Source organism: Camelus bactrianus, chromosome 1 (assembly GCF_048773025.1).
Source record: "Camelus bactrianus isolate YW-2024 breed Bactrian camel chromosome 1, ASM4877302v1, whole genome shotgun sequence".
In the NCBI taxonomy this organism is placed as follows: Eukaryota; Metazoa; Chordata; class Mammalia; order Artiodactyla; family Camelidae; genus Camelus; species Camelus bactrianus.
In genome coordinates this window covers 57810302-58054094 of record NC_133539.1, presented here as the reverse complement: position 1 = coordinate 58054094, position 243793 = coordinate 57810302, and the positions used below count along the sequence as shown (strand labels likewise).

The 243793-nt window shown below is 38.9% G+C and overlaps 6 protein-coding genes, 1 non-coding gene and 1 pseudogene across 9 annotated transcripts; 4 read left to right on the top strand and 4 right to left on the bottom strand.

Annotated features, from left to right (window-relative positions):
* The first annotated feature begins 1197 nt into the window (after positions 1–1197).
* Positions 1198–57526, top strand: KPNA1 (karyopherin subunit alpha 1). The gene is made up of 14 exons (XM_010970899.3): positions 1198–1382; positions 21374–21507; positions 26262–26369; positions 29133–29232; positions 31351–31445; positions 37995–38126; positions 39164–39252; positions 39661–39760; positions 40512–40675; positions 42132–42210; positions 46456–46581; positions 48174–48301; positions 53610–53788; positions 55206–57526. Exons 2-14 carry the CDS (start codon positions 21379–21381, stop codon positions 55391–55393), a joined length of 1617 nt encoding a protein of 538 aa, XP_010969201.1. The 5' UTR covers positions 1198–1382; positions 21374–21378; the 3' UTR covers positions 55394–57526.
* A 6820-nt stretch (positions 57527–64346) lies between these two features.
* WDR5B (WD repeat domain 5B) lies at positions 64347–66823 on the top strand. Its single transcript, XM_010970897.3, has one exon. It carries the CDS (start codon positions 64802–64804, stop codon positions 65792–65794), a length of 993 nt encoding a protein of 330 aa, XP_010969199.1. The 5' UTR covers positions 64347–64801; the 3' UTR covers positions 65795–66823.
* Positions 66824–68538: 1715 nt separating this feature from the next.
* FAM162A (family with sequence similarity 162 member A) lies at positions 68539–98818 on the bottom strand. The gene is made up of 5 exons (XM_074364618.1): positions 98663–98818; positions 80847–80969; positions 78432–78540; positions 71125–71233; positions 68539–68760 (listed from the first exon to the last, which is right to left on the bottom strand). The coding sequence occupies exons 1-5, from the start codon at positions 98694–98696 to the stop codon at positions 68668–68670; spliced, it is 468 nt and encodes a 155-aa protein (XP_074220719.1). The 5' UTR covers positions 98697–98818; the 3' UTR covers positions 68539–68667.
* A 928-nt stretch (positions 98819–99746) lies between these two features.
* On the top strand, positions 99747–122756 carry MIX23 (mitochondrial matrix import factor 23). The gene is made up of 5 exons (XM_010970895.3): positions 99747–99863; positions 109004–109129; positions 114014–114160; positions 119914–119973; positions 122444–122756. Exons 1-5 carry the CDS (start codon positions 99813–99815, stop codon positions 122492–122494), a joined length of 435 nt encoding a protein of 144 aa, XP_010969197.1. The 5' UTR covers positions 99747–99812; the 3' UTR covers positions 122495–122756.
* On the top strand, positions 100579–100650 carry TRNAS-AGA (transfer RNA serine (anticodon AGA)). The gene has a single exon. It is a non-coding gene; the product is annotated as a tRNA-Ser (tRNA).
* Positions 122757–132818: 10062 nt separating the features above from the next.
* CSTA (cystatin A) lies at positions 132819–143809 on the bottom strand. Its single transcript, XM_010970894.3, has 3 exons — positions 143663–143809; positions 136030–136131; positions 132819–133065 (listed from the first exon to the last, which is right to left on the bottom strand). The coding sequence occupies exons 1-3, from the start codon at positions 143726–143728 to the stop codon at positions 132937–132939; spliced, it is 297 nt and encodes a 98-aa protein (XP_010969196.1). The 5' UTR covers positions 143729–143809; the 3' UTR covers positions 132819–132936.
* Positions 143810–160280: 16471 nt separating this feature from the next.
* On the bottom strand, positions 160281–170049 carry LOC105081619 (OCIA domain-containing protein 2 pseudogene; annotated as a pseudogene).
* Positions 170050–170185: 136 nt separating this feature from the next.
* Positions 170186–234592, bottom strand: CASR (calcium sensing receptor). Of its 3 annotated transcripts, none has more exons than XM_074364542.1 (7): positions 234106–234592; positions 195556–195980; positions 192853–193159; positions 188259–189143; positions 177707–177937; positions 174542–174665; positions 170186–173099 (listed from the first exon to the last, which is right to left on the bottom strand). In XM_074364542.1, the coding sequence occupies exons 2-7, from the start codon at positions 195738–195740 to the stop codon at positions 171586–171588; spliced, it is 3246 nt and encodes a 1081-aa protein (XP_074220643.1). In that variant the 5' UTR covers positions 195741–195980; positions 234106–234592; the 3' UTR covers positions 170186–171585. The 3 variants fall into 3 exon arrangements, with proteins under 3 accessions (XP_074220643.1, XP_074220641.1, XP_045363217.2); XM_074364540.1 differs by lacking the exon at positions 234106–234592 and adding an exon at positions 233779–233971; XM_045507261.2 differs by lacking the exon at positions 234106–234592 and adding an exon at positions 201682–201856.
* Positions 234593–243793: the final 9201 nt, after the last annotated feature.

Below are 243793 nucleotides of genomic sequence, written 5' to 3'. Positions count from 1 at the left end.
CTGAGTAGAGCTTTTGGCTATCTCATGGGGCTGAGGAGGCTGGGTCAAGGAAAGAGAGGCCCTAGTAAATGCCCCAGACTTTTGGTCAAGACCCTCAAGGAATACCCTAACTAAAAGTAAGGGTGAACTGTAAGGAAACTAGTTTTCACAAACACTTAAGTCCAGCTGTTAATATCAGATCCTGATTGGAATAAAGTGATTTGCCCTCAGCTTAGCTGTGGGCAGGAATACTTGCCTCTAAGTCTCTTCCTTAGAACACATTCTCTTTCCTCAGCCCGCTTGCACAAATTCAACTCATCCTAGAAAACACGCCTTCAGTGTGGAACACTGATACAGCAGAAAAAGATCTAGGGCGAATGAGCTTTGTATAGCCTAGGATTCAGTGTGGTCCTCTCTTCTACTCTTGTGTTATAGAGCTACCCCATCTCTTTCACCTTGCTTCTCCATGGGTGTTTTAGTTTGATTTGATAAACTATGTCATATGTGAGACTTTTTCTGTGACCTCTGCTTGGCTGACTTCAGTCTTTCTTTTGAAGCCACTGCTCACAAAGAATCCCCACCCACCCACCCAATTGCATCAAATTTAACAGTAACAATTATTTATCCCAAATTTTCGTTTAAGACCATTTATTGAGCGTAAAGCAACTATTTGTGTTTCATTTAATTTCTTAAAGGTTTTTGATACTGACCATACATTATCAGGTAAACAAGATGGGAGAGAACTAAATAAATAAATACCTCAGAAGCTTCCTCAAACGTGCTGCATGTGAATGCCTTAGTCATGAGGCGCTGACTTCTAACACTTTTGTAATAATCCCTTAGCCTTCATTCCTTACATTATTCATTCAGTTAACCTGTATTAGGTAACAACACTGTGAGAGGCAAGAAATACACAGAGGTGAGCGAGGATCCATTGGCCCTGGAAGAGCTTCGAAGACAAGTTTGTAGGCATAACTTTGCATCTCAACCTAATAAGTACCGTTTCCCTGTCACTCCAGCGTGACTCTCTAACCTCTGCCTCTGTGAACCTCCTCAATCAGACCTTCTCCCTGACCCCGGACTCTCCACTGGTTCCGGGCTAACCGTTAGCGTTTCCAGAGAAAGACGGTTGGAATACTACATCTCCCAGCAGCCTCTGCAGCAGGGCGGTGGAGGGTGCGCGCAGGCGCGCGGTCCAGCCCCCGCGCGCAGGCGCATTGCGAACGCCGGCTGAGCTAGGTCTCGCTGTGCTGGGTGCGCGGCGGTCGAGAGCGAGGCCTGGTGATCACCGCCGAGGCGCGAGTCCGCTCTTCGAGGTTGTGTGCGGCAGAGGCACGGCGGGCGAGCGAGCGAGTCAGCGGCTTACCCCAGCAGTGGCACCGGGATCGGTTGCCTTAAGCCTGGTAAGTGCGGGGCCCCGGCGGCCCCCAGCCCCTCCCCCTCCCGCTGGCGGATCCGGCAGTCCTCAGCGGGACCCGGGAGAGGCCCGCGGCGAGGGCGGGCGCCGTCTGTGCTCGAGCTCTGGTTCCTGGGCCTGGGCGCTCGCGGCGCCTCCGTGCGTCACCGGCCCGGCTGTCCTAACGGCCGCGCGGCCAGCCTAAGGGAGGGTGGGGGCGGGGAGCGCTGGTGTGCTCGCCATCGGGAACGGCGGCCGGGGCGGGGCGGGGCGGCGGCGGGGCTGGAAGCGGCGCCGGGGACTGCGGGGCGCCGAGGCAGCGGGGCGGAGAGCTGGGAGCGCGGAGCCAGCGCCGCGGCCAGGCGCGAGCGCGCGGGGGGCGGGGGTGGGCCGCGCAGAGTGCTGTGACTGAGGCTGGAGAGAGCAGGGGGCGACGTGTAAAGATCCTAACCCGGGCAAGAAGGGACCGTCTCGGGAATTCACAAGTTACTGCTCCAGCCGGAGCCGGTGGTTTGGAGGGAGGTGGGGAGGTGGCGGGGGGCGGGGGTGGAGACGGACGACTGCAGTTTACAGATGTCATAACATGGGCCTGAAGAGGCTGACAGGGGTGTGGTAATTATAGGAATGACAGAACTTCGTCTGCACATAGCGTGTGTCAGTGGTGATGCGAGGGAAGCGGCGAAGTATTAGATTAAGCTCTAAAGGGGAGGGGAAAACAAGGATGACTGGAGTCACGGAAGTCGTCATGAAGGAATGTTTTAGGTTTGAATGGAAGTATTTAATGTTCCACTTTTGAGTGAACGACTTCAAAAGAATTGATTTTTAAACTTTAAGATTAGAATAAACAGTTTGGAAGTATTTTTTTCTAAAACATCCTATTAAATAATATTTCTAACTTTTTCAGTCCTTTTTTCCTTTAATAAACACTTCCTTCAGAACCCCTGTTTGTTTACAGGCTTGTAGGTGATTCCTCCCCCTCTTGTTGCTTCAAAACTCATTCATGACTTTTTTTTTCTTCTTCTTGCATTTGAAATATTTTGAAAGTAATTCACAATCGCTTCTCTTTCCATTGTAAAGATTGAAGAGATGAAATTTTAACTTTTCAAAGGAAAGTGAGAATAAACTCTATTGTACTTTTGCTGAAATAATCTATTCTTGGAAGGCACTTTAATGTGTAATACCTGATTTAAGGTGGAGGATATGAGAGAACCTAAAGGAAGTAACATTTATTGAGCTCCTTTACAGGTATTTTGCTAAATGCTTTTAGTGTATTAAAGCATTTAATATTTAACTCTGAAGATGTAATTTTTTCCTTTCTACAGATTAAAGCTTTGAAGGTTAGAGAAGTTAAGTAACTTAAGGTCATCCAGCTCTTGTTGGAACCAGCCTTAGAACCAAAATCACTGCCATTTTAGAAATTATTTCTTCTTTCCTTTCATATTTCTTTGTTGTGTTTTCTTTATTTGGTCCATTAATTCAGCGAATTCTTGGAGTGTTCATGGAGTATGTGAGACTGGGGATGTAAATGTGATCAAGACACTGTTCCTGTCCTCATGGAATTTATAGTGTAGAGGGGAAGACTGACAAATAATGACTAAATATTGACTGCATGACATTTTATCAGTCATTACAATTGAGCAAAAACTATAGTAAATAGCAAAGGAAGTTCAGATGGACTCAGACAACAGAAACCTCCAGGAGTTTACAGTCTAGTGGGGAAACAAAACATATATTTATAAAAACCTAGAATAAACTAAGTGATAAAAATTAATGCCTCATCTGAAGTCAGAATATTTACATTATGTTACTTTAGGTCCTTGTAGAAGTTTCTTCACAGAACTATGAATTAATATTTTGCACTTTGATTTTTATCTAGTATTGGAACATTATTTATTTATTGATCCTTATAAAATAGAAACCTTAGAGAAAAATTCTTTTTAAGACCCCCGTAATACATTTTTGTCTTTTCTTTCTTTGGGTTTTAAACAAATGACTGCTTTTATTAGATCGTTTGTGTTTTGTAAGCCATCCTATTTCTCTTTATGCTTTGGCTGTGAGGAGGTTCAGAGCTGTGTTCAGTGTTGGTAATTTTTATAATTTTTATTAGCCTCAACTATGTTATTTGTTATGTCAAATAGTCTGGAATTGCTCTCAGTTGTTTCCTGGACTATTTGTTGTTGTTCTTTCTTTCTCTTGATTCTTTTACCTTTTCCCTCATTTCAGAATAGGGATTATATATTATTTTTATTTCCAGTATTTTAGGATAATATTTGTTGAATTAGATGATAAAGCCTTGATGATTTATGATTTTGTATTTTTGAGTCTGTCAGATTGTTTCTAGACGTACGTATGAATACTTTGTATAAAATCAATTAAGACTTTTGGCCATGTAAGTAAAGATGACTGACAGTGATAAAGATAATTCCCCATTACTCTCTTTAAGATTTATGTACTTTGCAAGGTATTCTGAATTTAGCCATAATAATGGAAGAAAACATTGGAAATGGTAAACAATTAAATTAGCCGATTAAGGCTGATTTCACTCTATTCTTGCTGTAGTAAGCAGGAGGTGGCCCCAGGCCAGCAAGGGGCCAGATAGGACCCTGGTAAAAAATTTTGAGGCCTTGCAGTGAAAGGGCAAGAATGAAGACTGATGGAACATACAGTTTTTTTGTTTGTTTTTAAAGATGATATAACCCTACAAGACAGATGTAAGTGATAAAATGGTTCTGATCTAGTGTAGTAGACTAATTGGGACAGTTCCTGAAAGCAGGCAATAATCCAGAATGTGGATAATAGGGATAATCTACTTCACATAGCAAGAATAATGCTGCCCTTCATATACAAAGATAAGTCTGCTTACTCATCATGATTGATTTTCCAGCATGAGGAGGGATATGTGCTGAGTTGTCCATGAGTCTCTGTACTCTCTGACCAACAAGGCTGCTTGGGAACAGAATGGGAGTTTGTAGCTAGGAAAAAGAAGACAAGCAGAAGGTACTAACATTTATTGATGGATCAAGCACTACATCAGGTACTTTCACTTAATTATTGTAAAAGCACTTTGAGAAGGTGAGGTACATGTAGAGGGTAGTTAGGTAACTTGTCCTACTTCACAGAGTAAGTGGTAGAGTTAGGATTCAAACACAAGGCTATTTGTACAATGTTAACATCAAACATTAGAGCTTGATTTTGTCTTGGTTTGCAGTTCAGTCTCTCCAGCAGAACAAACTAAAAATGTAGTTTGTTTAACATCATGAAATGATATTGTGAAGACCTAATTTACTGAAAGCTGAAAGGCTGTATGAGTTCCTTGCTTTATTGCCATTAAAAAATACAAATTTTAAATTAGAATAATATGTAAAAAACAACTGTCTTCTGTCCCAGCCTCTGCACTTTGGAGGCTACCATTTTCTTTTAGCTATTTCCTCTTTCATATTTATGAATCATTTGCTTCTCTTGCTATTTCTTGATATACCAGTTTTGGACATTATCTATTGACTTTTGTCCACACATATGTACATTACCTCTCCCATCCTTTCAATATAATTATCACAGGTGTTTCTTTTTTTCTTTATTTTATTTTTTACATAAAAAGTTCAGTAAAAATTGGATAAAGTAAAGTGATTTTAAGCAGTAAATCAATCTTAACGGCATAGCACAAGGCTGGCTGAAACCACAAGGCACCCTGCCTTGGAATATTTACATGATAACACATTAAACCTTGCAGGAGAACTTAAAACATTCTTACAAAGTCTTCCTTTATCACAGGTGTTTATTAAGTTATCGTTCAGTTATAACAAATATTTATAGCTGAACCATGCAATGTATTGTATCATTTCTTCTCTTAACCAGTTTGGTTTTTCCAGGAGTAATACCTTTTTTCCCCCTTTTGTATCCATGAGACAGCTATCCTGGAACCTCTGTCCTTTTAATGCAATCTGGACTGGTTACTTTTTAGGCCTGCTTCACAGCTGTTATCCTGGAACTTCTCTTTATGTCACCCTTAAAACTCTCAATGCCCTTCTCTCTACTGGATTTCCTATTTTCCATATTTTCTTAACTTCCAGAGGAAGGGTACCTGGGAAGGAAAAACCTTCTGAGATCTTGCATGATTAAAAAAAAATCTATTCTACCTTAACATTTCATCAATAATTTGAGTATAAATTTCTAGGCTTAAAAAGTTTGGAAGTCATAGCTCTGTTGTTTTCTGCATTCTAACGTTGCTGTTGATGTCCAAAGCCATTCTCATTCTTGATTTGTGTGTGACCTTCCCCATCTTTCCTCCAATCTCTAGAAGCTTTTAGGATATTATTTTTAACCCCTAATGTGCCTAGATGTGGTTCTTTTTTCATTTAAGGGCACTCCATGGACCCTTACAAGCTGGGAATTCATGTCCTTTAGTTTTGGGAAATTTATTTTATCATTAATATTATTTTGGGGGGTACTTTAGGTAAAAGAGTTGTAGAGTTAATTAGCTTTCCAGTTCTTGAAACTATCATCAGACTATACAAGTTCCTTAAATTTTTCATTTCTGAGCCCTACTTCCAGTACCCTTTCTAGCAGGCAGTCATTGCATTGTGGTTGATAACATTCCTTGATTATATGTGAATCATTGTGAAATATGTAGTGGGTGGGGTGTGTGTATTTAGTTTATATATTGTTACAGACTTTGTTCTGTTTCTTAGTCTTTTTCACTCAGCATTGTTTTGGAGACCTTTCTGTTTTGTTGTGTGTACATATAATTGTGTATAATGTGGAATTCCAGTATACATCTACTACATTTTACTTTTCATTCCCTAATCACTGACACCTGAGTTGACTTTCTGGCATCACAAATAAACTGTGGTAAATATACTCTTCCTTGTGCATCCTTATGGACCTCTGTAAGAAGTTGTCTGAGATATATCCAGGAGTGGGATTCTTGAGTCAATGAATTCGAGAACTAGTTTATGCTCTTACTAGCAATGGAGGAGGGTTCTTGTTTGCCCACATCTTTGCCAGTATTTGGTTTTATCTAACTTTCTAATTTTTATTAGTCTAATAAGTATAAAGTAGTATTGTTTTAATGTACATTCTCTGATAACTAATGAGTTTGAGCATCTCTTGTATCCCTTCAGGTTTTCCCTTTTGATAATTGTCTGTTTTGTCCTTTTCTCTATCTTTCCTTTGGGTTTCCTGTCTTTTTGGTTTGCAGGAGTTCCTTGTGAAGGTCTGTTTTAGGATGAAAATATCTTCTCTATGCCTGTCATCTTTGTGCTAGTTTTGTCCATGGTGTCTTTCACTGAATGAATATTCTAAATTTGGTGCACTGTTTCTTTAATAATCTTCCTCATCAACTTTTTCTCTCTTGGAATTTGGATTACTAGGTATTAGAGTTCTTAGTTTGTTCTTTTAATTTTCTTTTCCTTCCTATTTTCCATCACTTAGTCTCTTTGTTCTGTTTCCTGAGAGATTTCTTCAGTGTTAATCTTCCAACCTTCTGTTGAATTTTAAGCTCCTATCCATAGTTTTAATTTCCTAGAGCTCATTCTTATGGTATCTTTGCATTGTTTTATAAACACTATAATCCTTTTAAGGATAGTAATACTAGTTGGGTTTTTTGGTACCTTTCATTGCTCTACTTCTTTTAAGTTCCTTTATTTCATTGCAGTCTTTTCTCTATAGAGGCTTTTCTCAGATGTCTGGTAAACTTAAGGTTGTCCATTCATATTTAAGAGTGAAGTGTTAAAAACTGAATTGGAAACTATAGGTATGGCTTGTTAAAGGGTGGGCAGTTTTGGGATGTGTTTGAGCCTACATGACTACCAGTCTAAAGGGTGGGCAGAGTTGCTGGTGGCCTTTTATAGGGGGAGAGGACTCACAGTTCTCTTATCTTGGCCTGGTTGGTTTCCTTGAGAGAGAGTGCCTCCAATCTCTTACCTAAATGCTATGTTCCGAGAACTTACCTTAGAAAAAGAGCTGTCATTCTCACTGTTAATTGTGCTTGTGTAATCCTGTGTATACCTCACTAGTGTCCCATGAGTCTCTAGTTTTTTCAGAGTAATCCTCTCAACATCTGTAGGGCTTTGGGGAGGGATGGTTGCCTGGCTGGGCACAAGGGAGGAGGAAGTCTGGGTGTGATGGCTATTTTGTAGACTTAGAACTAGCCTTCCAAAAAATGTGACAATGAGTATATATATGTTCATGTATAACTGAAAAATTGTGCTCTACACTGGAATTTGACACAACATTGTAAAATGACTATAACTCAATAAAAAAAAAGTTAAAAAAAAAAAACTAGCCTTCCAATTTTTAGTTCCATTCCTTACTCTCCCTTCAGAAAAGCCTGTGGGGGCCTCCTGCCTTTGAAGCCTCCTGCTTGTGGGCAGTATGAATCAGCTTCTTTGCAGGTGCTTAGGCTTCAGAGTGTTCTACTTTGCTAGTAAAATACCATTTGACAATCTATTTTCACAGCTTCTAAAAAGTTTTTGACATCTCATCTATAACCTTTGATTCTCTCCTTTCCTGTTCCATATTTGTAATTCATCCCTTTAAAAAAAGTATAATTTTGTGTAGATTAATCTACCAAATCCATCATTTTATTTCTTCACATAAACTCTATATTTTCTGGCGTGTCCATTCTTTCCATGCCATTTGAGTGCGCTATGTGCTCAGTATTTTGCTTAGTATAGAAGGTTAAAATTAAATTTCTGAGCTTTGAGGCGGGGTGGGTATAGCTCAGTGATAGAGCACATGCTTAGCATGCATGAGGTCCTGGGTTCAATCCGCAGTACCTCCATTAAACAAAAAAAATTGCTGAGTACTGAGATGTTAATGTTTTGGGAAGAAAACTCATACATCCTGTATAATTCTTAATTTAAAATATGAAAACTCATATAAATGTATGTGTAAAATATAGAACTTATTAAATTCAGTAATGGATATGAATCAGATAAAGGCAGATTTGCTCTTTTTTTTTATCATGAAGGAAACCTTTATGCTATTTTGGGGGAAAGATTTATCTTAAATCCAACTATAAGGAGAGAGGTAGTTTTTCTCTTTGATTAAAAACTTAGACTATTCAATCAGAACTTTGATGAAAGAATAGCATGTTGAGTTGATGAAATTCCAGCCAAGAATAAAGAAATACAGTGTTTCAGTTAGGCTGGGAAGGCTCATGGTAGTAAATACATGCTTTCAGCTTTACTTTTTGGAAGTTTTTCTTATTGTGTAATTAGTCTGTTGCTTACTGAAGAAAATTTGGGGGATAAAGACAAATCATATTAATACCCATTTAATGTTTTTGTATTCTAATTCAAGTTATGAAATATTTTTAAAAGTATAGAAAATAACGTAGATTGGAGTTTTGTTCCCACCACCCAGATTTTTCATGCGTTAGTGTTCTGTTTTTCTTATTTCTCGGTATATTATGATTATGTCCCAGAGACAAACCCTTGCTTTATAGTTTTTAGGTTTACGATTTTTCACTGTAACAGTCACGTTGCTGTGAACATTCTTACATATACTGCTGATTTTATTTCCTTCTGGTACATTCCAAAAGTGGAATTACTGAATCCTAGGGTGTAAATTCCCCAAATCCTTGGTAAATATTTTCCTTTAAATGTTTGGATATTGAGAGTGTCTTTGGGAAACCTTGCAAGTTGGGAACCCATAGATACTAGAAGGTGAGATCAGAATTCAGGGTCAAAGTTTATAGTAAATTTTGTAGCGGAAAAAGGTCTGAAGCTGGGACATGAAAGAAAATTAGGGATTTCTATTAGATTGTTGAGGTTAGAGCTATCAAATTTATCAGAGATGAGTGCCTATGAATCATGTCTGCAGCATTGACTTCTCACAGAAGAGGCTTGTTGCAGGGTTTTTCAAACTGTGCCCCCATTGAACACTAGAATGTTGTCACTAAAATAAAGATAACTAATTATTTTACAGGGAAAAAATGTGTCAGATATTTTAAGTTTTATTTTTCATCCCTAATTTTTATTAAAATCTTTTAAAGGGATCTGCTACTACTATCTGACTTAGAAGTTGATAACAAATTAATGAGTGTAAGCTATAGAGCTCACCTATAGAGCGTGAGCTTGCACCTCCCTATTTTTTGATCAGAAAATAAAGCTTTCAAGAAAATATTCACATATGAACTGAAATTTTTTTATGCTTTATGTTTAAGTTGATAAATCCATAACTTGCTTCTTTTGTAGTCATACTTTCTTGTGGTTTTGGCTTTTTAATATTAAATGTACATCATGTTTTCTAATAAAATTATGCTTAATTTATATGGTGGAATTAAGTATGTTAGCATTTTATGGTGTTCCACAAATATTGTGGATGTTAAACATTCAGAATAGTTAGCATGTGTTTGAGGTTTACTGACTGTTTGGATTGACTCCACACACTCAACATAAACCATTTTGAATATAATAGAAATATAGAAAGATCTATACTCAGTGTGTTTTGTGTATACATTGGTGGAGGACAGAGAGAGTATTGAATGAATCAAGGCCAAGGGAGCTTGTGGAACAAAAAAGTTCAATTTTTTTAAGAGACTTTATTCTTTTAGAGCAGTTTCAGGTTCATAGAAATTAAGCAGTTCAAGAATTAAGCAGAAAATACAGTGTTCACACATAGCCCTCCCCACCCACACATATATACTCCCCTACCCTCAACATCCCTCATCAGTGTGGCATATTTGATACAATCAGTGAACCAACATGAGCACGTTATTACCAACTAAAGTCCATAGTTTACATTGGGGTTCATTCTTGGTGTTGTACATTCTGTGGGTTTTGACATATGTTTAGAGACATGTGTCAACCATTATACTATCATTCAGAATAGTTTCACTGTCTCCAAAATCCTCTGTGCTCTGCTGTTCATCCCTCCCATTCCTTAGACCCCTGGCAACTGCTGATCTTTTAACTCTCCAGTTTTGCCTCTTTGAGAATGTCATAAAGTTGGAGTCATACCCATGTGTTTTCAAAAAGCTCTCAATGTGACAAATATAATACCCCCCTCAAAAGAGGAGGGGAAGAGGGTATTAAGTAATCAGTCTCATTTATAAATACTGATTTAGAAATTTTTTAGGAGGGGAGTTAGGTTTATTTATTTTTATTTATTTATTTAAGATAGGTACTGGGGATTGGACCCAGGACCTCATGCATGCTAAGCACACACTACCACTGAGCTATACCACTGATTTAGACATTTTTAAGAAAATACTAACAGATAGAATTAAAAAGAATGATACACTGTGACCAAGTGTGTTTATTCTGAGTCAAAAATCATTCATTATTAAGAAATGTATTAATATCTCACTGTATTTAATATGTCAGAGGAGATAAACAATGATCATTTTAATAACTGCCAAAAAGACATTTGGTATAATTCAACACACATTTCAGATTTTAACACTTTAGTAAAATAGGTATAGATGTGTGGACCATAGATGTGATTTTTTTTTTAAGTATATTAAAAGAATACTGTGACACAACTGGAGCTCTTATACACTGCTTGTAGGAATGCAGGATGTTACAGCCACTTTGGAAAACAGTTTGACAATTTTTTGTAAAGTTAAACATACACTTATCATATGACTCAGCAGTCTTACTCTTAGGTTTTACCCAAGAAAAATGAAAACATTTATCCACGCAAAAACCGTATGTGAATGTTTATAGTGGCTTATTCATAATCACTCAAAACTGCAAACAATCCAGATGACTATCAACTGATGAATAGATGAACAAATTGTGGAATATAATAGAATACAATTCAGCAACAAAAAGAGTCATTTACTGGTAGATGCAACAGTATGGGGGAATCCCAGACTAGTTATTAGTGAGTGAAAAAAGCTGCACTTGAAAGGCTACATGTTGTGTGGCTCCATTTATTTGGCATTCTGGAAAATGCAAAATTGAAGGGCAGATCGCCTGGGGTTGGGAAAATGGATTTATTAGAAAGGGGCCTGTCAGGATTTTCTATAGTGAGGAAAAGATTCTCTGTCTTAATTGTGGTGGTATTTACTTAAATGGCATATTTTACTGTATGTAAATTATACCTCAATAAAATTGAGCCTTTAAAAAAACTTCATTATCAAGAGTGTCAACTGAAAGTATCAAACACAGAATTCAGTGGCTGGCTTTAAAAAACTAATATGTAGTATTAAGTAATTTCCCTGTATTCAGACAGTAGCCAGTTAGAATATAATGAAAGGAAACTTCACATATATCATTGTAGCAAAAAAGATAAGTGTAAATACATATTTAATTTCTGACCAAGAAGACCCAATATTGTAAAAATGTTTCCTTAATCTATAAATTGAATGCTATCTGAATATCAAAGGACTTTCTTTTTCTCTTAACAAGACAGAAAAGATTATCTGGACCAAGGGTTCTCAAATTTTTTGGTCACAGAACATTACACTCTTAACAGATACCCTGAAGAAAGAAAACTTTTGTTTATGTTATTATTGTGTATCTGTTAACATTTACCATATTAGAGGTAAAAATAAAATTTTGAAACACAGGAATACACAGCAGACATTCCATGAGGCATCAAAGTGATCATGCCGTCACATCACATCTGAAAAACTTAAGAGTGAATATGAACAAAGCACATAACTAGTAGTAGTATGAAAATAGCGTTCATGAGAAGCATTTTTTTTTTCACATATCATATTGTCAAATACGGGAAAATTTAAATTGGTCCTGGGTTAGCAGCGGTGGTGATGGGGAACTGGAACATTCATATTCACTAGTACATGGGGGCAATATTTTAGAGGGAACTTTGACAATATTAAAATTTTAAATTAACATACTTTTGACCTTGAGGTTTCACTGTTTAAAATTCTTTCATAGGTTTATTTGTGAAACATATGCAAATATAGGAAGGATAATTTAGTTACAGCCTTGTTTGTGGTAGACAATTGGAGTCAAGCATAATTGTCATTGATGCATAGGATCTGGTTATGGTACAAAAGTTAATTACTATATTGTTAAAAATGATAAAACTCTATAGGTGTTGGTATGGAAAGTTGTCCAGAATTGAGCAAACTGCAGAACTGTGTGTGTACAATAAAAATCAAAAGGATATGTGTATGTATAACCAATTCTTGAAAGAATATACAGAGAACTTGATGGTGGTTACTGTTAGAAACAAGGGGAGGTACGGTTTCATTTTTTTCCGTTTATACCTACCCATACTGTTTGGATTTTGTGTGTGTGTGAAATGTTTTGAAATTCAAAAGCACAAGTGCAGTGTATGAATGGTGGAAATTTTTAGAGTGTTGAAGTCATTTGTGAGTTTCTGGATATCAAAATGTAACTAAAAAAGTAAGACAGGACAAGAGGCCCTGGCATTTCCTTATGTATACCTACTCCTTTTAAAGAACAGTTGCTCTGATCACACATGGCTTACTGCTGTTCCTTATCAGTTGTTCTTTTTAATGTCTGTGCCTTTATTTTGTATTCTGCCCTGTTTTGTGGGTCTTTCTCTTTCGGCCTCAACTGATGAAATCCTGTCTATTCTTCCTAAGCTAGCTGAAACACCATCTTCTCAATGAAGCCTTCTCTGATCATTTTAGTCAGAAGAGATTTTTTTTTTTTGAATCTCTGGAGCTATTTAAAGCCATTTCTTCATTACACAAATATCAGGTGTGAGCTATATATGGGTCAGTGGAGGTATGCTTTCATATGTTACTTTTCATTACCGTATAAGGTATTATCTCCACAGTGCAATAAGGAAACCAAGATTCACAGAAGTTTAGTACCTTCCCTATATTATTATGCTAAGAAGTAAATTTGAAAACAGGGTTTTAAGGCCAAACCTCTTCTCTGGACTTACTTCTTATGTCACTTTAATAAAAAGCAAGTGAATAATTAATCTTTTTGTGAACATTTCTTTCCTTTAGATTTTTTTTATTTTTAAGATTTTTGAAATAAATTCAAGCTTACAGAAGTTTCTAAAAGTGTACAAAGCCCTCCTGTTTACCTACTGCCCACATTCCACAATTGTTCATTTTACTTTTTACTCCATTTGCTTTATCATTTACTCTCTCTATGTATATGTGTACTGTGTTCCCAACATTGTCTTTCCGTAACTGCTTGCCCTTCTAGCTCCTTGTTGAATCTAGGCTTCCAGTTACTTAAGTCTTATTAGTTTTGTTAAAGTCTTGTTAAATTTTATCCAGGTCTTGGCTCTGTTACTATAGGCTTTCTCCTTCTTTTAACCTAAAACTTGAATTTGGTTATCATTGCTATTATGCTATATTTGATCTTTCAGAACCAAAATGCTGCCTGTTTCAGGAATCCCATTCTTCTCTGTGTCATTTGTCAGCACCATTAATTATGATTCCTTCAGAATTACTTGCAAATTCTCATCTGCATTGCACCAGTCTCTTAGTCTAATAAAAGCCCAGTGTGACAAAATACCACTGGATATATTATTAGTCTGCTTGTGCTATCGTTAAAAAGCATCACAGATTGGATGGTTAAAACAACAGAAATTCATTTTCTCACAGTTCTGGAGGCTAGAAGTCCAAGATCAAAGTTCCAATGTTACGGAAACGACAGTCCAGTCAAGAAACAAGCACCACTCGGAGGGTTGGAGTACTCAGATGTATTACGCCGGCGGGCTCAGAGGGGCTTCTGCTCCGAAGCTCTGAGCACCTCCAAGATGTGCACATGAAGTTTTATAGGGTAAAGTACAGGCTTGGGGTATTAGGCCAATAGGCATGGAACAGCTTTAGCAGCATTTTCATCACAAAAGTGGAGGTGGGGAGGCAGCAAACCAACATTCCAAAGCCAGATATGTATCTTTGAAAACCCAGCTGGCTAGCAAAAAAACATGAACAGCAAAACAACACTGATTAACCTAGATTTACAAGTTAGTCTAGCAGAACTCAGATCAGTATTCCAGTACTTAGATTTGTGAGTTATCTTGTTAGACCAGCCAGGCTTTTCCTTCACACAAACAGGGTTGGCTTCTGATAAGGTCTCTCTTCCTGGCTTGCAGATGACCACTTTCTCTCTGTTTCCTCACATGACTTTTTCTCTGAGCACATGCAGGGGTTGAGGGTGTAGAGATATATATATATAGAGGGAGGGGGAGGGGAGATATCTCTGGTGTCTCTTCCTCTGATAAGGACACCAGTCCTTTTGGATTAGGGGCCCACCCTATGACCTCATTTAACCTTAATTATCCTTGAGCCTCCTGAATCCTTACCTGTAAAGGGTGAGAATAATAATTTTGCCCTATAGGTTTTTTAAGAGATCCTGCTAAAATAGATGATGTGACACAGCACATTATAGATCAGTGATTCTCAAACCAGGCTTGCATCAAAATCATCTTTTTAAAAATAACTGTTCCCGTGACTTTCATCCTGATAGCATAAGGAGCTCTGCAGACCCACTCCTTTGTACAACTGGGGAAAACTATTAAAAAACAACTATTTAGAGCTTTGGAAATGGTCCTAAGGCATACAATAAATGCAGAGCTTCCAGCTGGAGGGAAGGTTTTCTTCCTGGGAGGAGCAGGACATTGGGATTTCTCATCCTGCCCCCAGCTGCCTGCTGCTTAGGCTAAGTTCTAGGTAAATTTGTTGGAAAGAAAGGGGACTGGACTACTGTTTGTCCGGTCTCCACTTGCAGAACAGAAACTGTTGGGAACAGAGCTGCTGAGCATACTAGGGGACAGATCATCTTTTCCCTGTCTTATAAAATGGTGGTTCCACATCAGGAGAGACAAGCTGAGAAGACTTCAGGCTTGTATCTACCCCCTGTCAGATACTCAGTTCCTATGGGTGTCACTCAAAAGAGTGGCTGTTGTCCACACCCCCATCTTTAGAGCCCTGGTTCAGAGATTTGCTTGTGGGTAGAGGAGAGAAACAGGTCATAAAGCAGATGGCCCCTAATCTCTTCCTCAAGGAACAACTTCGCTTACATTAGAGCTGGAGAGGTTCAAACCAGGTAAGAACTGGGATAAGAGACAGCTGGAAGGAGCATTCCTAGGGACAGAGTGAATGTCAGACACTGACCTGAAACTACTCCTTCGAAGGAGCCTGAATTTGGTTGGATTCCTCTGTAGAGCAATTTATTACTGAGGCCATTGTTTAAAACAGTACAGCAATCTAACTGACAGTGGAAGTTAATAGCTCGGTGTGGTCAGGGAGAGAGACAGAGTCCTACCAAATTACAGCTACGGCAAGTTGACTGTGGGCATATCCAGGCTCTGCCACCTCTGAGGACCAACACGAGAAGGGGAGGGTGTGGGATGGAAAAACAGACTTCTTTAAAATAATCTAGCAAATTACTGTGCAAATAAACAACCAAAAATAGAAAACCTCTAGGGGACCGGGCAATACCCAGAGTTGCCTCAATACTTTATAAGATGTTGAGTTCCCAATAAAAAGGTGAAATATGTGCAAACAAAAACTAGAAGAGTGTGGCTACTACACTGGAAAAAAAGGAGACAATAGAAACTGCCTGTGAGGGAGACCAGATGTTGGATTTAACAGAAATAAACTTTGAAGTAACCAGTATAAATATGTTCAAAGAATCAAAGGAAACCTTGATTAAAGAAGGGAATATGTGATGATAACTCATATCAAATAGATACTGTCAATCAAGAGACAGATTCTAAAGAGGAACCAAATGGAAATTGTGGAGTTGAAAAGTAACATAACTGATGAAAAATTAATTAGAGGGGCTCAAAGGTAGATTTGAAGTGGTAGAGGAAAGAACTAGTGAACTTGTCAATAGATCGGTAGAAATTTAAGGAAGAGAGAGAAAAAAATGAATAAAATTGAGAAGAGCCTCAGAGAAATGTGGGGCACCATAAAGTGCATGGTAGTACACATAATGAGAATACCAGAAGAGGGGAGAAAAAAAGGAGAAAAAAGTATTCAAGAAAATAATGGCAGAAAACTTCTCAAATTTATTGAAAAACACTGACCTACATATCCATCCACAGAACCCAAAGAACTTCAAGTAGGATTAATGTAAGAAAACCTACAAATGGACATATCAGAGTAAAAATGTTAAAAATCAGAGACAAGAAGAAATCCTTCAGAGCAGCAAGAGAAAAACAGCCGGTTATTTACTTGTAATGGAACCCTGATTAAAAAAAAATAATAATAACGGCTGACTTTTCATCAGAAACAATGGAATACAGAAGGTTGTGGAGTAATATATTTGAAGTACTCAGAGACAAATACTGTCAACCAAATTTTTGTATATCCAGCCAAGCTATCTTTTAAAAATGAAAGTAAATGAAGAGTTTCCTAGATTATAAAAACTGAGAGACTTTTGTTACTAGCAGACTTGCCTTTCAAGATTGCTAAGGGAAATTCTTTAGGCTGAAAGCAAGTGACCCCAGATGGTAATTTGAATCTATATGAACAAAGAGCACCAGTAAAAGTAATTGTGCAATTTTAAGAGAGTATATAACCACATTTTTTTTCACAAAACATTTAAAAAGCAGTTGTGTAAAATAATGTATATATTATATTCTTGGGCCTATAGAAATGTAATATATTTGTAATGTGTCTGCCAGTAACAGCTCAAAGGAGGTGAGTGGAAGCAAAACTATGTTAAGCTAAGGAAGTGACTGTAGATGATAAAGAAATAATTATAACTATGTTGTTATATTTATACCATTAATATGTATATTATACCATGTAATATGTATAACAAAAGTATTATAGAGGAAAGGGAGTAGAATTATATAGCATAACATTTCTGTATCTCACTGGAATTAACCTAGTATAAATCATGCTGATTCTTGCAAGTTAAAGTGTATATGTTAAGTTCTTGAGCAACTGCTGAGGGGAAAACAAAAAATACAGTGAAAAAGTCACTAAAAAAATTTAAATACTTCATTAGAAAATAATTCACTTAATGCAGAAGAAAGCAAAAGTAATAAAGGAACAAAAGACATGAGGCAGAAAATGAAAAATGAAAAAGCAGTCATCCTTCCAGCTATATCAATAATGATACTAATATGAATTGATTAAATAATCTAATTAAAAAGGCAGAAATTGTCAGGCTGGATCTAACCATATGCTCTCTACAGGAGACACACTTTAAAGATACAAATACATTGAAGGTATAAGGATGTAAAAAGATAAACCATACAAACAACAACCACAAGAAAGCTGGAGTGGCTATACTAATAACAGAAAAAAATAGACTTTAAAACAAAACATGTTATGAGAGAGGAAGAGGGACACTTTATAGTGATGAAAAGTTCAATCCACTAGATATATAAAAGTTATAAATATGTATGAACCTAGTAATAGCACCAAAATATATGAAGCAGAAACTGACAGAGATGAAGGGAGAAATAGTTCAGTAATGACTGGGAGACTTCAATACTGCACTTTCAATAATGGACAGAACAACTTGACATAAGGTCAGCAAGGAAACAACAATATAAACCAACCAGACCCAGCAGATATGTATAGAACACACCACCACCCAGCAGCAGCATAATATATATTCTCAAGTGCATGTGGGACATTTTCCAGGTTAGACCATATGCTAGGCCACAGAATAAACCTTAATATATTTAAAAGGTTTGAAATAATACAAATGATGTTCTCTGACCACAATGAAAAGAAATCAGAAATCAACAACAGAAAGAAACTATTTGTTTCTTTGGGGGAACTCACAAATATGTAGAAATTAAGGAGCATACTCTTAAGTAACCAGTGGGTCAAAGGAAGAAAAAAAAGAGAAATCAGAAAATACTTTGAGATAACATGAAAATGAAGTTACTACCTAAGAAAACTTAGGGAATACAGCTAAAGCTGTGCTTAGAGGGAAACTTCTAGAAATAAATGCCTATATTAAGTGTCTCCAATCAATAACCTAACCTTCCACATTAAGTCAAAAGAAGAGTGAAGTAGAAGGAAGGAAGTAATAAAGATTAGGGTAGAGATTAATGAATTAGAGAGTGAAAAAATGATAGAGAAAATTGAGGAAACCAAAAACTGTTTCTTTGAAAACATCAACAAAATTGGTAAACCTTGGGTTAGATTGACAAAAAAAGAACAGAAGACTCAAATTACTAGAATCAGAAATGAAAGAGGGAACATTATTGGTTACCTTATAAAACTTAAAAGAATTATAAAGGAATACTATGAATAACTATATACCAGTAAGATACATAGCTTAGATAAAATGGACACATTTTTAGCAAGATAAAACCTACTGAAACTGACGTAAGAAACAATCTAAATAGACCTATAACAAGTGAAGAGATTGAATTAATCATAAAAGTACCCACAAAGAAAAGCCCAGGCCTACATGGCTTCACTGCTGAAGTCTATCAGACATTTAAAGAGGAATTAGTACTATTTGTTCACAAACTCTTTCAAAAAATTGAAAGAGGGGAGGATACTTTTCAACTTATTTTATAAAGCTAGTTACCCTTATGCTAAAGACATCACAAGAAAAGTACAGACCAATATCTCTTGTGAATATAAACACAAAAATTCTCAAAATGCTAACAAACTAAACTCAGCAGCATATAAAAAGATTTATACACCATGACCAAGTGGCATTTATCCCAGAAATGTAAGGTTGGTTTAAATTTCATAAACCAATTATGTACTATATCAGTAAAATAAAGAAAAAAGTTACATAGTCTTTGCAAAGATGCAGAAAAATTTGACAAAATACACCTTTCACTGACAAAGACACGAAAAAAACTAGGAATAGAAAGGAACTTCAGCATGTTAAAGGACATCTATGAAAAAAATCCAAAGGTAACATGATACTTGTTGATGAAAGACTGGATGCTTTCCCCTAAGATCAGGAATAAAACAAGATTGTCTGCTCTCTTCCACTTCTATTTGACATTGTATGGAGGGTCTAGCCATGGCAGTTATGCAAGAAAAAGAAAAGGCACCAAGATCAGAAGAAAAGGGAGGAGGGTATAGCTCAGTGATAGAGTGTGTGCCTGGCATGCATGAGATCTTGGATTCAATCTCAAGTACCTCCACTAAAAAAATGGATTAAATAAACTGAATTACTTCTCCCCCAAAACAAACAAGCAAACAAAAGATTGGAAGAAAAGGAGCAAAACTGTCTCTGGCAGATGACATGATCTTGTATGTAGAAAATCCTTAAGAATCCACTAATAAAGTGTTAGCATTAATAAGCAAGTTCAGTTCAGCAAGGTTGCAGGATACAAAATCAATACATAAAAATTGATTTTATATAGACTTGGCATGAACAATCCAAAAGTGAAATTAAAATAATTCCATTTACAATAGCATCAAAAATATTAAAATACTTACGTGTAAATTTAACAAAAGAAGTGTAAAACACTCTGAAAAATATAAAACGTTGTTGAAAGAAATTAAAGATCTAAGTTAAAAAAATTTTGTCTTCATAGACTGAAAGGTTTAATACTAAGATTGGCAGTACTTCCCAAATTAATCTCCAGATTCAGTGCAGTTCATATCAGAATTTTAGGTGACTTCTGTGTAGACATTGACGGATTGACTCTAAAATTCACATGGAATAGTGGTGTACCCAGGTAAGCCAAAACAGTCTTAAAAAAGAATAAAATAGTACTCATACATTCCTGATTTTAAAACTTACTACAGAAATGGTAATCAAGATTGTGTGGAATTGGCAAAAGGATACACATACACAGATCAATGGAAAAGAATTGAAAGTTGAGAAATAAAACCATATATCTGTGACTGATTTTCAAACAATAGTGTTAAGACTATTCAGTGGAGAAAGAATAGTCTTCTCAACAAATAGTGTTGAAACGACTGGTGGCCATATGCAAAACAATCACGTTGGACCCTTACCTCATACCATATACAAAAATTAACTCAAAATGGATGATAAACCTGAATGTAAGAGTTAGTTAAAACTTTAACCTCTTAGGAGGAAACTTAGAGTTAAGATGGCACTAAAATCATTGAGCAGCAAAAGGAAAAATAGATTAATTTGGGTTACATCAAAATTAAAGACTTTTTGTGCTTTAAAGTACACCATCGGGAAAGTGAAAAGACATCTTAGTGGAAGTATGGAAGAAAATATTAATAAGTCATATATGATAGGAACTTATATCTAGAATAAATAAGGAACTGTTACAACTTAATGGTAAAAAGACAACCCAATTTAAAAATGGGCAGAGAATCTAAATAGACATTTTGGGGGAAAGATATATAGTTGGCAAAAAAAGTAAGTTAAAAGACATCTAGCCCACTAAGATGGCCAGAATCAAAAAGTTGTGATACTTTGCTGTACACCTAGAACTAACACAATATTGTAAATAAGCTATACTTCCAAAAAAAAAAAAAGTGATAGTAGGTGTTGGCCAGGATGTGGAGAAATTGGCAACCCTTGTGCACTGCTGGTGGGAATGTAAAATAATGCAGTCACTTTGGAAAAAGCTTGGCAGTTCCTAAAATGATTAAACAGAGTTACCATTTGACCTAGCAGTTCCCCTCCCAGGTTACATACCCAAGAGAAATGAAAACCTGTGTCTACATAAAAACTTGTCTACAAATGTTTATGGAGGCACTATCCATAATAGCAAAAAGTAGGAAGAATCCAGCTGTCCATTATTTGATGATTGGATGGATATAATGGGGTATAACCATACAGTGGGATATTATTCAGCCAAAAAAGGGGTAAAGTACTAATAATATGCTGCAACACGGATGAACTTGTAAAATATGCTAAGTGGAAGAAGCTAGGCACAGAAGATCACACATGATTCTATTCATATGAAATGTCCAGAATACGAGTGGTAGCTTTTTGAGGTGATGAAAATGTTTTAAAAAAAAATTGACTTGTGATGGTTGCATATAGCTGTGAATATACTATAAGATGTTGAATTGTACACTTTAATAAAGCTGTTAAAGTAAACCGTTTGACATTCTTATCCATTGGTTCTGGGCATGTATATGTTTAAAAGTCTGAACTATTAAAATAACAGAGCTCTTTATGGTAAGCTAAGGTCCTTCCCTCATTTTTGTAGAAATCATGACTACCCCAGGAAAAGAGAACTTTCGCTTGAAAAGTTACAAAAATAAGTCCCTGAATCCTGATGAGATGCGCAGAAGGAGGGAGGAAGAAGGGCTGCAGTTACGTAAGCAGAAAAGAGAAGAGCAGGTAAGTCCTTTACTCTCATTTATTTCTCTTAAAGAACTTAGTGTTCCGTTTTAATACTGACATCACCTTCCTTTATTTTAGTTTTAACAATGTGTGATACATATTGTGTGTATATGCATATATCCCCCTCCCAACTATAAAATCAGCATCTTTTAGGGATAGGGGAGTGGATGTAATGAAAAGTAGAATGCAAGAATGAAGAAATCTCTCAGGTTCCCATGTTATCAATATAACCACTGTTTAACATTTTGGCCTTTTTTTTTAGTCTATTTTACTTTTCTAAAGTTACAACTTCTTTAAGATTTTATGTGTATGTTTGTTAATGAATTCTCAAGTGACCAACAGAACATTGCTATTCATTCTAAATTTTAATTTGAAAATTTGTAAACATGTACAAAAATACAGAGTAGTTAATGAACCTCATAAGCCCATACTTTGGGTTCAGTAATTGTCAGCAATTTTCTATACTTGCTTCATGTCTGTTTGTCTATCTTTACATTCTTTATTGTATAGTATTTTATTTTATTTTTCTTAACACCTTTATTATGGTATGGTTCCTGTACAGTAAACTACACATATTTCAGATGTACAATTTGAAGAATTTTGTTAGGTGTGTATACCCCATGAAACCACCTCCCCAATCAAGATAGCTAACACTTCCATCACTCCCCTAAAGGTGCAAGTTTCAAATTGCCAATGTATCCCTTCCCACCTCCTTTATGCCCTGGTAAACATAAGTTTGTTTTCTATGTTTGTGAGTCTGTTTCTGTTTTGTAGGTAAGTTCATTTGTGTCCTTTTTTTAGATTCTACATATAAGTGATGTCATATGGTATTTTCTTTTTCTGACTTACTTTACTTAGAATGACGATGTCCAGGTCCATCCATGTTGCTGCAAATGACATTCCTTTTTATGGCTGAGTAATACTCCATTGCGTATATGTACCACATCTGCTTTATCCAGTTATCTGTTGATGGACATTTGGGTTGTTTCCATGTCTTGGCTATTGTAAATAGTGCTGCTGTGAATATTGGGGTGCATATATCTTTTCAAATTATATTTTTCTCCAGATATATGCCCAGGAGTGGGATTGCTGGATCATGTGATAAGTTTATTTTTAGTTTTTTAAGGAATCTCCATACTGTCCTCCATAGTGGCTGCACCAGTTTATATTCCCAACAGTGTAGGAGAGTTCCTTTTTCTTCACATTCTCTCCAGCATTTATTGTTTGTGGACTTTTTATTGATGGCCATTCTGATTGTGAGGTGACATCTCATTGTAGTTTTGATTTGTTTCTCTAAAAATTGTAGTTTCTCTAACAATTAGTGATATTGAGCATCTTTTCATGTGCTTGTTGGCCATCTGGATGTCTTCCTCAGAGAGATGTCTATTTATGTCTAATGTGCATTTTTTGATTGGGTTGCTTTTTTTTTTTGATATTAAGTTGTATGAGCTGTTTGTATATTTTGGAAATTAATCCCTTGTCATTCACAATATTTGCAAATATTTTCTCCCATTCTGTAGGTTATCTTTTCATTTTGTTGATAGTATCCTTAGCTGTGCAAAAGCTTTTAGGTTTAATTAGATCCCATTTGTTTATTTTTGCTTCTATTTCCATTACTCTAGGAGCTGGTTTGAAAAAAAAATATTGCTGTGATTTATGTCAAAGCATGTTCTACCTATGTTTTCCTCTAGGAGTTTGATAGTATCTGATCTTACATTGAAGTCTTTAATCCATTTTGAGTTTATTTTTGTATATGGTGTTAGAGAATGTTCTAATTTCAGTCTTTTACAGGTAGCTTTCCAGTTGTCCCAGCACCACTTGTTGAAGAGACTATCTTTTCTCCATTGTGTATTCTTGCCTCCTTTGTCATAGATTAATTAACCATAAGTGCATGGGTTTATTTCTGGACTTTCTATTCCTGTTCCATTTATTTATGTGTCTCTTTTTGTGCCAGTACCATACTGCTTTGATTACTGTAGCTTTGTAGTGTAGTCTGAATTCAGGGAGTGTGATTCCCCCAGCTCCATTCTTCCTTTTCAAGACTGTTTTGGCTATTTGGGGCCTTTTGTGTTTCCATACAAATTTTAACATTTTTTGTTCCAGCGCTATGAAAAATATCATTGGTAATTTGATAGGGATTGCATTGAATATCTATATTGCCTTGGGTAGTATGACCATTTTAACAATACTGATTCTTCCAATCCAAGAACTCGGTATATCTTGCCATCTGTTTTTGTCGTCTTCAGTCAGGTCTGAATATAACCACTAGCCTACGCATCATACTTGGCATAAAGCCATTTGAAGATATAGTAGTGGCACTCTGCCATTAACAGTGTTTGTTTTACTCTGTTTCTTCTTGGTAACAGGGATTTCGTGTTATTAGACTTCATTGAAAATTTATATAAACAAAATAAGGTCTTCATATTCACCTGCCTGAAGAAAAATGCTTTACAGCCTTAATATATCAAGTGGCAAGTATTGCCCCTCTTATCTGACTAGAAATGTTTGTAGTTGAAATTCTAACACCTTCATTGTATGAGATCTGAAATTGTGCTAGGACTTTGGTAAGTTTCTGTGCTAAGTTTCTGGAATATTGCTCTATTTAAAAATCTTAATTTTATCATTTCATGTGTGCCATCTTATGTAGGGAGAACTGGTAAAACCAATCAGACTTCCTTTTTTTTCTTTTTCTTTCTTTTTTTCTTTTTTAATTTAATTAATTAATTAATTTATTTTACTTTATTTTATTGAGTTATAGTCATTTTACAATGTTGTGTCAAATTCCAGCGTATAGCACAATTTTTCAGTTATACGTGAACATACATACATTCATTGTCACATTCACTTTCGCTGTGAGCCACCACAAGATCCTGTGTATATTTCCCTGTGCTACACAGTGCAATCTTGTTTATCTATTCTACATTTTGAAATCCCAGTCCCTTCCCACCCCCCCAATCAGACTTTTTAACATCACAGCAGTACTTGTTTCATGCCTAATTTGTAAAATAGTGACCATCAGTAAAATACAGATTCATGTAGGTGCTGTTTATGTTTCCACAGTTGCTTTGTCATCTATCGGGAAAAGTCACAGGCTTTAGGCCAGCTGTTCAGCTAGATTTGAGGGTAGTACAGGAGTTGATCCTGCCAAGAACGCAAAAGATAACTGCACTTTTAGAGCTTTCCCTTTAGCAGCCAGCACTTAATATGTGTTCTTTAGGCAGCACTGTATAAATGACCTTTGTTTATTTGACACCAGCAGACTGAACTAAAATTTACTTATTTAGCAAAAAATTTTACTAGTTGATGTCATTCCAGTTGAGCCAGTCTTGTAATTTTTCATGAATAAAAAGACAGGCACTTTACATTTACTATTAAAATATTTTGAAATAAGCTAACGCAGTATAAGTAGGTAACAGTGCTGCTTCATAAAAACCATAGTGATGAAGAATAGAGGCTTGCTTGATGTTTTTAGTTACAAGAAATATCTTGTGAAGTAAGCAAGGGGTTATTATTACTATTTTTTGTGACAACATGGATGGACATTGAAGGCATTATGTGGAGTGAAATAAGCCAGACAAATACTCTATGATTTCACTTACATATGGAATCTAAAAACAAAAAAATTAAAAAAACCAAACTTGTACTCAGACTTGTGGTTGCCAGAGGCAAATGATTAGGGGAGGGAGAATTGGAAGCAGGTAGTAGTAAGAAGGTACAAACTTCCAGTTATAAGATAAATAAGTGTTGGGGATGTAATGTACAACATGACTATAGCTAACACTGGTGTATGATATACAGGAAAGATGTTGAGAGTAAATCCTAAGGGTTCTCACCATAAGGAGAGATTTTTTTCTTTTTATTGTATCTGTATGAGAAGATGGATGTTAGATGAACCTGTTGTGATCATTTCACAACATATGTAAATGAAATCCTCATTCTGTACACTTTAAACTTACATAGTGATGTGTGTCAGTTAGGTTGAGAAACTGGAGCAATCATGTGTATCCCAGTAGTGCATCAGAAAAGACCTCACAAATTCCTTAAAAAACTAAAAATAGAGTTACCATATGATCCAGCAGTATCTGTGCGCATGTATCTGCACGAAAATATAATTTTAAAAGATACATGCACCCATGTTCATAGCAGCACTATTTAGAATAGCCAAGACATGGACGCAACCTAAATGTCCATTGACAAATGATTGGATGAACACACACACATACATACACACACACTGCTGGAATACTAATCAGCCATAAAAGAGAATGAAATAATGCCATTTGCAGCAACATGGGTGGACCTAGAGATTATCATACTAAGAGAAATAAGTCAGACACAGAGAAAGACAAATACATGATATCACTTATATGTGAAATCCAAAAAAAATGACACAAATGAACTTATTTGCAAAACAAAGAGACTCACAGAGAAAACAAACTTACCATTACTAAGGGGGAAAGCAAGGGGATGGATAAATTGGGAATGTGTGATTAGCAGAAATAAACTACTATATACAGAATAGATAAACAGCAAAGCCCTACTGTATGGCACAAGAAATTATATTCAATAGCTTGTTATAATGAAAAAAATATGAAAAAGAATATATGTGTGTGTAACTGAATCACTTTACTGTACACTAACAGAACATTGTAAATCAACTGTACTTCAAAAAAAAAAGTGGGGTGTCTAGTGTTTGAATATTGAACTCCATTTTGGTAGAATTACTTTAGTAATAGTCTTTTATTTTTCAGTTATTCAAGCGAAGAAATGTTGCTACAGCAGAAGAAGAAACAGAAGAAGAAGTTATGTCAGATGGAGGCTTCCACGAGGCTCAGATTAATAACATGGAGATGGCACCAGTAAGTAGGATAATGAAAGAAATTCTTTTTACTCTTTTTCTGACGAGGCTTCGATCTCTTTTGGGGTTTAAAAAAATGGTTAGATGGCTATAAAAAGTACTTGGCATTTCATATTTAAAAGGAAGCCATATACCTAATCTCATGATTCATTAAATGTTTATTATATTTTGAATAACATGTAGTTAAACAGAATTAACTAAATTAGGAAGAATAATTTGGCTATTAAAACTTAAAAAGATAATCATAAAATAAAATTATTCCTTAAGAGTTGAATACTAAGGGATGCTTTAAAGGAAGTCCCAGTTTGTTACTCATTTCAGTTACAAAATGGACATACTCACATGACTTTAAAAATTTGCTCTGTATTGCCACTATTGGAATTTTCTGTTGCAACCCATTTTGTAACATTGAGGTTACATAAACAGATAAAAATTATGCTTTATTTATATGGATCACACTTCTCTAGATTTCTAGCTTATTATGATCAGTTGTATAATGTTTTAGTATATATATATGTACATGGTTTTCAAAACAAGAAAAATCTCTTCTACCTCAGTCACCCAGGTTCTTTCCACACTGGCAACCACTGTTATTAGATTCTTATTTACTCTTTTTAAGAAAAATCCCCCCTCCTTTTTAGGCGGCAAATGGTAGCATATCGTGCACAGTATTTTATAGATCTTTCTCTTTTTTTATGTCATGTATCTCCAGTTTTTACTGACCAATTTTTTGGAATTAGAACAATTTAAATTGCTTTGGAATCTGTAGATATTGTTGCCAACACTATCATTTTGTGGTTAATTCCTCTAGGCCCTTCAGGAAGTTGAGCTGTCTTTTTTTTTAAGTGGATATTAAATGATTATAAAGTATTTTGTGGATGGTATTAGTCAGGGTTCTACAGAGGAAACAGAACCATTGAGGGGGAGGAAGAGAGATTGATTGATCCATTGATTGATTTTAAGGAATTGGCTCATGACGTTGTTAGAGCTGGTAAGTCTGAAATCTGTAGGGCAAGACAGTAGGCTGGAAATGTAAGAATTGATGTGTTTTTTTCTTCCCCCCCTCCAGATGTGTTGCACTTTTTAAATTAATTTTAGGAGGGAGGTGATTAGGTTTACTTACTTATTTTTAGAGGAGGTACTGGGGATTGAACCTAGGACCTCATGCATGCTAAGCATGCGCTCTACCACCTGAGCTATATCCTCCTGCCTGATGTGGTTTTGAGGCTAAATTCCTTCTTCAAGAAACCTCAGTCTTTGCTCTTGGGAATTCCAGTCAATACCACCTGCAGTTTGGATGGTAATGTGCTCTACTCGACTGCACAGATTTAAGTGTTTATCATATCTAAAAAAATACTTTCACAGTACCATCTAGACTGGTGTTTGTCCAAACAGCTGAGTACCATAACCTAACCAAGTTGACACATAAAATTATCTGTCCTAGTGTACTCCTTGTCATCATGGCATCCATACCCAACTCCTTAAACCATACTGAGTCTCAGATAAAGACAATGACAAGGTCATACCTCCTTATATTGTGATACAGCTATCCTGCATGCAACTGAAGATGCATAACCTTTTTTTTCCAGAAGAGGATGCAAAGTCCTTGGGTGATATTTACTTCTCTCTGTGATATCCTACAACTTAAACACTATGAATGTAAAGTGAATACATCATGTTATATGATAACAGGATAAGAGAGGGAAGAAAACAAAGATACACATAGATACAGATACATGGAAACATTCATAAAAAATTATATAGGTACTTTTGTTTATTCAGGAACCAGACTTAAACATTTCAAAGTAATTATTTTTCTGATTCTTGAGAGCAGAATGCTTCATTCTCCCCATGGATTATTCCTAAGTGTGAGATACTGCTTACAAACCACCCAGCATTTACAACTTAGTACAGCTTTCGTCACGATTTAGCTTGTTGACTTAACAATCCTTCATGAAAAGTTAACAGTTTTATTTCATTGTGACAAATGATCCAGAGAACAAAGTTTAGCTATTAATACTGGGGATGGGTTGTAGTGGGAAACAAGAAAGCTCTAATAAAGGAAGAAAATAGTGGGAGATTGAAAACTTCTAATTCAGCAAGAAAATAGAAATTTTAAATAAATTTAAGAATCAGCTGTTGAATTTGGCAGTGTCTAGAATCTGATTTATACAAGACTACTCTATACTCATTCAGTAAGTATTTGCTGAGCATCTACTTTTTGCCAGCCATCAGTGATAGAGTGGTAAGATAAATAGGGTTTTTGGCTTTCATGGAGCTTACAGCATACTGGGGGAACCCAAGCAATAAGCAGATAACTAAGAAGAATATCTGATAGTAAAAAGGATAACTAAGAAGAATATCTGATAGTGAAAAGAGCTAGGCATAGGATTAAAATAGAGTGATGTGATAGAGATGGAGTGGCTGCTTTAGATTTGGAGGTCTTGAAAAGCCTTCTTTAAGAACTTAATCTGAATGACAAGGAACAGCCTGTCATGTGATGAACTGGAAAGGAAGAAGAGTAAACTCCTTGTCTTAGTGTTTACTACTAAGATTTAATTTCTTGCTGTGGTGAGCTATTTATGATGGACAAAAACTTTTGGCTTCATCACATTATTAATCATCTCATACATTTCTACATGAAAAGATTGTCCAACCTCTGTGTAACTCTTCTATATAAGTATAATTAATAACTTGGCCACAGTTTATACTGTCTTTGTTTTCCTTTGAATTAAAGTTAAAAATTCATTGTTTGTGATCCCAGGGTGGTGTCATTACTTCCGACATGATTGAAATGATATTTTCCAATAGCCCAGAGCAACAGCTTTCAGCAACACAGAAATTCAGAAAACTGCTTTCAAAAGGTGAGCTCTGAATATGTTAAGTATATTTTTTCACTTATTTACAAAATACTACTTTTCTATAATCTGTTTTTCACACTACAGATAACTTGCTTTGGAGTGTCTCTCAACAGAATAAAAGGATGCATACAGACAAATGTGTAATTATGAACCATGACTAACTTTTGAATTTCCTTATTTATTTGTGCGATCTTACCAGGACCAGAAAGCAGCGGCATTTTCATTTCTGAACTATCTTATGAAAGATCTTAAAGTGATAAGAACAGTAGCAGTATTTTATGTTAATTCAAATTGAGAAACTCCACTCTTTTAAGAAAAATGTAAAATACCACTTGAAAGAGCAATGATTGTTGATTTTAATGTTAGCAGTTTAACAGTGAATTGAAGTATGGATTTATTAGTGAGCAGGGTAACTACCCTTTTTTTGGTATAATTAGGATAGAATGGAATATGATACTTCTTTTTGTCTGGGCAAGTAAGAACTCTGAAACTCTCAGCCATATTAAAATGTCGGTAGTACAGCGAAAAAAAAATGACAGTGAATATATGTATGTTCACGTATAACTGAAAAATTGTGCTCTATACTGGTATTTAACACATTATTGTAAAATGACTATAACTCAATAAAAATGTTTAAAAAATCAATAGTAAATATTCTCAGTAGTAACTTATGGTTTTTTGGAGTCAGGTGTGATAAATTGAGGTTAACTGGAATGAAAAACCTACCACCATAACAAAAAATAATTGTCTTTTGCCTGACAACTTGTTAAAAATATCCAAGGGTCATTATCATGTATACTTTCCCCACCTCTCTAAAAATGTCGTCTGTTTTCAGCATGCTGACCCTAATGGGTTTCTAAGATAATATGGCTTTCTGAGACCTTTCACCACTCTGCTGCCTTCCAGCATGTATTCAAGTTTGCCAGCCATCCCTCTGATAATTAGAATACAATCCTCCAGATGCATTCTTAATACTCTAAAGTGTGGTGGGAGATTGTCTCCCTTGTGCTGACACCATACATTCTAATATAGTCCTCCAAGCTAGCATCAGTTATGGTAGTCATGGCATAGTAGTAATGTTTCATTGTATTTGCAGCAGTCTAAATAAACTTCTTAGGACTTCTCTTCATAACTGTGAAATTACTGTCATGTGGTTTTTTAACTGCTTTTAAAAAAAAAATCATTTGCTGAATTTTGCTTTATACCTGTTGTTTTATTGTCAACTTTGGTTTATTGTTATTCTTTCTATATGTTGTTTCTGTAATCTAGCATATTAACTACTTTATTTTTACTGTAATCATCAAATTTATTTGTTGTATTTGTATGAATGGTTAATAAAAAAGTTGAGCCAGGTGAAGAACATGTTATTAGAGCTTGCTCCAAATTAACATTTACCCATTAGTCACCTCTTCCAGTAAGACCACTGACTTGGCTAGGATTCCCTAGGAGTACTGTAATCCAACTGCCATTTTGCTTGCATTGCTACATGAGTGTCATCAAAAACTTTGTCAAGTCTCTTGCTGAAATTAGCATGCTGAATGTTTAGGACATTTATCTCCTCACCCAGCAAATTTCTACTGAATGACTTCATTTATAAAATACTCTGCCATAAAATATGAGATTAATTTGGCAAGTCATCCTTAGTGAATTCTTGCTGGCTCCTACTTCTCACTACAGCTATAAAATTAGATCCTGCAAGCACACTCAGAATCTCCTTATCCAGTTTCTTAAGACAATTTATGTTAAAGAGAGACTTAAAACTCATACATAGGAAAAGGATTAGAAGGAAGTATACTAAAATAATAATAGTGGTTGTCTTTTGATGTTTTTTCCTCTGCCTTCTAAGTTTTCTAAAATAGTAGAGGCAGTACTTTTAATTTTTAAGAATTCTGCCCATTATTTCCTCGTTAAGGCTTATCTGATTGTGAAACCTTTTAAACTACCCTAGTCTCAAAGTGATGGAACTCAATTTTACATTTTTTTTTCTTTTTTAGATTTCCAACATGAAAGAGATGCTAAAATGGAGGGAGGGATATTATGAAGTAAGTTTGAGCTATAAAGTCCTTGCCTTGAAATCAAAGGATTGTTTCTCTTCTTTCCTTTTATTTTATGGGGAGACAGAACCTAATCCTCCTATTGATGAAGTCATCAGCACACCAGGAGTAGTGGCCAGGTTTGTGGAGTTCCTCAAACGAAAAGAGAATTGTACGCTGCAGGTGCGGACCTTTTTCATTTCTTGCCTCATATCTTAAATTTGCATTGTAAATTTACATTTTGTATACAGATTTGTAACTTATTTTAATCTAGATGAGGGATTAATTTTTTGATACTGATGTTCCCCACAACTACATTGCAGATTGCTCTGATAGCTTTGTTAACATCCAGGCCCTTGGTTTTACTCTTTAAAATTCTCGTCATTTTTAGTCATGTGAAAGATTATTTTATAATGATTGTGGATCATACTTACCTAATAGGGGATTGTTTGTAGTAGAGGAGCCATTATAAGGATGTAAGTGTGGGCCATGCAAAATTTGGTTTTGAAGGATTTTTAGATTATACTTGTTGGCCTTCTTAGGTCTGTGTTACGTGGGCTAGATCAGAGACTCACTGATTCCCAAACCTGGTCCTAATTAATCCTCCCTCTTGCTTGACCCCAAAGTTGCTGACAAGGAGATAGCCTTGTAAGGAATCTGTGTGTTTTCTGTTATGTTAATTTAGCCTATCAATACTGTATTATATAGGGGTTCCAAGAGGAAATTCTACAACTTCTGGATTAGGTAATTTTTACAGTAAAAAGAAACAACTGTTAACTGACTCTCATCCTGGGAGTTATTTAGAAATTTTAGAATACTATATTTTTCCTCAATAAAATTGGATTTTGAATAAATGTAATTTTTTAGTAGCTCAACTTCCTTGAAGTAACCAACTGAATCAGTTTCTGTGTTATTTTTTAACAAATACCTGTGATACCTAAATTCTCACTTGCAGGATCTAATCTGAATGGCTCAGGCCCTTTAGAGAGATTCTGCAACTCTAAAGATTGACTACATGCCCAGTAGATCACAAAATGGGGTTATTTTTCCAAGTAAATATTTACTAATAACAAGTTAATCATAAAGTTAAACTTTCACCCCCTTGTTTATTTTGCCTTTGCTGTAAGGCTGTAAGCACTGGGGCATTTTTGTAAGTGACAGTCCTTTTCCCCAGGTTCCTTTCTGTCTAGAGCATTAACGATAATTCGTAAGACTTGATGCTTTGTCTTGATATTTTCTCTCCTTTCCTCCCATCCCATCTTTCTCCTTCTTTTACTCTCTTTGTTGCGGTGATGAGTTCCTTCCAGAGGAAAAACAAGAAATCCAGAAAAGGTAGAGTACTTCAGTGTCCCATCAATTTTTCTTCTCCAGTTTGACATTTACTAATCCCCGAGTTCATTTGAATTAAGATTCTGTTTTGCTAGCTGCTTTCTGGATTGTAATTCTGGTCCCCATCTAAGGCCAGGATCACCAGCCACCTGGAAAATAATCAGGTTCATCTAGAGATCAAAGAAAGAGGACTTTTCTCAGAAAAAAGGAAATCCAGACAACCAACACTGCAGAGAACAGAGCCTGAGCCCCTAAGCAACCTGTCAAGAGAACCAGAGGGAATAAATGAAGAGCCTTACTGCAGTTTATCTTTTGAAAAGCTTTGTAGGAAGAAAAAGGGAGGTAGGGAAAATTATCATTTTGTTCATGTGAAAATGTTTCTATCCTCTCTACGATAGTAAGAGTGGTTTGGAGACACTAAATTTGCTCCTGGATCTAGCAGTTTTTAGTAGGTGGTTGCAGAGGTCCAGTTCCTTAATGCATTAAAGGAAGATGGTATAACTAGTCCTGAAATGAAAAATGTCAGAGAAACAGGTCTTTTCCCATCCCTGCTTTCTCCAGTCTCTGTAAAGAGCATGATATATTCTCTCAGACAGTGTCCTCTCCTGGCTAACATATGTGAAGTCTACATCATTTTTGATTCTGTAATTCTGAAGTGTGTATCTTAACACATCTGAAGATGAAAACCTTCAGAAATCTCTAATTTGCTTCTATCTAAATTCTCAGATTCCACCCTTGTAATTAGACTCAAAGATTGAGAACTGATTCCTCTGGAAGTGATCACCTCAAGATTTTCACTTTAGCTATCAAAAGCCTGAGAGATAACCAACCTGTTTATTATCTAAAGGTCATCATCCTCAGCTTTTCTTCTGTGTACATTTAAGAACAACATGATGTTCTTTCTCCAGTGTGACTATTGGGTAACCTTCACCACCCCAGAAGCAGGAGGAGCAAGTATATTGATGGATACCTTAGAGCCAGGAGGCTTCATGCTCAAATAATTAGACATGCTCTGGAAGCTTGGAGGTTACTCCTTCCTCTGTCTTCCTGGAGAGCTCTAGGATGTAAGTTGTCCCTGATACTTCTCCCTGCTTATTAGAAATCTGAATAGTACGTCTTTGAAATGGGACATTTTCCATTTCTCTTCTAGAAAGAGAATAATGATATATGGTCATATTAGTTACTCACTGATAAGTCCTTGAACAAACTTAACCCCTTCATTCCATAGATAAAGAACTGTGAATCCTAATGAAAAGTCTCATCACTCCCTTTTTGGCTTTCCTTATCCCCAAATCAGTGGGGTACTTCAAACTAGGGAGATAAAAATATGCCTGCTTTGGGCAGTGCTACCTAGATACTCACTTGCCCTCAGATGAGATGAATATGGGTGGAATCTAGGATTTTGGAAGCAAACAATGCTGTTTAACTAAGAGCATTCTTAATTTCGGTGACATACAGGCCACAGACATCCTTGAGTCCTTAACATGAGATTGATCTGCCTTATGATATATTCCCTGGGCTCACTTTGATTGGTTTTTGGAGTCCAGGTCCAGCATCTGTGTATAGTCCTTAGCAATGCTGAGATGTTGCATTCCCAAACCTTCCTATAGAAACTTATAAAAAATAGCTAGAAGTAAGTCAGTAACTCCTAGTTCCAGTCATTAAACAGATACTTCTCTTAAAGTTGTAAATTTGAATTAAATTGATTTAGTTTTCCCATTTCTACCTTTCTGGTCCCCTCTGAAAGCTAAATGTGATGAACTGCAGTAAGCCTTCATCCTTCTACATCTTTTCCCATCCTCATTGATCCCTCTACCTATCTTGAAAGGTTGCTTAGATGACTCAGGCACTGTTCTCTGCAGAGTTCGATATCTGGGTTTATTTTTCTGATGTGAGCCTCTCTTTTCACTTGCTCTCCAGGTGAGCCTGGCATTTGCTAGGAACCAGAGTGGAACCGGCAAAGTGGCCAGCAACAGAGTCCTGATCCAAATGGAGAAAGGGAACCAGGCGTACCTCAACCTGGAGTGGGAAACTTGATAGGAGGTCAGAAGTACTTCAGCTTTGGATTCTCATTTTCCTTACTTAAGGAACTGAGCACCAGAAGGTAGAGACTGAGAAAAGGAAAGAGAGAACATACCAAATCTTCAGTGTATCCTTTAGATTTCAGTTGTAGCCTTATTTTAGCAGGTTCTGGACAGTGAAATATAATAGTGGAATTATAATTTATAAGCAATCACAGCTGCATGATCCCATTCTTGGAATATAGTAGTTTGGAATAACAAAGAGGAGGTAAACATTGTAGTTATTTTGGCTATTACTTCAGGTGATAACCATTTTTAGATATTTTTCATTTCATCATGCTGCTGAGTTTTTCTTGAGTTGCATGCTGACTTACTTAGATTACTTTTTTTTGGCCATTTCTGTTATAACTGTATGCAGTTGTTTTTGGTATCAACCAACTCTATGCATTCCCATTTTCCAACTCTTTCATGATAAATTCTAGTTTGGGACCCAAGGCTGAAACATTCCTCCTGCTCAAAAAATAATGACTGCAATACCCAGTGAAAGAGAAGCTACATAGTTCAAAGTACAACTGGTTTTTAAAAAAACATACTTACATATTAAACACATTTGAAAGTTGCTATTCCAACACTTTAACAGGAGCCTGTACTCATGGGGAATTTTCTCTTCTCTATCCCTCTTCTTTCTCATACATACATGTATATCACATATACACACACGGGTAAAGAAAATTGCACAAATATAGCTTAATGAGTTTTTACAAGGTAAACATCAAAATAATCAGCACCCTGTGTGTGTGTTTTACTGCCTTATTAATTCTTGAATATAATTTGAGTTTTCAGTGGCCCTCTGGTTTTAGTTATTCATCTAATTCTGTCCCCAATAATGATGAAACTATTTTCTGATTTCTATTCTTAGCAAGAGAGACATAGAATTTTCTTCACAGAGGTTATAGTCGGTTTGTACTTCTTAGTAATAAACACAACTCTGGTACATTCTTTTTTTGCTGAGATGGCCTAATTTCCATTTTCTTCCATTCATGTTCAGGCTTTTATTTACTTATTCTCCATTTTCTTAATCATTGTCACTCTATATTGTTTTGCTTCTCCATTTTATTCACTTCAGCATCATCTGGAATTCCCTCTCACTTCCTGGGAGACCTTTGGTGCTGAATCTCTTCAGATAAGCAGCAGTTTGAATTCTGGCAGCAATTACTATATTAATTTCTTTTCATTGAGAGCTCTTTAATATATCCTTTTTTTACTCAGGTTATTGTTACCATTTCTTTTGCATCAAAATCTCACTGAAAACTATTTTCTCTTTGATAAGATTGGTATGTCTGTCTGCTCATTCTCTACAGGTTGCTTTTCCTCAAAGTTTGCATTTTTTGACTGTCGAACTTTGAGCCTGCCTTCTTGTAGGAAAGTTTGCTTTCGTATTCATGTCATATATCCCTTTTACTAGTTAATTTTCCTAGTAAGCAAAAGAAACTGCATTTTAGGTGAACAGTGTTTTCCTTTTAGCATTCATTAAATAATCTGGCATATCATTATTTGAAATTTCTTGTCCTTGATACCAAAACTACAAGCAGTCAAGATTCTTGTCAGTGTTACAGGTATATTTCAGAGTGGAAACTATGACTGGGCTCATAAACCTACTAGATGAGGAGGCTGTAATCCAGTTCTCTTTGACTGACTATGTAACATTCATTACTCATATCTTTTTCTGATAGTTTCCTCATTCGTAAACTAGAAAAGCCAGGCTTCTCTGGGTTGTTGTAAGGAACACTGAAAGTGTGTGAGCAGTGCTTTGAAAATACAGAGTAGTGTATAAATGGAAAGTTTAAATTCAGACAGATTGAAAAGGTTTTGAACATTGGTATGAATCATTATAGAGGAGATATGTGATGAGTTTTTATTCTGCGATACTCAGTGTTTTAAAAATCTCCAAACTTCTACGTTATCAGACAGAAAATACTCCCTTTTATTGTGGTGCTCCTAGTCTGGGCCTCCCTACTGCTGTAATATCAGGGCCCTAATTGGCTATCAAATCACTGTATCTCAGATCTCATTTCTGTATATCACATTTATAGGTTTCTTTGAATATCCCCTTTAAAGGGTCTTCTGCTATGAATTTGCTATCATTCATGTAGCTTTGGACTGTGCTCTAATTGTCTCCCCATTTCTTCCATCTTCCCCTGCCCCCAGTGATTGATGCTTCATTTCTCCATATGACAGCTGGCTTTCAGTTGACCCAGAAGCTTAAAAAGAGTCCTGGCTCCATCTTTTGATGACTTTTATTGATTTCTTATTCAAGGAGCATATCACTGAACTGAAGACAGAACAGAAGGAGGAAACAAAACTAAAATTTAATTAAGAACTCTGAATAGAAATATGAGTTTATTCTTGGGCTTTAAGGGTTCATTCTTGGGTTTCTCCATATTAGGCTAAAGAGTCAAATTACTACAGAAATCTGTAGAATTAGTAATGTGATATATTTTTTGTTGGCCACAATATCCTTCATACCTTCTGCTTTCCAGTTTATCATCCTTTAAGAATGCTCTTTTTAAAAGAGTCTTACCTCTGTGCCTTGGTTTAGAGTCTTCTCATTTATTATAAGCTCTTCTCCTCTGAAGTTGCAATTTTTATTAACTGTGTGCCTGTTAACTCTTTTTGACCTACTTATTTAAATTGTCTTTTGCCTTTTTCACTCTGCGTATATTTTACTCATTTTACACTAACATTCTTTCCCGACTTCACTTTTCCCATCCTGTAGAAATTATTTAATTTTATTTTTATTAGATAAATGCATGGTTTAAGGCCAAAAGATCCATAAAGACTTTACTGTGATAAATGTCTTTCCTTCTCATACTTGCTTCCCATTCACCCTGACCTCTCTATGTAAGTAACAAGTATTTACAGTTTATTGTGACTCCTTCAAGAGATAGTCTGTGCAATAAGTAAATTAATACATCTATTCCTTCTTAACCCTTTTAGAAAGTGTAGTATGGGATCATATTAATGTACAGTGTTCTCCTTTTTTTCCCCTCCATTCATATATTGGGAGACCATTCCATTCAGTATATGAAGCACTCCCCTATTCTGATCGTCTCATGTTAACTCTGTCTTGATCTGATGTTTTAGATACCCTGAATATTTCTCTAGGCTAAGGTATTTCTTCAGGAATTATTATTTTAAATTAACATAGTATTTACCTGATAGATTATGCAAATAATGATCTCAGATTCTTTTCCTCATGCACAGAAAACCTTTTTGTTAATAAGTAAACAAGCTATTAAATTCTATATTAAATTATAAAATATACTTATAAGATATAAGCTATATTAAATACAAGATAATGAAATTATTTTTATCTTTATAGTTTGAATCAGCTTGGGTACTGACAAATATTGCTTCAGGAAATTCTCTTCAGACCCGGATTGTGATTCAGGCAGGAGCTGTGCCTATCTTCATAGAGTTGCTCAGCTCAGAGTTTGAAGATGTGCAGGAGCAGGTAAAAAATGAAACAAGAGAAGCATGTCAAAGGAAATACTTTTTCCTTCGGTCTTGCATTCAGGGTCTTAGTTTTACCATTTGGATATGATATCCATGGTTCATAATGGGGAGTATTCTAGAAATCTCATCTTACCCAGTTGGAAAGTTTCATAGTGAATGTAGGCAGAATTTCTCCTAGAAACAAAACCATTTTCCCTTCCAACCATGAAATTCTTTAAGCCATATGTATGTATATATTCACACACACATACATACTTTTTAGACTATGTAAGCAATTACTGAGGTTTTTCTTATAGTTATCTCTAGTTTTGAAGTGGCAAGTCTATGCCACTTTCGTGCAGAAAAGGACATAGAAAATGTGAGTTTTTAAATTACTGTAAACTTTATCAGATTTGTAAATATAAATCACTGCTAAATGTGTATGATTTTCTTCTACAGATTTATTGAGGTATAATCAAGCTACAGTGAACTGCATATATTTAATGTGTGCAATTTGATGAGTTTTGACGTGTGTATATACCCATGAGACCGTCATTATAATGAAGATAATTAATATATCCATTGACTGCAAAAGTTTAATAAAGTTTTCTGCATTTTGATTGCTCTTAAATTCTTTGTTCAATGTTTTCTTTTGTAAGCAAGTTTAAAATACATTTTTAATTAGCTGAGTAAGCCATTTGAATTTCTGCTCTGTTCTAAGGGCTGTATGGATTGCTAGCTACTTGGGGGTGGGATCCCCTAAGATAAAATATTTATGTGTGAAAACTGGTAGGTCCCTTTAATAAGCTTACTGCCATGAGTGTTCACATGTTTACTTTATAATATTTTTGATTGGTCTTCCACCAGTCCCGCAATTATTTCACTTGACTCCCTGATGAATGAATTTAGATTGTTAATATGCAATGTCCATGTATAATATGTTGTTTAACTATTATGTAATTTTGTAAAGAGTTATTATATGTTGGCATCTTTTTTGAGAGAATTATGAGAAAATTAAACTCTGTGATCTGTCATTAATGAATAATTCTTTCACAGGCTGTCTGGGCTCTTGGCAACATTGCTGGAGACAGTACCATGTGCAGAGACTATGTCTTAGACTGCAATATTCTTCCTCCTCTTTTGCAGTAAGTTAGTTTCTTCCTTCCTTGCTTCCTTCCTCCCTCCTTTCCTCCTTTCCTCCCTCCCTCCCTCCCTTCCTCTCTTCCTCTCTTTTTCTTTCTTGTAATAAAAATATGAGAAGTTCCTCAGAAAGCAGTGCATCTTTCGAAATCACTTTTGATTTCCTAGTGCTACTTTTCATTATGGATATTTTCTTACTTACTTGTTCAGATCATTTCTTCAGGCATCCTGTCTTATTCCAGTGCCAAAATTCTGAATTCCTTGTGTTAGAATTAAACTTTATTGTTCTGAAGAAGAGCTATTTGAAGACATCTGTTTATCGATAGCATTAAATAATATTAAATATTTTATCTTATGCCACCAAAGAACTAATGCCCATTATATAGTTTACCATTGTATCATCATGCTTACAGGTTATTTTCAAAGCAAAACCGCCTGACCATGACCCGGAATGCAGTATGGGCTTTGTCTAATCTCTGTAGAGGAAAAAGTCCACCTCCAGAATTTGCAAAGGTGAGGATTATGCTTGTGGGAAATTTGCAGAAAAAGTATAGTTAAAAGAGTATAGCAACCAGGGGGAGGGTATAGCTCATGTAGTAGAGCGCATGCTTAGCATTCACAAGGGCCTGAGTTCAATCCCCAGTATCTCCTCTAAAAATAAATAAACCTAATTACCTCCCCCCACCGAAACACCAAACAAAAACCAAACAAACAAAAGAGTATAGCAATCAGTATTAATGTGAACAGAATAAGAATTATTTTTAATAAAATTTAAAATGTTAGAATTTTGTTTCTAGAGAAATAGGTCTTTTTGTTGTTTTTGTTTTAATTTGGAATAAATTTTCATTGCCTATAAAAACCTCTGAATTAATCTTAAAACGTGGCATTTTTTTGTTCTTAAAAAGTATCAAAAATGCAGAATTTCCTAGCTTTAGCACTTGTGAAAATTCCTTTACCTCTTTGGTCCACAAAGCAAAGAATGTGTTTTGACAGGGACTCACTCTGAGAGTTGGTATTTATTCAACTTTGCTCTTTGAAATTGTTTTTCCCTGGGCTCTGACTACCTTGTTAAGGTAAACTGCAAGATCACTGACGGCATTCCCAAAGATGGAAATGTCACTTGGCCACTTACTAACTCCATTTCTAGAAGTACTAATAACCCCAAAAGTCACCAGATGTGTGCCTGGTTGCTTTCTGGAATTTCCACCTCACTTCTTGCTTTTATGTTACTGAGTTTTATAATCATATCATCTTCCCTTTGCAGGTTTCCCCCTGTCTGAATGTGCTTTCCTGGTTGCTGTTTGTCAGTGACACTGATGTACTGGCTGATGCCTGCTGGGCCCTCTCATATCTATCAGATGGACCCAATGATAAGATTCAAGCAGTCATTGATGCAGGAGTATGTAGGAGACTTGTGGAGCTTCTGATGTAAGATATCTTTAAGAAAGTTTGTCTGTTCTTCTGTCCCTCATATTTGTTTTCTAGTTGTTGATACTCAAATATTAATATGTTATTCTGACTCATTGTGCTTTGGGCTACTGTCTTTAGTTACTTGTTTATATTTATGTCACAACTGTTTATTTGTTTTGAGGAGTATAAAGAACCTCTCACTCTTAGGCAGAAACATTTGGAAAACTGATCTATGTAATTATAGCTCATGTTTAATGGCCTGAGACCAACCACTGGATAGCAAAAGGCATATTGCCACTAGAAACAGTCATTCCTTATCTTTTGTCTCATTTAAAACTTAACCCACAACTGGTTTTAGACTTTCAATTTTATTTTGCTTTATCTTTGTGACGCCTTTGATTTATGAAGTGGAAGATTTACTGATGGCATAAATAAGACTATCAATCAAGTTTTTAGAAAATACTATAGAAGAAAAAAATTAGAATGATAACATAATGGGGAAATGGTACAGTTACAAGCCATGTGAGAGTTAACTGAAGGAAGTACAAAGGAGATGCAAGGGAACATTGCCCCAGAGAGGACATGTGGAGTGGATTAGATAGTATAATTTACAGAACATAAAACTCAGGGATTATGACTGGCCATAGACTGGGTGCAAATCAGCAGCATGATGCTGTTGTGAATTAAAAGCAGTATGGTGCTGGAGGAGTCAGAAGTACAGCATTCAGAATCTGGAAGGTAATCTTTTGTACTCTTTAGTCACTAGATTACTGTATATTTTAACCATTTCTTTTCAGCCATCAGATCTTAAAATAAATATGAAGAAACTGGCATAGTTTTGAGAAGAGTGATCAATCTCATTAAAGGAGAGAGAAAGTAAGGTTTTTAAGGAAAGCTAAAGGATATTAAACTTACTTAGCATGAGATCAAGACTTAGTATCTGTCTTGAAATATATAAAGGATTTGTACAGGGGTTTTTCGAACCAGTAAGTCAGCTGAGGTGTAGTAGAAAGAATTTACTATTTGGAGTACGAAGCCTGGCTTTCATTTTCAAGTTAGTACAACTATTGACATATTTTTATTTCTGTGAAAATTATACGATTTATAAAACTTAAAAGTGCTATATAAATGTTAACTATTGCTCTCCACTATCTCAGCAACCATAGAGACCAAGTGAAGGGGAAACAAAACCTGTATTAAAAAATGAGAGGGAAAACTTGGAATCCAGGTGATGAAATACATGGTAAAGATTACTAGGACAGATTTGTAGTTTTTATCCAAAATACTAAATAAAGGGAAAGACAGGGGACACCAAAAACATTCCATCATCATGATAAGGATGATAGGATTCTCTTAATAACCACCATAAGTACCTTTCTCTTCAAGATCCTATGACATATTTTGGGTTTCAGCTCTAAGGAAAAGAGACTAAGGCTGTAACTGTTGGATGTAACATTTCTTTTTATGATTGCAGGCATAATGATTATAAAGTGGTTTCTCCTGCTTTGCGGGCTGTGGGAAACATTGTCACAGGGGATGATATTCAGACACAGGTATGAATAAATGGTAACTACTTTTTCCTTCAGAAACAGCACATTGACACCCCCTCACCCCCATGATTATATTTCTGTTATAGTATTTAACTCTATGTTATAGGGGAGAATTGACAGTCTTTTTCATTAATGTTTGTTAAAAGTGTTGCTTGTAGCTATTTTGGGTTCCCTATGATAGAACTTACTGTTTTGGCTAGTTGGGTTTATTTCCCACTATCTGTTGGAAGTATCTTGTGAGCATCAGAAGCCTCCAGTAGCATCCTTTCTCTGTCATCCTCATCTCATCTTCTCTGATAACTTCCTCCTTTTTGTGCATGGTAGGTCTCCTGTGTGAGGAGGATCTTCCTTTCTAGTTTTTCTAGTTCTTTTCTTTTTTCTTTTCTTTTCTTTTCTTTTTTCTTTTCTTTTCTTTTCTTTTCTTTTCTTTTCTTTTCTTTTCTTTTCTTTTCTTTTCTTTTCTTTTCTTTTCTTTTCTCTTCTTTTCTCTTCTTTTCTCTTCTTTTCCCTTCCCTTCCCTTCCCTCCCCTCCCTTTCCCTCCCCTCCTCTCCCCTCTCCTCTCCTCTCCTCTCCTCTCCTCTTCTCTTCATGGAGCTGTTCATTGAGCTTTATTGAGGTATAACTGACATGCAATAAACTGCATTATATTCAGAATGTACAATTGGATATGTTTTGACATAGGTTTACACCCAGGAAACCATCACCACAATCAGCTTTCTTTGTTCCCCTCTGTAAATCTCCCTCTCTCTCCACTCCCAACCCCAGGCAATAACTGATCTGTTTGTGAGTGTTCTTCAGAAATTCCGTATACAGTAGTTCATCAGTACTTGGAGTATTTTCTCTCAGTCTGTGGTTTGCATTTTCATTTACTTAATATCTTTTGAAGAATAAAAAATTCCTTAATGTCACCTTCTACTCCATTCAACTTCTGTATCGAGATATAGCCCTCACAGTGGATTGTTCGAGCCATTTTTCTTCTTGATCCTGTCAGATGCATTGTTATCATCTTTAAAATTATCTTCCTAGGCTTCTGTGGTGTTGAAGTATTTTGGGTCTCCTGCCTCAGTGACTATTTATTTTTCCTTAGCAAGCTCCTTTTCTTGTTCTTTTCTGTTTGTGGGATTATGCCCTGGAGGGGATAATTATTCGTCGATCTTATATTTATAACTTAAGCCATCACCCTTAGGCACCTGATTGAGAATTCAGAATTACATTTTAGCCTTAGCTCCTTCTTAACCAGCTTTGAATTTCAGCAGGACATTTGATGTTTTCACTTTTTTAATCTCTGAAATTAAGGAGACTGAATTTGTTCTCAGGTGTCTTCCAACTCTTAATATTTACTTTAAATGTATTTTATCCACAAGGGAACTCATTATTTCCCCTGGTATATCTGGACCTCTACTTTATGTTCCTGTCTTAGTGAATGGCATCAGCAGTTGCCCAAGCCAAAAATCTGACATAAGCTCCATTTTTCCCTCTTTACCTTTTTCATCAGTCGGTAAATTACCATCACTGTTCATCCCTTACAGTGCTTAGTTCAGGCCTTTCTTGTACCATTCCTATATCACCAGAAGGATGCTTGTAAAATGCACATTTGATTGTGTCATCCTCTTAAAATATTTTATGGCCCCTTCTTGTCCTTGGATGGTGTTTAAGATTCTTTAATATCTGGCACCTGTATAATGGAATGCTATGCAACAAGAATGAAGAGGCTATTAAGCACATATATGGAAGGATCTCCAGTATCTGTTGTTTTAAAGTAGGGAGGTGGTGCAGAATAGTGTGTAGGATATTTTACTATTTGTGTAAAGGGGGAACAGAAGGAGAGGAAAAGAAAATAATAATGTGTTTGATTGTATTTGCATAAAATTCCTCTAGAAACATATACAGAAAGCTAATAATATCGGTTGTCTCTGGAGAACTGGGTAGCTCGGGTATAGGAATGGAAAGGAGGCTTTTAACTATATAGTCCTTTTTATTTTCTGCTTTAAAACCATATCAGTATATTTGCTATTCAAAAATCCATACTCTGCCATTAATGTCTTCTCATTCTTCAAGTCTTCCTACTAACATTATTTTCTCCGAGCAGCTTACTGTCATATTAGGTGTGCCTCCTTTTGTTTCATCCATCATAGCACTTATCACATTGTATTGTAACTGTTTGCTAGATTGTAAGCTTCTAGAGGGGTGCCTGTGTCAATCCTGCTCACTTTTGTGCTTCTATAATCTAATAGTTCCTGCAATAATGTATAGAGACTCAAAAAATATTTACTGAATAACTGAAGTTCTAAATCTATGTCTAGTTCCATCCTCTGTCAAGTTCCAGTCCCATGTCTCCAGTACCTGTCAGATACTTCTGCTTGTGTGTCTGACATTTGTCCTTCTCAGTTTATCTTCTCTCCCAGAAAGTGAGTTCCAAGTTTTGATCTTTTTCTACTTCAGTTAATGATACAACTATTCACCCACACATGAAACTTTGCAGTCATAGTTGGTGGCTTCATGTCTCACAGCAAGTCAACAAGTCTTACTGATTGTTAGTGTTTCTAGATACATGTATTAGTCCCTGTTTTTCACACACAGGAGTGGTTGCTGTACCCATCTTATCTATCCTCCTCCTCTCCTAGACATTTACCCCTCTCAGTTTATTCTCCCTAATAACAGCTTAATCTTTCCTAAAATAAGCTTGTTCACATTACTTTCCTCCTAGAAACAATGAGCTTTCTTAATGCCTATGAGATAAAGAACTTGAAAGATCCTCAGGAGTTTGTACTTTAATATTTTAGTTTCATTCTTCTTTCTAGCCTATTAATTTTTTGGGTACAGAACCCTTCCTTAATAGCCTCACTAATCTCTTCTTTTCTTATTTTGGTACCCTGTTGTAGCCTATGTCCTCATTTTTTCACTTCTGATCTATCTGCTTTGTCTTCCCTCTGCTTATGAAATCCTATCTGTGTTTCCTATGAACCCCATGAAGTCTTTTTTTCTGACTACTCCTCAAGTATTATATTTAACTTCTGACATGTTTATTTTCCACACCACATCTTTGACATTTAAAAAATTGCTTTGTGACATCTTTTATAGTTGTTTGGAATGATTGTACCTGGTTAACCACAAGTTTTGTTATTTCTTGAGTTAATTTAATAGGCAAAAATTGGTTTCATTTTAATTTGTATTTCTTTTGTTACTTTGAGAGGTAATTTTCTACTAAAATTGTAGTTTCTCTTATCAACTTACATATTAAAGATAGCAACCCTCTTATGAGTTGCAAATATTTTTTCCCATTGTGTGGTTTGCATTTTAATTTTCATACTATTTTTTGACATGTAAAAATTCTTATTTAGTGAAATGTTAATTTCTCCCCCTATAATTTCTAATGTTGTTTTTATATTTGGAAGTCCCCAAATCAGCTATTGATATTTCTTTTGTTTTATAGTTTCTTTTTTATATTTACTCTTTAAATTGATTGCAGATTTGTTTTAGTAACTGTTTGGGGTTAAGAATTGATTTTATAAAATATTTGTCAATTAATCCCCTTATTTTAATACCATCTATTAAGTAAGACTACCAGTCATTGGAGGAAGAGGGGATTAACTTTATTGTACACCTCATTCTTTATAAATACTTGCATTTTTGTTTCTAGACTAGATATCTATTCTTTTGTTCAGTGGTTGATTCTTGAGCCTGCCAAATATTATTTTAATCATTATAATTTTATTTTAGTTTCTGGTAGAGTAGATCTCTTTGTTCATGTGTCTTTGTCTTACTTCCCTCACCTTTGTAAGCTGTTTGATAGCTGGGAGCATATACTTTTTAGCTTTATATCCTACAAATCACCTAGTGTACTTCATTAAGTATGTTTTGGCTCATTGACTACCAGCTAGAGAGTTATTAGAAGACTTAAAAGTCTGAGACCATTTCTGAATTTCTGGCCACTTGCTATATTTACCCATCCAGAAGATATTTTAATATGCTGTTGGCATAATGGTGAATGATTAATACATTGTTGTACCTTATTAATATAAGTATGTTTGGCAGTTGTGAGTGTATATAATGAAACTGCTTAGATAATCTTAGAAGTGAATTCTTATTAGCTGTGAATACTTTTTACATATATAAAATTATTTCTAAAATTTCAAGGGGAGATATCATTCCTTTGCCTATATTTTCCTAAAATAAAGTCATTGAGTTAAAGGTTTACTTCTGTTTGGATCAATATAATAAGTAAAATTTTCAAACTTTTCGTTTAGGTGATTTTGAATTGCTCAGCTCTGCAGAGTTTATTGCATTTGCTGAGTAGCCCAAAGGAATCTATCAAAAAAGAAGCATGTTGGACAATATCTAATATCACAGCTGGAAATAGGGCACAGATCCAGGTAATCTCATAGCTCCTATCCTTTTTTTATATTTTTATTAAGTAAGTTTTTTTCAGTAAGCCTTTAAAAATATATTTTTTTCATTATTGCCTTGGAGACAACTAATTTGCAATATTGCTGTCTTGTTTAGTCTACTGTTTTATCCAAATTATAGAGGTTAAATCTTTTGAAACTTACAGTTAGGCCTTAGTTTTTCCCTTTGCCTTTAATATTTGATGATTTGCCAAAATCTGAGAAACAGTGTCTTGTATTTTCAAAATGTTTTGATGGGAAGCATCTTCAGAAGCAGCTTTATGCTAAACAGATTGGTTTTATTCTTGCCAAGTAAAATGTTTATTTTCTAGTGGACCCACGTGTTGGATTGCTCAAGTTTTTCATGGACCTTTGGGGACCCTTTACTTTTGTTCTTATGTTGGTGGAAGAGTAACCCAAGTGGCTGGGCCAAATGGTTCAGCATTGGGCCATGAGAAAGGCTAGAACAAGAAGTTGGAAAAGATATAATACAGATTTATGGGACTTTGAGCTGAGTGGAATCATAGAGGTCATCTAATCCAACATTCTCAATTAAAAATGAAACTGAGACTCAGAAATAAAATGATTTGCTCAAGGATACTTGTAGTAAATGAAAGGATCAAGATGAAGCATCTTTCCACTAAGTTTTGCTGACTTCCTTCACTGGTGTGATAGAGTTCTTGACCAGGAAAGGAAGCGTGGTTAGTCATCCCCAGAAGGCTGTCAGGGACTGAGACTGATAGCTGTAGCAATTTATAGCTTGCATACAAGGTGATTTCAGCTGCAGCTGATTGTCTGCTACCATCAAGCTCTTATGTGAAATTTCTCAGTTTCATGATACAGGAAATGATATGAACCCATTTTAGGTTCTTGAGCTAAGGAGAAAGATGAAATGAAAGCAATTTGTGGAAGACTACTTTAGTATTTGAGAGGGATTGAGTAAAAAGTACTCTGTCCAGCTAAAGGCTCTTCTGGTAATTTGGGTGGGAGGTGGTGGCTTGGAATAGGATAGTGGCAGTGCTAAAGGAAAGGAAAAGATAGACTAAGGATGTTTTAACTGAGAATGTAAAGGAGACTTGGTGACTGATTTAGAATAAATAAATAAACACAAAAAGAGCCTTTGTGAATTAAGGAGGTTTGAAAGGAGACCTGATATAAAGAGCAGATGATATGTTTAAGGTGGTAAGCAGATGTAAAGTAAGCTGTTAGCCACCTTGGGCGGGGCTCCAGTGAGAAATGAGGACTTGAGAGTTAAAACACACATGTCAGGGTGCGGTGGATGCTGTGAGAGAAATGAGAATAGCAGATTATGAGCAGAACAAGAGAGAACAATAAAAGAGAGAAGAACTCAGGTAGAAAACCAGAAGATTATAAAGTTACAAACTCCAGGGAGGATGTTGTCAGTGATACCAAGTATAACCAGAAAGTCCTTAGGGATAATGAATTAACTCCTTCCAGTTTACTTTTTAATAGGGCAAGGGGTGTCATTAATGAAGCAACTGAAAAGTTAAAATTAGTATCATGAACATCTTTATAAATCTTGTAATTTCCCTTTCTATATAATTTTTCTTTAATTTCAGACTGTGATAGATGCCAATATTTTTCCAGCCCTCATTAGTATATTACAAACTGCTGAGTTTCGGACAAGGAAAGAAGCAGCTTGGGCCATCACAAATGCAACTTCTGGAGGATCAGCTGAACAGATCAAGTAAGTACTAACCAGGTAGTAAATTAAAGGAGAATTATTATGTCTGCCAATTAAGAATGCTCAATTCTAGCCTCTTGGATGGTTGTTCCTAGTTTCATAATTAAATCCAGTGTATATTTAATTCCTTATACCCCTCCTGTTCTTTCTTGGAGAAAATAATTCTGGGATGTGAGAAGTAAAGCATAGTTGAGGTTTGAAGCAATGGAAATACTTATGGGGTGGCTTGAGCCTACTCTGGAGGAGCTTGGTTAGAAACATCTTGGGTAGTGTAAAAGGTTACTTACAGAATCCTTGGAGTCCAACTTTAATAGCTAAATCTTGTATTTCTAGTTTAGGTGGCTTAGTAGTAGAACTGGATTAGACTTGGAAGAGATTTGTATCTCAGAATAAAGTGTCCAAATCAGTAGAGGCAAGTCTCCTAAAGCACTGTGTTCTTCAGTAAAGGGAGAGGTTTGTATCAGCTTGAGACTTAACTGGCCCCTTGAGCAGCAGCTTATAATCTTAATGGCTAGAGAAGGCATAAATATGGACAGAAATCAGTTCCTCAGAGGAACATCATGTAGTTCAGTGCTTAATTACAGACATAAAAAAAGAACAAGACTCTTAGCCTGCCTCAGCTTTCTTTATGGGGAATTCAGATGAGAAGACAGTTTCCAATGAGTATTAAAGCATTAACCCCTTCCACATATGTAATATCGGGGAAACATAGCTACTTCTCATATTGTTGCTTTATGGGTTAAATGTAGGCACTCAACTAATGCTAACTTTTAGTGCTCAGTTAGGAATTTAGAAATGAAAAGATAAAAATAGTCCTAAGATTTCAGAAATTGATCAGTTACAGAAGATAAGTAGTATGTACTGAAATAATAAAATTTAAGTAGATTAATGCAGCAGCTATTTCAGTGAAGTTAATCATGGATAGGTTATTCAGGAAGACTTCAAGTGGTCTTCATTCAGAAGCATATATTTATATGAAATTGCATCTTTTTCAACCTTCAAAATTCTGGTTCTGGGGTACTATGATTTTGAGCATGCCACCACCAGATGGCAGTAGTATGAAGTAATTTAGAAGTTACTAGAACAGTTGATAGTCAAGTTTTATGTTCAAATTCAGATTTATAATTTTTGTCTCAATATTTTATACCAAATGTTTTCTTAATTGAAATGATTAAACTGTACACATACATATTTTTAAAACATTTATAAAATACTATAGTGTCTTTCATCAAAAGATATTCAGGGGTATTTTACTGTTAGGAGTAGAATGGTACTATCCCTTTTAAAAATTCAGCATAGCTATTTATAATAATGAAGTTAACTTTTAATCTCCCAGCAGTTTCTGCTCAACCAGATAAAGAGTTACCTTGAAAGATTATTATACAAATATTACAGTGCAAATTATAGAAAATAAACTGACTTTATCATTGATAAAAGGCACCTGTATGGCTTCTGCTTATTCTTGTTGAAAAGATTTAGATGCAAGAACCAGTTAGAATAACTTAGAAAATATCCATAATTGTAGGTTAAATATAATCAAATGCTAGTACATACTACAGTTTTTAAGAATGAAGGATTAAAGAATGTTGCCTGGAATTAGAGAAAGTTTCGTGAAAGGTAAATTTTGTCATTTAGGCGGAGGTTTGGCAATTTTGAAGGAGAGAGAATATCATTAGAAACGTGAGGGAATGTGCATGGCAAATGTTAGTGGAAGAGGTAGCTCATTCTTTCTATACGTTATTCTTTCACAAAGATGAGGAATTAAGTAATTGATGGACTTTGAAAACTAGGATGAAGGCCTTAATCTAGGATATTGGAAAGACTTTGGAGTGTCTTTAACATTGACTGTAGTATGAAGAAGACAGTGTTTAGAGGAGAAGGAGTAGAGCAGTTAAGATGTTACTGCAGTAGTTTAGTATACAGTGATGGCCAGAATTAAGCTAATAGCTGTAGCATGGAGTTACGGGTCTGGTTATGGGAAAGAAGGATCTGTAGGACTTGGTGGCAGGTTATAGAAGGAAAGGAAAGAGCAAAAGATGACTGGAGAAAATGGTGGTGCTGTTGATAAAAATTAGGACACAGAAGAAGCAAAATCCTGTTTGAGAGAGGGGGTTTAAGACATAGTTTGTTACTCATCTAAAGAAATCTGACTTTATTATTTCAGCCTCTTTTAACTTTCCTCTGTTGTAGAGTATCTGGATTTCTTGGTCATAAATTTCTCCTTCCTAAAGGAACTCCTAAATGTAAAATTACCAATCAGATTAGAAATATAATTCTCTTTCACAGATAATATATTCTTGTGGACTAAATGTCCTTACTCAGAAAATTTTCTTGATGGAAGCCTTTTCTGCAACAAAAGCAGGTAGCATCCATCACCAGTGATTGCTTTATCCAAGTGTTTGAAATACATTGCACATAGGAGCCATTCCCAGACTTAAACAATAGAATTGTGCTTGTTTTCCATGCATCTTTTCAAGTCTTCAAACTTTCCCAAGGAAACACTCCTTCCTGGAGTACTTCTCACAAAACAATATGGCTTCCCAGTTCCTACACAGCCCACATACCCTGATCACCTGTTTTGCTATTTGGTGCAAATTACTGTTTTTAGGAAAACTTGCATCAATGGTGAAATAACACTATGGTGGTCTTAAATCTCCAAAGATGAGTGGTTGCATCTGAAAACAGCACCTTAAATTCTTCTGATCTTGTAAGGAGGTTTTTAAGGAATAGTATCAGCTGACTCAGTGATACCAGATACCATCATTGACCTGAAAGCAGAGCTTTTTAATTTTGTATGTCCTTGGGAAGAAAGTTTTCATTTGCTGTGTTTGTACACTTCTAGTAATCTATGTTAAAATACTTTAAATGGCTAGAATTGGGAACCCGGAACTCATTTAGTGAAATGTACCTGAATACAAAATACTAGTATCGTATTTGCAAATAAAATCTACTGACATCTTCAAAACTCTGGATTTAAAGGGTAGAGCTTTTTTATAAGAAAGTTTTAATCAGCAATCATAGTCAATTCATATTTATTCATTTAATTAATTACATACAAATTCTAGAAGCTTTCTGAGTAACTTAAAATTTGTTTTTAATCCTCAATCAAGTTTTCCATATACTGGTTTTCCATATAAAAGATTTCACAACCAGACATTGTTAAAAAAGTAAATGAATTTTTTAAAGGCAATATAAGGATTAGAACTAAGCCAAGAGTTCTAGCGAGGAGAGGAGATCACATTAAGCATAGTCTAGAAACAAATTTGAGGACAACTGGAGATTCTGAACAAGTCTCTGATATACCAATTGGTGTTCAATAGACTTGCCTGTATAGATCAGTAATTAACTGCAGACATGTAAGTCATTTAATTAACTGCTCTAAAATTTTGTGGGGTTTGGTGACAGACTTAATCATGTGGTTCCCAGACTTTTCCAGTTGAGGAAACTGAGGCAAAGAGATCAGAGTAGCACAACTGGGATGTAATAGTGGTGGTTATCTCTGGGTACTTTTTAGTTTTCTTTATGCTTTTCTGTGTTTCCCAAATTTGCAACAACTAACACGTATAATCTAAAGAGGCTTAGTTTAGTTTAGTTTTGTTTTAAGGAAAAGAAAGAATTATAGATATGTTGAAGGAATTGTTAACAGGTTTTAGGGACTAAAAACTGGTATAAAGGAAGAGGAGATAGTCAGAAATGGCTTTATGCCTGATGACTGACCTATTCTGTTCCTAGGACCTGTCATCTTTTCAATTTTTTTATTGAAGAGTAGTTGATTTAGTTTCAGGTGTACAGCAAAGTGAGTCAGTTATACATATATATATTAGGACATATCATATTGTCAGTAAATATTTAAATAAAATTAGGCACAATCCTATTAAATTCATTTCTGAGTAGATAATAAAACTAATATGACATAAAATTACTTGTAAAAAGTTAAAACTTAAAAGAACATTTTTAGATTTACAGAAGAATTGATCGTATAGAGTTCCTGTGTCCTTCCTTCCCCTGTAAGTTTCTTCTGTTAAAATCTTACATTAGTGTGGTTAATTTGTTATAGTTAATCAGCCAATACAGGTATATTATTAAGTTCATAGTTTATATTAAGGATCACTCTGTGTTGTGTAATTTACAGGTTTTGATGAATGTTTCCACCATTGTAGTATTACCAACAGCCGTAAAATTACCCTCTACTTTACCTATTACTATCCCCTTACCCACTTCCCTCAAATCTCTGGCAGCCACTGTTGTATTGCCTTTATAAAGATTTTCTTTTCTAGAATGCCATATATTTGTAATTATATTAGTATGGAGTCTTTTCAGATTGGCTTCTTTAACTTAGCAATGTGCATATAAGGTTCCTTCACATCTTTTCATGGCATGATAGCTCATTTCATTTCTTTTTATCACTGAATAATATTCCATTGTCTGGATTACTACAGCTTATTTATTCATTCAGCTACTGAAGAACATCTGGTTGCTCCTAGTTTTTGGTAGTTATGAATAAAGCTGCTGTAAATATTCATGTATTAAGTTTTGTGTGGACATAAATTTTCATCTCAAGTGGATAAATGTATTAAGAGTGTGATTTCTGGATCAAATGGAAACCTTTGGTTTGGGGGAAAAAAATAGCCACCAAGCTGTCTTTCAAAGTGGTTATCCTATTTTGCATTTTCACCAGCAAAAAAAAAAAGAGTTGCTTGTTTCTCTGCATCCTTGTCAGCATTTGGTATTGTCAGTGTTTTGGATTTTAGCCATTTTACTAGGTATGTAGAGGCATCATTGTTTTGATTTGCAGTCCCCCAAATGACACATAAGATGTTGAGCATCTTTTCATATGCTTATTTGCCATCAGTATATCTTTGTTGAGATGAATGTTGAGATCTGTTGCCCATTTTTAGATTGAGTTGTTTTCTAATCTTTTGAGTTTTAAGAGTTCTTTGTATAAAATAGAACTGGCCTATTGGGCCTGTGCTGGCTTTAGCACCAAGTGGGTCCTGTTTCAGGGGTGTGGTTACCTATAGAAACAAAAATGAAATTAATCAAAAGTGTACTATTTTGATGACTCACTCAAAGTAAGAGAATATTCCATTTTCTTGGAGTCTAATAATTGTAGAGGGAAAAAAGAATGGAGATGGTGTCAGAACTGTTTTTTTCTTTATTTGTAGCTTTTTTTGTGTCAGCTATATGGTTGAATGAGTGCCCACTTTTATCTCTACAGTGAATTTGAGGAGGATCCTCCTACCAATTTCATAAAAGTTTTTTATGAAATTAAAAGCTTTGTTTGACTGAACTGTTCTTTGTATTAATTTAGGTACCTCGTAGAACTGGGCTGTATCAAGCCACTCTGTGATCTCCTCACAGTCATGGACTCTAAGATTGTACAAGTTGCCCTAAATGGCTTGGAAAATATCCTGAGACTTGGAGAACAAGAAGCCAAAAGGAACGGCACTGGCATTAATCCTTACTGCGCTTTGATTGAAGAAGCTTATGGTAAGATGGAGTGTTTAATAGATGTCTTTAAACTATTTTTTACTTTTTCTCCTTGGTTTTCTGGCCTGCCCACATCTGTCCTTTAGCAGACTTATACAAAAATTTTTTTTTCTTTCGAATAATCATGTTCAGTATGCAGAACTGGAAAAGAATATGCATTGTGGATGTGAAGAGAAGTACCCTTTGCTTTAGCCCTTTTACACCAGGCTCTTAGGATCTTAGTTCCCTGATTGCTTGCCCTTGTACGTACTCTTGTATTCTTACTAGTCTGAGCCGCAAGAGCATCCATATCTACTGTAGACAATGCCCAACTCCACTCCTTTTCTTTTGTAAGAGTTCTGATTTTGAATTGCACTCCCCTCTTCCCTGCCAATTCCTGTATTCCTGAGTCTAAAGGTTTCTAAGAGTTGTCAGTAGAAACAGTAGTCATCATCTGCCTTTTGGTTTCCTCATTCTTCCAGTCTCAGTCTTAACTGTACTCTTAATCATTGATTTATCAGTATGCTAACCTTTTAAGTTCCCTAAGTGATTTTAATGCATTGCCAGGGTTGAAAACCATCGCTCTAGGGTTTACTTATTCCTTAGATTGGAATTAGGGATCATAGGGTACATTCATCTTCAAATTTATCAGATAATGCAGACTTGTTTTCCAAAATGACTAACATTTCACCACTTTAAAAAAAACCTGATTGTAAAAACTACACATACCTGCTTAGTATAAGAAATTTTGAAATGTATAAAAAAGACAAATGTTTCTCTTCTCAGATGATCTTTCTCCAAGGAGAGAACTAATTTTTGATGTGCATGTGTGTATTTATATATGGATATGTACATGAATATGTATTTTTTTCTTTTGAGCAGTGTTGAGATTTATTGTCGGTATTGCTGTAGCAGTTAGGTTGCTTATGGCTGTAGGTAAAAGAAAGCCGAGCTCACACAGGGCTTAAACTTAGTAAAGGGAATGTGCTGGCTAATTATTCTAGTTGGACTTCTTAGTTTAAGCACTAGAGATTGATTCTAGCTGATTTAACGATATTACACATTCGTTGAAATGATATTGGATAGCTCAGAGCCTAGGTAGATAGAACCAGAGCCAAGAAATAATTAGGTCATAGATACAGTCCAGTAGGAGCACTTCTGCTTCTGGCCTTAGGTACTGGATGATGTGGTGACTGTTAACAGAGATTGCTGCTTGGGGGTACTGGCCATTGCTTACATACGTATTTAAGATGTCAGTTTGCAATACTAATATTCAGATGTAATCCCACAATGCTTTCTATGCTGTTGCAAAATGCTTACAAAATATACGTATAGAAGAGAATCTTCATTTACGTCATGGAAAGAGACATACGGCAAAATAGTTTTATTGGAATTTCCAACAAATACACAACAAATTATCTTTTGTTCTTCATTCTAGGTCTGGATAAAATTGAGTTCTTACAGAGTCATGAAAACCAGGAGATCTACCAGAAGGCCTTCGACCTTATTGAGCATTACTTTGGGACCGAGGATGAGGACAGCAGCATTGCACCCCAGGTTGACCTTAGCCAGCAGCAGTACATCTTCCAGCAGTGTGAGGCTCCTATGGAAGGTTTCCAGCTTTGAAGCAATACTCTGCTTTCATGTTCCCGTGTCAGACCAGGCTACCCAGTCAAGTCCTCTTGTGGAGCCCACAGTCCTCATGGAGCTAACTTCTCAAATGTTTTCCATAATACTGTTTGCGCTCATTTGCTTGCCTTGCGCACCTGCTCTCTTACACACATCTGGAAAACCTCTGGCTCTCTGTGGTGGAATACCCTTCTAATAAAAGGGTAACCAGAACGGCCCACTCTTATGGAAAACCCCTAGGCTTTGGAGATCCGCACTTATATATTATAAAGAATCATGGGAATATATACATATTAATGTGGCTCCCTTTTTTTGTGGAGGAAGACAGACCCCTCCTCATTCCCTTTAACGTGGGGAAAAATACTGACATTAAAAGATGAGACTAAACCTTTATCTTGAATTTCACACAACTACTTGCAACAGGAGAGATGTTTAGACTTGTTACGTACTTCAGAGTACTTTTCATGAGTTCTTCCACAGTGAACCCTTGGATTACCTGGTGGCTTTTTCTAGCCAAATTTGCATTACTCCTTACTGAGATTGGATGGTTTTTCTTTCCTTTATTGGCACCATTCTCCACAGATATTAAAGTTAAACCATCTGCTCCCTCACCTTCAGCCTTCAGTGAATGTGCTTTCTAGTTGTCAGGAATGCTGAAGAATTAACTCTTTGACTCTTAATGTGATACTGGTTTGAAGATTCCCTTAGAGCAGAAAGGAGAGGGGCACATATTAATTTGTATGGCTGCTGCTTCTCTTTGGTCTTATGTGTCTTAGGATTTGGAAGTGGTTCTGTTCTAATGCTGGTATGAAGATTTAGAATCCTTAGTAATCAAAATCGTATCTTGTAATTCAATAAAAAAGTAAAAAACAAAAACCCCTCTAATTTCCCCAGACTTAACCAGTGTGATTAGAGACTGTTTCTGCATTAAAACAAATGTTTCAGGCTTTGTGGTCCTGATCAAGGTCCTTATTAAATTGGAGTTCACCCTAGGTGCTTTTCCCCTCTGTGACTGGCAAATAACACATACTTTTAAAGGTTTCTTAGGGAATCTTTTTTTCGTAGTTGGGTGCAGCTTGATTTTAATGAATTCATGCTGCATGTAAGTAGCATCCTTTTCTTAAGTAACCATCTTCTTGATGTGACCTGTTTAACCCAAATAAGGGCAGTGATTTTTTTTTTCTTATAACCTCATGTTCCCTTATGATTTATTTCATCTCTGACTAGTACTGCCCAGTCTAGTCCCTCCCATAAAATAAAAACAATTTCTACCTTCTGGCTCTTTTAATGATGACTTCAATCTCTACCTGCAAATGGCGCTTCCAGTGCTGTCTTCAGTGATCCACATCTGTGCTCGGACTGGAACGAAAAAATAAGCTTAATTGCCAAGAGAACTGCAACTGAGTTCAATACGACTTCTTGGTGCTAGTTGGCCAGCTCGACTCAATGTTGGGACACACCATCTGAGAAGATTTTTTGTTGATGAGCTGTTCAAAATGAATTCTGAAGGAAAAGTTGCTCACTTCTTTTTCAGAGAATATCCTTTTAAACCTTTTTAATCTTGTCCTCTTCTAGAATTCATTATAACCCCAAAGTAACTATTTGGAAGTTCCCCTGACAAACTGTTATACTTCTCTGGTAAATCCTGCTGAACGTTAGGGATACTCAGAGCTTTCATACCTCATCATGTTGTAATTTAAGCAGCCAACTTATGTGACATGATTTAAACTTTTAAAAATCCACTTCATTCAAAGTGCAAAGATACAAAGACAAAGGACATTTATCAGCCAAGCGTGTGAGGCATTCTTCGCATCTAGTCTGTAGTTGTGTCTGTGCTCTGGATGGATACCGTCTGATGTCTGTTATCGATGGAGCAGCCACTGCAAAACTAGTCAACTCCCATCTCTTAACTGTTACTTTTTCTAGTGCTGCTTTGTGCTGAAAGAACATTTTAGTTTACTGCACTCGACCTGTAAAAGACTTTGATTCTTTGTAATTTTAGGGACAAATTAGGTGGTTAATTTAAAGAAAAACTCTCAATGTTGCCTTTACATCACATTAAAATATAACTTCTTTCAGAAGGGTAATAGAAGCACTGATTGATAGTAAAAATCTTGTTTTTAGCTTTGACTTTTTTGTGGCTGAGTTTTTTTAAACTGTAAATTACTGCTAACATCATTTCTCTAGGATGTTTTAAATCATGGTAGCTTCTCTTAGATAATTTAAAAAAAATTCAGCTCATTTGGATAAACCAGTTTGAATGGGAAAAAATATAAAAAATGTTTCCCCAAGTTAGCAAAAAGAGCATACACTGGGAATTTTTCTAGCAGTTCCAGCTGTCTCAGTGAATGAACTAAAACAAAGTCCATTTTAACTAACATGGTTTATTTTCTGTCGAAAACAGGAATTTGTCTTCTATCCTAGGAGTTCGTGAACCATGAGATACAAGCTAAATTTTTTTTGCAGTCCATTTTTTTTTATATAAAAATTGGAATTAAGAAAGATAAAAAAAACAAAAAAAGTAAAAACTGGAATTGATTAAAAGTTAAATCCCAGCATAACTGCTCGAACTGATAAAGCAGTCTTTTTGGTACTAAAATGACATTTTAGGAGGTAGCTGTTAAACAGTCCTATTTTTAGTTCTCTACTTGGCAGATTGTATTAATTTACTTTCAATTTATTGAATTATCACGTCACTAAGATGTTAAAAGCATGCTAATTTCAACACAGGAAAACTCTTCTGCAGTTTTTTATACTGATCAAGGAAAGTGGCTGGATTTTCCTTCCTGCTTTTTTTTTTTTTTCCTCCCCCAAACTTTCAAAGTATATTCTTTGAAATGAGAACGTTTGTAGAAAAACACTGAGAACATTTGGGATGTAAAGGCACTCTGTATCTGAAGGACCAGCAGGTAGATATGGTTAGGCTGAGAAATGGCAAGAAAGGTAAAGATGACAGACATGAAGCACAGTGAGATTTAGGAGAACACCTTAATTCATGTTGTCACCAAGTATTTAGGACCCTTTTAAACTTAACTTTGTCAGCTGTACTGTTTTTGAAAACTATTGCCCTAGGATTGTTTTTCTTCCATCTGCCAGATAAAGTTGGATGGGCTCTGGGTTGTTTTTCATCATTACTGTCACAGATACAAACTTTGATAGTTATCCCATAGTAAATCTGAATTATTCCAGGTTGTTCCTGATTTTGCCTAAGAAAAAATATGTAGTATATTTTATAATCCAAACTTTGTCAACTAAATCCTCTGTTGTATATGGCCACCCACGGACAACTTTTAAGTTTACTTCTCTAGTGCTAAATAAATACTTCAGTTATTTAACCCCCCAGTTTGGGGCTGCATTATGAAAGAGTTTCCTCAGGTTGAAGGATTTCTTTTCTTTCTTGCTGTCAGTTTTGTGAACATTTTTGTATCAATAGGTAAGTCTTTATAGCTGTTTTAGGTTTGGGGCTTTTTATAATAGGAAATTATGATGTCTAAGGATGATTTTCAGTAGAGAAAAGGCATTCCCCTTTAAGAAAGAGGTACTGTTTATTTTTCATATTTATCTGCTATATTCTACCTCCTCCATTCCAAAATTTGGCTCATTTGCAGAGATAGGTGTACCTACATATGGAAGTCTTGAAGTCTGAATTTTTTTGTCTTCTGAAGTTAACAAAGCCTTTTTCTCTTGTGAGGAGCAGAGTGGCTACTACCCAGGCAGGAAATATTCTTGGCTACCTTATTCTGTTGTCAAAAGTTAAAATTATATTTAGGTATTGTTAAAAGTTAAAAGTAATTGAAGGCCAGATGGGGCACGAGAAGAGTCAGTGTGCTCTAACTTGGAGAATATTCTGTAACATGCTGTGTTGTCAGGAAAGGACAGGTAGTAACAATGGGTACCAGAGCATCAGAAGAATGTGTGGTAAATTAAAACAAATACCATCATGTGCTGATTTTTAAAACATTCAATTGATACTTCACATTAAATTCATCTGGATGTTTGGGGTTGGAAGAGAGGATTAAGGGGAGATGCAGTTCCATTCTGTTTTCAGCTAAGGGTAGACAAGAGTCCCAGTCTGTGTTCCTACAGGTCAGATAAAGGCAACTAGTTTTTATTTAAATCACTGTTGTGTTCCAGGTGCCTGGCTAAAGGGCACTCACTTTTTCTTATTTAATCCTTCAACTACTCTAGAGGTGGACAATTGTCACTATGTTGTAGGTGACAAAATCAAGACTTAGGAGAATTTACTCTGCCACAACCCTTAGACACTGTCCAAAAGTGGGGAAAAGCCCTGCAGGTTGTGTGTCTTGAAGAAGTGGTAGTCATGGTGGAGGTGTTCTGTGCCAGGAATTCCCAGAACTAGACTTACAGCAGCCACAGGTGAGCCAGCTTTTTCACTGGGCCATTCTTTCTGATTCTTCCTTATCATCACACTTGGAATGACTAAATCAGGTATAAATTGCTTTTAGGTTACATATTCTGGAGTGGAGACGCTCTCAATCCAAACATCTTTCCCCTTCTGTGGTGCTAAAATTCTATATGGCCTGACCAAAAAAAGTTAAAAATACTATACAAATGATTGGTTTTGAGTTTAGCAGCATAACAGCTAAGCTCAGAAACATGTTTCCATTCAACGAACTCAAAAGTAGAAAGTACTGACAGAGAAAGGCTTTGGAATGAAGAAATAGTGCTGTAGAGAGCAGGGCCATCCATGGATGTGAATTTAATGAAGCTGACTTCCTAAAGGAATACCCTCCCAAGGAGTGTCCAAAGCTTTAAAAAGACCGTTTAATGTTGAATATATTCTGCTTACCTCATCATTTTGACCACTCTGTCCTTTTCAAAGTGTTCTTACACTTTGATTTGGAATGGCTCTAATGATTCTTTGTACCTGAATGTGGTAGGTCAGGCCATGGATGAGTGCCTTGCACAAAGCAGACATTCAATAAATATTAAATGACTAAAGGAATGTGCATCTATGTGATAGTAGTAAAGGGTACTTGGTTACAAAAGAAAGATCAAAGGAATTCCTTTATGCTGCTGTTTGACACCAGGATTAACAAGTCTTAAAGCTAGTGTCTCAACATGTGTTTTATATGTAGTTCCCTTTCAGGGGACATAACTTAACCTTAACATTTTCATAGCAGATTTTTGTTATATATATATATATATATATATATATATAAAACTACCCAACTTACACCTTCTGAGAAAAGTTAATGGGTATACTTTACAGGGTAACTAGTACCTAATCAACCCCATATGTTTATACATACCCAAAATAGTTCATCAGTCTCTTCCGGCATACTCTAAAATTAAGAAGAAAACTTTTTTGGCCAATTATATCCAACCAATGTGGAAGCTTGTGGTTGCCTTAGGCTATTAAATGTCTTTCATTTTTACATATTGTATGTATTGCTGCATGAGAACATTCTCTTTATGCATACCTCCAAATTTAAGTGATAAATCAGTAGAAACAAAGATGTGTATTTCTTCATTCTGTGATTGCTTCTTTACCATTTTTGAAAGATTCCACTGACCAGGTATTTTTTCTGAAAACAAAACAAAATCTTAAAACAGTCTTAGTTCGAGTAGACTACACTATAATCTATAGTGCACGATTGCTGGGTTTTCAAGTTTATTAAAGCTAGCTTAGGCGACTGTTGCCCCTATTTCATTTGCCATTTTGAAAAATAAGTTAACTACTCTCTAAATTTCTTTATACCCACTTAACCTGAGGAAGCCAAAGGAGCCAATGGGTGTCCACCGTATGGGTCACTGCTTTACCTAAACCACTTGGGCCCAGCATTATTCATGGGTAAGGAGAAAACAGAAACCTAGAAGACAACAGTGGTGGGGAGAGATCTGGGCAGGCTGGAGTGTAACTAGCATATTAAGAGTGTAGCATCTTCCAAGATGTGATAATGAGGAGAGTAGTCCAGCAGTCAACATTCACTGCTGGTTTGCTAGGGGCAGTCCCAGTTTTTAAATCAATTAACACCTGTTAAATATTTTAATGCCCCGTCTCACTTTAGTCAAGCTGTTCCTTAGCACAGGAATCATTCCCAGGCCATAGTTAAGGTCTGAAACACATAACCCCAATTCTCTTTTATTTAAAAAAAGACCCATTTGTGGCAATATTTCTACTTAAAATATTTGCAACTTTACTGAGTGGCAAGGAAAATAAACCTTTCAATCACAGATGAGACTTTCTAAAACTCTCACGGGAATTTAAAGGAAGTTTAAAGGGAGAGAAACTTCCAAATCACCTATCTGGTGAAGATTTAGAGTCAGCAAAAATAGAAATTGTTAAAAATGGGACTGAGTAAGGAACTTTGCTTGAGAGCCCTTAAAGCAAATCTCTTAACTTTGGCTTCAGCCAGTCTGGACTCACTTGTATCAGCAGTCCCTGTTCCCACACTCCGCAGCTGCTGCTGCTTCCTCCTCCCAAGGAAGTAGACTATGAAATTCTCAGTCCTAATCCATAAGAACAATATTAGGACTACATGTTAATATTAGAACATGACTAATGAATAAAGATTTAACTAGCTATATGCGTTCCTGATGCTATTCATAAAACATTCCAGACACGGAGAAATGAATTTTAATACCGGAAATTTCTCCATTCAAATTCTAGGAAAATCTGACAAAAACCATTTCTGTACATTCCTGTCAACACACTCTTAATTGTGTGCCCTCGCCCATGCTTGTCATATTTCCAGTGGGCTAAATATACTCCAGCACCAACACCCCGTCCCAACCGTCATGTCATGTGTTTACTTGGTCTAGCTTCCTTTCTTTCCTGTCCTAGTGCATCAAGTAATTGGAAAAATTCAGATTTACTTATATTCTTTGAAACAAAGCCTATGCTTGTTCCGTGAAGTCCTTTTAATTTATTTTTTAATAAGTTAATAAAAATGAAAATTGTTTCAACTGATGCAGAATTTAGTAGGTTCCTAAGCTTCCCAGTAAAAATCACACTAACCAGGCTAATGGGAGGAGGAAAGGAGAGGGAGGAGGTGGAGTTTAATCAGAATTGAATATTAAGTTAAAAGGAGATAAAAGTTTTCTCTTTTTAAAATGTTACAGAGGAGAGGTCAATGGTGGCTTTGTCTCAATAAGCAGCTAAGAGTCATAATTTAATGTATATAAATGGATGCTCCAAACCATTTTAAAGATGCTCTTCCCACTCTCAGCACCTCCTCATTGTGTTTGTATCATTAATTTGCACTAGCTAAGAGAAAGCGTTTGTCAAATTCCTGTCGAAATTCCAAACTAGAGTAGTAGGGTCTTAATAAGGTTTTTACTAGTTTATCATATGGTGAACTACTTATGCTGTTATGCCTTACAAAAGCAAGGCTTTCAATTATTCCCAATAAGTATATGATAAGAGACCCTCTGTTTCCAAACGCTTTAATTCTTGACAGAAAATACCAAAAGAGCTATTAGCCTCGACTTCAACTGGCTACCAAGAAAACCTTTCAAGCAGAATACTCATAGCCTGTCTTGGGCACTCTTTACTGAGCAATTACAGTCAACCCTCTGTACCTGTGGGTTACACATCCTCGGATTCAACCAATCACAGATCAAAAATATTCCCCTCAAAATTCCATAAAGTTTCAAAAAGCAAAGCTTGAATTTGTTTCACCCCCGCAACTCTTTACGTAGCATTTATACTGTATTAGGTATTGTAAGTAATGTACAGATGACTTAAAGTTATAGGATAAGATACAAGTAGGTTATATGAAAATAATACGCTATTTTATACAAAGGACTTGAGCATCCAGGATATTTTGGTATGGGGGCAGAGGTGTCCTGGAACCAATCCCCTGCATATACCAAGGGGCAGACTGTACAGGATTGGAGAAACTAGTCAGGCTTCCATTTCTGGTAAACCTATTCTTGTTTAAAAGAGTAATTTACACCTGAAAAGCATGTATCCTCTACATACTTTCACAGCCATTAATCATTTCTCAAAGCTAGGGAGAGCGTACGAAAGCCTAATTACGAGTAACCTCACACATTTCCAACCCCATTCGACCTTTTCTGTCCCAAGCACCTATGCAGATCTGAACTCCCCTTAATTTTCCTTGGACGTTTTAAACTACAAGTGCTAAAACAAACGTCTGCTTATTTCCCCTCGGCACTACCATGTGAGGCTACCTGAGCACTGGCCTTCAAACGCGCCTAACACATATTCTTTATCCTTCCCGAAACGTTTAGGGAATACTTCTGAACCAGGAGTCTTACAATCTGGGCATAAATCTGGCTACGTTCCCCTTGCCTACTTGCAGCCCTTTCGTACCCAGGCTCTCGACCACAAGTGGAAGGGAACAGAACGAAAGCCACCTGTGAAGCAGGAGCTCACAAAGAATCACCCGCAGATGGATGGACCCACGGTCCCTACATCCCCCAAATGCGCAGTCCGAAAGGCTTACTTTCAAATGCGGGCTTAACCCTGCGGCCGCGAACACCGCATAATTCAGTCCTTTCTCGTCACACGGTCTCCAAAAAGAAATGCACGTTCTTGGAAACATTCACTGCTTCCCACAGTAGCCAGTCAGGTCTGGGAGAAACCCTGCTCACCTCACTCGCCCAAGCAAGCAGCCCAGGGAACGCGCAGACAGCCAGCGGACGGAGCCAGCGGACGGAGCCAGCGGACGGAGCCAGCGGACGGAGCCAGCGGACGGAGCCAGCGGACGGAGCCGGAAGAATATGCAGATGCCTTCTGCGCAAGCGCAAGCGCAAGCGCAAGCTCATCTCTCCCGTCGGTCACCTCGGCTCGGAAGTGGGGGTGGTGGGCGGGGGCTAGGCCTGCACATGCGCCCGGCTATCCTGCCTCCAGAGTCACTTGCTACGCCGCGGTGTCGCCGGCAGGCCCCGGTCTCGAGCAACAGTGCCTACGCAAGTTTTCGCTTAGCTTCTGAAATCTTCTGTTTAAAGCGGTAATCCATTCATGCTCAAGTACCTAAAGTCTGACGGGTAGAGTTGTTCAGTGTTCTCAAACAGTTCCGAGCTGAGGGGCGGGGCGGTGAAAAGTACTTTCTGTAGAGACTCCCCGCCGCCCCACCGCAATGCGCGCAGCTTTGGACTGTCTTATACATTCGCGGAATACCCAACATGAATATCTTACTTGCGGACTGAGCACAGGACCCTGTAAATAGTGTTTCTCAAGTTACTTGTTTACAAAGGAGGAAGTGAGGAAAAACTGAAGTGGTCCAAGCCGTGCTGCTTTATCAGTGTATATCGTAGTTTAAAGACGATCCAAAAAGTGTAATTATTAAAAGGCTGTTTATTTTTGAGTCCGATGTTTTTTATCTTCATGTTGCTGGGCAGAATGCCAAAATACTGGCTGCCTGGTTCAGGGCCTGACTCCTAACCAACCTACTGACTTGGAGCTTCAGAGCCATGGCTACAGAGGAGTCAGGAGATGACAAAGCAGAGTCGGCACTCCCCTCATCAGCCAATCGGAGCAAACAAATACCTGAAAAACCTAACTATGCTCTCAAATTTACTCTCGTGGGACATACGGAAGCAGTATCGTCAGTTAAATTTAGTCCTAATGGAGAATGGCTAGCAAGTTCTTCTGCTGATAAAGTTATTATAATTTGGGGAGCCTACGATGGAAAATATGAGAAAACTCTTAAAGGTCACACTCTGGAAATATCAGATGTTGCCTGGTCATCAGATTCCAGTCGTCTTGTTTCTGCCTCAGATGATAAAACTCTAAAAATCTGGGATGTGAGATCTGGAAAATGTTTGAAAACATTGAAAGGACACAGTAATTATGTTTTTTGCTGTAATTTCAACCCACCATCCAACCTCATCATTTCAGGATCTTTTGATGAGAGCGTGAAAATATGGGAGGTGAAAACAGGAAAGTGCCTTAAAACTTTGTCTGCTCATTCTGACCCAGTTTCTGCTGTTCATTTTAATTGTAGTGGGTCCTTGATAGTGTCAGGTAGCTATGATGGTGTCTGTCGAATCTGGGATGCTGCATCAGGTCAGTGTTTAAAAACACTTGTTGATGATGATAACCCTCCTGTTTCTTTTGTAAAATTTTCTCCCAATGGTAAATACATTCTTATTGCAACTTTGGACAATACTCTTAAACTATGGGATTATAGCAGAGGCAGATGCCTGAAGACATACACTGGTCATAAGAATGAGAAATACTGCATATTTGCCAATTTTTCAGTTACTGGTGGAAAGTGGATTGTGTCTGGTTCAGAGGATAACCTGGTTTACATTTGGAACCTTCAGACTAAAGAGATTGTACAGAAATTACAAGGTCATACAGATGTCGTAATCTCAGCAGCTTGCCATCCTACAGAAAACATCATTGCATCAGCAGCATTAGGAAATGACAAAACAGTTAAACTGTGGATGAGTAACTACTAAACCCTTGAGAAATCAAGTAGTAGAACCAAACTGGCAAAAAAAAATTTTTTTAAGGTTAGGTATTTTAAAAAGATGGTCTCTCTCAATTTTGTCATGGTTTTGCATTTCTTTTTAACATTGTCTTGGATTATAAGATTTTAAAACCTGTAACCTGAGTTTACAAGGCAAGACATTGGAAAAGCAAGTCTAGATCCCAGGGCTACTGACTTTTAATCTTGAAATCTGTTACTACTTTCTTGTGGCTGTCATTGAACAGATTCCCATTCTATTCCTCTCAATGACTATTCTAGAGGATCAGTGTATTTGATAAATATTTAGAAGTAAGGCTCACAAGACAGGGTGAGTGATTAAATGAGGGGAGCAAGGGAGTTTGGAATAACTCTAAGGTTTTTGGTTTGGGAGATCAAATGAGTAAGAGAATAAGTCTGGGATGGTGGTGATTGGAGATTTAAGTGACAGCCTACATGATAGGACGTGAGACTGGATGTGGAATCAAGCCTGCAATGGGAAAAATAAGTCATGGTTGCGTTTGTTCTGGCGTCTAAAAATTTTAAGTTTTTATCAACATAAAAAGTAAAAATAAACCAGAACAAAATTAAAAATGACATTTTACTGAAAGGACTCTCACAAACTTGTCAGACTGCCCTCTTCTGATTCTCGGGGCAAGCTCAATGTCTGAATGGTGAGGCTGTGCTCTTTCATTATGTCTGACCCACTCTTCAGACCCAGTTCAGAAAGCACCACTTTGTGGAGTCATACTGCCTGCCTGACTCTAACCAGAGCTGACAGCTGAATAAGCTTTTCTTGCTTCTTTCTATAGCTTCTGTTATAAAGTTCAAAACATGTAATTTACCAGTTTGTATTGTAATGGTTTCAGCAAATTATGAGCTCTGTGGAGTCAAGTATGTTTTATTCATCTTTGTATTCTGTTTTTGTATATAGAAGGGACTCAAGTCATGTTTGATTGACAATTAAACCACCATCCCAACTTCCACTCTTTGCCTGCTTTCAATAAACTTTTGGAATCAATTCCCCATATGATTATTTTTGTTGATTAAAATGAAAAGTATCTAACCATTGCCTCACATATTAACTTTATTCAAACAGGGCTTATAAGAAATATAAAGTGGAAAATGTTTCTGCCCACTTTACCTATAGAGACATGATAAATGTGAAAAAATAATCCAGGAATTAAGTAAAAAAATAGTACAACAATCATTTAAATGAAAGCAACAAGGGCAAAACTCTTCTTTTGTATCTATAGTACCTTGTAGTGCTCATGAAATCTGATTTGCTTGACAAGTTCTAATGAATATAAGATGTTAGGGTTACTAGCAAGGTATGACTGCTAAGAAGTTAATATGTGAGGGTGCTGGGAGAACTGGGATTATATAGGGGCAGTTATGAAATTCTGGTCAAGAAATTTATATTTAACCCCCCCAAAAGCACAATTTACTGAATAGAAGACTTGACACAAATGAGAAAATACTGTTTAAATTCTTGCCACATGGTAGCATTTGTGAGCTTTGACTTAATCAAACATATAAATCTCCAAGATAAAACACTTAAAAATGCTTCTTTAGAAGTTAAAAACGGTATTTTATGAAGAAAGATTACTTACTTTCAACAGAAGTTCACTGAGATTAACTCCTGTCTAAAACACTGGTTTAGATAAGATGTAACATAAATGTTCCAAAATAATCAAGAAAAACTAATCTGCTAATATATATATGAAACAATGCTTTTTTTTGATGATAAATCTGCAAGTGATAAAAATCAAAGAGCTTGATATCTAAAAAGAGGCTACAGTCAAAGCCCTCTAAAGTATACGACAGACATAATTAACATCTTCAGGTAGACTATGATGCTGTAGGTGGAGAGGTGCACTACCTCTCACTGAGCATTTTATTAAACCAAATTCCCAAACAGCTACATATATTGCTTTTTAATCTGTTCTGACCCTTGGGGGAGAACCAGCAGTTGGGATGACTATGAGGACTTGCCATCTGTTGATCCTCATGAAGCATGTGAGAATAAATGAAATATATAAATAGAACCCAGCATCCGTACCTAAATACATGACACCGTGGCGTCCCTGTCGAAGTGTAAATAGGATATGTACCAGGTGCAAATGCTTATCCTCAACACTAATTTAAACACTAATTTAATAAGAAAACACATCTGATAGATTTCTATCATAGAGAAGTTTTGTATAAAGGTAGAAGGAAAAGGACCAGCTGGGAATTCTAAGCCACGGAGTGGGAGAGGTGGCTGTGCTGGCACCAAGCTACTCCACGGTGCTAAGATTTCAAAGTCCTCAGAACTTGAGACCAGACATCCATCATCACCCTGCCAGGACTTTTCCAGAGACTGTTCTAAAAGCCTTTGCCAGCACACACCGGACGATGGCAGAGCATGGTCTGGCTGCTTCTCAGAGCTCTTGAGAAGCACTATGGCATCTGGGGAGGTTAGTGCTCCAACGTGCCCTGGGCGGTGTACTCAGCTGGCGGTCTGTATCTCTAGAAATGAGGACCCAGGAGAGAGAAATGCAGAAGTAGAAGCCTTTTTGGCTTCTGGGAAGATGAGACTTCAGTAATAGAAGTTAAAGAAAGATATGGTACCTGACTCACTAAAGAAGAATTAAAGTGCAAATGAGTTGTCTCATTTTTCATTCTTTCATCTTCTCCAAAAAGCTGAGAGGCTGCATTTGATCTGGATCAAACCTATAAAATATAGACAAGTCATTTCTTTAAGAAAATTTATTTGTAGCTCTAGAGCAGACATAGGGAAACTCATACCACATTCTTTGTTATAGATGCTTGTTGCTGCAACACTTTCTGGATTTTCAAAATCAGCCAACATGGGTATGTCTGCTACTCTGTTTTGGCCTTCACAGCAGCTTCCTCTCTCAGACGAGCTTTCTTTTCTAAGTTCATGCTTGCTAAAGACTCGTTTCTTTTGGCAGCCTACAGTGAAACAAATTTGAACAAGTGATTATTGATGCCAGTTTGGGGAGGATGTCATTACCTTGCACCGAAGCTGCCAGGCTGTCGCGGGCAGTACAGGCGTGGAGGGCCTGCTGTGTGCGTACTGGGCACAGCACTCCCCTCCATGGGGACTCTTCCTAGTGCAGTAGCCCATCCGCCCGGCACAAGAGAGGAATGGCACACCTCCACCTCCTCCCTCCTGGCTTCTTTCTTTAAATCTTCTAGCCTCTTTTCTCCCTTTATAATTAATTCCTTTGTCTTTCTCTTTTCCTCTCTTTAGTATTAAATATCTTCTCATTTCCATTTCTGTCCCTTTTTTTCTCCTCTCACTTTTCTTTGTTGCTACCATTTCTCCTCCCCCAACTCATTTGTATACTTTCACACCCCTCTGGTTCCTTACTCCTCTTTTACCATGAACATTCAGCTTGGAGGATCCCAGACTTGACCAAATACCACCACCAATGACTCCAACAGTGTCTGCCCTGCTACTCCGTCCTCTGAGAGCAAACAGCAGGGAGGGAGGCAAACAACCTCTTCCCTTGTTTCCCTATATGACTTGTTACACTTCTGTGATGCTTACATAAACAAACCAGTTTCAAATATTTTTACCAGAGAAGTGAATACCACCCTACAAGGTGGTATTTTCTTCTATCTGTGTGATTTCACATGTAAAGAATCTGGTACTGAGAAGGGAGGAGAATGAGAAGGGTAAACTGGTGGAAAGGACAAAACATACAATGGCTAACTTCTAAATCACATGAAGTTCAAAAGTTCTTCATTCCAGTAGAGTTGACCAACTTTTTAGTAATGGATAGTTCCATAGAAGAGAAGTGACACAATTTTATGGTTCAGAAGAGGAGAGGAACTCTATAAATTATACAGCATAAACCCTTGGATGAGGCTAGAGGAGATCTCAGGGAGTGATTTCTTTCTGGAGTATTTACACTCAGCTACTATAATTAAGTAGACACAAGCAATGTAGATTTCTCAGAATTCTAGAAACCTCCATGTCCTGTCCACATGCTTCTGTAGGTTTCAGTCTGAGAACTAAGCATGAGAGGTCAAAGAGGGAGACGGAAGAAGTACTGAAGTGGGGCAGGAACAGAGCTGTCAAGGGAACTTCACCCAGGCCTCCACACTTGCCCTTTGTGCTCCCATCACGTCAGCCTAAATGGTCAGTACTTCCCATGCCAAGACTCCCAAAGAGGGCCAGAGGGTCATTTCTTTTACTCTGGACTCACTGGGGATAAGGAAGTCAGTTACCACTGGGCCTGTGGAAGAACCCTTTTAACATCTGATTAATAGGTATAAGACATTTCTCTCCACATGGAAGCTGTGATATATAGAATTAGACATGGAATTAAAATAAGGGTTTGATCAGTACTGCTGCATATAAAAATAACTACTTTAATCACAGAATAGTACAGTATGCAGTTTGGTAACTGGCAAACTTGGCTCTAAACTTTGGTCTTGCCACTTATTAGCTGTGAAACTTTGGGGAAATTATTTAACATCTCTAAGCTTCAGGTTCTTCTTTTATAAAACAGGGCTAATAAGGGAACATACCTCTTAGGTTCCTGGGATTAGTGTGGTGATAAATGAGTTTAACAGTATCTGCTATAGAATGAGCACTCAGTAAGTGGGAGCACTTTCACTACCACCTCAATTAGACAGGTCAGGGTGCAAACTATGGCTCTGCCATTAGGGAGATGTGTGACCTTGGGTAAGTTTTACTAGAGCTTTCTAAACTATGTTTCCTCATCTAAATGAGGTCCTAATAATAGCACCTATCTTGCAGTGTTGTTATGAGGTTCAAATAAGATAACACCAAGATACTGGAACAGTGAGTGTTCACTTAGTGATAGCTATTAATAATGATCTGATTCCTGGACTTGAATTCCCAGGTACTGCTTAGGAACTTGGATACTATTGGCCCAGTTTGGCTGAATGTCAAGTAAAGAAAGCTCACCAGGACTAAGGCAGAGTGAGGATAAATAAGCCCAGGTACTGAGAGTGCTTTAGAGACATGCAAGGAGTTGTCCTTAAATATGCCAGGGTCATAGTTCCTGTCTCACATTACTCATGACATCTGTGTTAACTAAACATATTTTTTTACTTTACACAAACTAATTTAATCCTCCCACCTTGCCGAAGTTAGGATTTGCTATTTATCTTCAGGCATGATACCCCAGGTTTGATCCTAATGTATTGTTTTGTTTCTTATCATTTCTCATGTGGGAAGTAGCCTCCTCTTCACAGAGAATAAATACAAGGGTCAACCCCTGACTTCCACTAGGTCTTCTGTGGAAAATACACAGAAATAGAGAGGATGTCCACTCTCACCTTCTTGCCCTCAATAATCATCAAGATGCATCCTGCCACTGTCAAAGCAATCATCACATAGCTGATCTTCACCCGGATCTTGTTCTTTGCAGCATCGAGCATCTCAAACCTGGTAATACAATGAGATCATGAGAGCAAGTTAACTTTCCTCCTTCTAAAGTTTCCAGAAGGATATAAATCTCTGTGTCTCATAAATCAGGAGTAGAGTAGTGCCTATCAATATAAAAAAGGAGGTGGGGCCTAGAGATCTTGTAGACTTTGGGGAGGATGGAGCATTTTCACCATTCACTTTATACTTCTATATAAAACACAATAAGGGGGTGGAGATCAAGATGGAAGAATAGAAGGATGTGGAGCACCTTCCCTGACAAATACATCAAAAATACATCTATGTGTGGAACAATTCTCACAGACTAGCCAATGAACGCTGGCAGAAGATCTCATACAACCAAAGCTGCAAGATCGATCGCCACGTAACCAGGTAGGACAAAAGAAAAAAAAAAAGGAATCAGGACAAGACCTGCACCCCTGGGAGGGACCTATGAAAGGGGAAAAGTTCCCTCACCCTGGGAAACCCCCCCCCCCACCAACTGGGAGGTCCATTAGGACAGAAAAGAGAGCCTCAGAGGCAGTCTGTGGCTTGTGCAGTGCAGTGCGGCAGCCGGCTTGCAGGAGGCAGGACAGACAGAGACCAGCAGAACACAGTACTGGCCAATCTGCTGCACTTCCCAGGTCAAGATGTGGGCCTACTAGGGTGCGCAGCAGCTGGGTGCTGAAAGTTGGGCTTCAGTGAACAGACCCAGAGGAGGATTTTGTTTGGCTGCCTGGAGACAGCCCAAAGGGCCTGGAGTGTGATCTGGGCCACAACTGGGGATGTGCACAGGATGGAGCCTGGGTCCGCCATAGAAGCCTCATTGTTAACACATGCCAAGGTAGGGGTGTGGCCCAGTCACAGCAGCCTCACACTCAGCGTGTTCAGAGCGGGTACAATTCAGTCGCTATGAGCTCTGGGAGCATGCAAACACCAGCTGGTTGCCCACACATGGAAGGAGGGCTGAAATCTGAGCAGATTTCCAGTGGGTATGGGAATATCTGTGCTAATTACTGGTTCTCCATAGCTGATGTGGGTCCAGCTCCAGCAGCAATAGGCTTTGTGTGTTCACACACGTGGAAGTGGGGCTGAAATCAGAGCCAATTGCGGGCATTATGACAGTGGAGGCGGGGCTGAGGACAGTGCCAAAAGTGTACTTTGTGGGTGCATACAGTGGGTGACATCACAGAGCACAGAGACAGCTCCTGGCAAGGAATACACAGTGGCTCCTTTCCCAGCATAAGTGCTCTAATCCCACCCACCTCACACTATAGCTTACAACTGGATTTGAAGGCTTCTACACCAACAACTGGGGAGCAGATTCTTCCCCTGGCAGGGCTGTGACAACCAAAGAGCCAACATCCAGTGCAGGCTCTGGTCACCACAACACCAATCACATCCCCATCAAGGAGATAATGACCAGCACACCCTGAGGAAAGTCATGGCAGGCATCCATACCAAAAACAGCCCTTGTACCAAAAACATGGGACTCATGCAGGCTACACAGAGATGCTCCTACATAAAAATAGCCCTTCAAGACCACAGTAGATAACTGTTTCCCTTAAATTCATAGGTTCAGAGAAATATAAGTAAAATGAAAATAAAGTTAAAAGAATAAGAGAAATCCCCTGAAAGAACAATGAAACAGACACCACCAGTCTACCAGATGCCAAGGTCAAAAAGGAGATAAAACAATGCTTAAGGAATTAAGAAAGGCTATCAATAGAAATGCAAATCATTGTAACAAGGAACTATAAAGAGGAGCCAATCAAAATTAGACAATTGCCAAGGTGAAAACCAAGCTTAAGGCAATAAATAGCAAACTGAATACTGCAGAAGAATGAATAAGTGATCGAGAGGATACAATAATAGAAATCACTCAGTCAGAACAGCAGACAAAAAGACAAATGGTTAAAGAAAAAAAATGAAAGGAACATATGAGACCTATGGGATAATACAAAGCATGCCAATATATACATAACAGGGATCTCGGAAGGAGAAGAAAGAGAAAAGGGGATTGAAAATGTATGGAAGAAATTGTGGCAGAAAACTTCCCAAACCTAAAGAAGGAAACAGATATCCAGGTACCAGAAGCACAGAGGGCCCTAGACAAGATAAACCCAAACAGACCTACACCAAGACATAACATAATTAACAACAAAAGTTAAAGGGAGGAGTCTAAAGGCAGCAAGAGAAAAACAAAGAGTTAGTTACAAGGGAGCCCCCATAAGGTTATCAGCTGATTTCTCTACAGAAACATTGCAGGCCAGAAGGGAGTGGCAAGATATATCAAAGTCCTGAAAGCAAAAACCTGCAACCTAGGATATTCTATCCAGCAAGATTACCATTTAGAATAGAAGAAGAATGACAGAATTCCTCAGATAAGCAAAAACTAAAAGCATAAAGCAACACTAAACCTATCCTAAAAGAAATACTGAAAGGTCTTTTCTAAATAGAAAAGAAGCAAGAATTTATAGGAAAGGGAAAAATCACTATAGGAAAAGAAAATATATAACAGGACTGTAGATCACCTAAATAAGTCAGTATATAGATTAAAAAAATTTTTTGTGAAAGCAATTATAATTACAATGAACAGCAAAAGGATAAACATAAAGATGTAAAATAGAATATCTAAATCATAAAATACGGAGGAGGGGAATAAGAAAATGTAGATTTTTTAGAATGTGTTTAAGCTTATATGATTAATAGTCTAAAGCAGGTAGATATAGTAATGGGTTAACATACTTGAAAACCAGGATAACCACAAATCAAAAACATACAACAGATTCACAAAACCCAAAAAGAGAACTCAAGCATAATAAAAAAGAAACCCTTCAAAGCGCAAAAGGAAAAACAAAAAGACAAAGAAAGGAATAAAGAAGAAATACAAAATCAACTGAAAAACAAGGTTTAAAATGGTAATAATTTAAGGCAATTAATTACCTTAAATGTCAATGGACTAAAGGCTCCTATCAAAACATACAGAGTGGTAGACTGGATGATAAAAGCCTACGATATGCTGCCTACAAAAGATCCACTTCAGGGCAAAAGACTCCATAGAATGAAAGTGAGAAGAAGAAAAAAGTAATTGCATGTAAACAGAAATGACAAAAAAGCAGGGGAAGCAATACTCATATATGACAAAATAGACTTTAAAACAAAGGCCATAAAAAAAAGTAAAGACACTATATAATGATAAAGGAAGAGGATATTATACTCATTAACATATTTAACATATATACACCCAATACAGGTGCCCCTAACTACATAAAACAAATACTAACAAACATAAAGGGAGAAACTTAATGGTAGGAGATGTCAGCACCCCACTGACATCAATGGACAGATCTTCCAGGCAGAAAATCAGTAAGGCAACAGAGATCCTAAATGACACAACAGAACAGTTAGACTTAATTAATATTTTCAGGACACTACACACACACACCCAGAAAGAATACACATTCTTTTCAAGTGAACATGAAACATTAACTAGGGTAGACCACATACTAGGACACAAAACAAGCCTCAACAAATTTAAGAGGGTAGAAATTATTTCAAGCATCTTTTCTGACTACAACGGCATGAAACTAGAAATCAACCACAGATGGAGAAATGAGAAAAAAAAATGACTCCATGGAGACTAAATAAAATGCTACTAAAAAACCAATGATGAAATCAAGGAAATTAAAAAGTACCTTGAGACAAATGACAATGAAGACAAAACCATACAAAGTCTATAGGATATAGCAAAAGCAGTCCTGGGAGGGAAGTTCATAGAGATAGGGCCTTCCTCAACAAAAGAGAAAAATCTCGAATAAACAACCTAACCAACCAACTAAAAGAATAAGAAAAAGAAGAACAGACAAAACCTAAAGTCAGCAGAAAGATGGAAATAAAAAAGATCAGAGAGGAAATAAAAAAGAGATTAAAAACCCAATAGAAAAAAATCAATCAAACCAAGGGCTGTTTTTTTGAAAGGATAAACAAAATCGACAAACCTCTGGCCAGGATCACCAAGAAGAGAGAGAACCCAAATAAACAAAATAAGAAATCAAAGAGAAGAAATAACAACCAATACCACAGAAATACAAAAAGCCGTAAGAGAATACTATGAACAATTATATGCTAACAAATTGGACAACCAAGAAGAAATGGACAAGTTTCTAGAAACATACAGCCCACCAAAACTGAATCAAAAAGAAATAAATAATTTGAACACACTGATCACTAGAAGTGAAATAGAATGTGTTTTTTTAAAAAATCCCTGCAAACAAAAGTCCAGGACTGGATGGCTTCAGTGGGGAATTCTACCAAATATACACAGAAGAACTTATACCAATCCTTTTCAAACTATTCAAAAAGACTGAAGAGGAGGGAAAACTCCCAAAATCATTCGGTGAAGCCACTATCACTCAACACCAAAGCCAGACAAAGACACTACCAAAAAAGAAAATTACAGAGCAGTATCTTTCATGACTATAGATGCAAAAACCCTCAGCAAAATATTAGCAAGCCAAATCCAATAACACATAATAAAGATCACACATAATAATAAAGTTAGATTCATCCCAGGGTCAGAAGGATGGTTCAGCATACACAAATAAATCAGTGTGATACACCGTTTCAACAAAAGAAAGGACAAAAATCACATGATCATGCTAATAGATGCAGAAAAGCATTTGTTAAAATTCAGCATCCACTCATGATAAAAATTCTCACCAAAGTGGGTATAGAGGGAACATATATCAACATAATAAAAGCTATTTATGACAACCCACAGCCAACAGAATACTCAATGGTGAAAAGCTGAAAGCCTTCCTGCTAAAATCTGGAACAAGACAAGGATGCCCACTCTCACCATTTATATTCAACATAGTATTGGACATCCTAGCCATAGCAATCAGGCAAGAAAAGAAATAACAGGGATTCAAATTGGAAGGGAAGAGATAAAACTGTCATTATATGCAGATGACATGATACTATATATAGAAAACCCTAAAGACGCCACACAAAAACTACTACAACTGATAAACAAATTCAGCAAGGTAGTAGGATACAAGATTAATATACAGAAATCTGTTGCATTTTTTTACACTAACAATGAACTATCAGAAAGAGAAAGTAAAAACAAAGATCCCATTTAAAATCACACAAAAAACAAATAAATACATAAAATATCTAGAAATAAATCTCTCACCAAGGAGGTGAAAGATTTATATGCTAAGAACTATAAAACATTGATAAAGGAAACTGAAGATGATTCAAAGAAATGGAATGATATCCCATGCTCTTGGATTAGAAGAATTAATATTGTTAAATGACCATACTACCTAATGCAATCTACAGATTTAATGCGATTTCTATCAAATTACCCATGACATTTTTCACAGAACTAGAATGAATAATCCTAAAATTTATATGAAACCACAAAAGACCCAGAATTCCCAAAGCAATCCTGAGGAAAAAGAACAAAGCTTGAGGCATAATACTTCCAGACTTCAGACAATACTATAAAGCTACAATAATCAAAACAGTGTGATACTGACACAAAAATAGACACATGGATCAGTGAAACAGGATAGAGAGCCCAGAAATAAACCCACATATCTATGGCCAAATAATCTTCCACGAAGGAGGCAAGAATATACAATGGAGAAAACAGTCTCTTCAGCAATTGGTGTTGGGGAAGCTAGACAGCCGCGTGTAAGTCAGTGAAGTTAGAACATGCCCTTGCACATACACAAATATGCTCAAAACTGTTTAAAGACTTAAATATACAAATAGCTCATACAGCTCAATATCAAAAAATGAACAACCCAATTAAAAAAATGTGCAGAAGACCTAAATAGACAATTCTCCAAAGAAGACATACAAATGGCACAGGCACATGAAAAGATACTCAACATCAGTAATTATTAGAGAAATGCAAGTCAAAACTACATTGAGATACATCACATCACATTGGTCAGAATGACCATTATCAAACACTCTACAAATAATAATTGCCAGAAAAAGTGTGGAGAAAAGGGAACACTCCTATGCCCTTGGGAATGAAACTTGGTGCAACGACTATGGAGAACAGTATGGATGTCCCTTAAAAAACTGAAAATTGCATTATCATATGATCCAGCTATCCCACTCCCGGGCATATATCCAGAAAAAAACAAAAACTCCAATTCAAAAAAATACATGCACCCCAATGTTCACAGCAACACTATTTACAATAGACAAGACATGGAAGCAACCTAAGTGGCCATCAACAGATGACTGGATAAAGAAGATGTTAAAAAAAAAAAAAAAAGTATTGACACAGCATTGTAAAATGATTATGAATCAATAAAAAATGTTAAAAAAAAGTGTATATATATATATATATATATATATATATACACACACGCACACACACACTGGAATATTACTTGGCCATAAAAAAGAAAGAATGCCATTTGTAGCAACATGGATGGACCTAGAGATTATCATAGTAAGTGAAATAAATCAGAGAAAAGCAAATATCATATGATATTACTCATATGTGAGATCTAAAAAAAATGGCACTAATGAACTTATTTACAAAACAGAAATAGACTCACAGACACAGAAAACAAACTTATGGTTATCAAAGTGGAAATGGGAGTAGGGATAAATTAGGAGTTTGGGATTAACAAATAGACACTACCATATATAAAATAAATAAACAACAAGGACTACACTATAGCACAGGGAACTATATTCAATATCTTGTAATAACCTAAAACGGAAAAGAATCTGAAAAATAACAGATACAGATATGAATAACTGAATCACTTTGCCATACATCTGAAACTAACACAACACTGTAAATCAACTATATTTCAATAAAAAATAATAATTAAAAAGAGGAATTACAAAAATAAATGTATAAAAAATGTAAAAAAAAAAAAACTAAAAACAATGAACTTCACTGTTTAGTCACTTTTGTAGCTAGGAGAGGAAATGAAATCAGCTGACTTCAGAGTACCTGACAGCTCTTCACTAGGCACTACATAAGATATTAATGATAAGACAGATTTCCCAGCACTGTTTTATTCCAGGTACTTGCCAAAAAGGAAACATTCAGAGAAATGCAAACTTTTAAAATTTGGTTGAAAGGTTTTAAACAGACTCAGAGGAAATGCTTTTCTTTAAAAGAGATCACTGAAAAATAAAAGTTGCTTACAACCCTAAATTCAGCACTCACGAGATAGTCTCTGGGATTTCATCTTCCTTTTTGAAGCGACCTGACCATATAAGTATCTTCTTCTCCCAATCCGTAGGTTTATGTAATGGCACTCTGTGGCTGTAAGTGTCTATGAGGAAAACAAGATGAGACAGCTTACTTATATGAGGCCATGACTCTCAAATTTAGTAAAATGCTAAAATGCTATTTGTGCTTTTTAGCTATTCACTAAACAGAATCATTGAGAAATCTCAAGCTAATTATAGCTTTATTTGAATGGAATTTCTGTTTGCTCATTTCTTAAATGAAATTCAGAAGTTCCGTGAGGAATGAGGTAAAATAAAAGCATTGTTTTCCAATACAAGCTCTAGTCATTGAAAGTCCAAAGAACACCATGAACAAAGATGTAAACATAAAAATGATAAACTAAGAAGGGAACAGTGATGAGCTCATTTGACTTCAGTAGAATTTTGTAAAGTTTGTAAGGTAAAATCAGGTTATAAGAGAGCTTGAATAGCAGGGTAAGGTTTTTAGAACTGATTTGAGAACTACTGTAGACTTTGATGCAAGAAAGAAGTTAATGTTTTAGAAAGATTAATCTGCACAATGGGTGGCAAGAAAAAGGATAGGACAGAGTGGGCAATAAGTCTAAATAGGAGATTGTAATACAAGGGTGAGGTGATATAGTCTGAACTGGAGCTGTAACAGTAGAAAGAGAGACAAAAGAGTCAGTATCTGTGGATGACAAAGAATTTAGAGACTGATTAAATGAAGACAAAGAAGGATTCATGAAGTACCTCAAAATTGGATGACTAAGACAATAGCAGTACTGTTAAATGAAACAGGAAGACTCTAAAATGAATCAGTCAGGAGAGGAAAAAGCATGAATGCCATATTAGTTTACTGGGTCTAAATTTATGCCATCTGAGTAGGTTTCATTAATAAGGCAGGAGGGGAGATAATCATCAATGCAAAGGGAGAGCCTTAGGGCATGACCCAGAAAGGATACAGGAGAAAGAGGCAGCAGAGGAAAATGGACCAGCAGAAGAGGCAAGTGAACAAGAAAGGCAGAGTCTTAGATTGTAAGAGAGCCTTTGGAAGAAAGGGGAAGTAACTGAAGGTAAGGAGCAGAAAAGGTTAGGGAATCACAGAATGTCAGGGTTAGAAAGGGCCTTGGAGATGATCTCATCCAACTTCCAGGTACTGCCTGCATCTCTTGCAGACAGACCATATTCCTGACTATTATCTACAAGTCACCTTTATGCTGTACCCTTCACTTAATCAGAAGGCAACAGCAAAAGGAACAGGAAAGTCACTAGGGAAAGAATCCATAAAGAACCAAAAACAAGAAAAGAGGTTTAGAAGTATAGAAATAATACTGCTGTAATTTTATCTTTTAACCCTCCAGCACTTAGCACAACTTCATATTTTTTCTCTTTTTGTGTACTCATTAAAGACAATTCAGAAAGTACAACTGTGGAAAAAGAAAAAGATAAAAAACCACCCCTAATTCTCTTGTCATAGTGTTACCACTATATTTTTACTTTAGTGTGTTTCCTCAGTCTTCTCCCCCTAAGTATGTATGTATATGTAATTTCTATATGTACCATGCTTCTGCTTACACACAATATAAAATTTTGTATCCTGCTTTGATCATTAACATTATGACACTTTCCATGCTAGTATGTGGTATTTATAAGCACCATTTCCAACAGCTGCACATCTCAAGTAGATCTAACATACATAATTAATTCCTGAATCGATACTTGGACTAGTTTCTCATTTTCATACATATATATGGAACATCTTTACATTCAAAGCTTTTTCCACATATAGGGATTATTCCTTGGAATAGATCCCCAGAAGTGAGATACCAGGTCAAAGGGTATAAACATATTTAAGCTCTTGATAAAAATTCTTTGAGGACAGTTGTTTTCTACTCACCAAGACTTGCCTGGCCCTAGTTTACTCCCATGAAGAAGCAACAAACAAATAGCTCCTGGGACCCTACAGTTTACATATTATGCTCCTTCTTGAGTTAGGGAGAGGACTAAACATGGCTGAAGTTAACATACAAACCAGAGCTTACTCCTAGTTATAGTTATACTTTACCCAAAACACCATTTTTTGATTTGGTTCATCTTTGGGGCTTCTTAAAAGATGATTTCTAGAGCACTATTTACTTCAGTGCATCTACTGTCTTACAAAAAGCTCCAGTTCAATCTTCGAGGCAAGAGATGAAAATGACAAATGGGGAAAATAAAGAAATCAGTGCTACCTGTGAGCACAGCTAATATAAGGGAGGTGTGAACTACATAGTAGGGTACGATGTAGGAACCCCTGTGACCACATCTCTTTTAGGTTCTTTTGATTCCAAGCTGTTCTACTCTTTGGGAGTTCCCCAGTCCATAACTAGAAAAACTAATAAAAACTTACGGGTTGGAGCTTTTGGACTTTCTTGTGGTTTGGTGCAAAATCCATTTATTCTCTTTGAATCAGAGTTTCTGGTAGGCCTTAGAAATGAGGAAGCATCTCTTTCACATAACCTAAAATAATTTCCTAGAAAAGAGAGAAAAAAAATGATGAAAAAAATCTGATGTCTCAAAATGAAATGCGTGCAAGATACATATTTCACTTATAAAAATTAACTCATTTAAAAAATGAGTATCCTACACGTAAGATAGGATCAGCTGTAAGTTTTATAAAAGAACTTCTCACATGTGTCTTGTCATAACAATAAGTCTGATGGGAATATTATGCATATGGCACCCGGTTGTTGAGGTGAAGATTAGCAATCTCCCAGAAGTGATAAAACAAGATGACAAGTTGCCAAGTTGCCAACACTCTTCTGGTAAACTCTGGGTGGGGGTCTGCAGTGGCCAGCAAGGGGCTCTAGAAAGTCTTGTTCCATCGGAGCCATAATTCTCCAACTAGAAATCAACTGTAGATATAGTCATGAATTACGTGTAATTTAAAAACTATATACATATATATTTATATACACATAAATGTATAAAACTGTATTATTATATATAGTATATGTATGCAGTCATTTTTTAAAGTCTAAATTCTAAGCACCTATAAAGAGTAATATTACAAAAATCTATGTATTCACCACCCAGTTTCAGCAATTAACAATACATGGCCAATATTGTTTCATCTGAATCCCAAACACAATTATTTTAAAGCAAATCCCAAACATCCTGTCAGTTCATCTATAAATATTTTAGTATGCATCTCAAGACAATAACTTTTCAAAATCATATCCAGAATACCACTGACATAACTAAAAAATATTTTCTCGGTATCAGCACATGATCAAACAATAACTCAATTTCCACAACGGGCTTGTAATTTTTTTTACAGTGGACTTATTCTAAATAAGTGCATGCACTAAATATGGTTGTTGTATCCTGTATAGGTCTCCCCCTCTTTTGTTTCTTTCCCTTTATTTGTTGAAGAAACTAGATCATTAGTTCTACAGAATTTCCCTTGTGTTAGCTCTTGCTGATTGTATCCCCATGGTGTTGTTTAACATATTCTTCTAACTCCCCTATTTCCTATAAACAGATCTTTGAGATTTCATCACATTCAAGTTAGAATTTTGAGCAAGAATATGTCATAGGTGGTACTACGTACATCCCACTGTATTACATCAAAAGGCATTATGTCAATTGTCTTTTTGCGATGTTAAGGTTGAGAAGTAGATGCTATTGGTCTGACTTATCCCTTAGAAGGTTCTCCAGCAAACTTTCATCTAATGTTTTTAGCAGACATCGGTGATGTTACCTAGATCTACTGTTTCACTAAGGGTTGAAAGATGGTACTATTCTGTTATACAGTAACCATTTGGTTATCCTAAGATAAAAGTGATATAGGAAATGTAGAATGCTTGATTCCTTTATTTGGCAGTTTTCAAACTAATGAATTGGTTTCCTTGCAAAGTCACCCTCACAGGTGACTTTCTGTTTAAAAGTAACATAAGTAGCTCTTGCATTTAACACGTGATGTGCCCCAGTCCATTCCAGTTATTTTTCTTTTTGATGCCCAGATGTCCCCATCTTTAGTCACTGGGGACCTTTCTAAGCTGTCTCTTGGGTCCTTTCAACATGCGCTCAGTGATCACAGCCACCTTACTTTCTGACAAGATGTTCTGAACTCATTTTAAATGCTTCCTGCCCCAGATTTGGAATCAGACATTCCTCCAAGGTGCTCTGGTTCCTTTAAAGGCATCATAGAGACGCTTGAGGAAGGCTCATTTGTTACTGAGTTTGTTACGTTTCCAAATCTTCTCCGTGAACAAAGAAATACATTTCTTTTTAAAACAAAGGAATGCTTCAGAACTTAGAAATTTTCACCTTCAGTGTTAGCATGAACATTTTTAATCAGTTGATAATTAATTCGAATTCAAAGCAGAGACAGCCAGAAACCGTTCTGATGAGGGTGAAAGTGGATAATTCTGAATATGGGAGGGTCATGGTACAAGAGAGACTAGGACTGGCATAGGATTCAGTCAGAAGACCATAACAGAGCCCTAGGGCCCTAGGACATGGAAGAAAGGGGGCACTATGTAGTAGAATGGAACAGAAAAAGAAAGCTGGAAAGGCACCAATGATAAATTTGACCAGGGTCCTGGCACTTCATGATGCTCTGGGTGACAAAAAAAGGGATGCCCAAGACTTGCCTTTAATGCAACAAGAATATTGCCTTGTGGTTAAAAGTTCACAGGAGAATTCAAACAGTTTTTAAAAATCTATTTGTTAGTGGACAAATAGACTATACCTTTGAAGTTCCAAACTCCTACTTGGGTATCTTTGTAGCGTCAGAATTTGAAGCAATAAGGGGAGGCAAGAGAGGGAAGAGAAGCAAAATATGGTTATAGCAGTGGACCTCTAAAGCTGGTGAGAAACGTAATTTCCTCACTTTTTTTTCTTGCTGTTAAAAAAACTTTTAAACATAACAATCTAAAAGATATTGACTGGATAAAGAAGTTGTGGAATATTTATACAATAGAATACCACTCAGCCACAAAAAAGAATAAAATAATGCCATTTGCAGCAACATGGATGGCCCTGGAGACTGTCATTCTAAGTGAAGTAAGCCAGAAAGAGAAAGAAAAATGCTACATGATTATCACTCATATGTGGAATACATAAAAAAAGAAGACAAATGAACTTATTTATAAAACAGAAACAGAGTCACAGATATAGAAAACAAACTCATAGTTACCAAGGGGAAGAGTGTGGGAAGGGATAAATCGGGAGTTTGAGATTTGCAGATACTGACTGGTATATATAAAATAGATAAACAAGTTTATACTGTATAGCACAGGGAACTATATTCGATATCTTGTAGTAGCTTACGGTGAAAAAGAATATGAAAACGAATATATGTATATTCATGTATGACTGAAGCACTGTGCTGTACACCAGAAATTGACACAACATTGTAAACTGACTATACTTCAATTAAAAAAAAAAGTAAAAGATATCACTGTGAACTTCTCATGGGCATGTGTTTATATTTGTGTAAAGATTTTTTTATTGATACATAATTCCATTCATAAAAATCCATCCTTTTAAATTAAGTGTAGAATTCAGAAGTTTTTATTATAGACACAAGTTATACATTGATTATTATCTAATTCCAGAAGATTTTCATCACTCCAGAAAGAAACTCTGAATCCACTAGCAGTCACTCTGTGTTTCTTCCTCCCTCCAACCCCAGAAAACCACTAATCTACTTTCTGCCTCTACTGAATTGTATATTCCGGATGTTTTATACAAATAGAATCACGTATGTGGCTTTTTGTAATTTGCTTCTTTTACTTAAAATGTTTTCAAGGTTGTTCATACTGTAGCATTTATCAGTACTTGATTTATTATTTTTTTAATGACAAATTTTCTCATTGCACAGATATCCCAGACTTTGTTTATACATTGTCAGTGGACATTTAGGTAGTTCTTACTTTTTGGCTGTTATAAATAATGCTGACATGGACATTTGTGTACAAGTTTTTGAGTGAACATCTATTTTCATTTCTTTGGGGCATATACTAAGAGGTGAAATTTCTGAGTCACATGGTAACTCCCAAACCCTCTACTCCCAACATCCTCTTTGTCTTTAGCTGAAGATATTTAAGGTGAGGGTTACAGCCACTTCATTGAATTACTCAGTTTTCCTGGGTCTCTCCCATGTATATGTTATTTAATGTCAACTCATTATGTCTCATGTCAACTTAATTCTTAGACCAGACAGAAGAACTGAGAAGGGTAGAAGAAAATTTCTTCCTCCCCGACATGGTCTTGATTTTTTTTTTTTCACTTTTTTGAGGGGGGTGATTAGGTTTATTTATTTTTTTAATGGAGGTGCTGGGGATTGAAGCCAGGATCTCATGCATGCTAAGCACATGCTCTACCACTGAGCTATTCCCTCCCCCACAACATGGTCTTGATTTTTATCTCTCTACTGAGTAGCAACAATGAGAATCTTTCCACATGCTTATGGATATTTGTATATTTTTTCTGGAGAAATGTTCATTCAGCTTCTTTGGCTCATTTTTTAACTGGATTGCTTTTTATTACTGAGTTGTAAGAGTTCTTATATATTCTAGATTCAAGTTCCTTGCCTGATACATGATTTGCAAATATTTTCTCCATTTCATGGGGTATCATTTCATGGTAGTTGATGCCCTTTAAATACAGAAATTTTTAATTGTGATGAAGTCCAATTTATCTATGTTTTCTTTTGCTGCTTGACTGAGCTTTTGGTGTCACAGGTCACAAAGGTTTACTCCTGTTATTTTCTATGAATGTTATAGTTTTAGCTCTAATATTTAGATCTGTGATCCATTTTGAGTTAATGTTGATACATTGTATGTAGAAGGAATCCAACTTCATCCTCTTGCACATTGGGTATCCAGTTCTCCCAGGATCATTTATTGAAAAGACTATTTTTTTCCCCTGTTGAATTGTTTTGACACAATATAGAAAAATGTCCAAAAACGTGAGGGCTTATTTCTGGACTCTCAATTCCATTTCCTACGATCTATATTCCCTTGTATTCTTTGTTGTGTTTTGCCACCGAAGTCTATGTTCTGTGTTAGTTTAGTGGTCAGCTAATAACTGGACAGAGATTTCTTTAAATGCCTTCCACTAATAAGTCTGCTGGCCTCTGCTGAATGGCTTTGTCTGCATTTTGGAGCATGCTCTGGAGTGGGTGAAGGAGAAGCTGTATTGTGTTAGCTCTGAGTCAGAGGAGGGGAAAAAGGTATGCCCCATGAGGGAAGATTTCCATGGAACTACCAGACAGGTCAAAGTAACAGTTCTCTGGGGTGAGGGGCTTTGGGGAGCTCCAAATCTATTCTGCCTTCTTGAGTGTCTGCTAGGTTTTCATAGCTATGACTGAGACTATTAGTTTTCAAGGCTACTGTGAAGCCAAGAGGAAACAGGAATCAGTTAAAACTTTATAAGTCTTGCTGTTCTTACCATGATTAAGTGATTTTCTTGGAGAAATGCTACTCAGATTGTCACAAGCCTCTGGGTATTTTATAGAGTTCTGAAAAAGCTGAATGTAAGAATTTGGCAGTGTTTTCATTGCTTTTATATAGGAGTGGATTTTCAGAGTCCTAACTGACATACTGAAGTTGGAACTGCTATGTACCAAGATTTGTGGTTGCCTGCAGTCTGATTTCTTTCATAAGAGGCCTCATTTATTTCAGTTTTCTAGGCATGTAGTCCCGGAAAGCTTTGCCTGGGTCTGGGAAACCACACCACCAGTGCCACCTAGTGGCAGCAAGTATACACTGTAAGGAAAGTAGATAAAATGATAACTGATCTCAGCTTCTTTCATCATTCTAAATGTGGGTAATGTAATATTTACTTCACCAGGGTTGACTAAAGGGTTAAATGGAAAAACAAATGTGAAAGCATTTGGCAAGATGCTCAAGACACAGTAGGCACTCTGAATGTTAAGTTTGTTTCTTGCAACGCTACTTACAATACTAATCTTCAAAACATTTTCAGAGCATTTTGATTTTACTGCTAAGGTGGTCAGAATTTCTGACCAAGGTAATTTTATACAGTTACCAGAGGAAATTCTATGAAACCCTTCAAAAACTCTTCATAGCTCTCAGGATTGAAACAAAATTATTCAATGCTGTGACTCTAAAACTTCAGTATGCATCAAAACCACCCAAATGGCTTGTTAAAATGCAAATCACTAGGCCCACCTACCTCCAGTTTTGGAATCAACAGTTCTAGGGGGAAGGTTGGGAATTTGCATTTCTATCAAGTTATTAGGGGAAGCTGCTACTGCTGGTTTGGAACTATACTTTGAGAACCACTATGTTTTGGCGGTTTAAAAAATTGTGGTAAAACATATATAACACAAAATTGAACATTTTAAACATTTTTAAGCGTATAGTTCCGTGGCATTAAATAATTAATGATCACACTGTTGTGCCACTATTACCACCATCCATTTCCAGGTTTTTTCATCTCCCCTAGAGAAACACTAGTTTAATGTGACCTACAACGCTCCATCTCACACCATCCTGTCCCATTCCCTTCTGGCAGGCACTGAGACAGAAAGGAACAAAGTTAACTGGCAGTGAGCTCTATTGTCTAAATAGGAAACAGGAAAGAATCAGTAATTATTTTCTTAGGTACTTCCCTCCCCCATCCCTCTTAATTAGAACAGAGGCAGTTGAGGAGAACAGAACAGAACAGAGACAGTTTAGAAGAATAAAAGACAAGCTGCCTCTCAGCTCAGTTCAGGTAATAATGAAAAAGCAAAAGTGCTATCACCAGCAACTTACTGTGAGTTACATAAATGCATGTTTGGAGATATTCATTCATTCAACAAATAATAATTGAGTACTTAGTATGTATCAGGCATTGTTCTAGGCAATATAAAAAAGAGATAAAAATCTATGCCAGTCAAACTTTCATTCTACTGGAGAGAGAGAAAATATATATATATATATTTATTTATTTATTTATTGTTAGATAGTAGCTTCCAAAGAGAAAAAATAAACAATGGGGACACTAAGTGTTTGTGTGCTTGGAATGTGACTGTGTGTGTGTGTGAAATTTTAGATAGGGTAGCAGGAGTTCTCTCTGAGAATGCTACTTTTGAAGGAAGTGAGGGAGCTAGAAGGCAAGGATCTGGTGAAAGAGCATTCCAAACAGAAATCACAGTAAGTGCAAAGGCCCTGAAGTGTTCTAGGGACACAAAGAGGAGGCCAGCATGGCTGGAACAGAGTGAATAATAAAAAGAAGTGTAGGATTTGAAGTCACAGAGGTGCCCAGGGATGGAGGTACAGAATAGGGATTTAAAGGCATGAGAGATTTACCTAGATCAGAAAATATCTCCCAACTTTTTCTTACTAAAACTTCATACCGGATACCAGTAATTTTTAACTCCCTAAGGTATAACTACTTATTAAAACATAAACATGATGTTATACATATTATAAATAACAGACCATTATAAAAATAATTTAAAAACCTGGTATCTACTAAAAAAAACGGGAAGTATTTGATATGATTCTGGTCTTTATTTTGTAATTACAAAAAAATTAAAGCATAAAAATGTTTTAGTGTCATAAACTCTTCTTTTCTACCTCAAAGAAAAAGAATATATTGTCCTAGACACTGAAGCCAGAAATTTCCCATCCTCTGGTGGATCACAATTAAAAACAAACATATAAACCACAAGAAAAACAGCCCTTTAAACCTTTGGCTACAATTAAAGCCTGTCCCTGGTTGACCAGTTCTGTGTCCCCAGGGCCCTAGCAGGAAGTCAAGATGAAGCCCCACTGCTGCTCCTCAGGCCCTGACTGGCAAATGGCTGATTAATCTTAAGAGTACAGGTCCTCAAACTTTAGTGTGCAACAGAAGCACTCAGAACTCTTAGCACAGACTATTGGACCCCATTTCCAGTTTCTGACTCAGTAAGTGTAGGTGGAGCCTGAGAATTTGCATTTCTAACAGTTTCCCAGGTGATGCTGATACTGTTGGTCTGGGGACTCACAATTTGAAAATCAGTGTCTTAGAGTTACTACTGCTAGCTGGAGGCTCCAGTGGTTCAGCCCAGATGAGGCAGTTCAGGTACTGGCTTCTGCTGTTGTCTCTTCCTTTCCATAAAAAGTCTTTCTAACCCCAATTGACAGTGCAGAGTGGTGGAGATGCTTTGTTTTTTTTTTTCCCTCAAGACTCTTTCAAGACTCTCTTGGAGATAACCATCAGTGATGTTACTTGGGACATAATCAATCTCTGGGAATTAGCAATGATAAATGAAGGTTCAATGAATGCTGAAGGAGAAACAGGCTTTTAGAAGATCATCTAATTTAGTATTTCCTAGCCTGTGTGAAGATCAGTTGCCAGGTTTGTTACACGTATGTTGTTAGTTACAAAGTTTGCCAGTGATTTGCTTAAAAATAAAATCATGGCATTTGTCCAATCCCCTAAAACTACACAAAACAAAGAATTTTGATACATGCAGATTTAAAAATATCAACCAGGAAGTTGAGGGAGTCCCAGGATGAAATGCAGATTGTGACAAATGTATCTAACTGTATTAGAAATGTATGACCTAACCTCATAACTTCAAGGTGGGAAAAAAGAAGCTGATCTACGTAACTGTGGAAAATACTGTTTTGACTGGAAACTGTAAGACTAAAGACAAAAAATATATATAAACACTATACTCTAGTTGGCAAATTTGTTTCTTATAGGAGCATGGGTTAACAATGAACAAATAAGTAACTAAATGGTAGATAATGACAGCGAGCCAGGTTTCTCACCCTCAAAGAAAGAAATTCCAAACGTGAGGGTGGAAGGCTAGAAAGAATGTGTGCTGGATCAGAGTCAGAGAACTCAGGATGAACCCCTTTAGCCTTATATATAAACTCCTCCCTCCCTCTCCCTCCCTCCCTCTCTCTCTCCCCACCCCCATAGAGACAAAAGAGAAATGATAGATATGAAATAAATATAGGCATAATTAGAAGTATGTGTGTATACATAGTTTAGTACATACACATATATTTTCTAGCTCTACCCACTGGAAGGCCTGGAATTAGTGACACTTTAGTAGCAACAAGCATACTCAGTGCTCAGATCTTGGTTTCTAAATACCATTATCCAATAAAAGGAACCAGGGATCCTTGGAGAAAAATAGCTGACTCTAGGTTGGGGCAGAGAAATTACAAGATGAGTCTGGAATATCCTGTAGTGCCAGAAAGTAAGGAAGTGTTCAAAAAATAAAAGGAGGAGGGCACGTAAAGAGACACAGGAGCTGATGTGATAGAAACTAAACTGGAATAATATGAACAACACAATAAATTAACATAGTAATAGATTGTAATTTAAAATGAGTCCACATATAAATAAATAAATAAATAAATAAATAAATAAATAAATAAATAAATAAATAAATAAAATATGAGTCAATTCTAATTTGAATAACTGGATGAATGAATAAACAGGGAAAAAGGGACAAATCTCTGACAGAAAAACCCCAAATATATGTAGATACGCTTTCCCTTCTGGATTCTTCTCCCCTTGCATGTGGGTTTGAACTTAGCGCTTGCTTCCGACGAAAAGAGTACGGAAAGGGAAAAATAGTGACTTTACAAGGAAGAAACAAACTGGCCTAGGTTAATTCATCAGTAATAAATCACGTGGATATTATGTACTCTCTACTCTGATGTGATGAAAAGGGCACTTTACTTCTGTGCTATTTATTCTTCCCCTAAACTCATAATGCTAGTCTTAGCATGATAAAGCGTCAAACAAAACCAAATTGAGAGGCATTCTACAAAACATCTGACCAGTATTCCTTAAAACTGTCAAGATCATGAAAATCAAAGACTGTGAAACTGTCACAAAACAGAAGACACTAAGGAGACAGGGACAACTAAATGCAACGTGGTATCTTGGACTGGATCCTGGAACAGAAATGGACATCAGCAGAATAACCAATAAAAACCAAATGAAGTCTGTCCTTTGGTTGATAGCAAAGTACCAATGTTAACTTCTTAATATTGACAAATGTACTGTGCTTATGTAAAACAATAGCATTTGGGGTAAATGGATGAGGGGTACACAGAACTCTGTACTATCTTTGTGACATCTCTGTAAATTAAAATTATTTCAAATAAAAACATGGCTATTAATTACATCTTACCATTTTTCACTTTATACATAGTTTACAAAATTTTTATATTTATTTGATATTTAATATTTTAAGAGAATTTGACGTTATCTTTATAAAAATGTCATTCTCACTCATTTGCCTCCAATGTGCTTTTGGAGTGGGATTGAAAAGGAAAGAAATGGGACATAGGTAGGAAATGTGTCCAATTCAGGGTAAACCAAAGAAATGCAGGTGAAGGTCACGTGACTAGTGTACCTTGATGGAGATAAGATGAGAAAATTACACATGATGATATATATCTTGTCACATCTTGCTATTTTCAAATGTGGTTGCTATTACCTGTGAGCCTGTTAGAAATGCAAACTCTCAGCTCCCACCCCAGACCTATAGAATCTTAATCCGCATTTTTAATGAGATATCCAAGTGATTCATACGAACATTAAATTTCAAGAAGCAAATAGATACCCACCACGTTCATTCAACAGCTGATGAATACATACTGTGTGCCAGACACATGGAAACCAACACTGCAGAACAGTGCTCTTCAGCCTCAGCTGGGAGCTTCAAGGAAATACAAAGTCTCAGACCCAACCCTAAACCTTCAGAATCTCCTGGGGTTAGGACTGGAAAAATGTTTTTACAGCCCTTCAAGTGATGCTTGTGCATACTGAAGTTTGAGAAGCACTACTCCAGAAAGGTGGATTGCAAGCTCTGTATACTGAAATTATCACCAAAAAACTCACAGAAGAACCCAAAGCACAGGGCCATCCCAAACCAGCTAAATTCCAATTTCTGTGACGAGAACTCTGGCATTTGTATTTTTCTTAAAAGATTCTCTAAGTGATTCTAACGTGCTGCCATGTTTGAGAATCCCTATTCTTCAACATAACCAGCTAGATTCCCTGTTGAACACAGACCCATAAATGAGGAAGGCATACATGTAGAGCTTAACTCCTATGCCTCTGGATGTGTTCAAAATCCCGCTCTTCAACAACAATTCACTGAAAAGGAGCTCTGCTTTATTTCTAACTTCCGCATATCAATAATACGTAACTCATTACACCGAAAGTTTGGAATCCCTGTGGAGTATATTAAAATATGAACAGCTTTCAGATTTTACAGAGCATGCAGTCTCTTGATACGCTAGCTACTCAGTTACTTGACAATATGCAGTGGGAACTGTTCTACAGGTCATCCCCCGTGTTCTCATCCTCATTCCCCGGGGAAAAGGGTTTATTTCACATCCCTCCTCTACAGCAGCTGGCGGCCCCTCACAGGTAAACAGCCACTGTCTGATTATCACACAATGAATGACCAGAGCTCACAGAGCTGACCCAACTGCACTACTGTGAGACTCTGCCCTTATTCTCTTCCCAGTGATCCAGAAGGCCAGGAGCTACCATCATCCCAGCTGGGAGAAGCACCTTGTTTCCAGGGCAACGATGTTCCTTGTTCATGTCCCATGTAAAGACTTTTTGATCTAAATATTTAGGCAGCTCTCATGCTAGCCCACAAATGCCTATTTAATCCTTCTAGAACTGAAACAGTATATTGCTCACCCTGAAATGTTTGCTGTGATAGGAAAGCGCAAGTCTGAGGAAGGAACTTTGAAAGTTTGTTTTGTGAATCAGAGTCAATTTTAAGTGTCAGGAGGAAAAAGCTAAATGTATGCTTATTCTGAGGATGGCAAAGTTCCTATATATATGCTATCTAGTCAATACTGTATTTTATAATTATGATGAAATCATATGTCAAATGTTTATAGCTGCTCAGCAGACCTACCAGAAAGAAAAATGATTAAGTTAGGGTAATTATGTGGCTTAGAGAAGTTGGAGAACCACTGATTTGCTTTCTATATTAGAAGCAAAGCTGGATTGCTCTAAAGGCTGACCACAACAAAACAAACCTGAAACATTAACTTGCTCTGAGCTTTTTTCAGTGATGAAACCTGAACAGCTTGATGTCTCCTGACTGCAACTATTCTGACAAAGGATGGATTTTTTTTCTGGCTTCAAACTCTGATTTGCCCTGCTCTTGTATATGACATAGACTTCTGTATCTGCCTGCCAGGCAGCCTATTCTCACCAGCCTAACTGCCTTAATGAGTTAATAAGGGCCTGGCTGATGTCCTTGGGTGAGATTTAAGTGATGATACTGGCCTAGTGCACTCTGGTTCTGCGTGTTGTGCCTACCCACACTCCCCGACAGTGAGAGTCCTTTGTCTGCCAAACCCAAAAGAATTTGGGAAATGGACAGAGCAATTTTGAGCAGGAAAGCAACAATAACCATGGTGATTTTGGAAGATAAATCTGAGAGCAGAATGCAGGACAGGCTGGGGATGGGGGAAAAGTAGGGTAAAGGGAACAGAAATGGGTAGACATGAATATGGAAACCTCCTTTTAGGTGGTGTCACAACACTGCAGTTCAAGTGGGTTGTGCACAGGAAAGAGGACAGCTATAGGTCCCAAGAGAGAGGAATGAACATGTGAAAAATACTAGGAAGGAAAAATGGGCAAGACACACTGCCATGAGTTTTTCTGGGCAGGCTAGAACTCTAATCACCATTTGGAACACTGTTTCTATGGGAAAAGATCTTAGAGTTCAAAAAAATAGTTTTATAAATAAACCCTTGAAACCTGGCCAGTTTTTAAATTGGGAGGGGAACTCTATGGAAAGAAAAGTATCTATGTATCTGGTGGCCAAACTTCAGTGAGATGAGGCCACTCCTTGGTGATCTTCTGTCCTCCCATCAACATTCCAGCCCACTCTCAACAGCGGCTATTTGAAACTCTGTCTCAGCTGTTGACCTCAATTGGTTTTGTGACAGAAACAGATTCCCTGCCTCTCCATCTGTTCTCTCATCTGCCCCTGCAGGCTCGGAAGAACACTCATCCATCCTTCACTCAGAACTAGTGAACCCTTCCATTTGTGATGTAGGTTGCTGAGAGATGTACCAAAATTCTCACAACCTCTAGATTCTTGCTTTCCACTGCCTTTTTCCTGCCAAACATTGTCTCCCCCCTCTTAAAAAATCTTTAAATTATAAAAGAAACACTTGCTCATTACAGAAAATTTGGAAACTAAAAAAAAGGTATGAAGAAAAATAAAAGCATCCATAATCACACCACCTGGGTATAACAACTTAGTGTATCTCTCCCTGGACTTTCCTATGCTTAGACACAACATATACATTTCTCATAATCAGATAACATCATTATCTTGTTTATGTCACAAATACATTTCCAAAACATGAATTTAAAAATACTTTTCATAGCTGTATAATATCCAACAGATACAACTTGAATTCAATCATTCCTAATGGCTGGATTTATTTCTCATTTTTTACTACTGCAGAAAATGTTTCAATGAACAGTTTTCTACATAAATCCTTAATGGCATTTCTGACTATTTTCTTATATGGAATCCTGGTAGTGGAAGGCTAAAGGATATAAGGGTTAAAGAACATGAATCCTTTTAAGATTTTTAATATATATAGCAAACTTCTTTCCAGAAAGGCTGAATTGATTTATACTTCTACTGGTAGTTGATAAGTATTCTTGACTCATTACACCATAATGGCACTGAGGGTCCACTGGACAAAAGATTCACTTGTTCTCAACAGCTCCAATAAATAAAATTCTATCTCCTTCTTTTCACAGCTCAAGTGACTGAATAAGTGGTATGTATTTACTACCTTCACCCCATCGCCAACATATTGGCTACAATGTTTCTTTCCCCACTCACTTTACTAAGATTGCTGTAAACTAGTGATTTCTTTCTAGTTGTATGAATGTTTTTTTGAATCATCATTAGCTCATTTGACTCTCCTCTTTCCATCTTTGTGACCATTTGACTCTACTGATCTCATCCTTCTACAAGGACTCAGTCCCCCCTTACATTCCACCACCACATTCTCTTCCTTCATCTCTGACCTCTGTCACCTACCTTCTTTGGTATCCTCTGCCACTTCCTATTGCTTACACTGTCAGGTCTCCAAGGTTTGGTCTTTGCCTCTGTTCCTCACTACTCTTAGGGAGGACTCTCCTGTTTTAATAATCAGCTCCACACTGATGGCTCCCGTATATTTCCCTAACTTTACCAACCTCTGTCCTCAGGTCTTTGACTGAGGTCCCATCCTCACCTATAACTAGATGCCACCTCCCACTCAATAAGGCACCACCCTCTCTGCCAAACCAGTACCCCTTCCCAACTTTCTCAATTCTGACAATGGGACAACACTCCTTCAGTCCTCCATGCTCAAAAACTTCAGTCTTTAAGTCCTTTCTTAAATTACTCTAGGTCTCAAAGCCATACTAATTTCTTCAAAACACTTCCTAGATCTGTTCCTTTACTGTCATTTGCATGATCACCTCACACATGGATTACTATAATATCTTCACAGGTAGTAGCTATTCCTGTTGTATGCAGCAACTATATTAATTTTCCAAAAACGTTTTTTTAATGACTTCTGCTTGAAGGTTTCCTTTTTGTCCAAATTCATCTGGTTCAAACTCTCATAGTCACACTTTATCTCCCATTACCTCCTGAAATCCAAGGTAATCCTTTCTCCCCTCACACCCTCTCCAGACTCATTACTGTCCCTACCTTTGCTTCACTCCTCCACCCTGTTTCTTTTTTTAAAATATATTTTTATTGAAGTATAGTCAGTTTAGAATGTTGTGCCAACTTCTGGTGTACAGCACAATACTTCAGTCACATAGCATCCCTTCTGTTTCAACAGAGCCTTCAGTAGATACCCTAACCTACATTACTTTCCTTATTCTGAATTTGTAAAGCCAGTGATATGCTGGCTCTTGGTAAGGGGTTGATGAGGAAAAGCCCTGATTTGTAGTGTTTGCCAATAACCCTCACCATGGCAGATCTCAAGCTGCCAATGTAACATGACTGTGAAACTGGGAAGAGATATGCACAAAACCAGGAGGAACCAGCTCCATGACACTAGAGTAGCATTTAAAATCTGTGTTGCAATCTAGAACTTTATACTGTCTTGTATAAGCTCTCCAGGCATATTATATAGGTCTGTTTGTTCACTGCAATAAACTCTAGTCTTAGGAAGAGTGGCAGGCCACTCATTCTAGAGCTTTCATAGTGAACGGGGCACACAGCATATGCTTGATAAAAACCTGTTGGCAAGACTTGGAGGGAGTGATAAAGCAAAGCCAAAGACTATCATGAAATGGTAAAAATGGGCATGTACTCATTTAGGGCTAGTTAGTAAGAACAAACAAAAAGAGCAATGAAGGAGCAGAATGTAGTGGACATAAAATCAGAATGGGAGCCAGGAGGTATTCCCAGCTTTGTACTTGTGTGACCCTTAGCAAGCCAATTCTCTTCCTGATGACTTAAGACTCCTCATCTGTAAAATTAGGGTACTACATGTCTTCTAACTTATCTCTAGATTCTAGTGCTCTGGGATGTGGGTTAAACTGACAAGGAGGCTGCCCACGGTCTACTGCATTGGTTTAATAATAATCCAAATTCATGTTAAAACCTGCTAATAAGTCAAAGGCGTTTAGGGCAGTAAGTCTTTTCTGAAGGTGTGAAGAAACATTCTCGTAACACCATTCCACTCCTTTGACCTATTCATTATTATACAGAAAGTAATTATTATTAAAACAATTATTTAAAAAATTATTAAAAATAATCATTCCAAAAAGTTATCTATTACCTATCTATTATGAGCTGGTAAGGCTGATAAGGCTGAAGATTTAGTAAAAACAAAACACATCCAGTCCTTACCCTCATGGAACCCACAGTAGTGTGGGTCAGTAGCCATTTAGTTCCAAATCATCACAAAGGTGCTTTTTAGTTTAGCACAGATTGCTCTGAGTAACAGATGCAAGCTATGGACCCTCTCTTCCCCAAACAGGCATATAATCATAAAAATCTGAATGTAATTTCAGGAGTTCATAGGATCTCTCATATGTGAAAGGGTCCAAGAACTGGAAGTTAACAACTCTGACCTACATCTACAAAACAGTAGACAAATTCAGTATCATAAAAGCCTATATTCTGTTCGCTAAAGGAGTATAGTAAAGATTTCCAACAGAAACAATTAAAAATAAGGGCCCATCATCTAAAGAATTAAGCCTTGGCTTTTTGAAATTTCAGTCACCTAGAGTATCTTCTTTCAAATAATATTCTGGATAAGTGAGGTATGCCTAGATGATGTTTCTATCTGGTCTACTATTCCTTTGGTAAGGTTGCCAGTTAAATTAGTCTTCTTATTTAAAGCTATTTGCATATAAATGTGTGCTTCCAATTCACAAGTAAATCTTCATTTTATTATTCTTCCATTTCACACCAAAGAGACCGAATTAGCCCTAACAAATACACGTACACACATATCTGAACAAGCAGCTTGAACAAAGCAAAGAATACAAGTATCAGAGTTAGAGGGCACTGACTCACTTCCTGACTCAAACATTTTATGGTGAAGCCATCTGGGACAAGTCATCTAACTCTCAGACCTATGTTTATTCATTTGTAAAATAAAGAGTGGATAATAAGACGTACCTAAAAGGGCTATTATGAGAATTCAATCAAGTAAAACAATGTTTGTGTCAAAGTGTTTAGCTATAAAATGGGCAAAACTGGGTGAAAGAGCAGATTGCTTGGAGCTGCTCATAAAACATGAGACACTGAGAGATCCTTTGGGAAGAGCTGCTCATATAATATCCTTAACGGATCTAACTGGAGTAAAATAAATTGTTCTTAAATTGCTCAGGGAACTTTGTTTTCATTGAGTGCCCAATAATAAAGTTCTTAAAGTTTGCAGCCAGACTTTGGAATCTTTACAATGCATAAATATATTCTCAAGGCAAGAAGATGAACTACTTACAAACAAGTCTTGGTTTCATAGTCAAAGTCCCTTTTACAGGCCTTTTTTTTTTTTTTAAACAATGCAATGATTCTTTCACTTACCTTGCTGGAAGGGTTAACAGGATGCATACAAAAGATTTTAGATGAATTAGTCCATCAAAGCTGAACAAATCAATGAAATCAATCTCTTTTAGTGGAGAGGGTATTTTTTTTAAGTAAGTAAATAATATTTACTTGAGACATGAGACATGTTTTCTAGTCCATTCTCCATGCAAAATAAGCCACGTAAAGGGTAACTTTTTTTTTTTACATTGTTACATTTACATTTACAATGTACAGTTACATTATCTCAATAGCCAAGTTTGGGCGATTCTGCCTTTAAAATTTGAATTAAACAACTTTTTAGTAATTTGGTACTAAGGAATTGATCATTACACCTTATCAAAGTTCATAAAGGTGAACAAAAGAGTAATTTGCTGGTGCCTAGAAAAGAGCCAAGAGGCGGATTTCTCTGCCCTACTAAGCAAAGGGTCTATTGGTTTCCCCCAAATGCAAATTAAGCTCTGATTCCAAATAGTTATTACACAAATGTCCCCTAGGAAAACAAACCGCAGCTCCTGTATTTACGTAACACTTTCTTCCAAGATATTCAAAGCACCTTACTGTAGAATTATTTAAAAGAAATGTATCTCCCATTTTCAGAAAACAATTACTATTATTCTGTGAGACCTTAAATCCCTTGCCCAATCAGATGCCAAATGGATAGGAAACCCTAGACTCGAGGTTTTCTCTGAGGGCAGGAATAAACTCTAGAGATGATGGGGGTGGGGAAGGAGTCTGGAGAAACTCAGGACTCAAGTAGGCTATCGGACAGGAGAGGTTAGGTGGAAAGCTGAATGAATCAGGCAATGGAGTTCTCGGGATGGCAGGTGCATTAAGAATTGAGCTCAGACAGACTAGGGAGTAGGGAAAGTGACCGGGGAGTAAGGGCTGGTTAGGTTGGCGGGAGCTGGGTGGGTGAAGAACCAGGTGGGAGGGTCAGTCCTGGCTAGCCCCCAGTGTCTGCCTACCAGGTGCTCAGCCCTTGCTACTTCCCATTATTACTACCGGGAGGTAGGAATCCGAGCTACCTGAGGGAGTGCGTAATGGAACAGAGCAATTATCACGCAGGCCTGAGGAGGCTGCAGGATTCCTCCACCCACAGAGGCCGAGCTGGCTTCCCGCCCGCCCCAGCCAGGCCCGCGTCTCACCAGCCGCCAGGCGCAGGCCGCGGAGGCTCCCCATGGCCGCCTACTCCGCCGACCAGCACTGGGCCCCAGGGGCGGCGGTGGCGCGTGTGCGTTCAATGTCACTGAGCACCGCGAAGGGAAGGACGATAGTCGCACTGGGGGGGCGGGGCCTGTGGGGTGTGAGGGTGGAGCGAGCGGGTCGAGCGTGGCGCGGGGGGCGGGGCCTCCGGGGGCGTGCGTGACGCGCAGAACGTGTGGGTCGTGCGTGGCTCTCAGAAAGTGCGGGCAGCGTGCCCCGCCGGGCGCGGCCCTGCAACTTGGGCGCGTTCTTAAGGATGCCCTTCTGGAATGTGGGTGTCGTTGGCCTTTGCGATATTATTCTGTGCATTTGCATAAAGTACTCATTTAAAATAGAAGAAAGGTAATGTACATATTGTAGGACTTCTGTGAATTGTAGACCCTGAAATCATACTTTATAGATAAACCAGTATTTCAATACACTGTTTTTCAGTGTTTCAAATAAATACATGTATGCCTTTATTAAAACTACATACTTGGGTTCCTAGTAACCAGTTGCCTTCACTTCTTACTGGTTTGGGGAGTATTTCTACGGCTACCCGAAAAATTGACATATAACCTTCCTGTTTGGTCTTCTATTTGCCTATTAAAAAAAAAAAAAACTAAACATTATTTCCACACCTAAACACCCCTTTCAACCCTTATCCCACAGTGCTAGAAGTATTTTTTCTTGACATTTCTGGGTGGGCCCAAAACCTTAAAGAACAAAGAACCGTCTGCTTTAGGGACAGGATGGGAGGATTAAGAAAAGCTTCACTTTCTACTTTAGATTTCCTCCTCCAACGCCCTGGTTGGTGCGACCAGAAAATTATTTACCTTTCTGTAAGAAAGTGGAATTGAAGTAAAACGATCCCTTCAAATTCTGACATTCTTCGATCTGGGCCAGTTCCAGGAAGACATGTTAAAGGCATAGGTATGGAAAGAAGGATAGCAGCGCTACGAGTTTCGATGTGGGGGAGGAACAGGAGAAAAGACAAGCATTGAGCTCAGCTTTCCCGCTGAGATTCCCCTCAATATTTTTTGTTAGGCGGCACCGCGGGCACCTTTGCTCCGCGGTGATTGGCTCGCGGCGGGGGCCTCTTGCTCGTCCAATATGGCGGCGCCCAGTGGCGGTGTGAACTGTGAGGAGTTCGCTGAGTTCCAGGTAATGGGGTTTTCCTCATGTGGCAGACGTGCCCCTCCTTTTGCCCCCCGAACCGCGTTCCCTGCTCTGTCCTGGGAGGGAGTGCGGAGCAGCTGTGGCAGAAGCGGGCAATCCAAGACTCCTTTTTCGAGCCGTTGGAGGTCATGGGGGCGCAGGCTTGGCCTTAGGAAGCGAGGCTGCTCCGTTGGGGTCATGGTCTCCCTGCGCCTCCCTGCGCCTCCCGGGCCTTGAGTGACTGTACCCAGAAACTCTGGGTGGTTCCGCGGTGGTAAAGTCGACTTTGGGCGGGGTGGGTAGGGTTCGTAACAACCTTTTAGCCATCCCCTGCACTCAGTTCTTAGCCTCTGCCATTCCCTTCATACTTTAAGTTAGCATTTGTAGTAGAGGAAAAAAGTGAGGGAGAGTCTATTTACTTGGTTAAACAAACAAACAAACTTGGTACAAGTTTTACTATTTTGATGGGGCCTTGGAGGGACAATTAATTCTAGTACCTGCTCTGGTACCCTCCTTCCTAACCATTAGAGAAAATGTAACATTTAAGAAAAAGGCTGTATCCTTTGTATATTCAAACACCAAGAGGCCTAGGGGGAGTTATTAACCCATGAATTAAAGAACAGGGGTCTGGATTTTGACCAAAGTTGTTTGTTTGTTCCAATGTAGGCATAAATGTGCTCCAGTCTAGATAAAGAGTTGAATTTAAAAATCACGATTTGGGGAGAGTATAGCTCAGTGGTAGAGCATATGCCTAGAATGCACGAAGTCCTGGGTTCAATCCCCAGTATCTTCATTAAAACAAACAAAGAAACAAACAAAATTAATTACCCCTCCTTCCCCTGCAAAAATAAAAAATAAAAATCATGATTTTACAAACGTATTTTTAACTAAAGATACGGAAAAATCATTTCACGTATCATTTACCTATCTGTAGTAAGCTTTGTGCTTTGAGTGGTTTTGTAGGGACGGATATTCTTGAAGATAATCTCAACAGACTGAATTATTTGAGAAACATCATCTGGCCAAAGGAATTTAAGTGGGATCTTTACATTATATGCACCTTCACCACATCAGCAGTGCAGATTAGATCATCAGCACAACAGCAGTGGACTTCAAGTGTGATCAAAGTACCCAAGAAATACAAATATTTGTAAAAAGCTTAGATGGAAAAAAGACTGTTGGATTCTAAAGTTTACGGAATATTTAAGGTTAACCGGTTCATTTGTATCCTTGGTCTTGTCACTTTAGTACTGTGATTTAACTTGAGTTAATGAGCTCAGATAATTGAAGGATGATAGTCTTAAAGAAAGAATCCAGGTTAGGGAATTAGATGTTCTGGGTTTTAGTACTACTGACATTAACAGCTTTGGGATCTTGAGCTAATCACTTATCCCCTTCCAGAATTAACTTTTGAATCTGTAAAATAAGGTTATGTTAAGTAACATTTGAAACAGCTTCCATCTCTTATAATTATTTGAATCTCTAAAACCAAATTTCAAAGGATCTCTTAGCTGTTGAAACATCCAACAGTGCTTAAAGGACACTTTGATTTTTCTTTTGAAGGTTAGATGAGACGTTGTTAGTGGGGCAAAAGCTAACCTGTCTTCCAGAACCATTTCATCTGCAGAGATAATGGAAATTAAAAGATCATAAAATGAGTCTCATTAGTGAAACCTGGAGAAGTTTTTAGATTGTTTATCTAGGAATTTTCCAAATGTGTAAGTTATAATGGCGAATACCCTGGGTTAAAAGTCAGAAGATCTGGTTTTCCAGAGCTGACCTTGGCATATCATTTAACCTCATTGTAAATGAGTGTGACCGTATTTGCCCCTGCTGCCTTGGAGGCATAGAAATGTAAAAAAATATTTTAAAGTGTAAAATTTTATATAACATTTAGGTTTAAATGAATTTTGTAAAATTATAAACTGTGGTTAACTGGCATACTCACAAATTATTAAGCAAAATCTGTATTTTTAGAGCTATGAAACCATTACATTTTATATATAAGTACCTAATATTTGAAAAGCACTGCACTGAATACTGTGGAAGAGAAACAGGAAATCATGTATTTTTTATTATAAAGGTTTAGGTACATTTTTTCCAGTTTTATTAAGAAGATGTTCAAACACTATAGAAAAGTTGAAAGAATTTTACAATGAACACTCATGTACCCACTGTCTAGATTCTACAATCAGTGATTTGCTATTTTACTAAATCACATATGCATCCATCAATTTATCCCTCAAGCCACCTTTTTTTTTTTCTCCCAAAGTAAGTTGCTACCTCATCATTATGTCCTCACATGACCTCTTTGTGCACAGAGGGAGAGAGACCTCTAGTATCTCTTCCTTTTACAAGGACAAAAATTCTATGGGATTAGGGTCCCACCCTTATGACCTCGTCTAATCTTAATTACCTCCCTAAAGGCCTTATCTCCAAATATAGTCACATTGGGTGTTAGGGCTTCAACATATGAATTTTGAGGGGGACACAATTCAGTCCATAACAGATACCTTCTAGGTACCAGGCATTTGGGGAGACTGGGCAGGATATAAAACATGTAGAAGATAACTGAGAATATGAACACAATGCTGTAACAGTTTAGAGAGAAATAAGTCAAGAGATGGTAGTTTGATTTGGGCCTTAGGTGAATAGGAACAGGGGAATTCCAGGTAGAAGGAACAGTATGTAGGCAGAAAGTTTTATATATTGGGGGGAAATTACTGGAATTCAGAATTTGTACAAGGGCACTTTGGGATTACACAGAAGATTGGAACCAGGTTATAAAAGGCCTTGAATGCAAAGTGTGAGGCTAGGGAGTCATTTCTGAGCAGAGGGGGTGAAAAGATCAAAGAGATACTTCAGGAAGACTCACCTCTACTGCCAGTTTGTTCACGCCCTATCATTTTTGCAGTTAGCTTTGCTGTAGTTCTCCTTATCTTTAGTCTTTGCTTTCTCTAATGCATCTCCCCTCCAGTCTAATCTCCATAATGCTGTGGCTTCATACTGTTACCTTCTAAGTATTAGACTCTGAACCAAGCATCTATTTTCAGGATAATATGACTAGATCAAAACTACTTAGCATGGCATACACCTCCTTTAAAAATTCAATCCCAGAATGGCTCTACCTAGTTATATCTCTCACCACCGCCCTTATTCATACATATTTCTCTCTCCCCAACCCCCACCTCTTCGAACATACATTTGAACTCTGCTGTCCAGCCACAAAGGCCTGCTTTTCCCTGAACACATGATGTTTCGTCGTTTCTGTGCCTTTTTCCCTCTTTCTGACACCCTGAAATCCCTTCTTCCTGACCCTGTCTGAGACCCATGACATATATCACCTGAGCAAAATCAAATAAATATTCCTTCCTAGTATGTTTTAGTCTTGATATTTCTGTTAGGAATATTTATTTATTTACACACAATTGATTTTGAGTTGTTTGGTAATTAGGTGAAGACTAAATAGACTATTTTCTAGCAACAGTGATGGTTTCTTTTGCAACATGCCTAGCTGCTCTCTGTTCTCGGACCTGGGAGTGCAGCGGATTGCAGAGGACTCTGGCAGTTGCTAGCAAGTCTGTATTTCTGGCTTAGGGGAAGCATAGTGTGAGCATTGTTACAAAAATAGGATTTGAGGAACATATCTGTCTGAAAAGAGCACCCTGTGAATGGGATCTACTTCTGGGTACCTTCAGGCAGAGAGTGAGGAAATGATAGGTTAAGAAATTCCAAATCATTCTATGGAGTACATTTTAATTGTACTGTAATGTAATAGGCCTTTTACCACCCTCCGTATACTCTAAAAGCTTCCCAAAATCATAAAAGGAATTTACCTAGGAAGTAACCTTAGGAATATAGTATAATTGTAGGGGCAATATAAACTTTTCTCTACCCCTCCCTGCTACTAGATATGGTCAGTCCTTCAGTACTGAAATTGCCTTCCAAGAGGGTGAGATTTTCACCCCACAGTTACAGGTAATACATAAAATGCATAATTTTAAAGGGTCAGCCTAAAATTAGATTCATAATATATCAGAATCTTCTTGTTTTGAGGAGGATGAAAGATAGGGGAAGTTGGAGGTACTAGAAAGTTTGGAGACTTACCTTTTGCTATGCTTTGACATTTAGAAGCTGATTAGGGTTCTGGGTCATATACAAAGTTGTAGTCTTCAAAGAGCCACTGAACTGTGTATATTTCTTTATTATCTCTGTGGACTTGTGTTGCAGTTTATTGTATGATATCTGTTCAGGGCTGTTTTCTGGGGTTTTTTTGTTTTTTGGTTTTTGGGTTTTTTTTGGTGAATTTGTGAGAGAGAATGTATGCCTTTGGAGCTACGTATCAGATAGGTAGTCGGTAATTCCTTATGAGTGATACACATGATTTAATGGCAGTACTTTTGTGCCCGCCTTCACCTTCATCTGCTCTCAGTCTGTGGGGCTGCCCAAGCTTTTCTCTAGACCCTCTTGGAGTTGCCTTAAGAGCTATGGCACTTTTTGTACTGTAAAGAAATTTGTACCTGGAGAGGTGGTTTATAGTTCTCTTCCTTCTTTTACGATTTTGCAAGGAATTCCTTCCTTGAGCCTTACCCTTTTTTCCCTTATCTTTAGCTTTTCTGATATCTTTCCTGTGACATTTAAGAAAGCTTACAGTTCTCAGCAATTCCTGAACAAGTACATTATCAGTTTAGAGATTGTCAATGTATTATCTTGAGTTTAATACTGTCCAGTAGAACTTCCTGTGATGGTGGAAATTTGTGCTACCCAGTATGACAGCCACTAGCAACATGTGGCTCTTGGGCACTTGAAATGTAGCTAGGAACAACTGCAAAACTAAATTTTAAATTTCATTTAATTTTAATTAAAATAACCTCATATGGCATGTCTACCATATTAAAAGCCAAGCTTTAGGCCGTGTATTGATGATTCTTTAGCACACAGAGAAATGATATATTTGAAAATTCACAATTGTAGGTTCCATTGGTAAGACTATGAAATTGATTAATTCATTACCTAGTTAATGCTGATAAATTCCCATTACTGTTTAAAGAACTTAACAGTATGTCTAAATTGTTTTATTGGAGGGAAACTTGGCTATATAGCTAATGAGCAGAGTCAAAACTGGTTAAAGTTCAAAGTAAATAAAAGCTCTAGGAAATGTCAAGATATATAATCTTTCACCTGGATTGCTGAATCAGTCTCCTAATAATCTCTTTGCATCTACTCTTGTTCCTCTCTAATCCATTTTCCATACTTGAGTACTTTAACCTAAGCAATCATTTCAGAATACAAATCTGATCATGTAACTCCACTGTACTTAAAACACTTCATTGGTTTTTCTGTTCTCATGAAAAAGACTAAAGTCCTGTAAAGTGACCTACAATGGTGGGCCTAATTTTACACCATGCTTTCTCTTACTCTTCATACTTAAGCCACATTAACTTTTCAGTCCATTAAACACTTTATTTAAATGACTCTTGTCAAGATCACCCATGATTTCCGCTCTGCTAAATCTAAAAGTCATTTCTGTCAACATCTTTCTTGACTTCCTAGTAACATTCAACACAGTTGACAGTTGCCCCCTTGAAACCTTTCTCCTTTTGTGACATCAGTCTTTCTCTTGTGGTTTTAGATGCTAGAGTTCCTTCTTGATTGTTGACCCCCTTTATTCCCTACAATCTCCCTCAGTGATCTCTTCTTGTTTCATGGCTTTAAATAACATTAATTTGTTAATATAACTTAAGCCTGTTTCAGTGTCAGACTGGTATATTCACCTTTCTACTTAACTCTTCTGCTCATATCTAACAGACATCTCAAACTTAACATGTTCAAAATAGAACTTTTTGTTATGCAAAATTTCAGACTACACAAAAGGGTAAAGAATACCATGAATCCTTGTGTACCCATCCCTCAGCTCCAAAATCAGTTCATGGCCACTCTTGTTTCATTTGTATACTACCACTTTCCCCATCCTAACAAGATTATTTTGAAGCACATTCTAGATAGATCTTTTTTTCTGTAAATGTTTCAGTCTTTATTTCTAAAAGATTACAATTTTAAACACAATACCAGTATCACATACAATTAACAATAATCCTAAGTATCATAAAATATCCTGAGTCAGAATAGAACTCTTGATCTTCCCACTTCTTCCAGGTCTTTTCATCCACCCCTCTTTCCCCACCATTAGTTAATGGCACTAACATCCTCAGGTCTCACACCTTAAAAGTCCTCCTATTTCCTTTATCATCTCCCATCACCAGTTCATCAGCAATTCATTCTAAGCTCTATCTTCAAAATATATCCTGAATCCAACTTCCTCCCCCTGATTCTACTGCTGCCTCCTAAACTATCTTTCTCTCTTGCTTCGCCCACCATAGTAGTCTGCTGAATGGTCACCCTGTTTACATTCTCCTCTCTAATTCATTCTCCACATAGCAGCTAAAGTTATCTTTTGAAAAATTAATTGTTACATCATTCCCTTGCCTAAAACCCTGTTGCCTTTAGAACAGAATTCTTAATTGTTTCTGTGGTCTCTGTTGTCCATCTTCAACTCTGATCTCACCACTTTTTCTCTTATTTACTCCCAGCCCTTTTAGTTCTTCAAACACCCACAAGTTTTTTCTTGCCTCGTAATTTTTGACTTGTTCCCCCAGGTATCCTCTTAGTGGGCTTATTTATCTCATTCAGATCTCAGCTCAATTACTGCGTCCTAGGAGAGGCCTTTCTTGACTGCACTATATGAAGTATTGGCCCCTCCGCCCCACTAGTCACTCTTTATCCCATTACCACAGTTTTCTTTTTTGCAGTACTTTTCAGTACTAAAAATATCTTGTTTATTGGGGTACTTGTTTATTGTCTCTCTCCCCCTATGAGAATTTTGCTCCATAAGAGCAAGAACTTTTTCTATTCTATTCACCACTGTAGCCCTGGTGTTTAAAATGGTGCCTAAAGTGTACTAGACATTAGTAAATATTTTTTGAATGAATAGTGAGTTAATGAATGAACTCTGGTACTCTCTACTGCTGCAAATGTTTAAAGAAGACAGATTGTTGAGGGCTCTCAGCCAAGGAAATCTCCATCTAAAAGGTATAACTTAAACCTTGGTCTCAGAGGATCAGTTCAATTTAGACAGTGGGAAATAAGAGAAATATTTTAAAAGTTTTTTGTTTCTGTTTTAATAGGCAAGTTGTAGGAGGTAAAGTTGGCATTGAGGGTACCTGTCTGCAACTTACCTTTCTTGGCTCTCTAAATAGAGCTGCCACCATTTGTTTGGAATTTGCCACTTGTTGATATTATATATCCTCTACTGTGCATAAAATATTATTTAAAAGTGATGATTGCTTAGTGAATATGTTGAGATTATCCCTAACAATTCCAGTTTACACAGAATGGTGATACTATTGATAAAAATAGAAAGATACAAGAAGAGGGTAAGATAGTGAAGTTAGTTTTAGTTCTGATGTTTGCCTGTTTTTGTGAGTCTAAATTATGAGCCTTCTACAAGCTGTTTTATTTCTAGATTGATATCTTGAAAAGGCCATTCAGTTACTAATTAGATTAGTAGCCTGATAGTAATAGAATCTAGGCTGCAGACTGAGACTGAATGGCCTGAATGGTCATTACAATTGGAAACACCTAACTGTTCATTATGGGGAAAGTGACCAGATAAGTTGTGATTCCTCCACAGAATAAAATATTTATGCAACTATTAAAAATATCTAAAAGGTATTTTTAGTAACATGGGCAAAATCTCATGGTATAATTTCATAAAGTAGACCTTTAAATGTTATGTAATACCTCAGTCTTATAAAAATATTCATAATTTGTATAGAAAAAACAAAAGGGACATGATGGTTAATTATGGATGATTTTTATTTTCTTTAAATTTTTTCTGTGTTTTCCAAAATGATTGTATAATACTTTAATCACAATAAAAGTTTGTTTTAACAAATGGATGAAGAAAATGATGGAGTTGGTTTCAGTCATGAATTTAAGTTTGGCAAAGGAAAGAAATAGGTTGGTATATAGAGGGAGAGAGAAGATAAAGTACAGGTGCTTTTAATACATGTTAATATTGAATGTTAACTTGTTGGATGTTTTTAATAAGTATAAACCTAGGATTATACACTTTTATTTTCTTGATGATTGTTCAGTGATTGTGTTTTGTTTTGTGGGTCTGGGATGAGGTGGGGGCCAGGGTGAGGTTGGGGACAGGGATTAAAAAAGAAAGAGAAGGGCATACTGCTAGAAACCTTTTCTGGAACTTATATTATCAGAAGGTAGCTGATGCCCAGCCTTTCTCCAGTGACAAGTGAACAAAATGACCGTCATCAAAATTTGTGAAGGAGGGACTGTGCTGTGTTGATACACTCATCAGAGTCAGAAAGTCCCCTGCTGTTTAGGCATTATTTTTCTTTTGGTTGGCTTTTTGAGAGTTGGAGCCTTTTTTAGGGGGAAGAGATCCTTGGGAAATAGGTACTTGGGTTACTGAGAAAAGGTAAAACTAATTTCTACTTGTTCTATGAACAAGAAAGCCACAAAGAGATTTGATTCCTTTTCTGGCAGCATACTTTATTTATTTCTGTTACAAAAATAACACACAATTGTAGTAAAAAACTAAAAAACAAAAAGCCTATAAACATATAGATTAATTTCTGCAAGTTAATCGCTTCTGGTAGTTTCTTGTATATCTTTCCAGAAGTTCTCTAGCATCATATTTTAGAATGATAGACAAAGAGGGAATAGAGCAAGAATTATGCTGGATTGTTTGGGACAATTTGAGATAATCAGGTTCAGTAGAATCATATATTGACTGTATACTGGAGATGGAAAGATCACCCTGTGCCAACAAATGGGGTTTGGAAATGAATGAAACAATCTTTACCCTTAAGATTATCACATTTGGGCCAAGGAAACAGCTGTGCCAGTTGTTAGAATTACTATGACATAACTTACCTATCATTCTTGTAATAAAGATTTTCCAGTGGTTGCATTATATATAGCGTGGTTTCCCCACTCCTAATTTACAGGGTTGTAACATATCCAAGAGCTCTATTTTATTTTATTTTGCTTAAATGCTTCTTTTTTACCACTTAACTTTCCATTCAAGTTATTCTTTTTTTTTTTTTTTTTAATATATATAGGAATTACTCAAAGTGATGAGGACGATTGATGACAGAATAGTACATGAATTAAACACTACAGTTCCAACAGCTTCCTTTGCAGGGAAAATTGATGCCAGCCAAACCTGTAAACAACTTTATGAGTCTGTAAGTGTGTCTTTCGAGTCTTATATATTGCTTCCATTATGCCTTTCTTCGCAGGCAAAATAAGAAATCAATTGACATATAATTAAACTGTGGATAAAAGAATGACTTCTTCGTGTTTTCTTGCCCATACGTGAGGGTGTCTATAAGTTTTGATCTGGTTTCTACAAACTAAAGAAAATGTGTGATTACAAGTCTGGAAAGAGATGGTTCTAAGGAATTAGAGCAGCTGTTTTCCCCACCTTGTGGGCAGCCTTTCACTTAAGGAAACCTTATGCACCAAAGAATGAAGGAGAGAGTGAAACAGTCATGTAAAACAGTGGAACAAGAGCAAAGGCTTTGAATAAATCAATCCTAAGAAGCCAGACAGCTGATAATAAGGAAGAATTAAAACTCTTCACACTTTCTACATCTTCCCTCACTCATGAGAAAGGGGAAAAGAAGCATTTGGCAGGAGTGAAGGAAAAGCCACAGATAACCTGTCCTTTCCTGAGGCTTTGGTTTCTCAAGTATATATTTTTTAATTGCCTCTTAAAGATTTCCTTTATTTCTCTCTAATTTCCAAAAGCAAAAAAGAAATAATGATGTAGCTACCTGTTTTTTATAGTTTACTTAGATTTTTTCATTAACTTAGTAGCTAATATTCAAGTGACGATTTGCTTTTTTTAGGCTCTGTCACAAGATTAGTGTTTGGATTCATAGTCTTGTAAAGAAGGTATTACTTAAACCTAAAGTCCATTTCTCAATTATAAAAAAAAAAAAGTCAGTTTTGGATAAACTTATTTATTTGTCAGTTAAATTCAAAGCATTAACTGTTAATATCCTGTCTGCTTTTGTATGAAAGTATGTTGTGTTATTAAGTGGTCAGGTAATTCTTACGGCTTCAAAAATTGCAAGATTGTGGGCTTTACTGAGTAGACAGACTCTAGTGTTAGAAGTAGAGAGCACATTTCCAGGGCCTACTTTCTTTTGAGGTTTGACAGTTCACTTAGTTTCTTTGTAGCTCTGTCTGAAGAACTAGTAGTTTGTAATCACTTTAGTGATCGTCCTCACTGACCCATATAATCTCTATAAACTACTCAATCATTTCCATTTACAACCGTTTTATTAACCTAGAGGTTTAGAGTGTAGTGATTAACAACATGAATTCCAGGTCTAGATTAAGTCCCACCTCTGCTACTTCCTAGCTGAGTGACCTTGAGCATGTTACATAACCTCTGCCTCAGCTTCCTGATTTGTAAAATAGTGTCAGAATAGTACCTAGTTCATAGGGTAGTTAGAGGATTAAATGAGTTAATACAAAGTGGTGCACTATGTGTTTTACATATAAATGCTTGCTGCTTCTATTGTTGCTGTTATTATTTCTTATCTCTTTGGTGGACCAGGATAAACTTGCATACTAAATTTGGATCCTTTCTATTTTGGATATTCTTGTGTATGTGTCTGGATTTTTCTCTGTATCCTAGAGGGATCTAACAACAATAAAGACATGTAAAGGATTGTTTATCAAGTATCTTTGCTTCAGGGCTTAGGCCTGTAGCAGAGGGTCCATGCTAATAAGTACCACTGAGTTCCTGTAAATACTGTCTCAGTTAAGATGTGGAACTCTGTGAAGCGTCCAGGTTGTTTACAGTCATCCTGCCTTACTTTAGTCCCTTTTATAGCCAATGAAGGTGTATTTGCACTCTCTAATGATAAATACTTCTTCATAGGAGAACATCAGCAAAGTTATTATAAAGCACTAATTTTAGAAATTCCAAATCTTAAAAGTATACTCTTAGTAAAAATAAGATAATTTTAGTGAGATCCCCTTATTAGAGCATATTTCCTTTAATCTATGAGTTTTTTTGGCTTTACATTGTTTATTGTTTATTCTCAAGGTAAACATAACAGTCAATACTGAACAATTAAAAAGTCTGTGAACTTGGAACAATGGTTTACAAATGCAAAATTATTGGTGTCAGTGATTGATTTGGAATAATTCTTTTTTTTTAAACTTTTTTTTATTGAGTTATAGTCATTTTATAATGTATCAAATTCCAGTGTAGAGCACAGTTTTTCAGTTATACTGGAGTAATTCTTAAAGCTGTTTCTTTAATATAATAAACTCTAGGAATATATGTTTAAATAGTATGTTTCTCCTTACATCTTTTTGTCAGTTCTGGAGGAAGATTTAAAACATACAAAAAAATGCCATGATAAAAACTCATTAACTTTTATTTTTCAATTGAGATAGTTGAAGTACAATATTGTATGTTTCAAGTATACAACATAGTAATATGCAATTTTTTAAAAGCTTTTTTGTCGGGGGTAGTTTGGTTTATTTATTTATTCATTTTTAATGGAGGTACTGGAGATTGAACCCAGGACCATGCCATGCATGCTAGGCGTGTACTTTTACTACTGTGCTATACCCTACCCCTTAAATGTTTTTCATACCAAGGGTCATTGTCAGGATTCTAAAACAAATAATGTTTGGAAAATTAGAATTTAGAATTAATTTAGAATCAACCTTTGTTCTAGAAAGAAAAATATTTTAAAAAAAACAAACCTATAACCAGTAAAACTGTTGACATTATACTTCCCTTAAAGGCAAAAAGCATTGTTTTAAAATGATTAAAAAATAGTTGGTGAAAATTCGACTACCAGAAGTTCTCAAAGTTCTGGTAAAAATAAAATAAAACCTAGATAATACCCACTTTGGACTAGTTTTGAATCATTCTCCTGCCCCACCCTAGATGTCTCCATTTCACAATTGTTTACCCCAGGTCAAAGAAAGAATGGCTATGATATGGTTATTGTTCAGGATTTTTGTCTGCTAACCAAAGAACATGCTTTTTACCTTACTGAGTTCCTTAATAAATTTGATCTCAGTTCCTTTGATAAAGCACTTTATGTACCAGAAATAATTATCATGTGACCAGATCCTCAAGCATCTGATGCTAATGAGCTAATGAGCCTGGTTTGGTATTATATTTTTCTCACCAAGTCTGTCACTAGCTGTCAAGTGTCCTTACTTCTTTGACATACATGTACAGATGTCCATGCATATTCCTCTTGCATATGCTCTTAATTTTGAATATTATTGGATAGTCATGAAAACCAGGCCAAAATAATTGATAATACTGAGTAAAAGATGATTTGCCCAGTAACTCCTGTTCACCTGGGAGTGGGTTTTTGGTGGGGCTCATCTGAAGGAAAAGTAAGCAGGTGAGGGTAGGAGGGTAGTCTGCACCCAGAAGTGTATCAGTGGGGAAGGAACCAAGTTAAAGAGGGGAATAGTGGAGGAAAGCTCAATCAAGTAAGGAAACTGGTGAGAGACTGAAAGAAAAATTTTGAACATTTTAATAAAATGCACACAATTTGAATTTGATTTTAAAATACAGATAGAAAAATGAGAATATTGTGATAGACTTCTAGTTAGTGCTAATGTTATTTTACCAGTTGCTGGGGGATTAGACAAAATATCAAAGTAATTAAATAGCATCCGGCATCTAAGTCTTGAGTCATGTTGCCTCTAAATGTTAGAGGTGGAAAGGATATTAACAACTATATAGTCATAAATCATAATTTTACAAAAGAGGAAACTGAAGCCTGGAAATGCTAATTATTTAGCCAGTCTCACACAGCTGCAAGGAGAGCTTCTTAACTCTGAGGATGGTTCTTATTTTGGAAAGAATAGTTCCAGTTTGGCTATTGGCTCAATGGCTCCTTTAATCTTCTGTAATTATACCTGAAGGAGTTAATAAGTAACAGAAGCAGCATATTAGCCAATGTATGTGGGCCTTGAGGCTGTCCTTGTGAATCTAAATGTTACAATGAAAAATTAGCATACTAGAGGTTTCCTAGGTGGCATTAATGTCTGTTAGGCAGTTTAATTCCCTTTCTTCACAAGGATAAGGTTTATAATTAATGCACTTTTAGTGTTGCCTTCTAGAAATGCAAAAGGTTTATTCTTTCCTGGTGTGTATTAGACCAGTAGTTCTCAACCACAGAGTCCCCAGTATGATCATTTAAGAGATGTATTCCATATAACTTATGAAGGATGCTTATAGAATGGTTGTTAGCCCTATATTTTATGTAAGATATATGTATAATGGTTAGATATCCCTATTACCACTATCAGCAGCATAGCATTAGGGTATTCTCTCTTCAGAGGGAAGAAGGAATGATATAACCTGGTTAAATGGAGCAAGTCAACACTTACGTTTTAGAAGGAGGTGAACCACTGTTACTTATGCACCAGTAATTATAATGGTGATTGCTAGATGAAGGCTAATAAAGAATTGCCCATCAGGCACCCTTACTTTCAGCCAGCACACACAGTTGATGGACCCAGTTAGTTAGCTTTCCTTCATACACAATTTTTCATAATTGATACTTAAACTTTAAAATCTTAAAAAGGGCTTTGTCTTACATTGGTAAATGTAGCATTCTTTGTTTTTCTTTATTCACTTTATCATTTTTTGCACTTGGTGACAACATGAGGCCTGGGAAAAAAAGGACAAAAATATAGCAATAGGAAGTGGCCCAGCAGGTGTGTGAAGGTAGGTGTCTGGTAGAGTAACACTTGGGTGGAATAATGGGGAAAGAAAGGGAAGTAGGGAAAGGAGACTGAAAAAAAGCCCAGTGTGGGGAGTGCAGGGGGAGGAACAAATCGAGTGGGCAATCAGCTGGACCTCTTCCATCCTCACAGCCATGCCTTTAATCTGTTTTTAGGTGATTAGCTGATTCAGCACTGGCCTTTTCTTCCTTAGATTAAATGATTCAATTTTTTAAAAATTGTTTTAGGAAGTATAACATAACAAAAAATAAGAATTTTTTTTAAAACACTGAAATGTGACAAATTGGTGTGATTTTTCTCTTTTCATTGCTTTGTTCTTTTAGTTGATGGCAGCTCATGCCAGTAGGGATAGAGTCATAAAAAACTGTATAGCTCAGACCTCATCAGTAGTAAGACACCTCCGAGAAGAGAGAGAAAAGAATTTGGATGATTTAACATTATTAAAGCAACTTAGAAAAGAACAGACAAAGGTAAGTTGAACAAGATTTACATTTCTGAAGTAAGGTTTCCAAACTTTACCTTCAAAATATAGGCAGTGGGTTTTTTTTTAATTAAAAATAATTTTGTTGAAGTATAGTTGATGTACAAGTTTTTAATATGAAAAATTTAGAGAAAGGTTATTTAACACAGTACAACCAGGAGATTAAATACTAAATTTTTTAGTGGGCTTTATTTTATTATATTGTGATACTAATTGGTAAATTAATGTACATTTCATGGATATATGTAGTGTAGCAGCTTTAGCTAAAAGAAACATGGAATCATATTTTATTTCTATTCCTTTATATACTTTATAGTTAAAAATAAAAAGATTAATATAGACTAACACCACATCAGAAAATCTAGGGAAATTATATTTATATCTATGTTTTGAGACTTGACTTGAGAAAAACCTCTTTTTTTAAAATTGAAGTATAGTCAGTTTACAATGTTGTATTCTGGTATACGGCATAGTGATTTAGTTATACATATATATATATTCCTTTTCATATTATTTTTCCTAATAAGCTACCACAAGTTATTGAATATAGTTCCCTATGCTACAGTAGGACCTTGTTGTTTACCTATTTTATATATAGTAGTTAGTATCTGCAAATCCCAAACTCCCAATTTATCCTTCCCCTCCCCCTTTTCCCCTCTGGTAACCAGAAGTTTGTTTTCTATGTCTGTGAGTCTCTTTCTGTTTTGTAAATAAGTTCATTTGTGTCATTTTTTTAGATTCCACATATTGAGTGATATCATATGGTATTTTTCTTTCTCTTTCTGGCTTACTTCACTTAGTATGACAGTCTTCAAGTCCATCCATGTTGCTGCAAATGGTATTATTTTATTCTTTTTTATGGCTGAGTGGTATTCCATTGTATAAATATACTACAACTTCTTTATCCAGTCATCTTTCGATGGACATTTAGGTTGTTTGCATGTCTTGGCTATTGTAAATAGTGCTGCTGTGGACATTGGGGTGCATGTATCTTTTCGAATTAGAGTTCCCTCTGGATATATGCCCAGGAGTGGGATTGCTGGATCATGTAGTAAGTCTGTTTTTAGTTTTTTAAGGATTCTCCATACTGTTTTCCATAATGGTTGCAGCAAACTACATTCCCAACAATGTAGGAGGGTTCCCTTTTCTCCACAGCCTCGCCAGCATGTATTGTTTGTGGACTTTTAATGATGGCCATTCTGACCATCTGACCGGTGTGAGGTGATAACCTCATTGTAGTTTTGATTTGCATTTCTCTGATAATTAGTGATATTGAGCATCTTTTCATGTGCCTTTTGGCCATTTGTATGTCTTCTTTGGAGAAATGTTTATTGGTCCTCTGCTCATTTTTTGATTGGGTTGTTTGGCTTTTGTTACTGAGTTGTATGAGCTGTTTGTATATTCTGGAAATGAAGCCCTTGTTAGTCGCATCATTTGCAAATATTTTCTCCCATTCCATAGGTTGTCTTTTCATTTTGTTTATAGTTTCTTTTGCTATGCAGAAGCTTTTAAGTTTAGTTAGGTCCCATTAATTTTTACTTTTATTTCTATTGCCTGGGTAGACTGCCCTATGAGAACATTGTTAAGATTTATGTCAGAGGATGTTTTCCCTATATTTTCTTCTAGGCATTTTACAGTGTTTTGTCTAATGTTTTAGTTTTTAAGCCAGAAACATTTAAAAAATATATTTACATTTTGAAATGTTTACCTCTGGTTCCATCTATAGAAATCTGCTGAAATGTAATACAGATATTAAACTTCAGGATATTACCCTCTTCAGCCATAAATATGTAGCTGTTTAAATATAACCAGATGTGCCAGAGCCTCATTATATTTATTTCTTTGCTGTGGAGAAGGTGCTATGGGGTTTTGGCTCTTTTCAGATCCTCCTTTGTTTCCACTTTAGCTCACGTCCCTATAGTTTTCCCTTTTAAGAAAACAGCAGGTGTCCACTGAGTGAAATGTCAGAGGAGGCCTTATTTTAAAGTCAGCTGTAATGGAGATGGGATGTAGACCTCAGAGTTAGTGAAGCAGAGCTGTTTCTTTAAAAGTTTTAAGTGTGGCATCAAAAAAAGAAAACAGTTGAAATGTATACCATATTTTAGTACGTGAATTTTATTGCTGTCTCTTTGGGAGGGGTGCTTAAAGGATAACTTTTAATTCTGACAATAATTTCAAAGTTACAGAAAAGTTGCAAGAATAGTACAAGGAACTCTCATGTACCCTTTACCTATATTCACTTGTTTACATTTTGCCCCACCTGCTTTATAATTCATTCTCTACACCTTCCCTGCCCCTTCCATCCTCCCCTCCCTCTTTCCCTGTCTTCCTTCCCACCCCTTATACACATTTTTTTCCCTAACCATTTTGAAAGTATGTTGGACACATAGTACTCTTTTACCCCTACATATGTTGGTTATTTCCTAAGAACAGGGGCTTTTGCTTACATGAACACTGTAGAGTTATTAAAATCATGTCTGTACTGTAAGATGGCACAATAGGTGACTTACTGATCCTTGTGTGTCAGGTGCCTGAACATCCAGTATGTGATGGAATCATTTTCATACTGCACAAGCTGTGAAGTTTGCCCTTTGTTTAGTAGATGTAGCCAGACTTTGAAAAAGGGACCTTGCCGTCTCTCTCAAGCCTTTGTTCTCTATCTACATACAAGTGAGTGTGTGCACTTGGAGTCATACCACTGATGCAGTATGTCTTGCTGGATACAGGGTTCATCCACTGTCTTTACTGTTCTCCTTGTTCATGATGACTGCTTCAGCCCTGTCTTCCATACCTGCTCATTCATCAGCCAGTGGTGGGCTCTTTAGACAGTGAACTTAGGCCATAATCATCTTAACCTATCCTCAGTGTTTGTGAAGGCGCGTAGATAATTTATAAAAAGCTGGTTAAAAATCTTAATTATTTTTGGATTTTGTATTTTAATAAACTGTTGAAATACTGACAAAGGAAACTGCAGGGCAGGGCTGTTACATCAGAAACTGAAGAATCACTATTTGCAAATTAAGCCAAAGATTAGAGTGACTCTTGTTAGCAGAGAACAAAGTTCAGAAAGCACAGAGTGATGTGTCACAATTTGTCTGCCCTCAGTTCTAGCCATATGCCTTTAGAGCCCAGAGAAAATCACCAGGGTGACCACTGCAAGGAGGACTTTTACCAACCAGGCAGTGAGTTATGAAGGTAGCTTTCTAGCCTGATACTGCGTAGGACCAGCATAGAGGGTAACCATGAATGGTACTTAAGCAAATAAAGGAACTTGAATTTTTTTTTTTCAAGTTTGCTATGAAGATTATGGAACCAGAAAGAAATAGCTCTTAGAGATGTTCCAGCTCTACCTCTTCATTTTCTATGTGTGGAAACAGACTCAGAGATACTAACTAACATCCCCAAAGCCACAAGCTAGTAAGTGGTGGAACTAAGACTTTAACGTATCTCTTCTGATTCTGGATTCAGTCAGCGTTTTTATATTAAGTTGGGGCTAATAGTCAAATGCTGATTACTTTAGTGAACATGATTTATTTATATACAGTGATGCCAGTCTGAAAGTTCCCAGTTCTTTACCTGAATCCTTAACTCAGAAAAAGCACATTTCTGCTGGAACTATATAACAGCTGTCACCTGTTAGTGGCCTTTGAGAAGAGGTTCACCTGTTTAAGACCCAGAGCCTCAAAAACAACCATCTCAAAGATAGTGTTTGGTTGGTGGCACTGAAATTGTTTTAGAAGCTGGCTATGATATCTGCAGTGTTCAAGAATAAATAAAACATGGATTATAAAGATAGTTCTAAAGAAATAAATACCATCTACCACTTAGTGGTTTTCTAACCTTGTAAATTTATTGCTTTGAAACTTCTGATTTTCAGTTTATAAAATGGAATTGATACTTAATAACTTCTTGGGGGTTTTTTTTGTGAAGATTAATATAAGAGCTAGCATATTGACTGATACAAAGTAGCAGTTTCTTTCCTTTTTTGAGTCTCTGTCTAGGACTTTATATTTGTTACATTAATCCTCTTTACAGTATCCCCTCAAGCAGAGGTTTCCACCTTTTGTTTAACCACTACTTAAGGGGGTTGGGAGGATTCACAGTCTTCAGTGGCATTACATTCTCTTTTTGGACAGTTGTAATTGTTCAAAGATTTTCTTGTTTATTGTGAAAATCTGTCTCCCTGTAACACGTGCTGATCCTTAATCTTTTCTCTGGAGCTATACAGGGTAAGTTGAAACCCATTTCTACATGACATCCCTTTACATATTTGAGAGCAATTTTGAAGACTGTCTTAGTAGCATGTTGCGACACTGTTCTTTTAAGCTGTTTCTTCTTTGGCAGAAAGTCCAGGCTCTGACAGAGCAGTAAAGCCTTAAGATGATTTCTGTTCTATATAGCTGATTAAGATCTGAAACTGTGGTTGAGGTGTTATAGACAGGCTTCCTCAGGCTTGCTACTGTTCCACAGCATGTCAGAAATTCACTCATTCCCCTTGTTCTTGGTTTCAGTCCTGTGTACTGATCCAACAAGGAGTGTTGGATCAGTACCAAGTCCAGACTTATTAGTGTTACATATGCATGTCTCAAACCTCCAGCCTGAGCTGTGCTCCTAATTTATGGTTAAGTTCTTTGGTTCTTTGACAATTCATGGTTGCTCAGGTCTTGTCTAGCTCTCTGGTATTTTGTTCCCAAATATCCTGAGTGAGTCTTGGCTTTGGCCTGAGGAAATCATCCTGCTTTTAACCTCTTGGCTGCCTCAGTCTGTATGTAGTTCATGCTTTTTTCTCCTAATTTTACTGAATATTTTCCAGTCCTCCTTCTGGAACTAACTAGCTTCTTTCCTTTCAAGCCTCTCTTACCAGAGGCGACTAGGAGTATGATGGGCCCTGCCTTCTGGGCCTGGCAATAGAATTGGCTACTTTTTTTTTTTTTTTAATGAAGTAATTGGATTGGCAGTTAAAAAGAAAGTTAGAAAGACTTCAGCATTTTTAGCCTCAGACCTCTGGTTGTGTGGTTAAGGTGTGGAAAATTCATCCGTTTCTAGATCACTTGGGCCTTACATATTCCCCTTCTCTTGTTTTTCTTCCTGTTTCTTTTTCCTGTATTCAAATCAGATTGCCACCTCCTTGTCCTTTTGTTTGTTTGTTCCTCTGTGCTACCTTTGCAAATCTGTATGAGGATCAATAACTAGAACTGGAATTATTCAGTTCAAGGACATATGAACCTACGTTTTTGAAAAGTGTTACCATATTGTCCTCCATTGAAGTTGCAACAGTTTATACTCCTACTAAAAATGTGTGTGAGTTTATCTTTTCCTGTGCTCTCCCTAATACTAGGTTTTATTGGCCTTATCAGACTTATTCATTTTTAAAAATTATTGTCATTATGATTTAATTTTCATTTCTTTATACGTGAGTAAGATTGTGCATTTATGAATATGTTTATTGGCCATTTCTGTTTCTTCTGTGAACTATCTTTGAGTAGCATTTGAGTTTTTTTTTTAAGCTCTCAAGGTAATTAGAATATGCAGCAAAGCTTGAGAACCTTGGCTTTATAAGATTTAGTAATTGATTAAATATGAGGAGAATAGTTATGTCAAAGAAGGTTTCAAAATCTGGCCTAGGCATTACCATTAACAAAGAATGCAGGAGCTGCAACTGGTTTTCTTAGGAAAACATTACAGAATTCGGTTTTAATTCTTTAAATTTTCATAACTTCATTTTTTTTTTCTTTCTTGCAGTTGAAATGGATGCAGTCAGAACTGAATGTTGAAGAAGTAGTAAATGACAGGAGCTGGAAGGTATAAAATAATGTTGCTTCTTGGAGAGAACTAGGAGGGAAACAGAACTGGCAAAGGGAAACGGAGGGAAGTGGGGAGTAAGGAGTGCCTTGGGCTCTTAAGAAGAATAAAGAGCCTTTATTTACAAGCAGCTTAAAGTTTTAACTTTTGAGGGGGTGGAGGGCTGCAGTTAGCATCCAAATAGAGCCATCTTATAAACATTAGCTTTACGGTCATGGTAGAATTGTATGATCGTCATGGTAACAGAACTGAAGACATTCTGTATGTTTCCTAATAGTAATTATGAGTTATTTGGTATTTAGAGTTATTACATGTTAACTCAGAACCTTCAACCAGGTTATTTGTTTAAATTAACCCTTCCGAGGTCAGTTACTTTCCATAACTTTCCATTATCAGTAGCTACCTTTCACAGTTGCTTGTTTTCGAACATATCTGATCATGAAACATTTTTGGTATGGAGCTTTACTGGGTGTATCTGTATACCCTCTCTAAAACTTCAAGGGTTTCCAAAGGGCAAGATCTATTAAATCTGAAAGAATGAACTGGAAATTTTATTTTATCCTTTGAAATTAACCAATGGAATGGGGCTGAACCCAGAGAGAGGTTAACTGAACCAAAAACTGAAACATACCAACTTGCAGAGCCATGAATAAATTACAAAATACAAATTGATTTTCTTTGCTTTATTACATTTCTTTATCCTATCCTCTTTGCCAAGATTTTCAATTCCTGCTCTATCCACCTACATGATAAGGTGTTTGCTCCTTGAAAGACTTTGGCAACATTTGTCCACTTACATTCTCTGGTGAGATAATATTTACTCTTGGGGTGGGATGGGGATGGGTACAGTGAACATCTGGTTTGGGAACTCCAGTGCAGAGGTTGTTGTATGTAAAATGTACTGGGAAGAGTGAAGCCTTTTTAGATTTGATGCTTGTTTAAAAGAAAATCTGCTCCATCCACTCCACAGAAAATAAGGCTCTTTGTTTTAAAAAGAAGAAAATGTGGCCATGGTGCCAGTAAAATGGTTGGGAAGTCATTTGGAAAAAGGATTTGTTGAGGTTCGGCCAAGTTGAATATATTGTCCCAACCAGTATGTCAGGGTCACTAATCTAAAGCCTCCTTTGGTCTGAGCACTGGGAATGTCAGGGACATATCAAGGCTGGGAGCCATAAGACAAAGGAGTTGGAAGAGAGTCTGTGTAATTTCTACATGTTTTCTTTTAATTGGGAAATACACATGCCAAAGAGCATGGAACATGTAGAATTTAAAGAGTATTAATAAAATGAATACATGTCTACCACCCAGCTTAAGAAATTGAATAATACCAGCACCTTGAAAGTTCCCTATGTAGATTATTCTTTTGTTTTTATAATAGTCCACATTAGCTAACATGGCTTGGTTTTTGAGTTTTTTTTGTTTTTGTTTTTTACCTTAAAATGGTTTGTTCTTACATCAATGAAGCATGAGGGTAAACTGGGAGAATTATTTTAAATTTTTAAAAATTTGGACACTTAAAAATTTTAGACAAATGATTTAAAATTTTTTTAAGTATTAAAAGTTCTGCAGTAAGCATTCTACCTCTCATCCCTCTCTTTCAGCCACCTCCTTTCCCTTTCCTCTCAAAGGATAGTATATGCTTTCAGATATTGTACCTTTTGAAATTTTATGTATGTATGTGTGAATACACGTGCGTACACACACACATTTCTGAAATCCTTTATCAGACAAATGGAAGTGTATTGTCCACACTTTTTTTCCCTTAATATATTTTGGAGAGCTTTTCAAATCAGAACTTAAAGAGCTTCCTTGTTCTTTTTTAGTTTTGCATTATATTCCATAGAATGGGTGTACCAAAATTTTTATTTAACACAGTCTCATATTGACTTAATCATAGAATGTTCTTTTAACACTTATGATATGTCGTTTGTTTAGTTTTTAGGAAGCAGGGTAAATAGAACAAAACATGTAAATTTATATAATATTGCAGAAGACTAGTCTCCTTTCAGGTACACACTTCCTTCAAGTACGGGTGCCTACTTGTGAGAAGGAGCTGGCATTCCTTTAGAAAAGCATGACAGATCTCTAAATAAAATCTGCATTATAAAAGAATTTTTAAAAAGCTTTATCTTAAACTTATTTTAGATATTTTTGTCTAACTGTCCAAAATATGTCCAGAATGAGTGACTAGAATATTTGTTAGTTACTAAACAAGCTAGCTTATAATGATCTTTTCCTTGAATAATTTAAATTTTATTAAAATATTGAAATTGTCATAAATGTATATCAAGGCCTTCTGTGCTCTTAGCACCTGGTAAGTCATTTGGTACTAGTGAGGAAATTCCTCTGTTCCCTAAATCTGTTGACCTGAGACAAAAAAGGTTATATCCACCTGAACCATGCCAAATTTAATTCCAGGCCTAATTTGTATAGGATGACTCAATGACTTGTTTCTGTTCAAATATCTTAGGTGTTTAATGAACGCTGCCGAATTCACTTCAAGCCTCCAAAGAATGAATAAAAAGATACTTTAAAAAAAAAAAAAAATGGACCGGTCATCTCATAAGAGCTAAGCATGACAGACATCAACACGGTGTGCTTCCTAGGAAGATTTCTGAGCCAACAGTCCAAGACCTTTTGTTGATTTTAGCCCCACTTAGCCAAGACCTCAAGTATAAATAATTCTCATAATTATGGAGAAATCAACTGCTGTTTTATACTGATTCTGTAAAAAAAAAAAAAAAAAGATGTTTTGTAACTATTAAAATAATTTTCTGACTCAGTGTACAGAATTATTTGATTGTTTTCCAAGTTGAGACAGTTAAGTTCTTGTAAGAGTATTTGAATACAGTTTTAGTATCTGATTTGATTTGTATTGTACCTTTATGAATCTTACAGATTTATTGGCATGAACGTAGACCTTTTGAGTCATTGATAATTTTCTCTATTTATCTCTTTAGGTTTATTGCTCTTAAGTAAAAGTGCAGTATTACAGGCTGGATACTGTCCAAAGAAACTTTTTCTTAGTACCTTAACTTACCTTGTTTTCATATGAAAAAACTAATGTTGGGTAGGATTTTTTCCTAGGTAGTGTTTCCGTGGACAATGAAAAGGAAAGCAGTAAAACAAATTCAGAAAATGGAAAAGCAGAGTAGGGCTTACATAATAGTATTCAAATGAATCAGTTAAAAACCTGATGTAATTGGAGGATTTGGTCTTGTGAAAAAGCACTTTCTAGTACAGAATGATTTTATTTGTTTTCTATTGCTGCTTAACAGAATTAGGAGCTTAAGACCACCACTGTTTATTGTCTTACAGTTCTGTAGGTCAGAGTGCCAGGAGCACTTGACTGAGTTCTCTGCCTAGGGTCTCACAGATTGAGATCAAGTAGTAGCCAGGATGTGCTCTTGTCTGGAGTCTCCAGGGAAAGAACCTGCTTCCAGGCTCGTTCAGTTGTTGGCAGAGTTCAGATCCTTCTGGTACGTAGAACTGAAGTCCCCATTTCCTTGCTGGCTGTCATGGGCCACTCTTAGCTCCTTTTGAAACCCACCTTTTTGACACCTTGGCTCCCTTCTTTCCAAGCTAGCAACAGTGCACTGAATCCTCCTTCTTGGAATCTGACTGACTTCTTTGCTATAAGACAAACTCTGCTTCTAAAGGGTTTGTGTGTTTGTATTTTACCATAATAATCTTCCTTTTGATTAACTCAGTGTTAACTGATTATAACTTTATATCTGCAAATCCCTTTTGCCAGGTAACATCACAGATATAACGTCTTATATTTAGTTTGAGGGATTAGAGTGGGATATTTTGGAGACCCATTTTAGAATTCTGTCTATCACAATTTAAACACAAGTCACCTGGTTCTTGCACTGTTCCAGTGACCCAGCAGGGTTACGGGTAGGCTATGTATTTGTTCAGTACATTGACCATCAGATTAGGCACTTGAAAATGAGCGGTAAAGGTATAAAGTGCTCGTTTCAAAAAACAACATTGAGCATTTACTGTGGGTCAGATACTGTTGTCATTGGAGATACTGATAAATAAGACCTACTTTTGTGGAGATTATAATTTAGTCTTTTCAGCAAGAAGGAAGATCCTAGTGCCAGTGGTGAAAAAGATTTTCTATAGGAATTACATATTAATGAATAGTTCAGGAATCCTTGGAAAGTATTCATAACAGCCTTTCCAGAATTTCAGTTTCACTAAAATACACTGGCTAATTCATGTTAGCAGGACGCCTGAGTCTTTCCAGTGTGCCATATTATTTTTTTAAATGTGCAATAATGACAGTATGGAGTAACTTTTAGTATAAATGAATATTAGTATGTTTAGTTTGTGGTGAATGGCATTTAAAGCCACCAATGTGAAGAAAAGGATGGTGCCTTGCTTTTGAAAGTGGATTTGCTTGCTGAAATAGTGTCTTGCATGTAATTGCTGCCTTTCAGCAACTTGTTGATTCTGTTGCTTGAAAGATAGGTAGGATTTAGCCAAAAAGAGAAGAAACTGTGCAGAAAGTTCAGAGATGAGTTTGGCCCTTCCTCGGCAGGACAGAAGGTGGTCATAGAGGAAACAGGGATAATAATCCATTTGTAAATTCTTTTAACAATATTTAAATGCCTTCCATATTTTAGGCATTATTAGCCACTGCTAATATATCACTGAACAAAACAGATAAAAATACCTGCTCTCAAAGAGCTTACATGTAGTGAGGGGAGACAAACCATAGAAAAGAAGTAAATTATATAGTATGCTAAACAGTGATAAATTGCCACGGGGGAAAAAAAAGATCAGGAATGGGGTGTGGAGAGTGGGTTGCAAATGGCTGTTCAGTTAAGAGAATATTATAACACCCTGGTCTTTGAAAAGCCGATTGAAATAGAGACTGAAATATTCCAGATAAATACAGTCATAAAAAGAAACTTTTCTAATAAGTTAGTCTTTTTTAAGTCGTGCTCCAAAGATACCAGTATATCCAGTGCTATTGCGGTAGACACTGCTTCTGTGCCACACTACGTATTTAACACTGTCCAGAAGTAACTTGTGAGCTGGGAGATTAGTCAGATGTGTGGCCTTATTTCTAATCAGGAAAAGTGAATATTCTACTTAGAGTTAGGTGATCTAGTTCAAATAGGCTGGAGATTACTTAGGTTACTCATGATTTCAGTGTGTACTTCGCCTCATAGACAAGCCTTGATTGATTCTTAAAAGATACTTTAGTTGAGCATGAACATTGAAGAATAAAGAAAATAGTCAAAAGATGATCATTCCTGATAGGGACAGCATTTAGAAACAAACAAACAAAAAAGCCAAATTTACTTGCAGCATTATGTTTTGAGAGGAAAACCAAAATGTTAAGAGGTTTATGCCAAGATAGCTCCCAGCTTCCGTATGCAGTGGCTAACTGAGGGCACTCCTGTAAAGGAGAAATGACCTGGCCTAGGTGAATGTGAATTTCCCGGTACATTAAGAAGGGACAGCAAATCCAGTGGCACTTAAAGGTAATTGCTGTGGATTTAATGATTTTTGCACTCCAGTTTTAAAACCTAGCAAACAAAATCTGTCTCCTGCTTAAAATTCCCCAGTGGCTTCTCACTTCCTTTGGTAAGTTCCTCAAAATGGCCTCTGAAGTCCTTCATGCTCTGGCTCCTGCTTACCTCCAATCTCCCCTTCCCCACAGTGCTCTTCTCTATCGATAGGGAGCTGCATTCTGCTCCCAGAGAGGACCCAGTCACCTCTGAACTGTACATGTTCTCTCTTTACTTGGCCAGTTCCTACCTATGCTTCTTGTCTTAGCTATGATTTCCTTCAGCAAGCCTTTTCTGACCTTTCACATACAAATTAGGTGTCCCTTTTATGTGCTCCCATGATCAGCACCTCTCAGGATCTTTATCATGCTATTCAGATACTGTTTACCTCTCCCCTACCAGCTTTCAAGGGCTGGTGCTGTGGTTCTCAGTGCCTGGGAAGGATGAGCCTGAGACACTGCTAGTTTTCTACCCCAGATCCATTTCCCTCTTCCTGACCAATAGAATCCTGATTTTTGTCCAGAGTGGCAGTGTGCCCAGCTTCCCTTGCAGCCACTGAGACTAGTGAGGAAATTTTGGCCAATAAGCTGTAAACAGAAGACTGCTGGGGCATTTCTGAGAAGCTTAGTTTCCTGATAAAGGTATTATCCCTTCCTCCTCTTTTCTACCTGGAGTATGGTTAGAGTGGCTGTAAGTGCCAAGAATGAGGACTATTTGCCTGTGTGGTGACAAACACAAAGATGAAAACCACCTGTTAAGGATGACTGAATAGAAAGATAGGAGACTGGATCCTTGATGGCATTGTGGGTTGCCATTCTGGAAGGCTATCTGTGTCTCTAAACTTACTATTACGTGAGGGCAGGGATTTGCATCTGTTCATTCAAGGGATGTAACAGGAGTGCTTCACCTATTTGGTTGAGCCTCTGTATTTAGGATTCTGTTTTATTCAGCCAAAAGCAGCCCACTGTCTAAATATTTTTTCAATGAATGAAAAGTATAAGGCTAATAATAGCTCATTTGCTCAGTGCATACCACAAACTAGGCACCATTCTTAGTACCTTATGTGATTGCCCCATTTGGGAGATGAACCTTGGGAAAACTAATAGGGAAAGGCTAGAGAAGACCAGGCACTAAGTGAAGGAACAGCCAGAACTGTGTGAAGCAATTTGGGGGAAATCTGTCTCATTTCCCTAAGAAGGAAGACTTGGCATTAATAGCCAGTCCAATGAGGGCCTGTGCATTACTTGGTTCCTAAGGACTGGGATCAGATCTCATTCAAATATTGCAATGTGCAAATGCAGTTCTCTCTGCTCAATTGTTCAACCCGTATTAAGTCTCTCTCCCTAACCAGTCATACCTTACTTCTCTAAGGACAAAATACTCCTGTCTGCCTGTCTGTTATCCATCCATCCATCCACCCATCCATCCATCTATTTATCCATATACTTGTCATGTGGATCAGATACCATGCCAGAGCCCTTTGTAGGGAAGACGTTTTGGCCCATAGCTCCTACTTAAAAAGCACTCCTTGGTAGTCCATTTTACACTATACTGATTGAACCAAAGCTGGGCAACTGACCCCAAAACTGCCAGATCTTAAGTTAGTCAGTGTCCTGTGACATGTCCTAGATCTAAAAGGTGATCTGGACAATCAAATTCGTTAATGCTTTGAACCAAGAAATACTGAGAAAATGATGTAGTTAGCAGTGGAAAGTGAATCCTGAGGGAGAATGATGATAAGGTGCAACAGGGGCCAGGACAGCCCATTGTTCTGAGAAAGCAGGAGCTATGAGGATGCACACCATGAGGCAGAGCGAAGTTATTCAGAATAGAAGAGACATTGCTAGTTGGAGCTGGCAAAAAGGTGGACAGAGACAGAGATGCAGACAACTGCTTGGAGAATAGCTGAGACCCATTAACGATGGACCCCTAGAGTGAAAACCCAGCACCACAGCTCCTCAGTTTCTTAGAGCTGCCTTGGCTTCTGGTTCTGGCTGTAAGCCCCTGTTCCGTATCGGTCCTTCTTCTCCACGAGGCCTGGTTCTTTGGCATTTTCTAGATTTTTAAGCTGATACAGCTTTCTGATAAATCCCTGCATTACATAAAATAAATGAAGTTCTTTTGAACCAAAGGATCCTATCAAGAACATTAAGAAGTGAGTCAGGTGGCCAAGCAGTATCTTTCTGTTTCAATAATCCATTGGCATTAGGACATTTTTTCTTCATCCAATACTTTCTCATATTGTCGTTTAGAGCACCAGGGACATGCTTGGATAGCTCCTTGGCAGAAACTCCCTACAGTGTCTGAATTCAAGTTCCAGCACGGGAAACCTGGGAAACCGCAGAAGCCTTCAGCACCCAGGATGAGTTTTGGCCCTCTCCTAAATGAGAAACATGCCAAAAATTGATTGAGTCACTCCCTTAGGTAAGTGAAGAAACGTGTTTACCAAGAAAGAACAGAGTAGGCATTGCCTACAACCCTGGGCAAAATCATGACGTCTGAATCTTCTCTCGGCCTTATACCCGGTCCTTTAACCATGGTCCACTGGCAGAGAATTCTGGAAGTGCATGACAGATACCGGAGTTGAGTCCCTCTTCTTTGCAAGGCAAGAGCTCATTCTCTCAGTCTCTCTCTTTGGGATTAGTGAAAATAATTTTTACAATAGAGTACACATTCTTGCTCCCAGATTATACTTCAGATTTGGTGGGGGGAAATGTTTGAGAAATGAATTTTTTTCCTTCAATTGCAATGGTATTGCTAAGGGAAGATAGGTCTTTTGGGGAAAAACTTGTTCCTTTATCTGAATAAGCCCTAAATGGCCAATCAAGTTTTGAACACCCTTTCCATCAACAGTTTATTCAGTTGTAAGTCTGTTTTCTTTTTGTTACTCTAGGAATCCCAACAATTCTTGGGGAATTAGTCTAATTGTTCAAATACCACTTCCTTATCCTTTAAAATAAGCCACTCCCTTTAAAAAGAGTTATCTTCTGGGTTAAAACTATTTTTAACAGTTCCACTGTAACTATCCATTCCAGTTTCCCACTTTTTAACCAATTTGTAATTTATTATGATATATACAAAATATGGACCCAAATGATTATTTCCCCACAAAATGTAATTTTTCTACAACATTTTGTAAATAAAAAATTATTTTCATACTGTCTTTATTTTACCCAACTTAAACAGATTTGGGTCACACTTTCTGACTTTTTTTTTTTCCTGTTTCCATTATCTCTTTTGTTTTGTAATCTACTATCAGAAAAATGAAATATTTTGTAATAAATTTTAAACTTTGAAATATATTTTAAATTTTATTAGGACAAGTATTTCCATTAAACTATTTTCTCTTTTCTTTTATACCATAATAGTAGTCAATCCCAGCTGACATTAGAATCACCTGGGCTCTTTACCAGAGATCCTTATTTAATTGGTCTGCAGTGAGTCCCCAACCTAGATTTTTTTAAACTTATAAATTAAGTGATTCTAATATGCAGGCAAAATTGAGAATCACTACACACAGTACTTGATCTTCTTTCCTATTTACTCTCTTTACTATTGTGTTCTCTTTACCATGAACCCTACCTAACAAGCAACAGGATGTTTATCCATTTATTCAAGTCTTTTATTTCTGAAAGTGAAACAGTGTGATTGTCTTTGCATAGGTGCTGTATGTCCCTTATTAGACTAATTCTTAAACATGTGATGTATTCCGACGTTCTACATCAAAATCAAGATAAAGTAAAAACAAATCTAATCAACCTGATTATGAACTTTCATGTATCTTCGACCAGCTCTTCTGTGTATACCGCTTTAGATGTTTGTCCATGTTTGCACTGTTCAGAAAAGTATTATTACTAGGCCAGTAGAGATCTTTTTTCATTTATTGAACAAAATCTCTACATGCGAAAAGCTGAAGGCAGATGAATAGAGCAGTTTCTTTATTGTGAAGCATTGAGTTGTCAGTGGTAACCCCCCCCCCCCCCCCAAATCACTCTTCAAGCTCTTACTTATCTCCTTCAGGGGTCAAAATAGCTGAATAAATGGATTCTGGCCTTGTGTTGGTAGACGGTAGAGGTTAAGAGCATTTGTTCTGGAGGCAAACAGCCTGGGATCATATTCTCACTTTACTAAGTAGCTTTGAGGCCTTGGGCAAGTAACTTAACCTCTCTATGCTCAGTCTTCTGTAAAGAGGGGACAGTAACAACATTCACCTCAGGAGGTTGTTACAGGAATTAAATGCATTATATGTGTGAAGTCTTTAGAACCCTACCTGGCATATAATAAGCACTTAATGTACGCTACTATCATCATTTAGGGGCAGGGGGATTCGCAAGCGGCACTGTAGGATATTAAGCAGAGTGCAGAACACAGAGGGAGACATTATTTAGTGTACCTTTAAAACAAGTTTCCTCTTTTATTTCTTCCTTTCTTTCTCCTCTCTTCCACTTCTTCCCCTCTCCTTCCTAAACAATTCAGTCCAAAATCCATTAGGTAAAGCCAAGGAAAGATTACTATTAACAACCAAGGATTAACAACCAAAATGAAATTAAGAAAACAATTTCACTTACAATAGCATTCACGGGAATAAATCTAACAAAAAACTGTAAAACTTATGCTCTGAAAACTATAAAACATTATCAAAAGAAATTACAGAATATATAAATAATTGGGAAAACATCCTATTCATGGATCAATAGGTTTAATATTTTTAAGATAACACTACTCCCCAAATTGAAATACATATTCAAACAAGTCCTATCAGAATCCGAGTTGACTGCTTGGTAGAAGTTTACAAGCTGATTCTAAAACTTATATGAAAATTCAAAAGATCCAGAAGAATCAAAACATTCTTGGGGGAGGGTACAGCTCAGTGGTAGAGTGTGTACCTTGCATGCACGAGGTCCCGGGTTCAGTCCCCAGCACCTCTAATAAGCAAATAAATAAACCTAATTGCCTGACCCCCCAAAAAAATTTCTTGAAAAAGAACAAATTGGAGAACTCACTTTCTGATTTCAAAACTTACTATAAAGCAACAGTAATCAAGAAAGTGTGGCACAGGCATGAGGATAAACAAGTTAATGCAATAGTTTGAGAGTCCAGAAGTGAACTCATGTGCCTATGATCAACTGTTTCAAGAAGGGTGCCAAGACCAATGTGGAAAAGAATAGTCTTTTCAACGAATGATGCTGGAACAACTAGATAACCACATGTAAAAGTATAAAGTTAGATCCTTACCTCATACTATTTATAAAATTAACTCAAAAGGGATCAAAGACCTAAATATAAAGGCTAAAACTGCACAGCTCTTAGAAGAAACAGTAGTAAATCATCATAAGCTTGAATCTGGCAAAGAATCCTTCAATCTGACAGCAAATGTATGAGCAACAAAAGAAAAAATGGACACTTTGGATTTCATTGAGATTAAAATCTTTGTACTTTAAAGAATACCATCAAGAAGTGTAAAAAACAACTACAAAATGGAAGAAAATACTTGCAAATCATATATCTGCTAAGGTACTTGTCTCCAGAATATGCAAAAACCCCTACAACGCAATAATAAGAAGACAAATAGCCCAATTTTAAAATAGACAAAGGTGGGGAGAGAAAAAATTAGAATTTGAGATTAACAAATACACAATATTATATATAAAATAGATAAACAACAAAGACATACTGTATAGCACAGGGAATTATATTCAATATCTTGTAATAACCTACAATAGAAAAGAATCTGAAAAAGAATACACACACACATATATATAACTGAATCACTTTGCTGTATACCTGCAACTTTGTAAATCAACTATACTCAATAAAAATAATAAATAAAAATAAAAATAGACCAAGGATCTGAATAGACATTTCTCCAAGAAAGATATGCTCATGGATGATAAGCTCACGAAGAGATGCTTGACAGCCTTAGTCACCAAGGAAATGCAAATCAAAACCACAGCAAGATACCTCTTCACATCCATTTGGATGGCTCCACTCAGAATGTCAGGTAAGAACAAGTGTTGATGAGAATGTGGAGAAATACAAACCCTCTTACACTGTTGGTGGGAATGTAAAATGAGGCAGCTGCTTTGGAAAACAGTCCATTCCTTGAACAATTCCTTGTTCAAGTTCCTTGAACAATTAAACATAGAGTTACCACATAAACCAACAATTCTACTCTTAGGTGTATACCCAAGAGAAATGAAAACATTTGTAAACACAAAAATGTGTACACAAGTGTTTATAGCAGCATTGTTTATAATAGTCAAAAGGTGAAGGCAACTCAAATACCCATTAACTGATGAATGGATAAACAAAATGTACTATATCCATAAAATGGAATATTATTTGGCCACAAAATGGAATAAAATATTAGTACATGCTACAGCATGGATGAATCTTGAAAACATTTGTTAAATGAAAGAAGCCAGTTACAAAAGACCATATATAGTATGATTCCATATATAGTAAATGTCTAGAAAACACAAATCCATAGAGACAAAAAGTGAGTAAATTAGTGTTTGCTTAGGGGTGGCAAAGGATAGACGAGGATGACAGTTTTTGGAGTTTCTTTTCAAAGTGATGAAAATGTTCTAAAATTTGCTGTGATGATGGTTGCATACATCTTTGAACATACTAAAAACCATTGAATTGTATACTTTGTATATAATTGTATGGTATGTAAATTATACTGCAATAAAAGTGTTAAAAAGAGAAAAATGGCAATTAAATGGAGCACATGGTTTTGGACTGGAGCTTTTTTTTGCAATAAATGACATTTTTGGGATGAGTGGGGAAATTTGAACATTGTCTGAAGATTAGATGCTAGCAAAAGTTTCATGTTAATTTCCCAGTGTTGATGGCTGTATTTCAGTTACTCAGGAGAATATACTTGTTTGTAGGAAATGCACACTAAAGTATTTACTGGTGATGGGGCATCACTGTAGATAACGTACTCTCAAATGTCGGGAAGAAAGTCTTGGGGGGCAACTTATCAGTAAGTTGGAGATTGTTTCAAAATATAAATATATTTTGTAAAATACAAATATATTTTGTAAAATACTTGATTTTCTTTTAAAATGTGAGGGAGGATGGAGATGGCATGTTGGGTTTTCAGCAGCCCCAGGGCACTGACAGCCCATGACCTAGCCTGCTGGTGGTACGAGTAGTGGTGGTGTCATCCTTTAGCCAGCTGCATTAGGCCTGACTAATTTTTGTAAGATTTCCAATTGACATCCATTTGTATGGAATTTCTTCTCTAAAGCAATAATGTTGATTCTGAGAAAGAAAAGGTAATTACTATTATATAAAATAGATGAGAACTAATTGAAAAGATTCATTTATTTGGTAAGGGACAACTCCTTATTGTTAGTTACATTTATTAGCAGGGATCATCCATCAGCAGCCGGTGGAAAGAATTGGCCACTTTTGGAACATGCTGCTAAAAGCCCGTCAGCTCGTCGTCCTTGTTTTTGTCAGTCTGGTAACCAGTAAGTGTCAAAGACTGATCTTGTTGAGGAAGACTTTTGAATATTTTTAGGTGAATATATTTATTCTCACCTACTCGTACCTGAAAGGTTAAAAAAAGAAAAAGAAAAAATGAAAAAGGAGATTCATTCACATGAAAGATCTACAGACCTATAAAGACTTCGCTGCAAGAAGCTTTTCTGGAATTGCATTCCTAGGCCAGCATTCTTAGACCCTTGGTTTTCATAAACCCACCACCTTATTTTATGAGAGAAAGGGCAGGCGAAAGGCAGGGCAAGAGGCATAGGTCCTGGGTTTATTTTACTTGATATTTTACTCTACTCTGGGCACAAATGAAAGTCCAGAGTTGCATTTCATTTTTTAAATGCATAAATCAAGAAAATAAGTGGCAGACTTTTTGGCGATTCTGTTTCCTGACTCCCAAATTGGGACACTATTAATATTAGAATTTGCTGTATAAATACCCACTGGTAGGACTGGGCAGGGCCCAGCAGTGGACAGTCTTGTTTCCCTTCTAAAGTAAGGGATCTTGCTGGAAAATCATTGGTACGAAGATTGAAATGGTAGTGTGGGCATGAATCTGGGACCTAGAAAATCATGGTAAAAATTTCCACTTTTGTTCCTGGTTCAATTTTGTCCTTGAATAATATTTATTGTGCTTTGATGTCCCTTCCTAACCTAATTTTATTTTTATTTTTTAGAATTATTACAGATGAATGGCTTTATTGCCCTGTGCTGTACAATAGACACTTGTGGCTTATTTATTTTGTACATGGTAGTTAATAATTCTTAATCCCCTACCCCCATCTTGCCTCTCCCCCTTTCCCTTTCTCCACTGGTAACCACTAGTTCATCCTTTATATCTTTGAGTCTAACTAACCTAATTTTAGTAAATGCCATGTATCAAATGTTTACTGTGAGTTGAACACTATGATGACCATTCTACACACTTGATTTATATTTACTTCTTATTATAGGCCTGAAAAAAGGTGGAACAGTGACAATTTTACAGATGCTGTAGCAGATTAAGAGAGATTAAGTAATTTTCCACAAATCTCTCAACTAATAAGTGATAGAGCCAAAATTCAAATCCAGACCCCATCATCTGTGTTCTTTTCACTCTATGGGGCAACTTTTTAAAAACATTTATTCTGTGCTTGGAACAGGGCACCAGGCTTTGCATATGTTACTAGAGGCAGCGCAGCTGTAAGCATCAGACTGCCTGGGTTCAGATTCTGGTTGTGCTCTTATAGCTTTGTGATCTTTGTTAGTTACTCTACCTCCCCAGAGCTCAATTTTCTCATGAGTAGCACAAAGGAAGTGAGGAAATGATCGTACATATAGATAGTATATAAAGAGGGTTAGATGAGATAATACAGGCCCAGCTCTTAGAACAGTGCCCAGCACATTGTAAACGTCTAGTTTATTTATTCCACCCTGCAAAGCAGATTATTATTACTCACATTGCGTAGGTAAGGGAATTAAGGCTCAGAGAAAATGACAGGCTGTGATCACACAGGTTTTGCGAGAGTTCAGATGCAGCACTGCCTGACAGCAAAGCCTACAATCCTTCCATTTTACCACCTGCCTCTTGACAGAACAAAAGGAGGTCACAACACCAGCCAGACCTGAAATCCAGGGAGTGAGTGGCTCAGAGGAAAGAGATCAACAGCTAGACTGCCAGGAAATAAGGAGGAAGCTGGGATCAGGGCCTGTAATCCGGTAGGAAAAATATGATAGCAGATGGAAGGGGACTGTGGTTAAGACTGGTCTTAAGGGAAGAAATTTTCAAGATAATTTCAAGACAGTTTTCTGATGGGCTTTTTAAGAAATATCTGAGCTGGTTAGTATGTAAAAGTTACACACTTGGATTAATCATAATTTATTAAAATAATGATGCCAATTTTGATGGAATGCTTCTTATCTTTGAACAAGACCACTTTTAAATGGAAATCATTCTCTTCCAGCTGTGAAGAAAGCAGGAAAGGAGGAAACAAGGCCATTGCTTTCTGAGGATAAGGCAGGATCTCACTCCTGTGCAGCACCCCAGAGCATGGCATGTGCTAGGGGTCAAATTTGGTAGGACTGAGTTGATCTAGTTACGTGACCCAGTCTTGTAATTTTCTCATGCTTAGCTGGTTAGCACTGCTTATTTTATTTTTACGCTGAAAACATTAAAATATTTTTATATCTTAAGTATAATTGTTTGTTAAAGAGAAGTAAGCCAGAGTGTGCCCTGGTCAAATAGTTTAGGAAAGATGAAGTAAATACATTTGAATGTCTGTTGTTATTATTTATTAAATCAGAGTGACCATCTTCTTGATACAAAAGGACAAAAATGCCCTCCAAATATCTATGGTTAAACCATTGGATTCAATAACTTCACCAATATTTTTTTCAATTAGTGCTGGATTGGTACGTCATTTAATTTTCTGATATAGCTATAAAATTAATTTTTAAAATACTTTTAATGATCCACTGCTCCAAACTACACCTACAATGTCACAAGTTAATCTACTTATTGAGTGGCAGAAATTACTTAAATTACACTACTCAAAATGTTTATTTAAAAGGCAAAAGTGGTTTAAATTATCTTCCCACCTAATGATTCAAGTCATTCCTTAAGTCCATTTAATTTAGACACATAGAATCACAAAGCTTTAAGGTGAAATAAGCATCAAGGTAGCATCTGGTCCAGTCCGACATCCCACATCTCAGGATCCCACTTCATACCTGAAGCAGCCGTGGCCAGAAGCTAAACATGCTCTGAACTCTGAAAACTATAAAATCTTTTTCTGTACATTTTCTGGAAATTCAGTTAAGGATCAAAATAAGAAATCTTTCTAAATTCACAGAAAAAGATAATGTAAATATACCATCATCTTTCAAATTTGAGAATTTACCACTTGGGAAGTATCATGCTTTATAGGTATCTCAATTTAGGACAAGGAGAAGGGAAAAATTATAAGGTAGGGGTGACAGAGAACATTACATAGAGTGAAAGATACAATATCCTTTAGTGCTAAAGTGACTGTTGAGCTCTAACCTTAATGTAGTAATTTACTCCAGCAACCACTTGGGTTTTATATTCTACAGCTTCAAATTCTTCATAAGCCTCATTTGTTTTTTCTTCAAGCTGTGATTTAACCTGAAGAAGAGAAAAGAGGAAACAAATGACCAAACCTGTGTTGAACTCCATTTATGTAGTTTACAAATCTGTTAAATATGTTACGAAGAGGTATATGTGTTTGATTACCAATAAGGAGAGACCAATAATTACTACTTCATTATAAAATTTTAAATTTTGAAATAATTTCAGACTTAAAGTTGCAAAGATAGTATAGCATATCTTACGATCCTTAATTTAATCACATCTGCAAGTCCCTTTGCCATGTAAGGTAGCGTATTTCAGGATTTGGGGATTAGGATGTGGGCAACTTTGGAGGACCATCATTCTGTCTACCACAGAGGGCTACAACTTTAGATGCCAGCATTCCTGAACCAAGCAGGAGGAGGCAGCGAGAGGGTCTCAAATTCAATATGTAAACTTTTCCTAAATCCACCAGTTTTCAGTATAGGTCTTCCATTCCTGCCCTCAGCTGGGCCTGATATTCTAGGGTCCACTGTGGTTTCTCTAACTCAGTTTCTGCTAAGAGTAAAGCTCCAATCTCCTGCCTGAGTGGAGGACCGGTAATAGCTTGTCTTCCAGGGTGGTGGATAGTGCGAGGGAAGGATCTGGGTGAGGGAAGTCTAACTGCTCCTCATATCGATCTTCCATCAGTTCTCCTGGTTTTGGCCCCATGCCTCACTCTCGTCTTCCTGTTTCTGGCATTGCTATCTCTGGAGCCACTTTGGAGATCTGCAGCGTGAATCTGCGTGCTCCCAGCTCAGACATTCCCCTGTGTGGCTTGGGCTCTGTCTAGATGGCTCAGTCATTTTCCATTGTTCATATGTTTTCCATCTTCCAAGGTTTTATCGATGTCTCTGAAGTGTTTGCCTATCTTTCGTTGTCTCTTTTTTCCTATTCATTTCTTCTTTTATGTTTCAGTGTACAGTGGCGTGGGGAAGGGGAAATTAGCCCTCTTAGCTCTTTTTAAAAAATCTATTTTTATATATAGTGGCTAACATTTGCAAATCTCAAATTTATCTTTTCTCATCCTCTTTCCCTGGTAACCATACAATTGTTTACTATGTCTGAGAGTCTGTTTCTGTTGTGTAGATGAGTTTTTTTTCTTTTTTCTTTTTTTTTAGATTTCACATATGAGTGATATCATATGGTTTTTTCTTTCTCCTTCTGGCCTACTTCACTTAGAATGACGATCTCTAGGTCCATCCATGTTGCTGCAAATGGCATTATTTTATTTTTTATAGTTGAGTAGTATTCCACATAAATATACACAACTTCTTTATCCAGTCATCTGTTGGTGGACATTTAGGTTGCTTCCATGTCTTGGCTATTGTACATAGTGCTGCTATGAACATTGGGGTGCATGTATCTTTTCAAATTAGAGTTCCCTCCAGATATATACCCAGAAGTGGGATTGCTGGATCATATGGTAAATCTATTTTTAGTTTTCTGAGGAATCTCCATATTGTTTTCCATAATGGCTGCCCCAATGTCATCATCTTTATATCTGTGGATTTGTGCCTTTTCCTCCCTTTAATCCTTTTCTATCATTTAGAGGGAAAGGAAACAAATGTGTGAGTTCAAATACCTTGTTTATTGGGAAGTTGCCTCCCTGCCAGTAACTGAAGCATTTTATGTGCCTGGACAGCTTTAGTCAGGCCTCCAGTGGATCTAGGGTTCTCCCATGGCCACCCAGTCCTTCCCATCAGTGGGCAAATGTTTTGAATCCTTCTCTGTTAGTGCCTCAGTTTGGGTACCAGAACTGTTTCCAAAGACCTAGACATTTGCAAACTCTTTGAGTTCTCAGACCATTTTTGAAGGGCAAGCCCTTCATGGACCACCACCCAATCCTCCTGTACGGTTCAGAATAGATGGGAAGAATGTAATTGCTTTCTTGAGATGGAAAGCCAAGTTTCAAAGTGGAGAGAGGAAGAAGACAAATAGAAAAAATAGAAGAGAAAGAAAGAAATGAGAAGAGGTAGGGCACAGGAGAGAGAGGAGACAAGTGGACAAGTGTGCACAGAGAAGTTGAGGGAGGGAAGAGTTGCTGTCTTTTTGCTCTGTCCTTTCCCTTTTGAGCCAACACTGGGTACCAGTCAAGTAAGGAGCTGAGCTGGAAAGGGTTACTCTCTACACTCAACCCCCAATTATCTATTTAAGCCTCATTTTCCAGATGAGGAACCTGAGGCTTCCAGGAGAACAGGACCGCTTAAGGCTGAAATATTACTAATTATAGTTATTTAAAGTTTTAAATCCCTTGCCTGCTAAGTATCTGGTTTATCTTTTTTTTTTTTAAACCACATATCAGAAGTTTGTATTTCTATCTGTCCTAGAAACCCATCCAAATCTGTATACTTTCCATTGTTTCTATGCAATCCACAAGTCCAGAATTTCCCATGAAAGAGTTGATTTCAAATGTCCTGGTTTGTTTCCGTAAGTGCACTGGTGCCTGTCAGGCTGGGTGCCCTGAATTCAAGTTCATTGTACCTGTAGCTCTGCTCCCCCTTTCCAGTAAAACAGATTTGTACTTCTCTAATGTTGGATGCTATGAACCTGGGATGATGAGATTTAAGGTGATTAAGGTGATGAGATTTAAGATGAGGAGCAGGAAAAGGGGCAGACTAGGAAGGAGCTGGTCAGTGAACCTTCAGTTCCAGAAGACAGGTTGGTGTTGAAAAACCCCCCAGGACAGATGCCAGGAGGATGAAGGCCAGCTGGCAATGGGGATCCGGAGTCTGGTGGTAAATTGACAGATCTTGAGCTGAACGTAGTTGGCACTCACCCTCCTCAGCCCACCATGCGTCGTGGTGGCTGAGAGACTGGAGGGAACAGTGTAGGTTTGCCACATGGGCCGCAGCCAGGGGAGGATGCTACCAGAGAGGAGCACTTGGTCAAATGCAGCTACCCCTCAGCACTTCAAGCATTTCTTGTTGCTGCAGAGCATGAATCTTGGTGAGCTGTTCGTTCTCTGGGATCTGAAGATTTGAGCCACGCTGCACACTACACCCAGGCATTTCCACCACTTGAAATCATTATGCAGAAACATTTGGGCTATGCATAATTTAGGGAAAATGGATAGAAAGATTATGGTGGTAGCATGGATCGACTGTATCTTGGAAAGTTTTACAGAGTGACAAAGAAGAGTTTGGGTAGCAGCATGAAAGTATGGTAGAGCTGGTAAGAGGTGACTTGCGGACATTTGTCATGTGACGGTTTTAAGGGCAAGGGGAAGTATGGGGCAAGGCACCCAGGATGCAAGAAATGATGGCACTTAGCTTGAGAAAGGAGGACAAAGCTTTAGACTGGAGGGAGGAATGAGATCAGCAGGAATAAGTAAATCAGGGCATTCTCGCACCAGATGGCTGCAACCCTAAGAGGAGGAACTGAGACACTGACTGGTTGGGGCACGGGGATGGGAGGGATTGAGAAACTGAGGGCAGAGACGGTCCAGATGAATTTCTGTGGGGTTTCTAGAAAAGGACCAGCAGACTATGACTGAAAGGATGTTCTGGCAGCCCCAGGGTCCTGCTGCCATTTTTTGCTGCCATGAATTCGTAGGTTTGTTAATGAGTGAATTGTGTATGATTCTGCATCTTCCTTGAGCAAAGTTCTTCGTACCTGGAGCAGAAGCTGAGGAGGAAGTGGCGGCAGTGGGCGTGACCTCTAGTTGGGGACCGGAATGCCAGAGCTCATGCGGTCATGTCATGGAGAGCAGGGGTGGAGGGGAGTATGAAACCACCCATCATGGGGTCTAGGCTGGAGGAGTGAGCCTGGGGGCCCAGGCATCTTCTGATGAAGCCAGGAGGGTGAGTGCCTGAAGGATTCTGATGTGGCTGAATGGCAGGTTGTCTGGGTGTGGGGCAGTGGAAGGGGTGACTGATGGGGAGGCTGCGGTCAGAGAGAACAACACAAATCTGTGGGTGAGTGAGAGCTGTGACATGCTAGGCTCTGGGGTGTGCCCATAATGGGGTGCAGATGGGATGTTTGCATGGTGTCCTGGCAGACAAAAGTCATGATCTGTATGCCAGGAATGGTATTCAGGAGTCAGGTTTGAATTAGGGGTGTGTGTTTTGTGTGTATGCATCTGTGCATGTGTAATACTAGCCCTTATTTCTAAAAATACTTATTGAAATAACATTTTTTTCCTGTACCTAAACATACTCAGAATTCTCATCCAATTTTTTTTTTTTCATATGACATAAGATAATGAATCAGCCGTAATGATCCAAAGGCTTTTGCTGGTAGGGCCATTCATTTGGTCCTTAATTACACATACTGTGGCTTTTCATGGATTTGGCCATGTATGGCTCTTTATTTCCTTGTGTATATCTCTTATCTCCAAACTATTTTGTAAATTTTTAAATTTGAGGGCAGGGACCATCTCTATGTCCCTTCTCCACCAGCAGCAACTCACCCAGTACTATGTACAAAATCAGTGCTTTCTGAATGAAGAGACGAGGCTTGTTTTCCTTCATTACAACTTGCCTCCTCAAATAGAAAAGAGGATAGAAAAGGATTATAGCAAAGACCTTCAAGTAGTACAGAGAATCTTGGAAGAGAGGGTTTATTCTACATGTACTCTGTCACAAGTGCCATTAACACCCTTTAGTGCATGACACCACCATTCCTATCCAGTCTCTGTTATCTGGAGAATGGACAAAACCCCTTCTTCAGCCTTCAAAAATGTTCAGCTCTTCTCAACCCTAGGTCCTTTGTTTGATCCTCTCTTTCTGACCTCATCCAACATCCCTCTTCCCTTTTGACGTCAAATTCCTTGAACCTGCAGTCATCATTTTTCTTTGATGCTTTTTCTTCTCTGTGTGATGACCTTCCCCTCCTCTCCTTCCCTCCCTAGCAGGTCTTCCTTCAGCTGGCTCCACTACGAAGCTCTCTGGTAAGAACAGTGAAAGCTGAGAAACCTCAGAATACCTGCATTTTAACAGGTGAATATGAAAACTAGAAATACATTAGAACATCAAAGGAACAAAACTACAAGGTAAATGGCAGGTAAGTGGAGGTCTTCCCTGAGACCCCTTCAAATCATACTAGGTATGTGATTACCAACACCTACCTGTGTGCCCGGCCCTGCCTGGGGAACTAAATAATTCTGTAATCTTGGAGGTGTTGATTAACTTTCCTCACCTAAAAATGGTAGTAATAGTTGCCTTTTAGGATTGTTTCTGAGAGAATAAATGATACAATTGATGTGAAAGTGATTCCTAAACTATAAAGTGTTTCCTGACTGACTATCCCTCAATCTTCCAACATTTAATTTGGGAATTGTCCCCTGAGGCTGTCTCCTGTGAGAGAAGGAAGATAAGTAATTCTGAGAGTTTAACACACAGCAATTATTCATCTGAAAGGAAGGAGGTTTGACAAGGAATCTCTAATGTTTTTCCTAGTCCAAAACCTAGGATTATGAAAAAGGACTTAATTGGAGATTGTTTTATATTATGTTCCAGATAGCTTGACTTCCCGAAATGGATCATAAACTCCTTGAAGGCAGGGGCCATGTCTTACAGGCCTTACAGGTCTTCCACGACATTTGACACAATGTTGGACACCTAAGAGATATTCAAGAAATGATTCATTGATATTCATTTCTCATATTGATTTGAAACGGAGGCTGGCAGCTTGCACAGAGAAGACAAATTTGCCACCCAGCCTCCCCCTAGTGTATTTTGCTCACCCAAATACTTTGTCATGTTGCTGCCACTGTGTGGTGGGAAAGGCAGGTGATCAAAAGTCTGGAGATAGGCTAACGTCTTAACTAGGTGGTTATTAACCCCTTTGAGTCTCAGTTTCATCATCTGAAAAATGGGCAGAATGTCTTCCGTCCCTGCCCCAGGGGTTATGAAATAAGTCAAATGGAGGACCTGGCTTTTAAAATTGCAAAGCAATTTTGGGGTGAGGTAGCTACTCTTAATGGCTGTCTCTTATTCTACCTCTCTGGCAGGGTTGCAGCCTGAAATAAGCAGCAAGAAACACACTTTCAACTTAATTTATAAACCTAAGACGTGGCTCACAGACAGGTATTATTAACAACCCAAGGCTTTCTCATAACTTGTTACTTGAAAAAAATTATTCTTGCGTACCAAGATAGGCTTTTTAAAAAATTATTAAAATTTTCTGCACCTTCTACCTTTTATATTTCAAATCTCTGTTGTTCCCCAGTCCCCTTATAGCGCTGGCTCCTGGAGAGTCTCAGAGGGATTTTCCAAGGTCAGGATGATTTCAGGCAAAAATTTGAAGTAAACAATTGTGATGCCTCGCCGATGCACATTGCTTTCTCATTTCCAAGTCATTTGTATGCACATGCTCTCATTAGTCCTTACAGTTCTGAGGTCACAGGGCAAGAGGTGTTATCTCTATTTCTCAGATGAAACTGAGAATTTTTTGCCTCCCTCTGAGTTTAGAAAGCCCATCTCCCATAGGCCTCTCAGGATATCGTGTATCTCTGGTCCTATAGGCAAGTGAGGTCATGGACAGTAGCCTGGGCATCACCAGAGCTGGTAAGAAATGCAGACTCTCAGGCCCCACCCTAGAGCCACTGAGTCAGAGTCTGTATTTTAGTAAGACCTCCAGGTGATTCATGTGCACATGCAAGCCTGAGAACACCGACCCAATACAGGGATTTGAATAAAGGTGTTAATGCCAATACTATCAGAATGAGTGGTAGAATTCCAGTCATCTGCTCTCTTAGAGAGCTTCCCAGTGCCCTCATGCAGAGAATCCCATCTCTTCCTCTTACATAAGAAGCTGATCTTGTTTGTCAAGTAGTGTCATAGAATGAAGGTTCAGCGAGAAAAAACAAGAAGGAATGGTACAAGAAAACAGGGCAACAATTTACAAGCCTAAAATAGCAATTTGTATATATTTTCTTTTCACAAAATATGCAATATGATACATTTTATTATACTGGTGATAGCTAGTCAGACAACACTTTGAAAAATGCATCAACTTGCTAAACACACTGAGTTCTATCTTCACTGTAATTTTAGAATCACCATAGACTACACCACTTTTCTACTAGTTTGATCATCTTCCAAATTCTAAAAGAGTAAAACATTGCCCATTTAGTCAAATCTGTAGGAAGTTTGGAAGTGGATGGCCTTTGTGAAATTGTTCTTCATTCAACCCATTAAAAACATTTCCCTGCAGTGCATTTGAGGTCTAGTTTGTCACTTGTTGACAACCTCAGACTTTAATTACATGTTGGCTCCACTTGGGAGATTAGAAAAGCATCATCAGAAACTGAATTAGTAATCCTAGAATCAGACATTGTAAAAAATTTGGAGATGATCTAATAAAAATTCTTCTTTTACAAATTGGGAAACAGGGTCAGAGAAGGGACGTGACTTGCTCAAGATCACTCTCATAGTTGGCATTATCAGAGGTTCCAGCTGAAAAAAATTTCGGTTGTGAGGAAAACTGAACAAAACCACACATTTCGCCACGTTCTGGCTTTCGTGCTCACCCACACTCTTAACATGAGGCCAAACCAGGAACCAAGCCTTTGGATTAAACATTTTAATGGGCTGCATCAACTCACCGAGTTAGCAATCTCCTGGATTTCTGGAGTGGCAGGCTTGGCTTCAGTTAAGCCTCCAGGCATCATTTTGGCTAATTGCTTCTTCGCTGGGCAGGATGCAAGTGGTCAGGTAAGGGCAGAGACTCCGGCTTTTAAAGCGGGCATTGCTCACAAGCTCCGCCTACAGAATGTTTTATTTTCCACAAGGAGCAAAAGGCACAGGGAAAACGAGTATGCCTTGATATAAGTCCTTCTTCCTCAACAGACTGCGCTGACAGCAACTGGGAAGGATGTGGAGCTGGGGAGGAACGAATGAGTGTCTAGGAGTCCTGCTGTAACAAGACTTCCCTGCGTTCTCTTTGACAGTGGTTCCATCCTGTTGCCTCTGAAGTGGGAAATCAAAAACCACAACCAGAGAGTTTCCCAAAGTTTAAAACCTCTAACAAAAATTTCATTTTTTGAAAGGAATATCTATTAATAATGTCAAGGCTGATTGTTTAAAATTGACTCTTTAAAGAAAGTAAAAGTCTCTCTCTGGAGAATCTTGGCTGGATATTTGTATTTTACTTTTATCTACATTTCTGGAACTATTTAAAATACAGAAAAATACAAAGAATAAAACAACAAACACTTATTTATATTCCTATCACTCAGAACTAAACTTTTAACATTTTATCATATTTCCTTCCCATTTTTTTGGTAGTTATTTTCAAGAAATAAACCTTTACAGTTTCCCCCCTCCCCCTCTCCCAATCTTGTTCCCCACACAGGTAAACTCGGTGTTCACGGCTGGGGTAGATGTATCACTTATTGTACATCCCAGTATCTCCACTTCGAGCTATTTACCTAAGAAGGATAAAAACATATGTCTACACAATGACTTGTGTACAAATGTTCATAGCTGCGTTATTCATAATAGCCCAAAACTGAAAATGACCCCAACATTCATCAAATGGTGAATAGTTTTAAAAATTGTAGAGATTATGTCAGCCTCATGGTGGCACGAAATGCTCCCTTTGTCTCCCTGCTTCAATCTCCAATCAGTAAAACATCCATAACTCAACAAATGTTCCTCTTTCAAACACCACAGGATGCCAGAGAGTTCCACACATCTGTACACCTAAAAGCGGTGGACAGAAATACATAGAGGAGGCAGAACTGGGGAAACAGCAGAGGCAGTGCATGCAAACCCAGACCCCCGGCTGTGGCTACTGAACTTGCAGCCCCAGAAAGCTTGGTAGCAGCAGGGGAGGTGACACACATGACTCTGGCCTCCCAACCCCAGCGGTGCCCACAGCCGCAGGGAGCTAGGCCACAGTGGCAGTGGGGCCTGTAATCCCATCCCTCCAGCTGTGGAGATGCCTGCAACTCCAGATCCCTGTCTGCAGCACTGGTGCTGTGAACCTAACAACCTCAAAGGTGCCTGTGACCCTGGGTCCCCCTACACCCTTCTCCCCTACTTCAATTTGGTAACAAAATCACAACATAAAGGCATAATTTGAGACAACAACAACAAAAAGATAATAAAAGAGGAAAAGGAAAAGGACAGAGCCTGTGTAGGCAAACGAAGATGCTATCAGCAGAAAAAGGACCGTTTTATTACAAGATGTTTTCAACGAACCTCATGGTAACCACAAAACATAAATGTAGAGCAGAGACACAAAACATAAAAAAGAAGCTGAAAAAAATCATAGAAAACCACCAAACTAAAATGGCAGGCAGAAACACAAGGAAAAAGAACCAATGGAGATATAGAACAACCAGAAAACAAAAGATAAAGCAGCAGTACTAAGTCCTTATTTGTTAGTAATCACCCTAAATATAAATGGATTGAAGTCAACAATCAAAAGAGATAAAGTGGCTGTGTGGATTTAAAAACAAGACTGAACTCTATGCTGTCTCCAGGAGAATCATATCAGCTCTGAAGACAATCATAGGCTCAAAGTGAAGGGATGGAAGTTAATGTTCCAAGCAAATTGAACCCCCAAGAAAGCAGTTGTAGCCATATCTTTCAGAAAAAATAGACTTCAAGCAAAAACAACAACAACAACAACAACAAAAATAGGAAACAAAGATGGACTTTATATAATGATAAGGGACAACTCTTCAAGAAGACATAGCAGTTGTTGATATATATGTACCTAACATAGGAATACCAAATATATAAAGCAGTATTAACAGATCTACAGGGAGAAATTAACAGCAATACAATAAAAGTAGGAAGAAATTAAAAAATACCTGAAAACAATTAAAATGTGACATACCAAAACCTATGGGATGCAGCAAAAGCAATACTAAGAGGGAAGTTTATAGCAAGACAGGCTTATCTCAATAAACAAGAAAAATCTCAATAAAAAATCTAACTTTACATCTAAAGTAACTAGAAAAAGAACAAACGAAGCCCTGAGTCAGTAGAAGGAAGAAAATAAGAAAGATCAGAGTGGAAATAGATGAAATAGAGACTAAAGAGACAACAGAGAAGATCAATGAAACTAAGAGCTGATTCCTTGAAAAAATAAGCAAAATTGACAAACCTTTAGCCAGACTTACTAAAAAAAAAGAGGGAGAGAAAAGGCTCAGATAAAAATAAAATCAGAAATAAAAGAGGAGAAATTACAATGGATACCACAGAAATACAAAGGATTATTTAAAAAATAGTATGAACAGCTATATGCCAGCTAATTGGACAACCAGCAAGAAATAGATAAATTCTTAGAATCATAAAATCCTCTAAGATTAAGTCATGAAGGAAAATAGCAAATCTGAATAGACTGTAGAGCCACCCTCTGAGGAGGGGCTGAAAGAGGCTGGGACTGAGGGAGCCCACGTCAGTCCTGCTGCTAAAATCTAAGCAGGGCCAGGCCTGCAGGAAGGGCCGTGACCTTGAGGGGAAGAGGAGGGAGGAAGGTGCGGAGGCCTCAGTGGAGGGGTAGGGGACTTCACGGGCTGGTAGCCTCTTCTGGTGGGTGTCTGCATGTCTGAAATGCACATGGGCTCCTGAGGCGGTTGATGGGTGGCTGCCTGTCAGACCCCAAATCATCCAGGGCCCTTGACATGGGTGTAACTAGAATCTCTGCCTCAGCCATTCCCTACTCCAACTCTTCATACACATGGCTTATGGCCTCTGTTTTCTTTTTCTTTATTTTTTTTTTTTTTACTGGATATACTGGGAATTAAACCCAGGACCTCACACATGCTAAGCATGCACTCCATCACTGAGCTATATCCACCCACTCAATGGCTTCTTTTTAAATTCCTTTTTTTTTCAGTCAGTTTTTTCCTTTCCTGAAGTTTAGTGCAGTGGTTTTCAAATTGCCTTCATGGGATAGTAAACATTTCTCAGAGCTCCCCTAGGGTCTGGAGGTGAAGGGTAAGAGGAAGCTGGGAAGGGGAAATGGCAGTTAGCCTGCTTCAGCCAGAGGGCGCGGCCACACACAGTGTCCAGCCCCCTCCAGGGAGGAAGCAGAGACTCTGGCCTGGGTGTTGGCTGGCTTCTTGACTTGAGAAATGCAGTTTTCTTTCTGTATTCAGATGGAGGGGAGATGGTCCAGCCCGCTGGATGGCAAGAGGGCCAGCCTGTGCTCTGCAATGAGACCCTCCCTGGGACTTTAGATTTGCAGAAAGGCCATCAAACTCACCAAGTGCTCGGCATGAGTGGTTTTTTTTTTAAGGGGGAGCACACTGTCTGAGTTTCATGCTTGTATTGCTGCAGAGGGAAAAAGAGTGAGCAGAAGGAATCAAGAGCCCTTAGGGCTCAGCCAGACTCTTGGGGAGTCATAGGGTTTCCTGGTCTCCAGAGTGGAGGTTGTGGTAACCCTTCCTAGATCTCTTTGGCTGAGGAGTTCCCACTTCCCATTTGGGCTGCACAGATTTTGATGTTCTAGATGGGACTTCTCCCCCTCATTTTAAAAGTGGAAGCATAATGTATGTGTGGCAAAATGCACACATTTTAAGTGCACAGCTCAGGAGTGTGTGCCTACATGTTTACCCTCGTAAACGTCCATGTAGTAAGTTATATTTCCATCATCCCCATCCGATTCCCCTCCTGCCCCTTCCCAGTCCTATAGTCTGCTCAACCCTCAGTTTTGCCTGTTTTTAAACTTCATTTAAGTGGAATTACACTGTAGGTGTTCTTTTGTGTTTGGCTCCTTTTGCTCAGGATGTTTTTGAGATTCATCCATGTTGTTACTTTTATCAATAGTTTTTGGTTTGTTTGGTTTTTGTTTGTTGTTTTTTTACTGCGGTGCAGTATTCCATTGTGAGAGTATACCACAATTGTTTATCCAGTCTTCTGCTGATGGGCATTTGGGTTGCTTCTAGTTTTTGCCTATTGTGAATAAACCAGCTATGAACAAGTCATTTCTCTTTGGTATATTCCTAGGAGGGGAAATCCTGGGATAGAGGGAAGGTGTATTTTTAACTTTATTAAAAACTGCCAAATAATTGTCAGTGTGGTTGTACCATTTTAAACTCTGTTGACAATTCATGAGAGTTCCAGGTGCTCCATCCACTCACACTTGGTTTTGTCAGTCTTTAAAATTTTAGCCATTCTCATGGTTATATAGTGTATCTCACTGTGGTTTTAGTTTGCATATCCTGATAAGTAATAATTTTTAACACCTTTTCATCTGCTTATGGATCATTTGGATATTTTCTTCTATGAAGTGCCTATTTAAGTCTTGCCGCCTGTCCTCTGCTTTTTTTTTTTTTTTTTTCTGTATCGGTAAGTTCTTTATATATTCTGGATATGAGTTCTTTGTCAGATATCTCTGTTTAATTTTCTTTCAATCTATAGCTTATCTTTTTACTTTTGCAATGGGTATTTTTTGATGAGCAGAAGTTTTCCATTTTGGTGAAGTCCATTCTTTCTTTCATAAGATATTGCCTATAACATGTTTTAAAAATATTTATCTACCCTTAGGTTCAGGAATATATCTTCCTATATTTTCTTTTAGATGCCTTATGTTTTTTTTGGGGGGGGGGTTAGGTTTATTTATTTATTTATTTAATGGAGGTACTGGGGGTTGAACCCAGGACCTCATGCATGCTAGGCGTGTACTCTACCACTCAGCTATACCCTCCCCTCTAGGTGCCTTATGGTTTTAGCTTTTACATTTAAATGTATGATCCATCTGTGAGGGAGGGAGGGCAAGTTTCTTTTATTTTTCTTACGGACAGTTGGTTGCTCCATACTACTTACTGGAAAAAAACCAACCAACCAACCTTCTTTCACCATTGAAATTAATCAATGTTCCTGTTGAAAATAAATTTACTATATAGGTGGAGGTCTATATACTTGCTATTAAGGGTCTCTTTCCCCTCAGGTCCTGATGAGCCAAGAGAAAGGGGAAAAGGAAGCAAATTTCAGGTATCTTTCCCAGGAAGTCTAAATCCAAAGAGTAAGGCATATGGAAGGAAATGGTACTTGTTTGTTAACTTTGTCCTTCCCTTGTCCCTAAGAACAATATTCCTATTATGTATATAGTTATTCTGTTGGTAAAGGCATTAGATGCCAGGCTTGTAACCAGGTTATGTGAATTTAGGGAGTAGCCCTAAATTGTGAGGCTGTCAACAGAACAATGTAGAAAATCTTATATGGCCTCAGGGGTCATTCACACCTTTGCTCAGTAGCCTGGTCCCTGTGGTGCATTGTTATTGCTCTTTGAGGGAACAGGGAAGGGAGTTGTGGGGTTTATTCACCCTGAATATTCATCAAGTGATCTGGCAATCCTGGAGTCGGCTCAGTCAATTTTTATGACTAGTGCCAGGGTGGAGTAATATTATGCAATCAATGTTACTGCACCTCTCTCTAGGGAGAAAATTCTGTCCCTGACAGAAGCACACTGGGATTGTCTCCCAGCATGGCTTCAGTCAGCTTCTACCCTGGGAAAAATGGACTCATTCATGAACATAGGCTGTGCTCTCAAAGGTTTCTTGATAAATGTTAATTTATGAGTTTGGCTTGGCATGGGCTCATTGTGTTGCCGGTTTAGCTGAGCAGTACTTCCCAACATATGATCTGGGAACCACCTACACTGGAACCCCCTGGGATGCTTATTCAATGCTTGTTCAATGACTGCACCCCATCCCACATTTATTAAATTACAATCTCTAGGGTGGGCCTTAGAATCTGTACTTAAAAAAATGCTCCCAAGCGATTCTTGTGTGCATTAAATTTAGAGACCTAGCAAATAAGAATGTTGGTTTCCTAAGCTTACAGATGCAGTAGGGAGGTGAAAGCGTGGAAAAATGGAAGAGCAGTCCATTACTACAGGGAAGCCATTTTTACAAAGAGAAAACAAATGAAAGTAGCCCAAGGAAAGAGTTAAAACAGATGTTGGTAACATGTGTTGTTCATATTGAGTTAGATGCAAGTCGATTCAGGGCTCACACTGTAGAACATTCATCTAGGGGCATGTAATGTGCCAGTCCTTAGAAGTGTTTGTCCTGGTCCAGTGGCCACAGCCCCAGTTCCAGCCGAGGAGCTGAGGATTCTGTGCCTGAACAGGTGGAGCTCTTCAGTCAGCAGGGGACAGAAGGTGGTCATAGCACCACCGCACTGTTAACTAAAAGCCAAACTGATCAACATTTCTCTCCCATCTGTGTCATTTCCCCTATGCTGCTCCAGCCACCCTGGGAAAGAAGGTAAGGCAGTTGAACATAAATCTCTTATTTTACATCCACCAATATTTAGGAATACTGTATGCTTATAGAGGGCCTTCTAAAGACTGAAACAGAGCATTAGCAACCCAAGCCTTACATGAAACTGAAATAAATCAGGACTTGGCATAGTATTACTGTGATGCTGGAAACCTCCATCTTAAAGACTCATTGCCCAGAAACCCAGGGGAAATATTGCTAGGAGTTACTCAAATACACTGGCAGTTATGATTTCACAAGGTCTCTCAAATTCACCCTTCCTTGCCAGTTTCACAGGCATCACTCCATCAAAGCTGTCACCTCCCTGCTGGAATATTGCTGACACCTCCTGGCTGGGTCTTGCCCTTCTAGTTCCTCCTGAAAATCAAACTCTTTCTCATAGATCTTAAAAAAAAAAAGTTGCTCCATAACTCGGGAATTTTCTGTTATCTATCAAATCCATTGTAAATTCTTACAGAACCACATGATTCAAGCACTCATGATTCTTCTTGAGTCAGCCTCCTTGTTCAGAAGACTCCTTCAGGTGGATCTCAGTGGCTCCCACACCTCTTCCTCATTCTCATTATTGCCTCCATGCTCCTGCTCAGGCAATCCCTTGCCAGGGATGCTATTCCTCCTCTTCTCCAACAATTAACACTCAGTTCTGCTCTCAAAAACAACACCACCCAGAGCCTTCTGGTCCCCTTAGCATTTGGTTGGCACTGTATATTCCTGTTGTCTCAGTTAGTAGACTTCTATTTGGTTTATCTTCTCCATGGTCTGATTTTAATCTCTTCCATGGCAGAGATGGTTGTCTTGGCTCCATTGTATTTCCTAGGTTATCAACACATCATCTGCCCAGCAAATGTGGGGGCAAATTCATAGGTCTCACCACTTTCTTTTTGGGACATAGCGTCCACTATCCAATGGAGACTTCTGGAGTCCTCGCAGGTCGTTGGCTGAACCTGTCTTGGTTAAGTTCTCCATTTTTTCAGTTGAGGAAACTGAGGATCAGACTGGGTTCATAGTGCTGATTAATCATAGGGCTGAGACTAGACTTAACTAGCTGTTTAAATGGTCTTTTCTTGAAAACCCCCAAGGAAGGAAAATCCAGTCAATCACTTTGCTGGTGGGCTTTACCACCTTCTGATGTCTGTCTGCCTATTTGTGTTTCTTGACCGATAAAACAAAGTTTCACGTATACCAGAATGACACGGGTCACCTTCTTCTTTTCTTGTTTTCCTTTCTTTCTTCTCTCCATACAGATAAGCTGGGCTTATGTTTTCCAGGTAAGCTGGAAAATATTTTCTGTATTTTCATACAGAAAATGGTTGGGCTCTGGAGAGACCGACAACTTAATGGCAAGAAAAGCAGGACACACCTGCCAAGTGTGGGTAGCCAGTGCCTTAGCAATCTCTGTCTTGGGCAGCAACTGAGGACAAGCCAGGAAGCAGGTCATAATTGAGAAACCTGTGGAACAACTGAAGCAGGTTTCGAAATTGCAGACAGAACCTTTGTTTGGCCCGGGTTATCATTCCTTACGTATCTGGGTTTAAGGTAATTCAGACAACCCTAATTACAGCTTTTAACTTTCCATCTTGAATTGATCATCTATTTCCAACCTGCAATATTGTACAAAGGATTTGAATCAGCCTGCTTTGGTGCTTAAAACGCAGCAACACGATAAACACGCACCATACGTAATAGAGGAAATTGGGAATGGAGGAGGGAAGGAAAATGACTATGAAGAAAAAAAATGAAGCCAAAGTGAGTTTTTTTCCACTAAATGCTAGTGTTTCTATGGCAAGGTTAGTGGCCAGAGACATGCTACAGATTTGGTTCTTAAGGTCCTTTGGAGCCAAAGCAAAGAAGGAAGCAAGATCATTTACACGATTCATGGAGAAGAGAAAACAAGAACAAGCTAGTTTCTTTTGATAAGCACAGCTGTTTCCAGATAGCAAGGCCTGAACTTTTCTCCCATGGTCCTAGAAAGAGGAGATATGGAAACCAGTGGGAGCTGCCTTCAACACATCCCCATGGGAAATGCAAGTTCCACAAGGCTTACACATTCTGTTTCTTATATATGGATGGAAGGGCAATGCAGAAAAAGCAATTGAGTAGCAAAATGACCAGTGTGAAAATCCCTTGAGCTAGCTTAATTCAAAGGTAAAATCTAACCGATCTAGAAAAATGGATCCACTGGGTCTCCCCTGGATGACAGCAGTAGCTCTCCCTGGTCTCCCCCTCAACCATGCTCCTCTTCCATCCATTCTTCATACAACAGCCAACTATTAAGAAGCAAATCTGACCATATTGTTTCCTTAATTAAAACCCTCCGGCAGCATTCTTTTGTCCTTAGGATACAGTTCTCACAAGCTCTTTCTGATTTGGTTCCTGCTAAATTCTCCTTGAGTGCCTTTCGCTCTGCCTCTTTGCTTATTCTTGGAAACAAACCTTTTCCTGTGCTTCCAACTGGCTGTCTGAATCTTCTTTCTCCCTCCGGCCTGTTATGGGCTGAAGTGCGTCTCCCCTAAATTCATGTGGTGAAGTCCTAACCCCCAGTACCTCAGAATGTGACTCTGTTTGGAGACCAGGGTCTTTAAAGAGGTAATTAAGTTAAAATGAGGTCATTAGGGTGGGCCATATTCCGAAATGACTGGTGTCCTTATAAGAAGAGGAAATTAGGGCAAAAAGAGGCAGAGGGAAGACCAGGTGAGGACAAAGGGAGAAGATGACCATCTACAAGCCACGAGAGAGGCCTCAGAAGGAACCAGCTCTGTTGACACACTGATTTTAGGCCTCTAGCCTCTGAAACTGAGAGGAAACCGATGTCCATTGCTTAAGCCCTCTGGTCTGCAGTACTTCGTTACGGCAGCTTTAGCAAACTAATACAAAACCCAGGCTCTTGGGACATAATCCCACCATCCCTTCCCCCCACCAACTTCCCCTCTGCCCCAACTTCCCCTCCCCCACTGCCATCCATATGCCTCTGCTACGCACTCCAACAGGACTTTGTAATTTCTCCACGAGAGCTCTTACCACAGTCTATTGGAATTGCCTGTTTTGCTTTTTTTTTGGATTGCTTATTTTGCTTTGCTTTTGGTCTGTGTTCCTGTCATTTTTGTTCACCATATCATCCCCAGTGCCTTGTACTGTGTCGTACACAGTCTAGGCATTCAATAAATAGTTGAATGAATAAATGAACTGAGGATGGTTAAAATCCTGAAAGTTAAACTAATGTTAATTAAAAGTCACCTAGACCAAGAGGGTCAGGAAGTAATTTTGAGGCTTCCTCTGAAGATTCAGAGTCAGAGATCAGTTAAAAGAACATCATCCAGATTACAGTTCTCAGCACAAGTCACAGAAATCACCCCTTCCACCACGCTGGCTACACAGCAACCCTGAGACCAAACAGAAGCATCAGGGGACAGCACCTCGGATTGAGGCAAACTCTGACTGATGATAACGCCACACGGACCTAAGAACTGATTCAGATATAAGAAAAAAATAAAGGGGTTATAGGTGAAGTCAGGCCCATATTCAGCAATGGCAGGCAAGATCTTACTCTTCACATTCTTAATTCTTCACTAGACATGCGCAGTCAAGTGCCATTCCTGCTCCTGACCACCATTGCTCTGCCTCATCGGTCCGCAAGCTTGTGCAAGAGGGTGGGGCTATCGGACAGCCAGGGCAGAGCTCTGAGGGTGGAGTCAGGAGCTGTTAAGTCCAGGACAAGTAGTCAGACTGGATTTTTACCCAACAGGTTCTTGATGATTCATTTAACCCATGGACCAGCACATTCATAATCTGTATGACATTCTGATCACTTCCTGGTTCTGTAGTCAACTCTGGGGAGACAGTACAATTGCAGTATAATCTCCTTTTTGGATCAGCAACTAGTGTGCGTACAATTTGGAAAACAGTTTTATAAAGCACAATAATATAAGAGAATCAAAAAAAAAAAAAGCAGCACATTTTCCATGGGACAGCTAAGAAATTTAATGAGTATGAAAGATTTCTTTGGTGAGAAGGAAGCCCAGTCAAGGCTGAGATGACCTCAGGAGTAGTTTCTTTCTTATTCTCCTGCTAAATATCTGGGCTCTTGTTTATTTTTAAAAATATTTTTTATTGAGAAACAGCTTCTACAAAGTGCCCAAATCATAAGCTCAGTAAATGCTTTTAGTTTTCTAAATAACATGATTTCTCTGGTAACGAAAACAACATATGTGCATTGTAGAAATACTCAAAAATATGAAAAGAAAATAATCATTCTTAATAATTCCATTCATAATCCCACCACGCAGAGATCCCATTTAACTTTCCAGCCTTTGGCTCTAGCTCTATTCAAGCAGGTACTTTATAAAATTGTGGTTGTACAGTGCATACTGCCATTATTATTTTTGTTGTGACTATTTCCCTGTATTATCACATATTCTTCCACTACTTGACATTTAACAGCTGCATAGAATTTTATCATGTGAACTTACTCTATTGAAACAGTCTCCATTACTGACCATTTAGGTTATTTCTGATTTTTTGCCAATAAACAGTCCTGCATAAACATTTTTCAATATAAATTCCTGCCCATATTTATTGATTAGAGGATGTTAGTACTCCAGTTTCCTTAGTGAAAATGATCAGGTGCCCTGTTTTTGTGGGTTAGGTTGAGTTTATATTTTCAAGTCCCAGGATCCTTGGTATTACAGAAATACAGGGCCAAAGCAGAGAGAATACTCAACTGAGGAAACTCAGGTTAAAAGTAGAAATTAAATTTGACAACTCATTTCAGTAAATGAGAGGATGACAGATACAAAATTGTATAAGCAAGGCATCTAAGAGCCTATGTAAATACTGAAAAATAAAAGTAGGCCAGATAGTATTTCAGATATCTATCTATATTTTTTGCTCTTCTTATTCATAGCCCTGTCCATTCAAGCTAGTGGTCACATTGTCCTCATTGTCTTAAGGAAGGGATGTTGCATGTTAGAAAGCAGAAGTCTGATGCACTTTCTGGCATCTCAGAGGTTACATTCTAGAACAGGGATAGGTGGACAAGGTGTCTGTCTGAAACCAAAGTGAGGCTTGAAAATATTGTCCGAGCTAAGGGGAAGGAAATTGATAAATGCTCAGAAATCTCTGGGTCCTGGAGCAAAGGAGGGTGATAGCAAAACCCTAAAGACAAAGTTGCTTCAAGGTGCATGCAGCTGTGTGGGAGGCTGGGCAGCCTTGCAGGGCTTCCTGTGCCCAAGTGTGGGGTGGGAGTGGGGAGGCAGGCTGACTGGAATGGGAGGCATCTCCACTTGAGACTTGGAATCACATTATGACCCCTATTCTCCCATCTTTGGCATCATGTAAAGTTCTGGAAAAATGACAGAACCCAAAGAGTGTAAGGGGAGCCCCCAAAGCATTAAGGTTATTTCCCTGTGAGATAAGAGCTCAAAACAGAAATAGAAATATAGAAATTCAAGTTATATTTCTTTGATACTTGGGCTTATGGTTTGAATTTTATATCCACTCATTTGTTTTTCTGCTTTCTGTGGAAATTACTAAAAATTTCTAAAATCCCAACAAGAATACTAATGAGATACAGTGTGATTCTCAGCTACCTTGCTTCAAATTCAAGCATGCACTTTTTATGGAGCATAAACCTTTATGGGACAGAATTGTAGGACATAATCCATACAAAATCTGATAATATCATTGAGTTATTTAAAAATATGTGACGTCCCTTCATACCATTTCGAAGAAATGAAGCAGTGATTTGGTTATTTGAAGAATTAATTAATAATTAGAAGCTTTAGAATTTGCTTTAGAACTATTAAAGTATACTTAAGTTTTTTATATTAATTTTCAGTGCAGGTTAATGAGGTCACATGTTTTACAATTCAGTAAAATCAAATAGTGGCTTATCAGGGTCTCTAATGTTTTGATCTAAGAGTCAAACTTGGAGTATTAAGAGCCTGAGCTGTACTCCCTCTGGCTATCCTGCAAAAATAACACTTCTCATAACTGGGTTTATGATGAGGACTGGATAGAGAACGCTGCAGATTGTATCATCTGGTAAGTTCCCAGTGGGCAACGTCTCTTTGGAGCCTTTTAACCTGCTTTGATTGGCCAGATAACTCCCAGGGGACTTTAATTATTCAAACATAAGTTATCTAGTGCTTTCCAGGGAGCAGATGTGGAGAGGAGATAGATAGGGACATGGATAGCTAGACAGACAGACAGATATGGCAGAGAGACATAGACAGAATGAATGGATAACTGCTTTTCTAGGCAGGTTTGAAATAGAATCCTAGCTCCTCCTTGGGTAACTGGGTTAACCCTCCAGGCCCCGATTCCTCATGTGCCCCAAGGGTGCTAAGAGCCTGCATGGACTTCACAGGGTGGACAGGTCACACAAAAGACAATGTGACCCAATGCTGCTGGCTCACTGTGGGCACTCAATGTTCACACCCCAGGGCATCTTTTCTGATGAGGCTCCTTAACAGAGAAAGAATTCATTATGGAGACAGGCCATTTTAGAACCCCTACGTCCTTCTAGGAGAAGTTTTAAGGCTGCTTGTCACCAGGTAGGAGTTTAAAAGCAGCTAACTTTTTTCTCTCCTGCTCTACAATTTAGAGGCATTTTATGCAGAGGGACCATGACTGTAGGTGCCCCACGTTTCATTCTTGCAGCAGTTATAACCAGTTAAGTGGCCATCAAGCTGATCAGATCTCGTCTATGGTCTTAGGTGAACAGGGGAGAAGGGCAAGTGCAGAGACCCTTGTTCCCTCTCGTCCTGCAGATTCTGACCAAGAGGAAGAAAGAAAGGACTGAGAGGAAGTCAAGTCAGAGTCTTACCTGGAACTCGCTGTTCTGCGCAGTAAACTTGAATTGGCCATCCTCACTTACATCAGGGCTTGTGGAAAACTGATGTTTTGCCAGTGGAAAGGAGAAGTGAGGGTTTCTGAGGGGCTTTCCCTCTGGGAGTTTTCGAGTTTAAGCAACTGTCAGGCAGTTATTCTCAGATGCACGAGGACAAACCTGGGAATCTCTTTGTGGTGAGGGGAGAGGAAGGATGTGTGAAGTTTGAAAACCCATTTTTGTACATACGTTTAGAAGATCAAAGATAACCACTTTTAAAATATTGTGAGCTACGTATGATGTGACATCTTTATAATTCTTATCTAATGATATGTGAGTAAATGGAGCTTCAGAAACTGCTTTATGCTGTAAAAGAGAGTACAAGAAGGTGTAAAAGAAGTGTAATCCCAGGGACAGGTGAGTAGAGAATCCATGGCAATTAAATCAACAGAGACATGGGGCTGGAAAGGAGCTTAGGGACCATCCAGCCCAGAGGCAGCAAATTACAGTTGAAAAAAAAATTCAAAAGAAGAGTAATATTTTGTGACATGTGAAAACTATGTAAAATTCAAATTTCAGAGTCCATAAATAAAGTTTTATCAGAACACAGCCATGTTGATTCTTCTATGTATTGTCTATTGCTGCTTTTTTGCTACAATGACAGAGTTGACTGGTTGTGACAATGTGTGGCCCACAAAGCTTAGAACATTTATTATCTGATGCTATACAGGAAATTTGCTGACCCTTGATCTAACTCAGGGTTCAGGCAAAGAAACTGAAGCTCTGACAGAGTAACTGGCTCGCTCAAGAGCAGAAGGCTAAACAGTAAGAAGTATTATTCATGATCTTTTTTTTCAGTCTGTATCCTTTTGGTTCTCATTACTATGTGAGCAGTTCGAGTCTCCCTTTGGACCTTTCCTAGCTCCAAAGATCTCGTCTAATGGAATGTTCCAGACTATATCCACAATTATCTTTAATAAAGAGAAATATGTTTTTGCTTTGCTTCTAATGCCCTTTTAAAGGATATTCAGGATTTTGCTAACTTTTCCAACTAAAGCATCTTGTGACCTGCATGAAATGTCTTTATAAATTAGTTTCCAAATCCATTAGCAGGCTGTTTATTACCATTTAAGAACTTTATGGACAATTAGGATCTATTGCCAGCAAGTGCCCAGTGGCACTTTGGTTATGCGTGCCCAGCTGAGGGAACAGAGAATGTATTATTGTAGTATCGCAGAGATTCATGGTTGGAGCTGACCTTATATTCCAACCATTTAACAGTGAATCATTGGTTAAAGAGATCATAACAATGTCTACTCAGTTGTTAGAAATAAAAATAGAGTTTTGTTTTTGCTTTGTTTTTCAGAGAAGCATGCATACTTCCTTAGTCACTTTTAAAGCCACATGTAAAGAAATCCAAAATCGTTAAGTACAATTTGGTGCTATCTTCAAGGCTTCAGCTGTCATTAACCATTGATAAAAACTGACCCTGTTGTTAGACTGTATCACAGCTTTCTAACTCATTATGCTGTTTTCAGTTAAGTACCACTCAGAGGTGTTTGAAACACCTGATATTAAAAGCCCTTGCAGCTTCCCGGTGTTTACCGTTTTATTAAAAGAGAAGTTGGTGGCCTCTGTAGCTCTGTTTACAAACCGTCAGGACAAGAGCCTGCTCATCTTCACAGACTTTTTCTTCTCTCACAATAAGGGAATTGTGTGTTCATATCTTTTGCCTATTTTTGTATTGGTTTTTTTTTTGTCCTTGTTTCCTATGGTTTTTAAAAATAATTTATATATTAGGGATATTGCCCGTTATCTGTGATACATGTTGCAAATGTTTTCCCCTCAGTTAGTGATTTGCCATTGGACTTTACTTTTGGTGTTCTTTTTTGTGATGTGACAATTTTTAATTTTTATGTAGTCAACTGTATCAGTATTTCCTTTTATTGAATCTGGATTTCAAGTCATAGCCTTTTCCCACATTCAGTTTGTAAAGGAATCCACCATATATTTCTTCTAGTATTTTTATGATTGTATTTTTTATTTTTTACATTTAGAACTGATGCATTTGGAGATTATCCTTGTGTATGGTTTGAGGTATAATCCAATTTGATCTTTTTCAAAATGGTTCTCTAATTGTCCTCAAATATCATATATTTGCCCCAGTGGTTTTTAGATGCTTCCTTTATCACATTCTGAATTTCCGTATATACTTAAGTTTAATTCTGGAGTTCATAGATCTGTCTGTCTATTCATGTACCAATATCAAACTTTAATTATAGATGTTCTATATTTTAATATCTGGTACAGAGTACTGCTTTTATCTTATAGTTCTTCTTTTTCAAGTTTTTTAAAAAAAGATATTCTTTCATGTTTTTTCTTATATGAACTTTAGAATCTTATTTAATTTATAAATTAACTTGGGAAGAACAGACAGCTTTCTAATGTGACTGATTGTATTTAAGAACATGAATGTCTTTCCTTTTGTTCAAGCCTACTTTGAAGAGTGTTTTAAAGTTTTCTTCACGTTGATTTTGCAGTTTTTGTTACGTTTATTCCTTAGAATTTGCCTTTTTTTGGTTGCTATTGTAAATAGGGCTTTTTCTTCTATTATATTTTCTAACTGGTTATTGTTAGTGCACCAAAAATGCTATTGATTTCTATGTTAGCTTTATCTCCTACTAACCTTAGAACTCTTATTGCATGGTTAGTTTTATTATGAATTCTCTAAGATCTATAGATACACTATTAAGTCATCTGTAAGATCCTGGCTTTAGGACTGCAGTGTATACATTTTATTACAGTAAGGAAATATCCATTAATTCCTATATTCTTGAGTGCTTTTTTACATCAAAAATAGGTGTTAATTTTTGTCAAATATATTTTCAGCCTTTATGGAGATCGTCACGTGATTTTTCTACTTAGATCTATTAATATGGTGAATTATAGTAATTTATTTTCTAATAATAAACCACCCTTGTATTCCTGAAATAAATCCATTGGATATGGTGTATTATTTCCTTAATGTGGTACTGAGTCCTGTTTACTAATATTTTATTTTGGATTTTTTCATCAATGTACGTAAGTGATATTGCTCTGTCATTTTCTTTGTATCATTTTTGTTGGGTTTAGGGATCAACGTTATTCTTTAATTCATGAAAAGAATGTGGACTTTTTCTCATCTCTAGATTAATGTTGTATTAGGACTATCTGGTCTTGGAAGATGTGATAGAATTTCCCTTTGAAACTGAGTCTGGTGCCTTTTTTGTGAGTAAATGTCTCTATTTTTTATATGGACATCTGTCTTTTTTTTTTCCTGTTGAATTTGTTCATGTTTATTACAATCAATTTCAAATAATTTTAAAAGAAAATTATAGTCTTGCTTCAGATGTTTATTCCACCTGAGTACCTTTTTTTTTCAATTGAACAGTTGGACATCAGTCTTCTTAAGCTTTTGATCTCAATTGGAGTCAATTCTGATAGACTGTATTATAGTAGAAAATTATCCATTTCATCTAATTTTTCAAATGTATTTGCATAGTGATGTGCAAAGTAGTTGCTTATGACTTTAAAAATTTGTTTTGATGGTTATTTTTCTTTTGTCATTTAGTATTTGGTTGATTTCGTTTGATTTTTGTTAGTTTTTCAGAGAACCAGAATTTTTTCTTTGTTTTACGTCTCTTAATTCTTTTAATTAGCTGTAAGCAAGCAAGAGTGCGACATTATTTCTTTTGGTGTGTGAATGCTCCCAACATGATCTTAAGTAGCAGAAAAACATGTAATGCTCAAGTCAATTGAGAATTAACACTGAAAGCATTTCAATAGAGTGAGAAAAATCAGAATGTTTCTGTTCCACTATAAGTATGTTATTTTAAAGCACACTTGAAATTTTAAATGTGTACAAATTCAGAGGTTTTTAGAAACTTCAAAAGCCACAGCCACAGAGTTTAGGAAGCCGAAGGTTGTGAACGTCCCTCCTCACTTAATCCATGCTTTATTTTGCATTCCTCACAGGTAAGCAGGCAGTGCCTGTTATGTGCTGGACCAAAATCAGCCCCACGCAGCTGATCTTCAAAGGAGTGGAATTTACTCTGGCATTCTCTTATGTACGATGCCGTTCCAAGGCCAAATCCCAAGACAGAAACAAGTGCGACTTTAGGCAATGATCCAAATCTTGGATTAGCTGCTAAATAACCTTGGTGGACCAGTCCTTGGGTGACAAGCATGCTTATGAGAGAAAAAGGCAGAGCTCTCTTCCAGAAACTTTCTTCTTGACATTCCTGGATAATCTTTGAAATCTCTGCTCTGTGGATGTGCAGTTTCGATTTTGGACAAAACAACAGACTGCTTGCTTGGTGGTGGCAAATGGGGACCTTTGTTTTGGTTTCCATGAGTAGACACTGAAGCCATGATGGCTTTGCTTCTTTTCTAGTTGAGTGGACTCAGCTTCCTTGTTGACCCGATGTCTCTCTTTCGCGAGCTTTCTTCTCCAGAGAACCAGAATTTTGAATTTTGAATTAGTTTCCCCTTAACCAGCTCACTGCAAGCTTTTCCTGTAATTCAACTATTGTCCACTAGGTGGTAGCAGATATCTTGGATATGCCATTCACGAGCTCAAATTTCAATTTTCTTCTTAAATTCATTGTAGATTTTACCTGTATATTTTTCAAATAAAAATGAAGATTATTTGCATGTTTAAATAAAAACTTTAAATTATTATGTATTGTTTTATCGGAAATCAGTATTGACCAATCATATATAGTTAAACTATAAAAAATGTGTTTTTCTTTCTATTGTTAGCTAATTCTCTTATCTATGGACTGACTAGAATGCAATTCTTTAATTCCTTCTGATGTTCTCTTCTAGTAATATGTCCATAGGAAACTGGGTAACACAAATTTCTTCCAATTTCTTTCTGCCACTGGTTCCAGAATGTTGGGGTTCAGGGAATAATTTTTGTGCCTGCCTTTTTTTACTTGTCCATAGGTTTTCATTTCTTATTTTCAGAGTTTCACTTTTATTCCTTCTGTTGGCAAAATCAAGAAATGAAATCTCTGACCTGCTGAGACCAAAAATCCCCAGTCCACCAGGTTACTTTCTTCAATTAGAGAGCAGTAACTTTCCACTGATTCATAGAATGACATCACTTTTTTTCCCATCAGCTTTCTAACTGGAAACTCATTTAAACTATTTTACATATGTTGGTACTTATCTTGCCACATTCTAGCCACAAATCTGAGTTCTTAAAAAAATTTTAGGAGGAAAGTTCTATGCACAGAGAGCATTTAAGCTAAAATGTAAAGTTTTGAGCTAATAGCTCAACAAACATAAAGTTTAAATGTATAAAAATAAATATCTAACTTTTATTAAAAATTTTCTAAACATTCAGAAAAATAGTGCAATAAACACCCCATGCTACCACTCAGATTAAACAATTAATATTTTTGCCATATATTTTAATGTATCTATTTTTTTTTGTGAAACATTTAAAAGTAAGTTGCAGATATTATGACCATTTACTTCTAAACAGTTCATCTGGCATCCCCCAAGTATAAGGACATTCTTCTATATAACTACATTGCCATCCCTAAGAAAATTAACAATACTTCTTTAATTTCATCTAATAACCAATCCATATTCTCATTTCCCAAATTTCCCTCAAATTCAAGTTTCACTCATTACTTTTGGTTACTAATTAGAATTTTATAATCTAGAAAGGCCTTTAAAAAATTACATTGACTTTTTGAAGTAACCAGGACTTTTGCCTGACTTTTCCTTGTAGTGTCATTCAATTCTAAGAGCATATTGTCAAATTAACTTTATGACAACCAATTCCTATTGCCACGTGAAAGTTTTCAGAAGTTGCAGTGATTTGAAGCCACAAAATCATTTGCAAGACTGATTCTTTCATGGTTCTGGAGGAACTTGCAACCTAGAATGCTGGAGCAGGAAAGCCCACCCCCCACTGACAGATTAGAAAAGTTAAGTGTAATGGTTTCCTATTGCCACTGTAATAAGTTACTCCAACTATAGTGGCTTCAAACAACACAAATTGTTATTTTGCAGTTCTGGAGGTCAGAAGTCCAAAAAGGGCTAAAAGCAAGGTGTTGGCAGGGCTGCATTCCTTCCTGGAGACCCTAAGGGAAACTTCTCACATTTCCCAGCTTCTAAAGGTCACCTACATTCCTTGGCTTATGTTCTCTTCCTCCATCTTCAAAGCCGGAGCATAGCATCTTCAAAGCTCTCTCTTAAAAAAAAAATTATACATAGTGTTTTTTTTTTTTAGTTGAAGCATAGTTGATTTACAATATTATATTAGTTTCAGGTGTACAACATAGTGATTCAATAATTTTGTAGATTATACTCCATTTAAAGTTATTATAAAATATTGACTTTATTCCTTGTGCTGTACAGCATACACTTGTAGCTTATTTATTTTATACAGAGTAGTATTTTCAAACCTCTGACTCTGACCCCGACTTTCCTGTTTCTCTCTTTCATTTATAAGAACCCTTGTGATTACATTGGGTCCATCTGAATAATTCAGGGTACTCTTCCTACCTCAGTGTCAGCTGATTAGCAATTTTAATTGCATATACAACCTAATTCTCCCTTGCCACAGAACATAACATATTCACAGGATCTGGGGATTATGTCATAGACATCACTGGGGGCCTTTATTCTGCCTCCAACAGGAAGTGACCTGACAAAGATTTGTTAGTTACTCACATGGGTCCTTTTAATACCCTACAACCTTATACGTTTATTTGTTTTGCATTGAAATTTAGTAAAAGGTGATCCTATGTCAAACCCTATTCCAGAGAATTTAATAAAAGAGGCATTAGAAGGATTTTATTACAAAATTACACTCTGATAACCAGGTAGATCCACAATTTGGTTCTTGAGGATAGTGCTGGTTTGTGCCCACTTTATCTTTTCAGTCTTAAATATGCCAATTTAATTAAAATTTTCTGTATTTAAAATACTGCCTTATCTGATACATCTGAAGTCGGATTGCTTCACTTACTGGTTTTGTTTGATTTTGATAAGGGAGTTGTTTTTTCTTTGACTCTAATTAAGAGAATCCAAATAGCTTAAATCACATAAATCACTTCAGTTCAACATCTAAAATTCTAGTTATCTTCTTCTGTTACTTCGAGGTGCGGGAAGAGTCCAAAAACGTAGGTGAGGGTCACACGCATCTCCAGGGTTATCTGTTCAAATCAGATCTGAGGTAGATCGTGCTGTTGACACCCAGACTCGTGTACTGCCAAGACTTAACACTTTACTAAAAGTGAGGTTCTGGAGTCTCACTTATTCAGTATGATGGTCACAGTTGTGGAAGTCCAGGGCAGAGATGGCTGGTGCCTTCACTGGCATCCTGGGGGAGGGGAGGAGGGTTAAGAAGCTGGTTGGAGACACTGAGGAATACTAACAACATTTTGTTTCATAATTAGTTTTCAGTTTACTTCCCACATCTGTATAGCAAAGTGATTTTAAAAATTATTCTTTGAATGTTTTACCTTCTACCTTATCTAAGATCACTTACTATTGGCCAGAGTGTAGGGAAATGGAGTCACTCTGTCCATTACCTATCCAGTCAAGACTTCGGGTGGATTTGGTCTATGAGTGATTTCTTCCAATCTACTGTCCATTGTAATCTTGGCTTTATTAGCCAAGTGCCTCAGGTAAGACTGTGTTTCTTCCTCTTTCTCTCCCCTTCACTCCCACCAGTGTCATGTCAATGAAGCTATGTGACTTTACAAAAGAAAGAAGCAAACAGTGCATTGTTTTCCTCCCATCTTCCCCCTGTATCCTTTTCAATGAAACTTCATTCATGTTATTCCATGTGGACATAGTATTCTGTGTCTTGCCCTCCCCCTTAACATCACTTCTAAACTTGATTACATGCTTTGACCGCGTGCACATGCCTGTCATATCTGATGTTTGTGAGTGGACTGTCCTGCAATGGGCTCATAAGAGTAATTTCCTCAGCCATCCCCTGGGTGCTGGGCATCTGGACTCTCCTGTTTGCATTGCAGGCCCTCAGCAGTGTGTCTGTTGTCCCTTGGGTGCAGGCCTACCTGCACATGGCCAGGGGGTCTCATGCAGCCAGAACACGTGGGTACTAATTAATTTTGCTGCCTGTTGGCTTCTTTCTTTGGGAATCTACACATAAAAGAAAAATTACTATCTCTCCCCCTGCCCCCTTGGCAACCACAAGTTTGTATTCTATGTCTGTGAGAGATAGACTGGGATTTCAAAATTGCAGAATAGATAAACAAGATTATACTGTATAGCACAGGGAAATATATACAAGATCTTATGGTAGCTCACAGAGAAAAAAATGTGACAATGAATATATATATGTTCATGTATAACTGAAAAATTGTGTTCTACACTGGAATTTGACACAACATTGTAAAATGATTATAAATAAATAAAAAATGTTGAAAAAAAAAGAAAAATTACTAGCACAAAAATGAAGAGGGATCTGTTAAACCTGTTGCTCAAGGACAATCCAGAAAACTTGAACCAGCCCACAGCAGGTTCATCCAAGGATAAGATCATAATAGATCACATGAAATCCGGAAGAATTGTCTTTCACCAAGTTCCAAGAAGGCCTTTCTGATATGCTCTAAAGAGTTGTTTTCTGAACCCTGTTATAAAGGTCTTACATTTATTTATTTATTTATTTTTTTGCTTTTCAATTAAAATTTTAGCTGCTTGGCAGACTTTCAGGTTCTTTTTGTTTGTGTGTTTGATGGACTGACTTCTCCCATTCAAATCACTGAAATCTTTTGACTGGTGAATTCTTTTTTATCCTTTGGCTGGTTTTTAACATTAATTTTTATTATGGAAATTTGAGAAACACAAAAAATAGGAAGAATAGAAAAATGAAGCCTCATGTACCTATCACCCAGCTCCAACAACCATTAACTTTCTTCTCTTCTTTCTTATCTTTCTCCCTGAATACTTATTTTCTCCCCCATCGTGATATTTAAAGCAAATTCCAGGCATAAATATGTCATGTGTATGATTTCCCCCATAAATACGTCAGTGTGCATCATGTTTTGTCAAATGACCACAGTGTCTACAGCAAAGCAAATGGGGTAAAATGTTAATAATAAATGAATCTGGGTAGAAGGGGTACAAGTGTTTTTGTACTACTTATTTTTGCAAAATTTCGGTAAGTGTGAAATGATCTCTAAATAAAAAGAAAAAAAGAAAAAAAAAAAAGAGCAAACAAAAAACATGACCATACTATCATCACATTGGATAATCCAAGAAACAGATTTTTCCTTGTTTTACTATAAATCATGCTCCTGGAAAGAAATTAATGGAAAAACCCCAGAAAAATATTTAAAAGAAGAAATCATTCCTAATTTTAACACCCAGACGTAGTCACTATTAAACGATTGTGTATCTGTCTCCAGGCCATTAGACAGAAGGACAGATAGACACATTCTTCCAAACACATTTCCTGATGCTTTTGTCAGGGATCAAATCCTGTACTGACTCTGAGAATTATTCTCTGGCTTTGATCTCTTACCTATTTTCACTATACTCAAGCATTTGTCCTCCTTGTGCTGGGAACTCAGAGTTAATTCCTTATATTGGCTCTAGCCTCTTACTCTAGCTGATTGTCCAGACAGCCAATGTCCAAATATCAGAGGGAAGCAGCTTATGATGTTACCTCCATCGCTCCCTCTTCCTCCAGTCCAGCTCTTGATGTAAACAGGTACCCGACCTCCACTCCAAACTCCCTCCACGCTAGTGCAAGACCCAGGGGAGGGAGGGATGTGGTGGTCATTCCAGCAGCAGAGAAGGTCCCCTTGCCCCACTTGATGCTTGGGTCACACTTCCTCCAGTTCCCAGACGCACTTTCATGCTGGTTCTGCCCGGTTTCCTGCCCCTGCCTGGCTGCTCTTAGTGGTTCACTTCTTATGACACTGGCTGAGCAGTTCCCATCAAAGCTAAAATTCTTCTCCCTATGCTTGGAATGTACCTCTGTTTCCATGACTGGTCCTATCCTGTACTTTTATCCCTGATTCCTACCTCACTTCTTGCGTAACAGCAAAGTTCATTCAAAGTTCTCTTCCAACCCCTTGTACTTTTCCATGATGAGGGACAGGAAATACAGGGTCCCCAGGAGACCAGTGATCTCACTATAACAACTTCTTTCCACCTATTCTAATTCCACCCACCTTTGGGAGCTGCCTCTGTCTTCAACAGACTCCTGAAATGACCAGCCAGGCTCAGACCAATGCAGGCCACCTCCTCCAGGGATTAACCAGCACCCCTTACTGATGTTCCGTTGCTCATCCAACACCCATGAGGTCAAACACAGGAGGTGAGCAAGGGGAAGTTCCAGCTCTGTGCAGAGCCAGCCTCCAGCTTCTATGACTTTAGCCAGGCCAAGAGGAGAAATAACACTGTCCTGAAATGCAACTTTTGGAGACAGAGATAGGGCAGGCCTAATTTCCCCCAAATTAAAACTAACACAGTTAGAAAAGTTTTGATGATCACAGGGGCTTTCAGAGTGAAATGTTACATGCTGATTGTTAACCTGCTAAGTTCCAGATGTAAATTCTTAGACTCTTCTAGGAAGTTCTTTCATTTGAGTGAAAATCCTTCATAACTAAATAATTCATTTTTATTTTCAAAAGAAAGATAATTTCCCATTGCCAACGGACTCTAAAGAATCTTTCCAAAAACTTCTGACTTCTTTTATGCAAGAGGAAAACAAAACTACTTAGTTCAAAGCTACTGTTTTTCAGGTTTCTGCTACTAAGAGATAATGCATTGGGAGAACACGGCTGTTAATTATCTAAAACCAAGGCCCAGAAAGACTCAGGAAACAAGGTTTATACCTCCCCAAACAGACTGGAGGGACAGAACTTTGTTCTGGGAGGACAGAGAGGGAGCTAGTTGGAGAGGAGAGACTAGATTGAGAGCAGGTGTTGCTCTCTGAGCAAAGCTGAGCTCAGGGAAGGAGATGACAATAAAAACACTGTATGTATTAGTTTCCTGTTGCTGCTGTAAAAAAATTTACCATAAACCCAGTGGCTCAAGACAACATAAATTTATCATGCTTTACTTATTTATTTATTTACCTATGTTTATTACAGTTCCGGAGGTCAGCAGTCCAAAAAAGATCTCACTGGGCTAAAATCAAGGTGTTGATAGGGCTGGTTCCTTCTGAAAGCTCTAGGGGACAGCTGGTTCCTTGCATTTTCCAGCTCCTAGAAGCTCGCATTCCTTAGCTTGTGGCCCCTTCCACATTCCAAGGCAGCAACGGTTAGTGGAGTCTCCTCACATCGTATAGCTCTGACATGGCTTCCTCTGCTTCCCTCTCCCACTTTCAAGGAGACGTCGTTATTTTGGGCCCACCTGGATACTTCACAATAATCTGCCGTCTCAAGGTCCAGCTGATTAGCAAACTTAATTCTATCTGCAACCTTAATCCCCCTTGCCATGTAACATAACATAATCATGGGCTCTGGTGATTAGGATGGGGGCACCTTTGGGCGGCCATTGCTCAGTCCTCCACAAAGGCCTCTACAGGTTTGGAGCATCATGCCCTGTTCCCTCTCTGGCACCTTGGAAGCTTGTTAGTCTCCTTGAGTTCTCCATAGCATCCTGGGAAGGCAGCCGTCAAGCAGACGCAGCAGTGGAGGGGCCTGAGAGCCGCCTGGTAATTTCCAGGCCCCAGTCCTTTCTCATGGGGGATCTGGTGGGCCTGGGAGGGGCCTTGTGGTTGGGACAAAGTCATGCAGCTGTGAAAATTACTGTGGATTCCATGACTGGGGGCCACGTGGATGCGATGCTTGAGAGGCTGCCAGCATGGAGGCATTACAATCACTGAGGGTGGTAAGAATGTTCTCAGAGGCTCAGAGGCGTCAACAGGAGCTGCAGCTGTCTGGGGAACCCCACCTCCTTCCATTACAAAAACCTTCCTGGAAGGGTGAGGAAGAAACCTCTGAACTGAACCCCAGAAATCTACATTGATTCAGAAAACTCTGAAGTTACTGAGAAAACCCCAGTTTGACTAAGATGAAGTTTCTGTCATTAGGCTGAATGGGAATCTGAGATAGAAACTAGGTTGTTAAAGAAAAACAACGAAGGTTCGTATTTGACACCCCGATTTTGTGCTGAGAGCTATGCCTGCTATGTACAAATGAGAGTCTCCTTTTCTGACAAGAACATCGAGAGAGATGACTTTATTTGCAAGCACTGGGTGAGGTGACGCTCCATGTAAATGGCGTGTTTTCCCTGACCAGCCTCTTCCTCCAGCTCAGCCGTGAGGGTGAGCCGCACGTCCAGCTCAAATGGGGTAAGGACGAGCGTGTGGCATTTTGCACAGTAAAGCAGTTGTTTCCACGTAGCTATTTTGATCAATAAAATAAAAATCAAGCCATCAAACTTTCAACCTTTTTTAAAAGTCCCAAGTAAAATATTCAATGTAAGTCTTCACTCAGCTCTGGGTCTTGCTCAGAGGCATGACCCAGGCGGGAGCAGAAGCCTCACCAGGTCTTCCTGTGTGAGACCTTCTCTGTGCCCCCCACTTGTGCTCCCACGTGGTGCCTCTAATGCCTTTTCATCTAAATTGACAACCGTCATCTCCACAAGTCACTTTAAAAGTCATGGAAAGGTGGCCGTTTGGAAGAAAATGGTCCGAGGAGGAAGTCATCAGGAGCCGTAAACTTGAAGGCCTCACGTAGATCTGACTGCTCTACTTGGCTGTGGCTAAAGAGCAGCATTTAGAGTGAGCTGAGAAATTCCGGCCCGATGGGAGCGCTCTTCCCTTGGTGCTGGAGGTCTGGGTGCTGGCACCACAGGGGCAGGGGGAGCGTGGGGCCCTTGGGGGACTGAACTTTGGGCTTCTTCACCCTGAGTAATGTTGCTTGGGACCCCTTGAACTGGGCCCCAGAGTTCTTGGGCTTATTGTGGAGAAAGTTACTGTGAGCCATGGGCTTGTGGCTAAAATCTGAATAGTAAATAAATAAGTGCTGTTTTGTATTTTAAACAAATGAAAAAAATTTCAATGTCAGTAATAATATTAACTAAATTTATTGAGTGCTTACTATGTGCTAGGCACCCTGCTAAAGGACTTTATATACAGTTACCTCATTTAATCCACATAAGAGTGCTGAAGGAAAAGAGTGGTTATTACCCCCATTTTATACACAAGAAGCTGGGGCTGAGTGAGGTGAAGGTGCCCTGTCCATGGTCACCCAACTTGTTAGTCTCTCTGGCTCTGAAGCCTGATTGTTCCTGCCATTCAACATTCAATATTGTACCTACCCACTGCTGGAGGGAACGTAGCTACAGTATTTGGTGGGTGGAGTGCCAGGGTAACACCCTGTGAGAGCTCTCTCCATTTTCTTACCCCAGCAACTGGTAGGAGGCTGATGACTGGGAGCTTATTTTCCACAGAGGCTGGCATGAATCTGGCTTCAGGAAGCCTTTGGGGCAGGGAAGAGGGGGAGCTTCTGGACCCCTAGGGCCCCGACAAGGCTCACATAGGGCTTAGCTCAGTGGGGTGGGTAAAGAAATGGAGCTCAATAATACTGCCTTATATAAAGCAGACCATGACTTTTTTTTCAGTTTATATTGTCCATGGGCTATCATAACAGAAGCATTTTCTTAAGGATAAAACTACATATCACAATATTAATTACAGACATAGCTCATTGGATTCATGCAGTCCCTTCCCAACAATTTGAGGTGATTCTTGTGATCCTGGAATCTAAACATGGTACTGCTATCACATTCTGCACAAAACCAGGTACAGGAGAGATGCTAACCTTCTAGATGTCACATGATAGTAGCAGCAAACAGGAGACCAAATATTTTATGGTTTTCATAAATAGGAGGGGATACATTCACCTTACAGTTTTAGACACTTCAAGTTCTTCCCATTGTCAAGGTGCTGGGCATCACTGGTGACATTCTGTCTTTCAGGCTCAACTCTAGTGGTGGCCAATCTGATGTCCTGTTGCTCTGCATACTTTTGTCTCTGGACCAGGCCGTCTGCAACGTTCAGGGGAGACATTTCAATATTAAAAACAAAAACCAAACCAAAAAACAAAACAAAACAAACCCCCAAACTGGAGGGAGTAGGTGGGCAGCTTATAGCCTTGGCTTTATCTCTGGCTGTTGAATTGGATAGAACAGAGGAGGAGAATGGAGGGAGGGATGTGAACAGCAAACCTGACTATGGGGATCTCAGTGCGCTGACAAATCCAACCACAGAAGCACAAGGCTCCTCTCTTAAATTTTAAAGGGAACATTCGTCAGTTCACTGTCGTATACAACAGTGCAACTAAGTTCGAGGAGTGTGGTGTATCTTACTCCTCCTTGGAAAGGAGTTTGGGGCAATTCCTGATCCCTGTGCGAGAACGTGATCCCAGGAAACCTCTCTAAATTCTCCCTGGACTGGCCTTCTTCCGTTTTACGAATGTAGCATGTTTTCTGTGACAGTACTGCCTCCGCCACTGATGACAAAGCTGCGTGAATTGGACACTACAAGGGCCGGGGACATCTCTTCCGGGTCCTCCATCTCTGGCTGGCGGTCCCTACCCACAGGCCCCTGCAGGCCTGTCTCCTGGGTGCTCAGTTCCGAGTCCGCCTCCCCGCACTGCAGCGGGAGTAACGCCTGGTGTCTGGTCAGGGCGTCGTTGTTTTTCTGGGCCTCCAGGGAGTTCTGGTGCGTGGAATTCCTGTGAGCCATGGCACTCTTCTGAGGCTCGTCAAAGCTCAGAGAGAAGGTGACTGTGCCACTGCCGAAGATGACCTTCTGCTTGCATCTGGGTTGCTGCTGCGACTGCGGCTGCGGCTGCGGGCTGGAGGGCGGCCGCGCGTGCGGCGGCGGCGCATGCTGGGTCAGGGCCAGCGGCTGCTGCTGCTTCTGCCTCTCGGGCTGCGGGAAGGGGTCCTCGCTGTTGCTCTTGCTGCTGATGGAGGAGGAGGGGGTGGATCCCGTGGAGCCCCCAAGGCTGCTGGACCGCTGGCGGGAGACGTTGCTGCGGCGCAGCGTGGCGCGGGCTGCCACCTTGAAAGCGTGCGCCGCGGTGCTGCAGCGCACCTCCTCGATGGTGTTACGCGACGGCTTAAAGAGGATGATGTAGACCTTGTTGAAGAAGATGCAGGCCAGCAAGCCAAAGCTGGCTGCCAGGATGGCGATCACCTCCACGGCAGAGACAAACTTGCCGTAGGTGCTGGCGTAGGCTGGAATGAAGGAGATCCAGACGATGAAGAAGATGAGCATGCTGAAGGTGATGAACTTGGCTTCGTTGAAGTTCTCCGGCAGCTTCCGGGACTTGAAGGCGAAGAAGAAGCAGATGGCTGCCAGCAGGCAGGTATAGCCGATCAGGAAGCCCAAGGCCATGAGTGAGCCCTCGTGGCAGGTGATGAAGATGATCTCATCCTCTAGCTCCTGGTTGCGGTAGCTGGAGGGGGGCGCGGTGTAGAGCCAGATGGCACAGATAACAATCTGCATGAAGGTGCAGAGGAAGACCAGCAGGAACTGCAGGTTGAGCCCCCACCACTTGCGGTGGAAGCTGGTGGGGATCTTGGCCTCAAACACCAGGAGGACGCGGTTGGTTTTCACCAGGATGCACGAGATGCAGAGCACAAAACTGATGCCGAAGGCCGGCTGGCGCAGGCGACAGGTCCAGTCCTGCGGCTCCCCGATGAAGAACAGGGAGCTGGAGAAGCAGCAGAGCAGGGAGAAGAGGAGGAGGTAGGAGAGCTCTCGGTTGGTGGCCTTGACGATGGGTGTGTTGCGGAACTTGATGAAGACGCCCAGCACGAAGGCCGTGAGGAAAATGCCCAGCACAGCAAAGAGCGTGAGCGCGATCCCAAAGGGCTCGGTCCACGACAGAAACTCGATCTCCTTAGCAATGCAGGAAGTGTGGTTCTCATTGGACCAGAAGTCATCAGGGCACTTGTCACAGGCACTTGCATCTGTAAAATGTCCCAGTGAAGAGTTAGTACTGTGGAGTATAGAGTGAAATTTGTGAGTGTGAATGTGGTGATGAGGGCACACAGGTTATTGGATATAGTCACTTTCAATTTTCTTTACTGATGAAATAATTGTGATTTTTACATTATCAAATAATGTATTGAACCCTGACTTATGCTTAATAATACAACTAGTTAATTTCATGTATCTTTGTTGGTTCTATTATTTTTTTCCTTTGTACATAGTGGGGCCACTTGTTTCCTTTAATACTACCTACTGGTGGTTTGTAGCAGAGAATGATCAGTCTTGCTGGATAGGTGGCTGCCCCGCACACTAGGGGTATGGCACTGTCCATCAACTTTTCACAGTGATTCAAGCTCAGCCTGACTCATTTTGGACATCAGGATGGGGTTTGGAGACGTTCCAGAGCAGACTTCCTCTTATATCAAGGCAAAGTATTCCATACATACGACCTGTGCCATGGCTTTCTAGTGAGGGAGGCTGCAGACTCATTTGATCAACAAATGTTTATTAAGTCTCTGCTGTGTCCCTAGCAGCATGCAGTTTTGGGGAGTTTTGCAGTCAGAGATCTGGACAGGAATCCTGGCCCTACCATTTATTAGCTGTGTGACTTTGGTCAGGGTCCTTAACCATTCTGAGCCTCAGTTTCTTCATCTGTGAAATGGAGGCAATAATAACCCCATAATTGTGGTGAAGATGAAATGAGTTAATAACAATGATAAAACAATTACAGTTAATATTTATAGAGTGCTTCTAACGCCAATCAGAGTTTTTATTTAACAAATATTTATCAATAATTTACCATGTGCTTTACCAATATTAACTCATTTAATCCCCCAAACTCTGTAAGATAGGTTTAATATTATTATTCCCACTTTATAGATGAAGAAACTGAGGCACAGGAAAAACATAAGTAAGACAGCAAGTATGAGTGCCAGGCACTCAGCAGGCAATCTGTTATGCCTATTAACTCTGGAGCCTGGAACAGACAGAACTTTGTCTGTTCAGGGTCACTGAGCTGTAAGAAAAAGAAAACAACATTGGAGAGCAGTATCAAAGTAAGAAAAAGATGTGCAACAGATGTGTCTGTAAGCTTTTCCAGTGTTACTGAGACATCTAACATTCCTCTTTCTCTCCCAGCTCAGTGCCCAGCCCAGCATGATGCTCACACATTCCTTGTTAAATGAGAAACTGCTACTACACTGGAATTTGACACAACATTGTAAAATGATTATAAATCAATAAAAAATTGTAAAAAAAAAAAAAAAACTGAACAAATGGAAGAACAAAAAACAAACAACAACAACAAAAAAAGAAACTGCTAACCACCATTTCAGCCCAGCCCTTCCAGGGACTTTGCTGATTCCAGGGCCCCGAAGTGGACAGAGCCCTGCATGGTGTCCGTGAGGGCCTGCTCCTTTACCTGTCTCATCGCTGTACTCCCCATCGGGACACTCCACACACTCAAAGCAGCAGGTGGGCTCCCCTTCAATGATTCCTTTCCTAGTCCCTGCCAAGCAGTCTCGGCTGCAGTTGGAGAAAGGCACCTGGAGGATGGAAAGCACAACAGTGAGGGGCTGCAGCTGCGGGATCAGTCTTCCAGCTCCGCCTACACGTGTTAAGAGGGAGAAGCTCTAACACTGCCACTAGAATCAGTGCGGTAGACTCCAGGCCCATTCCAGGCATAGGAAGATCCAGAGGTCCTTGGTCCTGTTATCTATGAAAGGCAGGGATTCCCATGGGAAGTGCAGGTGCACCCCCCCCCCCAATGAGATTCTAGGAAGGTTAATTATCGGGAGTCTACACAGTGACAAAAATCCTCCTTAAATAGTGTCCCCTTCCATCCTCTGCAAGTCCCAGAATGAGATATCTGTTCACTCTTCATGGAAGTAAAACTTGGAGACAAACTAAAAGACACAGGGACATGGACCTACACACAGAAGGAGAGTCACAAGGGGAGATGCTGAGACAAGGGGAAATCTGTTTGAAAATGAGCCTCTGAACTTTGCAGTGAATTGCAATTCTTGCCATTTTATTTTAGGCTTTACAGGGTAATTTCCAAGATCTTGCAACTCAGTGAGGCAGACAGGCCAGGCATGGAGGAGGTGAAAGTAAATGGATCAGAAAAATATATCAGGTAATTACTAACTGAAAGAAAGCTGCAGTAGCTACATTAATTTCAGATAACATAGATTTAATTAAATTAATTTATTTCCTTAGTGGACTTCAGGTGCACAGAATTTGATTAATCATAATCTTTGTTCCTTTCCATGATTACTTCTTCATGTTTGAACCACTTTTGGGTAAGTCATTTTTAATATCTACCACCCCAAACCAAAACTAGGACCGGGACAATAACCTATATCTAACTTATACACTCCTCTCTCCTCTTACTTCCTCCCCACCGTGTAGTCATACCTGAGATGACCATCAACCTGTGTTCATCACAGGTAAGTAACACTAAACTTGCAGGGAACAGATCAATCTAATCTTAAACCAACTCTACCAAAGATTAGGAAGATAAAAGAACACCCTCTAACTCATTCTTGTAAGGCCAATATAACCCTGATTCCAAAACAAGACAAGAAGAGTACGAAAAAGAAAAAAAAATTTACAGCCCCATCTTATTATTTTAAGTTGTCTTCAGAAGCAGAGCTGAGTCGAGTTGTGGCCAAGTGATTTATAAAGGAAGTTTCCTCCCTCACAAAAAAGAAGAAAGTCCTCCTAAAGGAATAGAGAATGGAGGAAGTAGGACATAGAAGTCAGAAGGACAAGCAAGGGTGTGATGTCCAGTGAAGTCCCTGCTTCCGCCTGGTCCCCCAGGGGAGCTCTGGACTGCAGGTTATGCCCCAGAACTGTCCTGACCTGAGGAACAGGACTAGGGCTTTCACACTTCCACACCACTCAAAGCTTAAGGGTCACCTCAGGGACATGTAAATTCCTAGGCTCTTCTGAGGCTCTCCTTTGCCTCACTGAACCCGTGGGCAGGGTGGGTTCCACTAGCCCGCAGGCAGTCTTCTGAAAAAGAGCAGCAAGTTCTGGTGATTGGAAGCAAAAATCCACCAAAGTCCTGAAGGTACATACAAAGTGTAAGGAATCTGAAAGGATATGGGAAGACTACAACTATTTTCTACTACTTGAAAATAGATGAAAAACACTAAAACAATGAACAGGCAAACTCAAAGGACATAAAAAAGAAAATACACCATGATCATGGTCATTTTGGGCTTATGCCAGGAATGCAAACAAATTTATTAGAAAGTCCGTAAGTGTCACGCACTGCAGTAATAAATTAAAACAGAAAAATATGATCATCAATGAATAAAAAAAATTTGATGAAACTCAACACAAACTAGTGATAAAAACTTAATGAAAGAGAACAGGAAGAAATATCTTTAACTTGAAAAAAAAATTAAATCCTTAGAGTAAACATCATTCTATATGAGATAATATATTAAAAGCATTTCCTTTAAAACAAGGGTGCCCAATATCACCACTATTATTATCCATTGCCCTGCAGTTACTAGCTAGTGCCACAAGACAAGAAAAATAAGGGCAAAAATATTGGAAAGGGCTAAATAAAACATTTCTTTACTTATTGTTTAAAAGTTGAGAATTATGTTCTATTCAGAGGAATTTTCTGAGGATTTAAGCCCAGAAAACAGTTTCTCAGATTGCTCTGAGGGACTGCTCTGAAGAGGTAAGGGAGGAGCCAGGATTTAGAGGAGTTTTTGCAACAAAAACAAGGTAGTCAGAACATCAAAAGATTATGGTTGATTAAAGAAAAAACAGATGCCTTAAATGAATGGATTTAGCACTTTTTTAATGTATGGGAAGATGCAAGAGTCTGGGCTCATTGAAATCCTTCCTTTGATATGCACTTAACTATCTACAGCCAGGATCCTGCTTTTCTTCACCCTGAATCCCCCCTCAGGGTGCACAGTCAGGGGTGGTTGCAATGGCTGATGGCTTGATGGCTGCAGCATCCTCTGTAAAACTGTTATTTTTGATAAAACTGCAGATGATATGACTGTTCACATAGAAAACCCACAAAAATCAAAAACCAAATTATTAGAAATAATTGGAGAGCAGCCCTAGGCTAAAATGCCACAGATTGCCACTGTTCTTACTTGAGTTTCATTAGTTTTTCTTATTCTTAAAACAAAACAAAACAAAATAAAACAAACCCAAAACCAAAACCAAAAAACTTTACCTTTTGTTTTAAGCTTTTGGTTGATAAAGTTGAATCTTTTTCATGTTATAAAAAGTGGTCCAAGATACTCAAAGGTGTTAATAGAAAGGCAAATGCAAAGTTTTAATCAAGGAAACTATTATCAGCTAAGGAGTCAGATTTGTTAAGAACAAAACTGTTTCAATATAATAAGCATGGGGCTCAGGTTCTAAGGATTCTCCTCTGTACACTAAATACTCATGGATTTCATAGGGAGCCCTGGCAATACAGTTAGTGAGTTGAGGGAAGTGGATTCATGATTCCGGAAGTCTAGCAGTGAAGCCCAAGTTCCTCCCAAAGCCCATCACAGTTTCTGCCTTATTGGAGGCATCTGGTGTCCTAATGGACAGCGCATACCTCCCTGGAGAATCCACTCCACAGGATCTTCTCCTCATTGATGAAGAGCCTTTCTCCTTTCTTGGCATAGACGTTGTAATAGCCAACTTCCTTAAACACGATGGAGCCGTCCTCTGGGGAGAGGTGCCAGTTGATGATGGAATAGTTCCCCGCGAGGTCACCACATTCATCAAAAGTCACCTGCTCCCCCATATTGTTGGTAAAGTTTAGGTGCCGTAGGTGCTTCAGGACCTAAAGAGGAACAGAGATAAATATTCTGAATACAAGCTACAGGGCTGCCACGTATGGTTGTGTAGGTTGTGCACTGCACAAAGACAGTAAACTATCTTTTTCAAACAAATAGGAAGGAACATGACTTGAGGAAGAGGAGTCTTTTTAAAATTCACACCAAGGTACTTGCATGTATTAGGTACAGCCCAGGTAAGCTATGGACTTTACTTGGTACTCGAAATGTGAAGGAAAAGCTGGGCTGATCTAACAAGATAACTCACAGGTCTAGGAATGTGAAGGAGAGGCTGGGCTGGGCTAACAAGATAACTCACAGATCTGAGTTCTGCTAGACTAACTTGTAAATCTAGGTTAATTAGTGTTGGTTTTCTGTTCATGTTTTTTGCTAGCCAGCTGGGTTTTCAAAGATACATATCTGGCTTTGGAATGTTGGTTTGTTGCCTCCCCACCTCCACTTTTGTGATGATAATGCTTCTGCTAAAGCTGTTCCATGCCTATTGGCCTAATACCCCAAGCTTGTACTTCACCCTATAAAACCTCATGCGCACATCTTGGAGGTGCTCAGAGCTTTGGAGCAGAAGCCCCTCTGAGCCCGCCGGCATAATACATCTGAGTACTCCAACCCTCCGAGTGGTGCTTGTTTCTTGACTGGCCTGTCGTTTCCGTAACAGAAACACTTTCTTGAAGTCAGGAAAGGAAAAGGAGTACATCTCACCATGGCCACTGGGCAGATCAAGGCTTTTGCATGTGCACCATCACCCAGTGGTGCCCAGGAGGGACATGGTTTGTAAGCCAGAGCCGTTCCTGGTGTTTTCTGAGAAGAGCTTGGACAGAGCAGAGGCACTAAGTACTGTCATGCTCTGTTCCATCTTTCCCTGTGCTACTGGTTCTGTGAAAGTGTTTTGCTGCCAAAAATCACAGAGAGAGGGGTGGAAGGAAGAAAGAAATGAGGCTGTTAGTGGAGCCCTGGCCATTATTGTAATAAGCATGGCCAATCCATTAATTTTTATGGGTCACAAAGCCCTTTGACAAAACAAGTAATGATAATAATTAATAAACTTTACTAGTCATTTTACTCCTTTTGAGGCGCAATGCTAAATACGTGTATATTCATTATCTAATCTTCACGGCAAATAGTACTATTACCCCCATTTTATTGTTGGAGCAATCAAGGCACAGAAAACAGAAGTATCCAGTCCAGGATCACACAGCTAGCCAGTGGTGCAAAGTCTGTGCTCGCAGCATCTCTGCTCCGCTGTGGCATCATTAGGCTCCCGCCTCTGCTTCCTGTGTGCCCCTGACTCGGATCAAGAGGAGGCGGTGGGCACTTGGCAACTTATCTTTCATGCGGGACCTGCCCAGTGTCAGGGGTCACGGAGGTACCAAGAGAGTAAAACACACGGAGTGCAGACGGTGAGAGCCGGGGTGCTGGCTCCCACCATACTCATGACACACGGGGCTTTCTCATTCTCTGGCCCTGAGTGCCCTTCCTCACCTGTGGGATGAGAGGGTGGGCCAGAGAGGCTGCTGGGAATCTCCAAGCTCTACACGAACTCCTCTCTGCTCCATGGTTTGGCAGCTCCAGGAGTATATTTAGAGATACCTCTCCCTTTCAGCATTAGTTTTAAGGTACCTACAAAACCAGCATCTAATCTGACACTGGGGAAAAGTTTGGGCCAGCACTTATTATCCATCTGTGTGACAAAGGACACCTTTCATGTTCCACTCCACAGATGATATTGATTTTTTTTTAAACAGTTTATATCTGTACAGACTTTATTTTATTTTTTAATTTTTGGAGGTACTGGGGATTGAACCCAGGACCTCATGCATGCTAAGCATGAACTCTACCACTGAGCTATACCCTCTCCCCTGTATTGACTTTAAGATAAACATTTATTGTAAGGAAAATTAAATAAGGAAAAGGAGTCATCTGAATTTGCTCATGAACAGCTCTGGGAAGAGCTGGGGGAAAGAGTCTGTGGCCAGCCACATGTGTGCACAGGCACGGCACCCAGGGTGTCTCACCTAGACTGCTGTGTGTGGTTACTCCTTTTGTGTCTTCACTGCTACCCTGGTGGACCCTGGCTATCCTGACTTTTGTCCCAGGCCCAAGGATGGAGGTGATCCCTCACTCCTTGCTACTGGCTCTTCTTTTCTGCAGATAGAGCTACTCAGCGAACCTCAAAAAAGATGGAGAATGAAGCCTACTAAGGGTTCATGCCACCCGTATTCTCTTGAGTCTTCCCGAGTGGTCATCAATCTTACATTTTTCCCTTCATTTTTTACTGAGCCCTTAAAACAGTCTGTAGAGTGGTGGTGCCCCAGACACACTCCCTTCTTATACCCCCAACTCTCCTCCCTTCTCCCTCTTGCTCTTGGGATGACCTGATCTCCTCTTGTACAGTGGGGTACATCCTTTGTCTCTACCCTAACACATTCTGGTCCTGATACATCTCCTTCCCTTAGAGGAACATGTGTTCTTTCTGCTCTACAAGGCTGACCCCTCTTGCAGCACTCAGAACCTCATTTTTCCCATCTACTCTTTAAAAAGCATCATTCTTGTCTGAAGAATACTTTAAAAAGCATATATAGCAGTAAAGTTAGGGTAGTTAGCATAAATTTTCTTCCTCCTAACCAGGTGTCAATTCCTTGGTTCTTACTACGCCAGGGAACAAACTCCCCATCTCCTTTCCTCAGTCTACAGATTCTCTGCAATAAAACTCTCCAGGCACAGTGGGTGGATAGGAATGGGAACTGAAACAAGGTCATTTCATAATTAAATGGCCATCTTCCACACTGGTCAGATTGGACAGGAAAGTGACTCAAAGATCATCACTGGCTATAATCCACCTGCATTGCTGTTGGCACAGTCTAACAAATTCAACCCTATCCTGCCTGGAAAGAAAAGGGAACCAATCAAAATCATTTTTTAAAAGTTTCTATTTAAAAAACTCATTATAAATACAAGGTTAGATTTGTATACTGTTACAATCAGTCAACAAATATTTATAGAAAATCCACTCTGTGTCCTGAACTTGGCTACAGCAGCACAAGATGCAGCAATATAGTCCTCCTGGAGTTTACATATGGATTAGGGAAGTAAGATATGAGACACATGGGGTGAAATAGCAAACAGTGCAAGATAAAGCACAGTTAATGCCTAACTCGTGGGGTAACAACTCCAAGTACAGATAAAACTCAGGGGAGCTGGAAATGACACAGGGCTGAAACGGTCATCAAAGCCTTGAGGTAGAAATGTAGATTGGCAAAGGATAAAGGGAAAAAAAGGTGTTAAAAATAGTGGGTACAACAAGGGCAAAGATATCGAGCTAAGAATAAAGTATTATGGGGGCAATGAAGAGACAAAGTTCTCAAAATTTGTGAGAACAAAAGGCAATAAAATTGATAGGCAAAGAGCAGTCAAGGCAAAGAGGCTAGATTTCCTATCCAAAGGCACAGGATCAGGTAACAGTAAGTGTTGATAAGAATATAGAGTGGGGGAGGGTATAGCTCAGTCGTAGAGCATGTGCTTAGCATGCAGAAGGTCCTGGGTTCAATCCCCAGCACCTCCATTAAAAAAAAAGAGAGAGAGAGAGAAAAGAATGTAGAGAAATCAGAATCTTCCATACGATGCTGGTGGGATGTAAAATAGTGCAGTCACTTTTGAAAATAATCTGGCACTTCCTTAAAAAGTTAAACATAGAGTTTCCATCCAACCCAGCAATTTCACTCCTATGTGTATACCCAAGGAAAATGAAAACATATGTCCACACAAAAACTTTTACTAGAATGTTCACAGCAGCATCATTCATAGTAACTCAAAAGTGGGAGCAACCTAAATGCCCACCAATTAGATGAATGGGTAAATAAAATGTGTTGTATTCATACAATGGGATACTGGATGTATAAAAAGACATGAAGTACTGATAAATGCTACAACATAGATGAATCCTGAAGACAGGCTAAGTGGAAGAAGTCAGTCACAAAAGACCACATATTTTGATTCCATTTATATAAAAAGTCCAAATATATAGATACAAAAAGTAGATTAGTGGTTATTTAAGAAGGGAGGTGGGGGTGAGGCAGAAGGGAGTGACAGCTAAAGGGTATGAGGTTTCTTTTTGATATGGTGAAAATGTTCTGAAGTTAATTGTGGTTATGGTTTTAAAACTCAGTGAATATATGAAAAAACCAGAGTTGTACACTTTAAAGGTGAACTGCATGTCATGTGACTTATACCGCGATAAAGCTGTTACAAAAAAGAAGGTATGAAAAGGGATTTTAAGTATATGACTCATTTTAAGTGTTGAGAATTTACTAATGAGACATGGCAACTCTGGCCTCAAACAGGATTACAGACAGGTAGAAGGTAACAGTCAGTAGCGCAAACATCTTATTCAGAAAAGAAAGCACCCTGGAATCTTTGTGCCTACAAGTTTTATACCCACAATTTATTAGACAGACTCCTCTAAAGCAGGTGCTGTCTTATTCCTTTCTGTATTCCCAATGATGTGCAGAGGGTCTGAATTTTAATGGCTACTCAAACTAATGTCTATTGAATGTTAGGTTAATAGAGTAGACATTAAACCAACACTGTCAGGTTTGTCAAATGGTGTCCATGATGAGGTTTTCACCAGTCTGAGGACAGATGAGAAAAATAAGGTCAATGTGGTATCTGTATTAAAAGTTAAAAGAGAATAAATTTATCTATGAAAGAAATTGAATATGCAGTTCAAAATTTTCCCACAAAGAAATCCAGCCCAAAGTGGCTTCACTGATGAATTCTGCCAAATATTTGGGAAGAAGTAATGCCAATTCTCCACAAACTCTTCCAGAACATTGAAAAGGAGGCAATACTTCCCAACTCATTCTATGAAACTAGAATTACTCAGATATCAAAACTAGAAGAGACATTATAAGAAAGTAAAACTACTGACCAATATCCCTTATGAATATAGAAGCAAATTTTCTTGACCAACTTTTAGAAAATCAAATTCTCTGGTTACAAAAAGGAAAACACACTGTAACCAAGTAGAGTTTATCCTAGGAGTGCAAGGTTGGTTTAACATCTGACTTCATTAAGATGCTACAGAAGAGAAACTGGATGATCATCTGAATAGATACAAAAAAAGTATTTGATAACATCTAACTTCCATTCCTGATAAGAAGCTCTCAATAATTTAGAAATAAAAAGGATATTTCTAAACTCTATAAAAGGCATCTATGTAAAACCTACAGTTAACACCACACTTAATGGTGCAAGACTGAATGCCTTCCCCCTAAGATCAGGAACAAGAATGTCCCTTCTCACTATACCTATACAACATTTTACTGGAGGTTCTAGCCAGTGCAATTGGGCTGAACTAGTCTTGAAGATTCAGACTGAAAACATAAACATCTATGTTCTATACTCAAAAACAAATAAGCAAGAAACAAAAGATTTTTCAGATAAAGTGAAAAGACTTAGGATTCACTTTTTGAAAATCTTACCATTAAGCATCATAAAAATTAGGCTTTTATATAATTGGCTGAACTTAAACCTGCATATTAAAAAGCAGAATACTTAAAATTATACCATGGGATTAAGGGCTAACACAATTTCTCTCTTTGAGGTATAAATGTAACCTAAGTTGTTTTCTTCTGATTCAAAAAGTAAACCTTGAGATTCAAACAAACTGGCAACCAAGGAAATGGAAATATTAGAACTTTTATAAACTGTGCTGGAAGATTTTACCTTAAGAGTGGGAGGATCGACGTATCAGAAGAATCATAGTTTTCATAGGATAAAATACTAACTTTCTCTTCACAAAGGAAAAAGAAGATTCTTGGGCTTTTCTGGGGAAATATTTCCTTTGTGGTTTTTTTAGAAAGTGGCAGCTCAGTATTATATTTTGCTTGTCGTGTTTTCGGTTATAGGTGTACATTTAATTCTCAGTAACCATTCAACACATGGAATAAATGGATTATAAAACTTCCAGCACTTTCTTGAGGAAAAGGAAAGTTGGAATCACCATAGTGTAATAATGTTGAAGTAACAGCAGGGAATTTTCTGAAGAGAAGGGGTCAGTCCCAACATCACTGTTCCATGTAAGAATGATGACAGTGGGATGCCACCAACACCTGAAATGTAGGTCTGGAAGTCTCTTAATACAGAGAGAACCAGAATTATTCAATTAGCTGTAACAAAGTAACTCAGACTAACTGCATGAGGGATGAGCCTTTCTTTTCTTTTTAAAATTAAAAAAGGCCAAAATAGATTTTTAAAAATAGTTTATTATGTATAGGCAGTATCCTAAGCACTCTATACATATTAACTATACATACTATGTCATTCTCATAATAAACTAATACATTTCTTTTTTTTTTTAAATGGAGGTGCTGGGGATTGAACCCCGGACCTCATGCAGGCTAAGCAAGTGCTCCACCGCCAAGCTATACCCTCCCCCTTAAACTAGTAAGTTTCACTATCTCTATTTTTCAGATGAGGAGAGGGAGGCACAGGCACACTGAGTGACCACTCAAGGCCATACAGCTGTTAGGTAGCAACTGGGATTTAAATCCAGTTAGTCTGGCTTGAGAGTCCAAATTCTCAACCATGAGACTGTAATGCAACCTGCAAAGGTGTAGGAGTCTGATTAAACAGCCTGTCTATCAGGTTATCTATCTCTAGTTATAACAGGTTGTCTAGTGTACCATTTAGGTTGGACATACTTTAAAAATGGGATGGTAGAGACATGGTAATAGAAGAAGCTATAATTGGAAACGTGGTCCACCCTGAATGGCACCCAGATCTCGATGCATGACCTGCACTTCCCCACCCTGGGGACTTTCTACTGTTTTCCATTTTTAATCAGCCTGACTGAGGGTATAGTTTACATATCATGAAATGGACCCATTTTAAGAGTATAGTTCTGAGTCTTGGTGAATGTATATGCCTGTGTAACCACCACTACCGTCAACCCAAAAGGTTCCCTGATGTCCCTTCCAAGTAAATTCTCACCCCATGTGCATCCCTAGGCCACCGCTGATCTGTTTTCTTTCTATCATTAGAGAGAGAATATCATATAAATTGCATGATACACTTTGTACTCTTGTTTTTTCAGTCTGGATTTTTTTGCTCAGCATGTTTTTGTGATTCACCAGTGTTGCTGTATGTATTTGCCTTTGCATTTGACATTTCCTTTAAGGAATAGATCCTTTCCACACATCCTAATCCATCCTTCAAGACCTATCTCAAATGACTGTCCTTTATTTTCCTCCTTACTTCAAGTCCTAATCTGCACAATATTGTAGTGTTTCATCGTTACAGCAGGTGTATAAATGAAATCACATGAGTGTTGCATTCTTCCAGTCAAAATTTGTGCCTTGTCCATTAATAATCAGTTATCTGTTTACTAATTCATCTCTTTAGGCATCTTTAATATCTCTTTTGGCAAGTTGACTTGTACCTGATTTTCTGCATAATACCCTGCATAACAGGGAAGGTAGTGATGGAAACCATTCCACCCTTAAAAGCAATGATAGGAAATCTTTAAATTGAAATTCACTGACCCACAAAAAAGTGACACAAGCTACACAATAATTTAGATTTCCCCCCTGGAGAGAACATTCTTCTTTCAGACTTTTAAAAGAAGAAATTAATATCTCTATTAAAAAAGAAAATACAAAATTATACTTGAGATTTTAACTCTGTATCATATGCCTATAAATTGTTTTATTTGGGGAGAAATTTGAGGAGAAAGAAAAAAATAAATAAAGGGAGAGAAAGGAAAAAAGTTAAAAGAAAGACTTAATTTAAACATGTAAGATAATATACAAAGAGACACAGGCTCACAAAAAAAACTAAGCACTGAGAAAGACATACTAAAAGAGGGACAAACGCGTATAACATGCATACACTTAGAGGCCCACATATTAGCTCTCATGTGGTAATATTTCCATCTTGTGGCCTTTTAGGGTATTTCCTCTAAAGGATTTAGAAGTCAAACTATTGCTCATTGTAAGCACAAATGGGAATCACCTCTTGTTACATACTCTAAGGGTCAACTGAATTAAGCCAAAGACTAGAAACTAGAATTTCCAATGCTTACACAGGACATCATTTCTTAGCACAAAGGGAAAATGGGAGGGAGTGCACAAAGAACCCCATTTACCCATATAACGAAGGACAGTTCACACAGATAAGCAGCCTACTGCTTCCTGGCCACTTCCTGTGCTAAGAGTGTTGAAAAGAACCAGGACCCATTCCCTTCTCTAACCTCAGTCATCTTTTCTTATCTCCCCTCCATCTCCTCTGGCTCTGTATTCATCCCCTTCCTCCAAACCCCAGCAGTACCAGCCATTCCTGGAAAGATTGATTCCATTTGCCTTCTGTTATCACCATGGTTCTTTCATCATGCACACCTGTTTTTTGACTAGTGAGTGGTTGGTGGGGGAAAGCAGGAAGCATGCCTCATGTGCCATCATCCTGAGAGAAGGAAGCAAGTGGTTCCATGCTTACTTACACAATGTTCCATTTACATTTGATTGCTGGGTATGGACACAGGCTTTTCCAATCAGAGCCTAGAATATCCCGGCCAGGGTGATTGATTTAAAGATGGGTTATTGGGTTGAACAATTCTCTGCACAGGACTCTAGCTTGTGTTGGCAGGTCAAATCAACTAGGTTGCTATTCATTCATTCATTTGACACATATTCAGGTGCCAAGTGTTCTGGACATGATGCTGAACAATACAGACATAGTTCCTGCTCTTATGAAGCTCAGAGCACAGTGGAAGAGTTGGAATGAAGAGACAGCTGAGGAGCAGTGTGAGGAGGGCTTGGGGTCTCCGTGGGGGTCAGGAGGGAATTGTGCATTGTGCGCTCTTAAGTTACCTGTTAGTGTTACTTTTAAGGCATATGAGCTGATTGATAAATTTTAGGGAGAGAAAAGATCAACAACAACAAAAAAAGAAATTGTGATTAACTTTGTTTAATCAGAAGTTTAATTGATAAGAAACTATTTCAGTCAACTGAAGAGCTATGAAAGTTTAAACTGGACATATGTAATGGTAAAAATGAGGAAGAAAGAATGGTCAGAAAGTTTACATGGGGATGATATGAAAATACTTCCAGGAGAAAGCAAATTTTGAAACAGTTAAAAGTTTGCAGTGGACATTGATAGAGGAGACAAAAACTGATGGCCCTTCCAGTGTGGGATATGATCTAAACAGAGGTGCTATGCCAAAAACTCACAAGGGCTTTGTGGGGAGGTGCCAGACCGACTGGCTTATAAGAGAATTGACAGAAGGTGAGAATGGAATTCCAGGCTGAGATACTTGGATTAGATTGTATGGATTGTACGGATGACAGGTTTCCTTGTTGGTCTCAATAATGACAGTGAATAATTGCTGGTCCATCTCTTGACAGAGACACGGACAAGATCTTAAATACCAGAATGCCCACCCAACTGCCTGAGTTCCTGAGGCTTAAAGGAGACTTACGGCAAGCACATAGGACACTTTGGCCCATGCCCACACGTTACTCCTCCCCATAACTCTAACTCTATTTTCCTATCTGTCTCCTCAACTGGATGAATTGGGCCAGACCATGTGTGAACCAGGAGGACACATACTTGCCTGTACCAGGGTCAGCTGAGGTGTCTGTGCAGGGGCTACTTTTTACTTTGGCCACCTTGCTTCTCCTCCCTCCTCATTTTGGCAGTAGCACTGATTTCCCTGTGGGGATCCACTCTTACTCTTACTTTCAGTCTAAGTAGTTTGGGAGGACTTCACTCCCAGCTTCAGGGATAGCTATGTAATCGCAGACTGGCCAATCGAAATAGTTTCTGGAACTTTTACAAGAGATCCTGGGAAGTAAGGAGAGCCAAGCAGTAAGGATTTAATGTGCTTGAAGCTGCTGCAGGCTGAAAATTGCTAACCCCAAGGAATAAGGCATCAAGAGATGAAGATGAGAGCATCTAGTTACACCTGGAATATTTCCAAGATTTTCAGAATTACGAGCTACTAATAATGTTCCTTCTTTTGTTTGAGCCAGTTTGATTTGGATTTTCTGTTGTAAGCAACTGAAAGTCCCCATCTTGACTATAGCTTAATTCTTGGACTAAAGAATAGTTGAGCCCAAGGCTTTAAACACATAATCAAATTAAATATCAGTTTTGCAGAAGTCAGTTGCTCAGGCGTTTGAAATGGCAATTTGAATCCAAAGCTATATCTAGTGACCTCATTTATTTTCTTTGAGGTAACTACTTTATCTGTCTTGCCTGGATCAGCCCAAATTTGCTTTATTACACAGTGAACTGCTATCTAAGTGAAGGATGTACCTGCCAAGCCTCAACCTTCTTGATATCTGCACAGGAACCGTTGGTGAAGAGCCCTCGCCCGGGTATGCAGGTGTATATATCTTGCAGGGCATGAGCAATGGAGTAGACGGCTAAGTAGACGTTGTAGGATATCCGCAAATGTGTATAATCCATGTAAGGGGTCTCGACACTGCTGATGTTCTCATCCCCTGTACAGAGAGGTCGGAAGGCGGTGGAGCTGTTGCTTGTCCTGCCACCACCTTCTTCGTGACCTCTCAGGAAGTTGTCCACAGGTAAGGGTCCTTTAGCACCTTCCTGGAGGTGGCAGTTAAACGTTTCTTCCCAAAACTCTTTGGCAAAACCGTTATGGACCGACTTCCTGGGATGGACCTTCTGCAGGAATTCCCGGAAACCTGGGATCTGTCCAGCCTTCAGAGCGAATCCAATGGTGCCTCCGACCACGTGGAAGTACTCAGGCATGGCGATCAAGGAGGAGCTGGCCCAGGCCTCGCTGGCCAGCCAGATCCTGCCCGTGATGTTGCGCCGGACGATCTCCTTGATGAGGGGTTCAAGGTCTGGGCCACTGGAGAAGACGACGATGACTTTGGCTGTGGAATTCTGGATCACCTCCACCACTTGCTGGATCTCTTCCTCATCAGAGTACTGGGAGATGAGTTCGCTGAAGTCGATGCAGATGTCCCTCTCCTCAGCTTCCTCTCGGAACTTCTCGATCCCTGGGCGGCCGTAGTCATCGTCAGCTGCAATTGTGCCCACCCAGTTCCAGCGAAAATACTCGATGATGTCAGCCATGGCGGTGGCTTGGTGTTCGTCATTGGGGATGGTACGGAGGAAGGACTTGAACTGATTCTTGTTGCTGAGGAGTCTGCTGGAGGAGGCATAACTGACCTGGAAAGAACACAGAATGATGGAGTGAGTGAGGTGCCAGGTGAGCCTTAAGACTGTGTAGCGGACGGCTTTTTGAACATTCATCAGTGTAATATATCAAACATGCTAGTCACTGGAGACAGGATGAAAGGTAAGGACAACCAGAATCTGTTCCTCTCCAGTGTGAGCACTCAACCATCTGTCAGCCTATCAGAGAGTGTTCTAATTCCCACAGTGCTACCTTCAAAGGTGGGTCTGGCCTAAAGTCAACCCACAACAGTAGAAGCTACTTATCCTTTCAAGGAGAGCCTTTATGCACTGTGCCAGTTTCTCTAACTTCCTCTGTGCTGTCTCACTGGCTGCAATATATCCATGTACACATTTTCTGCCTGTGGGGTCCAGCTTCTCATTTGAGTGTTTTAGCTTCCCCTTTACTATAATGAACACTTTGTCAGTGACTCACTTCTGGAAGGAATCAGGTTCCCTTTGGGTTATGAATCTAAGGGTCTTCACCCCGAGGGGTTCCCCTTTCTTACTCTGCCTAGTTTCTCTCTTCCAGTCTCCAGCTATTCCCTCTCTTCCCTCCCGCATCGCCCCACCTCCTCCACCTACTGTAATACTTTAGATAAAAGTACCCTCGATTGCAGTTATTTCTAAGAACTGTTTATCATTTAGGCTCAAATAGCCATTTAGGTACATTAGGCTCAATTCCTCTTCATCACAATAACAATGATGTACATCATTAAATACAGTCATAAAAACTTCCTTTCCTCTCCTGGCTTCTCAGTGACTTCAATCACCACCGAGAGCCCTTTCCTCTGGTCAATTTCAGGTGGTGGCTGAGGCCTCTGGACAGGCTTTAGATGTGGGTCTCCAAAACCTAGAGAGGCTGAAAAGGAACCCTGGAGAAGCTGCCCCAATGTGTTTCCACTTTCTCGGACATAGCCAGTTCAATATCTGAGCAGGAGTGTGGGCCACCAAGGGAAGAAAGCCCTACCTTTGCCAGTAAAAGATCCTTGCCTGAAGAAGTATCTGAACACTATGTAAGGCATTTGTTAGTGCAGAGCTTCCTGACTTCTTTTCACATTGTGGCAAACAGAGAAGGCGGGGTGAATGGCAGCAGCTGACCAGCCCTGCTGGGTGTGCTCTGACCACCCTAGACCCCACCTACCATCCCAAACCCAGAGAGGCTCAATATCTTAGCCCATCTGCAGCACTCCTGGACGTCCTGCTCACCAGTTAGGAAGTTCCAAGTTATTGGACCATTTCTTCTGAAGCACAAAGCTTTTTTGCACTGAATGGAATTTCTTCTTGGTAATGAAAGAGGGTTTAAAAATCTCTTGTTTTCCAGTTTTCTAGAGAGATTTAAAACTTAAGAAAACCATGTTGAAGAATTTGAGGGACTGCTTTTTTTAAAATATATTTTTCTCCAATTAAAACAGTTAGTTTTCAATGTTGAGTGTTTTGAAATGAATTATTCCATAAATAGTTTCTATATCAAAAACAGAAAAGACACTGATGTATGAAAGACCTGGGCCAACTTTGCTAAAGAGCAGGCATGAATTTTCTGATAAGAACTTTGATTTGGGGAGTTATAATACAAAAGTGATCCTTTTTTTTTTTTCTATTATTGAAATAAGCTTCTTCTTGCTCTACTCTGGGAATCCATGAGGTAGGCAGTTAGATTAGATAATCCTGGAGATGTTGTTTTTAGAGATCTTCATTTGCAGACCCAGACAACAGGCTTCTCAATCTAGTTTTTGCAAATAAAAAATCCACTCAGGTCTTTTGTAAATTCATTCATTGTTGCTTACTTCTTGATCTCTTTTGAAAAACTGGCCATAAAGGGTTTTAAAGATAAAAAATTACAAACAAATATATCCCCCATGGATATGTTTCTCTTAAAGAATGCATTTATAATATTTGTCCACTTTTTAAAAAGCAAACTAGAAAAGTGGGGGTAAATACCATTTCATTACCCCCCCACAAAAAACCCCCTTAAAAACATACAAAACTTTATTGTAAGAGGGGAGAGTTTCACGAATGATTCAGAAAACTTCTAACCACAGCTCGTTCTGCTGGCCTGCTTGTTCCATCCACTTGGTGGCGTGAGTGGTATAAGAAATACAACAGGGCATCTGTCCCCACCCTGCAGGGCAGTGGTTCCCAGCTCTGCTGCACATCAGAATCACCTCAGGAGCTTTCAAAACTCCTGACTCCCAGGCTGCATCTCATATCAATTAAGCCAGGATCTCTAGGGGGTGGGAGGGTGAGACCCAGGCATCAATATTTTTAAAGCTCCCTGAATGCTCCAACATGTAGCCATGACAGACAACATTTAGATACACTTACATTGGTTTGACTGATAATCATTATAGTCTTCTCAACACTTTTACCATTCAAGTTCAACTTAACCTTATCTTTCATCCAAACCACAGTGAACTAGAATCCTCCCCTTTGTGTTCTTTATTTATTGATGGCAATTACCTCTTATGTTTATTGGGCATGACAACTTACTTTAAGTATGAATTTAAAATATTATGCTGCCTAATATGCCAAATTTAAAAGACGCATATTTGCATCCTGCCCAACACATTTACTGCTGTGGGCTTTGTGAGATCATTTTGGCACAAAGATTACAGAGCCAGGGCTTCCCCTTGGGAAACACCTTTAATTCCCTGAAGTAAGGATTCGGGAAATGATGACAAGACTTTCTCAGTTGCCACGTGTATAAAAACGGATAATGGCTATCACCAAGGAAACGGAGACATCCCAACATAGAAATGTGAATTTTTCAAAGATACTCTTACAGATTTTAAATATTAGACACTGAAAAAATAAAGTGTGATTTATAATTTAATTTAAAAATTGATATGCGATACATCACAATTGAGCTGATTCTCCCATCCATGGGCATTTAGGTTGTTTCCAATTTTTCACTATTATAAAATGATGTCACAGATCTATAAATATTAACATGAGAAAAGATTTGCTCTATAAAAAATCAGGTTATAAAATGGCATTTAGAGTTTGCTGTCTTTTTTTGGTGAAAAACATATGCAACTTTGAACGTGTTTATTAAAGCACTTGTTTCAGTGAATTGTGAGTATTTGAAAATGCATCTATCTCCCCACGTAGGCTGAGTTCCTGCAGAGTAGAAACTGCTTATTCATACATGCTCTACGAGTATTTCTTATAGAATACAAGAATGAAACAGAATATTTTCAATTTCTACAATGTGCATGACAATGATTAAGTTCCTGTTTTGTGAGAAAATACACTCTGTTTTCGTCTGAGCTAAACTTTCAACCACAGGGGAGAGAGGCAAAGACTTAAGGGAATAGGACTAAAGGCAGCTATTTTGGGTTTGAAGGTGGGCTTTACATTGTTTGGCCTCATTCCTCTTAGTAAGCAAGGGCAGAATAGCCATTTACTGAAGGGATGGAGTGGAAAATAAATAACTAAACTCTTAGGGGAAAAAAGACAAAGTTTCATACAAGGTATGCTTCAAAGAATTTTGCAAGAATTGTGAAGGTGTAGTTGACATTGTTGACTCTGAGGTCTCAGAAATCCCAATGGTTGTGAGACAGATAATTAAAAGAATTTCTGTGCCAAAGTAAAGCCAGAGAAGGAAAAATAGCACACTTGTACGGGCACTGGGCGTGGCAGTCCTCCACGCCTGCTGCTCCTGACCCCTGCCCACGTCGCCCCATCTAAGAAGGCACGGTACCTGGGGGATGTAGAAGAGCCCCAGCAGGTTCGCCACCGCCGTGGAGATGCCCGAGCCCGTTGCTCCCACCACAGCGATCGTAGAGGGGATGTGCTCCGAGCAGTTGCAGAACTCGTCAAGATTCAAAGAATCGATTTTGTTCTGGGCCACAAAACTCAGGGTGGCCTCCAAGGCTTTAGAAACAGTGTTGCAAGTGTCGAATATCCTGTAGCCCAGCGTCATGTTGGGAAGGAGGGCTGGGCTGCTGTTTATTTCCTCTATGGCAAATATCATGGCTTGTAACCAGCGAAATCCACGGAAATTATACCTGGAAGAAGGAAGAAATGGAAGAAAACAATAGACTTTCTGGTCAACTTCTTTAGAGTACAGACTGGGCAAAGCTGGGTTTGAAACTGGCTTTGTTACTCTGGTTTCATGACATATTGAGACTCAAAGTCCTCTCTGTAAAATGGGGATAACACCTCAGAGGGTGGCTGTGAGTATGAGATAATTATGCAAAGTTCTCAGCATGGTGCCTCGCAGAGTTAGGGAACAATGAGCAATGACAACAAGGACTGTGGTTAGTAGTAGAATGAATAATTTGTACCTGCCTCATCCTGCAAAGAATTTGAAGTAGCTGATGTGAGGTACTAAAATAGAAGTAATATCGAGATTTAAAAAGAAAAAAGACCGGGGAAAATATAAACAGGCTTTAATATGCAGGAGCCTAAAAATAACTTCAGATCTGCAGAGTCACAAATATAGACTATGGCATTCCTGAAGGCTGAAGGGGAAAAGGACATGAGTGATCTCATCTTTGTAAACAAACAAACAAACATTATGCACAGGAAGGCTGTTCACAAACAGTGGTTGCTTCTGGATGGTAGAATGATGAACTTTAAAATTGTGTGCTTTTGGCTTATATATACTTCCTATTTAAAAAAATGAGCATTCATTGCTTTTCAAAGAATGCTATCTTAAATAAAAATCAAGCAAATTAACAAAGAGAAATAGGGTCAATGACGTAGTTTTCACTCTCCTAGGACTTGGCAGACAGTGAGAGCTTGATAAATGTTCTGAATCAGTGTATCAGTGCCCAAAGAAGAAAACCTAACCTAACCAGCCTGGAGGTCCTCGCGTGGGTTTCACTACTTCAACTCAATGACAAGAGGAGAGAAACACAATCTGTTACATTTCACTGTATGTCAGTTAGGTTCCTGAAGGTTCTGGTCTAACTTTTAATGTGACATTTTCTCTTAGTCATTTCCTTCACATTTCCTGCTTTCATTTACTTATTTTTTTTAAACCTGCAAAGTCACTAAGACATATTACAGAATTTTTCATTATATAGAACATCTATACTGTTAAACTGATTTTCCTATCTTTCTTTAATATAATTAAAAATACGTATTATTTCAGGGCATGCTTCTAGCTTGATCTTAGGTATATACGTAGCACCTGCAGGGTACAATAAAGAGGATATTTATCCACATGGACTGTGAAGGATATAATCAGCATCACTGAAATTCTACACTTAGCTTTTCTGCATTCATTAAAAAAATGTGAAAATCTTGTCTAACTTGTGAGCTCTCATTAGAATATGAGCAGAAATCCAGTTTTGTTGGAACAATCCTAGTTTTCTTTTTCACTTTCGAGCTCTCAGGAAGACCAAGGAAAAGTGCCGGCTCCTTTCTGGAAGGTGCAGCTCTCAAGAGAAAGTGCTCTTCTCTCTCAGAAGATGGGTCAAGCCCTGGGGTGCAGTAATGGTTTCTGACGTCCAGAGTAAGGGAGGTGATAATGCAGCCCACTGGACTCTCAGAAGTCAGTTACTATTTGAAGGAATTGCACCTAGTTTTAGGTGTCAAATTCTAAAAGAGTCATGATAAATTAGGGAACATCAGATAGAGGGCATCCAGAATGGTGAGTGTCTGGAAATCAAGTCATTAAATAATTATTTTAAAAATCTGAGACTATTTGGCCTGGAAAAGAAATGATTCAAAGGGACATGTCAGCTGTCTTCAAATGGCTAAAGAGAGAGTCCAGTGACAGAGTTAGCTGGATTGCGAGTTTCTCCATCTGTGTTAGATGGATTCTGTGTTAGCAGGGGGAGTTCAGCTTTCTGTAAGACTTTCTCATGGGAATGGTTCCAAAATGCTACGGGCTGCATTTCGAAGATGCCTGAGTCATGCTAACCATGGAAGTTTCTTTAAACTTTAAAATCTTTTAAAAAATAAGAATGAGGCAGCCAACAGTCAGCTATTATGACCATTAGAGAACTTAAGGTCAACAGGAGATTTTAATACTCAGGTTTGCAAGACCTACAATAAATTTCCTTCTAGGTACTCGGTCTTCCATTAAGCAACACTATAAGGTCAACAGGAGATTTTACTACTCAGGTTTGCAAGACCTACAATAAATTTCCTTCTAGGTACTCGGTCTTCCATTAAGCAACACTACCTCCAGTGAACAGTGATGACTCAGTTATCAAGTGACTGGTTCTATGCTCCAGCAGGCCATGGATTTTCCTACTCCGTATCTCTGACATTTTATTTTTGGAAAATTCCTTTTAAAAAAATGAGAGGGGAATAATAGCTTCGGCATGATTACCAATCACCATTTCTGAAAAGAGAGAACCAACTTCGGAAAAATTATCGTGGGTATGGTAACAGCTTTTCTCCAGCCACCCAGAGGAGGTGACTCTCCGAGGTGGCTCCCTTCCCCTACCTGATACATTCCACGGACTCGGGCCTTGACTTTAGATCTTGATCTTTGGCAGCTACTCCAAAATGAATAGGAAAGAGCCCCCCGAGGATAATGTCCCCTTTCTTCTGGGCTCGCTGGTCAGGCCCATAGGCAGAAGCGCACCAGGCGAAAGCCAAGAGGACCCAACAGCAGCTGTAAAACGCCATAGTTCTGCTTTCTCTCCAGGGGGAGGACAAGAGTGCTGGTGGTCTGGGGCCCCCCGAGAACTTCCCCCTTGGTGGGGCTCACTCCCTGCGATGGTGACACATGTCCACAGCGTGATTAGTAACAGAATGGAACTGTGGCATTTGACTTTCCATTTCTGCCTTCTCCATTGCAGACTAGTAAGGTGGGTGGTTCTTGAGTCTTCAGAAGTCACATCACGTACAGACAACCTGTAGTATTTTCTAGAAAAGAGAGAGACAAAATGAATTCAACTAAGCCTAAATCCCACATTGTTATAATGACTGCAACCGAGGTGGCTCAGAATTTCCATTCAGAGAGGCTGAAGGGTGACAGGTGGGGAAGGCAAGGCTTAGCGTCTCATTTTTATAGCACTTCATGCAAGATAAAAAAAAACTTCATATTACACAAACACAAATCTTTGAAGGATGCAGATAAATCAAGGGTCAGATTAGGTTCTGCCAAGCTCTACAGCAGGATCTAGGGGACAGTCCTTCTGCTGTAGCATGATTATCCTAGTAGGAGCTCTCAGCTCTTCTCACTCTACACCCTCTCTCGTCCACTCTGTGGGGCAATTCCCAAATATATGTCAATGTTGGCTCAATGTACAGTTTCTCCTGAGGTTCAGGTTCAAGCACTGAACTGTCAACTGGACATCTCCACCTGGATGTCCCACAGGTGTTTCCACCTGGACAGACGCTGCACTCACCTTCCTCCCAAACTTGTTCCTCCTTTCCTGTTTTCTATCTCAACAAATGTCATGCCATCCACAAAGGCACCAGACAGAGTCCTCCCTGCCCTCTCTCTTTTCTCATCATTGCCCTTCATATTCAAACAGCCATCACATCCTGTAGACTCTACATCCTAAATCTCTTTGGAATCCATCCACTGCTTCCCATTTTCAAGGCCACCTTAAGTCCACCAGCATTTCTCATCTGGGTTTGTGCAACTATTTCCTAACTGGCCTTCCTGCCTCCAGTTGTGTCCCTTTGCAACCCACCTTTGAAAATCTTTGGATGCCATGGAACAAGTGGTTTGGAGCACAAGCTCTGGAGTTAAACCTGGCTTTGAATCATAGTTCCACTGTTTCCTAACATATGACTTTGGGAAAGTCACTTAACCTCTGATCTCAATAAAATAATGCACGGAGAGCCATTAGCACAGTGTAACTAGTAAACTCACAGAACATGCAAGCTGTAATGAATAACTTTCTAGCCTCACTCTTGCTGGGTTTCCCTTTGAACTCCACCCTCCAGCCACACTGAACTTCCTTTAGTTCCTTAAGTACAAGTTTTTTTTTTTTTTAAATCCCCATATCTCACACATACCATTCCTCTTTCTGGATGATGCCTCTAGCCTAAACTTTGCCTAGAAAACATCTACCTGTCTTTCAGCTTTCAGTTGTCCATAACTGTGGGATCATGGCTTGGTGGACTGTGGGGCCTTTGTGTGAATGGAGAAAAGAACTCCTGTGGGCCAGACACAGTCTTGTACCAAGGTGTCCAACTTGGGAGTGGAATGCGGGCTGGATTTCTATCTTCACTGACCCCTCAGTTGTACAGTGAGCAATGTATAAGGAATCTTCAAGGAAGCCTTCCATGGACTCTCAGTTAAGGTAGGTCCACTGTTGTTGTCCTTTACATCTTGGATCTTGGAGTTCCCCTCTTGGAAGACTGATCACACTTTACTATAATTAGATGCATAAATGTCTCATTCCAGACCCCAAGCTCCTAACCATTGTCATATACTGTCCCTTGTCCCTTAGGAACCTACCTCCTCCTCCAACAGTCATTCTAGCAGAGGGTACTGGGCCCCAAATGGAAGGAGCACCCCATCAGATACTCAACAGTCACAGAATTGTCTCCAGTAATGTCTAAACATCCACGACCATCCAGATTCTCTGACCTCAGTCCTGCTCTTAGATTTTTAGCTTCATTTCTTGACCTTGGTCATGTATTCATTCATATATTTAATAAGTACATGTGCTAAGGACTGGAAATATAAAGGCATCACATCACACACCTGCATGTTTCCTGCCCTCAGGAACTCCCTGTCCAGTGGGCAGGCACACTAGTGGAGAGGGTCAGAATCTATGCCAATATTCAGAAGTAAGAAAAACATATAACTTTGTTCTCAATACCTAAATTCAACTTTGCTCCCCAGCACTTAGCACAGTGTCTGAAATAGTAACTGCTGAATAAATGTTTGTTGAATGAATGCATAAAAAAGAAAGTACTTTGGAAGGAGACAGAATCTAGCATTTATTGAACCAAGCATTGTGTCAGGTCCTTTAAACAGCCAATGTATTTTAAACTTCACAAGAGTAAAGAGGGCAATACCAACTCTACTTTCTAGATGGGAGAATGGACTCCTCATATATTCAGCTTACTCAAGTGAGAAATTCTGGCACTTGAATTACGAATGCCTCAAGAACTCAGAATTTTAAAGAGTCTCGTGTAATGTACTGAATTAGGAGAGGGAACATTATAACTGGCTAGGGAAGTCACTGAGACCTGTTAAATTTTCCTGTGAAAGATTAACTACTTGGAGAAGTTTATTAACTTCATTAGTCCATTCAACAGAAAATTCATGGCAAGAAGTAATAGATGAAGGAGAGATTTCGGGTCAGTTTGCAGCAGTTAACTCCACGAGTCTAATGTAGTCTCCAAACCACCCTTTTTAGTCCAATTACCAGGGTCTAATTTGCTTTCAAAGTTGAGAATCATTCTAGATCCTCCCACTCCCTTTCCTACCGCATCCAATTGCATTGTCTTGTTGACTCTACCACTTCTTTCCACCTCTGACTTCCCCTTTCCATTCTTGTTGCCAGTGCCTTAGCCAGACTCCCATCACCCCCCAACGTCCTTGTTGCAAAAGCTTTCTTCTTTCTACCTCACTCCTACCGCCTAGATCTCAACAATCACAGCAGTACCAAGCGCGATCATAGCAGTGGATTAACAATCGGCGTTCGTGACTGTGACTTCAGCTGGCAATCACTAGAAGACAAAGTTTGTGAATAATCACTAATGTCTCAGTTGTAGGATCTACAGTAGAGACTTCTAATTGTATCCTTTGTACCATACTCCTTTATGCCACAGTAAAATAGGTCTTAGCTGGACAAGTAGTTGTCCAAAATAAAGACTACTTTCTCCAACTTCCTATATAATTATATGTGGTCTTAAGACTAAACTTTGGCCAATAGGGTGTAAGCTGAAGTGCCCTGGAGCAGCTTCTAGGAAACTCCTTAAGAGACAGTTGGTGTTTGTCCTCTGGCCCTTTGTCCCCTCTTCCTCTATCCTGTTGTATGCAGGTGGATGTGACAGCTGGAGCCCATCTTGAACCATGAGCTTTATCCCAGGGAATGACGGTGACTCGAGCTGAGGATTTCATGAAGCAGAACCTCAATATCAGACTGTTTCCGGATGTTCACATGACAGAGGAAAGAACGCTTCTAGTTTGTTTAAGCCACTGTTGCATTTTTTTCTTATGGCAGCGATATTAACAGTATCTATCCAACAGTCACAAATAGACTCATTTGTTCTCCTTACTATAAGTTTATTTCGTTTAAATCATATGTAATCATGTTTGCACTCCTGCAAAAAAGTATCGCAAATACAAGCTGAAGCTAGTATTTGTTCTTTATCTCAATGGCAGATATGTTTGGAAGAAGAAATGATCCGTGGACCAACTGGTTTTGTATTTAGAAGGCCCTTGAAATCACGAGGAGAGTTTCAGTACTGACGGGTGATTGATCGCTGAGTTCCTCATCTGAGAGATGTGGGATGGGAAGTCAGAGCAGATCAGTCTATGGTTCCACAGGTCCATGAACTTATAAATTCAATTATTTATTCTTTCAAAAAAACATTGATTGAGCTCCTTTATGTGCTAGACACTAGGGAGTGCAAGGTACTCAGAAAAGAAAGCTGAAGTCGTTGCCTTCAAGGTGCTCATCTTGCAAAAGAGACAGATGTATTATAGTTGAAAAGGATACAGCAGAACATATTTTAATTACAGTGATGCAAAGAAGAGGCATGAACTAAGTACTGAGAAAGTACAAAGGGAGGGGTGACATTCTTTCTGGTGACTGCCAGAGAGAGTTAATTTAAAGTGGGGACAGGAAGCTTCATGAGGGTAGGGCCTGTTTCTTTTCCTCACTGTAGCCTGGCATCAAGTACAGTGACTGGAACTTAGTAGCTGTGCCACATTTATTTGCTGAATGAATGAATGAAGCAGAAGAGTGAAAAACGGGTTGGTTGGGCAATTCTAGGACAGAAAAGGGAAGGAGTCACCCCATAAGACCAAAGGTTCCTGAGAGCAAGGACTTCATCACAATCACAGTTGCATTCCCAGCATAGAACAAGGAACCTGGTAATGAACAGATGCTCAAAAAAATATCTGTTGAATTTGCATTTGTCCAAAAAGTTGGATGGCTCATACAAGTTCAAGGGTCTAGGACAAACTAAAACAGGATAGCAAGGCAAGGTTTGGAGTCAACACAGCAACATTTTAATTTCCATCAACGTAAAATCCACTCTGGCTCTTGCCCCTTGGCTTTACCATTTTTGGAAATTGTGTAAGTCTGGAGTGGAGTGATTGTGCTCACATTTCAACTCGAGAAAACAGGGACATAGACCTTCTGAAGATAAACCACTTAATAAATTAGAGACACAGCAAGCTCAGAAGGTACAATCTCTCAATTCCTAGGCTGCAGAAATTCTAGGTTGCCTACAAAAGGTGGTTAAAAAATGAAAACTGATTTCTAATAGAGACCGTTTATCTTTGTAGGTGAATACACCGATTTGTCTCTGATTTACTGTACTGCAGGTTTTTGCCCTCTTTCATCACTCTGATCATAAAGAAAACGAACAGTAAGCCACCATTGCAGAAAGGTGAAACTTGTATGTTTTAATGAGGGTGAACAGGGAAAAACCTGAGAAAGTTCAACTAATAATCACAAAACCCATGTAGCTGGCGCTGGTTACGGCTTTCTTTACCCCTTGCTGAGGACACAGCCACAATGTGGGTTTTTATATGCACCTGGTGCACATTTGCCAAAGACTTAGGGCTGTCTTATCTGTCATCACCAATGGAGCCATCCTCAGTTCCATGTCAGACTTCATTCCTTCCCTACTAAAGCAAGGGACATCTTCTTTAAGATGAGGGCCCTCTTTCAGCACTGGGGGAGCACAGCCTGCCGGGTCACACTCGGCTGCCTCCCTCCAGCCCTGCTTGCCACCCGCCCGCCCGCCCTCTGCACAGGGTCTTACCCTCCAGCTCCCTGACAACAGGTGTGACTTTTGGAGAGTCCATGCCTCATTTAGCTCTGGTAATGGCTTAATTGAGTCGGAAAAATGCAAGGACAGGAGCGTGATAAAAACCAGCTGAGCTGGGTTCCTGTTAGTCATTGGAAAAAGCTATCAGGGACGGGAGAAGAAAAGATGAACGAGGGTGGGGAGAAGCAGCACGCGGCGCCGAGCAAAGTCGGGGAAAGAGTGGAGACAAAGCAAATAAAGATAAAGAGGAGAGGAAATAAATGTTCATAAATGCTGTGCTGTGAGCTCCTCGATGCAGGTCTGGTCTGCTGCTTCTGTGGCCTGGAAAACAGAGGGGCTCTGCAAATGACTGAATGACTACATGTGTGGAGTGCCCATGAGAAACTGTCAGGAAGCTTATGGAACTACTGCAAGAAGAAAGAAAATAACAAGGGTGGAGGGTTTAGCTCAGTGGTAGGGTGCCTGCTTAGCATGCACATAGGCCCTGGGTTCAATCCCCAGTACCTATTAAATGAATGAATCTAATTACTTCCCCATACCCACCCCCCCAAAAAAAAAGTTAAAAAAAAATGACAGAAGAATTAAAAAGAACTAGAAGGGGAGGTGAGGGGGAGTGAAAATTCAAGGTTAAAAAATGACAAGAAATGCTCACTTCTCTGGTCCAGAGTCCTGTGAGTTGAAAGTGGATGCTGGCTTTGGGCTTTGACATCACCAACGCCGGCTGTTCCACAGCAGGACTGAGTGAGTTCCTGGGGACATGGGCCACGAATTACAAAATTTCTTGCCCCAAAACATTTCCCTTAAGTAAGCCCTGCTGATCAATGTGTGGACACCCACAGACTTAATGAAATGGTTCAGGTGAAAAGCAAAAACATGCAAGTGATGTTTTTATAAAGAAAAATGCCAGAGCTTCAAGTCCTACGTGAAATAGTTCTGTGGAATAACATCTCAGTATTGCCTTTCAAAACTGTGAGGAACCCTGACATCTGAAGTGGTATTTTTTAGTCCAGTGTCCCAAGACGTGCCACCACAAAGTGTCCTGGGGTAAAATAAGTTTGGGAATTGTGTACTTTGTGCCACAAGGGCACAGTCAACACCCAAAGGCTCTGAGAAGTCCTGCAGTGACGATAACTGCTCAACTTTAACTCACTTATTCCCAAATTCATTTCCGCCCGAGACCTCATCCCCACCCTCCCAACCCTAGAATACTTGTTATAATGCTGTGAAATACAGGCTTGGGAAGTGCTGATGTAGAGGAAAGCATAAAAGCCTTCACCTGAGACCTCTCCCAGTCTCTCTGGATGCATTTTTGAATGCAGAGATGTGTCTGCCTCTCACTGGAATTAGCATTTTTTTTGTAACCCCAGCTATGAAATTCCAAAAGGTAGCACTGGAAAGAAGGAGGGACTGAGGTAGGGTAGGTGAACAAATGCTGATGCACACGGTCATCATTCTCTGGCCTCAGGCATATACTCCCTCCCTCTTCTCCTGGGGTAGTTTCTGCTGCGCTCCACAAGCTTTCACACCGAGCCCTTCTCTCTCCTACTTGCAGCTCCTCTGGCCTCACACTGGGTCCCCCTAAAAGGACCACTGAAATATGCAATGCTTGGCTGACAAACCAGCTCTCTGAAGGCAAAAACGAAAAAGAAACCCCCAAAACACCCTGATTTGTAGTGTTTACTGAATACTCCCACCACGGCTGATTTCAAGCTACCAATGGTTTAACAACCAATTTGCAAAAATCCTTGGTATTTAACCATTGGCTCTTGTGAACCACTGGGATGCACCTCTAAGCTAATGGAATTACTGATCTTTGGAAAAACTGCACAAATTACTTTATAGGCCTTATGAATCTTCTATTTCCTCCTGTTTCCTTCTCTGCTCCAACTGTTAGGAAGCTGCAAGGCAAATTTGTGGCCCAGCTCCCAATTTCCTCACCATATTAAATCTTTTATTTTCATAAACAGTGAGAGGGATATTAACACACAAACAAATGCTTAAATCTGGAGTTTTGCTGCAAGCAATGAGAAGTATCGCCAGGTGAAACTGTGTGTAATTAGGAGGAAGGGGCACGGGAAAGTTGTTTTTGCCTCATTAACTTAGAGGGCAGATTTAAGAAGACTGGGACACCATGTCATTAGTCTAAAATACAGAATTTTGGAGATAGCAGGGACCTGGGAAGCTTACCTGGTCCACACTGAAACCTTCTGACACATCGATGTTTAGAACGTGGTGGCCAATTTTGTCATGTGTAGGAGCTGGAATTCAGAGCTCACTGAAAAACCTGTGAGGTTCAGTGATGGAAACGAAGGGAAATCATTTTCTTTTCTTTTTTTTTTGACTTGTCAGTGCACCCTAGTGTGCCTTAATATTATTTCAGGTCTTCAGAAGATTAAACTTACTTTCAATTATAGCCCGAAATCTATTATGGGAATTCTCGTAGTTTTAATTGGACCTTAAGGTGCGCAAAATTGGATTAATCATAATCCTTGGTTGTGACACATCCTCATTATTGGTCCACGCCTGGTTCCCTTTTATTTCTTTATTTTTATTTTTTTCTGTTCCTATATCTTTCCCACTTTTTTCATTAGAGTTTTGGACATTTTCCTCTTGAATTTTAAGAATTCTTTATATATTATGGATTAGCCCTTAATCTGTGATAAATGCTGCAAATGTTTTCTTCTAATTTTGTAGCTCTTCTTTGACGTTCTTACTGTACAAATTTTAAAAACATTTTTATGTAGTCAAATTTATGAATTATTTTTATTGCCATTGGATTTTCAGTCAGTGCTAGAAAGCTTTTCCTTACACTGAATTTGTAAAGGAATTCACCATATTTTTAAACTGGTTTATTAAATTATTTTCTACCTAATTTTGTTTTTTTATATTTAATTTCTTTTTCTGGGGGGGGGTCAGGTGATTTATTTCGTTTATCAACAACACGGGGTTACATTTAATTTCTTGATAAATGTGTGTGAGATATGGATCTAATTTTATCTTTTTTCCAAGTGGCTGCCTTGTGCCAGCAGCATTTATTAAAAAGCCCATCTTTGTTTCTATAATTTAAGATGCCACGTTTAGTATTTCCATATTTACTCAGACCTAGTTCAGAACTTTCCATTCTGTTCTACTGGTCTGTAGGTCTGTTCTGTGGCAGTAGTGCCCTGTCTTTACTAAGGAAATCTACAGTATGGTTTAATACCCGGTAGGACTAGCCCACCTACGTAGCTTTCATTTCTTAGTGTGTTCCCGGCTATTCCTGCAGGTTTGTTTTTCCTTATGAACTTCAGCATCAGCTTATCTAGCTCTATTAAAAAAAAAACTTGTAGATATTTTTATTGGGATTGTGTTATGTCTGTAGGATGATGAATTGTCCCATCCAAGAACAGGAATGCTTTTCCTTTTGTTCAAGTCTAATTTTGTGTTTCTCAAGAGTATTTTCTCTTTTAGGTTTTGCACATTTTTGTCAAGTTTATTCCTAAGTACTTAATCACCTTTGTCACTATTATAAATGGGACTTTCTTTACTATTATGTCCTCTAGCCAGTTATTGTTTGTGTCTATGAAAGCTATTGACTTTTGTATGTTAATTATATATTCTGATGACTTACTGAGTTCTTTTATTATTTAAATTAGCTTTATTGTTCATTGATTCTCTAGTATTTTCTAGAAATCTTTCTTTTTTATTGAGCTATAATTGACATATAGCATTATATTAGTTTCAGGCACACAACATGATTCACCATTAGTATATACATGAAATGACAGCACACTAAGTTTAGTTAACATTCATCACCATACATAGTCACAAGCTTTGTGTGTGTGTGTGATGAGAACTTTTAAGATCTACTTTCTTAGCAACTTTCAAATGTACAATACAGTATTATTAACTATAGTCACCATTCTGTACATTATATCCCCATGACTTATTTTATAACTGGAAGATTGAAATTTTTGACCAATTTCACCCACTTTTATTTCTTTATTTCTAAGTTATTTTTAATAATGAATAAGCACCTGTGAATCTACCATCCAAAATAAAGAACACCAGTGGTACCCTGTGTTCCCCTTCTGCATCCTGTTCTTCTGCCTCTGTCCCTCCAAAGAAACCATCATCCCAAACCACATGTTTATCATTTCTTTGCTTTCCTCCCTACCCCCTAAACACCTTCTTAAAATTTTTTAAAAATCTTAATAAAGACTGAGAGGATACACATGAAAATGCTGAGTGATTATATATCAGTAATGGAATCATGTACTTCTTCCTTGTTTTATGTTTTTGAAAAAAATGTATTACTTTTTATATTAGAAAAGATATTACTGTAAAATAATATCATGTTATTTAAAAGGATGGCAATATAGACATAAACATTAAACAAGGAGGAAAAACATTGCAAAAAAAAAGATTTTACGAAGATTTTACACTCTAGTCATGCTATATATACCTTGAAATATATTTTGAAAACATGCTTGTGGATACTTCTTCATATCCTCCACCCTTTTCTTATTTCACCTCACCTTTTCTCTCTCTTCTATTTCTCCCTCTCTCTTAAAATAAACTTTTCACTGATATACAAGACATCACACACACACAAATCATACGTGAATTTGCACAATTTGCACAATAAACACATCTGCATAAGCAACGTCCAGATCAAGAAGAGAAACAGAATGCTGAGGCCCCAGTCATAACCTGTCCTGGTCATTACCCTTCACCCAAGGTAACAGGCAGCCTGACCTCTATCACAAACCAGTTTCCCATGATGTTGAACTTTGTATAAATGGAACTATGCAATATATACTATTTTGTGTCTGCCTTCTTTTGTCTAGCACTATGTTTGCAAGATTCAACTATATTGTTCTGTGTAACAAGTTTGTTTTTTCTTACTATTACATAGAATTTTATATGATTATATCACACATTATCCACTTCCTGTTAATGAACAGTTTGGGGTTTTAATGAATAATGCTACTATGAACATTCGTGATGTGCCTTCTGGTGAAAAATGTTGAGTGTATACCTACAAGTGGAATTTCTGGGTCATAGAGTTTATGTATATTGTATATCCAGTAGATACTGCCAAAAAGTTTTTCAAATGGTTGGAACTAATTTATCTTCCCATTAGCACCGTGTCTCCCTGTCAGGAAATGTCCGCAAATATTTACGAATTTACTAACTGGCCTCTCCAACCTGGCACAGGAGAATCATGAGCCATCATTTAAAATATAAATCCTGAAACACGCTACATTCAGTTGCCTCTATGAGAGGACTCTACATTGCTAATGATATCTGCAGCTGCTCTGGAGGAAGACTATCTCCAGGTAATAAATCTTCCCCAAATAAACCCCATGTATGTTTCTGTAAGCCCGACTTTGAAGCTGGATTATCCAACACACCCTCACACATGGCGGAAACCCATCCAGTTGGTTTCCTGTAATGTGGTACCCCTGAGGCAGAAATGTGACCATATAAAGAGTCTCTATCTGTCAGGCTAGGTGCAGGGCAAAGTGAGGTCCCTAGATCAGCAAGAGCAGCAGCATCTGGGAACTTGCCAGAAATGTTAAGTTCTTGGTCCCGCCTGACCTACTGAATTAGAAATTCTGGGGGGAGACCCAGCAACCTGTGTTTTAACAAGTCCTCTAGGCGAATTTAATGTACACTCAATTTTGAGAACTATTGCAATAGGTCAAGTTAGTAGACTGTTCCTTACCCTGAAAAATCTGTTTCCTACGAATGATTTTAAAAATGAACTTTTTCCCCCAATACCATAACTTTTTCCCCTGAACGTAACCTAGGAAAACAAAAATGCATAGGAACACAACAATTTCCTGTCAATGTCAAGTCATTCTTCAGTTTCCCTGAAATTTTTCTCATGCAGTAATTGCTAACATTTTATGACACTAGTATTCCAGGAAACACAGTTCAGAAACCATTGCTCTATAGCTAGGGTAACTTTCTGAATTATAATCAGTATGCGCAGTCTGTGAACTAGAGAAAGTGGCTATTTACCATAGATCAGCCACTTCTCGCCTTTCCTCTCGGCCGGATGTAGGGGATTTACCTATCTGGTTTCCATTCTCCTCTACCTTTCCCTGGCAGAATCTTGGGAGCTCTACTTTTAAACTTAAATCTTTCATTATTAAATCCCTTTTTCAAACGTGCCAAATTTGAGGCACATATTCCTCACAGCCAGTGCATCTGTGCACTGGGACCCTGTTTACACGGGGCCATTAGAAGTCACCTTCATAAATTCCCTCTGCCCAGCACCATGAGTCTCTTCTGCTTCTTCTGGGACTCCTTCCAGGGGCTCAGAGAAGGCCTCTTCTGGAACTGGAATGGTCCTGAACATGCTGCAAGCCCTGGCCCTCCAGTGTACACTCAGTGCCTCCCTGCCTGCCCTTCAGCCAGTGAGGGGCTTCTGAAGAGCTGGCCAAGGTGAGGGAGGCCACCAGAGGCCTCACAAAGAGCTCTCCCCATCTCAGTTTCCCATTCATGTTTGGAAATAAAATCCTATCCTCTTATTTTTGTTTTCTTCTCTCTTCTCTCCCTGTTTTTCTTTCCTATGTCTTCTGGAAGTTTCCAACTCCTTCTTAAGTCTTCTTTCAATCTTTCTGATGAGAAATGAAGCTCTTTTAAAAGTTGCGGGAAAGATTTAATGGAAAGGAGTCTGAAAAAGAATATATATATATGTATATGCATGACTGGGACATTGTGCTGTACAGCAGAAATCGACACACTGTAACTGCCTGTACTTCAATAAAAAAAAACAAATAAATAAAAAGTTATGGGAAAGAGTGTCATTCCTGTTCTTTTTCAGCTGTGCCCGTGTGCTGGTTACACTGGGCTGGGGTGGGTCAACAAACCACAGCCTAGGGGTCGAATCTAGCCCACCTGTTTTTTGTAGATGTTTTATTGAAATACAGGCATGCTTATTTACTTGCACATCATCTATGGTTGTTTTGGGGCTAGAAGGGCAGATGTGAGTAGTGACGACGGAGATTGTTTGGCCCACAAAGCCTAAAATGTTTACCATGTGGTCCTTTACAGAGAAAGTTTGTTGAGACCTGCGTTAAAATGAGCACATGAATGAGTAGTGAAAACTCTACTTTTGCCATGACTGTGCACTGACAGCTTTGGAAATAGTTATGTGCCTGGTGTAAGCAATGATTTCGGCAGGTTGAAAGTAGCTGACTCTATGAGCTTCCTCAGAGGAATGAGTCCAACAGCCTGTCTCACAGCTAGGGGAACGGGTCACTTCTTCCCCTTGGTTGCCAACTGACTCAGGAGGCATCAGGGGTGGTGTTTGTTTACCATTTGTTCACATGAACAGAACAGAGTGGGTTGTGTGGTGGGACTCTCCCCACAGTGAAAAATCTTTAGCTAAGGATGGGAAGTCCAAGCTGAGCAGCTGAATCACCAGCAGCAGCAGTTTCTGCCCCTTTGATATCCTCAAATGAGTCAGTTCCCTGGGAGCCAGTTACTTTCCTGTGAAGATGACTTTAAGGGAGGGTGTCAGTGGTGTGGTCTGGTTGGGAAACAAATATCACTACCACCCAAGTAGCCCATGCATGATCTGGGTGGGAGGCAGGCCTGAAGGAGGAAGCCCAGGGCTCAAGGGAGGGGAGAAATGTTCACTCTGGAGATAGTCTTAACTCTCTGCTCCATCATTGGATGGGAGCACATTCCCTTGTGAAGTCATCTTCTTGCATTTCCCTGCCTCACTCTCTTCTCCTCCTCCACTTCAAGGCTCTACTACCCAATATCCTGAGGCCCAGAGCAGGGTGCCCATGGTGAGATTAGAGGAGAGCATCAGAAGAGGAGGAGGCTGATGTCAGTGCCCTTTGGCTAAGGACCAGCAGGACGGGGTTGGAACGAGGGTGAGGAAGGGGAGGCAGTGAGGGTGCAAAATGTAAGAGGCGCTGCTTGCTACGGCAGCCCTAGTCCCGCCCTGCTGGAGGACCACCCCCGTGGTTGGATAAGCTGGACTTGTTACTCACTGCAGAGAAGTAGACTGGTAGAAAGGACTTGCAGGGTTGGGGCTTGTACCAGGTAATTTTGGGGAGGGTTTAAGGAAGCAGCACTTTGCATTCTGTCAGGAAGCGGGGATCCTTCTATGACTGGGTATCTTAGTAAATCTTGAGAAGAAAGAAAAACTAGAGTGAGGCCGAAGCTGTAACTGACTGAAAAAAAGCAGCAGTCACCTGAGCTAGGATGGGGAATGTTTGGTCATTTTTGTGGTTTGGACAATGTTAATGTTCTTTTTTTCCCCTGTGTTCAGATGTGATTGTGGAGTGGTCTTATTTTTGTCTTTAGCCATCACAGTCACAGAGTGGCCTTGTTGGTGGTGATGTTCTATGAAATTGCTTATGTTCAGCAGAAGACCAGGGCCTCGCTAATAGTACCGCCCAGCTCCCAGTTATCAGGGGCCATTTTTCTCTTTTTCATTGACCACTTCACTTTTTTTCAAAGTCACAAATTCACATGATAGTGGATCCAGAGAGGACGTTAGAAACCACCCAGTTCAAAGTTTAAGTTCAGGAAGTGAAAGCTCAGAGATGTTACCTGCCTTGCCAACATCACACAGCCAGTTGGTGTCACAGCCGGCACTGGGACCATGTTTCTTGACCTGGAAGCCCTGCACACACTGGCCCTACCTCCTTCGGCAGCCTCATCCGCAGGTGCAGGGAGAGCCTACACTGCCCTCCCTCTTTCTGTGCTCCAGCCTGCCCATCCCTTCAGTTTCTCTGACAGGCCAGATTCTTTATTGTCTTAGGCCCATCCTACAAGCTGCTTTCTCTGCTTAGAATGCTCTTCCACCCTTCTGATCTGCACCTCCTTCTTAATCCATTTCTCCTCACCCTTAGGAACTGGTTCAAACACCACTTCTCAAGGCAGCTCCTTCTAAATCCACAAGCCTCATTCTCCTTGCTTTGTGCATCTTTCTAGTACTTCCGTGCCAGAGTCCCTGAGTCTCCATGCAGTCAGGGTCTGGTCTATCAGTTCACTGCTGTACACTCAGGACACAGCAGATGCTCACTAATGAATGGATGCTTTACCCCGAGCCTGCTGGAGGCTCTATCACAAGAATTCTTTTTATAGTATAGTTAAAAAAAACCATTCTGAAATCTTCTCTTGAGGCCTCTATATAAACGTAGAGTCTGGCTGCAAGTAAACAATACGACAGGCTAAAGTAAAAATGCTGAGGTGTTACAAGTAGGTGGAGGATGGATGTGATGATCCCATTCCAACGTCGTCTTTCCTGTGATTGCTATCTGGACATGCGGGTGTGCTTGAAAGGCCAGGGTACAGCCAGGAGCTCTTCACACCCCTCACCCAGAGAAAAGTCCTGGAGCCTGAAGTGCCTATTGCATCATTATTTAAAATGTTAGAAGAGAGTACTGAGGAGACTGGCATGCAAGAGGCTACAAAGCTGAGATAGTTCAGTGAGTTCTTATACATATTTATCATCTTGGGAGGAGGGCAGAGAGGGTGTATGGGCCTAGCTGAGATTCAGCTGATGAAAACTATGGCTGCTCTTCCCAAAAAATGTACATCTGCACATAAATTCTATTTGTCTCAAGGGTTTCATGTACCTGAGAAACAAGGTTGTGACTTGCCCCCAGAAATAGAGCAAGAATGAAAGCCAAGCTTCCTCATTCCTCATGTGGCATCCTTTTCCTTCCACCAAAATGTTTATTCCATCATAAGAGGCAACAGGGCATAACCTTTGAAGGCACAGGCTCTGGATGACCCCAAGGTTCAAATCTCTGCTTCAACAACTCCGAGTTGGTGACTTGGGACAAGTTGTTTAATTTCAGTGTCTTTGTTTCCTCCTCTGCATAACAATACAGGAATAACAATAGCAGTGTTGCTGTAGGGATTATATTAAAATAATACTTGTAAGAACTTGGCATAAAGCTTAGCACATAGTAAATGCTCAAGAAACCTTAGTTCTTAATATGATGAGAACAGTGATGCCCCTTCCCCTCCAACTTGGACTGAGCAGAACTGTCACCTTGCCATCTCCCTCTGGTCCTAGAAAACAACTAGTTTCGTTCACCCACAGCCAGAGCATGGCTACCTTCAAACAGCAAGTGTATGATGATGAGACAGGACTGCAACAGAAAGCCAGCCAAGCCACCCAACAGCTCGATTAGCAACGCAGTTAGCCTCCTGTCCACAGGGTGGGTGAGATTAGCTGTGTGACACACTCTTACAATCATCATCATGACATTTGCTGACATCTTTAAGGTGACTGCAGTCCAGATGGCGACACTCAGAAAGCCGGAAAAAGTCTGAACTGATGGCAAGCAGAACAAGCAAGGAAATTCTGCTGTTGATTCCATGGGGAAGATGGGTTTCAGGTTCCAAAGAGGCAAACCTCTGATCCTTCGTGTATCGGTCTGATTGGTCATTGCGATAACTTGGAAGCCTGCTAGTGAAGAAACCAAGAGAAAGCCTTCCGGCTGAAGAAACCTGGTGGAGGAGACAGTGGACTAGATAGAAGGGGTGGGGAAACCGTGGTTCTAGTCTCGGCTGTGCCACTGCCCCTTTGGCCCAGCGTCTCCCTTCTCTGGGAGTTGGTTTCTTCATCTGTAAGGTGGCTGAGTTAGGAGGCACGGGTCTGGTGGGTCCTGCGAAGTCCCTTCTATGCAGGCGGAGCCTCACTAGAGGCTGGGCTTAGAAGTGGCCACTGCCCTGTCTCCTCCCCTCGTTTGGATGAGGGGGTCTCCCTCGTCCCTCCCACCGACTGCCCACCCCCTGGGGGCTCAGCCACAGCACTGCGGCCAGAGGCGGCGCAGGGAGAGGACGCCCCTAGGGGACGTGGACTCCTTTCCCCGCTGTCAGCAGGCCGCTCCTGCGCCGCCCTCTGCCTTTCTGCCCGCGCATCCCCGCGCCCGCATCCGCCGCGGGGCCGGCTGTGCTGGAGCAGAAAGATCGCAGATCGATTTTCAGCCCCAGCCCGGCCGTGGCGTCAGCAGAGAAGAGAGGCTGTTTTGACTTGTGATGCTTGGGGCTAAAGAAGAGGCCCTCTGGCCTTGGGCGCCTACACGAGGAGACGCTGCCTTTGCACCTTCCTGGCCCACGCGGGTGACTCCTCCAAAGGGCCACCCCCGCGCGGGCCACGCTGGGCTTGGAGGATCCCGTCCGGGGTCCTAGGCTGATTGATAACTTCAGAACAGCGACACACACTCGGCAGAATGAACACATAATTAAGAATCCAGTAATGCCCAGGCCAGAAGACATCTCAGAATCGTTTAGCCTAAATCTCCCATTTATAAAAGGGTAAACTGAGGCTCGGTGAGGGGAAGCAGCTTGCGAAGGTGACATGGCCAGACTAGCAGTGCTAGGAGTAGGATGTGATCATTCTGTCACTCCATAGAGCTTACTTAGGTAACGAACGGAAGGTTCTAACAAATCTTTTAGTGTGCAAGCTTTACAAAAGAAAATACAACACAATGTAAATGATGAAATAAAAATTAATATTTTAAGGGAAGACAAGAAAAATTTAAACATAAAATTTTTCTCTGCCCATTTTGGACTCTTTCCTCCCCTCTAATGTGCACTATGTGTAAACCAGACCTCTCCAATGGCAGAAATACCTGCTCAGATATAAAGATCAATTTTTCTTCTTCTGGCGCCAGCCATATAACTCCTTAGAAGATAACATTCCTCTCTCAACCCTGTAAGGGGTCACGCTGACCCACAGCTTGCCTTGCACCTGCAGACATCTTTGGTGAACTTTATGTACAATGCCACTATATAATTTCCCTTAAAGATAGCAACTGGTACAGAACAGACTGGTCAGACAGCCTGGGGAGATAATGGGCCGCAACTAATGGAAATTCAAAGCTTAAGTACTTACTTATGACCTCATTATGTTACTAGCCATGTTACTTGTATTCTGCCTATTTTATAAGATTGTTGTTTCTTGCATTACCAAATGTGTGACTGAGCCTCCAATAAAATTAATGATGATTAGGTAACATGAAACGATTGACCAGATATATGGTCTTATAAGATCAATGATTATTCTGTAAGTCTACATAATGGGAAGAAGAAACAAGAGGGAATTTTTTCCTGGACAGTAACAGACCAGTGAGATAGGATATCCAGAGGCCTTTGGCTTCTGTTAACAGGGCCCAGTCCAGTAACAGCACATTGAGTGGCCTATCAACGAAATCCTTGCCTGACTTGGGAACGAGCATCCTCACATCGTGAGACAAATTAGTTAGAAAATGACTCCCAAACCTTGGTCGAAATTAAGACTCAAAAGGGAAAGCACCGTGAAATCAAGAATGCTGCCCACCACCCAGTTCTATAAGAATCAAGTCCTCAGCCGCTGCAGTCTTTGACCTACAGTACACCTTGAAAAGAATTCAGGGTGAAAGATCAGGATGAAGCACTCTGTTCTGGGAAAACTGACAGAACTGGCCCTCAGATAGAGATTTTAATGAACTTGGATTCTCCCCATACTTAGAAAAGCACTAAAACCATTAACTAAGATGTCTGTTCCTCGTGACCAGCAGCAACCTTCTACCGAGATGTGTGCTTGATGGCATGTACCCCCTTTGCCAATATCACATGCACGCTGACCTTCCCCTTCCCTGCTTCGGAACAATTCTCAGAGCTCTCTGAAAGCCTGTCCTCTGGGTTATGATCCTCAGTTTGGCGTGAATAAAAACTATCTATTTCTTTCTTAGATTGACTATTGGTTGGTTGGTTCATTCATTCATTTATTTATTTTTGTCGACAGAAAGATCCAACCCACTGGCATATTGACATATTATATCCAAATACTACAGAATTTTAAATCAGGAAAGGATATGAGAGATCTTCTCGGTCACTCCTTCATTTCAGTTACTGACTGCTTAGTGGCTGAGAAGAGTGGAGACTCCCGTGGACCTTGCCCACTGCCACAGCTGTTATTATATAAAGGAACTCACCTTGACAGAAATGCAAATAAACTCCATACATACACTCCAGCAGGAAAGTAGAAAATTTTGTTTCTAGTGTGTATCCTGATTTGAGGGTGGGATGGGGTGGGAGGGAAAAGTATAGAGGCTGGCAAAAAGTGTTTAGCAGACTTAACAATGTCTATTTAAAATTTAAGACTGTTCACAATAAAATATACACTGAGCATAGAGTATCTTTATAGTGTTGTGGATTATTAAGTTTTAAGCTCAAAGAGTTTGTCTATCTTGCAGGGACTTCACTGCATGCAGGCAAGGCTGTGTAAATCAACTGTGGTACCCCTGAGGGTTAGATCATTTATAATAAAATGCTAAATAAATGATTGAGAATTACAGAAAAGATAAATCAGCGCGTCTCTGAGGGATGGATCTGACAGGAGTGGGGCATTGGGCGACTGGAGGTGTGGACAGGCAAGGGGAGGGGACAATAGATGGTGGGGAGGCAGACTAGGTGAAGGCACGGGAGGGGTGGCACCATGGTGGTTCTGTTCTTAGGGGATAATCCTTAACTCACAGGGTTGTCATTCTAACACATGTAAAGGTGTCTGGCATGTCAGTCTTAGTATACAGACACAGCTCTGGCTCTGTCCTACTCAGCCCCTTCCTCTCTTCTAAGTGACCAGTCTGTCAGTCCTTCCTTTTCAAGGACTGGATTCCAGCCAGAGACAGACGGGTCTATGTAAGTAGAGCACAAGAGGCATGATCACGATTTGAGGAGCCCAGATTCCTTCCTTTTCTCTGCAACCTGGCAACACTATTTCTAACAGCAAATAATGGAACTCCACGTCCAACAAGTGAGGATTGGCCTGCAAAGATGGGTCAGTCTCATAACAGACTGTGCAGTCCTAAAAAAACACACAATAAAACCACCTAAAGACTCATGATATGCTGTTAAATAATTTAAAAAATCAAAATTAAGTTAAAAAAAAACAAACTTAAAGAATAATACATACAGTGAAACCAGTTTGTCCTAAAAATATGAATACACAAAGGAAGAAAAGATGGAGAATTATTAACATCCTTGTGAACTGAACAGGGAGGAGATAACTAGTGTTAGCATGATGATGCTGAAAACAAACAACAGCAATGACAGAATTACTTGAGATTCATGGGGATTAAGTGACTTGACAAAGCCCCAGCTGGAACAAGAGTTCACACTCCTGACTCAATGTTCCTCCATGGGCCCATTCTAATCCACTCCTTCTTCAGTCCCTCATAGGTATATAAATTTCAGGAAGGATATATTACTAAGTAACTGTACTGACGTGGCCACAGGGTCATTTAGATGCCTTAGAAGAATAGGGATTCTTTTTTCTTTAAGAAATGATGCTTGGCAGACATCCTCCCTGCTTCCCGAATCTCTCATGGGCAAGTGGTGTGGGCCAGCTGCCAGGCACTTATGCACACACCCTGTGTACCCAGACTACCAGAGCTGGTGGTTACCTTGGGAACTATTTAGCAAATGAGAAAACCGAAGGTCTAGACAAAGTGAATTGTCTTTACCCTTAGCTGGGAATGGACACTCCCAAGGGCCTCCTCCAGCCCCCATTATCTCACTTTGTAGAATCTACTCTAAAATAACACTGTTCTCTTTTAAAGGCTATCCCAGAAAAAGACCAGCCCCACCTCAAACCTGGGAGAAGAGGGCTGGGCAGTTCTCCCTTTCTGGCAGAATTCTCAGTTCACGTGCCCGAGTCAAAGGAGGGCTGTGAACAGATGTGGATTCAGGTATTTTGTGTAGAGAATGTGCTCGCTTAATGGATCTCAAAGGAAGTAGGAGAAGATGGGATTTAAATAGACAAATAAGATTGAGGTGAGTAAAAGGTAAAAGGTACTGCCACAGGCTGTTTATTAAATCCTCCCAACAATTTCCACAGGTGTTTTCCCCACTCATAGGATGATCTGTGTGAGACTCAGAGCGGTGGAGTGACTTGGCCAAGTCACATTGTAATAAATGATGGAGAAAGAATTTAAACCTAGGGTGGACACTTCACTGGTATACTGGAGATTTCTGTTGTTTTTTATTGTTACCACCTATGTTTTTACTGTACACTAGCTGCGTTGTTACTATTGTTTCTAGCTGTAATATATCAGTAAACATTCTGCATCTTTAATAGAAGATTTATTGAGTTCAGGGTTCAATTCTCATGGTGGCTTAATAAAAACTACAGAAAAAGAGCCCGTTCCATTCCATTAGGTTCAATTCTTCGTATTTGTTGAATGAAAGATTAATAGATTCAGAGCTTCCTCCAAACCCCTGTAGATCCTTATTCTGCCCCACTGTGGACCAACAAGGTGAAGACTGGCTATGGGTAGAGAGAGGCTGGGACTGGAGCTGGGACAAGAAAGACTTTAGCACCAAGCTGGCAGCTGAAATGGTGAGGATTATGATTCTCCCAGGAAGGCAGTGAGGGGAAAAGAAAATGAATGATAGCCTTAAAGTGGAATTTCCCAAAGTGTTCTTGGTCAGATACATATGGAAGCACTGTGTTAAATAAAAACAAACATGTCTCTTTACTTGCAGGACTTATCAGAGTCTTTCATAGTTGAATGTGCATTGCAGAATATCCAAGAAAAGAACACAGTCAATAAAGTTGAGAGTTAAGACCAAAATAATGTCATTCTGTTAATTTGCTTGTTCTTATTTTTTCCTTTTCTCCTGGATCTCAAGTTCAAAGTGCTGCAAGTCCTTGGTGTTCTACGATTTATTTAATTTATTTGCAGTTAACTGTGATTCCCTGTGATGACTAACAGGGATGCTGCTCTATATTTCTCTAGAAATTTTCAGTCTAAGTCACACTAAATTCCCAATCGTTGGAAATAAGCAGTAACATCTGACACTCCACTGGCTCCTGGATTACTGTCATACGTTGCCAACCTTTCTACATGTTGCTTGGCAGCATTTAGCACTGGCTGGGATTGACACTGGGAGAAGAGCAGAAAGGAGTGGTCAGATGATGACAAGCTCTGGAAGGAAGCAAGCTGCTGCTCCTTGTGCTTGACACCAGAATGGACCATCCCTTGTCGTGTTACTACCTATATTTGCCTTGGGATCAGGTGTCACTGTTCTCTCTTTTATAAAAATATTTTTATTGAGGTATAACTTACATATAACACAGTTCACAAATCATTAAAGTACAACTCGATAAATTTTTACAAATGCACAATATCCATGTAACCACCATCCAGATCAAGGCATAGAGCATTCCCAGCACTGCAGAAGACTCCCTCATCCCCCCTCCAAGTCAATTACACCCCCAACTATTATTCTCATTTCTATCGCTAGAGATTGGTTTGCTTATCTTTAACTTGATATGTAACTCAGAGCATAGCGATGCTTGTTGCCCTGCAGATTAATGCACCTTGGTGAAGCCTTTACTCACACCCCAGCTGCCACACATGTTCATGGGTCATAACTGGCACATGGGGTATATACACATACGTGCAGGCACATATGCCAGCATCACAGCACTGAGCTGAAACTTGTCACAGAACTCTGAATATTTCACCTTCTGTGCAAAACACTGTTGAAATGGCAGAGAAACAGAGAATGGGATCAAGAAGGCAATTATGTTCCTAGTGAGGCTACCAAAAGGCATCATGCTCCATATCAAACCAAGACTGGGTGGCAGGGACTCCTCCTGTCTAAATCACGAACTGCTAAAGAACATGGAGATCACACTATATCCTATTCTACTAGAGATGTCAAATGTCTGAATCATCCTCCAAATGTCTCATCAAACTGGTGTCACAGGTGGCAATCTCCATCCTTCTAACCTTTCACTGGCAGCTGTCACTCTAACCCAGCCCTGACTGAGGTTTTGAACCAGTTCCCATCTCTGGCTCCAGGAAGGCAGCTCTTCCTGCTGGGACCTAGCTCAGTGATAGATCCCCCTTCACTCTGGGGGCTGCTGTGACTTTGGTGACCCTCATCTTGGTGAACCCTGATCCCGATGACCCTGGTGCCAGGTTTGGGTCTCTGATCCAGATTCCTGATCCATGTTGGGTCTATCTAATGCCATCCGCCTGTTCTTCTGGAGCTTGAACAACTGTATCCTCATCCTTGCCTGGACTCAGGAGATGAGTCCTAGATTCTGTTTCTATAGGTAGGTTACACCAGGCTGTCAACGTCTGAAAATGAATCATGTCACCACTACTTTAGGGGTCATTTGTATCTTAAATGGAGCCACTTAGATTGGTCTATGAAATGCATCTGTCCACCTCATATTGACCTCTTCCTGATTCACCAACATTCCACCTAGTCCCAGCTACCTAGTCCTAACTGGTCTCCCTGCTTTCACTCTTGCTCTAAAATAATCGATTCCCCCTCCCCTATATTCCACATAGCAGTTAGAGTAATCTTTTAAACACCAACAAATGGCCTGCCTCTCCAGCCCCATTTTGTTCAAAACTCTCTTTGCTCGGTATTTGCAGCCACCCCAGTCTCTTACCTGTTCCTAGAACACACCAGGCTCTTTGGCCTTGCTGTTAGCTCTGCCTGGAGTGCTCTCCTCCTGACTGGCCCCTTCTCACTCTTCAGGTCTGACCCTAAATGTCTTTCCTGACTACTGTATCAAAAGTTGTCCTCACCCAGTTGTCTGATACCCCTTTGTATTTTTAATTCATAACATGTATCTTTATTCACATAGTCTGTAACATGTAACTAATTTGCAAAGGCAAATAGGTAATTATTTATCTGTTTATTTATTTATTAACAACTCTCTAGCTCTAGATTGTAACCCCTTGAGGGTAGGGACCTGTCTGTCTTATTCATAGCTGAATCTTCAGTACTTAGCATAGTGTCTAGAATTTAGTAGGGGCTCAATAACTATTTGTTGAATAAATAGATTATTCACCCCACCCCTTTCCTACCTTCCAGTTTGCCACGAGATCCTATAGACTTTGCCTCTCAAGTAACTCTTGATTCTTTTCATTTCTGTCCAGCTTCACCATTCCCTCTTAGGTCAAGCTACCATCAACTCTCATGTGGCCTGCTGAGCTGACCTCTTACACTAGCTCCCTGCATTCACTTGGGTCCCCCTCCCCCCCAATCCATTCTTCTCTTTGCAATGGAAGTGATCTTTGAAAACAGAAATTTGGTTACTTCATGTTCTTGCTTAATTGCTTAATCACTTCAATGACTTCCTTTGCTATGAGAGTCAAGACCACAATTCTTAGCGTGGTCTACAAAGGTCCTGCCTGTTTCAGTCCCAGTCGGCCCCCAACCTCATTTCCTGCTCCACAACCCATCACTCTGACTACTCCACATGTGACTATGTCCTGTACCTTCTAGCCTCTTGGCTTTTGCATCTGTCATTCCTTCCACTGGGAATCTGCTTCTCCTCACTCTTTGCTACATTTGCCCTGCTCATTATTTGGGACTCAGCACACATGTCATTTACTTAAGGAAACTTACCCTGAATCCTCCCTGTCCACTCCCCAGTCATCCATATAAGATTGGGTCCCCTTGGCTACATGACCCCATGGAATTATATCTTCCCATCATTGCACTTAAGTTCTAATAGAATATTCATTTCTGTAATTATTTGTTTACCACTGTCTCCTTCACTAGACAGTAAGCTCCACGGGGATGAGGGCTATGTCTGTTTGGTTCTCTGTTGTATCTCCAGAGGATGCACAATGCCTTATATATAATAAACACTCAATAAATACATGAGGAATGAATACAAATGAAAAAGCAGACATTCCAAATGGTGAAATTATAGCAATAAATTATGTATCAGTAACAGCAGCTCATGATTGCTGAGGGACTCTTTCATGTGTCTAAAGTCCTGATAACATACACACTGACAGCTTTCTTACTTACAGAGTCAATAAATTCCCATCTTTGTGTTAATAATAAGACCAGAAATAACAGCTAACATTTATTGAGCACCCTTTAAGTGCCTGTACTAGTACCTGAAATTCAGCCCTCCCAATCACCTATTAGGATGGTATAGTTATCACTCCCATTGTTATAGCTGAGACAACTGTAGCTGTTAATCTTTCTCCCCTTTATCAATGCATCATTCACGGGAATTCATATTCCCTTGTTCTGTGAAAGAAGAGCTGATGAATTTTGAATGTCAAAAGAATTTTCAGGTAAACAGTAAACTGACCAGATCTTTTTAAAATTCCAAGATAGACACCCCAGGCTGAGATCATTCACACTCCTTGACCCTTACCCCCAGCTACTGAAAGCTAGAAATGCCAGAGGTGATGACTCAAACTGTGACCCACTAGCTTTCTCTGATTTTCCTTGCCCACACTTGATCATGAGGTCAAGGGTAAGGCAGTCTTGAAGGGATAAACCTGTAGCCTCAGGAGTCTGGAAGGGGAGAGAGTGGTCCTACACACTTACGCTTTGATGATGTGGCCATGGAGTGACTGTGTTTGTAGGAGGTACACCCATCAAGAAAGAAGATTAATTTGACAAACGTACTTAAATAATAGTGCCTTCCGTTTGTATAGGGCTTGACAGTTTGCAAAAGAGCTTTCATGTCCATGACTTAATTTGATTCTCATAACACCTCATGAAAAGTGGACATTATGAACATCCCATTAAAGATGAGCAAACAGAGGCTCTGCGAGGGTAAGGACCTGGCCGAGCCCACAGCCTGCAAGGGGCACAAGCCTGGCTCAGTTCCAGAGTTTATGGCTCCCTAGGATTCTGTCCCCCCATGCACGTGTCCTTCAGAGACGGCCCCTTGGAGGGCAGCTCTTGTTGATGCTCAGAACACTTTTGACATGGGTGCCCTTTTGGAGCCAATTTCTGAGCTGTCCAAGGAAACCAATTACACCTGGCTTGGCAACAAAAATCTTGTTACTCAGCTTAATCATTACCTTTATCAGATTTAGCTGGGTCCTGGCAACAGGACCTATTTCCAAAAATCAAATCCTCCTTCAAAGGTGGAAACTTCACCAAAACTGATGATATTCAAAAGAATGGGATATAAAGAGAAATGCCTGGGATAATGTTCACCAAATATTAATAATTAACTTTTAGGTTTTTATAAAAAAAAACCTTTTAAAAAACCTTCTGTTCTTTTCTACATTACTTGAAATCTCGATAATAAGCTATGTTTCATTTTAGTGAGAAACAACAGAAAGAGATTTCTTAAATACAGAAAAGTGTTAGAAGCAAATATGCCAAAATATTGACACTAGCTAATTCTGAGCTGTAAATACAAGTGGTTGTAATTTATGTGCATGCGTGTGTTTTTCCTTTACCCAACTCCCCGACAAGCTTCTGAGCAACAGAAGCATCACAGAATAAATGGAAAGCCTTTCAAAAGACTTTTCTTAAAAGGAGACCACACTCATGTGCACACACCAGTGTGTTGGTTAAAGATAAGTCAGTAAGTTATTTTATGCAGTTATTTTATGCTTCATTCATAGTCCAACTGTCCAGCTGTGCCCTTAGTTTGCTCCTGGAGGCAGAGGGCTGTCATAATATGGCCCAGCTTACTCATCTGTGCAGGCAAAGATTCTTTAGTTGTTTTTTTTAATTCACAATGATGCTATATTTGGGAGAGTGGAAAAGGCAAGGATAAACCTACCTCCTTCTTTCCTCTACCCTCCCCCTTAGCGGTCCAGAGAACTCTGGTTTATGTCCTTTCAGTGGCAAAGATTAGTCTCTTGGTGATGCATTCCACACTCCTGAGGTTAATAAATGACTCTGAAGAAAAAGCAAGTCATTTATCATGGGCTTTTGTGTGACCCTCAGTCTAGTCAGTGAAAAAGTATTGTACTATGGGCACTTTCAAATAAGGAATTGGCCTTACTGCCCCATTGCCATGTACCCAGTTAGAGGACATGGTCTTCTCTTGGTCACTTTCATTCCAAAAGACTCCTTAGCAGCTAAGGGAGATTGTATGTGGCTAAGTTTTAGCCATTAGAGTCTAGACCGTAAAGTGCTCCTATACAGTTCGAGTACAAAGTGAACGACAACTGGGCTCACTTGAAAAGCAGCACATCTTTCCCCGTTGGGCTAGGGCTGGGACTCACTGTGTTCAACATGCGATGTTAGATGACCTTGATGTTCCCAGCCCAGCACCTCCACCTCCCACCCAGCCCCACCATCTCCCGAAGGTTTATGAACGTTCTAAACTAAGAGAGAGCAGAAGGCTTGCGTCTCCATCTTCTTGCCTGATTCATGTAAGTGAGAAACTGGAGAACCGGGTTTTCTTCTAGCTCTGAAACTGCCTGTCCACTGCCCCCCTCGCATTAAGACACCATAAAGCTGCTGTGGCATGTTTTAAGAGAAGTTCTGAAGAAAGCTTTCTTTTTTTTTTTCTTTTTTTTTTTTTTAAAGAAGACAGCTCAAATTAAAGACTTTAATGGCTAAAGTGGATATTCTCTATTAAAGAATCTTCCAATGGATACCGCAGGTAGAAAAAAAAGAGGAGAGTCATAAAATAGAATCAACAAAAGAGCAAATGACAGAATCTGGCACAGAGATGGGAGGGACAAAGGGATAAGGAAATAGTATACAAATAGCAAAAATACAGACACTTCCAAAAGCCACTGTGTAGTTTTCCAGAAGAGGTGATGACAAAGGGTCAAGTGTTGAGGAGCTAAATACGGCAGACAATGCACTGGTTTAGGTCCTGGACAATAGGTAGAATCTGGTCAAGAGGAACAACTACATGGAAGAAATGAGAAAGACATCTTCAAGTGGAAGGCTTGCACCTCTTAGAAACCAGAGTTAAAATAGTCAGAGGCCACACTGAACAAGTCATCCTAATTATCTTTGACCTTTCCTCACTACAGTCATGAAAATTGTAGAGAGAATAAGTGATTTCAGCAATTGAGATAGGTGTTTTTAGACACTGGCTTAGTAACCATACATAAATAGCTAGAAAAAACAGAAGAGTCTACTATGTCTCATAAAGGTAATACATATGTGGTATGGTGTCCAAGTATGTGTATTTCAGTCTGAGAGAAGGTGACCCAGACAAGCTGGCTTATGTTCAGAGAAGACAAACAGGACAATAAAAGCTTGGACATGAAGCCATGGGGAGGAAACAACTGTGGGAACTAACCCTGAAAGTCTCCCTAGAGAAAAGAATTCTTAGTTGGGACATGATTGGGACCTTCAGGATGCTAAAAAGGGGTCTTAGATTTTTTTCTAGGCGGGTCAGAGAATAGGACTGGACAGACAGGTAGAAATTCCAAGAAAACAGATTTTGGTGTAATGAGAGAATTTTCTAACCACCAGGACTGTACAACAATGCACTAGGTCTCCAACACAGCACAAGAAAAATTTCCCATTACAAGTAGGACTAAGCAGCAGTGGAAACAATGCCTCCCAACGTGAGGGTGTAAAAGTTTCCAGAAAGAGCCTAGATGATCAGGTGTAAGGGAACTGGAGAGGACATCTGATGCTGGGTGACTGTGGACATGAGAGCTGAGGTACAATTAGAAGAACCTCAATTCTAAGAACTATCTCAAATTTATATTGCACTCCTCTTTCTTGGAACTTAAAGTGCTTTTACCTCTAATCACAGAACAATGAAGCAACTTGCTTAGAAATTGTCTGTAGCCAATTTGGGATGAAAACCCTTCCTAGGACTATAATTCTCAACAGTTTCTATGCCACATATGAAGCCACTTGAGTTTGCCCAAAGGCAAGCTTTTCAGATTCTATACAGTAAACACTGGGATATTGATTTATGTTTTAATATGCCAATAAATTGAGTCAAGCACTCCTAATGACAAATTTGTAAAATCAAGTAAATGAATGCAGTTACTCTGATTGACCTCTGGAAAGTCACTCCTGTTGTTGGGGCCCTGCTGGACCAGTGAGGATCACCTCTTTGGGTCATTCTAGCTCTGTTATATCGTATACTATCAAAGCCAGAGGCAGCTTTAAGACATTGGTGTCCCAGCAAAACATTATCTCACATACATCTCAAAAATGTTCTCCTAGGGCAGTCTACCCTAGCAATAGAAATAAAAGCAAGAATAAACAAATGGGACCTAATGAAACTTACAAGCTTCTGCACAGCAAAGGAAACCGTAAGTAAAACAAAATGACAACCTACAGAATGGGAGAAAATTTTTGCAGATGAAACCGACAAAGGCTTGATCTCCAGAATATATAAGCAGCTCATATGACTTAATAAGAAAAAAACAAACAACCCAATCCAAAAATGGGCAGGGACCTAAACAAGCAATTCTCCAAGGAAGAAATACAAATGATTAATAGGCACATGAAAAAATGCTCAACATCACTAATTATCAGAGAAATGCAAATCAAAACTACAATGAGGTATTACCTCACACCAGTCAGAATGGCCATCATTCTAAAGTCCACAAATGACAAATGCTGGAGAGGCTGTGGAGAAAAGGGAACCCTCCTACACTGCTGGTGGGAATGCAGTTTGGTACAGCCACTGTGGAAAACAGTATGGAGATTCCTCAAAAGACTAGGAATAGACTTATCATATGACCCAGTAATCCCAGTCCTGGGCATATATCCAGAAGGAACCCTACTTCAAAATGACACCTGCGCCCCAATGTTCATAGCAGCACTATTTACAATAGCCAAGACATGGAAACAGCCTAAATGTCCATCAACAAATGACTGGATAAAGAAGATGTGGTATATTTATAAAATGGAATACTATTCAGCCATAAAAACCGACAACATAACACCATTTGCAGCCACATGGATGTTCCTGGAAAATGTCATTCTAAGTGAAGTAAGCCAGAAAGAGAAAGAAAAATACCATATGAGATCGCTCACATGTGGAATCTAAAACAAACAAACAAACAAACAAAACAGAAATAGACTCATAGACATAGAATACAAACTTGTGGTTGCCAAGGGGGCAGAGGGTGGGAAGGGACAGACTGGGATTTCAAAATGTAGAATAGATAAACAAGATTATACTGTATAGCACAGGGAAACATATATAGGATATTGCAGTAGCTCACAGCAAAAAAAAAATGTGTGACAATGAATATATGAATGTTGATGTATAACTGAAAGGTTGTGCTCTACATTGGAATTTGACACAACATTGTAAAATGACTATAACTCAATTAAAAAACGTTAACAAAAAGAAGACATGGTGTCCCAGACAGCCAAGCTAGCCCTTGCCAGGGAGGTGGCTGGCAGCAGGTAAGAAAGGAGAATGGAGAACTCATGCCCCTCCTATTTTTTTTTATCAGTTGCTTATTCACACTGTTGATGGGTAAAAACCTAAGTTCAGAAGCCTAATATGACTCTGGCCCTATGTGCAGAGTTAGCCTCTGGCTCCCTCTGGCATGTCTGGTATTGCTTTCCATCCAGCAGGGTAAGCCCCAAACGCCTCTTCCTTGATTGACTCTCCCTGTCCCATCCCTGCCACCTCACAGGCCCTGAGCCCAAGTCCAAGCGTCTCTGGCAGGGATTGCAGCCCCGGAAGTGATGAACGTGACTGTAAGCCTTGTCTGCTTGCAGTATTTCCCTTTTTCTTTTCTACTTTAAGAATAAATCCAGTTTATCTGCTTAATAGGAAACGTGCATTAAGTCACGGGGCTTGGGTTTCTGGTTTATCCAGCATTCACTGTCTTACTTGGCAGAGGCCCATCTCTATGTGGAACAGATCGTCACAAGGACTGTGGCTTAAATGGCTATCGTGTCACTTCCCCTTCCCAAAGCCACACAGGTCTCACTGTGATCCTTCCCCTCAATGTTCTTTGTGGGCTGCAAACTGAATAATCAGCCCCACCTGATGTATTTGATTACTCATGGTCTCCTTTCATGCATTCCTATGTGAGACCCTTCCTCTGTTCCGTCCCAAATGTCCCACTTCCTCCTGCATTTCCCTCTCCTTCCATTCTCCCATGTTTGGGGGTGGCCATCTGTCCTCCTCTGGGGAGTACTCATGGTAGCTGCCGTCATTCTCTGCAGTTTTCCTCCTTCTTTCTCGGGCACTTTAATAATTTTGTTTCCTTGTCTCTGTTCTGCCCGTTGTTGGGATGCTTTAAAGAGAGAGTATTAGGACAATGCTTTTCAACGTGTGATTCCAGAACCTGCAGCATCGGCATCATCTAGGAACTTCTTAGAAATGCAAATTCTCAGGCCCCAATCCAGACCTGCTGAGACATAAACTCTGGGGTAGGGCCCAATAACATGTGATTATGATACCCACCCATTGCGTTAAGAGGTGGTTCTGGCTGGGGACTCAGAACTACTCAAATCCTGCCCTCAAGGTTTCAGAGGAAAATGCACGTGCAGAGATTAGCTGAGCTTTGGCCCCTTAACCCCACGTCAAACTCGAGTGACTGAGGGTGGGCCAGAAGGAGGATCCTTCATTCTCCACTAAGTTAGCCTAGGTGATCTAGATCTAAGGCAATCTTGCCTCTTTCTCCAAGGCTAAACTCGAGCTGAGTTCTTCTCAATCAAATATGAGAAAAGTGTGCTCCAAAATACACAGAAACTTGGTGCGAGAGATGCCGCACACAACATGCAAAGATAAAACGTTAAAAGCCTTCCCTTCAAAATCAGGAACAAGGATGCCTGATCATCATTAGTGCTGGGGTTAGTTTAGCAGTGCAGCTACCCTAGGCTGTAACACAGACGCAACCAGCACTTTCATACTAATGGACAGGGAGGAAATGAAAGCATCATGGAAATCTCACTCTTATGGCTATGAGGCCCAGCTGCTCTGCAGACCCCTTACAAGTTTTGGGAGAATTGCAAAAGGAAGATTACAAGCCCTGAGATGCGTCAGCTGTCAGAGTGAATCGATAGTACCACCCAAGCAATATTAGGAATAATGACCTCAAGAAGAAGGAGGAAGGGAGAAATGGAGAGGGGGAGGGGGAGGAGGGGAAAAGGAAAGAATCAAAGTGTACAGGCCAGATGAATGTGTCCCACTGTACTGGCCCTAGTAGGTCTCATTATGGTGGAAGCAGCTCTAAAGGTGTCCAAGTTGGGAGTGGGTGGGTGAGAACTCTTGACAGGGACTTGAATGAAGACAAGGATGCAGAGTGAAACTGGGAAGTAAAACAATGGAAATGGAATTTGAGTAAATATGAAAGGAGGATGGTCTAGAAAGCCTCAAGAAGAACTAAGAGTTAAAGGGCAGTGCAGACACTTCTCTGCCAGTGCAGGGCCTCATGAAAACGCTCCTCCTCATGACACCGCACAACAGCAGGACAAGCTTCAGCAAACCACCCACACCTACAGTGCAGGGAAGGGGATTAAGAAGGGTTCAACCTGGCCTCTTTTTGCCTTCTTGCCGGTGTAGCTTGATTTTACCAAATTAGGAAGGGACAAGGTGGGAGTCAGGGGGTAGGAAGGGTGGGAAGGGGCATAAGGGAGGCAATCAGTCTCCATCATGGCTATTCCAAGGGGAACCCAGAGACGGAAGGGATGGGCCCTGCCTTCAAGGAGTTCTGAGTCCAGTTAGGAAGACAAAATCCCTTGGTACGAAAACACATGATAAATGATCAAATAAGAACAGAGGATGCAGAGGGGTGTGGGATGAGGGAGGCATAACTGGGAAAGCTTCCTGGCATAGAAAGCCTTGATGGAATCTGAACAGGTGATGAGAAAAGGGTGGGTTACACATTGGGGAGCTACGTAGCTGGGGCAAGACTGAGAAGGGGTGTCCCTGGAGACCTGGTGACATGTACCACCATGTGAAAGGGGTAGGACAGTAAAATGGAAAGTAAATTATTCCTCACATCAGTTTTCTCACCTCTAAAATTAGGATAATAATGTCCTGCTTTCAGGGTGGTTGAAAGGATGAAAAAATAATATGAATAAAGCACTAATACAGTTATGGGCACATGGTGAATACTTAGAAAGTGATAGATAAATTTATTATACTACTACTCCTGGGCATAAAAGCACAGCATAGAAATAAGAGGCTAGGAGAATGATAATATAAAAAACAATATTACTAGAAATGAAAATGTTCACATAAAAAAAGGTACAACGTGAGGGGTGTTAAAAATCTAAGGTATGGATGACAGCAGGGCCACCTAATGTGTGGTCCCCCATCAGCATCACTGTGAGAGCTGTAAGAATGGCAGACACTTGTCTCCATCCCAGGCTTACTTAATCAGAATTTCTAGGGGTGGAATTCAGCAATCTACATGTTATTAATACCTCCCACCTTAAAGTATGAAAGCCCTGGACTACAGGATTTGGGAAAGTCTCTTGGCCAAGAGATTAGCTCAGAGGAGACACACCTGATTCCAGTTGGCTTTGCCCTCAAAATTAATATTCTCACTTGTGCACGAGGGTTACTAATTTATAAAGAGAACTTTAGAGAGTCTGCAAGGAAAGTAAAACTATGGAAAAGAATTAAGATTGACTGTAGTATTAGAATATAGCCACAGAAAGTGGGATAAAGTTGTGTTAGTTTATGTTATTCAATCATGTTTTCCTGATAATTAAGTTCTAAAAAAACCCTTTACATTTTTAGAGCTTGAGGATTTTGGAACTGTAAACCTATATTGATTCACTGAAGCCACAAAACAACCTTACGTGATAGGTACTCTTGTCATCCCCAGTGTATAGGTGAGGGAAGTGACAGGTGGAGAGGTTTCCAGAGTTAAAGGGCTAATGACTGGCAGAGTCAGGATTTGAACCCAGGTAGTGAGACCCCAGATCCATGCTGCCAGTTGTGAGTCTGGGCTGCTCGATCCCCACCATAGTTTATTTAACCAGTCCCTTCTTGCTGGACATGCAGGTTGTTTCTAATGTTTCACTTTCATTAATAAACACGTGAAGCACATCCTTGGGTAAAAGTTTTTAACCATATTTCTGATGATTTCTTTAGGATAGAGTTCTAAAAATTGAAATCCTTGGTTAAGAGTGATAAACAATTTTAAAGCAACTGGGTTTCAATGTGTTAGGAGGGTAGCCATTTCCTCACTCCACCAGCACTATCTTTAAGGTCTTAGTATTCTTCCTCAACACACTGGTTATCATTTAAAAAATTCTTACTTCTTTTATCAAGTAAAGTTAGAATATTTTTATATGTTCACTGACCATGGGCTTTTCCTCATTTAAAAACTGTTACATACTTTGCCCACTTTTTAAAAACCATGGTTTTAAATTCTATGAGCTCTTTAGACATTGAAACTCATCATCATTTGGCATCCTTGCTGCGATATTTTTTAGTTGATTTTCCTTTTAATTTAATTATGACTTTTCATATGTAAGTACTTTGTATATTAAACTTGTGTATTTTATACATAGGTATTTTAACTTTTTTTTTAAATGTTTACATAATAAAATCTATTGATATTTTCCTTCATGATGCTCTGTTACTTCTGCACTTTCAACAAACTTCCTCTTTCCCATAAAATATCCTCTTGTCTCCTCTCAACCCCCCTCAAAATAGAAACTTTCCAAACTTCAAGTTTTAACTTGAAGCTACTATTTGAGTATATTTACAGTAAGAAGTTCATATTTTTTCCAGAAAGCTAAATAAGCTGTGTGCTCATTTTTTCAGGTGGGTATTCTTTGAAACCTATCCAGGAAACCTGCATAGGATGGAGAGACAGCCAGATGGTGGGAAGAACAGAGGGCTAGAAATCCAGGCGGAAGCGTTAATCAGGGCTGTCATTTACAATTGTGTTTTTTTCTGGCAAATCACCCCACCTTTCAGGGCTGGTTTCCTCATGTGTAAAACAGAGATGATAACACCCATCCTGCCATCTCCCTTATTTATCTTGTGAGATGTTCTGAAGATCATGATAAAATGAGTTAATGAGTTAATGATAGAAGAGTGCTTTGTCAATCACTGACTGCTATACCAGCCTATACCCGTATTAGACGAGTTCACTCAGCTCCTCCAATGTACCAGGCACTGTGCTGGACTCTGGGGTTTCAGTGGTAAATAAGACATGCTGTCTGTGCTTGATGACCTTGAACAATGTGTATTAGTTCATTTAAGTCCTTTGACAATCAATGAGGTAGATAATATTAATAACTCCAGTTTATAGATAAGGAAACTGAGGCACAGAGAGGTTGAACAACTTGCCCAAGGTCACACAATCAGTAAACTGTAGAGCTGGGACACGAGCCCAGGCAGTCTAACTACAGAGCCCAGACATTTAACCTATGTACTGTACTGCCTCTCCTAAGACGAGGCTGAAAACTGGCTGACAACTGCACAGAGCCAAACTTTATTTGGAATATATTGATTTTTAAAAGTGCAGAAAGAGAAGGCCACTTGGCCTCCTCACTACCTTCTCCTGATGCGCAATAAACAAAACACTTAGCACAAAAGGGTCCTTGTGGGCAGGGGCATTGGGTGTAAGGATGAGTAAACCCAGATCCTGACCTGGTGCTCATGATCTGATGCACTTGGGGTCGGAAGCTGTGGTAGAGAACCTCGGCTGAGGGCTCCCCTCTCACCGGGTCTCTCACATCAGCTGGCACTTCTTCTATCCCTGGCCACGTTCTTCCCTCAGGGCTACCAGGCCGGAGATCTGGATTCTATGGCTGGTGTCTCTGAGTGCTTAGTGCCAACTCAATGCCTCACACACAGCAGGACTCAACTGATGCTTGTTTGTTTGGGTTTTTTTTGGGGGGGTAATTAAGTCAATTTATTTAATTTTTTTTAATGGAGGTACTGGGGATCGAACCCAGGACCTCCTGAATACTAAGCATACGGTCCACCACTGATGATTGTTGAACTAAAAGCTCATGTCAAATTACAGAACATTCAGAGAGACTGGAAGATATGATCATTCTTTCAACCATCAACTTCTATTACAAGGAGAAAAACAAAACTTTTTTTTTTCCCCTAAGGACAAACAGCTCACAATTATTAGAGGGAACAATTACAATCTCTTTGAGTCTGCTTCTTTCTTTCTACATGAAAAACAACAATTTGAACAAGAAACATGCTTATTAGGAACTCCACCAACGAAATAACATGGGTGAAAGAAGTCAAATAACTCCATTTTTCAATTGTTTAGTAATTTTGCTTGTGTGTGTGTGTGAAACAGCAGTTGAAAGAATAATATCTAAAATTAGTTTCCTCTATAGGTATCTTATTACCTTTGTCCCCATCATCACTGATAAGCATTCTCTGAGGGTGGAGGAAAACAGGTTTCCACTCCATTCCCAGGGAAAAAAATCAATTGTAGATGAGAAATACATAAAAGCCAATTAATTCAGGTTAGTCATTCTTCCTGCTCTTTCAGTGTAAGGCTAGATAGACCTCAGAGACGAGGTGGGGCAAAGGAAACAGGCCAGGTAAACAGCTACCATATCCAAGCATTGTGTTAAGCACTTTGCACATACAGTTCATTTAAACCTCACAACCACCTTTTGGAAGAGACATGACTTCAGTTTTACACATATCCAAGGGATATGCATCAGTAAAAACTGAGACTCACTGAGGTTAGACATGTTGCACAGAAATAGAAAGTCCACTTCTAATATGAAAACGAATATATGTATGTTCGTGTATGACCAAAGCATTATGCTGTGCACCAGAAATTGACACAATATTGTAAACTGACTGTACTTCAGTAAAAAAAAAATATATATATATATACACCCCCAAAAAGTCCACTTTTAATCAAATTCTAGACTGTCCATGGCAGAGGCAAACCTTCTTTTTCCCTCATTTCACATTTTGCCACCTCACTCATTGGCCGCACCTAATTATGTCTGTTCATTTCTGTGGCTTCAAGTAATTACACACTTGTTCAAGCAACTGAATCCAACAGTACCACATTCAATCAGCATTTCCCAGGATCCGTATTTAGGGGGAACAGGCACAAAGCTCCCAACTTTTCAGAAAACACTATCACCCACATCTGGATGATTATTCTGTCTTATGAATGGATGATGTGGTTTCCAAGACTACAGTAGGGACTACCTACATCCATTAATTCTTACTGGCTTTAATAAAGGTAACCTGGTCAGTGGTTACTGGATTCTGGAAGGACACAAGAAAAAAATGGAAGGAAAATTGAGACAGGCTAGTGTCAGGCAAAAAAAGTTGAATGAAAAGTAGCAAGCATGAGTGAGTGTATGTGTGCCACTTTATGACAATGGCAAATGGATGAAGTCTAACGTCCATCTACCTTGAACTAAAAGCCTCCCAGAAATTAGAGAGAGAGAGAGAGAATGAATGAATGAATGAATGAATGAATGAATGAATGAATGATATTTGTTATGGACCAACTAGACCTTCCTGATTCTACTTAATGTTATGAGACAGAGGTTGTCAGGGGTCTTCTGAATTAGAAACACAGCTTTTTGAGTACCAATCATTAAGTCCTCAGCACATAAGCACTTCCTAAATATCTGATCCCCACTCCTGCTGGATACCCAGCTTCCTTTTTATCCTTTTGTGGATTGTTCTGGTTGTTGGCAAGAAGTAAGCCACATGCATGGTCTCCAAACCAAATTATCTGGAGGTTGTTTCTAAATGACAGGGCCTGCCTCCAGGATTCTTTTCCTCTCAAAGGTCTTGGCTTGCTCCCCACTTCTTAAGCCCTTGACAACTTCTTCTACATCCTTCCCTTTGCCCTTGTCTACCACAAAGTTATGCCCCTGAGCTCCTTAACAAATATAAAACATCATCCCTCTGAGGTTCTTACCGATGAAAAATCCTACGCATGTTACTCTGCTGGTCCTGGGTGGCAGCAGAGGTATGGCAGGTGTAATGGGCAAAGTTCTGCTTTGAGGAAGAGGAACTAGTGAAGTGTTAATTTCTGGAAACCCAGAGCATTTTAGGAAATTTTCTTCATTAATTTCCCTCAGTACCAGACTCTACTTAAACTGCATTTGGAAAATGCAGTTTAGGGGAAGGAATTGCTAGTAGAGAACTCAGGGAGTCTTCCATAACCCTCCCTTCTTCGAATCTCTGGGTCAGTTAAGGCAAGTAAAAGCAATGTCCTGTAGGGAGTGTGCTCCCGACCTCGAGGTCCACCTCGGTGAAAGACCTGTGAAGACAGCAGGGGTGGTGCCAGCAAGGAACACTGGAGATTAAGTAATGCGGGCAGTGGTGGTGACGTCATTTTCTTTTGGTATTTTCATTAGGAAGGAGGTGGGATAAAGAATTGAAAGAAGGGGATGGAAGAAGTAGAGTAGAAAAAGATACGGATAAAAAACAAGGGAGGTATGAATAGACACAAATGTTAGTATGGGAATACCTCTAGAAGATAAATTGTATTTGACTTAAAAAAAATCTATTGAAACTATAATCTTAAAATAATTTGAAAAAATAATAAAAGATTCCTTCAAACTGGTACTTCTTTTTTCTCCCCAAGCAACATGGCGGCAAGTGACAGGGCCGGGGACTGACACCTAATCTGGCGCCACTGAGGCCAGGTCCGCAAGGCAGCTGGAGGCTTGGGGTAAGGATCTGCGAGGGGAATTATGGACCAGGAGGATGGGTGCTGACACTGTGGCTCCCTTTGCATATACATACATAGTAGAAAACTGCCTGTTCCCTTATGAACACACGGAAAGGGAGTTCTTTCTGACCGCATCACAGGCAGAAAAAAGGCGGAGGCACAAGACACCACCACAGCCGCGTCTTGGTGCGCACTCCCGTTCATCCGCGAAGGCGACCCACAGCCCCTTTCTGAGGACCGGTAAGCCCTAGGTCCTGCAACCTGGGCCCCGACTTCCCCCATACAGCGCGCGCGTGTTCTCGGGGCGGAGCTGCTCCGCGTGCGCCCCTCGCTTAGCCCGAGGGCCCGCCGCCCCCAGACCCATTGGCCCCTAGACCCACCACTGCCCCTCCCCCACCGGGACACTTTCTGCCCGCCCTCCTCGCCGCCCTTGGTCCTACCTGGCGCCCCGGCCCCGGTTCCCTCCCCTGGGGCAGCACGGCTCGTCGGTCCTGGGTCTCCACGACGCGCACTCAAGACGGCGCGCAGGGCCCGCTCCCAATGCGGAGGTCACGGCCTCGGAGAGGCGCCCGCCCTCGGGTCCGGCCCCCGCAGCCCCCGCAGACCCTCTGGGCGGCCGCCGCCGCCCGGGCCTTGGAGCTCCGCCCCTCTCCCGCTCCCCGCCCGCCCACCCCCTCGGGGTCCGGGACAGTGGAGCCCAGCTCCCCTCGGAGTCGCTCCCGGGCTGCTCTCTAACCCTCCACCCCCGGCAGCTCCGGCTCCCTCACCAGCTTCCCAGCCCGGGTCGAGGTGAGCGGATTCCTCTGGGGCCCGGCGCCGAGGGCCACGCGTCGGGTCTAGTTCCCGGGGCGGCGGGCCCCTCTCTTGGGTCTTCTGTTCTTTCCAGTGCGGCGCGGGGAGTTCCCGACCCCAGGTCCTGCTCCTAAGGTCGGAGAGACCCTCCTTCCCTCCTCCTTGGAGATGGAAAGAGGCTTTACTATTTGTGGGTTTACGACTCTGCCAACGTTCTCTGTGCCAAGAATGGGAAACTTCTGATAAAAGGCCGGAGAATCACAGTAAAATAAATAGAAATAGCGTGCTAAAATTCTTGCTCATTCTGCAAGACTCAGGTCAAGCGCTGCCTAGCTGCGAGACCTCCTCGGTGCTCGCAAACAGCTCCCTCCTTCCTCACTCCTGCGCGAAAGGGTGCTGCAGTCCTCCCTGGCCAGAGGCTGACACCTGTTGCATACCATTTCCTCTACCCGACCTGACCGTTCGCTTCTTGAACACCGGGACCGGTTTGCCTTGCTCATCCCTGTCCTCAGTCCCTGGCATGGCACCTGCCACCTATCAGGGCCTCGAATATTTTATGAATAAGTGGAAAATCAATTTCTTTTGTAGAAAGCCAGTTATTTCCTTTTATCCTTGAATAACACGTAACTCCTTTGGGTTTGCTAGTCTCTATAAAGAGCCATGAAAGTTGTTATCCTCTTTGATGAATTAATTCCGTTCTTGGGGAAATTTCCAGAACAAAATAATACTCATGTGCAGATGTTCATAGCAGGATCTTTTATTACAGAAAATAATAACTTAAAAAACCACAAAAAGCAAAGAAACAAAGCCAAACTGTCAACAATAGGAAATTGGTAAAGTAAATCATGGTAGGGTTACTTAATGAGATATTATACAATCGTTAAAATGATAAACATCAAGGCAAGAGTGCCTCAAAGTGTTCTTAGAACAAGGAGGGAGCATTTATTTACTTATTAAGTGAAAAAAAAGGAAACTATGAAGCAACATAATAAAAGTGTCTACAAAATAATAAGCCGAAAGAGTGAAAAATTGCATAGTTACCAGGCTTAACAACTTAAAGTAAAAATGCAGAATTCTTTTCTGTAAATGGAGATAACACATACCTTAAGGGGTTCTTGGATCATAATAAATGAGATATTTAAGAAAGGTGCCTGATATGTGGATACTGAGCAAAAAGTTTCCATTCTTTTGCTCCAAAGGAACACCCTCACATCTGGAGTCTCAAATACATCCTCATCCTAGCCCAATTCTGTCCATTTGACCTCTTTCCCCTCAAATGCAGGGTAGGAGAAAGAGGTGAACAAATACTGAAGCAGCAGGTTAAAGTGAAGGGAAGAATCTAGTTAATAAGAATAAATGCCCAGTCCTCCCTCAGGTTCAAATGCCCAGCAATACAAGATCACAAAGAGGGATTTGGTTCAGCAGTAGTACATATAAAAATATATTAGAGATTTTTGTTGGCCAGCACAGCCTGGTCAGTGCCTAAAGGCTGAATTTATTCAAACCCAAAGCTTAACGATGCTGCAATCGTAGCCTGAGTTTATGCTCTTAAATCATCAATTTACCACCAGGGTAAACTGTTCAAATGTTTTTAAGAAAGCATCACTCTGAAGAGCTATCATTACTCCCATTTTAAAGATGAAGAAACTGAAGCTTACGGAGGTTAAAGTGGATAGGACTGGGCAGCTAGGAGGTGGCAGAACCATCACCTGAATCTGATCAGGTTGACCACTGCCAAGGTGCTTGATCACTTTATCAGTGGGTCCCAGTGTGTACACCTCCCACTAGAGGTATAGGCAGTGCTTTTGAGTGGTACACAGACATTAAGTAACAGTGGGTCACACGGTGAAAAAAGTTATGCTCTCTTCAGTTCTCTTGAGCCTGTGGATTATGTCAAGGAAGAAGTATAATTTTGGTGGTACTTTGTCTTTCTGTGGTATTACCTTGCAACACTTGCTTATTTCCTGTTCTAACAAAGAGAGAGCCTGCCTCAGAATCAGCGCCTTTGCCAGGCAACAGTTCCTAAGTAGAATTTAATATTATCATGTTCTTTTCCTTCTGATATGATTACTTATGCTATTAATTTCTAATCGGTGTAGGTTTCACACTTACAAGGTGATGTAGTTTCTGTTTCAAGTAAAATTACTTAGCTAAGAAAATTGGGTTATTTGAAAGTAAGATATTCAAGAACTAATAGGACTAGTGACATTTAGATATGGTAAAAATGGCAAAATGTGAGATGGTACACAAATGCCTGACATTTGGGAACTCCTGCCCCACACTCTGCTATGATCAGTAGATACAAGGTATGGTGAGGCAGGTTTCAGTTTGAACTCAGTGAGAACTTTCTGACAATCAGAGGTGTCTCAGAAGATGCAAAAGGGCTGCCTTTGGGGGTATTAACCGCATTCCCCTCACTCTGGGGTTAAAGCAGAGGTTAGATGCTTGTTACAGATGATACCATGGGAGGTCAAATACCAGATAGGCTAAAAGCTTTATGTTTCTGCCAACCAGTAGAATCTGAGATTTTTGAAAGCAGAGCTTCCCAGGGACCTGACTACTGGAGAGACTGGATTTTGGAGTAAGGTACATTAACTCCCTTTCAGGGGCAAATTCCGTAGATGAGGTCTAAGTGAGCTCTGAGCAATAGCAGCACCACTGTGAAGTGTAACTTATGGTGCACTTGAAAATTGTTAGGGTGTTTGTTTACAGTTCATTTACTCTCTAAGTACGCTTTCTTCTGAGTAGCCTTTATTCATAACCATCCCCAAGGGCTGAGAAGATGGGGTTGGTCCTTCCTTGCCTACATCAGCATCTCCCAGCCCCAGGCTTTTGTGGTGTCTGCCTACTCCAAAGCTGCCCCTGCTGTTCGTTTTGACCCATTTTGACCAGTGTGAAAATACATGTGTGGTAAAAAAAAGGTAAACAGCATTTACAAAGTTACTTTGGTGTAGGAAACTTACTTTGCAACCATTTAGCCTAAAATTTACGATGTATAGAGTCATGATCTGACTGCCTCTTAGTTCTAGACTATTTAGCACATGAGATATCTTAGAGATCACTTGGGTCCATCATCACAAAGGTTAAAAATCCTCTTAGGAGCTGATTTGGCAGGCAAGCAGGAGGGATAAGAGCATTCAGATGGCCCCATGAAGGAATAACTGCCTCCCCTCAGATAACTGCATCCGGAGAAAGCTCAGACAGCTCTTTGGGTTAGAGAGCTCTTTCTTGAGGCATTCCTAGTGCCTCTTTTTCCCTCAGACTTCATATCCAATCCAACTGCAAGTCTTGTTGGCTCTAATTTCCAAATACATCCAGAATCAACCTCTTTTTCCCCACCTCCACCACTGCTAGTTTCATCTAGGTCAGCATTATCTTACTCTAAGAGACCCTCCTAACTGGTCCCGCATTCCCCCTTGCGGAGGTCTCTGTAGTCTGTTCTTCACACAGCAACTGGACTGATAACATTTAAAACAACTTGGATGTGTCATTTCTCTGCTCAAAACCCTGTGTGTAATGGCTTCCTGTCTCATTCAGAGTAAAACCTAGTAAAATCCATGGCCTGTGGAGGCCAGCATTATCTGGCCCCTGGCTATTTCTCTTATGTCAACTCCTACAATTTTTTCTTGGCTCCACACCCACTGTTCCCTTGCTGGTGTTTGAATGTGCCCTGTCTTGGAGTCTTGGAATTTGCTTTTCTCAGTCTCGAACACTCTTCTTCTCACTTCTTTTGCTCTCTGTTCTAAGTGTTACCTTTTCGAGGCCGTCCTTTGGGATTCCTATCCCCTAATAGCATAGTGGCTCTTTCTCCCCTCTCCATCACTATTTCTTTATCTTGCTTCACTATTTTTTAAGGGTATTGTAAATTTTACTGATGGTTGAGAGCAGTAAATTGAGGGGGAGGGCGTGATGGAGTCACAGAGAGATTAGAGCAAATCACAGCTGTTCATGAACTCTCAGGTGTGTCCGATTGGTCTATTTATCTGTTATTTTGCCGAAGTACCACATTGTCTTACTTATTTTGGCTTTATAATAACTTTTGAAATCTGGTACAGTAATTTCTCTAACTTTATTCTTTTTTAAGATGATCTTGGCTACCCTTGGATCTTTACATTTCCATATACGTTTTTAGAACCAGCTTGATAACACACACACACTAAATTTTTTATTGGGATTACATTAAATCTCTAGATCAGTTTTGGAAAAAACTGACATCCTTATAATATTTAGACTTCTAATCCACAAACACGGGATATCCTTACACTTATTTAAGTCTTCTTTACTTTCTCTCACTAATAATTTATAGCTTATTTGTGTGTAAGTCATGCACATGTTTTGCTAGATTATTCCTAGATACTTGATGCTCTTTGATGCAGTTGTACTTGACATCCTTCTAAAATTGTATTCTTAATTGTTTGTTGCTGATACTTTGCTGTATTTTTCTTAGAATACATCACCTCATTACCTGATATACTATACATTTACATGTTATGTTCTATCTCACTTACAAAATGTAAACAATGCGAGAATAGGTAATTTTGTCCATTTTGATCACTGCTTTATCCCCAGGGCCCTAACATAATAGGGTTCATAAATATTTGTTAAATTGAATTGACTTATGTTAAGCTGAAATCTTCTTGCAACTCATGCTTCCTTCTGAAACAATACAGAATAAGTCTCCTTCTTGTGGATAGTGGGTCTTCATTTATCCCCCAGCAGCATTCTCTTCCCAAAGCCAAGTGCTTCATTAAGTTCTTTCAGCAGTTCCACATGAGGCACGTTTTAGAGACTCTTTCATTGTATTGTCTGCTTCCCTTAGTATGTTCTCTGGTTTGCCCACATTCCCTTTCAGTCTAGGCTCCCAGAATTTATCTGATCGATGCATAATGGTAAATTTACTATATTACTTTCCTGAGTTGGGTCATTTTCATTTGCTGTATCACAGTATTGATGCATAGTAAGATTGTAGTCAAACAATATCCCCCAGCCCATATTTTTGCAATAAATTTTAATTATTTTAACATAAATGTACTTAAGCTTCAGGGTCTTTTATTGGTCTGACCACTGTGAATGTAGGGATATGTTGGGAGTCGGATAAAGAGATCTAGCTCCAAGCCTGGGGTGACTGCTTTATCATGCTAATAAATATTGATTTTTATATTTTATTTCTTTATATTTTGTATTCATACTTTTTTAAATTAAAGAAGGCCCTCCAAATTTTGTAGGCTTCAGGTCCCATAAAACCTGGATCTGTTCTTGCTAAATTTTAACCTAGCATTCCAGTTTATTGAGATCATTTTGAGTCTTGATCCTGTCATCAGTCGTATTATTAAGCCTTTGACAAGCAGGTCCTCTTTTATATTATTTAACTAACTTAAAACCTATAAACCTAGACAGGATTAAGGATCAGACCGTGCTGCTCTTCACTCATTTACACCTTCGGGCAAATACCAGTCCCTTTACCAACTCTATAGATATACTTGGTCAGTCAGTTGCAGAGTTGCTGACTGTGTTATCACCTAGCTCTTATTTAACCATACAAGTAACATCATTATCACGAGAGACTTGCTGAACTCAAGGAATCTAATGACACCCTCCCTGTTATAATTCTAGTAATTCTGTAAAATAAGAAATGACAACTTGTATTGATGAACTCAATGACTCTTCATTCTAAATACTAAAAAAGAGTTTAATTTTTGAAAAATTTTGCCTGAATTCAGCACCTATCTTATTTGTCTTTTGTGTCCAGAATTCATTTGTTGCCCCTTGTTTGAAAATAAGGGGAGTATTTGTCTTCTTTATCCATGCTTTATGGTTTCTCTGTGTTGTATACGGGGACTCTTAGATCACACGATTAAGATTTTCTATCTCATTAGAATGAGATTTTCTGGAATCTGAGGACTCAAATCTGCTTATAGGGGTTAAGTGTTTTTATTATCTCCCCATCTACCTTAGACTGTCCTTATGATGTTAATTCTACCCTTTTCTGTTGGAGGGCCATTTTGATTAATTTAGGAGATAGAAAGAAGTAAAATAGATCTAGAATAGCTTTTCCTTTTCTGCACAGTAAACTGCCTAGGTGTTCAGTTGGAGGAAATTTAGTTTTCCTCTCTTTGTCCCAGTCACAACAGAGAAAGAATACTCCCTTTAAGCTGCAATCCTTTAAGAATGTTAGTGTTGCTAAACTCTTCATATTTACCAGGCTCTATTGTCCTAATCCAACTTCTTGTTTCTCACGACTCAGCACTGATAGCCTGATTATAAATTATTTTTGAATTAGCTATTCCATTCCTTTTCCATAGTTTTAATCTCACTAGGGAAAAAGGGACCACAACTCACAAAAGTATCAGAGAATAAGAAAAAAACACACAATTGAAGTCTTTTGTTTAGCTGAACCAGCAGAAGTCCTGGGACAGACAGACACCACTCTTCAAAGGAGTGTAATTTGCGATCAGACAGCTCTCTGGACCCAAGCTGCTGACCATTACCCTTCTCCAGCTTCCATATCCACAAGAACGTTCCTTCACCTTCCCACCTCCAGGTACTAGTCTTGACACCATCTATAAACTATAGGGACTAGCTGGGCCGGTGGCAGATGTGCTGCGGAGAACATACACCCTCTCTTGACCTCTGCTTATCTTTCCTCCTTTTCCACCTTTGCTTTTGTCTTTTCTCCCGTCTCCCCCTTTTCCAGCTTAAAGGGAAAGGGAGAGAAGTTAGAGGAGCTCCTGGGTACTAGAGAGAAGATGGATCTGAGCCAAAGAAGCAATTTACAAGTTTTCTAATTTAATGGTGGCAACAAAGGAGATCTAGGAGGTAACTTTTTAAAAACCATTAGGGGAAAAAAAAAACTGAACAAAGAAAACTTGATCAAGCAACAAAAACAGGAAATAGAAAAATAAGACCCAACAAAGAAAGCATAGTAAATGGAGAACATGACTGGAATAGATCCAACACATCACTAATCATGATAAATTATTAAAAGGCAGAAAGTCTCAAGTATAGTTTTAAAAGAATCCAGCTATATGCTGTTTCAAAAGACACACAAAAAATAAAATGACATAAGGAGACTTAAAACTATAGGAATAAAAAATATACCCGATAAATGCTTACAAAATACCTGATAAATGCTTACAAAAAGCTGAACCTAAAGCTGAAAACATAAAATGGAAAAAATCCATGGAGAAGATATGACAGTCATCAATTCTTTATGCATATGTCAAGTTAATTTTGAAATAGATCTTGTATTTCTTACAACCTCAGGTGTAAAAATGAAACTTAAAAAAATTTTTATGAGCGAATTTAATTTTTGTTTCATGCTGCTAGATGGTAGAAATGTAATCTTATTCAGTTCGGATTTTCCATACTCCATGTATACTACCTGACAAATTCTTGGAGTTGAATTTGTATTCCAGGGAACATACTTAATACCAGGGGGGCATCATTTTCTGTCTATTCCAGTGTCTGCAGAGGTGCTTGTCCCTGAAAGGTCTCTAATCATTGGTCCATGCAAATCACTGAGGCGGTATTCTTCTTGTCCTCATGTCAGTGCCTCTTCAGGTCCAACTCTCACTGTGTTATCTCTATGTCCTTCTGGGGAAAATTTGGAAAACTCTACAACACTGTATGAAATACTTGCCTAGTCAGTGAATGTAGCCACCTCTACACTACTGCTCCCATTCCATATTTCATGCTAGAGAACTCTTGAGTATTTGCCCCTTCTTCAAGCTTCACCTAGGAAGCAACATGCATGTCCTCTCTGATCTTGGATCCTTCAACCATGCCTGGAGTTTTTAGTGCATCCTCTAACTATGGTAAGTTATCCTAGAGTGGGGAGGGGCAAGGGAGCTGGCCAGTTTCTCAAGGGGATACACAAGTGTACAATTCTCTTAATTCCTTTCCAGTCTCTTAATACTAGCCCAAGGAATGCTGATCTAGTCTGAGGCAGTAAAAACTAGCAATTATAATGTCAGGAATTCTTGCAAATTTATTTTATGCCTTGAGCCTCTAATCCATGCCTTTGAAACCCCGGCATGTGCAACTCAGAATCTTTTCACTGATACTGAACTTTTTCTTCCATTTCTCTGTAACAGACTTCCTCCATCAAAGCAATGAAGGATTGAAAGTCTCGTTTCAATGGGGGAAGAAATACTAGGAAAAGAGACATTACCAAGAGCAAAAAGCACATCAGCTAAGATAACAAAAATTATCTTGAAACATATAAAAAATATGTATTAGAAGCACAAAGATAATTGTCAAGTTGACATTCATAGAGGGAGAATTAAGACATCTTTTTAAAGAAATTAAAAGATCAAGTAGATTTAAAAAACGAGTAAGAACATAGCATATATGAGTAATACAACTGAGTGTAATTAAATGCACACGCATATGTATAAAAGCTTATAGTCAAGAGATAATATTAATTCTTGTTGGTTGCTGCTAGAATATATATATTTTAATTGACTATGTATTAGATCACAAGGAAAATCTCAACAAATTCTCCAAAGTAGACCTGATAAAAGTCACATTTCTTAATTATAATAAAATAATTTAAAAAACCACACATTTAAAGTCTTTACAGTGGGATATTAACAAAATATTATTCTAAATAACACTTAGGTTAAAGAAGAAATAAAAGCTGACATTATAGATTATTTAGCAATAAATAGAACATATAAAAACCTGTTGAATTTAGCCAAAGCATTATTCAGAGAAAAACTTATACTATTAAATTTTCTCCTTGAAAAAAAGACTAAACATAAAGTAACTGAACATTTAAGTCCATAATAGACAATAAATAGTCTAAAAATGTAGAGGACCGGAATTAATAGAAGTTGAAGACAGAAATTAAATACAGACATGCAAAAAAAAAAAAAATCCAGTGTTTCAATTAAATTAGATACTATTTTTTCCTGAGAAAGCCAATAAAATAGATAAATGTTGCCAATCAAAAAAGACAAAAAAAATCATAAAATCATTAGAAACAAAAAAGTACACATACCTACAATGATTTTTTAGTATTTTTATTGACATATAGTCAGTTTACAATGTTGTATAAATTAGTATACAGCACAATACTTCTGTCATATAGGAACATACATATATTTGTTTTCATATTCTTTTTCACCATAAGTTATTACAAGACACTGAATATAGTTCCTTGTGCTATACAATATAAACTTGTTGTTTATCTATTTTATGTATATTAGTTAGTATCTGCAAATCTCAAACTCCCAATTTATCCCTTGCCACCTCTTTCCACCTCTTATAACCCTAAATTTGTTTTCTGTGTCTGTGAGTCTGTTACTGTTCTGTAAATAAGTTCATTTGTCTTTTTTTTCAGATTCCACATATAAGCGATATCATATGGTATTTTTCTTTCTCTTTCTGGCTTACTTCACTTAGAATAACATTCTCCATGTCCATCCATGTTACTGCAAATGGCATTATTTTATTATTTTTTACGGCTAAGTAGTATTCCATTGTATAAATATACCACAGCTTCTTTATCCAGTCATCTGGTGATGGATATTTAGGTTGTTTTCATGTCTTGGCTATTATAAATAGTGCTGCTATGAACATTGGGGTGCATGTGTCCTTTTGAAACTGAAAAGAGCAGGCAAACTAAATCCAGAGCAAGCAGAAGAAAGGAACAAAGGATTA

Excerpts from the sequence above, each read along its gene's own strand:
- KPNA1 (XM_010970899.3), top strand. The coding sequence starts at position 21,379 with ATGACTACCCCAGGAAAAGAGAACTTTCGCTTGAAAAGTTACAAAAAT. Across the intron at positions 40,676-42,131 it reads AGACTTGTGGAGCTTCTGAT|GCATAATGATTATAAAGTGG; the intron begins GTAAGATATCTT and ends TTATGATTGCAG. Across the intron at positions 48,302-53,609 it reads GGATCAGCTGAACAGATCAA|GTACCTCGTAGAACTGGGCT; the intron begins GTAAGTACTAAC and ends GTATTAATTTAG.
- WDR5B (XM_010970897.3), top strand. The coding sequence starts at position 64,802 with ATGGCTACAGAGGAGTCAGGAGATGACAAAGCAGAGTCGGCACTCCCC.
- FAM162A (XM_074364618.1), bottom strand. The coding sequence starts at position 98,696 with ATGGGGAGCCTCCGCGGCCTGCGCCTGGCGGCTG. Across the intron at positions 78,541-80,846 it reads AAGTCCAAAAGCTCCAACCC|ACACTTACAGCCACAGAGTG; the intron begins GTAAGTTTTTAT and ends TTTTCCTCATAG. Across the intron at positions 68,761-71,124 it reads TGATTATTGAGGGCAAGAAG|GCTGCCAAAAGAAACGAGTC; the intron begins GTGAGAGTGGAC and ends GTTTCACTGTAG.
- MIX23 (XM_010970895.3), top strand. The coding sequence starts at position 99,813 with ATGGCGGCGCCCAGTGGCGGTGTGAACTGTGAGGAGTTCGCTGAGTTC. Across the intron at positions 99,864-109,003 it reads AGGAGTTCGCTGAGTTCCAG|GAATTACTCAAAGTGATGAG; the intron begins GTAATGGGGTTT and ends TAATATATATAG. Across the intron at positions 109,130-114,013 it reads GTAAACAACTTTATGAGTCT|TTGATGGCAGCTCATGCCAG; the intron begins GTAAGTGTGTCT and ends TTGTTCTTTTAG.
- CSTA (XM_010970894.3), bottom strand. The coding sequence starts at position 143,728 with ATGATGCCTGGAGGCTTAACTGAAGCCAAGCCTGCCACTCCAGAAATC. Across the intron at positions 136,132-143,662 it reads TCCAGGAGATTGCTAACTCG|GTTAAATCACAGCTTGAAGA; the intron begins GTGAGTTGATGC and ends TCTCTTCTTCAG. Across the intron at positions 133,066-136,029 it reads GAGTAAATTACTACATTAAG|GTACGAGTAGGTGAGAATAA; the intron begins GTTAGAGCTCAA and ends TTAACCTTTCAG.
- CASR (XM_074364542.1), bottom strand. The coding sequence starts at position 195,740 with ATGGCGTTTTACAGCTGCTGTTGGGTCCTCTTGGCTTTCGCCTGGTGC. Across the intron at positions 177,938-188,258 it reads AGAAGGTTGAGGCTTGGCAG|GTCCTGAAGCACCTACGGCA; the intron begins GTACATCCTTCA and ends GTTCCTCTTTAG. Across the intron at positions 174,666-177,706 it reads GGAGTGGATTCTCCAGGGAG|GTGCCTTTCTCCAACTGCAG; the intron begins GTATGCGCTGTC and ends TCCATCCTCCAG.